Here is a 288,358-nt window from a genome sequence, read left to right as displayed (position 1 = left end):
TTGGATTCGACTGTAATTTTTGAGGTATAATACATTATCGTAGCATAAATATTTACGAAGATACAGATGTGTCAGCTGGGGACACGTGTCCTCAGCTTACACACAGAAAACAACTCATAGTTATGAAGTTCTAATGGCTCTAATTGAATGACTGAGATGTTTGATTACTCTAATTAGGCTTTTATTGATGGTATACTTGGAATTGCTCTAGGGCCAATGAGGAAGTTGGAGACATTCAGGTGTTAAAATGTACAAGAAGTAAAGTGAATATTCATGTTAATTATAATATTTACTAAACTAAAAATCAGAACGTTCTCATGGTAAATTTTCTCAATCATATCATAATTTTAAACGTCCAATACTCAATCCCATCTCAATAGAAAAAATATACAAAAATAAAACTTTCACCATCAAGACCGAATGTTCCTTGCAAAGAACTTTTATTTTCAAACGAAAAAAAATCTTACAAAACTACTTCAAATTGGGAAAAATATTTTTTTTGCTTGTTTAGCAGTATTTTAACTTAAATTATACTGGTCAGTTTTGCAATTAAACTACGTTTACGTGAAGAAAAAAAATTAATCGCACATCATGTCTTCTCGGACGAACCACCTTGTCAAAGAAAAATGATAATTTGACAGTGACATTTTGTTTTTTTTATATTAATAAGTTCGGATACCTGATTTTGAATACTTTAAGCCATAGACTATCACTCTTTTTTTTCGATAGGCGCGAATTTTTGAACTTAAATTTATCGCTAAAGTTTTAGTTCCTCTGATGGCACATCCGGCGATACTTCGAAATCACCTCCGAAAATGTCTCGGCGTTACTGACTACAAAGTTTCAGTTCCTTCTGAGGCACATCCGGGCTTACGAGGTTAACAGCGTAAGATGGGCTAACGTTTTTTCTGAGGAGTATGGGTTGCAGTGCGGGGTGAGACAGGGTGGGCTGACGTCTCCCAGGCTTTTCAACCTATACGTAAATGACCTCATTGTTGCCCTTAGCAGTATGCGTATCGGATGCTGGGTAGATGGTGTTTGTATCAACAACATAAGCTACGCTGATGATATGGTACTGCTGGCGCCAACAATGGGGGCTTTCAGAAAGATGGTGGGTGTGTGTGAAGCGTATGCTAAATGCCATGGCTTATTGTATAATGTGAAGAAGAGCGAATACATGGTATTTAAGGCCGCCAGTAAATGTCCAAACGTGGTACCCGACCTCTTGCTGAATGGGATGGGGTAAAGTTAAACAGAGTCACTAAATTTAAATATCTCGGACACTACGTTACTGATGACCTTAAAGATCATGTTGATATCGAGAGGGAACGAAGGGCGCTGACAGTAAGGTGTAATATGTTGGCTCGCAGGTTTGCCCGATGTAATGACCATGTCAAGATCACTCTGTTTAAAGCATACTGTCAGAGTCTATACACGGGAAACCTGTGGACCACGTACTCGCAGAAATCGCTTAGCGTCCTTCGGGTCCAATATAACAACGGTTTCAGGATGCTGTTGGGCTTGCCTCGCTTCTGCAGTGCTTCGGAAATGTTTGCTCAGTCGCATACTGACGGCTTCTTTGCTGTCCTATGCAAGAAGACTGCCTCGTTGCTCAGTAGGATACGGGCGAGCCCCAACAGTATCCTGAAGACTGTGGCGGAGAGGTATGACTTTCCTTCGGCTACTTCTTGCCGAACGGGTTGGATAATTAGTGGTATGTTATAATAAGTAAATTACTAACATAGTTGTATAAGGCACCCATTTACTAACCATGTGGATCATTGTTATCTTTAAATGAATAAATTGAATTGAATACTATAATTTTATTATATGACAGCTCAAGTGTGACATGTCTCAGAAAAGTTATACTATCAAAAATAAAAGTTCATAAGCAACCCTTAAAAAATACATACAAAATCACTTTTGACCAACTTCAAAGGGCACGACAGCTTGACCCCGGGACAATTCGACCCCTGTGACAACTCGACCCCTGCTACAACTCAAACCCTGCGACAACTTGATTTTTTTCAACACTCAACACTTTTAACTTACTTCAAATGGTTTCACGACTGCTGGACAGTGGCGGCGTAGCATGGGTTGGCACCCGGGGCATAGCACAGCACAGCACCCCCCGTCATAAGTCCTTAATGTAAGTAAGTTGGGTATACATATAGCGGGGAGGTAAGACACCCCAAAATGGTCTGGTGCACCCCCTCTTTTGGGTTACCGATTGAATGAATGAAAGGTGTTAGTTCGAATGAGCTATATGATACCAATCGCAACCCCCCCCCCCCTCCCCCAATCATGGCATATCCTTGTTATACTAGCGCCAGTGAGTACTAATCTGCGTGACTTTTGTCACCCCCTGATGAGTGGCACCCCCCCCCCCCCCTCCCCTTAGGCCGCTAGTGGCTGGACCCTACGACTGCTTAACCCTACGACCACTCGAACCCTCCGACAACTTGTACTTGTGACCCTGTGACAAGTCGAACACTGCGACACGTCAACCCCTGCGACTACTCTAAGCATTTATTGTAGATACAGTTCAGGCATTGATTGATGGAGCTAAATGGTTTACAATAAGTATCATAGTTGAATATTTTGGACTTGTCGTAGGGGTCGAGTTGTCCGGGTCAAGTTTTTGTAGGGTCGAGCTTCGTTTAAAGTAGGTTAAAATTAATTTAATCGAGTTATCGCAGGGGTCGAGTTGTCACAGGGGTCCAGTTGTCGAACTGTCGTAGGGACCCTACGACAGTTTGACCCCGATGACAACTATGATACTTATTGTAAACCATTTAGCTCCATCAATCAATGCCTGAACAGAATCTACAATAAATGCTCAGAGTAGTCGCAGGGGTTGACGTGTCGCAGTGTTCGACTTGTCACAGGGGTCGAGTTGTAATAGAGATCGACTTGTCGCAAGGATCGAGGTGTCCAGGTCGAGTTTTCTTAACGCTCAAGCAGTCGTGATACCGTTTGAAGTAGGTCAAAAGTAATTTAATCGAGTTGTCGCAGGGGTCAAGTTGTCGGAGGGTTCGAGTGGTCGTAGGGTTCAGCTGTCGTAGGGTCCAGCAGTCGTGAAACCATTTGAAGTAAGTCAAAAGTGTTGAGTGTTGAAAAAAATCAAGTTGTCGCAGGGTTTGAGTTGTCGCAGGGGTCGAGTTGTCACAAGAGTCGAATTGTCCCGGGGTCAAGCTGTCGTGATACCCATTGAAGTTGGTCAAAAGTGATTTTGTATGTATTTTTTCAGGGTTGCTTATGGTTTTTTATTTTAGATATAACTTTTTTCTGAGACATGCATGTCACACTTGAGCTGTCATATAATAAAATTATAGTATTATCATGTACTATCATATTATAAGGTAGGTATTAAAGTGCTACAGTTCTGGGGACGTTTTGTCCCATTGTTCTTTTAGGAAACCATTCATAGTCATCATTACCATATACAAAGTGTCATCACCATAAGCCTAAATGATATGGTAATGATGTTAATGGTAATGACGAAAACGATTTTAAAATTATATAAAAATAATTATCACCACTATTGGGACACCTCAATATTGCCATTTTTTTATTGTAATCACATGCTACAAAGTGCTAATTATTAGAAAAATATCGATATATAAAACTTACCAAATCGCACAAAATGGAAATGACGCGAGCCGATGACAAACTGCGAGTGTCTCTCGTTTTCGGAGTTTAAAAAGTCTCGGAGCTGCATAAATTGTACGTGCATTCTGTTCTGTTACGAGCAACGAATTGAAGAGTGGGACGCGCGGACACAAGCGGGGATAAGTCGCGTCGCGGCCACATTAAAGAACCTTTGATGCTGCCGCGATGGCTATGACGATTTCTCGTGACAATATTTCAATTCATGATTCCATTTTATTGGCTAATACGATTTCAATATAATTTTGTTATTTTGTCACGGTAAATATGTACATTTTAAATTTATAATCAAAATCTGGTCTGTGTATAGGTAAAATAAAAAAATTTAAAAGACAACGGCAAAGGTCAGTACTTTTACTGTGATGGTAATGATGTTGTTACTTCGATAGTGAGTGTAGTGGAAGTTATAAATGAAAAGAGTGGACTGTATTAAAATAATTGTCTATTCGGTATAAATTTACAATGTTATCGAGACCGTTTTGTGCAAAGTCGTTGAAGAGAGTGCGTCAGGATCGTCTTCTTCGATGTTCGCTCGCGAACCGAACATTGCTCGTTCGTTCGCCGAACGCTCGCCGCTCCCTCCGGTCACGCCGCCCGCGGGCAATGTCCGTGAGTAGACAGATGTTTAGTGCGTGTTTTCTTGATTATCGAAATAACTTGAAGTATTTATTCAATATGGATCATGGGGCCTTATGGTGGAAACGTGTATGAATCGTTATTCAGAAGTTAAATTTACCAGAACTACAACATTTTTTTTTATCGATCGGAACATAAGTTTTTTACTGTTTCGCGGATTTACCCTACACCAAAGTCTATTATGTTTTCTAGGGGGGTACTATTCCATCTTTCAGTTAGTGATTTGTGAGAAGAATTTGGTTTCCAGGAAGGAGAGCCTTTACAAAATTATTTGGCTACAGTTTAAAAGCGTAATAAAGCTAGTTTCAGGTTAACATTTAATTACGCTTCTTGCTACCTATATTTATTATAATTGGATTATAAATTTGATACAGTAGCTTACAAGTGTAGTGAAGCTTAAACTACACCAAGTTCTTGAGCAATAGAGAAGTTCAGCAGGAAAATAGACTAAATATTTAATTAAATAACTCCTTAAATACAGTTGGGTTTATAAAAAAATTAAATAGCACTGCCCAAACCTTGCGGCCGATATGGCAGCAAGTTTCTGGAGTGGAAGCCACGTACTGGAAAATGCAGCGTGTGACGTCCACCCACAAGGTGGACCAACGACCTCATAATAGTAGCAGGAAGGTGCAGGTCATTACTAATCGAGCGATGTAGAAATCAATGGGGGAAGCCTATGTTTAGCAGTGGACGTCCTGTGGCTGAAATGACGACTGCCTAAACTGCAGCAATGGTATAGTTCGTCTCTTATGCCCCTGCATAAGAGACGAACTATACCTACTCACCTGCCATGTAGCACGCAACATAGCAGGTACGTATCCAACCTTCGAGTGAGTACGGTTGGTCCACGGTCATGGCGTATCTAGCTGCGAGCTCCCGGAGCCACAGTGCTCGTGACAATAGCCGCCTTTGTGTTCGCAGTGATACCGCCACTCGGTCGGTCACTGTGATCTCCCTGCGAACCACGCGCGAGCAGCGAGCAGCGGGCTCGTGCCTAGTACTCACTTGATACAGTATCTGATACATTACATGCTACACGGCTAGATGAGTACCCTGCTTTAGGTTATGTAAGGCACGAAATAAGAGTTATCGCGCATTCCCTGAAATACTCGTCAAAATTAAATCTATGCCGCAGGTTAAGTTACATAACCTAAAAATACGTTCACAATGTTTTCATTTTTATTTTATTTGAATGTTAAGAATATGCCTGCAGGCATACTGTTTTCAATCAGCCTTCGTTACCACAGGCATGTAGTCTTCATATTATTTTGAAATATAAAAACATTTTCACGAGAGCTTGCGCCGTAATAAGAAATAAATCAAATTTTGTACAAGATATCAAGATTTATAGTGAACTAGAAGGCAAAGTTCTACAATGTAGGTGTGCAGAGTAGGACTGGTTGTTGATTCTGAGTTTAAAGAGAGGTTGTTTTCCTGCAAACGGACTGATTGATCAATTCATCATCATCATCATCATCATTTCAGCCATAGGACGTCCACTGCTGAACATAGGCCTCCCCCAATGCTTTCCACGTTGATCGATTGGTAGCGGACTGCGTCCGTCAGTGCTTCCCTGCTACCTTTACGATGTTGTCGGTCTTGTAGAATAATCAATTCGAAAGCCGAAAATAAAATTAATTGGTAGCTTAAAAAAACATCCCCAAACTCGAAGTCATCTTCCATCACATAATTGATATGATTTTTTGTTTACCTACTGGATCAGACTACAAACTTCGATTCGGCCGATAGTTTGGTCAGGCAGGTAATCAATATGAACATGTACGAGTATGAAAGTGCGCCGATTTACACCGATTTAGTATCGGTGGATCCCTCATACAAATTAAGGACGAAGCACACTTATCAACCCGGAAACGGATTTTAACTTTCGAGGCGGTCAGTATTCTTTTTATAAAAGTCCGTACTGAAACACACACTTATCCGCACTGTAACGACGATTAGCTTCACGGTTGACAGCGCAGCGAAAGGTGACATGGTGTTGACCCCTTTCTGGGTTGACATGTGTCTGTTCTGGGTTAGCCGATAGTTTAGAGGTCATCTCTAAACTATCGGCCAACTAAAGGAGTCAAGGTGAAAGAGGTGAGATTTCTGAGCCTGCTTCTTTAATGACTATCTCAGAAACCAACCAAGTGTTAAATAAGAAATTCATATGTAAAAATAACTAGCAAACCCGCATTTAAGTATTTAAATGATTGACGTTTGCATTAATGAAGATCATGCGAAAATATTTTTCAGCTGTCAGTTATTGGATTTCAGTTTTCAGTTCAGCAGACAATACGCCAATATTTTTTTATGAATTTAAGTAAATTCTGGGATATTATCCAGTTAGTCCAGTCAATGAATGCTTTAACGACGGTGTAGAGAGAAATCCGTGGAACACAATTTCTGACCTCGGGACTTTATTTAGACTAGTTAGGAGGTAAACATAGCAAAAGTCCCCGCCCTTAGCCCTTGAGCCGTCGGGGAGAGGGGGGTTTAAAGGTACTACTTTTCGGTTTTTCGCTTAATCCTCGGAAACTATGCTTCCTAGTGACATGGCTACTATGAACCAAAAAAAGCATATTCAATTTGCTACAGCTGAGATAGTCAAGTTTTTCTATATCTTTTATAGTTTTCACGGCATCTGCTCTAGAAGGTCTATAATATTGGAAATTTTATTTTTGTCTTACATGTTCCCATCAGGAGAAAATCGACTAAATCAACATTAAGCAAACATTTTAGACATGCGGGAGCATGTTAAGCCTAGTTCCAGGGAGGGGACTGCACCGTGCGTATATTTAGACGACCCAATTGGAGCCACTTTTGACTCCTCATCATTCAAAAACTACTGTGCATTAACACTTCAAATTTGGCTCATGTGTTGAGACCTGCAAGATAAACATCAGCTTCAAATTTCATAAATACACCTCAAACGGTTATTTAGGTATTAACGTTCAAAAATCGAAATTTAGAACACTAAAATCTATCTATCACCTGTGAAATGTTAAAATTTACTGGTTTTTTATTTGTTCCTTTGTATTTACTCATCTACCTATCTGGATGCCAAATTTGAACCTTCCAGGTCATCCGGAAGTTAGTTAGAATTGGGTTTATATGTCAGATATGTAGATTTTTGGACGTCAATACCTAAAGAACCGTTTGAGGTATATTTATGAAATTTGAAGCTATTGTTTATCTTGCAAGTCTCAACACATGAGCCAAATTTGAAGTGTTAATGCACTGTAGTTTTTGAGTGATGAGGAGTCAAAATTGGCTCCAATTGCTTCGTCTAAATATACGCACAGTGCTGTCCCCTCCCTGGAACTAGGCTTAACATGGTTCCACATGTCTAAAAAATTTGCTCAATGTTGATTTAGTCGATTTTCTCCTGATGGGAACATGTAAGACAAAAATAAAATTTCCAATATTACAGACCTTCTAGAGCAGATGCCGCAAAAACTATACAAGATATAGAAAAACTTGACCATCTCACCTGTAGCAAATTGAATAATCTTTTTTTGGTTCATAGTAGTCATGTCACTAGGACGCATAGTTTCCGAGGATTAAGCGAAAAACCGAAAAGTGGTACCTTTAAACCCCCCTCACCCCGCCGGCTCAAGGGCTAAGGGCGGGGACTTTTGCTATGTTCACCTCCTAATTAGTCTAAATAAAGTCCCAAAGTCAGAAATTGTGTTCCATGGATTTCCATCTATAATGCTTTATTGACTGGACTAAGTTAAATATTGCAATTTCAAAGCAAACGAAACGATTTTGTTTGAATAAAAACAAAAGAATGAAATGAAACAAAAGAAATATAAAAAGTAATAATGAACATATTAATAAAGCGTTATGCATCTTAAAATTCGTTGAAGGGATTAAATATTGAAACGAAAAACAGATATTATCGCTACAGGTATCTTAATATTAATTATGAATATTAAACTATCTCTGTTTACTTCGTCTGAACCAATTTTGATGAATTGTTATGGATAATATGTATTGTCTTGGGAGAAAGACCATGTCAAATTGAATAATATTGTATCATCTATCTTTAGGTCATCTTATATGATGAAAGTTATAGCCTGTGGTATGGGGATAGAGCAAAGCCGGCCGTAGAAGCTAGTCTAAAATTGAGTATTATGTAAACTCTAACACTATAAATATTAGCACAAACAAAATAATAATCTGCGTTCTTAAATTTTAATTTGTCATTGTAATAACACAATTAAATTCTCCAAACGCTCGATAATTCGCTTATCTATCGATGTCCCTCTTTCATTCGTCTGCTGGACAAAGGCCTCCCCTAAGGATTTTCACAAACATTGGTCGCTGTCCGCATCCAGGTGCTTACTGCGACCTTCACCAGATCGTCGGTCACCTAGTGGGAGACCTGCCCACACTTCGTCTTCCAGCACGTAAAATGTTCTCCTGATTAATTTAGTTGCGGGTCCAATGACAGTTTAACAAATTTGACCTTCACTGGTTGAGTTTTTATTGGCGGTCGAGCTGTAGATCCTGGCTACACAGGAGTTGCAGCGGTGAAACGAGAGGTGGGAATAGTCCCGTTCCAGCACTTATAGTCGCCACTCGAGAACTTTTCTGCCCCAACGGCCATAAATTCTACGAGCTACGTATGTGCCAGGCCCAGGCTGTTATTTTTTTTTTTTTTTTTTTTTTATGCTAGCCAAGGCAGGTATTTGACCGCAATCGCACCTGGTGTTAAGTGAGATGCAGTCTAGGATGGTACATATCTGCCCTGTAAGTGCCTATTCCTATACTGCTCGATTATAATTGCACCTAGTATCAATGGGGTCTCTTGGTCCACCGCACCTAATCGCAGGCGATCGCGGGCTTCCGTCATGCGAAATAGCGGGCGAGCCTGCAATCGTACTTGTTGATTGTGGTGTATTCATGCACTATGATAAAAGCCAGCTAGTTTAGTGCTCTCTTTTAATGAGAAAACGTGGTAGGATACATTGTATGCGTGTGCCAAATGTGTGTTGCCTATACATAGGTATGTCAAATGGGTTTTAGTTAGTTGAAGAAGGGGTTAATCCCCAGTTATAGAAACTGAGATCAAGTATAAAAAGATAGTTAAAGATATTTGAATAATTGTATTTCTAAAAATAAAATGACGTTCTGAACGAAAGGCAAGATCGCACTGTACAATTACATACAGGTATAAGTTAATGTTATTAGTGATGAGTTTTAAGGTTATTGTAGACTTATCAAATCGGAAAGGGATCAACACCGTCTCGCCTTTTCGAGCTGTCATCGCCTTTCGCTTGCGCTGTCAACCGCGCGCGAGGCGAGGCGTTTACGTTTAATTAGCTTTTCCTCGAATCGACATTCCAAAGCTTAAATCTTTGGGGTTTTGTCTATTGAAAAGCTGGTAGAGAACACTGTAAGGAATTAAGTCCGCCAATTGTGCAATAAAGTTAAAAAAAATACCATAAGCCTTACCCTTAATGTTACGATGTTAACAATTTAAATGCGTGCTATGCATCTAATCGCGCGCATTCGTAGTGCGTAGTCACGCGCGAACGCACGGCCGAGCGCCGGCAATCGCACGCGCCTTTCACAGCGGATTAGCGGATCATTCGGTCTGTGTAAACGGTGATACAAATAGCAATGGCGGTCGGCTGAGCTTTGCGGTGGATTGTGTAACTGTTTAGGTATTAGCAGCTAGTATTTAAAAGTTGTTTAATTAAACAGCACGTACAAAAATCACTGTTCAATTTGAAAGAGTGATTTTGAGATTTTGAGAATTCAGAAGAAAACTCTCTCCATCGTCTTCAATAGGTCAGCTTAATCCATTCTAATTTACCAAAGGCATACACTCCTCATGCTGGTCAGAGACATGAGAGGCTTGATGCTTGCATAAGGATTTCATATTCATCCTCCACATGAGATTAATGTACTTATACGAAACAAATTTTTATAACTTCTTTTTGGCTCATGATGCCTGATATCCTGAATGTATTGAAAAGAAGAATTAATCAATAAGTCCATTAATTTGGTGGTTATTTGCTCTACAATGGACGAAAAAGTCTTTAAGTTCATTAAAAATAACCCTACATTTTCAAAATAAGTAGGGTAACTTCATTCGCCCATTACGATATGTTTTATCACCATTATACAGCACAATAACGATTTAAACTCCTGATAACATGCACCAGGGATGACGAACCAATGGCACAATATTTAGAGCACGCCATTATTCCCTTGCACTATGAAATAAAATCCTATTCCTACTAATATTATAAATGCGAAAGTTTGTGTGGATGTCTGGTTGCCTGGATGTTTGTTACTCTTTCACGCATAAACTACGGAACGGATTTTGTTGAAACTTTATAGTATTATTGCTTATAACCCAGATTAACATATATACTATAATTTATGACGATCTGTGACAAAATAAATTTCACGCGGGTGAAGCCGCGGGCAAAAGCTAGTAAATAATGTGTTTTGAATTAGGACTGTCATATTTGATTTCATAAGTTGGGTCATTGTAGAGTAGCCCGTCACTTGCCTCTGCGCCACTTGTATAATACCCGTCATTGAATTAACTGATGTGACACGTCTATGACTACAACTACTACTCGTTTATAATGCGAACAGCTAGGGACTAGAATTCGCTGCCTGCTGCTGTATTTCCTGAACACTATAATCCGGGCGTTTTCAAGGCGAGAGTGAATAGGCACTTACAGGGCAGATATGTACCACCCTAGACTGCATCTCACTTAACACCAGGTGCGATTGCGGTCAAATACCTGCCTTGTCTAGCATAAAAAAAACATCATACATATTTTAGAAAAGTAGCACGTTGATACATAAAGGTTCGCCATCCCTGTCCTGTAGGACATTGTGTACAATGCAACGAGCCATTACTCCGTATTTGGGAGATAATATCCTAAATTAGAGCTGCTTAACGGAACTATATTTAGATATACAGGGTGTACTCTAAAAAGCGCGCCAAACTTAAGGAGATGAGATGATTAAGGAGAAGTTTTTTTTAAATCCCCAATTTGAGCCTTTCTCGTGTTGTGTGATCAAATGAGTAGATAAATATTTGCCCATTCGTACACAGAGCAACAAGAGATAGTCTCAAAATTAGGGATTTGAAAACAATCATGTCTCCGAAATTTTTATAATTTTAATAAAGTGTTTTTTATAGGTCGTAGTCATCCATTAATCTATCGTCTCTCTAAGTTTGGCACGCTCTTTTTGGTACACCCTGTATGTTATCTGAAGCCATTTTATTTATTTGTGTCCAGTCTTCCATTTATTTATGCAGGGATTTAAAAGGTTTTAGCATTAACCTTTAATGGAAGCTGGAAAAATGCAGTAAAGAATACACTGACTTTAAAAATATCTCTTAGTTTGGAGGTGGGCGTAATTGTTTTTGAGGTTCACCTTATTTCGTTTTATTAGGTAGATATTTTTTAAGGTTTTTCTGAAAATTCGTTCGTTCGTTTCAGCCGAAAGACGTCCACTGCTGGACAAAGGCCTCCCCCAAGGATTTCCACAAAGACCGGTCCTGCGCCGCTTGCATCCAGATTCTGAAAATTATCTTGTATTGAAAACCTTAGAATGATGAAAATTCTTAACTTGGTGACGTTTAAAAGACCTTAGTGTGACGACTCATTGTACACCCGCCAGATCAAGATACAATTTTGTTTGCAAAAAAAAACTATTTAGTAAGTATGTAGATTGTATGTATATACTACTACAGGGCACATAGCTCGTAGAGCTGACGGCCGCTGGGGCAGAAAAGTTCTTGAGTGGCAACCACGAGCTGGAAGACGTAGCATGGGCAGGCCTTCCACTAGGTGGACCGACGATCTGGAGGTGGTGCCTGGATGCGGGCGGCGCAGGAACCAGTCTTTGTGGAAATCCTTGGGGGAGGCCTTTGTCCAGCGTGGACGTCTTTCGGCTGAAACAAACGATATACTACTAAGTACATAAGACGATAACTGATAACTTGATGTGCCATTCTCCATACAATCTATTAGAGCTAATAAATTGGTAACCCAGTTTCATATTATATTGATTAGCAATTAAGCACGCGTTTATACACTTATACAAGTACTTAGCAGTGGGTTAGAACCAGACAAATTAATTCATTATACCTTTTCAAAATTAAAATTATAGGTGTCTTGACATCACAGATGGGGATAACTTTAAAAACACTGAAGGCACTTGCGAGTACATTTATTTTGTATGCAGGTTCTGTAAATGTACATTTTCATCAAATACACCATGCTGTGCTATCTATGCAATGTGACCTATCATAAAATGGGATTTCCATTTACATGTTTTTACTATTAATATACCTTGAGATCATAAAGGTAGCAGGAAGACGCTGGAAGCAGGCCGCTACCAACCGGGCAACATGGAAAGCACTGGGGGAGGCCTATGTTCAGCAGTGGACGTCCTATGGCTGAGATGATGATGATGATGCCTTGGCACATTTTTCGAATAAAATTATTAGTATTATGCGTAATTACATTAGGCAGGGTACTCACCTGCCATGTAGCACGTAACGTAGCATGTAACGTATCCAACCTTCAAGTGAGTACGTCTCGTCCACGGTCATCGCGTATCTGCTACTGCGAGCTGCGAGCTCCTGGATCCTACTGCAAGCTGCCTTTGTGCTCGCAGTATACCGCCACTCGGCAGGTCGCTGCGATCTGCCTGAGAACCACGCGCGAGCTACATAGCTAGCTGATACATTACATGTTACACGGCTAGATGAGTACCCTGCTTTATATGCAAATGGATAGGGAACATCGCCTTACCCTGCTGTTTTTTGCCATAAAAACTTTTAAAAAGTATTGTTGCGAGCAATCAATCCTTCATTACAAGTGCAGTAATCGGCTGCATTGGCCACCGGCGCATTATGTAGATCGCGCGCTCAAAGGAATCGCTCGAATTTAACCTGCAGCCCTGATGAGCATTAATGGCTTGCTTCGTTAGAGACTAGGGTTCCGTACATGTTATGGAACCCTTATTGGACTTATGAATTGCTTCGTTAGGGACTGTAGGGATCCGTACATGTTATGGAACCCTTATTGGACTTATAATGGCTTGCTTTGTTAAGGACTGTAGGGTTCCGTACATGTTATGGAACCCTTATTGGACTTATGACTTGCTTCGTTAGAAACTAGGGTTCCGTGCATGTTATGGAACTCTTATTTGACTCAGTCATCATGAGTATAGCTATAGTCTGGTCTGCGAGCACGTAGAATTTTGTCCAATGACCCCAAGCTACCCATCCTTATCGCTCGCGCGTAATTATGTTGCTGTCGCGCTCGCACACTCACTGGGGGCGCCCGTCGCACGGTCGCGACAACATTAGCGAGAGCGATAAGGATGGGTAGCTTGGGGTCATCGGACAAAATTGTACGTACTCACAGACCGGGCTTTAGATAGAAAGACTCTTTTGCACTGCCGATTTACATACAGACATTTTAATTTTGTATGGTTAACCTAAACCTAACCTTACTCACTTATTAGAAGTGCAAACTTCTGGTGACAAGTATTTTGTTTTGTAGAAGAACATTATCGCCAAAATTCATACTATCAGCATCATCATCAGTTCATTTTGCCTCCACTGCAGAATGACGACCTTCTTTAATTTACCTCTTCGGATGAAATTATAAATAGGTATTGTATACTGAATGCATTGTAGAACTATTGTATGTGATTACAGGATGCACCGTAATGAGCGATCGATTGTACACTCCAACTACATTATGGATCGAAGCTAACAATGGAATAAGCTGACTCTAAGTTACGAATCTATACTTAGATTTCGAATTAACCAAACTCTATCTCAATAATTTGAATTAGAGTTCTTTAGATTTTGTAAAAATCGCAAAAATGTTTATAATGGAAAATTGAATTATCTAAAATTCTCCATACAAAACGTAACTTCACACCTCATATATATTTTTTAAGGTGTAATTATAGGTAAAGTAGAAGTGCTAGGTATGCATTTATGTTGCAAAGCCTCTATTAAAACACATAAAAGATGCCACAGTGTTTAGTTTAGCGTCGTCTGTACACCAGAATTTAACCAATTAGGTATTAATAAAAAAAAAAGATAAATTCATCGTTCCATCGCTCCCTGCGTGTGTACCCAAACGCCAGGTGTACGGATGTCCATGCTTTATTTATGGCCGAACTCTATCGACATGTCGTCACGCCCATTCATCGATATCGATTGTCGAGGCTATCACCGCAAACGTACACCACTATTAGTGCATTAGCTGGGCATGTTTTATGTTATGATTATGATCAGTTGAATGCATATTGTTTGTGATATTTAAGTTTGTGTTAGGTTTATTTATTTGAACTTCGAACTTATGTTTTTCGGTTTTGATGGTAGGTAGTTTTCTATCGTCTGGGACAATACACATAGACCTCCCCCAATGCTTTTCATGTTGCCCGGTTGGTAGCGGCCTGCGTCCAGCGCCTTATTGCTAACTTTATGATGTCGTCGGTCCACCTTGTGGGTGGACGTCTCACGTTGCGTTTTTCGGTACGCACGGTTTCCGGTACGGTTTCAGTTCTGCGTACTTGATGAATTGGTAGGTAGGAATAGTCCCGTGTATGATAGAGCTGTTAATACTTATTAACTAAAAGAAGAAACAATATGAATTATACAACAACTTCAGTAACACGCATTAAGTAAACGTGTTGTATTTTCTAAGTCCTTACCAAAGGATAAGGACTTATTTAATTTTGTAAACATTTGGTAGGTCCTACGCTTTCTTTAAAGGATACTAAGAAAATTCATAAATTATATTATGAAAAAGGTCTAGTTAGTTGACAAAAGTAGTTACAACTTTGTTGCATCGTATCATAAAATCGCATAAAGCTCATCACTAAATCGGTCCATATTTCTTTCCAGGGTGTGTCACCGATCAATTTGCTTTACAAAAATTTATACTCGTAGAGACACTAAAATCATAAAAGCTACTTTACCTTAAATACTACTTAAGGCGTATTTATATTTGTCTGACGTGTTGTGTCGTGACGTATCCGAACATAATCGTTTTCATACATTTACAGGTCTAGCGATTAACTCAATCAATGTCTGAGGTATAAGAGAGCCGTCTGCGGTGGTACGGACACGTCATGAGGCGACCACCCGACCATATGACCAGAAAAGTGCTAGACATCCAAACTAAGCCCCGCGGACGAGGAGAACCCGATTAATCCGTGGGAGAGCTACGCTTCGGCATGAATGGGCCGGCTCGACCGGAGTGATACCACGGCCTCACAAAAAACCGGCGTGAAGCAGCGCTTGCGCTGTGTTTCGCCGAGTGAGTGAGGATACCGGAGGCCCAATTGGGGGGGAATGGGATTTAAAAGGTTGGCAGCGCACTTGTGACTTCACTGATGTTGCGGGTGTACATGGGCGACGGCAATTGCTTACCATCAGGTGATCCGTCTGCTCGTTTGCCTCCTATCACATAAAAAAAAAAAAAAAACCCGAATTACATGGATGTTCGTAATCAATAACGACCTTAAAGAAGCCCAAGTTAACAGTAAGACAGCCCAGGACCGAGCCGCCTGGAGACGCATGACGCGGAGGGCCGACCCCAGATAAAATGGGAATGGGCCAGGAAAAGTAGTAGTAATATCTGAGGTATAAGGGCGGCGGCGACGGGAGAGTGTTTTTGTAACGTCAAATGTCTACAAAACTTCTTAACTCATTCAGATTGATAATTATGCTCTGTCACGTCATAAATGTCAATTTTACCTTGCCGGTTTCCATATCTCAGGCACTGACTGAGTTTATCGCTGTACTTGTAGTGTGCGTCACGTCAGAATCCATCACAATACGACAACACTTTAGTTCAGTGGTTCCCAAAGTGGTCTGGGCTACGACTCATCTAATACAAGATCCTAAACTCGGGACTCGGGACCCACCTAAGATAGGAAGTTTCGCTCGCTGCCCAGTGGTTGGATGGGTAGGGTGGTGTGTCGTTCTACAGGCAGGGCCCACTCAATGTTCGCTCGCGACCCACCACTGGGTCGCGACCCATAGTTTGTGAAACCCTGCTTTAGTTTAAACGTTCCCACACTAAATGTAATAAGTCGATCCGTTCTGATGTGTCACGACACAACAAGTCAGTGACGTCAGACAGATATAAATCCACCTTTAAGCTGCAAAGAACCGAAATGTGGTCAAAACCGCGGGCAGAAGTTAGTGCATAATATGATTGCGGTGCGCTCAGCCGCGCTCTTTCGCATGACCAGCGCCCGCGAATGCCTGCGATTTGGGTGCGCCGCATTGTAAAGGTGTGTCCACACAGTGAGGGTACCTGGACGAATGTTTTGGCGAACAGTCGGCGAATATTCACCATGAATGGAAGTTATTTTTTTTTGTTTTTAGTGTAAATATAGTTAAATTAACAACTTTTAATCATTCTGGTGATTTTCATATTGTCATTACTGCCAAAAAATCCAAATGTGACGAATAGGTATTAAGAAAATATCCCACTTATCATCAGGTGCCTTGTTCTGCATTAAAAAAATAGGCAAAGAATAGGTTTTCATTTTACTCGCCAATAGCTTAAATCGTTTGCCTGTTAGAGTTAGGCTGGGTTGCACCATTTTACTTTAATTTTGAAAAACGTCAAAAATCTGTCAAACTCCATACAAAAAGCACCGGTTATTGTCAATGTTACCGTTAAAATAAGGTGGTGCAACTCATCCTTAATCATTTTCTGTTCCTTTGAAACGATACGTTAATTATTCCAAAAATAATGATAAATTATTTTTAACTTTTTTGACGAATTAAAATTATATTTAAAGAAAGAAGAACGGTCATCTGTGACCCAGGCCCGACAGAAACGAGACATACCTCAGTTTTTTTGTCATGTCTTAATTAGTTAAATTATATATTTTTTATATTTGAAATCTATGTATAACACCAAAATATTACCCTTTGTTTTTGTTCAGGCGTTATACAAAAACTAATACAAAATGCCTATTTATCACCAAAATTGGTAAATGTATGTACCTAAATGTCTATTACAGCTGCTATGGAATGTATCTAGGTGACCTGGAGATACAGCCTGGATTATACAGGGTGGAAACGAGAAGTTACAAAATCCAAAAATTCAATGTTACCAGCTTCCATAATCTGTAACCTATTATTGGTACCATTTGAAAGAGCTCGTGAAGCACTTTCAGAATCAGTAACTAGTTTTTCGATATCTTGTATAGTTTAGAAATAATCGAGTGAGATCACTTATCGTTCCATATGTATAACCACCCTGTATAATCCGGCTGTATCTCCAGGTCACCTAGATACTAGAGATGGGTTATACTAGGTAAATTTGATACTAGGTGCACCTATTCCTAGTGTTTATTAATACTCGATCCAAATACCTATTCCACCTAGTACGTAGTCATTTAGCATACTTGACGCGACTAGTGCGGACTAATCCACGTAATATGACTTTAAAATACATTTTTTTTTTAAAAGATACAACCGTAGTATGAATAATGCAATTTGAAATTAAATAATAATTCCTCCCATCATACTTCAACAGGCTTAGGACTGTCAACTTAAAAGTTGGCGTATTTAAAAGATATCAATTTCATAAAAATATTTACATATTTTTTCTTATTTACATGAATATGGTTTGACTGCGTTTGTGTGCGTTTGCTTAGTCGCGCTCAAATTTGTTTGGTCAGACAGAGACGGAGTGAATCTCTACGTTCGCACATAAGCTTAGCGAGAAATACTAGGTGCGCGTAATACACGACTACGGATTACGCAATAATAACCTCTATTACTTTGATGATAGGGTCGGAAATCGTGTAATTTATAAAATACTAGGTGGATCAACTATTTAAAAAATTGGAATAGGTGCCGCCTAGTATTGTAAAATACCTAGTGTGTGGATCTGTTCTAGTAAATGCGTCTCATCTCTACTAGATACATTCCATAGCAGCTGTAATAGACATTTAGGTACATACATTTACCAATTTTGGTGATAAATAGGCATTTTGTATTAGTTTTTGTATAACGCCTAAACAAAAACAAAGGGTAATATTTTGGTGTTATACATAGATTTCGAATATAAAAAATATATAATTTAACTAATTAAGACATGACAAAAAAACTGAGGTATGTCTCGTTTCTGTCGGGTCTGGGTTTTTTTTGTATGGGGCGTGACCGTTCTTCTTTGCGAGAAAATTCATTCCACATTTTTAACTTTGCTGCTTTTTGACAAAATGATAAAAATTCAAAGAAACTTGTTGCATAATTCTTTCCACATCCGAATGCTCGAAGCCGAAAGTTAATTATAGTGTAGCCCCACCTTAACAGGGCACAACAATAGATTAATTTGTAATTGGAGCCCCTGTTTAGTGAATAGTCTGGAATCCGGCTCACAATGTGTGGAGTTAATGAATTTTAATTATTTATCGTTAATTTATTCCGTTGGTGTTTGGTTAGCAAACTATGTTAGTAAAATATTGTGTTAATGATGTACTTACACAACAATAAAAGTAGGTACTATTTCGGTTTCATTTAAAGCATAAAAATATGCAGAAACAGTTAAGCGCGCGTTGCAGGGCCTTACCACAAAAGTTAAGCGCGCGTTGAACACTAGTTTAAATTGACATTAAATTTAGTATGACAATGTTTTTTGCGGTAAAGGGGTTAGAAGTTTATCTAAAACTAATAAAGTTTATTTTTCCAGTTTCACTTCAAAATGAATATGATTAAGATTGAAATATTTTGTAATTGATACGTTTTTGCATCAAACCTGAAGGTTTACCTTAGGTCAGACAATGTAAAAATAATCTTTAACGTATTTGGAAATTCAGTTAGCAGTCTGAATGCGCCTTTAGAACGTTTTAACAGTCCAATGCGCATTGAGCTTGACAGATTGTACGTAGTTTGCTTCATTGTGGTTATTTGAAGATCCTATGGCCCAGTGGTGTTATGAATCGCTTAATGTGCAATGGATCCCGAGTTCGAGACCTAATAGGGTCAATTTAGGAAATGTTGAACTAAATACTGGCTAAGAGACGCTACATTGGCCGTTGGGTAACACAAAAGAAATGATTTAGGTAAAGGCTCTTTTTACGAAGACATCTCGTTTTTTGCAGGAATTGTTTTTTGCAGAATCCCGTTTAGTAGTACACGTGTTTTAATATTAACATTCACACGAACATCCTGTTTGCAGTATCCCGCAAAAAACTAGAATTTCAAATAAACAATACACACTTGTGTGTTCCACAAGTTTCCAGTTTTTATGGATCCTGCATCCTGCATCCTTCTCATGTTTTTACTTTTTCCGCGTAACATAATATTTACGTGATTGTTATTGCATGCTGTGTGTACACGATTTTAGGTTGCTATCTAGATATAAGCATTATTTTGTAATAATTGCAGTTATGTGTACCTACCATTGTATTCCTTGATTGTTACCTGTTGTGTATGCCTTAATAAATAAATAAATATTGTAGAGACAAACTATCAGTTGTACTACCCCGTAATAAACGTCATTTCCTCTTTATGTCACACCTACCCTTAGTAGCCTCAGCGTATAGAAACTACCCCCAACTCGTAAGCAAGACGAAGGGCTGCCACAACATAATTTCGCGTGTCATGTCGTGGCTGATTGATACTGTACGAGCCAGGTGCGCCGATTTAATCTACTATTTATGGTACAATCAATGGGAGCCATGTCTTCCACATGTGAGTACATGTTTGTTGGATGGACGGTTTTCATGCATGCGCTTTGTCTAAAGCTATAAAATATCTTATATTTTTTCTGTTGTTTAACTTTGTCAACTTTCAAAATATAATATGGGAAAAATTAAGCCAGTGGCCTTTACTCCGTTTCTAGGTGTTAGGTATTATTATTATGTTTTCAGTGTCTTTCGTTTCATTGCTGCAAATGTCATTCATTTGTCGATCGTGCACATCGGAATGAAATGTGAGGAAAATGTTGGCAAGCCCGTTTTGGGCTTGGGGTTCTATTCCTAAAAATGTAGAAGATTGCTTAAATTGTAGATATTAGTTTTAAACTAAAGATATTTTAATGCCGATAAAAATTGCGAGTGTTACCTAATCACCACTATCTGTAACATTAGGGTCAAAAGTTAACGGGATTAAGTAGTAATTTGTGGAATACAAATTGCTAATATTATTTGTAAAAATCATCTATCTATCTATCTATATAAATAAAAATGAATTGATGTTCGTTAGTCTGTTTAAAACTCGAGAACGGCTGGGCTGATTGAGTTGATTTTGGTTTTAAAATATTTGTCGTAGTCCAGGATAGGTCTAAACGGTGAGCAAATACGGGCGCGATATTGTTTTTCTGTGACAGACAAAATTCCACGCGGGCGAAGCCGCGGGCGGAAAGCTAGAGACAAATAAAAAGAAGATTATTTTAAGTATAATAATAATAACCCTCAAATATGATTGCAACGGTGACGTCATTTACAGACCATAGCTTATAGGCTTCCTACCTAGAAGTCAGGCTAGGAAATAGCAACGAACATAAACTGTAGACGGCGTTTCCTTTCGCGACGCAGTAAGTCATGCGTGGCGCAGTGGACCTGGGGCCTTAGGCGGCCATATACTTCTAGTATACTAATAGACAAGTTCAGAATAAAAACAAATTGTGTCTCAGCTAAGTAGTAGGTATACGGCCTTAGACTTCTAGTAAACTACTAGAGAGGTTGGTCAGAATAGAAATTGTGTCTCAGATAAGTAAGTACCTAGCTGAAATAATTTCCAATCACACCGTAAACAAAACGGCGCGAAAGTATATGATGCGGTGCGTTATCCGGGCGATAACGCAGTTAGTTCTGTACCGACAAAGGGCGTAAATCTACGTGAAGTGACAAAAGACAGAACTGATGGCGATGGGGCAGCAAGGTACTGAAATGCAGGCTACGTACCGGCAATCGTAACGTGAGATGACCTCGTAAAGGTAGCAACTGAAGGCCCTTAATGCAGACTGCTTCCAACCGGATAGTCTGCAAAACATTTATGGAAGGCCTATATTTAGTAGTGGATATCCAGTGGTTTAAGTGACGATGATGAAATGGAAAGGAATAAAAAGAAAAAAGCAGCGATTACCTTCGCAGTCAGCTCAGCCTATCTAGTACTACATAGAAGTCACATACGGCATAGAGCGGGCAATTCAGTTGTGCCCACGATCCAAACGTCGGTACAACTACAATGTATCTATTATTCAGGTACGAGTCTATTCCGTCGTGGATATAGACTGGATGGCCACCCATCCGCTATTGACCCTCGTGTGGGTTGCTTAACTGCTGCAAAAACTACTGAAGTACAAACGTTGGCACGTCAAGTTAAGCTGTTGTGTGCAACAAAAATAAGCTGATTATAAAAATGTAATAGAAAACCTATTGGAGTCTTTTAGCGACTAGGCCCACTAATAGCTTGGCCCACTGGCCAAGTCACCGGTTTGAATTTTTTAATGTTTACTTCAGCAACTGGGACCACCTTTAATATTTTTATTAATAACTTAAACACCAAATCAACAAAAATCTACTCCAGAATTTAGAGTGGACCCATTTGCCGAAAGAAAAAATATTAAAAACTCAAGTTATTCGTCATCTTTTCTTTAATTTTCCATACACAAAACCTATAGTCTGATGTGCTCTAGTTGCTTACTACAGTCATTGGGATTGTATTTTTTCTTGCGCAGTTTCTTCATGCACCAAACTGCATTAATGTCCAAATTGAAAGAGTTGAACAGAAGCTTCATTTACATAAATAAATTACAACATACAGGTGAATCCAAACATGTACATATACAGGATGATCTACTGAAATTAGCTTCAGTCCGCAGCTTTTTACTTAAAAAGATTACAGCCCACGTATTATTTTTATTATAAGACTAGCTTTCCGCCCGCGGCTTCGCCCGCGTGGAATTTTGTCTGTCACAGAAAAACAATATGCTCACCGTTTAGACCTACCCTGGACTACGACAAACATATTAAAACCAAAATCAGCTCAATCGGCCCAGCCGTTCTCGAGTTTTAATCAGACTAACGAACATCAATTCATTTTTATTTATTTAGATAGATAGATTTACCCTTGAAAAGTATCATTACTATCCGTTCAGTAGTTTCTGTTTAGTTCATTTCGTCCACGCGAATTTTTTAGTTTATAAAACTTAAAGCAATTCGTCGTACTTAAAGTAAAAAGACCTGTATAGCCTTCAAATTCTAGTTTAATGAGCTTTTTTTATGCATAACAAGGCAGGTATTTGACCACAATCGCACCTAATGTTATGTGGGATGCAGTCTAGGATGCTTTTATCTACCTTGTACCTACCCATCATCATCATCATTTAAGCCACAGGACGTCCACTTATGAACGTAGGACTCCCTCTACCTACCTATAAATGTATGTAGTAATTACTCGACTCATAATCATTATTCAAGCTCGCTCTGTTTTCTTTTTGAGACCACTTATTCGATGTGGTAACGGAATAATAGGGATGATGACTGGGTAATGAAATCGAAATTCTATTTAGTCCGTCAGACAGATAATTATTAGAGAATATTAGACTCATATTTTTTAATTTTTTCCATAATCGAATAATTACAGTGTTATATTGAGTTGAAATGTCGCGTGACGTCACTTTTGAGTAAAAATTCTACTCAAGCGTGACGTATCGCACCATTTCAACTCGATGTAGCACTGTTATTATTTAATTATGAAAGAAAATAAAAAATATGAGTCTAATATTTTCTAATTATCTGTCTGACGGACAAGTAATTGAAATTTTGTCATCTAGCCTATTATTAATTTAAACTATCCCAAACTACAAAACACCCTGTATACCCGTATTAATGGCTTCCCTTCCCCAAATTCAGGGGAAGAACAATGTTTTTCTGTTGTTAACACCCTCGCAGCTACGTAACATTGATATTTTTATCTCGGATCTATAAACACAGTGCTGGCTTCCTTGAAACGCCTACTAGTGACGTATGAAAGTATTTTTTGTAACAGTATTCAGTATCAAAAAAGGAACTGCAGTTTATAATTATGGAAAGAAATGTTTACAATTAATTAACTAGATAAGGTTTTTAAAAATCAGCTTTTCACGTTCGAAGATAACTTTTTAAAATTATTTTTTATCCACAACGAGGAAGCTCTTGTACCTGTATCTCCTGATGATAAGTGATGATCAGGCCGAAGGTGGAAGCGAGCTTCACCCGGAATCCTCAACCACGGAGGAACTGGCTATCTTACCTCTAACTGCCGGAACACAACAATGCTGTTAACATTGTTGTTATGGTGACAGATTTAGGTAAGATGGTGGTAGGCCAGGCGGACTTAGAACAAGCCTTACCACCAACCAACAACTTTTACTCTACCACAGCTTCTGTCCTGAAGCGATAAGCGCTATTTTCCAGCACTGCACTCTAACCCAAGTTCAGTGCTGAAAGGTAGGCTGCCATTGGGCCCAGAACATTACCTAGGTAATTAGGACCAAAAAGAGAGTGAATTAATTAAATCAGGTTTTAACGCGATACGCGGATAGGTAATATTGAAATATTACCTGTATTTGCCTGACGTTTCGACCGGCCGTGGTGTTTAAAAATTAATTCTATTATGCAACGCGAAAGTTAAATTAAAAGAGAGTGGTGAGTTCAATTTAATTTTCACCTGGGACAAACTTACATTCGTGTAATTTAATTTTTACTGACAGTCAGGCTGCAGATCTTGGCTAAATATGAGTTGCAGTGGTGGGAAATGAGAGTTGTTGTAATAATTTTCATTGGGTCATTGATTTGTCTAGTCACGTGATATATTCCAAATAAGTATCCAGTGACTAAAAGATATGAGCAGCATATACACAAGAGTTGCAGTGGTCCCAACACTAGCGTAGTGTAGAGATGGGAACAGTCTTCATTGCTGGGATCATTGATTTGTGTCATTATCATTTCAACCACAGGACGTCCACTGCTGAACATAGGCCTCCCTCAATGATTTGATTGGCCAGTTAGCAGCGGCCTGCATCCAGCGTCTTCCTGTAACCTTTATGAGGTAATCTGTCCACCTTGTCGATGGACATTCCACGCTGCACTCGCCGGTACGTGACCTCCATTCTAGAATCTAGCTACCGCATTGGCCGTTAATTCTGCGTTTTTTTATGTGACAGGAGGCAAACGAGCAGACGGATCACCTGATGGTAGGTAAGTGATTACCGTCACCCGCAGTCTTAGGGGCGTTACAATTGAGTTGTCGGCATTTAAGCCTGCGTGCTGTGATTTATATAGTCACGTGATATCTTATACATATAAAAGAAATTCGTGTTAGTTACTCCACTTATAACTCAAGAACGGCTGAACCGATTTAGCTGAAAATTGTCAGGGAGGTAGTTTAGAGCCAGGAGAAGGACATAGGATACTTTTTATCCCGTTCGAAATTTAAAAAAAAGTCTGCTTATTTATTGCCATTAAGGCGGAACAAAGTTCGCCGGGTCAGCTAGTTAATGATAAATATCAAGTGCCTAAAATACAAGCATCACTATCTCCCGCGGTCAAGTCTCCTATTATACAAATTTGCTCGCAGTAAACAATATTTATGGAGGCACCTCCGCACTGCAATTACCGAAGACTGGTTTGGGGCAATTTATATGCAAATAGGGAATGTGTGTTAGGCCTCAGATCAGATATGAAAAATCTACATTTTGGCTGCCTTTTGTGGTGGAAAGTGTGGAAAGTTTTTATGTTGTTATCGGATTAATGTGTGAGATTTTGTTGTTTCTGGTATGTTATTTATCCTAAACTAAATTTGGACTTGATAGCTTAACTTTTCGTCTTTCAATAGTTGTTTTACGCCGTATTCACAAAAGATGTTTGCTTAAGTGAAGCAGCAAGTCGAACGCAGAGCGCTGAATATTGCTCTGTGATTGGTTCGTGTGTCACCCTATGCGTCCACGTGCATTGTAGGTAAGACCTCATAGAAATGTTAGTAAATACGGGCGTTATTGATGGTCTAGCTAGTAGATCTTAATAAGTAAGGGGTGGACTTTTGAGATGGGTACCTATTTGATCTACAATTCGCATAAGAAATTGCGCAAATTGCAAATGGATTCCGATGATTGCTATTCGGAATTAGAGTGCTTCAAAAATATTTCTTATGTGCGAGTTATGAGTGTAACAAATTTTTTGTATTTTTCAGACAAGATGGTCCGGACAAACTCTATGGCGGGACAGCAAAGGACTAGAGTTCGCTGCCTGCCGATCTTTCCCGAGCATACGTCATTTAACAAAGGTAAGTTCCAGGCCAGATATTTGCTCTTGATGATAGGTGAAATTGCGATTAAAACATGCTCTTACTGTCTACGACGACGTACGAGTTGTATAGAGATGTACACGCTTTAAAATAACTTTATTTAGAGCAAAATATCGTAATCAAAGGGCTTACGGATTGCCAGTTTTTAACAAAGTAAACTTTTTAAATGTCAGAACAGTTTTTGATACAAATTAACATAAAGTGGCAGGCTTCCGTAGCGCTTGTCGGGCAATTACCGCGAAGTGCGCATTGCATCGTCGTTCGTCACGCGGGTTGAGAAAATAGTCCGCGTGTGGCCACGAAAAAGGCGGTTTTAAAGAAAAGAAAAAAGAAAAAAAACGTTTATTTGGTACCAAAAAAAATTAAACAATAAGTACAATCAACTTAAAAAGCAAAATACATTGTACCAAATTGGTATCTGCTCAGTATGAGGTCATAACGTACTGAGAGCACGTTACGGCACATTGAAAACCAGTGTCGTGGCCTTCGTCATAGTAAATCTCAAGCTGGTGCTATCGCGGTACCCTACCTATTGCAATAGGAGTACTTCGTTCGTTCGTTTCAGCTGAAAGATGTCCACTGCTGGACAAAGGCCTCCCCAAAGGTTTTCCACAAAGACCGTAGCTCGTAGAGCTCATAGAGCTGATGACCGCAGGGGCCAAAAGTTCTCGAGTGGCGACCACGAGCCGGAAGACGTAGTGTGATCAGGCCTCCCACCAGGTGGAATGACGATTTGGTGAAGGTCGCGGGAGGTACCTGGATGCGGGCGGTGCCTGACTGGTCTTTGTGGAATAGTAATACTTATTCAGGAACTATTCAGGCCAAGATACAGACACATTTGTGACAGTTTCAATTTTGAAATCGCTCCACCATCCATGCTAAGTACTTACTTATTACATGCAAAAAAGTGGAGTGAAGCGAGTTCAGAGTTACAACTGTCAGGTTTGTTATATTTGTGTTTCCGGACCGATACGACCTGCAAGCTTTAAAGAGGAGAGCGTATCTTCACCTTATAGGCCGGCAACGCACCTGTAACGCCCCTGGGTCTGCGGGTGTCTATGGGCGACGGTAATCACTTACCATGGTGATCCGTCTGCTCGTTTGCGTCCTGTCACATAAAAAAAAATATTAGGGCTAGTCGATATTTATTCTTTCTTTATGATTTCTTGTGTTACATCTATTATTTGCAATGCAAATATTTATGTAGGTAGTGTATTAATTTCTTTACAATAAAGAAAGAAAATTTCATAAAAAACATCAAAAAATGTTTTTTATGAAATTTCTTATGCTTTTTTTCCATAGCCATATTATTGCTAATAATAGTAAAAGGCAGCACAGGACCGTTCATTGTGGAAAATCTTGGGGGAGGCCTTTGTCCAGTAGTGGACGTCATTTGGCTGATACGAACGAACGAAATAGTAAAAACCTGAAACTTTGTAATAAATAACTATGACAATAATGTTTCATTCGCCAATTTCGTGGTCGCACATGAAAATTAAACGCGCATTTGTATTCCGTGCCCTCCGTCAAGTTTTACAGCCGGGACAGTTTAAATCAATCCCGCGGCCGTTACCCGCGAGTGACACGAATCCCGCGATCGACGAATTAACCCAGCTCGCTTTACTACCCTCACTAACTAAGGCACATAGTACCTACAAAGTTTTATGTCCTAACTGATATTTGAGCCTATTTTTTAACGTAAGGAGCGCGAACAAATTCAAATTCTTTATTGCCTTCATCCAGCCTGCTCATTTTGTGCATCACTTTAACTCTCCAATGCAGGAGCGCCCTTTCCAAGTTAAATTGGCAAATTAATGGACCAACATTGTCTATGCTGGCCTTATACATTTCTTTTAGTATTGTATGTAAGGTTTCAAAACTTCATTCCTAATAAGTTACTTGTAGCACTAGCAATAGTCCTATAACGTCACTCGTTTGGATGGCACTTACAAACTTCACTATAAGTTAATGAGGTAGAGATGGCCCATTCAATATTTTTGAAAATTCCATACGAAATCGACGTTGCAGCTTAAAAAAGAATAAGTTTGTGCGTTTATAGTCCGTCAAGAAATACAATTTTAAGTACAGATCAATCTGTAAACAACGAAACTGTATCCATCAATCATTCAAATAAATTAATTAGGTTTCATAAATAAATGCTATTTGCATTTTGTTTTAACACAGACGCAAAATCAACAGAAATTTCGTTTTACGCAGATTATTTCCGGATACGTCAATATTTACAATATTAAAGCCCGACGTGACGTCCGGGGCCGTATTACCAAACGCGATTGCGAAACAATTAGCTGAACTGGACCGGTGAGGGATACGGGCCATCGAATTATAGCAGATTTATTTGCACGGGGAAAACAACGCGGTTAAGGTAATGTGGGATTTTATTGCCGATGCAATTGTAACTGAACATCATTATTATTCAGTCGGGTATTGTTTTTTTTAAATCAACACGAGGTAAAAAGAGAGTTTATTGGTATGGCTGGTTTGTCGCAACTCCTTTTTTTTGCATTTAAGAGTTGCAACTCAAACAATTATTTTAACAATTTTTTTTAATCTCGTTGCGTTGCCTAAACTCGATATTGACCCATCTCTACATATTTTCATTTCAAGGTACTAATGATAGAAATAATTAGAAGAGATAGATAGACCTAAAGGACTTTAATAATAGAAATACCCGGTACTCCAAGAGATGGCGCTGTCCTCCATGTATAAAACGCGATGACATAAATTTCGCGTTCTTCACTTCACTTCATTACTTCACTTATTAACTTTCATTCAATTACCATTGTAAACGTCAAATAAACGTTATAGTCTAAATTTAAATCAAAATTATTCATTAGAGTACGAGTAGGACTACCTATCCCAGCTGAACCTGATTTGCTAGTCTGAGGTGCAAAAATTGGTCCTACCCTATCCGCGCCTAAACTATTCATCCGTTTTTGACGAATAAGGTGTTAATCGACTCTTTATCGGGTAACACCTACTCGTATTTATATTTATAGGCTTAACCGACTTTAACAATAGAAGAAGTCGATTTTACCCTGTAAATCCGATATTTTCCGTAGCCAGGTTACTTTTTTATTTCCTAAAATTGCGTTTATTTGTCCCACCATAAGAGCATTTAAAAAGAACCTCCGAAATATCGTTCAGGACATTGTGGCTATTCACACAGACGTACTTACCGTGATTTACTGAGGGCGGTCCCTCAATTGGTCACCCGATTTATTGACCCCGGATCTTTATGTCCTCCCATTTTTACTTTTCGATGACAAATTGTGTAGGCCTAAGAAATAATGTGGGCTCCAGATGAAGGTAGTTAATGCTTTGTGGGAAGGAAAAGTACTTGGGAGAAATAGAATTCCAGGGGGCTACTCTTGATAACGTTAAATGATGTTTAGAATGTTTCTATCTCTCTCACGCAAAAAGAGCTATCTGTTGATACGAGTCAGACATGCTTAATCAGACTTATATTATGGCCTAATATTTCGGAGGCATTCTCCTCGGAAAATCAAATACTTTTTTTTTTCACTTACTGCCCCATCTTGGAATCGAACCTAGAACATCCAACTCTATCCACTACACCACCTGTAGACGAAACACTCATCTCGAAAAGGCTAAAATGAAAAATTAAACCTGCATACTGTCACCAAAATAATTAAATTTAGATACTCCAACATGGAAGGTATCCTTTTTCATTAATTTTCATTTTGTATCAATTCATCTCTCTCTCTTTGCTAGTACATTAACTTTAACTCCCGTATTCACAAACATTACTATGAGGTCTCACAGTGCGCGTGGATATACAGGGTGACACACGCATCAATCACAGATCTTTATTCAACGCTGTGTGTTCGATTTGTTGCTTCACTTAAGCAAGTATCGTTTGTGAATACAGGCGTAAGCAACGTAGAGCTCTGGCAAATTATTTGCTAGAGATACGTCGTCAAAATGCTATGAGGGGGGCTATGTTTAGCAGTGGATATCCTGTGGCTGAAATGATGATGATGAATTTAACTATCTCTTGGTAATCTATACTAATATTATAAAGCTGAAAAGTTTGTTTGTTTGTTTGTTTACTTGAACGCGCTAATCTCAGGAACTACCAGTCCGTTTTGAAAAATTATTTCAGTGTTAGATAGCCCATTTATCGAGGAAGGCTATAGGCTATACATATATCTACCATCACGCTACGAGTAATAGGTGCAGAGCAAAAATGAAAAATGTTGCGAAAACGGGTTTTCACGCGTACGAAGTCGCGGGCACAGCTAGTAACTAATAATTTTAAAGAAAACAGCGGGACTTACTTTACCTAACTACATATTTTTGTCTATGCGGGCCAGATTGTATTAAATATCGGGAATGTAGGCCCAAATGTACCCAACTATTTTTGGCTTTTACTAAGCTAAGGATAGTCCAGACCATTTTACCCACAACCCAAACGTTTCGCTTCCTTTCCGTGACTGCTGGCAACACTGCGCCCAAATAATTTATCCCTTAACCGAATAAATGTAGGCAACAATTTCTCGGTCAATTTCACACATGACATAAGTGTTCTATTATATTCCACAAAAAGCAATTCAATATCATAGACTGGAAAAGGGAAATTGAAGGTTCCAATGTACAGTCGAGGTCCTAATGGTAGCGTGTGAAGAAATATTTAAAAGTTACATGGTGTCTAGTCTCCAAAGACACTTGATGGTTCGCTTCGTCATGTATTTTTTGTAATGGAAAATTAAAGGACGTAGCACACTTATCAACCCGGAAAGGGATCGTCACCATATTTTATCAACTTGAGGCGCTCAGCACCGTGTCTGTAAAGGCCTATTCAAACCTGAGCGATATTCGCTGCCGCTGTGGGTAGAGGTCCATACCACGCAGGTTTCGCTCAGGTATTTAGTATCAAGTACCGCGGCTAGAGCGACCTGAGTGATATGAACAGTAATATTACCGCATACCCACTGGGTTTTCTCTGCCGCAGACGGTAGCGAATACCGCTTAGGTCTGAACAGTATTATTACCGCATACCCACTGGGTTTTCTCTGCCGCAGACGGTAGCGAATACCGCTTAGGTCTGAATAGGCCTTAACGTAAAAGCCTCGCCTCACGGTTGACAGTGCGCGAAACGCGATGATAGCTCGCGAAAGGCGGTATTGATCTCTTTCCGAGTTGATAAGTCTGCTATGACCTTTAAACTGATATGAATTCTAGATTCATGGTAGATGTGTTCTCTAGTTATTTTTGAACTGTTTTAAGAAAGAGACGCTGATAATAATTGGCCAGTAAGCACACTTTCTGACTTGTACACTAAGGTCTGTTTCCAGAAAAGTGAAGAGAAGAGAAAATGTGTTTAAATCTACGCTCGATTCATTTCCACCGAAGCCGAGCCTAGAGGAGACGAGATGAAAATAACGAATTCTCGCTCCTTTTAGTTTTGGTGGAAATTAGGCCTCAGCAAATCCTGATGTTGTAGTTGTAGTTGATGTCTTTGATCTTTTAAGTTAATCCACCCCAAACATGTAGGTACTAACGTCATCCCCGCTCGCAGTCAAGCCGCAGCCTGAGGCATTTGTTTGTACGAGTGCCGAGAGGAAATGAAACAGAATGCTTCGCGGCCAATAGCGGTCGAAGGGCGCGTTGCGAATCTACATAAGATTGAAATACTTTTGTTTGGGGTACTACGCATCGGAACTACTTAAATGTATTTGGTTCAGATTAAACGCGTTGTTTTGGCAGTGAAAGCAAATGAGAGTGGTTGTTTTGGGTTTATTTAGTCGAACTAACTTAGGTACGTACTTGTTTTAATGAATTTTTGTTGGCACAATGAATAAATATAATTAAAACAATCGACCGAACTTTAACAAGGATGGTGCCAGGGTCTGGACCAAGTGCTGCCCAGAAGCAACCCATAGAGCATTTTGTTCCTCAGGCCAATACTAATGTGTAAACCGGAGCGCACTGAAATCTATCCCTGGAGGTAAGAGAAAAAAAGAGTTTTGTTTTGAATTATTTACATAAAAAATATCATCGATATACGTGTATACGTACTACGCATAAGATTTCGCGATTGTGGCATTAAATAATGAGGCGCTGCGCCTCTTCTCAGCACTTGCCAAATGTTTGTCTCAAAGCACTGGTAGGGCAAAAATAATGAGATACATAAAGGCTCCATAAGATCATTTGATGATTTGTAAGAACTAATTTAATTAGTCTAACTAAACAAATACACATATTTTAATTTGATATGGGTGAAGTCGTGGACAGAAGCTATAGTCTGGTCTGCGAGCATCTAGAATTTTGTCCAATGACCCCAAGCTCCTTATTCCTCCTCTTATCCTTATCGCTCGCGCGTAATTATGTTGCTGTCGCGCTTGCACACTCACGGGCGCCCCGTCGCACAGTTGCGACAGCAATATAATTACGCGCGAGCGATAAGGATGGGTAGCATGGGGTCATTGGACAAAATTCTACGTGCTCACAGACCAGGCTTTAGAGGTAAAAATAAAGGTAAGTCGGGTTTGTAAGCCGGACCTCGGATTAAAGCATTATTAAATCAAAGTCAGAATATAACTTTGGAAGGACATTCCTTATTAAGGCCTGATTAATGGTGCCTTCATTAGGTTTTAATAAAATGTAAAGAAGAAATTAAATTAATTTAATATCAGCTGACTAAGGTCATTCTTTTTATGGCGTCTAGTCACATCATATGAATATTGCTGTGTTTTCGTCACTTTTAGGTTTCCGCACTTAAAAAATACTACGTCACCTCGTGGTTCCTTTTAGATAAGACTCTATCCCATCAAAAACAACTGTGAAATGAGAGCCAAGTTCAATATTACGTTAAAATGGTTGTTTAGGTACTTCAACGACAAAAGAAGTGAGATCTAACTGGGTGCCAAGTTCAATGGATATCAGCACTGATATTTATTTACAACTTATATAAGTATAACTTCTTATAACTTAGGATAAAATATTGTAGCCCTTAGGCTACAGTCAGACCTTAGTCTGACTTGGCTAGTTCTCATATACGAATTGGAAACTCACATACGGTCCTTTCAGATCTGTTTTCGGACCATTCAAAAACATAAATTCGCAATCACATTTAGAAATCAGTCACAAATCGTTTCCGAACTGGATCCAATGAACCTGTAACAATTTCGTTATTTACCCGCGTGATTTTCCAAGGGACGCCGATTTCCCTTGAAAAGTCAAATGAAATATTCATCGGAAAATGCATGAGGACGATTCGAGTCGGAATATACAAATTTAAATTAATTTGTACTGTTTGTTTGCACTGTGTCCCCACGCCGTTTGCAGGCCTAGGTTGGGTGTGGTGCAAGTTACTAGCTTTTAAAATGATGATTTTTCACTTGTAAAAACTACTCACATACTAAGGGGGTTGGATTTTAATGCACGACCTTTTGGCGACTGGTGTCCACTGCTGAAAATATGGGCACAGGCTTAGGATCTTTAGTATGCTTGGTGACTCACGTGCCATTCTCTAGAAACCTGGAAATGAGTGTTATAGAAATCTATATCTATACTAATATTAAAAATTAACTTTGTCTGTCTATCTTTCTTGCTTTCACGCCTAAACCACTGAACCGATTTTTATGAAATTTGGCATACCTAGAGAAAGTTTGAGTCCCGGGAAAGGACATAGAATAGTTTTTATCCCGGTTTTTGAAACAGGGACGCGCGCCAAAAACTTTTCTGTGACAGACAAAATTCCACGCAAAGCTAGTTAGTTATGTGTAAAGTACAACATTTACAACTATGGCACAAATTCTGTCTGCCATGGTATTGCCTGTAACAAATAGTCTGAAAAATCCACTGAGTTTCTTTCGCCACTTCTTTCAGCATCACCTGATAATAACGTTGTCCCGAAATTATGGTAGATCAAGCTTTTGAGACTACAAAACCAGTTTGAATACAAATGGTACCGCATTTGAGCCTTTGAGGTTCGCCATGAGGAACCCAACTAGAGGGTTGCCCATCGCGGTGTTGGACCAAAGTCCAGCCTACGGTGGGCTCACTCTAGTGGGCCCGATCGAGGGGACTACGAACGCGGCCTGAGGGCGCCACGGTAGGCTCGGACCTCGGCTCAGGCCGTATCCGGGGGACGGATTGGGATTATAATAAGTAATTGTATTATCCTAAGCTATTTAAGAAGTTTTTATAAATAAATATCAGTGCTGACCATTGACGCTGTTTTGCTCTGCACGGCTTTTTGTATGGTACAGTGGCACTGCAGTGAAAATCATCGTCATCATCATTAAAAAATACTATGCCTATTAAATTATTCCCGCTACCGCTTATCCCACAAGCGTCTCTACCAAATGGAGCGTATAGCTATCGGCGTATCGATCACTCCGAGGGCGTTTGGGAGTCATCGCTAATTGTCCAAGCACTCTTTAGGTCAGGTTTGGATGCAACGTGGGTTGGATAATTGTGCATTACTTTTAATGATAGATTTGGAAGGAAGAAGATACTTTAAGCTCAAATTAGGTGGCATCTAAAAGTAATAGAAATAGGTACAAAATTGAAAATATAGGATGGGTGTCGAAAGTTTGGTTAAGAAGAAACGTTTTAGAAAAGAAAATAGAACACTACATAAGTTTGTTATTTCTATTTCCAATTTCATCGTCATGTTGACAATGATTTTCTGTGGGAAGTGGGAAATCACTACTGAGTATTCCGGGGAGGATTTCGGAAGGGCATATTTCGCGCTTTTTAATAAATAACTCTTTACTCAGGTTAATAATTATACAGGGTGTCCCAGAATGGCTGAATCTGTGAAAAAAAATTGAAACTGATTTATTAACACTAAAAAAAATTTTTTTTTGTTTCCGTATGGACTTTATTTTTTTTCATATTTTTTAGGGATAGTACATTAGTAGAGCTACCTCCCCTAGTAGTTTGATTCACCCATCCTGGGACACCCTGTATAAATACTTAAATTATACATACATAACTTATGCGTCTAGAATACTAAATAACCACTTGAGTAATGTAGAGTTCATCATGTTAACAATTGCCTTCGGAATCGAAACTACAACCCAGCTTTGTTAGTCCGATACGTGAACGCAAAACCCTCCATCAATCGTACCCCATTATTACATAATTAACATTCCCAATACACGGCTAATCATATAACATACAAATATTACGGTCGTAACAGAACTTTTGCGAAGTTTCTTCCGAGATGTTTTACAGAATGGTTCTTCGCAACTCATACAGAGCGGCATAAATTTGCGGAACGTGCCGCGAATATATTATTATACAGGGTGTTGATTTCAATCCTCGCCATATTTAGGGAGCTAAGTAGCTTATTCTGACCATGAACCAGTAAAAAAAAATACTTCGAAAAGAAATTAAAACGAACTTTTACACTACCCACTTTACGTGGCTTCCTTCAGTATCCGACATGATAAGTGAGCGATCCGCGTAGCTCGATGGTGTCGTAGTGTAAAAGTACTGCAGTATTGCGAGCCACAGTACAGTTGATGTCGCTAAAAATTACACGTTCGTTTGTAATTTTTTTTTGTGGATAATGCGTTTATTTTTAAAGCCTGGTCCGTGAGCACGTAGAATTTTGTCCAATGATCCCAAGCTACCCATCCCAAGCGTCATAATTAGAGATGAGACGTATTTACTAGAACAGATCCACAGACTAGGTATTTTACTAAATACTAGGAATAGGTGCACCTAGTATCAAATTTACCTAGTATAACCCATCTCTAGTCATAATCACCTAAATAAATATGGCGAGGATTGAAATCGACACCCTGTATTACTGATATGTTACGGGTGGTATTTGGCCTCTGATGATCAAAGTTTGCAGGTGGATAGGGCGCGGTCACACGCTGCACGCAGGTTAATATTCATGACCTAGAGTAGTAATATTAGTAGGGTAGTTATTGGCCGTGTGGTTCTGACAGAGAGGAATAAAAGACTACAACTCGGTCCAGTTAACTGCGCACCTAGCGGCCGTGACGTCACATTGACGCTCTGGTACGGAAGGGACGAACGCGGGGAAGTGTGCGGTAAGTGGGAGGGAGAGCCGCATTCCAGCGAGGTGCGCAGTTAACTCTCGATCGGGTAGTTCTCTCACTCTTCCATGTTATAAAGTCCGGTCGCCGAGAACGTAGAATTTCGTCCAATGATCCCAAGCTAATCCTTATCGCTCGTGCGTAATTATATTGCTGTCGCGCTCGCACACTCACTGCGGCCGCCCGTCGCATAATCGCGACAGCAATATAATTACGTGCGAGCGATAAGGATGGGTAGCTTGGGGTCATTGGACGAACGTGCTCGGCGACCGGACTATCGAAGGTGACTAAGGCAAACAACAGGCCTTTCCAACTCGTTTGGTTTGGTTACATACAGACGTAAGAGGCGATTAAGGGACAAATATACGAAAAAGGCCAAGATTTAGTACCAGTGTATGACCAAAGTTCAGAGTGTAAAGCCCAGTTTTTTGATTCGTAGTTAAAATAACCAATAGTCAAATTTGACAGATGTCAAATGACAGGTGGTTAAATATCAGAAAAAATGTTTTTCGAACATGTTAAAATAACTAATTGTTAAATTTTGCTACTCATCATCATCATCATCATTTCAGCCATAGGACGTCCACTACCTACTGAACATAGGCCAATCCCCCAATGCTTTCCATGTTGATCGATTGGTAGCGGCCTGCGTCCAGCGCTTCCCTGCTACCTTTATGATGTCGTCGGTCCACCTTGTAGGTGGACGTCCCATTTTGCTACTAATGGTTAAATATTAACAAAATGTAAACTAATAGTTAAAAAACGTACTAAAATTCAAGCTAACCATTGTTCAAAAAACATTTTTTTCTGATATTTAACCACTTGTCATTTGAAATCTGTCAAATTTAACTAAGTATTGGTTATTTTAACTATGAATCAAAAAACTGGGCCTAAGTCAATTATATTATTTTTAAACCTGTACATAATGAATATCCACATAATTCAACTAATATCACATAATGAGTGCTTAATTACATTAACTGTGATTCACGTATGTAGTTACAACGTATGTTTCGGCCGGGTCGTTTGTTGTGGTTATCATTTGAACCCAGTCATAATTAAGGACAATGCCGCTCCACTGCGGTAGAATATAATCCATTACTCTTTGTGACTGACAACAGTGGTAAAATCGATTTGTAACATTGAATTCAATTGGAAGTTTGTATCGCGAAGTTGGCGCGCTATTAGAAAGTGTGCTATTCTGCACAGTATTTTGTCCATGACGTCAATATGGCGTACTCGTACCTACTTCAACAGACTACATTTTTGCTGCTAAATCACCCCTAAGATACATCTATAGAAGATACGAAAGTACTTATGCATGTATACTCAGGTTTTCTTCAATGGTAGAATAGAGTAACATCACATTGTAACAACATTGTAACAACATTGGAACATCTTTATTAGATACTATTATGGAAGCAATATATTTGCCTCCATTGAGATTCGAATCCACAACTTTGGCGTTGCATTCCGGCACGCTAACTAGACCGCATGAAATCCTTCAAATATTTTAATTAGCACCTCTGAGACAACAAACGATGTATTCAAATGATAAAACATCTTTGGAATTTGTTAGATCACGCTAATGATGACATGAGGGTGATTTAAGCGTCTATTTCGGTTCAAATGTGGCGTCGAAGACAAAATGGTTTATTTATAGATGCTTCTGTGCGTTTGTTGTTACACACAGAAACGGAACGGGGATGTGAATAAATGTTTGGGTTTTAGTGCCTGTGTAATGATATTTTGTGTCTTGTTTTAAACTTTCATGGTCACTAACATAATTAATATTACTGACGGGATTGCTACCATTATTTTATTTATTTGAGTTGACCATGGCGCTTGCAACAGTGCCGGACAATCGGAAACTCAAAATTAAGGTACATGGCAGCAATCCCGTCAGTAATAATAATTATTTTGTGTTTTGCTATAAATTGGGTTCTCAATAGGAAGTAAGAAAAACTTTTAATAACAGTTCGGTATAGAAACACTTTCACGTCATGACCAGCTTATGACAGTCCGCAGCTGGACAAGAGATGCTTTTAATAAATCATTGGACCGTAAAAAAAAAGGGTCGTTTAGAAAATCTTCTATATCGTCAAAAGTCTGACCTAGCTTTATGCAATAAAACATAACTAGAAAAACTACGCATTTTTGTTTATTTTACACTTATTAAAATAAAAAGCTTAGAATTAATTTAGTATTAATCTAGGCCAGGCGTTTTTAAAGATATTGAAGACTTTCTTTGCGGTCCAGTCTTAAATGTGCACATTGTTTTAAAGTTTTAAAAGGGTGTGTTTTTGTTATGTACCTACCTCAAATACCGCGAGAGTTAATGTGACAGTGACAGCTTAGTCACGTCATATAATATCACCCTTCATGCACCGTTTCATTATACCAAGAACCTACGTGTGCAATACCCATTACATGATATGCTATGTCCGACGTCCGTACTTGTCTGGTCTGTGAGCACGTAGAATTTTGTCCAATGACCCCAAGCTACCCATCCTTATCGCTCGCTCGTAATTATGTTGCTGTCGCGCTCGCAGACTCACTGCGGTTGCTCGTCGCACAGTCGTGACAGCAATATAATTACGCGCGAGCGATAAGGATGGGTAGCTTGGGGTCATTGGACAAAATTCTACGTGCTCACAGACCGGGCTTTAAAAATCAAAAGTATTACTAAAATAAACAGCCCAGTTGCAGCCAATGCAGCATTCGATCTGGCACAGTACACTTGTTTAGGTAGTAACATTACTAACAATATTTGAGCTTTGCTCGCTCCAGTAAGCCGGCGGGCTAAACATTGCTCACCTGGTTATGTACGGTCAGTAGAAACATCTACATCTACACTAATATTATTAAGAGAATTTGATGTTTGTTTGTACTGAATAAGCTTTGAAACTACTGGACCGATTTGAAAAAATCTTTCACCATTAGAATCATATTTTTTTTTATTAACCTAGGCATTTTTTTTAAATTGGGTACTACCCGCGAGCCGCTAGTTGAACATAAAAACATCAAGGAGGAAGAAAAAGTGTACTGAGCAATTCTAGCTTCTCACATTACCCCACTCAGCATATTATTATGCCGTCTCATATGGTGGTGAGTCACGACGATGGTTTTCAGTGTAACCCAAACCGAAGTTCTATATTTATCATGAGTAACTTTTAAAAATCAACTACCCATTTAGACTATTTGCCTATAGTCGAGCTCAGAAAACTATAATATTTTATTTTGCAAAATTTTTCTTAATACATGCATGACTTGATACTTTTGACGTGCCATTTGTCCGTACATCATTATTTATTGGTACCACATTTTCATATTATAAAGATTTATTTTTCTATCGGTCACCGGTATTTGTGGATCGTTTATATATCGCCGGTCGTGAAACAATGAAACGTCTTGAGAAAATAAACATTTCAATTCCATCTCCATACCGGGCGAGATCGGTCTTACAAAAAATAAACTGATTCAGGAGCCTACCCATTGGTCACTTGGGGAAATGTCTCGTAGATTGTAGCATCTTATGCAGTGGCAATAAGAGCTAATTTGCAATGATGTTTGTACAGTCAGCACATCAGACTAGTCGCCACTGTGTTTAGCTTGGTTTGCTGCCGTACGTATAATACATACAAGAGTGGCAGTGAACTCTCTTTGAAAATGTTTTGAACAAAAAATAAATGGGATCAGACGGGATCCTGTGCATCCACGCGCTCTGTGAGACCTCATAGTAATGTGAATACGGGTGTTAGTATAGTTAGCAATTTTACAAAAACCGCATGCATATTTATGTCGGCAAAATAATTGATAAATTGTTGTAAGTATTTGTATTATAATTGAAATAATTTGTAGTTATAATTAACTTTCCTTTATAATAATTTCTTGAAGGAATTGATCCAAAATCAAGCAATCCTCGGTGGACCCTCCTCATTGTGATTCAATAGGAACCATTGTTCAGGAGTCTGCAGCAGAAATGATCTTGAAATACAAAATAAGAAGTTTGAATGTTTAATTGCTTTAGCAATTAATTGGCTATTAATTTATCATTTGACAGATCTATAAATATAATAAAAAAACAGGACTTCAAAATTTATTTTGTGACTAATACAAACCAAACGCGAGCGGCCATTGTAGAGCGTCGTGACCTCACGTTTTAATAAAATCTTGAAAATCCCAAAAATATCTCTCAAAATGTTCGTACCTCTTAATAAATGTATGCAAAAATGCATATTGTCAATAAAATAAAGCTTTTTTGAGAATAATTTACATTGTTAGTATTAATTGCTACCCTAATATTACCTTAAAGTTAACTATTACCTTACAGTTAAATCAAGCCAATGATTGTCAACTACATACAGGTTACAGGTATAAGTAGTCAATATGTTTTATGCTATAGATTAGAGGACAGAAAAGCTGATATTAAGCTGGTTTTGTCAAATAAAAACATAAACATATTGTTATTTCACAACTACCCTCCACTAAATGGCAAGCCATTAATATTTCTCCACATTCGCATATAGAACCTAACAGGCGAAAGGCTTTCTGTGTTCGCCAAGAGCGTCTCAAGGGCCTTATTCCGACAAGCCCTTCACGGAGCCCTAAGGCTTATTCGCTAATGTCTAGATGCAAACATAAAGAATTGTGATGTGGAATTTGCCAGTCATAAGAATTTTTACTTTGATGTTTTGAGATTTTCATAGCCTTTGATTTACTTACTCGAATTAAAATGGTAAAGGGATGACGATAATTACCAAAATACTAATAGTATTTCATTTGTAATACGCATATAAGAAATCTGGATGACGTACTGTGGGCAGGCCTCTCACTAGGTGAACCGACGATCGGGTGAAGGTCGCGGGAGGTGCCTGGATCGGTCTTTGTAGAAATCCTTGGGGGAGGCCTTTGTCCAGCAGTGGCTGACGATTGGCTGACAAAAGAACTAAGTGTCGTCCGCCACTTCTCAGCGCCAGTATTTCATAAAGCAGGCTACAATTAATTGGGACGTGTACAAGTGCCCTGAGACTATTAAAAAAATTTAACATGAATTTGAATTTTATGTCCCTGAAAACAGTTTTTTTTGTTTTCAAGGTTTACAATTTAACATTTTTACTAAGCAAGGTAGCAGGAAGGCGCGGGATGCAGGCCGCAACCAACCGTGCGATTGGAAGTCATTGGGGGAGTCGAGGCCTATGTACAGCAGTGGGCGTCCTGTGGCTGAAATGATGATGATGACCCAGCTATGCTTTCAAGGTTACTTTCTACGTAGAGATAAATTAATCAAAGCTACATCGTTATTTTATTTTTAGCCACTAGAAACGCACATAATTTAACCCCTAATAAGAATCCAGTATGGCCACTACCATCAAATCAGTGAGGCATAACTTCAACCCCGTTTTATAATATAAACAGCGGGTCACATCGACGTTTATTGCGGATTCCTGAGGTCTGTGGTACCACGGGGAATGTAGGGACGTTTGATTTCAGGGCCTTAGAGACAACCGCCTGAAAAATGCCAATAGTTGCTTCACGCGTTAATGTGTAGGCGGGAGATAATGGGTCAACTGAAAAAGAATAGAAAATAAGGCACGATAATGGGCGCACCTTTATAAAATAAAATTTGAATTATACTATCCCAAAGTTCTAAATGCGAGCTGCATTTGAATCCTTCTTTTTTATCCACAACGAGGAAGCTCTTAGTCTGTATCTTTATAAACGGATATCTAATTTTGAGACCGGATTTATCTGACAGAGCTTTAATTGCCGTGCATAAAAATATGCATAAAAGCACATTATCATCAGTATTTCAGCCATTGGACATGCATAGCTGAATATAAGTCTGTCCCATTGATTTCTAGATTGGTCAGAAAATATGAAAGTAATAATTTATAAATTTTAGCTAATTATTTATAGCCCTAAAGTAAGGGCTTAAGAAGTAGATCTATAAGAATTAGGGTATCTGGATCCAACCATTCAGGATTCAGATACGCTAATTCTTACTTTTGAACAGCATATTATGTATGATCAGGCTAGATTATTCTAGAATTCTAGAGTCTTGTCTGATAATCTTAATCCCTAATCCTTAACTACTTTAAGAGTACAATGTCTCTCTTTTTACATCCAGACACTCATAGTTAAATTTTAATTGTATGCATGATCATGACTCCAATATACAGAAAATTAAAAAAGTTCAGTTGTCACAATGTGCGATTCTTCGACTATTTCCCAAAATTAAATCACGTTTGAGGTGTTTCGCGTTACGTTCCAATACATTTCAATAAATCGCTTCAGGCCTTTGTCTTTAACGCCCGTATTCACAAACATTACTATGAGGTCTCACAGTGCGCGTGGACGCACAGGGTGACACACGAACCAGTCACAGAGCTCTATTCAAATTCAAATATATATTTGCACAATTTTGGGTAAACATAATGGTCTTAAAACTAGTATAAGTAGAGCGCTGTGCCTTCGTTTTTCTGCTTCACTTAAGCAAGCATCGTTTGTGAATACGGGCCACTTTAGCTCTGTGTAGTGTTAAAATATTCAAGTCTTGCGTTAGAGGTACAGACAACATAAGTTAAACACTGTAGCTTATGTAATTGTAACAAGGTCTATTTTGTGACAAAAATGTAGAGTTTGTAGTGCTGTCGACTGAATAATACAATAAAAGGTGCCTTTTTGAGTTTCTCCCGCTCTCTGTCTACAATCGAATTATAAGCATGTAACATTTATAATGCCTGCATACTTGAAAAAAATCATATGAATTGATGAAAATCTGTACTTTCTTAGGACGGAACTGACGGAACTAGATAACAAGAGTCAGACAACTAATTTAGAACTGTATGATGTGTTATTGATGAAAATATTTGAAATTAGTGACAACCTGCTTAAACTATGCTCGCCACGTTGAACTGTTTAGTAAATTATTAAGAATATAACTTCTCGTAAAAAAAATAGCCAAGTGCGTGTCGTGCCACGCGCAATGTAGGGTTCCTTAGTTGTCCGTCGTTAACACAAAATATTTCAGAAGCAAGCTAATAACTTCATCTAGAATCACTATTAATATTTTCATCCTTGTCAGGACTACGGAACCCTAAAAAAGTTTAGAAAACCGAGCTTGTTTGCTTATTCACGTTTAACCATTTAAATTCATCAAAAATCAATTTTATACCTGCTTTATTTACTTATTAATTACAAGCAGCTAAATAAACAAAAACAAACGACACGTGCAAAGGGAAATCAGTAAATTATTTCAGCGAAAAACCTCTGGGAAACATGAAAATAGCACGAAAAGGCTTTTTCATTAAGGTGACTGATCAATTTATTTTGACAGGATATTAGATTTTCTAAACCTTTAACTCGATGGTCTGGTCCTAATGGAATTTATAAAAGCGGCAGGACAAAAGGGAAGGAGTTAATGAGGGAAAACGTGGATTTTGCTGGAAGGTTGTTTTCAAGTGGAAACTTACTTTAATAGTGACCTTAAAAGGAAAAAATCTATACTAAATATTATAAAGCTGAAGAGTGTTTGGTTGAACGCTAATTTCAGGAACTACCCATTTATTGAGGAAGGCTTAATCTTCATAACATCACCCTACAGCCTATAGGGGCGGAGCAGTAAATAAAAACATACACTCGAATTGAATAATAAAAAATAAATATCCTTAGACATTTTACACTGCGCTTCTAGTCCCAAACTAAGCAAAGCTTATACTAAGGGTACTAGACAATGGATATAAACATACTTAAATACTTTTTTTTTGTAAATACATACTTATTATACATAGAAAACACCCAGTCCAATACAAACAAATATGTTCATGCACACAAATGTTTGTACTGTGCGGGAATCGAACCCGCTACCTCCGGAATAGTAGTCCGTTTCGAACCACTACACCAAATGGCCGACAAATTGAGAACCTACTTCTTTTTTGAAGTCGGTTAAAAATGTTGCTCAAACGAGAAATATTATTCAAACTATTTTCACGTGTACGAACTACGAAGTCGCGGGCACAGCTAGTTGTTGATAATTAACTAATTACTTAATACCCTCTAAAATGTAAACTTAAAGTAAGCAGCGTCTATCGTTAGTCACTAAAACACAAATATTTGTCTACAAAAATTTACATAAAGTTGCATAATGAGGGCTATCGTTTTTATACTCAACAGTTGGCACCCCTGGCGATTGACAGGACCTTACTCTACAGTGGCGCCATCTTGATGAGTGCAAATGCGATAGTCCTCCTACCACTTAAGCGCTCACCAGTTGGCGCCACTGTCTTCGCTACTAGTAAGTGACAGGACCTTACTCTACAGTGGCGCCAACTGGTGAGCGCTAAAACGATAGCCCTCATTACGAGACGTCTAGTTCTATTCTATTTATAATCTTGACTTTAAAATAGCTCTACGAAGTAAGTAAATACAATTTACCACAGGTCTGTCATATAAGCTGAAGAATTAATGACTTGCATTAATAAAGTATATTTCCCATAGGCCTAGAATCGTAAAATTTGGCAAAATGGAAGGTCTTATAGCTTAATACTTAATTATTTGAAAATCTTTTATTTATTGTCTAAACAAAAAAAACGTTTTAATCATTACAAACTTATTTAAAGTTGGTAGGTAAATTAATAGAAACTCGGTGCCAGAGTCCGACTCGCACTTAACCGATTTCTTAAAATAAACAACGATTTTCTAGAAGTCAAACTGCCTCAACTTACATAGTTATGGAATAAAACAGAAATAATAAAAATGTTGTATTGGTCGAGGCCAGTGGACCGATCTAATCGAGAGAATGGACCAGGGATGTTAAGGATATGAAGTTTCGGTTATGGATACGATTACGGATATTAGAATAATATTATACCGGTTTTGGTTACGGTCACGGAAATGAAATCATTTCGGACTATCCGAAAGTTTCGGTTACGGATACTTATTAGAATTTTATAAATGTAAAGTTCAAGTCTCGCAGACACATATTCACTTTATGTACTATGACGACACCTATGATAAAGGTAAAATAGGCGGGGCCATATTAGATGATGCCAGGGAATGCCAGACAAGTAACAAATAATGTAAAGATTTAGACTCCGCCTTTATCCGAAACTTTTGAATCGGTTTCGGTTACGGATATTTTTTTTATTTCGGATATCCGATAGTTCCGGTTACGGTTACGGATACCCATAACATCCCTGGAATGGGCCGCTATTGTACAGTCCAGGGTTCGAGACTCTTGAGGGCCATCGTCTGAGGAGTGCTCTTCGATAATAACACTGCTTGTGTTTACCCGACTGCGCCATGGGTTATGGTTTTTGAGTTGTTTTGATTTTTCTAGTGGGGTTGAAATATGGGTGATACTTTTTATGTTTTAGTTAGGGTGTAGTTCACCTTCAAAACAAACTGAAATAGTAACTATGATATTTTGAGTAAGTGACGTCAGCATTGTAATTGTACCCCTTGTTTGTATTGAATAGGCTCCGAAATTACTAGAATGATTTGAAAAAGTTTTTTCATCATTGGAATCCTACATTATTTCTGATAAACATAGGCGGTACGTAATTCGCTAGGTCAGCCGTGTAAATCTATACTAATATTATAAATGCGAAAGTAACTCTGTCTGTCTGACACGCCTAAACCACTGGACCGATTTTGATGAAATTTGGCATAGAGATAGTTTGAGTCCCGGGAATGGACATAGGATAGTTTTTATCCCGGTTTTTGAAACAGGGACGTGTGCGATAAAGTTTTTCTGTGACAGACAAAATTCCACGCGAGCGAAGCCGCGGGCGGAAAGCTAGTTAGCCATATATTGTAAATATGTATCAATGCATATCTTAACACCGCAATAAGCGTTTCCAGCAAATACTCCAGGTTTTTTCAAGCTATCTCCGCGACCAGTTAGTAACGAGCTGCTGAAGTTGTAACGCGACGAGTCTTGAGACAAGTCGCTGCGACTTATTAGCGCTGTAATAAGTCAAGGCGCAGCTTGTTTCGTCTTGATTTGACAACAATATTGCGAATCAGTATAGTTTTTTTAGCGCTAAATAATATTTATTCTTACAAAATCAAATAATTTTACAGAGCGTGACGTCAACTTACTTGTAACATCTACAAGTATTTTCAATCTGTAACGTAATTGTATACCTACTAGCAATTTATTGAGACCAGCCCATTTATAAATTCATGTCACATTCGAAGTGCTTTAATGAATCAGGGCTCGAAGATATGAAAGAAAAATGTGCGGAATATTCAAACTAAAGCCTGGTCCGTGAGCACGTAGAATCCCGTCCAATGACCCCAAGCTACCCATCCTTATCGCTTGCGTGTAATTATATTGCTGTCGCGACTGTGCGACGCGCGCCCGCAGTGAGTGAGTCAGTCAATCAGTCAGTTACTTTTGAGTTATTTAAGTATATTTAGATTGCAATCAAAACTCAACAGAAGTGACGGCGCGCTGTCACAATGAGAAAACGCATTTTACTTTAAAATTTCAGTCTCTCTACGAATGACAGCTACCATTTTAGTCCAAAGATAAACCGGAAAAATCCAGATTACTCCGGTTTGGAAATCAGTTTGACGTAGACATTTTAAAATGGCGAAGAGTGCCATTTAAGTTTCAGTTTTGTCTCAAAATATACAGCATGATACATAATACTTTATCGTGTGAGTTTTTCTCCCAAAATGGTTTTTTTACCTTTAAAAAATTGACTGCCATAATTAAATTGAACCAGCGACATTTTGTTTCTCGGGAATCTGTTTTGAATGATTACTATATACCTAAAACGAATAGAAAAGTCATTTTTTCTAAAACACTACCCTCAAAACGTTAATTAAACGCTATAGTTTGGGTTGCATAAACAAAGCTGTTCACATTACTCCGGGGCGTACGAGTATGTGGAGCTTACGTTTCTATTACATAGTGGAAATCAACCAACACGTCTTATAGGTAATACGTCCCGCGAACGCCCCGTAATGATGTGAATATCCTCTAATGCCCCGCTATAATTATTGCACATCCTGTGTATCTCGCCTGTCGTTGACATTTCTACTGTCGAGTTGGGAATAAAGACACGGTGGGATAATGTTGCTGTAACGGTGGGAAATTCGCAGTTTGACCAATTTTCTAAAGACTGATTTTAGCTGCAGTTTTTTGGTTTTGTATGTTATGGTGTATGGAATTATTTGAAGAAACAACTTGGGTATGTAATAGAGGCATTGTCATTTTTAATTTCAGTATTTTTTGTAATTAGTGCCAATTATTTTGTAATAATTAGTTAAAATTCTAGCCTTCCTTCACCAACAGTCAGTTCTTAGTTCGAAACTAAGCAAAGTTTATTGTGCTTATTTTAGGGCTTTCAATTCAAACAACAAAATGCTCCCTGTGGGATTCCAATTCCAAACCTATTATAATCTAGTGAAAATGTATACTGGTTTATCTTTTAGGGTTGGCAATTTAGATTATTTGGAAAGAGCCTTCATTTTGATCTTAGTGTTTGAACAACTACGCCATGAAAAAACTATTAAACACTAATTTAATAATAATGTGAATAAATATAGTCCCAAACAACAAACCTGGAAACAGGGACACAGACAACAATATTTACTAATAGGGGTAACTCATTTCAGGTATCTATAACTTTTATTTTATTCTGACACAGCCCATTTACGCCTACATCCTGAAAAGTCCTAAAAACGCGAAATTAAACCGCACATGTACCAGAAAGTACATCATTAGTTACATCAGCTACATTGCCCGGTGTAAGCTAGAAAAATAACCCAGCTTGTTTACCTCTGCCTAACGAGCAGTGAAAACTTGCTGCTACCCGACCTAATTGTGACGTTATTTCTGAAAGTAACTTTCAGAAGAGGGTAGGTGTTTTTGAATTGGCGGGGTAATACTACGGAACAAGAGTACGCGAAAGGTGAAACTGTATCAGTGCGCATCGGACTTCGGATGGAGGAGGCCGCGCGCTCTTACGTTCCGAAACACGCGATCGTAGTTTAACTTTTCGTAGTGCAACGCTGTTTGGCTGAATGTGTTGATTTCAGTGCTATAGTTTGACTGTGTGAAAAATGTAGTGCAGATTCTTTTTGGTGTAAGTAGTTTAAATCAATCCGTTTCTTTTTTGTTTTTAATTGATGGTCGGGAAACTTTGACATGGAAAAGCACATTTTATTACGAACTGGGTTGTGTAATTTGTGTTTGATTATAGGGATTTTTACTAGAATTAGTTTACGCTCTAGTTTATCGATTGAGGCGTAATTAAAACACATGATTTCTGTTTTTGACGAGTCGTTGTTAAACTTTGGGCTAAAGTAATCAAACTTTTTAATCAAAGTCCATTGATTAGCTCTTGAGGGGTCAAGCAAAGTTTATTTTTTAGTTTAGTATCATGAAAAATATTTTATTTTGATTATAGAAATTTGCTTGAAGATTCCTAATGTTTTGAATTCATAAATTTTTACTAGAATCTACTTTAAACAAGACTAGTGAGCGCACGACTTTGTACGCGTGAAAATAGTTTGAATAATATTTCCCGTTTTTGTAACATTTTTCGTTACTGATCGTCCCATATTGGCTGTAAGGTGATGTTATACAGGGTGTTCGGTAAATGGGGTTATAAGCTGACACTAGCCCATGTTAACATATGGATATAAATAGTATGGTGAAGTCAGAAATTTGATACCATCATTTATTTTTTTTTATTTTCATACAAAATAAAATTTATAAAATCAGATTTGTATGAAAACTAAACATAAACCTATTTACCTAACGCCCTGTACCTATAGCCTTAGCTTTTCTCGATAAATGGGCTATCCACCATAAAAATATTTTTTCAAATCGGACCAGTAGTTTCTGAGATTAGCGCGTTCAAACAAACAATTTTTTCAGCTTTATAATATTAGTATAGATACCTAGGTAATTTGGCTTGCGATTTTTAATTTAATCTACATTGTAAGTTTCTGATTGTGGTGCCGCTTTTAAAGCCTTAATTTTACAGTTTTTAACTCTTATAAGACTATCGTTTTACCGTTCAGGAAAACTAGGGTAAACCAGAGAGTGATTGCCCACTGGTAGTGATTGCCCGCTTTAAGAATAATATTGTCAGGTGCTGACTTTGAATCACTCTAGTTAGATTTGAATTTACTAAGTAGATGGTTCCGAGATCAATGTTCAGTAGATTTAAAATTTACAATAGGAAACACTAAAAAAAACAGTCATGGCGGATTTTGTCAAGACGGGTGAAAATGTTACTCAAACAGGTAAAGACTTTAACAATTTTACTAAGGAATTACTTGCTTAGAGGTTAAATTTTTTTTGCAAGTTATTTAATATTCAACTAATGGTGTATAGTCATGATGAAATTATAAGTGTTTTCTCCATTATCAATGAAAATAACTGATAAAATTTGATTTCTAACGGTCATTTTAACGGTGGGTAATCACTGCACGTAAATCTGTATATTTTTAGTTATTGCCCACCATCATTTCAGTTATTGCCATGTGTTAATGTATAGTTATTGCCCAGGGCAATTATTATTAGAGTGTTGCCACCATGCAGTAGCAGTGTTTAAGTTGCTCATTGCTAGACTTGTTTTGCAATTTACAGGCATAAATATTGAAATGGCTTTTAATGTTTCATTTTCAGTATGCCAAAGACTCGAAAAATTCAATATAGCATAAAAATTTTGCAAACAGCGATCGAAGCTGTACAAGATTTATCCAACAATTTATCTACAAGATAAATTGCTGAAAAATATGGTTGGGCTTGAAAAAATTTATAAAAATTCAAACGCAAATACAAAAAATGAAAATCCTTCGTTAAATCTACTAGTGAAAATGTTAATTGTAAGGAAATAGATACAACTTTAGGGAAGAATAACCAACAGCTAATAATTGAGCATTCTGAGCAACCACTTGAACTGATATCAAAGAAGATAAAAAAATAAATACATATAAAATTCAAATTTTTGCGTCATCTATGTTTTGAAGTAGATGATTCTGTCTCTACCGATTCTGACTCGTCAACATCAGCTCAAGAAATATTTGATAATATGTTAATAAGGCCAAACGCAATTTATTTTGAAATTTTGAAGACTGTACTACTAGAATTCAAGTTTAATGTTTTGTTTTGTTTATTTAAAGTCTGTTTTGACATTTTAAAATGGATTATTTTGTTTTAAGATACTGGGCAATTACTGTGATTTGATGTGGGCAATTAGTGTAAGTAATGGGCAATGACTGTACTTTTTGGAGGATTTTAAATTTATTTCAATATTTTCTAAGTTACGTAAGTTTTAACTAAAAACTGTTAATATTCTGTTTAACAGTTTATTGAGGTATAAGAAAAAAGTCATAAATGGTCGATAATTAAAATACTTTCTTTAATTTTTCATCTCAATGTGTTTGAAATCTTTAAGTGGGCAATAGCTATACGGTTTACCCTATTATATAAAAGTAAGTCTCTGTTAAACAGAAATACCTAGTAAAGAATTTTGTCTGTCAAGAATTTCCAATATCCGATCGGTATTTAGACATTACACCTTACAAACGTTTTCGCGAACGAATAAAGGTAATTTTTCCTCCTATTCGAATACCTCTACCTATTCGTAGAAAATCGTTCATGATATTTTTAACCCGTTTGTAGTTATTATACGTGTTTTCGTATGAATATATTATATCCTCTTCTATCTGTCTTGTCTTGTCTTGCTTTCACGCCTAAACCACTGAACCGATTTTGATGAAATTTGACATAGAGATAGTTTGAGTCCCGGGAAAGGATATAGGATAGTTTTTATCCCGGTTTTTGAAACAGGGACGCGCGTGATAAAGTTTTTCTGTGACAGACAAAATTCCACGCGTGCGAAGCCGCGGGCGGAAAGCTAGTACCTACTTACTATTTACTGGTTGGGCAAAAAAAGAATGAGACATGTTTAGGCTCCTTAAGAGCATTTAACGATTTGTGAGAAGTAATTCACAAAGTCTCTAGTGTATTGTAGTATCAATCAATGTATTTTGAAAAACAAAATCTACATGCCACGTAGAATCATAGCCCATAAAAGGAGCACGCTTAAGGCAGAATTCTTATTTACCTACATGTCTTCTTTTTAATTAATAAAATAAAATAGGAATATGTTTTGGGGATGAATAGGAATATCTGTCTCTCTCCTTTGGGAGAGGCCTTTGTCCAGCAGTGGACGTCATTCGGCTGAAACGAACGAACGAACGATGTTTTGGGAAAAAAATATTTTTCAAGTGTATCACCTCGAACAATATTAATAAATTACTTATTAAGTATATGAACACTTTTTATAACAATTTGTTTCTACCTAATACCAACATTTAAAAAAGTATATTTTCTTGCAACCCTGTATTTTCAACACTTCTTACAACTTCTTTAAAAATGGTTAATAAAACCATAGAAGGTTACGAGGTCGATTTTCGAATCAACCTCCTTAAACGAAAGGTTTTCTCGGTATTATATTAATTAAATCGGGATCCAGTATGTATCTTAGCGAAATAATTAATTATCCTGCTCATTGTTTGGTACACATCAAAGCTTTTTAAGTACACAAATTCAAGGCTTTTGTTTGTAACTCGCACGATCTTGAGACAAAATATACAGGATGTAAAGAACTGACAGGAAAATAAATAATTAGAGTCACTGAAAAATATGTTCTGTTTGTGTAAATACTGCTTATACTTAGATGATAATGTAAGAACAAGGCTTTACTTAAGACGAAATCAAGGACATATAATTTAATATAATAAGTATTAAGGCAGAAATACACTCGGCGTCAAATAAATCGCACCTCCCGCGACAAGCACTTGCAAATGTATACATCTCTTACTTCCTACCAATGTTGGTACCATTAGAAAGCCTAGTTTTAAACTTTATTTCATTAAAGGAAAGGTTTTTTTTACTCCAAAATGTGTCTTTAGAAGGATCCAGTGTCTCTTCTTAAAGCGACAGGTAGAGATTGAGCCAACTTTTATGGTTATAAAACTGTTAAATTATGATTAATCGCTATCCATCTGTTAAAGAGGACACGTGAGAACTGAGATCCTCACGAGTCCTCTTTAAGTACTTAGCGTCAGAAGAAAATCTTTAGATATTGTCGCCGGAGGTGCAATACTATTTTAATACATTATTTTGTTTCATTTAAACTGTTTTAATTGATGTTAATTTTAAATAAATAACATGAGCTGAAACCAATGGATTTTCCTGTAATTCACTTCTGTATTTTGAATGCTGGTTTTCATTTTATATCACGTTATTTTTTGTAATTTACTGTAATAATGTAGGTAAGCATCCTCGGCACATGAGTGTAATTTGCTTCTGTTTTTATTCAAAAAATATATTCAATTTTCAGTCTAAATTGCCTTAAGATTTTTGGAAGGCATCACATGATTATTGCGATAATTGCATCTTGATGTTTGACATTTAACTTACTCATTGACAGCTCTGTGTGGGTGTAGGTTACAAATCTATCCCCACTCAAAATATAACCCGCAATTATGTTTCAATAGCCACTAATTTCGGTGTAATTTCTACCAAAGTTAATTAACTGAACTAACCTTTATTTAATTATGGCTGATATATAATTTAGACAAGCATCTAATTAGAGTAAAACCTTATATCGATGTCAGACGACGTAATAATGTTAATAGGTTGTTCCATGAAATGGCGTTTAAACGTATTTTTTATGTAGGGAAAGTTTGATTTTCTTGTCCTTTTGCTCTTTAAAAAGGTTTTTCATATTGTAGAGCCTATTTTACGATTGTCCGAGACTTTTTTAAGTTCGAAAGAGCTACATAATGTTAATTTGTCTATAGATAATTACAAAACAGTACGTACAGTTTCTTCCATCCTTCTTCCATAAAATTGGAAAGCCTATAAGTTATGTACGAAATATAATTTACGTGACACTGGCTACCTACATAATGTGTTAACCGCACGCACGAAGTCGTAATGCAATAAAATTGTAACCAAGTGTATTTTCTTTACACACAGCTTTTTAGGAATGGTAAAATATTTGCAAAGGCACTTCATTTTGTTTGTCAGTTTTATTGACTGAACTTTTTATTGAATTCAAAGCTACCAAAACTTTAGAGCTGAATAAACACTTGTTAACTTTTTCATACACCCCAAAGTATTTTGTTAGTCATGATAAGGATTTTACGAAACTCCACCCCTAAGGGGGTAAAACGGGATCCACGCGTACGAAGTCGCGGCTAGTTTTAAATACAGATATAATGGTCGTGGTCATTAACACCAATATTTAATTTTACTTTTCCCGGGATTCAAACCCACAACCTTTGACTTCACCACCAGGCCATCCATCATCTATTACAAATCTTTAAACATTTAAACGTCCGAAGGCAATCAGTCAAAGTCGATAACACCAACGGAACATATTATTACTCCTACTTAAATGTCCTTTAAGAATACTTAAGCGCACGTGCCAAGTATTTTTGTCGGTTTTCTAGATCGATACGAGAATATTTTATTTGGCTTGGCATTTAGGGGTCTATACAAATAGTAACATCGATGTTTGGTAACGGTTCACTAATGTCAGAATTCGTAGTGTAGGTACCTACCTACAGTCAGCCTCAAATAGTTCATGACACCCGAAGTGGGCAAAAAGTCGTTATACCATAATAGCTGGTTTTTACTCGACTGCGCCAGAAGGAGGGTTATTGTATGATGTTATTTGGCCAATAATTAGGTAAATATTGTTTCTTCATCAGCCAGATAGTTTTGACCGCGCCAACCCTTTGCCAGATAATCATTTTAGGATAGCTGCCAAGGCCACGATGACCCAAACTTCATTATGCACCAACGTTCTTACCTCTATAATGGGAGCATGCGTTGACAAACTTTCAGCTTTTATAAAATAAAGTAGGTCTGGCGTTCACTAGCTCTTAATCCATAATCCATTTGTCTTCCAGACCGTGGTTGCCACTCGAGAACTTTTCTGCCCCAGCGGCCATCAGCTCTTCGAGCTATGTGTCCCGTCCTCCGCCACTTAAGTATAAGTGGTTTATAAAATAAACTAGCGGCCGCCCGCGACTTCGTACGCGTGGGTCCCGTTTTACCCCCTTAGGGGTGGAGTTTAGTAAAATCCTTTCTTAGCGGATGCCTACGTCATAACATCTACCTGCATGCCAAATTTCAGCCCGATCCGTCCAGTGGTTTGGGCTGTGCGTTGATAGATCACTATGTCAGTCAGTCACCTACAATTTAGATTTTTTGACAAATTCTCTCTCTCATATGTCCCTTAACATTCCTATTAAATCGTCCTCATCATCCACAGCCGTAATGGACATCAGAAAGTGATTAGACCCGCCATTTTTAACTCGCAGGCTTCGGAGTCGCTTAAGACTAATTAATTATTTAAATGAAGTAAGCGACGAAGATATTCGAGCTGAAATGCTAAATGGAATTTGTTATGAGCCTTTTTATTAATTAACAATTTGTTGGGTTTTTTTATTTGGTTCTTCAAATATTAGTATTTTTGAAATAGATACCCAATAACCCTCTGTCTGGCGCAGTCGGGTAAAAATACATCATAATGTAATAAAATGGTTTTTAAATATAGTAGAATAAATTAATCTTTTTGTGGAGTGGTTAAAATGCCATAAATCATTTCAAAGTTAGGCATTGATTTCAATAACTAGAAGACGTCATTGTAAAATAGAATTCCCACTGAAGAATTTTAAGTAGAATCACTGAAAAGCCTAGCAAATAAAAATGATCCTAAAATTTCTTTTTACAGCAAAAAAATCCCTTTACATATCCCAACACAATTTTTTCCGCATTAACCCCCACCTCAACAAATGTGACTCAAATCGCGTTGACTCGGGTTCTGAATTTCAGTTTTTTATTACTTCCACGTCACTTTGCGGAAACAATATCGCGCCCGCATTATTTGAAGACAACAATACATCATAACTCTGTCAGTGAAGTTTAATACAACGGGGGGAGCGTTTTGTCGTTTGAACCCCTATCTCGGCAATGAAATAAGCAGATACTTCGCTCTGCGTGGTTTTGATTGCTAAGAGACGAACGACATTATGTCGTAAGCGATGGTTTTTAGTGGTAGGCGACGGTCTTCGACTCGCGCCTTTTGCTGTCATGACATGTTGACAATCTGAGTAAAGATGAACTACACTGAAATGTCCCACCGACGACACTGACAGAAGGGCGCCACCATCTTCGTTCAACTACATGGTTTCCACCGTGGCAAAAGTCGGAACTAGCGATCCGCTATTGACGATGCCCCCCCTGTCAGTGTCAATTAAAGGACAGTTCAGGTTCAGTGTAGGTAGTTCTACTTTATAAGTTAGTGGCCCGTCTTCGAGAGTCGCGTTGCATCGGCGACTGACGGCGACCATCGGCGGTATACGTGATGCGTCGGCGACGGTCGTCTAATTTGAATATCTGTCGTCGGTCACTAAGTCGGTGACAGCTGAGACACTGTCGCTTGTCTGTGGGCTCCCTAAGATCAACACAAACTGAAGTATGTAGACACTTACATAGTAGGTCAAATCCTTCCTTTTGCCTACATTGGTTAAATAAAAAGAGTCGTCCTCCTACAGAGGATGCTAAATGACGTAAAGTACTGAGTAAAATATATTTTGCCAGGAAGAAATATTATGTAGGTACTACGAGTATTCTTTAAGTACCTACATAACTACAAACATGAAATTAATGAAATGATAATAATACAAAGTACAAACCCAGAGAACATCAGAGTCACACACATGATGTGTAATGTATTTATGTGTGCTAATTCGTTATGTAGTCACCATATTACTTAGTTTCAGGGCGCGCTTTTAGTGTAATAGTCATAGGCCTACCGCTTAACTTAGTCAGTGCCTGAGGTATGGGAGCGGCACGGGAGGGGTGACATTGACATTATTATGACGTGACGGAGCATATTTTCTTCTTCTTCTTCTTCTCCTCTATGGCTATTGTGTTTCCACGTTTGCCAATGTCACGTGAGCATAGCCATTACACGGTATAAAAAGTTATAAACCTTGGGGTTGAGTGCTATTAGGTATAGTCTAGTCTAGGATTGACTTAAGATTGCAAGGACGGGGAAAGTCTTGAGGTAGGGAGTCGTTCAGTCTGCACATAATTATTTGATGTACTTAAATTTGACTATTCTTACCGTTAGATAATTCCTGGCAATAAGTGGTGACTGAGTTTGTTCCGGCGTTTCTTCTCAGCACTTGCCATATGTTTGTCTCGAAGCGCTGGTAGGGCCCAAAAGATAAGGAGACATGTAAAGTGCCCCATAAGGGCTACCTTTTCTTTTTTTATTATTTTCTATTGACGTTCATAAGTGCCACTTGTGGTCTAAACTGAATAAATATTTTTGATTTTGATTTTTTGATTTTGTATACCGACGCGCCTACCCTGGGACAGTTTAAAAATATGTGGTCAGCAGAGCACTATCTTTCACTCGAATTTTGTTTAGGTGAACTGGAGTACATGCATGACCCAAACGGAGACGACAAATGACAGAAACTACTTTTTTGGGTAGGTGATGGTGTATTTTATTTGCAGATGACCTTTCCGTAATAATCAAATGTAACGCTGACAAATTAAATCTTTATGAATATGACATTAACAATACTATAAATGACATAATGAAATGGCTAAACCTTAATAATCTGACTGCTAATTTAGCTAAAACTAAATATATACAATTTAATGTAAAAGGACGTAAAGAAATTAAAATGGACATAAATTATAATAATGAAATAACCTTGGACCACGTAAATAATTTGACATTTTTAGGTATCTTATTGGACAAAAACTTAAACTTTTCATGCCATATTGACAATGTGTGTAAAAAAATTAATAGATTTGTTTACGTCCTTCGAAGATTGACTAGAATTACTTCTCTGAGTGTATCGTTAAGTGCCTACTACGGATATGTTGCTTCTGTTATAAGCTATGGGCTCATACTTTGGGGAAATGGTACCGATATACAAAGGGTTTTCATAGCTCAGAAAAAATGCATACGAGCTCTATGTTGTAAAGGGCCCTTTGAAACATGTAAACCATTATTTGTGAAACTAGGCATACTCACTGTTCCCGGGATGTACATACTTGAAATTTACAAATTTGTAACACAACATCCAAAATTGTTTAAAACTGCTGCTGAGGTATACCCGAGAAACACAAGGTCAGCAAATAGACTAGTATTTGACTTCTGCCCAAAAATCGCACTTTGTCATAAAAATTGTTATTCTATGTGCATTAAGGTTTATAAAAAAATTCCTGAAAGATTTAAAATAGGTCCTGCAAAAGTAATGACCAGAAAGCTTAGGGAATGGCTAACCACTTCCTGCTTTTACAGTGTTCAGGAATTTCTAGACAAAAATTTGCATGATAATGTATTTTAGCAGAATAGAGCACTTTGTATTTACAACACTATCTGTATCAACCTATTCTTTGCAAATAAATGTCTTTGTCTTTGTCTTTGTCTTTTGTCATGATGCTATCTGGGTAATTAGTGATGCTTTACATTATTAATTAATAGTTAGTTGCCTGAACCAGTACTGCAGTTGACTGACCCAGAAGCAAGTTTGTAATGTGCTAACAATAGGTTTTCTTTCAGGTGAAAAATCTCAGTTTATTACAAGCTTTTATCTTAAAATGTGGTTACCTTAATGACTAATCCAAACTTGGCTATGGCCACTAGATGCTTATAAAATAATACTAAAATCCGTATCTCGGGAAATTATTAATATTCCTACCTAGTTGTTACAATATGATGTTACATCAACATTTGTCCCCAGAGGGAATTGAATACGCAACCGCGGCTAACACTGTATTTAGTTCAGTACGCAAACCCACAATTAATTGATAGCATGTGTAATATTTCTTCAATTTGCATTGCTCTATAATATTCTACTTTCCAAAACTGCAAACCAATAGGTAAGTATGTGCAGTGTTTTATATCAAATTGATGTGCTCTATCAGGCAACTAAGACAAAAACTAATCGTCATCATCGTCATCATCGTCATCAAGTTAGTCTCCACTGCAGGAGCACAACCCTCAATAATTTAAAAGCAAATTACGGATTTGGCTTTCACTCTTCACGCGTCTAGTCACATTTTTGTCAACCACGAAAAGAGTGTGAGTGGTTTTATTCCAGTCTGTCGGAACCATAGATGAGTCTTTAAAAAAACATACAGAACCCAAAAAGACGTCACAACCTTGTGCTTTGTCATTTTCCCCGTAAGAAATACAAAAATGTATTCGAGTAACTTACGATATTGTGGCTCTAACGCACAATAAAAGTTTGGCGAAATCTCTGGAGGCTTCTGGAAATCAGCCTTGGAAATGTGTAAAGAAATCGTCTTAAATGTATCGGGGAATCGCATTTGATTCGATCGATTTTGATCACGTATTGTACTCAACATATTCCATGTTTTTCTAACGTTTGTGTAACGTTCCCAGTTCCGACGTAATTTGAACAACTTTTGGTTTTTTTTTATCCACAACGAGGAAGTTCTTGGCCTGTATCTCACCAGATGGTAAGTGATGATCAGGCCGAAGGTGGAAGCGAGCTTCACCCGGAATCCTCAACCACGGAGGAACTGGCTATCTTACCTTTAACTGCCGGAACATAACAATGCTGTTAACATTGTTGTTATGGCGACAGACTTAGGTAAGATGGTGGTAGCTAGCCAGGCGGACTTAGAACAAGCCCTACCACCAACCAAACCGAACAGAAAAAACTGCCCCCACTGGGAATCGAACCCGGGACCTCTGCGTCTGAAGCAGGTGGTCTTACCACTAGACCACAGAGGCGGTTTGCACGCTAAAAAAGTGTGAACTGGTTCTAAAATGGTATTCGTTTATTAACCCTCCTTTCCTCCTGGTGAAGGTCGCAGGAGGTACCTGGATGCGGGCGGCGCAGGACCGGTCTTTGTAGAAATCTTTGAGGGAGGCCTTTGTCCAGCAGTGGACGTCATTCGGCTGAAACGAACGAACCCTCCTTCTAGTGCAGTCGGGTAATGAAAATATGTTGTTGTTGGCCCATATCTATCTCAGAACTCATAAAAGATGGTAAACGAGAGATACTACGTCTCAGCAAATACAGTGTGAGTCACGTTAAAGTGTACATATGAAAATAGATGAAACTAGACCTATTTTTATCGACAAAAAAGAGGTCAAAAAATTTTGGAGATTTTTTTTTAATTTTTTATAGAATTTTTTTTCTTCCAAATACCTATTGTTAAGAAAACGTAATAACTTTAAAACTAAGCGGTATATCCTGATAAAATAAAAGCAGTAATAATGCTAAATAACAGGCAATACTAAAAAAATACATAAAATACACAAAAAATGCCAACAAATAATAAAAAATGATACTTTTTGAAAAAAATCTGCTTATAAATTCGTATTTTTTTGGTTATTTGATAATTTTCTCCAAAAAATGCCCCTATAACTAGTGGTTTTTATTACTTTTTATTATTTTCTATCATATTATCTTTGTAAAACCAAAAATTTCATGTCTCTATCCCTATCACAACATTTGCTGTGATCGTTTGAACAAAGGCCTGCTACAACATTATTCTCCGCTACAGGTAGAGACAATTTTAATTTTAACTAAAATGATTATTTTACTTCGAAATCTTTTGTTTTTATTTGAAATCTAACTTGTCTTTATCAAAATTACAAATCTAGAGCCATTTTCAGTTTCGTTGTTAACGAAGCGTTGAATGGCGCGCCCGGAGAGGCTTAGTTCAAACGATCATTGCAAACGTTGTAATAGGGATAGAGACATGCGATTTTTGGTTTTACGAAGGTAATACGATAGAGAATAATAAAAAGTAATAAAAACTACTTGTTATAGGGGCATTTTTTTGAGAAATTTATCAAATAACAAAAAAAAAACACGAATTTAAAAGCAGATTTTTTTCAAAAAGTATCATTTTTTATTATTTGTTGGCCTTTTTTGTGTGTTTTAAATATTTTTTTAGTATTGCCTGTTTTTACCATTATTACTGTTTTTATTTTATCAGGATATACCGCTTAGTTTAAAAGTTATTACGTTTTCTTTACAATAAGTAATTGGAAGAAAATAAATTCTATAAAATTTTTTAAAAAAATCTCAAATAATTTTTGACCTCTTTTTTGTCAATGAAAATAGGTCTAGTTTCATTTATTTTCATATGTACACTTTAACGTGACTCACACTGTATAGATACGACATCCTCCTGCTCGATAGACTAACGCCCGTATTCACAAACATTACTATGATGCCAGTGACACGAAGCAATCACTGAGCTCTATTCAACGCTGTGCGTTCGATTTGCTGCTTCACTTAAGCAAGCATCGTTTGTGAATACGGGCATAACAACCTCATGAGTTGAGCTGGTAGCGATTGGATGAAATAACTGGGAGATCATTCTTATGTCACATCTTTTGACTAAAATGAGAGTGGACTGATTATGTACTACGATGATGATAAAATTAAACGAAAAATCTGGTCATCATCATCATCATCATGTCAGCCATAGGACGTCCACTGCTGAACATAGGCCTCCTCTAATGCTTTCCACGTTCATCGATTGGTAGCGGCCTGCGTCCAGCGTTTCCCTGCTACCTTTACGATGTCGTCGGTCCACCTTGTAGGTGGACGTCCCACTTCTGGTCCCAAAATCTGGTCAAAATACAAAAAAGATACATACAAAAGACTCTCTTATTTATTTTAGGTAAGAGCTATTCTGCATCGCAAAATTTATTTCCACCTGACAATAACTTGTTCATAAACAAGTTTATCATTCTAAAATTTTTTAGCCATCGGAAAAGCCTGAAAAATGGGTCTAACTATAAAACTGACGAATATGCCTGACGGCCGTGAATTTGCATTGTCGGCATCAGCGGGTCTATGAGCGGTAGCGTTTTGGAGAATTAATCTATCTATACTAATATTATAAATGCGAAAGTAACTCTGTCTGTCTTGCTTTCACGCCTAAACCACTGAACAGATTTTGATGAAATTTGACTTAGAGATAGTTTGAGTCCCGGGAAAGGACATAGGATAGTTTTTATCCTGGTTTTTTAAACAGTTTTTTAAACAGGGACGCGCGCGATTAAGGTTTTCTGTGACAGACAAAATTCTACGCGGGCGAAGCCGCGGGCGGGAAGCTTGGTAATAAGGCAGCTCCACGCTTATTCTTATTGTCGTGTCGACAATAAATCTACACAGTGTCAGCCCAAAACTCCGCTACAAGAGTGGCGTTGTCAGTAGCGTTAGCGTTGTCCGTCCACGCTTATTTTCTTGGATTGTTCCCAATGTCTTATGAAATCCCTAAATATTGTTATCTGATATTCTACTTATACAGGGTGACTTTCAAATCGTTAGCATCCTTTTAATATAAGACACTACTCGTGATACATAGTGCATTCTCCAAATATGAGACAAATACAATGAGATTTTATGTCATTATTTTTACTTTGTATTTGTATTAATGTGCTCTTATAAAGAGTTTAATTAAAACTATTGTTGCAAAATAACACTTAATACATCAAAATAAGATGCCACAGTATTAAAAGATTGATGTGCTGTTGTCTGTAAAAGATTTTAAACATTGAAATTTTAACTTATTGATTTGTCTCATATTTGGGGAATGTATCATGAGTAGTCTTATTTTAAAAGGATGCCAACGATTTCAAAGTCACCCTGTATAAATTACCAGCAGATTACGAGAGAATGCGTGTTCCCCGATCTAAAACCCTGAATTTATATTTCTTACCAAAAGTAAATACTTATGAGTTTAACTTTTGTAATGATGGTTGATTCCCCTTGCAAAATTTAATCATCTATTTCACCCCCAAAAGTAAGCTTAGTTACGTAAGTACATAGTTGATGTACCTACAATCTACATCTCTATCAATATATCACACAACTAAAATTAAAACGTAAAATTGGTTTAGATGTCTTAACGAATTATGTTTGCTCGCACAATTAATTTATGCTATTCATGAGACATTAATAACCACCTGTATTAACATCTACATAGCTGATTCTCAGCAGCCACAGAGTAATCCCTACTAATATTATAAATGCGAAAGTAACTCTGTCTGTCAGTGTCGCTCTCACGCCTTAACCATTGAACCGATTTTGATGAAATTTGGCATAGAGATAGTGTTAGTCCCGGGAAAGGATATGGAATAGTTTTAATTCCGGTTTTTGAAACAGGGACGCGCGCCATAAAGTTTTTCTGTGACATACAAAATTCCACGCGGGAGAAGCCGCGGGCGGAAAGCTAGTCATTAATATATTTTATAGACAATACAATGTCTAACATAATATCACAAATTAGATTTCTCTAACAATTAGTCAGAATATTATTAATCTCATATTGTACGCACGCTTTGGCTAAGGACTTTGTATAATAATAATATTATGTTGTTGGTTTTCTCCAAAACAATTTCAGCACATTTCTCTAGTCTAGACATATTATACAGGGTGTGTGTGACAGGTTCGCATAAGCTTATAGAGTTTACCAAGCGGTTGAGTTGAATACTAATGTATCGTTTTCCCTGAAGATTCACGGACTAAAAGTTTGTAGTTTAAAAGGCACTAGTATGTCTATCTACATCAGAAATAAAGAAGTACAGAAGTAAAGCATAGGATAAAAAAATCTTAAAAAACTTTGTACCAAAAAAAACTTATCTTAGATTTTTGTGATTCCATTTTTTTGCAACAAAGTAGGTAATGACTGTTCTGCAGCGCTCTTAAAAAATTAGTCCCATGAAAATCTTTTTATCTTAGGTTGTTTTGTTACCTAAGCGTTTTTTGCTACAAAAATGATGATTGAGTTAGGGGTTGAGGGAGAATTTTGTCTTTGATATCCATAGTAAAGTAGTAAATAATACTCATGATATCAACAGCACAGTGATCTGAAGTCACTATTAAATTTTTATAAACTATCGTTACACCCGGTACCTATGCAATATTATTCATATGATAAATCCTGAAGTCGTGCAACGCGCTACGACGAAGTGCAGTTTATACGGTGCGGTGCATTGCCGCTTTGGGTCATGACCGCCTGAATTAAAACATACGACGAATCTAATTTCTGTTCTTTACACCCCTATAAAGGCATTACACTTAATGCACAAGTTTCATGCCTCGATTTTACGTAAATCCTAAAACATGTAAGACGAAATTCGTCTCCTAACTTGAGCTGAGTATTTAATTAAGTTTTAGCTGTGATCTTGTGAATTTCAGAGCGGGCGCACACTGTGACGTCGTGCAGTGCGACAGCTCGGTGCCTAGACGCATCGCAGATTACGACTGACAAAATAATTGTTTTGTTCAATTTCGCACACCTGCCGTTCAGTTTCAGAACCACAATGCACTAATATCATCATAGTTAATTTCGGCATTTTCATTTCCATACGTCTACGTCCATTGCTGAACAGGCATCTTCCAGTGATTTTCTTGTTATTGGTTGATTAGAAGCGGCCTGCCTTTCACATCCTGATATTTTTATTTAAGGTCATTAGTCCACCTTATCCTCACCCTGCGATTGCCGGCCTACATTTCGGAATCTCGACATCAAATATTGTAATTAACCAGGTTTTCCTGATAACAAGTACCAAACCTGGTATTTCTTATTCTTCTTATCTTCTTTCAACATTGTTTACCTCCATTAACAGTGTCTTGTGATAACTGTGGCCTATTTCCTCAACTTTGTGCAGGTATTAATAAAAATGTCATTCGCAACCTGTAGTTGCGTTTAGTCGTACTCAATCGCGTAGTGTGCGCCCATTCTTAATGCGCACTAACTCCATAAAGACTAAACTTTTCAATCTTTAGTAGTTTCGTGCTGATTCTTTGGAGTTAGGGAGCGTCTTTGATGTAGTTCGGTACGCTGTAAGCACCGAATTTTACGTCAAACTTAATTAAGGATGCGATGGAGGATGCACGGGAATGCGAAGGGTGATGAGTTTATTTCTAATTATATTTCATGAATTAGCAAAGTTAGTGTGGATTAGGAATCTAGTAGAAAGAGTTCAGATAAGTGGAATTAGTCTGTGAAAATTAAGTGCGTGAGATCAATATTTTTTTTGAAAGGCTAAACACCTAATTTAATTTCACTGAACTATACTCTATCTATAACCAATTTTTAAATTAAGTAGAAAACATGTTGCGAAATATTTTCCGCTAAAATACGAGGTTCTATAAAACGACTGTCCTTGAAATATCAAGGACTGCTTCATTCGTTTCAGCTAAATGAATGACGTCCACAGCTGCATAAAGGCCTCCCTCAAGGATCTCCACAGCCTACTGGATATATTATTATGTATAAACACTATAAATATTTGTTGCAAAATGGCACTTTTTACAACTAAATCAAGTGACACAGTGATTACCTTGATTTGATATCGATCCTGCAATAGCAGGGCCGCCTTTAACCTACTAGGGGCCCTGGGCACATAAGGATCAAGAGAGGCCCTTCTCATCTGAGAAAGGTCTTTTACGAGAACAGGGCCCTAGGCATGTGCCCAGAGTGCCCAGTGGGAAAGAGGGGCCTGCGCAATAGTGCCGTTGTAGCTCTAGTCGCTAACACTGAGGCCCCACCCGATGTCCCTCGCATTCAATACAATGCAAATAAGCACTCGCTGCCGTCCGGTGATAGGAGGTATTACCATATATTTCTGTCCGCGTGTTTGCCAGACCGTTAATCTCACCATGACCACCGTATATTGTTCAAAAATGCACTGCATGTGTGAATTTAATGAATTCAAGTCTAGTCTATGGGTTGGCATTATAACACAGGAGAATAAGCTTTCTTTTGGTCAGATTTTACAGAAGTCGTTAGGGAACCCAGTGGACTGATGATTAAAAGGTTGTGGATGCAACTGGATAGGAGCCGCTTTCTGTGGCGTTCTAAGAGAGGGTCTATAACTATCAATGAAAGAAATAAATAAGTTTGGTGGACTTTTAAAAGCCATAATGATGATGACTTGTTGTCTAACAACTGCTTTACTGGCAAGACTATGAGGAAATGTTCTTCAAAATCAAAATTATCTTTATTTGTATAGATAGATTAATTAATTAGTACTTACAAGTCGCCAAATGCTCCTATACATGTCTCATTCTTTTTTTGCCCTACCAGCGCTTCGAGACAAACATTTGGCAAGTGCTGAGAAGAAGCGCCGCACAATCGTTTAGGTAGGGAAACCATAATACACTCGGCCGCATGGCTGTTCTGGATGAAATAATCTGGAGAGCAGTACTCAACTCTTTGGCGTTTTCTGGGGAAGCTTTTTGAGCTACAGTAGACCCATCAGTATCAGTAGGTTATGATGTTTGACTAGGTTTTCAGGACAGAAATGTAGTGCCCTGGAACATTTTTAATGGTGTCAACTACCCGTCAAATAAAGATGCTCCTTTATATTCCAGATATTTTTGGTCAAGTAAAAAGCTGGCTATGAAGTTTTGTAACTTAATCTCACAACAATAATGTCTATTTAAGCCTGTAATCCATTACCAAAACATGAACAACTAATAATTAATGGTTCTTTATCAATTTGTTAGCGTTCCCTCCGCTTCGGGGTTTCAAACTCCTAACCACCAGACCACTGCCGTCAGTTACAAAAACAAAAGCTGTATACAGGGTATATTCTTTATGGGTATGGCCTTGACATACTTTGATTTGAAGTTTTGAAAAGAATCAAATCAAAAAAATTATGAGAAATCTCAAAATCTAATTTTTTGGTTAAGCATGTTATTCCAACATTTTATCAACCATCCTATGTATAAGGTGGACCAACGACCTCATAAAGATGCAGGCCGCTACCAACCGGTCATTATGGAAATCATTTGGGGGAGGCCTATGTTCAGCAGTGGACGTCCTATCCCAAGTAACACAAAACACAATTATAAGAAGCGTACAACAGCATGAACCTACGTGCAGAGCAGTATATGAGCAGCATATGTAGCACTATATCAGCCGTATAAAAGTCTATAAGTGTCTTGTAAGCGCAATTTGGGCCCCAAATAATACGGCTTTGAGCATTATTAAATATTATTAGTGCTGCTAACCAGCGCTTATAATGTTATTAAAGACAGACATTAGTAAAGTTGTTAGACAGCATATTCTAATGTAAAAAGCATTTTATTAGATGTTAGTACAGCTTTGAAACAGCTTTCAGAATTACAATGCCAAAGTTACGTTTTATTCTAAGGCTGAACGTTTTATTTTGTTTGTTTGAAAGTATTCGAAAAAACTTATCGCATTTTATTGTCCGATTTGATTATTTTTCGTTTAGAGTATTGCAGTGCAATGGTGTTGTGAGGAGATGTTTTAATGTCTTTATTTAAAATAATTTATCATAAGGTAAGTATCTTTTTTTTTGTTTCAAGAATGAAAATGAGCTGGGAGTATTAGTCTTATGTGAAAATATATATATGTTTGTGGTTTATAATTCACGCGCCCTCACAGAAATCCTTTTTTTAATAAAATAGGGACAAATTTAGAATCGACATATGACACTTTTTGTGATTTTTTTAACGATTTGATTAATTTTAACTTATAAAATTGCTTCTATCGGTACTCCGCTTGTAAGAAAAGGATAATAAGTAGTATTTCATGCATATGTGTATTATAATTTTATTTTCTATGTTAGAGAAAACAGAAAGCAAATGGCGTCAGATAATATTAATGTTTTAAACTTTCAACTAGTGTCTTTTAATGTTGTCAGTCTTATTATAGTAAAAAGAAAATGGTTAAGTCATTCAACCTACATATAAAATATCTAAGTGATATCTTTAGCATTACTGTAACACTTTTTAGGTATGTTATAATGTTCATTAGGTTTAAACGTCATAAAAATGGATTGCTTTAGTGTTAATCAGGGTACCGAAACAATAATTTAGAATCCTTTAATCACGTCATGATCCCCTACTCCACGTCTTTCAATTTTATCTGTCTCCAATTAGGTAGGTACCTAGTTTGACAAGTGTTAAGTATAAAATCATTATCACTACAAATGTAATTTGTAATGAAACACGATATAGCTACCTATCTTATTTTTCGCTCATTGTAATAGTAATAATTTAAAGGAACTTTTTGTAACTAGTTAGTAGTGTTGCTGTAGTCGTTTTTTTAAGGGTATGCGTTATACGGGTAATTATTTAGTTTTCAGGTAACTACTTCTCTATTAAGTCATAAATAAGCTTATTTGTTTTTTTTTCAGATGCCTTTTAAAATAGTGCAAACGACCGAAAGGGATGAAGGAATGTTCTACGGAACTTCTTGACTCACACAACAACCGATTGTACTGTATTTTGTGTATGAGGTGTATCATTTTTTGGAACACGTTTTGCATTTCTTAAACCAAATATAAAGTTTGAATATTCCGTCTTTATCTTTCTCTTTACTCTACCTGTTCTCTTAGGCTGAGTTGCACCACCTAACTTTGACCGTAACTATGACGATAACCGATGTTTTTTGTATGGGGTTTGACAGATTTTTGACGTTTCTTAAAGTAAGTTGGTGCAACCCGGCCTTAAGTCTTTTTCCACTGTTTATTCATGTCAATAACGTGACACGTTCGACATAAATTTTCTAATGAATATAGAGGACCTACTAACGCACAAATGAATATAATCATACGGCTCGTGGTTTTATGGCCAAATTATGACCTAAAGTAATAAAATATTTTTTTAATTTATCTAAATAGTGCTAAAAGCTTTAAAGTAACAATAAAATAAGAAGATAACAGAGCTAAAACTTTAGTAAATGTTTGGCTAATGCTGAGCAGTAAATAAGCATAAGAAAAGATCATAAAAATGCGTTCAATCTGTAAAATGTGTTAATATATCTGAATGCACTATAGAATATTTCGACAACGTTTATTTAATGCATTAGGTTTTCTTATTTACTAATATACGGTTTTAACCTTTGTGTTAGTGTAAATGCTGTTAAAGGTGCTGTATATTAAAAGTAATTAATGTTTTAGTATGATTATAAGCCAATTAACTTAATTTTTTTAGACCATATAATAGCTTCATGCATTGTAAATTTTACCGCATTCTACTCAAAAGCATTTAAACTAAGTCAAAACTGATTTAAAGTGATAGTCTGACTTTAAAACGTAAATCAATCTTAACTTCAGTGAATATACAGATTGCGTGTTACTTGGGATGGCTGAAATGATGATGTTCGTTCGTTTCAGCGGAAAGACGTCCACTGCTGGACAAAGGCCTCCCCCAAGGTTTTCCACAATGAACGGTCCTGCGATGCTTGCATCCAGGCTCTTCCCGCAACCTTTACCAGATCGTCGGTCCACCTAGTAGGAGGCCGGCCCGTGATCGCCACTCCAGAACTTTCCTGCTCCAACGAAATATACATCTATCTTATACATATAACTCAAAAGTAGCTGACTGACATAGTGGATCTATCAACGCACAGCCCAAACCACTGGACGGATCGGGCTGAAATTTGACATGTAGGTAGATGTTATGACGTAGGCATCCGCTAAGAAAGGATATTACGAAACTCCACCCCTAAGGAGGTAAAACGGGATCCACGCGTACGAAGTCGCAGGCGGCCGCTAGTCAATGTATAATGTGTTGTGTTCAAAAATATTTATTTGCTTGTCCAGAAAACGAACAAAAGCTCGCGTCATACGAGTAAGTCTGATTCATTCCACCCATTAGCCCAGAAGAGCGTGCGTTAAAAACATACTTTACAGTATTAGCGGGTTAATACGGTTCGCGAGCTGTGACCGCCGTATTAGGTTGTATAGTATATTTCCGACATAATTTCGCTGCTTCCGACGTCATACGATGCGCTAGGGCTGTCGGCAGGCAAAAAAGTAACAATATTAAAATGGGAGTCGATTCCACGACCTTTCGTTTGCCGGGAGACTGCTCTTAGGCTGGTTTTAGTGTCACGCGGACCGCTTGGTGCGGACCCGCTCCGCACGGCCAATCTGTATGAACTTCTAGGGAGCGTTTTAGAGTAATGCGGTCCGGAGGAACCGCTCGCTCCCTAGCAGTTCATACAGGTCGGCTGTGCGGAGCGATCCGCACTGACAGTCCGCGTGACACTAAAACCAGCCTTAACCATCTGAAAGGTCGTGGTTTCGATTCCCTACGATTCGATTACTATTAATTATTAGTGTCTGTGCTCTGTGGGCGGGGCTCTTGAACCTTTATTTAAATAGGTTTTAATAAAACAGTGGAATCATCCTGTATTTTAATCCTTAACACGTGGGGCTCTTGAAACTTTATTTTAATTTGTTTAAAAAAAACAGAATTATCCTGTATCTTAATCCTTAACACGAGAAACTAATCCAGTTGTTTTTCGTATAAGGAAGTTTAATCTTATTTTTATAAAATGTTTTACTTCTAAGAAATTAACAAAGTTCGTTAGTACTTTTAATTTGAAGATTTGTTATTGAAAAATTTTTAACTGTTTTTTTTTATTTTTTTTTGTTTTTTTTTTTTTTTTTTATTTTTATTTCGGACTACCAATAAGACGAACACAAATTTTTCATTTGTATTGCGCTATATGTATACATTTAGGGAATGTTGTTTCTAATGTTGTTTTTTTATGTATCACTGAATAAAAATTAAATATTATTTACACAGTTCACGGGGTTTTTAAATAATTTTTCCACATTTTGACAGCCCTGCGTTTAGTACAGTCACTGCCCCGGGATATTGTGGAAACCTGTTCACATCAGGGATTTATTGGATTTTGCAGCAAAGTTAGTCTCAAATTACCAGAATGGTAGGCTCGTGATAGGGTTTCAGTGTAATGCAGTTGCAGTAACAGAGGTTTTACAATATTACGTGACGGAGAATTAATTGTTGATGACGTAATAGAATAAGGACCAGTTTCATTGGTTTTTGGTAAAGTTTTATTTAGTTAACTATCTAACTTAAACGCTATCGAACAAATAAAGCTTTCTAAAGTACGGCCAAATAGCAGCGATACAAAAGGTCGATACGACAGTCGAGTTGACAATATATTCTGTCTCTTCCCATCTTGTGTATTTGTCGTAATGTCTCGTTCTCCCGCCAAAATATGTCAAAGTCAGACGGGTTCACCCATGACATTGGGTTTGTTTACATTTGGTATCGCTTCTCGTTGGCCGTACTTTAGTTACTGGTTAGATGAGTTCAGAGACGAATTTGAGGTCTCTATCTGAGACCCATTAAAAGTTGAGGTTGTATCTTACAGATTAGTCTCTAATAGGCTATCAGGTACGGTGTATAGGGCTACCACAACATCGTCTTTTAGTGTTTCTTTCTGTATTATGTTTTTGTTTACTTTTATTTGGGACGTCCACCTACAAGGTGGACCGACGACATCGTAAAGATAGCAGGGAAGCGCTGGACGCAGGCCGCCACCAATCGATCAACGTGAAAAGCATTAGGGGAGGCCTATGTTTAGCAGTGGACGTCCTATGGCTGAAATGATGATGATGATGATTAATTTTATTTCAAATTCAAATTCTTTATTTGCTTATAAATAGGGTAAATACATAAGTGGTGGATGGTATTTTATAAAAGTGCAGTCCTATTTAGCCAATGTCAGTTAGCATGCAAATTATAGATTAGGTAAATGTCGATTGGTATTACATGTATATTATTATTATTAAATGTCGATTGATGTTACATACTATTAAAAATGTCGATTGGTATTACATAATTATTAAATGTCGATTAACATTAAATATCTTATTAGATAATATTGATTTTCAGTAGTAAGTATCCACATTTATAGTAGAATACAATATTAGTCAGTATTACATTAATAGTCATGACGTCACAAACACAAACAATCAAATACAAGCAAATTAAACCCTGCATCGACTAATGATTATAAATTATTATTCCTTATATTTCAAAAATTCAGCAATCGAGTAAAAGCTTCTTTCCAAAAGCTTATTTGTTATTGATTATACCATCACAACCATTACAACTACGGAAAAATACTGATTTTACGAAAAATCCTGCATAAAATAAGCATCACTTTTTGAAACTAAACCAGATATCTTCTCCACAGATCATCCCTACAATGAGAGAGCCAATCGGATGAGGCGTGTTGACAGCATGGCGGCGCTGTGATCCAAAATGGCTGCCGGGACAGCCGCGTGGGCCACGCTGCTTGTATTCGTGGGGGCCATTTGCAGGGGCCTGTCGGAGGACAACAACCATGAGGACTTGGGTGAGTGGAACTGGAACGTAGTTTAACCATAGTCGTTTAATGAGGGCTATCGTTTTAGCACTCACCAGTTAGCGCCACTGTAGAGTAAGGTCCTGTCACTTGCTAGTAGCGAAGACAGTGGCACCAACTTGTGAGCGCTAAAGTGGTAGGAGGACTATCGCATTTGCACTCATCAAGATGGCGCCACTGTAGAGTAAGGTCCTGTCAATCGCCAGGGGTGCCAACTGTTAAGTGTAAAAACGATAGCCCTCATTGACATAACATCTACCTTAAGCCTAGGCGCAGACCATCGACTTTTAGTTGGCCGATAGTTGGGCTCGATTTTAATTTGTATGAACAAACGGCCGATACCAAATCGGTGTAATAATGTACGCACTTTCATACATCTCCATATTGATTGACCTAAGATCGAAGTTAGCCTCGGCGCAGACCACCGACTTTTAGATGGCCGATAGTTAGGTCAGGATGTTCATCAGTGTGAAATAAGTATTAAGCACATTACATTGATTTTCTTTCGTGGGGACTCTACTCAGAACTAGAGTAGACTTGAAACTCTGCCTAAAAAATCAGAATTTTCTCCGAGGTCTGATTGAATCTTCTGAAATCCGAAAATTTCAACGCCAGACATCTTGACTTTTTTCATGTCAAGTGTATCATCATATGAAAAGCACCTAATAATTAGAAAGAAAGAAGAAAGAAATAGACTTTATTGAACACAGTAAGCACAAATTATAAACAATAACAACACAAAACGAATATAGAAAATAGTGGCTCCCGCTCAGCATTTATCCTGACATGCTCGTAAGGGCATGTCAAGAAACTGGTCTTCCGCGAGAGCCCTTGTTGTGGCTTCGCGCATCCCTTCAGAGAGACATCGACTCGAGTTCGATATCTCTCAAAAGGGGTGAGCAAAGAAGGGACATCGACATTACAACACGACGTGCAGTTTTAAAACAAAAACAAAAGTAACAATCCCAACTAATATTATAAATGCGAAAGTAACTCTGTCTGTCTGTCTGTCTGTCTGTCTGTTACGCTTTCCCGCTTAAACCTCGCAACCGATTTTGATGAAATTTGGCATAGAGATAGTTTGAGTCCCGGGAAAGAACATAGGATAGTTTTTATCCCGGTTTTTGAAACAGGGACGCGCGCGATAAAGTTTTTCTGTGACAGACAAAATTCCACGCGGGCGAAGCCGCGGGCGGAAAGCTAGTTACGTATAATTGTGGCCATCCTTAATAATACCTTAGGCGGTTGCTACAAGTATCAGCTGTAGAATAAATGACTTATTTCCTAAAAGGTTTTATAACATCACATTAATAACAACTAGCGATTCGATAAGTAATTACCGACAAATCGCTACGATATATCTCACAAAAACTTCATATTTCTTTGGGATCTCAATGGTGACTAAAAGCTCAGTGATATAGCTGAAAGTTAATACCGAGCTTAGAAGCGTCAGGCGATAGCTTTTGCAGACACAAGCGAAAAGGAATCTTATGTCATTGGATTTGGGTTGGGAATAGTAGAGCCGTTTGGAGGACGTGTAGGCTCTTTTAGATAGAGAGGGAAGAATAATCTGGACTAATGGAGAAAAATATATCCGTCTTATGTTTATGAAAGGACTAGCGATCGTCCACGGCTTTGTTTGGCGATTCGATTCAATGATTTCTATTTTGTTTAACTATTTCTAGTGCTTCTTGTCACTTACAGAATCCGAGTAATTTGTCTTCGTTATTATAAATAATGAATTTTGGTCTGTTATGAGCCTTTGTTACTTAGGGATAATGTAGCATCTTAGGAAGGCGCTGGACGCAGGCCGTTACCAACCAGGCAACATGGAAACCATTGGGCGAGGCCTATATTCAGCAGTTGACGTCCTATGGCTGAGATGATGATGATGAATACGATTCTAATAGTCATTTGAAATCGGTTCAATAGTTTGAGTTCATTCGTCACAAACGTACAAAAATACAAATCTTTGCTTTTTACAAAAACAAAAATATGAAAAACTTTCGATCCGATTGTGATAGACACACCTAGAAAAAGACAGAAATAAAAAAAATATATATTTACCAACAGATAAATGACAAATAATAGCGGCTAGTCATTATCACTGAAACTGAAAAATACAGACTAATAAATTCACAAGACCAATTGAAATTGGTACCTAAATCAGAAGTAAACACATAAATTGTTATTGAAATCGAAACAACGTGGATATTTTAATTGACTACCTATCGTATTGAATTCGACCGCAATTGCTTCATCGGCTCAAAGTATTTTTGTATGTGAATAATAGAAGATACAATTACAGGTTTTTCGATTTTTTACAAGGTCTGTTGTTCTAGTGTGATTGTATTAAATGACAGTTCATTAAATTTAATCACTATATTAACAGCATCATTGAAACACGTGGGGGAAATAGGGGACAGAAGCTAGTTTAACATAGTTTATTTAGTTAGTTTAACATTGAGCATTATTCTCCACCTGTTGTCATCTATGTTTAGGATGTTTTTATGCTGATTTTCTATATTCAATCCTAATTAATCAAAATCCGTTAAATTTCAATAATAATATATTTTCGGTCAAAATATCTGCGGTGTTCGAATTTTTTACATTTTCATATTGTTTATAAGACTAGGTACTGTCCGTTTTCACCATCAATCCCTAATTTTTAAGTGACCCCTTTGAAAACAAAATTCCTGCCATGTGTTACACTTAAAAATTAGGGATTGATGGTGAAAACACGCATACTTATATTAAAGTGTAATCGAATCGAAAATTGTCTAGAACTGAAATAAATTTCACAGTTGAAATCCGGATTTGGACAAGCCTTGAATATGGGAAACGGGCGTTACTTATTAATAAACTCTGTTTCGATTCCGAAGTGGAAAACACATATTATAGCTCCATAGAGTGTGCCGGGTTTGTGAAATTATCATTGCAGGCTTGAATCAACCTGTATTCTGAAAAAGAATTGTTATTATGAATTTCGGGGGGCACGTTAAGTCGGTCAAATTGGACCATATCTTTGCTGACGGCGGCCAATTTTGTTTGTCACTGGAGGTGTGTCTTCTATTAGCATGACTCACGCTATCGGAGATTAGGCTGAGTTACGCCACCTAACTTTAACTGCAACTATAACTATAACCGGTGTTTTTGTATGGAGTTTGACAGATTTTTCACGTTTGTTTTTTTAACCAGGAAGGTCTGCATCTCGCTTGATGGCGTGATGATCAGGCAGGTGGAAGCGAGCTTCACTCAGAATCCTCAGCTACAGAGGAACTAAGCAGCTAGCTTACCTCCAACTACTGGAACACTACTATGCTGTTAACATTGTTCTGACTTAGTTAAGATGGTAGTAGCTATCCAGGCGGACATGAAACAAGCTCTACCACCGACCAAACCGAACATAAAATCTGCTCCGACTGAGAATAGAACCACAAAAGCGGTCAAATACTGTCCCAGCAGACGTAGTCCTATCTTAAGAAAACTTAATGTAACCGTTAAGTTTACTCATTTTTTTATATATTCCATGTTACTTTCCTTATTTTTCTTACATAATTAAAGACCCTTCTCCTGACAGTAACAAACACGACAAAAAAATAATTAAGAAATCGATCAAGCCGTTCACACGTGATACGATGACCAAAGGAAATAGAAATTCATTTTTATAATGCAAGTTTTCACCATCAATACCTAATTTTTAACAAGTGACCCCTACAAAAACAAAATTTCTATTATGTGTTACCATAGGTGTCACTTAAAAATTAGGGATTGATGGTGAAAACGGGTACATTAGAAACTAGCGGCCGCCTGCGACTTCGTACGCGTGGATCCCGTTTTACCCCCTTAGAGGTGAAGTTCGTAAAATCCTTTCTTAGCGGATGCCTACGTCATAACATCTACCTGCATGCTAAATTTCAGCCCGATCCGTCCATTGGTTTGGGCTGTGCGGTGATAGATCACTATGTCAGTCAGTCAGTCAGTCACCTTTGAGTTATAATATTTAGAACGAGCTTTAAGATTTAATTTAGTAAGATGGAGCAACCCAGCCTATCAACTGACAATGCACACCTTTACGGCTACGTCTTACAAACAAGCCTAATAATAGCGTTCTCCATCACAAAAACCGGGGCTCCTTCAATTTATAAAGTTACGATGACTCATAAGTCTCGTAGCTACATTAGCATTTCAAATATGGCGGAATATGAAACAGGGAAAGTGAAAAGAAACATTTGAACAGTTTTAAAAGCGAAACTCTGGTTGTTAAGGCGGGCGGGGAAATAAATATAAGTTATAAGTTTAGGGAAGTCCTTAATAGGGACTTGGGGACGGCTATTGATGCATAATGTAGGTAATGACGGTGGTATAAGGTGTTTCAGTGAGTATGTTATAAAATAATGTTCGTTCTTTTCGAACAAAAGTACTTCCAATGTTGGACATAGGCCTCTAACAAGGAATTTCACAACGACCGGTCCTGCATTGCCCTCATCTATGTGCTTCCCGCGACCTTCACCAGATTGTCAGTACAAATACATTGCGCTACGCTTATACAGGGTGACTTTTAAATTGTTGGCATCCTCACGACTAAGACTCTACTCATGGTATTTAGTACATTCCCTGAATATGAGACAAAACCAATGACTTAAAATTTCAAAACAGGCAACCTAACTGTATCATGAGTAGAGTTTTGATTTATAAGGATGCCAACGATTTCAATGTCACCCTATGTACTACGTTTTCCGGTCCGTGTAAAGTGGGTATTAGTGACCGGTCCTTTGATGCCCGAATTTTACCAGTCCGTGGTCACCACTGGAAAACTTTTCTGTTAAATAATCCTACTAATAATATTATAAATGCGAAAGTTTCTAAGAACGTCTGAATGTTTGTTACTCTTTTACGCAAAAACTACTGAACGGATTCTGATGAAACTTTACAGTTATTGTTTATAACCCAGAATAACTTATAGGCTATAATTTATGACGATCTGTGACAAACTGAATTTCACGCTGGTGAAGCCGCGGGCAAAAGCTAGTATTATGATAATTCATTATCAATAACATAGAGCACAGATCAGTATAGCTTGTGTACATTGAAGTTTTTAGGGTTGGACTTAGTAAGTAAAGCCTTGAAATAAAGCTAATGTGCCCAAATGCTTGCGTGCTCAATGACTATCAGTACAAAACGTTTCAGTACATTTGATTTAAATTCTAAAGCTTATACCGAATTATAAGCAAGTAGCAAACCATTTTGTCTACTTAGAAACAAGGTACACTTAGCAACTTGTGAGTTATAACTTGTTTTTATTTCTAGAGGAAAATGTCTTGTGTTCCTTTGTATAAGCTGTAGGTAGTTCAAGATATGATAATATTAAATACCTTCCACCCACGCCTTCGTCTTTTGGATTTAAGTAAATAATAATCACAAAAACCACGCGTCTCTTGATAAAACATACGCGTGTATTTATGAAAAAAAGAGTCTTGGTTTTTTGCTAGGACAGTTTTCATTTAGCAATACCTAATTATAATAAAACCAGGACAACTTTTTAGGTACAAAAACGTAAATGAGTTACTTTCGCGTGTTTCTATCCTACTATATTAATGCAAAAACTTGTGTAGGTATGTTTGTTACTCTTACGCACAAAAACTACTGAACGGATTTTGATGAAATATTACACCATTATTTTTTAATAACATCGTCGCCATCGCTATCGATGAGATATGAGATCGTCGATATTATATTAAGAACCTACTGTGAATCACTACATAGTAAAAAACAAAGTCACTTTAAGCTGTCTATGCCATGTAGGTACGCTTAGATCTTTAAAACTACGCAATGGATTTTGATGAGGTTTTTTTTAACAGATAGAGTGATTCCAGAGGAAGGTTTATATGTATACTTAGCACCCGTGCGAAGTCGCGGCGGGTCTCTAGTTATACATAGACTTAGTAGGTACACATTTTTCTCATCCGCAGAGGTAATGTTTAAAAAATCACGTCTCGAATCTCTTCATACAGCCATTTGTTTCGCTTAAAGGAACATTCGTCATATTGATTTGAAAATAAACTTGCCTTGTTAGCGAGATACGTGGAATTCTCTCGAGGAAAGCCACTCGTAAAAACATGAGAACATGACCCACTGAATGTAAATTCGATTCGTTTTAACGAACGCATTTTTCGATTTAAATTCAATTTTAAAATGTCATGGCGTTGTAAAATAGTGGTCGTGATTGGTTCGATTGGAAGCAAATTGGCTCATGTATATGTCGGGCAAGTTCGTCAAAGGGGTGATGGAAAATTTATACTAGCGGCTACCCGCGGCTTTGGCCGGTTCGATAAGTAATTCAATGACATAATGCACTAACGTATTGAAATTCGAACGCCAGTTGTCTCGTCGTAATCATCATCATCATTTCAGTCCACTGTTGAACATAGGCCTCCTCCAACGATTTCCATCCCCATCGCCCGGTTGGTAGCGGCCTGCAACTTCCCGTTACCTTTGTGAGGTTATCGCTCCACCTATACCATAACAATATGATCATGTCTTTGGTTAGGTACCTGTATAACGATTTAGCGGCCATAGCCCAATGTGACATTATAGAGTCGCCATAGTAGGTATTATGGCTTAACGTTTGCCTAGCTTTGGCCTGGATTATTAATTTTATTTTAGTTTTATGTGTGCTATTTTTCTCCATAACATTTTCCACATTATTTCTTTCGTTTGGCAGTAGATAATCGGACTTTATGACTCGCAATAAGCAGTCTTTTATTGCTAAGAACCCCTAAAAAGTATGCATAAAACAATACATCAAAAATACAAAGAAGAAATATAAAAAAGTTAATAAGTTTCAACCACAATTCGCGAACGTAAACTGAATCACCTTCAAAATACAGAACGAAAACACAGACGGAATAAATTCACCGTCTTTAATTTTTATTTGTGTTTTATGTAAACAATATTCAAAAATTATTTTCTTTTCGAACGAAAAAATTTATGAAAGAAAACAAAATTTGAATGCCAATGTTTTGTGTATTCAAACTTTTACTTTCTTTAAAGTTTCGAGTTGTTGTAGAAACATAGTTAAACAAGGTCCATTGTTAATGTTGATGTTATTTACAACAACAAGCTGCCAGGCATTTACTTTAATTTTACTTACCTACGCTTTAAAAACTTTGAATATGGCAAGGTTAATAATTTCTTATTGCAAAAAAGCAGCATTAGCGACAATAGAGAACTAAAGTCGCTGACATAGCCAACGGACTAGCAATTTGAAGTGGCAATGGGCAGGGCACATAGTATGCAAGGTTCTGGAGTACTTACGAAGTTACGAGTACACTCGTAATATTATAAAGAGGAAAGATTTGATTGTTTGTTTGATAGGATAGGATCCGAAACTACTGGACCGATTTGAAAATTTCTTTCACCATTACAAACCCACATTATTTCTGATGAATATAGGGTGTTGATTTCAATCCTCGCCATATTTAGCGAGTTGATAAAGTTGATAGATTATTCTGATCACGAATCAGTAAAAAAATTGTCAGACAGTGTAAAACGTATTGCAGTATTGCGAGCCACAGTACAGTTTGTGTCGGACGGAAAATATTCGCTAAAAATTCCACTTTCGTTTCGTTTTCGTCGTAATTTTTTTTTTGGTGGATAATGCGTTTGTATAATAATATGTCATAATAGATCACCTAAATATGGCGAGGATTGAAATCAACACCCTGTATAGGTGGTCTATGGGTAACAAGTTCACCGGATCAGCGAGTTAAATAATAATATACGCAAGAGTACCTTCCAAAATTAATTTTGATCAAAATCAAATTACCTCTCCGTAATCATATTAGTACTTATATGATACCACGTGTATTACATAATACATTTATAATGTAATCGGCTTTAAACATTTGCCAAATTTGTTTGCCATGCTAATTGGATTAGGAGAGGTAAATGTTCTGAATGAGGTACGTTTCCATTCATTCTGATTTAATCGAATACGCGAATGTTTAGCTTGATTTGATGTTTATCGATACTTGTTTCGTATTGTTTCGATGGAGTGTGTCACGATTTTCAGATTAATTAAGGGATTCAAATAGGTGACACCTACTTCCATTCAACTACCCTCTACAGAATCCCATGTCAAAAGTCGACGACTCATGTCGGCAGGTGTTGACTGCATAGGTACCTAATGATAATGATATCACATAACCTATATCTTTAAACGGGTCAGTGCTCGGTGTTTCTTTCCGAGATCAAATCAGAAATGAGGTGATTCGTAAACGAACTAAAGTCACTGACATAGCCCGACAAATTAGCAAGCTGAAGTGGCAATGGGCAGGGCACATAGTACGCAGAACTGACGGCCGATGGGGCAGCAAGGTTCTGGAATGCAGGCCACAAGGTGGACCGACGACCTGATAAAGGTAGCAGGAAGGCGCTGCAGGCCGCTACCAACCGTGCGATGTGGAAGTCATTGGGGGAGGCCTATGTTCAGCAGTAGACGTCCTGTGGCTGAAATGATGAAGATGTTATCTTTAAACGTGTGTTTGGGTGTGTACATATGTGTACATGTAATATTGTCGCAGTCAAACAGTTAGGCAAACTACCAGATTCTCACTCTTCAATTCTTGTGGACGCCAGCAAAACCCATGTCACGGCAATCGCTCTCAAAATGCGTTACAGCGCTACCATAATCTTTCCCGGCTCTCCCCCGGGACCCACCGTATGCGGCCCGAGCGCGCGGCGAATGCGTTAACACCCCCGGGACTCCGGGATTCGGGATCCGGGATTCTACGGGACCGTTCGATCCGTATTTTAACGAGCCGCTCTTTATTCTGGGTATCATCGTGGTGAGAGGAACATGCCGCATGTTTTGTTATTATTTACTGAATATTTTACGTATGTAAGCAAGCTTAAGCAAGGCTAGTCCGCGCTGCTATTTTCTTGAAAAGGTGTGGACTGAAATATACAATCACAAGGAAGCACAATATACCTAGTCTTTCAGCAACGCTTTTTTCTTTCAAAATATCAACTGAAACAAAAAATGAATTCTGTCATTCTGTCATTGGTCGGCCGTTTGGTGTAGTGGTTTGAAAGAGACTACTATTCCGGAGGTAGCAAGTTCGATTCCCGCACAGTACAAACATTTGTGTGCATGAACATATTTGTTTGTATTGGACTGGGTGTTTTCTATGTATAAATATGTATGTATTTACAAAAAAAAATTTAATTATGTTTATATCCGTTGTCTTAGTTTGGGACTAGAAGCGCAGTGTAAAATGTCTAGGGATATTTATTTATTTATACAAAATACCATTGTAAATTTGATTTTTCCTATATTCGCTCAAGTAACAAGTACAACAGTACAAAATACGAGCCGAATTGAGGTCCTCCTCTTTTTGTTGAAGTCGGTTAATAAGTACCTATGTAAAGCTATTATATTGTTATTGAGTAGGGGTGGCCAACTTGATTAGACACAAGATCTACTGTTTACTAACGAAACCCTGTGCGATTTACCACTTACATACTTCTTGAAATCTGCGTAGAATAGAAGATAAATACCATGACGGAACAGCGATTGAAAAATGTTACAAGACGATGCTGCAGTATGTAGTTGGTAATTACGTGGCGCAGTCTGGTCTTCATTTATATTTTTTGCCTTGCCACACGATCGACTGGACTAATAGTCGCGATCGACCGGTTGGCTACCCCTGTTATAGAGATAGTGAGGTTCTATTATTATTAAAAAAAATATACAGTTATACTCACAGATGAGACTTATATGACCAAAAAGTAACGTAGGTGTCTCCGTAGAAAAAGTTATAAAGAAAAATCCTTTTAGTGATGTGCACTTAAACGAGTAAACCGCTAAACATCTCTGAATTTTATGATAATGACGAAAATTCATTTATACTAAAAATTGAAACTACTTTCTACTGCGACAAAGCTAAGCTAACAAACATTTTTGGGACAAAAGTTGTTACTTTTTATATTAGCTATTAGAGGCTGAGAGCTTTTAGTATTTTTAATAAACCGGTACTTTGCTGAGTAAAACCAGATATTATATTTTTACATAAGATTTGTGTGTGATATGCAAATAAAAACACTTTCAGATTAATGCTAACTTTTTTGATCTGTCGAAATACATAGGAGGTAGGTACTTTTATTCTGTAGTGAAAAATTGTATGGAGTCTCTATGTTTGTATTATTATTGTATTTGTGTTATGTAAGAATCTAGAACTACTCAACCAATTTTGAAAAAACTTGTAGGTACCAATAGAAAGCCTGTGACTTTGTTTGTTGGTATTTAATCTCTAGAAATACTGAACCGATTTTGAAAAAGTGTCACCGATAGAAAGCCACAATATTTTTAGTAACATCTTTCTGTGACAATCCAATATTTATCCTATTAAAGCCAAAGTTAAAAGCTAATAGAATATTATTTCCCTATTCACAAGAAGAACATTCATGTCCAGAGCATAATACTTAATAGTTTCCAGTATTTTCATTGTAAAACCCTATTCCTGGACGCTTATGAAGGAACATTATGCAAATTCGTTTTGTGACGCTGGACTGGACACCCTGTATGTGACTTACCATACATTTCAATTCCGGAGCGTCGTGGAACGGATTATGCAAGCGTTCTACGTCGTGGGTAGTTACGAAAACACCGAGAGATTATATAGGGTGTTCATAACACACCTAAAAAAGCAAAGGAAGGTAGCCGAGAAACTATAGGGAAGAAAGGGTGTCACTTTGTAACAAATGTGTAGAATATGTTCGACGGACGGATGGCCTAATTTGTGTGACAAACAAACACATTCTTATTCCTAATGAAGAACCACAATCTCAAAATGGTTTTTATAGAACAGTTTTACAGCTTACATATAAATTCGTTTTGAAAATATAGATTTTCTGAAAATAGTGATGATTTTGAGTCAATTTCAGTCTTAGTTTCCATCTAAGACCTCCAAGCCTATTAGAACTATATCTTTCTAACCAGTAAAGATGCAAACATTATTTTATTAGAAAATGCTCGGTTCTTAATGCATTAACGTTTTTCGCAAAATGTCATCCCTAAAAATTAGGGTCACTTTTTGAGAAAGTGTCAACAATGATAGATATTTTGCGAGAGGACATTGTGCGTGAGGCCAATTTTCGTGATCTTAAAACGAGTTGCCCTTCCTCCTTCTTTAATTTATTTTATAGATCTAGATGCAAAATTGAAAATTCTCGTGTTTCAAAAATCAGTTGCCCATTCTAGAATTCTAAGCCATCGACATTTTAGCGCAAAACGCTAGATTATCAAGTCGACATAATATTAAGGAAGTGTAATAAAAATCTTTCTTGAATTCTAGATAGATCCCAAATTAAAAATTGTCGTGTTTCCAAAAAAATACTTTTCTTTGTCTATTCCAGGATTCGAACCTATGAATATTTTAGCGCAAACTGCTAACTATCAAGTCATCTATTAAGGGAGTGTAATAAAAACCCACAAGATTTGTCTTTTCACCTAACAGGGGACTACTTAATTAAGTATTCAACTTACAAGTCAAACCTTTTAAGCCTATCCCATTATTTTAACGTTCCAATTAACTTCCATATTAACTGATGCCGCCGTCTCTTTCTGTGCTTCACGTTGGAGGGAGACGTGAAATCAACTCAAGTCAATTACATAGGCCTTCATGGTGTAGCACCGAAAGATCAGTCTTTCAGTCGTTTACACACTTTTTGTCTTAGGTTGGGTTGCACCAACTTACTTTAACTTTGACAAACGTCAAAAATCTGTGAAACTCCATACAAAAACACCGGTTATTGTTAATGTTACGGTTAAAATAAAGTAGTGCAACTGAGCTTTAGTTGTTGATTGTTGTTTGTAAAGAGTAAACCTCCTGATTTTTTAGCACTTTTTGTGTACAATGCTATAAAAATAGTTAAGGATTTTGTAGACATTCAATCACATAATTATTACGACTAAATTACCGTTAATAGACAATTCAATAAACTTTTCGAACTAATGTGACAGTTGATATTGCATAGCTACATAATAAGCATCACATACATAAGTATTGGGTAAACTTCCATTGGACTCTACCAGTTATGGGACAAAACACCCCTTGAACGTCCATAACGAATTTTCAAATACAAATTGCAACTTTTCACCATTTATCTCCATTAATCGCAATGTTTTAGGTTCTTGTTGTAATAGAAATGCTATTTTTAATTTCATAAAGATCTGTCCAATAACTCAAAGTGCCCCCAAGTGCCCAATGAAAAGGGCTTAAGTACCTACTGAATAAAATATGATTCGATTTTGATTTGATTTGAATGGAATGGCTGTTATAATTGCGCTGTAGCCCAGTTAACAGCACATTAAGTACCAATCCAATATCAATGTTAGTGTTACGGCTAACTAGAAACGTTTCAACGTGGTAATTTCACCGGGGACTCGAACCCGAGACCGAACGTGTCAGGCTCAGATGATTGGGTCTCGGAGACATGTTTGGATTAATGATGTGGTTGATTGGATCGCTCTAATTAATGCATGTTGATGATCTAATCTTGGATGAGACAGATGTATTTGGCTTCCACTGTACGAATTGTTGGAGTTACTGACGTCTACGTTTGCCTTGATATTTGTAGCAATGGTTAATATTTAATTTTAATCTGTTGGATGGATATGGCTGTTTGTTTTTAACTGCCTCTGTGGTCTACTGGTAAGACCACCTGCTTTAGACGCAGAGGTCCCGGGTTTGATTCCCAGTGGGGACAGATTTTTATATTCGGTTTGGTTGGTGTTGGTGGTAGGGCTTGTTCTAAGTCCGCCTGGCTAGCCACCATCCTACCTAAGTCTGTCGCCATAACAACAATGTTAACAGCATTGTTGTGTTCCGGCAGTTAGAGGTATGATAGCCAGTTAATCCGTGGTTGACGATTCCGGGTGAAGCTCGCTTCCACCTTAGGCCTGATCATCACTTACCATCAGGTGAGATACAGGCCAAGAGCTTCCTCGTGTCGGATAAAAAAAAATGTTTATTACTCCTTCACGTAAATATAAACTTGACAAATTAGGTATCAGGTACTTACTCGGCTAATTTATCGAAATCTATGAAAGATAAACCACAGATAAAAACTAGTTCTTTGCAATAATTTGGAATGTGACAAAAAATGGCATTGTAAGAAGTTTTTTTAAACTTTGGTTTCGGCTTCTAGAAAGTATTTCGGGAATAATCTTTAACTGATTACAAGATCCTTAGAGCAAGAGAGAAAGAGAGAGAGAGACTGATCAAGCTTATTATGGAAATCCATCCCATTACCCCCTCGAATAAGCAAACCTCCTCACAATTTCAAGATTTAAACAACAATACCGAAAAAAAGCAAAGCCTTTTGATTGCCTGAAAAGACTTCAAAAACACAACAAGGAAAAACGCCGGCTATGAATACTTGTAATGTGGGAGGGAATATAATGTAGGACATTATACAAATTGCCATATTCACTAAATGTCCGCGAATTTGCCACAATAGACGGCCACTTTTGATATTCAGCAGGGTCCGTAGGTGGGCCATCAAAAGTGTTTTATATTTGCGATATGGCAAATGATGGATTCCCTTGCGGATATCCTAGGTGAGTGGGAGTCGACACGACGCTAAGTGACGCTATGCGACGTAACGCGACAAAATACTTCACGCGATTATACTATACTAGCGGCCGTCAGCGACTTCGTACGCGTGGATCTCGTTTCACCCCCTTGGGGGTTGAATTTTGCAAAATCCCGACTTAGTGAAGTAGTTCTAAAATGAACCCCCATGGATAATTTGAGACTCCTAGCACTTGTTGATATTTTCGCGTCGCGTTGTTGCGTTTGACGTTCATCTAGCTAGAACAACGGAACATACCTTATACAGACGATGATAAGTCGAGCTAAACACTGGTAACGTATCTAAATAGGGGCGATTTAATCGCCATTTGCCCTAAAAATGTAAAGTTCCCAAAAATTATTCTAAAGTGTGATTTGCTGTCGACTGATGACTGAAACTATTATAAGACTTCTGACGTTGTCCTTCCAATCCAATCATTCGCCCTCTACAATTTAGTTAGCTCATGGGTTATTTTTGGTTTATTTAGGTTAATTGTCCTTCATGGAACTACCATTATACCAAATACTTTTGAGGTGAGTTTCTTGCGCTGTTTCTTCTCAATACTACCCTAAATTATTGTCCCGAAGTAGTCCGATGTGTAAAAGCGCTTTCCCAAGGCTTAATTGCAAAAAAATAAAATCACTTTTGTCAACCACACACAAAGGCAGAACGGTTCCCTGAAATTATAGAAGGATAATACCGACATAAACCTATGAGAATTTCTTCGTAATATTATAACGTAAAATGGTGTACAAAATATCTGATCGACCCCAAATGTATAAAGCGGTATTTCTCGGTTAAAAGCCTTTGACAAGTACAAACATGGCATATTTACATGACATCCGCGACCTTTCACGGGCTCAAAGGTTCTTTAATGGCCAGATAACATCAAATGGTATCGTGGAGATAGGAGTGGCCAGATTCGATAGTGGAGGGCAAATATAGTTGGAATTTGGGACCGAATTCTGGTATTAGTGATACCAATTTGATACAGGTTAGTTATTTTATTTATGCCCAGATAACATCAAATAGTATCGTGGAGATAGTAGTGGCCAGATTCGATAGTGGAGGGTAAAGATAGTTGGAATTTGGGACCGAATTCTGGTATTAGTGATACCGGTTTGATTGTATTAGGCTCTTGAGACGGTAAATTTTTTGATAGGAATTCGTGACTCTTGATCTATCTTTCGTACCAGATACCATAGTTCTGGATTAGAGATAGCACATCACTATCTAAGTCTTCGGACTATCTCAGGCAAGTCCAAGGAAATTACTCCGAATAAAATTTCCTCCAGCGCTCGGCTACTTCGGCAATCACAGCCTCAGAGGGCTCATTATTGTTTTATCTATAATTTATTTTATATTATCAACATTTTTTATAACGTTAACTGATAGTTCAAACTGTTTTTCCATCAACAATGTATACATATAGGTAAATGTATGTTGATAGATATTATCCGCCTCTGTGGTCTAGTGGTTAGACTACCTGCTTCAGACGCAGAGGTCCCGGGTTCGATTCCCAGTGGAGGCAGAATTTTCTGTTCGCTTTGGTTGGTGGCAGGGCTTGATCCAAGTCCGCCTGGCTAGCTACCACCATCTTACCTAAGTCTGTCGCCATAACAACAATGTTAACAGCATTGTTGTGTTACGGCAATTAGAGGTAAGATAGCCAGTTCCTCTGTGGTTGAGAATTCCGGGTGAAGCGCGCTTCCACCTTCGGCCTGATCATCACTTACCATCAGGTGGTTTACAGGCCAAGAGCTTCCTCGTTGTGGATAAAAAAAAAGATATAAAAAAGGTGACTGAGTTTCTTAAGCCACAGACTTCTCGGCATCCGCTGATGGTGACCTGAAGGTCCACGCAAAACCACGCAAAGTCGTGGTAGAGCATAATAATGAGGAGTGTATACTTTTAAGTACTCCATAAAGGTCTACATACTCTTAATGTCGTATAACTTGACGCTCCTTGGCAAGACTATCAGTATGTATGGAATGAAATAATGATGAGGTAATAGTGGTTAACTTCCTTTTCTGTCTTAAAAACAACAAAAGATATGTTACTAATCTCAGTGTAATTAACCACGATCTTATTTACAATGACTTTAATATTCAAGTACTACTTTTCCAGCTTTATAAAGTAGAGCATACACGGGCTTTACGTCCTTGTGATATAAAAACATTTCCACTTAAATATCATAATAATATAACGTATCACACCCACGTACAACGCTGAGAATCGGATCTGTAATTTCAGAGAAATAAACTCGCAAACAAACCTCAATGGCGTTAGAGAAGTAGTTGGTGTGCCATAAAATATCTAGACGCGGCCTCGTGTTATATTGACTTACTTTGGCAACCCTCGCACTCCACATGTCATTACATAGTACATTAGATGTAGTAAGACAACGAGATACATTCTTAGGATATTAAACTTTGCTTCTTGATAAAGACTTAACTCTGTATTACAAAACTACGCTCGGTAGGCCTAAGATACGCGCCGTGATAACTTTTATCGACGGCAAAATGTATGGGCAAAATTGATAACGGCGTGATAACCGCTTATCAGGGCGCGCATCTTAGGCCTACTGGAATGATTGCGAAAGCAACAATAGCCTAAGGCTGAGTTGCATCCCCTTATAACCGTAAAAGTAACAATAACCGGTGCTTTTTGTGTGAAGTTTGAAGATTTTTGACATTTGTCAAAGTTAAAGTAAGATAATGCAACTCAGGCTAACGGTGTCGATGTCGGACTGGCCAATTCTAGATTCGAGGAACGCTGGGTCGAACCTCATCATCGCTGAACTATTGTGGTGAACTCGCTTGTCATAAGCATTATAAATTAACTTAGCACGAGAGGTTAACGGGACTATTAGTAATTTGTGAAATAGGTAGGTACAAATTATTGCAAAAAACTTAATTTTAATTTTCAACCGATCAAAACCTATATTTATCCTTGAAATTAAATGATTTGCTCTTTGTTCTGAAATATTCAATTTGGAGCGTATTAAAGTCGACTTTTAATAACATTTTAGTTTTTTGTTTTATGCCAGAAACCACCAGGCAAAGCAGCCATTATGTCATGAAAATTCGTGCACAGATTTTTGTTACTGACATGCTTGTGTCAATGCAAAAAGAAACCGACATATTTTACTGCTTTTTTACTGTGGCTAGGTTACGTTTGTTACGCGGTTACGGGCGGATCGTCGGAGGCATATTACCCGTTATATGATAACTTCACTCTATAACTCTATGGCACGCCCCCACACCGAGATCGCTGTTTGATGAACTTTCCCAACTATGATGTTCTTTTCACGTTCTAGTTGGAAATATTCAGTTTACGAACTTGGCAGTCGAGTTTTGAAGTAATCTAATAATTTTTGGTGTCGCTCAGGGATGTGTTTTAGGTCCTGTTTTGTATAATGTGTTTGGGAATTATTTGTTTTGTTCTAGATCTTGTTGGGTACTTTAATAAACGGTACTTGCTACCATGTTTGTGGAATTAAAAAAGAGATATTTAAATCATTTCTTAAGGTTTTTAGTCAATCATATAAAAACAAATAGGTACTAGGTAATTTACGGATTTTTACCTAAGTCAAAGATTTAATTCCGGAGGCAGAAATGAATTTCATAAAGCTGTTTCATTCCCGTTAATATGTATTTAAATGATGAAGTTAAACGGATATTCAAAATAGTTACTCAGAATTGATTTGTATAACAGCAATAATGGGAAAATTTTACTAAAACTGTTGGAATCTCTTGTCTAATTTTAAGTAGTTTCTTCAGCAGTTTGCGAGCCACCTGGGAAATTAACCGAGAGGAAGTGAGTTAGTTATGTAATCTAAAATAACCGGTTAATTAACTGCGAATACAACATGAAATATTTCTCGTTGCTAATTGCGAACGTATAAAATCCCTATCGATAAATGGAGAGGGTTCTTAATGAAAATAAAATAAAAAAGCTCTATGGAGCTCGAGAGGTTAAACCGGCAATTAGCAAGATCGCTTGTTTTAATTTCTTTTATGCAATGGATTAAATAATTACCGTTTTTTAGAGACAAGCGTCGAGACGCGAACAATGTCCGCCAGTAAAGTTTTTTAATACCAGCTGCCAAGCAAGGAAGTTGCGGATAGATACAAAGCGAAACCACTTCTTTCAGCAACTAATTATGATGAGGAAATTAGCTCGATAAGGCGGAAAATTATTTATAAATGGATCAACTGTTATGGCAGGGGATAAAGAAGTTAGTTGAAATAACCCATATTGACTACGATCTTTTTTTACATTTGCAATAAAATCTCCAAGTGCTTTTCTCTAGCAAGTATGAGAAAAAAAGAGTTGAGTGTCTACGAGTAAGTCATATTTAGGTACAGTGAAATCCTAAAAATATAATATTAGAAGTGAAAAATAGTGTTTATGGATTCGAAAACACTTTTTTAAATGTCATTTTATAGTACGTACAGTAGCAGATCCCGAGGTGAGCAGTCTACACGTTTTTTATTAATATTTTTTATGCATGTGTTTGACCGCAGTCGCATCTGATGTTTTAATAAGTGTGATAGAGTCAAGGATGGTCCATACCTATTCACCTAAGTGCCTATTCACTCTCGGATTGAAAATTCCCAGATTATAATTTTCGGGAAAAACAGCATCAGGAAACGAATTCCAGTCCCTAGCTGTTCGCATCATAAAATTACTACCGTGCTTCTTCACACAGATCCAATAATCCATATTTATAGGAACTAATAACTGAAGAACAATTTCTAGTCATATACGAAGTGACAAACGAAGTCTGACCACGTCTGACACCACAAAGTGCTTCGGTCTGACAAACAAAGTTGGGAAAAGTTGACAGAGACGAAAGTATCGCTACGTGTTCTCTCACGAGCTAACTTGTTGCAGCCCTTGTCACTTTGCTGCCCACTAAACTATTCAAGAGGGCATTTAAGTGTTTCAGGACTGGAAGAGGTCTAGGTGTTCTTAAATTCAGGACTTTTTTAAGACTAGCGGACGAAATCTGAGCGTAAGTTACTTGGACGTTTAATTTGACATATAAGGCAGTGGTGCTCCTGTACCTTGACCATGCAGTTTTTATACACCTAAAACACTAACTCTATAATACATAGATAAGTTATTACTGTGTATCAAATTTATAAGTTTAATACCCGTTTTCACCATCAATCCTTAATTTTTAAGTGACCCCTATAAAAACAAAATGCCTGTTATGTATTACCATAGGGGTCACTTAAAAATTAAGGATTGATGGTGAAAACAGGCATAAGTTTTCGAAGTTGTAGGTACTGTAATATAATTAAGTAATTCGCTGAAAAAAGATACATTTTAGTTTTTGGGTCCATAATTATCTGTATTAACACATTGTAACACCTATATTACTATTATGAAAGCAATAAACTTATTGAGTATTGAGTATTCAGACTTCAACGCAAATCGTATCAACTTTTCATCCATTTCCAAGAAGGTTGCAAACTGTATCAACTTTGGGTTTGCATTTTCAAGTAGGTTTTTTCCCCAAAAATGCGAAACATCCAGCCAAAATCTCCAAACTTTGCACTCACACCAACAAAATATCCCCCAATTCATAGCTGGAGTTCTTCGTGCATCTTTATCACCCACTGAAGTACCTTGAACGGTCCGCTTCAAAGTGTATATTTACAGTCCCTGGCATCAGGGGATCACTGGTATAACTCACAAAGATATAGAAGGTCTGATGTCTATTATCACCATCAATCCTTAATTTTTAAGCGACCCCTATGGTAACACATAACAGGAATTTTGTTTTCATAGTGGTCACTTAAAAATTAGGGATTGATGGTGAAAACGAGCATTAGGTCCCTATTGTGGACCTTTATGAGACTGCGTTACGGCTGTTCTTCAGTTCTTCATCTTTTGAATAATCCTCAAAATATTCTTGACGTACATTTAAGTATAATTGAGTGCCTATTGTGAAGAAAATTAAAAATACTACACTTCAATTACAAAGATTTTATTAGATTTCCCTTACAAATCTTGATAAAATCTTTAACTCCGCACTAATTATGGTTGGAAACCATTTAAATATGGATTTTATAGGTCCCCTTGTATTGTGTCTTATTCGGGGTCGATTTACTGTGTCTGTTTGCACTGTGTCGTAGATAACTAAACTCATAGAATGCTCAGAAGGTACCATGTCAAATGTTATAACTAAAAAACAAACATTGTGTTGTTGTTTCTTTCAATATTAATCTGTTTTGTGTACCTACCTAATGAAAAAGCAACTGTACCTACCCATAAGTAGGTACTTGAGATATGGGTATGGTTAATTGACCCTTTAGTAACATTTTTTTTTTCAAGTAGAATTTAAGTAAGATTTAAGCAGGATACAGTGCACAATGAAGGGGATTTTATGTGGAGTCTAAAGGACGAACTTGTCTGTCTTTCAAACTGTATTTTTATACGGCAGTACTAGGGGACATTTTATTCGGCAATTCATACATAAAGAGTTTTTATTTGGGACGCGTGTTTTTTGCTTTTACTCACTGTTTTTATTGATCGCATAATAAACTGGGGGTTATATTTCATTTTATGCGAAACACGCATGAAAAGATGGCAGTTTAAAAAATAACGATTTGGTGAAAGAAAAGTCTTGCTATTTTTTCTAGAGGGAATTTATATCGGCAATCGCGGATTGAATAATTGAAATATTTTTATTGTATGGGTTTGTACAAATACCCCTTGCTGATTTAAATATTGTATTTTGGGTTCACCACAATAGTCTGGCGGTCGACGGGGTCGGACTAGCGTATTTCGATCGGTATTTCGATGCTTAACCCGTAGGCTACCGTCGCCTTCTGAAAATTCAAATAAAGTATGATAAAAGGAATCAGAGGTGGAATTGTGTAAAGCAATCGTTATCATTTGACAGTTCATAACGTACGATTATTCTTTCAAACGCTTTGTTTAACTGACTTTATCGTACGTTAGAACTGTCATATGATTACGATTGCTTTACACAATTCCACCTCAGACCGATGGCTTTCTCTTGAAGCACGGAATACTTTACGGGTTTATTAATTCACGTAAATCATGGCCTTACCACACTGGGATTTTAAACTGTGTCTCACGTCGAAATCGAACCCACAACCTCTGTGTCCATTCACAGAATCTGATCATTGTACTAAAATTTAATAAAAAATTGAAAAAATAAAACTAATCACAATTTTCAGACAGGTACAACATTTTAATCGTTTCGTATCATTCCATGCCTTCATTTTCTTTTATAAAAAGCTCATACAGTGTAATACGATACTAAGTGCGTAGCTGCGTAGGTACACGAAAAAACTTTAGCCTAAAGTTGACACGAATTTTCAGGTTTCCCACAATCGTGTTCATTATCTCATACGACTTTTCCACACGAACCCAATTGTTCCCCACATGGCACGTGGAAGCAAATTTAAAGATTATTCTCCCATTTTTGTGGGAAACTGGCAAACTGAGCAGCTCTAACATTCCTTGCACGATGTTCTCATGCCGGAATACAAAATAGGGTATGTATTTATGATGTTTGTTGTATTAAATATTTATGTCTGGATATAATATGTAAGCGGGGAAATGTTGGCTGGTTCGAACAATAATGTTGTTGTTCGGAAGTTAACATTGGTGATTGTGTTGTGTACCTATAGGTGACTGACCCCCGTATTCAAAAACGATGCTTACTTAAGTGAAGCAACAAATTGAACGCACAGCGTTGAATAGAGCTCTGTGATTGGTTCGTATGTCACCCTGTGCGTTCACGCTCACTTGAGACCTCATAGTATTGTTTGTGAATACGGGCGTGAGTTTTGTACGTCAACACCAGCAAATGAACAGTCCTGCGCTGCCCGCATCCAGGCTCTTCCCGCGACCTTCACCAGATCGTCGGTCCACCTAGTAAGAGACCTGCCCACGCTACGTCTTGGAAAACCTTGGAGGAGGCCTTTTTCCAGCAGTGGACGTCATTCGGCTGAAACGAACGAACGAACGAACCAGCTAATATGTTGTCCTGTGGTTGTAAGTGGTACGGGACTATTCTCACCTCTCGTTCCCATCGCTGCAACTCCTGTGTATCCAGGATCTACAGCTTGACCGCCAATAAAACGTTGAGTAGTCCCAAAGGACCAACTAACGTCGGAACCTGTTAAAATGTAGAAGTTTAAACTAGTTATTTCCTTCCTTTGTTAACTAGAAAATAGATCTTTACATAGTAACTATACTCGTAAATCAAATTCACTCCATTTCTTTATACACTTAGGGCTTGTTTCCAAGGAGACATCACGTTTGTTGCAGGGTCCCGTTTTTATATTAACGTTTACTCGAACATCCTGTTTTTAGTGTCCCGCAAAAAACCAATCTGTTCGGATTTGTAATTCGAATTTCAAACACGTTCACACGACAGTCTAGTCACGGTAATACTATCTATACAGTATTCCAACTTGACCATATTTTTGAAATAAATGTCAACAGCCGCGTGGAACGTCACGGTATGACAACATGCGATAGGGCTGCCCACCTGCAGACCCTATTTTCATTACATCTGCCTACTTAGAATTTCTATCTAGTTTTGTAAAAATGTATTTTGTAATTGTATTTTTTATTTTTATTTTGACAAACAAAATACGTTGTGAATGAAATAGGATAAAAATGAATGTTGTTTTGTTATTAGTACATTTAATTAAAAAAATAAATTTGTGTTAAGATTTAGTAACAAATCTTATAAATTTGCGACCGTAAAATGTATGCGCCTCGCTCGACTGAGGCGCACGAAAATGCTTGATTATACAGGGTGTTAGGTAAATGGGTTTATAAGCCGACACTAGCCCATGTTAACATGTGCATATAATTAATGGTATGGTGAAGTCAGAAAATTGATATCATCATTTTAATAATTTTAATTTTCATACAAATCTGATTTTATGAATTTTATTTTGTATGAAAATTAAAAAAATTAAAATGATGATATCACTGACTCACCATACCATTTAATGTTAATATGGGCTAGTGTTGGCTTATAAACCCATTTACCTAACACCCTGTATAAATAGGTACTGTTTAAAAAAACAACACATCGCGGCATCGTCCGTTTATTACTGTGGCACATTCGCGACACCCCCGACTTTTGCATGTCGAGCGCATACCTAGATTTGAATTTCGAAGGAAAGCTCGCGTTTCGCCCGTTTATATGAAGTTACAATACTGTATGATAGTATTACCGTGGTCTAGTTTTGCGGGATATTGCATTAATGAATTCCGAAAAACTGGATTGCCGTGGGAACGATCCCTTAGATCTTAAAAACTGCTCATGATCATCATCATTTCAGCCATAGGACGACCACTGCTGAACATAGGCCTTCCCCAATGCTTTCTATGTTGATCGATTGGTAAGTAGCGGGCACATAGTACGCAGAACTGACGGCCGATGGGGCAGCAAGGTTCTGGAATGGAGGCCGCGTACCGGAAAACGCAGCGCGAGACGTCCACCTATAAGGTGGACCGACGACATCGTTAAGGTTGCGAGGAAAAACTGCTCAAATAATTTTAATGCAGTTTTCATCAAAAGATTCAAAAATAAGGTTTAGCTGCATAATACATTACACCTTTCAGTCGAGCGGAGCCAGGACGGGTCGCTAACTAGTATTGACTGATTTAAAATGTTGCCCGGTTTTAACTTTGACCTGCTTTTGTTTGTCTAAATTAGCCGAGATTTCAGCTCACAGGATGTACTCGTAGTGTCAATAATCAATATTGCAAGGTAATTATTAGCTCTAGATTTAAAACAACTGTGGTGGAAGTGGGATTACTCCGTTACAAGTAAATTTTAATTCTAAGGGCTGATTTTTCAATCGCCAAATAACTTTTGACCGATGAAGTGAAATCGGCAGTGGGAGACAGCGTATACGTATGTGACTGCACCAGACAGTCTGCCAACAGAGAGAGATGGCGAGAGATCGTGAGGAGAGTTGTATCCGCTTCTACAACCGATGTGAACAACGCCTCAACGTGACCACGACCGCTATGCCAAGAGCGTTACGAATAAGAAGAAGAAGAAGGAATAACTTTTAACTGAAGTATAAGTTTGGCACATTGACAGTTTCAATATGGGAAATATGTCATAATGACAAGTTTAGTCTCCACTGCAGGAGCAAGTCGTGCTCTAATTTACCAGAGGCAAATGAAGGACTGACTGTCACTGACATAGCTCGACGGATTAGCAAGCTGAAGTGGCAATGGGCAGGGCACATAGTACGCAGAACTGACGGCCGATGGGGCAGCAAGGTTATGGAGTGGAGGCCGTGTACCGGAAAACGCAGCGTGGGACGTCCACCCACAAGGTGGACCGACGACCAGATAAAGGTAGCAGGAAGGCGCTGGATGCAGGCCGCTACCAACAGGGCAGCATGGTAAGTATTGGGGGTGGCCTATGTTCAGCAGTGGACGTCCTATGTCTGAGATGATGATGATGATGAAATTAAGGATTTGGCCTAAACTCTCCATGCTGGCTGAGGCTTGTATCTTTTTTTTAGTATCGACATAAAAATCTTCATTGAGAATTTTAATTCTGAAGAAGTGAATAATTTTGTCTGCTCTCACACATGCTTAATCCCTTTGCAGTAAATGCTACTTTGACTTTAACTTAATTACTAGTAGTATCTTCTTCAAATTAGCTAACTACTTATTGTAGGCATATACAGTAGGTTTGAAAGTTTGTAAACTTCTTAAATATATTAAGTCAAATGAAATCATATTGAACAATGGTAGATAAAAGTTTTAGTAGTTTTCAAACACCTATAAAAAACCTCTATATGAGAAATGTAAGAGTTGTTTAGAAGACATCGATAATATCGCTTGTGCTGTTTGTCTAAATATAATAATATAATAACTCAAAGGTGACTGACTGAGTGACTGACTGACGTAGGTTCGGGCTGAAATTTGGCATGCAGGTAGATGTTATGACGTAGGCATCTGCTTAGAAAATATTTTACGGAACTCCACCCCTAAGGGGGTAGGTAAAACGGGATCAACGCGTACGAAGTCGCAGGAGGCCGCTAGTTGACAATAAAAGGAGTGAAATAAAAAAGTATCTTCATAACTTAATTATCATTTTGCTATGTCAACTTTCACGTGGTATAAAATTGTGCTTTTCAATGAGCCTACTAAAATAAACTTATGTTGTGAGCTCCTGAATAATTGATCCGGATCCGTACAGCAAAAACAGCAGATGTCACATCGCCACTTAGCTCTGAAGTGCATCTATATCGGTCTAAACGAATTACCAGCGTCTCGCAATCCTTTGAGAAATAAGCACGCTGCACAACATTGAGAAATTCAACCTTGCCAGCATTGGAATAGCGGTGCATTTGAACGGGTGTGTCTGTGTACAAATCATTGCACAGTAGGGATGGGACAGTGTCTAAGATATGATTATAATTTTGCTATGAACTTAATTCCATAAGATTTTCAACTTTCGCGTTCCATTTCAACTAAACTATTTATTGTAACTCATTAATAAACGTCGCGTTAAGACCCGTGTCTTACTACATATTTTAACTTAATTCCATGTCACGTGACTTACTTGACTTAAGTTCCTATGTGGGGAAGAGGGCGTCCACAACAGTCCTCCATCGCGTTCGGTCTTGAGCTTTACGTTTGATCTCGCTCCAAGTCTTGCCGATCTTCTTCGCCTCGTCTGCCACAGTGCGCCGCCAAGTTTACTTGGGGCGACCACGTTTGCGTTTTCCTTGGGGGTTCCAATCCAGATAAATTCCATGTCACGTAATTTTTATTATTTGGAAACACCCTTATAACTAAGTATTTTTTTTAAATCCACAACGAGGAATGTCAGCTTCGGCTTGATCATCTCACCTCATAGAGAGTGATCATCAAGCCGAAACCGAAGGTGGAAACGAACTTCACCCTGAGTATTTAACCACAGAGGAACAGCCGGAACACAACGATGCTGTCCTACTCCTAAAAGTGTTGCTTATATTCTAGGCATGTAACGTCTTTTCAGACAATTTATTTATTCATACTACACATTTTCAATTAAGCAGAAGCCAATTTCAAAATGCAATGAGGCTAATGAATAATGAAAATTCGAATTTTCTTAGTTTTTGAGTTTGAAAAATGTTTGGTAAATTAGTGATTTCAATAGGCATTTAATATTTTACCTGAAGCGAGCAGCATATTTACAGCAGCAGATGTGTTATGTTGTATGTTTTTTCAAGCGATCCGTAGGGACTTCCATCACGTGAATGGTGATTTAATATTTTAACTCCTTCGGGATAGACTCCACAAACATTGTGTGTCAAAAATCCACCCGCGGCTTAAGAGAGATGCCACACGGGCGTTTGGTCTCTTAGACTATGAGTTATTTTTCAATCACTAAGGGCTGATTTTTCCACCGTCGGATATCTTTTAACAAAAGAATAAAATTGTCATTTTGACATATTTCCCATACTGAAGCTGTCAATGTGCAAACTTATTCTTCAGTTAAAAGTTAACCAGCGATTGAAAAATCAGCCCTTTATGTAGTTCATAATATCATAATTCATATAGTTAAGAAACTTAACGCTTTTGGATAAAAGTTCCGTGTTCCGGACTATTAAATACCGGACTGTATGTAAATTTTTCAGGTCACATTATCGATAAGTTTCCCAACCCTACTCAGAAACAGGGCAGCATTTTATGGGCGGAATGCAAACATTATCGCATGAGTGATGGTGACACAGCTCCAGATTATTGCCGTGTTCCTACTTTTTGCTGTTTATTACGAAGGCTCCGAGATCGCCAGTGTGCGGTTTTTAAAATGAACTATGTTTCGTTTTTATTGCTTTTTGGTATCTTGACATACTTGTTTAATTTATTTATCGAAGTTTGCATTTTCGTTCTTTTGTTTTAGATGTTTCTTCATCACAAGGTGGATAGATTAAAGGTTGCAGGAATGCGCTGAATGCAGGCCGCTACCATCCGGCCATTCAGGATATCATTGAGGGATGCCTATGTTCAGCAGTGGATTTCCTGTGGCTGAAATGATGATGATGATGATGATGATGATGATGATGATGATGATGATGATCATGAGCTTCTAAATGTACATGCACAGTCAATCAAACAGAGATAAGAATATAATACATCGTAGCGTCTGTTTTTCTAGCTCTAATACTTCTGGGGGCCTTACATCTTTTTCATGACATAGGTATTTTTTGAAAAATGTATTACGTTATCGACTTATCTAGTCTTCGTTTAAGTAACTTAACAAAATATTCATAATTTATGGCTAATGAACCAACATTAATGAAAAATAGATCTACAGTCTAAAATTTCGAAAGAGATATTACTATACAAGTTTCTTAATCACTTTGTAATTTTCTTTTTAATTAATCGATTATTTAGAAATTTGTTATAAAAGTCTTGTCCTTTTAGTTTATAAATTACATTTTAGTGTTTTCCAATTTATCATAAGGGTTCGAATCAATCCTTAATTTTTAAGTGACCCCACTTAAAAAATAGGGACTGATGGTGAAAACGGGGTTAAAGCTTTTTAAAACTTTTTAAAATGATGAGTATGAGTGTGACTCTATATTTTAAACCTGTGTGTAAAGTCCGAGGTTTAATTATCTGATCCTTAATGTACAAATAAAACATACCTTCGACATGAAAATTAAAAATGTAAAAAAATAATGCAGATTAACCATAATTGAAATATTATTAAAATCTAAATAGAGAATTGCGATTCGGGCGGGCCTAAAGATCTTTGCTTTATTTTAATTGTAATGGAACGCGAAAGCTTAAAATCTTTATTTACTAATTCAAATGGTCCAGACGTTCTCTACTTTTGCAATACTTTAAACAATTCTTATTTTTATGTATACACTAGCGGCCTCTCGCGGCTTCGCCCGCGTGGAATTTTGTGTGTCTGTCACAAAAAATCTTTATCGCGCGCGTCGCTGTTTCAAAAACCGGGATAAAACTATCCTACGTCCTTTCCCAGGACTCAAACTATCTCTATGCCAAATTTAATTAAAATCGGTTCAGTGTTTTAGGCGTGAAAGCAAGACAGACAGACAGACAAAGTTACTTTCGCATTTATAATATTAAATTATAGATGGAAATTGGTATTTGTATAAATAACTCCAGTATTATCTTCCTACGTATTTACAAATGTTATCTGTTCCATTGTCCCATTACACCCAAACAGAATCGTTTGTGTTTCGAAGTCACATGACGCCATGGAAGAACAAATGACTGGCTCGTTCATTGTCTAATTTGTAAAGGGTAAACAGCCAGCCCAAGATATGAACATAAATTATAACCTCAATTTTACCGCTCACATTTTTCCGGCACCTTATTTTTGGGGTAAATCACAGGAGGTTGGCGGGTCGGTAAGAAAAAAAGAAACATTTATTACGATGAACATCACTTAGGGGCAAAGAAGGTAGAAAAAAAGCAGAAATAGCACATAAAACAAATATTACAAGGAAATAAAAAGTAAACTGAGCAGTGCTACCCTGTCGCAACAGCGATGCCCATCGCAATGGAACTCCACTCAGCATATGCCGTGGCACACGGTGGGGAAGGCCACGACGCTGGTTTTCAGTGTGCCCCATGCCGAGTGGAAGTCACGTTAAGTCTCTAAGAACTTTAGATTTTAAAATCAAGTCAAATCAAATTAATAGTTTATTCTACTTAAGCTCTTTCCAGGACGCTTAAACACGTCCCAAATATAGCTTGTGCCACCACTTCATGAGAACATAATAATATGGGCTGGTGCTGAGCATTTAAAATTTTAATTTATTAATTATTTTGTTGCAGGTAAACATGCCCACGGTTCACCAGACGGTAAGTTTAAATAAATATCCTTGTACATTTTAAACTGCGCCATCTAGTCAAAGTTAGTTTAACTTAGTTTTTCAGTCATTGTCCGGCGACAACGGATATAAATATTTGTAAGATAATTAGATGTTAAGTATCTCTTCATCAGCCAGATAGTTTTGACTGTTCCAATCCCTTGCCAGACAAGTATTTTACGGTAGCCAGGTAACCCAATCTTCATAATAGTCAACGTTCTTACCTATGTTGGGAGCATGCGCTGACAAACTTTCAGCTTTAAATAACATAGGTCTGGCGTTCAGTGGTTCTTTAGGCCCCTTTCCATGGCGCTTGTACACGTTCTAAATATAGCTTGCTACCACCACTTTGGGACAACATACAGGCTAGTGCTGCGAAGAATTGGCGAAAGAAACTCATGCCCGTTATCACGATCAATCTCAAATTTTTAAGTGAAAATAAAATTCCTTCCCTATGTTCACTTAAAAATTAGGGATTGATGGTGAAAACGGGCATAAGTCACCTTTGTCAGCTTCTTTTTCAAGTACTCGTGGATACAGATATGTATATTCCCTTGATTCTCTTCTCACTTGCACCACAACCACGTAGTAAATATTTGGCACAACCCCCGCTGTTTTATCATCCCGCCAGTGATACGACCTTCATTTCCATACTCAAGTGGTTTGCAGTTTAATCTGCGTGCGCGACGGTGCCCCGACGCCGCAATGATTTTATTAGGGATGTCACCCTCGACCGTGAATTCCCTGAAGTCAACTTCGGGGGTGTTTTCCTATCATTAACTGGACTGGGAATTTTTATTCGCAGGTTTTAGATTATAGCCTATGTTATTCTTATGTATCAACAATAATAATATTGTAAAGTCTCATCAAAATCCGTTTAGTAGGTACATTTGCGTGAAAGAGTAACAAACATTCATCTATCAATCCTCACAAACTTTCTCATTCATAATTTTTATTACAAGTGGGAAGGATTTATAATAATAGTACACTAAAAAAAATTTTTGGTTACTGCTTACACAACAAAAGTGACCACCGAACACTTTGATTATGAGGAACAAAATGTTATGTCAATTAAACAAATAATTATGTAGTGAGTTAGGCTGGGTTGCACCATAAATATCTTACTTTAACTTTGACAAACGTCAAAAATCTGTCAAAATCCATACAAAAAGCACCGGTTATCGTCAAAGTTATGGTAAAAGTTGGGTGGTGCAACCCAGCCTTAGACTCGGTTTGGTTATAGTTAACACTTAGTTCGCCAGTCACTTTTTTCGTATAAGCTGTAACCAAACATCTTTTTCAGTGTAGGATATGAGGTAGAACTGTGGACACACGACCTCATAAAGGTAGCAGGAAGGTACTGGATTCAGGCCGCTACCAACCGATCAATCTGGAAATCATTGGGAGAGGCCTATGTTCAGCAGTGGACGTCTTGTGGCTGAAATTATGAAGCAGGACAGTTTATTATAAAGGTAGATTTATTTTCCCCTCGTCACATCACTATGGACACGAGCGATGATTTTATCATGCATTTGGTCACTTCAAGCCAAAGGGTGCTTTAATATGAGCAGGTTATCTGCATACTGATAAATAGGCTGGGGAGGGTTGTATTTTGTATACACTTTTGATATAAAGGCAAGTTTTCAGTTAATTTCAGGCACTGTCATAGATATTTTGAACGGTCTAAGAACAACCTGAATTTTGAACTAGCTTTTAGCTAAAATTCAAGTCTGTCACAGATTTTATCGCGATAGAAACGGTCATAAATAACGTAACTATCTCAACAAACGTCTCTACAATTTTTCATTTTCGGAAATTTGATCTAAATCGATTTAGTGGTTTGAGCATAAAAATGTTACATTATTAACAAGGTAGGGTAGTTTGTTTGAGGAGAATGAACAGTTCCATTTCAATATAAAGTCAGTCAATACACAACCTCGTCTTGTTACACTCAAAGTTCAAAATGATAATAATAATACGCGAAATTTTCAGGATCAAAGAACAACGACGCTAGATCGGCATTTGTTAATTTTAGATTCAGCTAGCGTGATTGGTGTATAAATCATAAGTGACCTTATTAATACGTCATAAGGTCACATTTGGCTTCTCGGGATTAGATTTTGAGTTGATTAGCATTAAATTATAATGAGATTTAACTTGAATCATTAGCGCGAGTATATCGTCTTTTATTCAATTAATTTCGTAATTCAATTTTGGTTCGGTCATGTTGGGGCTTGGAGTTATTATGGGATAAAGGTCGACATACAATCTGATATTGGTAGGTACATTAAATGATTAGACGTCTTTGAATAGCTACTTGATGATGATAAATTTTAAGAGTTACAGTTAATAGAGTCCTATGAAGGGAATTCCTAAATAGGATACCCAAAGTTTATTTCTATGGCGTTTCATGTAAATCTTGAAACTGCTGTCTTGAAATATCTTCACCTTAATTTTAACAAAGTCCTTATAATTATAGCAGAACATTATTTTTTCTTTGTAAATGCTGTAAATCATGATCAGTTCAAAAGTTGTTGCTTATAAATAACAATACAGTTCTTCTATCTGAAGATAGAAGATTGTGAACAATCTTTTTACGAATTTATCTATACAGGGTGTTAGGTAAATGGGTATATGAGCCGACACTAGCCCATGTTAACATGTGCATATAAATGGTATGGTGAAGTCAGAAATTTGATATTATCATTTAATTTTTTTTAATTTTCATACAAAATAAATTTTATGAAATCCAATTTCTATGAAAATCAAAATAATTAAAATGAAGATATAAATTTTCTGACTTCACCATATCATTTATATGCCCATGTTAACATGGGCTAGTGTCGGCTCATATACCCATTTACCTAACACCCTGTATAGTTATCTAGTAGTATCTGCCTGCGGCTTTGCCCTTTTAGGCGTCTGTTGTATCCTATAGAGGTTTTTATGTAAAAAATGTCATACTTACGATTTTCCAAAGTTTGTTCTGGGTCATTAAAATGTTTCTAGAACTCACGAATACATTTAAAAACAAGTCACGCGTAACTATGAAGTGATTTTCAACCACACAAGTGACAATACACTTGTATTTTATACTTGCAGATGATTTAATAGTATACGAATATACTACATTCATTCATTCATGCCCTGGGTCACTCCACAATCCGTTCTTTGACCAACATCGTCCGTTCAACAATGGGGAAATAAAATCTCATTTTTATATCATATTGCCGCTAGCGGCGGGCGGGATTTCAATAGTTTGTTCCCGTTTTTGCCCGTTCCCGTGGGCATTTAGAAAAATCTTCCTGGAATACACTCTAAATAAGACAAGTATAGAAAAATGAGTGCCATTTTGTATGGATGTTAAGTTGATTTGCTATGACTAGTTCTTTTATTTTGTAGAACTACGTAAGGTTTATAGCATTCGATGGTTTATTGAATCCATACTTATCTGTGCTTATATCCAACAAGCTCAAGTGGCAATGGATCGTCCATATTGTCGGAAAACCGACCAAATGTGACCTGAAAGAGTACTCAAATGCAGATAATAATCTTAACAAACGTAGCGCAGGATGTCCACCTACTCGATGGACTGACGATGCTCAGAAGAAGCTGGCAGAGGCTGGATGACAAAAACGAGAGATCGTGTTTTATTTAGTGCCTTGGTCCTGGAGGCTAAGTCCAGCAATGGACTACCATTACCTGAAATGATGATGAATGAACCTAAACATATCATAATTGCGAAAATAACTCTATCTGTAGATTTATGTATGTATTTGTGTTTCTAGCTTAAATCACAGAATCAATATTTGCACATTTTGAAATTTAGACACGAGTATCTACCTTCATTGGATCTTCGAAAAGGCCAATATTTTATCGCAAAAGGAAAAGTAGAACGCAGTGAAATATGTGATAATAATTTGTACGGGATCCCATGTTCCAGTCAGGAATAGAGAAATGCTTTTGATCCTTTTGATCGTGGAATGAAGCGGGTGAAGCCGCGGGCTACCTTAAAAAAACTAATTCTAAAAAAAATATACAAAAAGTAAAATTTTTAACTACACTGGCGAGCAAAAGTATGGAATCACCCTATTTGTTTCAAGCGATCATAAGAACTAAATGACTAATCTATACATATAAATAAAAATGAATTGTTGTTCGTTAGTCTGATTAAAACTCGAGAACGGCTGGGCCGATTGAGCTGATTTTGGTTTTAAAATGTTTGTCCAGGGTAGGTCTAAACGGTGAGCAAATAAGGAAAAATTGCGATGGCTTATTTATTGCCTTTAAGGCGGAACAGAGTTCGCCGGGTCAGCTAGTAGAATATAAATAATAATAATGGTACCATTTCAAAGGTAATATTGTGTACTTTAAATTGATACCATAGATACATACTTACACATTCAGTTCTTAAGATCACTCGGAACAAAACACAAGGAGGTGATTCGTGGAGGTGCGTTCACTTTAACTTGACTACTCCCACTTTCACCTGCAAGCTTTCAAGAGGAGAGCGTATCTTTACCTTAAAGGCCGGCAACGCACCTGTAACGCCCCTGGGTCTGCGGGTGTCTATGGGCGACGGTAATCACTTACCATCAGGTGATCCGTCTGCTCGTTTGCCTCCTACTACATAAAAAAAAAAAAAACTTAGCACCAGGTGCGATTGTGTCAAATATCTGCCTTGTTATGCATAGAAAAAACTGACCGCAGAAAACATTCAGTGTCGCAAAAATATTTTAACTCATTCAATGCCCAAGCCTTTCTTCCTTATTTTAATATTTGATACGCGCAAAGTTTGTGCTTTCTAAGAAAATATTAATTTTATTACCATTTCAATAGAAATATCATGGAGGCGTGCTCTAACACAAAATTAACAGTAGAACAAAACTGCTAACTTATTCAGTTTCGAGGTTAATAATTAGTGAAAGAAGTTTGATTAATAAGAAACCTCGTTGTTAATTTCAAAGTCCTATTATGAAAATTAAAGCTTATGTTTGTTGAACTAGCATGCTCAAACTGCTGAACCAATTTTAATAAATTTAGGTACTTAGAATGAAAACTGAAGTAGAATAGGGGCTAGGGGGGTAAAACAACCAGTGTCCAAGATACAGTGAAGTTTGAAAAAGTCGTAACGATGCGATCACGAATGCAATTGTCTACAGGCATTGTACTACAAAGACATCGATTTTGGATCCCACAATGAGTGCTGATCTTAGTTTTTTTAAAGACCTAGGTCTTTAATAATACTTGTATTTAAAATCTGCTTGGAACCTATGTGATCGTCCTGCTTTACAAATTTAAACTCTTTCTAAATTAAGCTCGTCTGTTTGATAGGAAGTAATATAAATAATTCAAAGTCAAAAGTCAAAGTCAAAATTTCTTTATTTGTTTAGACTAATAAATAGTTCTTACAAATCGTCATTTTGCTCTTAAGGAGCCTCTACATGTCTCATAATCTTTTTACCCTACCAGTGCTTCGAGACCAACATTTGGCAAGTGCTGAGAAGAAGCGCCGCAACAAACTCAGTCACCACTGTCTGCCGGTTAATATATAAATAGAAATAGTAGTAGTAGGTACATTCGATTCAGGAGCAGTTCACTGAATTTACCATGCATTCTTGTATGGTGTATTATAAGAATGGGTATACAAGATTGCGTGTAATATTAAACAAGGTAGTGACGTGCTAATATCTAGACTTACATATTAATACAAGTTCCTCCTTCACTGTTTCCCTAAAAGTAACTAAAACATCACCACCAACACTTTGACAAATCACACACGATTAGCGCTAAGCTTTTAATTAACATTCCAAGCTTTACCGACACAATTTCGGGGAAAGCTCCCAAAGCTCCCGAGGCAGTGCACTCGTGCGCACGACTCGCTTCCGTTCCGTTTGAAGTCCTGACGGCTGTTGACTCGACACTCGGGTCTAAACGGGTAGAGTCTTGACTCTGGAAATCGTTGAATGAGACCAGTGTGCTTACCATGAGTTTACGTTAGGTGTGCTCGCTAGCGACTGCGTCAAAAAATCTATGAAGGTTTTAGTTCCTGAAAGTAGCCGCTAGGAGCGTTGTACAATTTGTCATTCATTTAATGATTTTTTTTACGTAGTCGCTAGCAAGCACAACTAACGTAAACTCATGTTAAGCACACAGATCGTTGCATCGGTTCACCTATGACATATTATTTCTACCCCAACGCAATGGCATACCATAAAAAAACATCTTAGTCCCAACGGCCATCAGTTCTACCGCCCACTGTCACTTGAGTTTGACAGTTACTTTGGTTCTCTTACGGATCTTCTTATTTCAGAATCGACAATAGTTCAATGCTGATCTGCTGAACAGAATATGGATATTTCTTTTGATATTTCGATATTGCTACCATTGGAAAAGGGAATGGACATTCATAAATAATTCCTTGATTGTAAGCAAAAATAAATCGAGCCAAAATAACAGAACCCACAAATCATGGGTTTATATTTCCCTTTTATTTCCGTCCCAACACCTCATGTGACCTTTGGAAGGTCGAAATTTAATAATTAGACATTACATAATTATCCCATTGAGCAATAAACCCGGGTGGAGCCCCTGAATGGGCCCTTTCGACCCAAGGACACGGAAACAATCGCGGGCACACATTAAATGATTACAATGAAAAAAACACGGCACGCGAGCGTTAGGGTTGAGGGGACATTTTTAGGAATTGTTATTTAAATTCTTACACCATGTGATGTCATTTTTCAAGGGATCTTTATTGCTTCCTTGTGGGAAGATAATGGTTTGTTTTGAAGGCTGACACTGGTTAATTTATTCAAAATATAGTGGTAGAAGTGGAAGGGTATAAAATTATATGAGGGTATGTAAAGTCGCTCTTGAAAAGTAACTATAATTGCAAAAGATATTATATCTTTCTTGTCTTTCATGACTTTTCCTTAAAGTAGAAGTGCAAAATATTATTATAATAGGTATTTAACTAAAACAAAGTAAATTCATAAATTGTTAAGAGTTTCTTCTCTTTCTCTGTGGGTTTGGAAAAACTAAGATCAAAGTCTCACTGTCTTAGTACTGGACCAAGGAGAAACTGAAAATTAAGCCTCAGTTGACTTATTACTATACCTATTATTTTAACAGGAGTTTTTCTATGCAGTTTGACAGACTTGACGTTTGTCAAAATTAATGTGCGATGGTGCAACCTATATAGCATAACGCCCGTATTCAAAAATTGCTTAAGTGAAGCAGCAATTCCAACGCACAGAGTTGAATAGAGCTCTGTGATTTCCTTTTTTTTGTGAGTGACCCTGTACGTCCACGCCCACTGTGAGACCTCATAGTAATGTTTGTGAATACGGGCGTAAGTCTAAAGGTACAGAAATACATGTCACTATTTCGCGCAGCCCTATTCAAGGTTGCCATATAGAAATTATTTCAGCACGCTCAATCAGACGGGTTTTGGCAGATTACCGGCGCGTTTTTAACTTTAGCCACGCCAGTCCCGGGGGCGGATGGGAACTTATGTGGGTACAAACTGGGTTGAACCGGCCTGGGGTTGAAATGGGGTCCAGTGGGACCGTCAGCCTGTGCTTTCGGATGTGAAATGTTTATGTTCAGTTAGCTGAGTTTTGTGGGGGAGAAAATGTGGGTTAGTTTAAACAAGGTGCAAATACCGATTACGTTTCGAATATTTAAATCAGGCAGACGCTTGGTAGTACGTTTACAATTTTTTTTGCGAATAATTTACTAATATTTAAGGTTATGAGAACCAGAAGTCAATTCCCAGTTTCAATTCCCAGTGGAGGCAATTTTCTGGTGGTTGGACTTGTCCTAGTTCCGCCTGGCGAGCTACCATCATCTTACCTAAGTCTCTAACCATAAACAACGCTGTGCCTGTTTACTTACACCATTATTGTGTTAACAATATTCCTCTGAGTGCTCGAGAGTTCCGACTTCCGGGTGATTCTCTTCATAAATTTGTTACGAAAAGAGCAAAAATAAAAAGCCGTATTGCGTTTGTTCGAAAGTCTGACATCTTTATTTTGTTTCAATTTCTTTTTAATTCCTGTCCTTGACACCGGGTGAAGCTCGTTTCCACCCTCGGTCTGATCATAACTTTCCATCAGGCACCTAGAGAAAAGACGTCTGAAATAAAGCGTGTCTTACCCCTTGTTAAAATTATCTCATTTAAACTTAAGGATAAAAACTATTACACAAAGCCGTAATAGTAGCAGTACCCTTATATTTAGTAAAAATCTTCAGAAGCATATTTTGAAAACCTGTTGTGTGTAATAATAACCAGAGTGCAAAGTGTCCCCATTCTCATGGCAGAGTTGTCCCAAGACATTGTCCCGATAACGGGTTCATTATTATGATTACCACATCCTCACCGCACCCTGGCCTCTATTACCACCACATATGGTCCACATCCCTCAAGCAAAACTTCGGCTAGACCCTTAGTAATAAGATAATAAAGAACGGACATTTTCTGCTTTTGCCCATACAAATATGTTTGTCATAACTAAAATTGGAACAGAAGGGTCACAAAATCAAGCAATCTTCCTTAATCGGCCTGATCTTCACTTTCCATCAGGTGAGTGAGATGTAGACCAAATATTTCCTCGTTGTGGATAAAAAACAATTGCTTGTCAGTCTTGTAAATTAACTTTGTAGGTTTTACGCGATGCATCTGATCTAAATCTGATGAATATCAATTTGTAGGAGACGGGTCTAAACGCGACGTTTATTAATGAGTTACATTATGTACTCACGGCTTGACGTTTCGGCTGCGATGCTGCAGCTGTGGTCCCAAGCAGACTGGCGGTTAGCGGCGTCGTCCGTTCGGGCGGGCTTGAAGATTTTCAACTACCCTCATTGTTACACTACCACTAGTGATGTTACCATGACACACAACACTCACAGTATCCGTATTCTGATGAATATCATTTGACACACATGACACATACAACCAAGTTTTTAGTCATACGCTTACATACCTAATAGAGGAAGTCCACACCTAATTTGTAAACATTAATTGTAGATTTATTCTTTATTTATTTATAACAGACAAACATATTTATTTCAGATAGTACCTTTTGGGCAGAAAACCCTTTTATCGCCATTTACTTTAAGCCATAATCACTGTGTGCCACATACCTAAGTTTTTAGTGAGTGGAAAGTACAAAAAGGCTTCTAAATTGCGAGTTTAAGCCAAGTATGTGACGTTTAATATGTGCATACGCTGTCGAAATTACACTACGCTTTGTGAGTAACAAATGACACCTTGGGACATTCACCTTCTTTTTGTGTTCTGTGGTTCACAGTTTTTGAGCAAGGTAAACCTACTGAGCCTGTCTCTACTATGTGTTTATCCCCCACATTCGTATGGATTAGTTTGGCTAGTCAGCCGTTTTGTATTTATTAGTTTCGATCAAACCGTAATTATGTTATTATTCTTGCTACTTATTTTTGTAGTCAATATCATGTAACTAATTAGTTTTCTTCCTCAACGACAGTGTTTGTTGATAAATATGTGATATCGGATACTAATGATATAACAATTCGTTGGGGAATTGGATAATTATCCGGAAATAAATATAAGGAGATTAGTATTAATAACAACAATGTTACGACTACGAGTAATTAGGTATAAGTATAGTATTGAATTTATATACGGGACTATTCCCACCTCTCGTTCCCACCGCTGCAACTCCTGTGTAGCCAGTGGGCAGTGTTGCCAGTCGGGTCTTGTCAGAAATTACCATAAATATAAAAAAATGTAACCTTTTTGAATAAAAAGTAACCTTCCTACGGGGGGCGGGGGGGCGGGGGGGGGGGCGGGGGGCGGAGCGATTGTGTAAGGTTGTCCATGGATGGAAAATGAATATAGCCTGACCAGGAACATAAAAACCCTCGCCATGTTGCGGAAAACTAATGGTACTAATTTCTTTTAATGGCAACAGTAACTGAAAACTTCATTGACATGTCACCTTGCATGTCAGTCTATTGCTGTCAAAGTGTAAACAAACTTTATTTTAAATGTGCGCAATTGATTTTGTGAATTAAATTGCTAAAATCTTTTTATAGTCGTGAAAGAAAAGTGGTTCACAATGTGTTAAAGTATTTGTCGAAGAGAAATAATAAGGGTTCGGACAATATTTTCATTGAATAATGTTTCCAACAAAGGTTGTCAAATTTACTGACATGTTTATCACATAGTACAGTCCACTATGAAAATTAGCTGTGGTTTGTTTCAACTACCTATTTTAAAAATTTTTGTCACTTTCTAAGTGTTGAATTTTATGGAATTGGGAAAGAAGTACCGAGTTTGAAGCGTTCATGAGCAAACATTGCAGTTGAATATTCAAGTTCTGAGTTTGATTATTGATGAATAATAAAATAAATCCTACTAGTTCGATTGATGGTTTCATTTAATTTATTTAAACCAGGTTACCTATAATAATATTTTTTCGTTAATTTATAAAAATATCAAATTAGCCCGTAATCCTGAATCCTGATACATAAAGTTAGCCTATTAATTTAACACAGGTACGACTGTACTCAGTGTTGCACTATCAAATGCAATTGACGCGCCTCTGTGCCAGGGTTTTTATGTTCCTGGTCAGGCTATACAATTGATCATCAATCGTTTACCTAATTGCCCATGAAGACCGAAAAGTGACCGGTCGTATAAAAACGTTTCATGGATTGATTTAAAAAACATTCGCTAAACCTCATTTTTTTAACAAATAATAAATCAAATTCATGTTTAAATGCAGTTTATGACATAATTTTTAAATTGTCACTATTAATATTTTTTACTGAATAACCTGTAAAAGTTAATTCTACAATTTCTGAAAAGTAACCTAAAAGTAACCTTTTCATTAGTGTAACCTAAAAGTAACCAATGCAGTTCAAAAGTAACCTAAAAGGTTACAAAAGTAACCTTCTGGCAACACTGCCAGTGGGCTAATTCAAATGCATTTGTCGAGAGTAGAAATCGTCTGTCAAATAATTTTCTAGTAATCAATTTTGAACTGATTGTCAAGGTAGTACAGTTGAAAATTGAATATCAAAGCCAGACTACGCCTAATGTCAGATCAGCCGATGGTAGATGCCAAATTTCCAATATCGCGTACGAAGACGGAGAACTTTGTCAATATAGTGGTACATAAGGGTCATAATTAGTGGATGCCGACGATTTTCGCGCTGTCATCTCAACGACTGCCCACCCTTGTCGTTAGAGCAGTCGACTGGATAGAAAGCATGGAATTAACATGGTGATTGATAAACTAGGTGAATCTGGAATTGCAGTAAAGGACAGTGCCAATTGGCTCCGTAATAATAAATTTGTTAAAAATACATTTTCACACCTTTTACCGTAATTGTAGTTTAAATCGTGAAGTTTATATTTGACTATCATGTGTGAGTGTTATCTAGTGTATTGCTGCTAGTAATAAAGTGTTATAACAATACAAACTAAATTTGGACAGAGTGACACCAAGTGACACTAATTAAACTGATAATTGGTTATAGAGAACATTTTTAGTTGCAAGAGCATCAGTGATCTGCGTAATCAGTGTCGTAATAACATCAAGCACCGATATCGCCAAACATTTTCAAGGATTTTGATACATAATTTAAAAACCGTTATTTTGAATGTGTAAACAAACAGTGCTGCAATGATGTTCCATCAAACTGTATTTCGTCACTAAAAGACTCGTAGCGCCATCTGTTAGTGAGTAGTGAAAGTGAAAAGCAACTATCACCGCCATCTAGCGTACAGAAGAATAGGCATTTAAAAGCTATTAAGAATTACCACTAGGCATCGATAGAGGGCGTTACGTACACCAACAACAGAAAAATGGCTTCGACTAAAACGGAAAATTACGGTCCTTGCGCTGCTTGCTTTCAAATTATATCATCTCGCCAATTTTTGAAATGCTGTCTATGCTCTAAAAAGTACGACATCATATGCGTCAATGTGAGTGAGCAGCGTTTTTACAACACCATGACCAAACTGCACAAGGATAATTGGAAATGTGACGAATGCAGAAATAAAATGCCTAAAAAGGATAACAGCAAAACTCCCGTAAAACCAGAAGTCTCCAACGTCAACACTCGAAGGCGCATGAACGCGGGACCGCCGGCTGCCTCCCCATCGAGCCCTCCTCCACTCCGCGCGGCAGAGGGCGCCACAGATATCTCAACACCTACATCGGCGGCTGCTGAACTCGCCACTGAAATCAGACTGCTGCGGGAGGAGATGAGAGCGGTTCGCGAGGAGATGCAGGAGTTCCGGGGCACCTTAAATAGCCTCACCACCGCCGTCGAAGTATGCAATCATCGGATAGACGGACTGGAGGCCCGGATGGATGCTGTCGAACAACGGAGCGGAGACACCATCAACTCTCCCGCAACCGCGGCCCTGGAGCGTACAGTTGCAGACCTGAAACTGGACTTGAACGAGCGTGACCAGGAACTTCTATGTAACGACATAGAAATTTCAGGAATACCTGAGGAGAAAAATGAGGGTTGCTCTCACATCATACTCACGGTCGCTCAAAAACTAGGAGTTAAACTGGAGGAACAGGACCTTGTGAGTGTGCAGCGAGCTGGCCCCGTGCGGCACGCGGCGGCGGGAGACGCGCCGCCCCGCCCGCGCCCCCTGGTGGCGCGATTGGCGCGGCGCGCCCCGCGGGACCAGCTGCTCGCGGCGGCGCGGGTGCGGCGCGACGTGACTACTGCAGGCTTAGGCTTAAGTTCAGCTACTAAGCCTTTTTATGTCAATGAACGCTTAACTCCTACAAATCGCAATCTTTTTTACAAAGCTCGTATGGAAGCAACCCGTGCTCAGTGGAGGTATGTGTGGACCCGTGAAGGCAAATTATACGCGCGTAAAGACCATGGCGCGCCACGCCATCGACTGCGCTCAGAATTGGACATTGACAAAGTTTTTGGTTAATGTTTGCGTTCGCTCATTTCCTTTGCTTAATTTTTGTTTATATTTACATAGATTTTACGTTAAAAGAAACTCAAAATATTATTTTTATAACCACGAGGTTTGTTGTTAGTACTTACATAGATGTTCATAAATTATTACCACAGTATTTATCTTATGCATACATTGTTACTATTTTTGTTATAATATATAAGCTTAGTCGGCGCCATGTAACCATTTTGAGGGAGTATCTTAACAATTGTAATTATATTGATATTTTATATGCGAATGCTCTCCGCTTCGTAATTATTCACAAAAACCTTACATTGGGACTTCTTAATCCGGGCTCGCTGGGTACCCGCCATGACGAATTTTTGGTGGCATTGGAAAGGCATGACGTGGATGTTATGGCTATCAACGAGACATGGCTTAGGGATGGTGAGGAGAAGCGGGCGCCTACCCCACCAGGTTACACATTATTACATATACCACGCCCTATAGATGTACGATCACGTGGTGGAGGTGTAGGCTTTTACCTCAAAAGAGGTCTTTATGCACGTGTTTTGGACCACCCCGCCGGCCTCGCAGTGGAACAAATGTGGCTCGGTATCAAGTTAAAGGGCATTAAAATTGCTGTGGGTACCATGTATCGACCGCCTTGGCAGTCTGTGGATACACTGCTGGATGCGTTGGCGGAGTCACTTACATATTTTTCAACTTTTGATCAAGTTATTGTAATGGGGGATTTCAATATAGACATGCTGCGTACAGATGAGTCGGACTCAAAGAAACTTATAGCTTTACTCAATAGTATGAATTTGGTTCAATATGTGACAGAGCCAACGCATTTTACTGGGCATTCTGAAACGCTTCTAGATTTAGTTTGTAGTAGTATTAAAGTAACCAATTTGGTAGTGGATCACATACCGGAACTTAGTGCTCACGCATTCATTTCTTATCAAATTAATGTAAAAAAGCCGAAACTGAAGCCTAAATTTATTTCCTATAGGCCGTTAAAGGATATCGATTTAGATCTTTTTAATGCGCATGTAGATGATATAGCCTGGGAACAGTTACTTTCTGACTCTGTTAACGACACCGTCGCTGCATTTAATAGTAAAATCATAGAACTATTCGATATTCATGCCCCAGTCAAGAAGATTTATATAAAGAAGCAAAGCTACCCGTGGATAACACAGACCATAAAAGACATGATTGTATTAAGAAATAAAGCACAATCCAAAAGTCGTAAAACAAAGCTTGAAAGTGATAAGAACTACTACAAGGAACTGAAACGTTTAGTCAACGAGGCCATCTATCGTGAAAAAACTGCGTATTATCAATATTGCATAAATAAGAACTTAAAAGACCCCCGAACACTCTGGAAAAATATTAAACGAAATGTTGTAGATTTTAAAACTGAAGCTGCAGACTTACCGGAAGATATAAGTGACCCCGACCGCATTAATGACCATTTCTTGAATGTCCCCGGTGATGAAAGGGTTAATGATTCTCAGCTTGCATATTTCTCTTCTCATCGTTTCAACGATTCGGTATTTTCATTCGGAAAAGTGCATGAGGAAGTGGTTTTCAAAATTATAAAAAGCATCACGACCAACGCTCAAGGTGTGGATGGGATAACGCTTAACATGATACTTTTAACCCTACCGCGTACTTTGAGTCTCATTACTGCTATCATAAATAAATCCCTTATAACAGGTACTTTCCCAGATACTTGGAAAAACGCGATAGTTAAACCGCTACCTAAAACAAGTAATCCCACACAGCTAAAAGATCTTCGCCCAATTAGTATTTTACCATTTATGTCGAAAATAGTAGAAAAGGCAGTAAACATACAAATTAATGAGTACCTACATAGAAATGACATCTTACCAGAGAAGCAGTCGGGCTTCCGTAAAGGACGGAGTACGGTGACAGCTTTACTTGACGTTGTCGATGACATTTTGGCGGGACAGGATGTAGGGCGGGGATCGGCTTTGGTGCTATTAGACTATTCCAGGGCATTCGACACTATTAACACGCAATTGCTTATCGCAAAACTTAAATACTACGGATTTGATGATATTGCACTTAAGTGGTTTTCTACTTATCTATTCGATCGTTCGCAACAAGTAGAAGTTATATCTAGTAGTGGTGTAAGACATGTATCTAGTACTTCCCCTGTAAACAGAGGTGTCCCACAGGGCTCCATACTCGGACCTCTACTCTTCATTATTTATACTGCTGACCTGCCACAAACAATAGTACATACTAAACATCATTTATACGCAGATGACCTGCAGATACATATTTCTTTTAAACCGTCGGAAACCAGCGAAGCCGTATGTAAAATTAACCAAGAACTCCAAAATATAGCTGAATGGTCTGAAGAAAATAACTTAGTTTTGAATCCGGATAAAACCAAGTTCTTGATTTTGGGTTCAAAGTATCAAGTCAACCAAATCAATAATAATTGTGCTTTAGAAATTAAATTGAAGAACACCAACATTGAACGAGTAGATGAAGCTAGGAATCTTGGTGTCTGGATGGATGGCGGTCTGAAATTCGAAAAGCATGTTGGTGCTGTTGTTAAGCAGTGCTACTACAGACTGAGGGTGTTATACCAGGTAAGGCAGTACCTGAGCACAGAGATGCGAATTTACCTTTGCGAATCGCTCATACTGTCAAAGATGAACTATGCGGATTCTTTGATTGGACTGTGTCTATTAGCCCGTACAAAAAAAGTGATTCAACGTCTTCAAAATTCTTGCGCTCGTTTTTGTTTCGCCATACCTCGTAGATCTCACATAACGCCGTATCTAAATAGCAATAATTTGATGAAGATGGAAACACGACGCAAGCTACATTTTGCAACTTTGCTTTTTGGTGTTATAAAAGAGGGGAACCCATCATATTTGTTTAAAAAATTACAATTCACTAAACGGAAATCTCGCATGAATGATAGACTAATGTGCCCAACGTACAACACAGCTGCGTTTAGGGGCAGTTTTAAATATTCAGCATCAAAGTGTTGGAATAATATCCCTCCACCCATCAGAGAATGCACGCACATTGGATCATTCAAAATTAAATACAAAAGACATCTGGTTGAGACGCAAAAATCCGAATAAAATAATGATCTATAGGTATATTTATTACGTATATAATGTGCAATTGTAGCTAATAATAAATAATAATTGTAAATAATTAGAAAGATGTTCGTTTAATATAGTATGTATGGTATATATTTTCGAAAATATTTTGTGTTTACGTAGGTGTTCTGTTTTTGTTTTATTTTTTGAAATTTTATAAGTTTGTTTTTGTTTTTGTAAGGCTAGACGCCCTCTCTACCTATAAACGGTGCTCGCAGAATATCAGTGTCGAGGTACTACGTGCCTCGGCTTATGCTGAGCGAGGACCTGTTTGGTACAATTTTATTTTAATTTTAAGTTTTAATTTGTATTGTGTTGTGCCAAATAAACGTTTTTTTATTTATTTTATTATTATTATTTATTTATAAATAAGCATAGGTATTTTATAACCACAGAATGCTTTTTGCTTAAATTTGAAAATAAAGGATATTGTTCTGCGTCCATACATCGTTCGCCCCAAGACCCCCAAGCAATGAAATAATGATTTTTATATGTGAAATTAGGTACTTAACGATTGTCACCTTATACTCCACTAGCTTTTCGCTCGCGGCTTCGCGCGCGTGGCCTACATTAGGTACCTACATATTTTACGGAACCCTATTATTTTCCAAAATAAAATTTAGCCTGTTACTCGTGGATAATGTAGCTTTCGAATGGTGAAAGAATTTAATAAAAACGGTCCAATAGTTTTTGAGTCTATTCAACAAACCAAACAAACAAAGTTTTCCTCTTTATAATATTAGTGTAGATACTTAAAGCACGGATAAGCGGGAGATTCGTTACAATAGGAAAAATGCTTCAGATTTTGAGGTTATTAGCATAACAGAAGTACATTTCCATTTTCTATCTTCTATAGGTACTTATAATAAATCTGTAGAGAGGTCAACTCTGTACATGAAATATATTTTCAAAATAACTATCAGGGGGTGATACTGATGCCAAAAATGCAATCAGTAAAATTTTTGTCTGTCTGTCTGTCTGTATGTTCCTTATAGAAACAAAAACTACTCGACGGATTTTAACGAAACTTGGTACAATTATTCTTCATACTCCTGGGCAGGTTATAGTATACTTAGAAATTCCCACGGGAACAGGAATTAGCGGGAAAATCCTTTTGTATGAAAAATATAAACCGCTTAAGTTAGACGCTTTAAATTTCGCACGTAGGTACTTTAGTAAACTAATTCCCACGGGAACTGGAATTCGTGGGAAAATCCCTTTGTATGAAAAATCTAAACCGCTTTAGTTAGACGCTTGAAATTTGACATGTAGGTATCTTAATAAACTTAAAGCTTAGTTACAACAGGATATTGCAAAATTCCCACGTGAACGGGAAAAAACATTTGAACGAAAAAATCTAAACCGCGTAAGATAGATGAAGGGGGTAAAACGGGATCCACGCGTACGAAGTCGCGGGCGGCCGCTAGTTGCTAATAAAACTATTTATTGTCAAGAATTATATGTATAATAATGCGAATTCCCGTTCCCGTGGGAATTAGTTTACTAAAGTACCTACGTGCGAAATTTAAAGCGTCTAACTTAAGCGGTTTAGATTTTTCATACAAAAGGATTTTCCCGCTAATTCCTGTTCCCGTGAGAATTCCTAAGTATACTATAACCTGCCCAGGAGTATGAAGAATAATTGTACCAAGTTTCGTTAAAATCCGTCGAGTAGTTTTTGTTTCTATAAGGAACATACAGACGGACAGACAGACAGACAAAAATTTTACTGATTGCATTTTTGGCATCAGTATCACCCCCTGATAGTTATTTTGAAAATTATATTTCATGTACAGAATTGACCTCTCTACAGATTTATTATAAGTAGGTATAGATATGTAGGAGAGACGTCTTAATTACACTTTAAATCGTAGATCGATAAAGAACCCCTTTGTCAAACCGTATGAATAGCAGCAAATAGAACTTTGCGTATTGGAAAAATAGGAATGCCTACGGAAAAGCCAAACATTTTTTAAAAAGAAGTTAATATATTTTACTTACATTTAAATCCAAAAATATCTTTATTCCGACCCAAGGGTAAGTAGGCAGTTATGTAGGTATAAATGAAAATACGTATGTAGGTACTTATTATTTATTAATGGTCATGTTCTACATTTTCTATTAAATATGGGCCCAATACATCAATGATGTCGCCATCACAACAAAGTACCATAAATGGTTTAACGAGATTCCGATATTTGTATAGGGAATAAGTTTTTTTTTTGGTATGCATAATTGCTACTTTTTTGCACATAAATGTATGTATGTACCATCCATGATGACAATAGCCTTTCTTTGTGGTAAATCGTTTCCTGGCTTCCCGAAAAGAGACTGGAACATAAAGGTTTTTTTGGGCTACTTCCTCTCTACTAATATGTTGTAACCCTAAATGTGCTGGTACGAAATGTTCCTCCATCATACTGCGTGCTTTCATTACATATTTTGTAAGAGTACTCCTTGAAATGCCAAGTAATGTAGCTATTCTGTCATCTGAATCACCGGTCCTCAGCTTCATTAAATAAGCACCAACTGTAGTAATTCGTGCTCTCTGATAGTATCTATGGCAAAGAAGATCTGAAGGACGAATCTGAAAATAAAATAAAACATCAGATTCACAGTTCAACAATAAGAAGAGCAATATTTATATAGGATTAACGACTTTTGTGTGTAACGGAATAGTAAGATGAGTGATGAAAGATAATTTATGATTTGAACGCTGAATGATGAGGAATGATTGGTCTATGGAGGAAACGAAAGGGATGAATGAGGAACGAGGATTGAGAGTGAGAATAGTGGTAGTTTAAAAGAGTAGTCTGTTGTTATGCAGGAAGTATAAATAAAACTTTACTGAGTTTATTTGGCTCAGGGAATTTTTAACTGGCTTTATAATAGTAAAAATTATGTTTAATATTATGTAAGTAATAATATTGCAATATTTTAATAATATAAGTCTATTTGTATTATACAGGGTGGAAACGATAAGTGATCTATAACACTTTTAATATTGTGTGGCTGGCATACATTTAGTATGGAGGCTGAAAACATTGAATTTTCGGATAGATCCAGTTAATTCTGTAACTATTTACTGATACCGTTAGAAAGAGCTCGTGAAGCACTTTCAGGATGAGTAACCAGTTTTTCGATATCTTGTGTAGTTTAGAAATAATCGAGTGAGATCACTTATCGTTTCCACCCTGTATAACCTGTATGGATGAGAGTAGTGGCAGATTGAAAGCAATGGAAGGAGTTGAAGGATGGGAAGGCTGATTCGGAAAAAACCTTTTTTATTATTATAATAAACCGGCATAATTATTTTTATGTATTATAAAACTGGCAGGGCTCTTACCTCTCTGGGTTGAATCCAATTTCGAACAATGTTTAATATATCTTGATTATTCTCTGTATCCAAACAATGACTTCAAGTTCGCAATAATGAACAACCACATCCAACACAAACTTGTTGGTGACCTACCGGGGCACCGGTTGGCATATCTGGAGAGTCTTGTGAAGTAGGTGTGGTATCTCTTTGCAATAATGAGTGACAAGCCCCACAGATGTAGTCATTTGCAGTAACCTGTTTAAAAATAATAATAATTAGAAATAAGTTTAAAAAAATTATCAGTTTTTTAATGTCCCGCACTTAAATTATTTTATTTTAGTATTAATTTACAGAAACCAATAACTTTACAAGAATTAGACTGATTGTATAGCCAATAACATTTTATTAAATAAGGACTTTAGCGTGCATTACCTCTAATGGAGTTAGTCGTTCCACAATTATGTTCCTGATGTTAATATGATGTTGAGTGTTAGTTCTCAGGGACATGAGCTGATGTGAACGTGTTCTAGGCTCTAGTGTTCTACTGCAAAGCACACATTTTCTGCTAAGATTTGAAGTAGATGCATTTGTGTTGTATTTTGGGCTTGGGTCCAACATGTTGTGCATATAAGATCATGAGCTGTAACCTGTAAAAATAAATAGATTCATTGCATGCCATGCCACACATACTCCTGTGCGTTGAATAAATTGAGCCGCAAACCATAAAAAAAATGATAATTCAATATTATGTGCTGTTAGTAGAATTTTGGGTCAGAGGGTAGGGTTAAACAGCTTTAGTAAATAAGCATTGTTGTTATAATAATTAATTATGACGTGTTACAAACTTAGTTACAAAAAATAATAATCTAGTAGTCTTAGTTCCAAAAAACAAAACAAAACAAGCTTTCATTGAGAGCAGGGAGATAGTGTCAAAGTAAATAATTCCTTAGATTTACACCAAAACCAGCTGGATTGTCAACTTAATTGTTGTTTCGCTCATGCCTCCATTGCGCTGTACCATCGACTAGTTTCTTACAATCGAATCGGGCCTGGCTGTCCACACTGTCCAGGGTTGAACCACAGATAATAGCGGAACATTCATTTCAAGACAACCCGCCATGAGAATGGCAATTCAGAAGTTTGGCAAGGCTAGTACTTATTCATAAGATTGCAGAGCAATATGTAGGTACTTACCGATCGAGGTGCTGCCCATTGTTGTGTATAATTAAGTTGCTCATTTTCTAACACCATAGAACCACCAGCCGAGCCTTGGCCGAGCCACACAAAAACAGTAAATCCCAGGCTGAGTATGTCGTTATTGCAATCAATCAGAGTCCGTTTGAATAGCCAAGTTTGTAGTTAATAAAGTTCCGAAAATAAAAGCTAAAACACAAACGAATCACAAAGAAGGATCAAGCAAGACAGCAACACAGCAAGAGTGAGTGAGAGAGAAAAGGTGATGCGAGTGAATGACAATTTGACTAACAAATAGGGATGTCCATTTAGAATAGACATAATCGATTAAATTGATCGTTTTTGAAAAATTTTATTTTTAAACATTGTGTTGCTATAAATATTTATTTTATTTATTTAATAGGACAACCAACAAGACATACACTGGAAGACAATCAATATTTACAACGTATTTAACTTAATCTAAGTGCTGCCTTAATTATAGGTTGCCACGGCATGCAATAGTGGACTTATACATAAACAGTGTCTACACTTAAAGAAAAGAGTAAATATGTAAATGTAGGTAAATAAATGTGATTAAATATACATAAAAAAATGCAATAATCCACTGAAGCGCTGCGGGCGCGGCGGATCTGCGCCCGTCTAAAGGTCTAATGATTAGACTCTAGTCTAATCGATCATACCATTATTTACTTAAATCGAATTAAAAAAGCGCATCTCTGTCTCTGCTCTGTCAATATGTCGGTGACTTTGATTTCGTTTAAATACTTTTAAAATATTTTTTCGAACTGCAACTTGTCCGATAGGTTTGGACACTTGCAAGTAAATAAATAAAATATACATAAAATTATGGTACATACTAAGTCTTTGAAAATCTTAGGGCGATTTTTATCAATGTCCTTTGTCTGCTCGATTGCATTGATGGTAAGGAGCAATGGTATTATCTATAATATCATTGGTAAGGAGGGACTGTTCTAAATACATATTATGATAGTTGAGATGGTTGAGAATATTTCCGGGTCGATCGCTTCCACCTTCGGCCTAGATAGTACCTACCTACCATAAAGTTAATAACTTTATGCTACCTACCTACTTATACGCCAAACTATCTTATGATTGTTATGCATTGTTAAGTAGGGTTATAAATAATACCTAATTATGATTGTTATGCATTGTAAGTAGGGTTATAAATAATTATAATTTACATAAGCAGCAGGTCGGTTATTTTTATTTAGGCAAATGTAATATTTTAAAAGACAATACGTACGATCAGATATTAAGATCAAAGATAAAGATTTCTGCTGTGAAAAAAAATATAAAACAGCTAACTTCTATATCAAGTTCCAACGTCGCTATACGTACCTACCTACTTAATGCTACTGGATTATACGTTCATAGCTCAGAAGTTTAGTCCTTTTTCAGCAGTGTTTAGTAAGAATATTATTACAAATGGGCTTTTAGGGATTTTGTTCACATGGAATAAACGACAAAGTTCTTAGTTACTTATCCAATAGGTAGTAGTAACATATATGTAGAAAACAGGAACTTAGATGCCAACGAAAGAAAATAGGCTATCAAATGTTGTTTTGGGGACTTACCTTTATAAAAATATCACATTTAAAAATTCATACCATTTGTTGTTATTTAAAAAACAATGTCAATTTTGACGATTAACTGAAAGTCTTTTATCTATGAATATAGTAGCGATATATGGTATCCAGCGGCAATGGCAGTGCAAAATTTTGACAATGACTGTAGTTATCATACTTCGAGTTTGTCCATGGAGACGGCAAAAGTCCTTTAGTTGGCCATAAAGTAAACTTAACGGAAAATGTTACTTAATTGATACCGAGGCGCAACCTGGAAGCATTGCTAAGTGTGCTCCTCGTTACTGGTTCATCGTTCGTCATCGTCATTGTTCGTAAAAACCGGGTCGCGGCAGGCAAATAATAAAATTAGTCTTATGTCTTCTCCCTTATTAACTTCGATGGATAAATAGCTAAACCTCCTTGCGCGTAACTGACGTTTGTTGGAAAACCGATTTTTTCAGGCCATCGGATTTTAATTTCAAAAGTCATTGACCAATCCCAGTTCATATAATAACTATTATGACGTTTTCTATTGGCCAAAAGATTTAACTCTCTAAAAATCCGCGTGCAACCATATCCTGCTTAAATATTGTGCACTTTATTCAGCACAGATTAAACAAGCTAAATGACAAATAGAATAGATTGAAATGACAGATTGCACTTGAATTACCCTACAGGATCTACAGCTTGTTCGTTTCAGCCAAATGACGTCCACTGCTGGACAAAGCCTCCCCCAAGGTTTTCCATAATGAGCGGTCCTGCGCTGCCCTCCAATCAAAACCCGACCAGTTAATTATCAAAGTCATTTGTGACTTTTACCTACTTTGACTTGGAACTTAAATAATTCATGCCCAAGCAGTGAACGCGCCTATAAAATGTTTTAAAGCGTTATCTAAGAAGTTTTTTTCCCAGAAACCATTTAACATACGAGCATAATGTAAGTACCTTCATGATGTTAAAAATATACCTTTATCCTTCCAAAAAATAATAAGGATGTGACTTTCCGCGAAACAGAAATGCCACGAGCAGAGTTTTGGCCAATTATTAAAAATCTTCTACTCGTACATTCTTCAATTATTCAAAACACACCTCATCTTATCACGAGTAAACTAATCTGAATCCAAATTCACATGGATAACGTAATCTTCAACCTGTACACAATAAAACTACACGTAGTGGGTTTAAGCCTTATGTCAAAATACAATGTCACCCAGGTGCAAGTCGGTCATTCTCCGGATCTGGATTATTTTGTTGATTACCCCGACCTTTTTTATTTTTGAATTTAGAGTAAGTTTAGGTAAAACATTTCAAAATAGACATTATTACGAGCATATTTTTTATATTGGCCCATCTGTAGCAAGCAGGAATAAAAAGTTATGCGACATCAAAATTTTCATGGTCGGGGTAATCAAAGTTGGGAGTCAGAGTAATCAAAAATAAAACAAAATATTTTATTTTCTAAGGTTTTTTTTAAGTTATGGTAAAATAAATGTTATTATAACTAGCCATTTGTTATTTTGATGTATAAACGACAATATTGTAAAGTTTCAACAAAATCTGTTAAGTAGTTGTTGCGTAAAAGAGTAAAAAACATACATATACATTATACATATAATATTAGTGACTCAATGTCCTATGTCTCCTATATGGGACAGAAGGCGTCCACAACAGTCCTCCATCGCATTCGGTCTTGAGCTTCGTGTTTGATCTCGCTCCAAGTCTTAACAGTGCGCCGCTATGTTTTTTTGGCGCGACCACGTTTGCATTTTCCCTGGGGGTTCCAATCTAGAACCTGCTTGGGGATCTGATCGGGGTCCCTTCGGAGAGTATGGCCGATCCAGTTCCACTTGCAGCGTTTATTCTGCTGAAAGATCGGTATTTCGTGGCAGCGTTCCAAAAGTTCGTCGTTTGAAGATTTTGGAGAATTCGGCGAAGACAGCGGCTGAAGAAGATCTGCAGCTGGTGCGAGATAAACTTAGTGACCTTCCACGTTTCACGCCCATAGAGCAGAACTGGTTTGACGTTGGACCCGAATATTTTGATCTTGCTTGGGTCAATTTCCGTGACTGCCATACGGCTCGAAGTTGTGCGAAGGTAGCTCTGGCCTTGGCAATGCGCGAAGTGATGTCCTCTTCGGTACCTCTAGGCTCTGAAACGATGCTCCCGAGGTAAGTGAAATTGTGGACTCGTTGGACATGCTCTGCACCAACGGTGTGCAATTCCTCACTCCAGATCGCATCTCTTGGGTCTTCCGGTACTGATACCCTTGCTTTACCCTTTTTTCGGCACAATAATTAGAAGCCCCTTATGCCAGTCGTCTGGGAGTTCCTCTTCCATCCAGATGTTTTCGAAGACAGGTGTCAGGACGTTAACGGCGGAGTTTACATCGGCTTACAGCATTTCAGCGGTGATAAGGTCGAGTCCAGGGGTCTTGCCAATTTTGAGGGATAATAATATTATGTATTAATAGGAGATAGTAATTTTGCTTATTAAACGTTATTTAGTTAATCATTCATTAGTAAAATTACAGTATTATTGATTACTCGGTGACAAAAGTCGGGGTAATCAAGGTCGGGGTAGTCAAAAAATTAAGGTTTATCCTGAGCCCCGCCCAATCTGTAAGTTGTATCCCATATGTTTTAATACACAAAAATGCGGTTACATGGACCATTATTCCTGTACATTCTCAAGAACTTTCCATGTAAAGAAACCTAAAAAAACAGGATAGAGTAAATCAATCGTGCACTGAACCAAGGTCGGGGTAATCATATTCTTATCTCGATAACTCCGAAATCCTGCGACGAGTTGCATTACCGATCACCTCGGCACGCAGGCCACCACTAAAGGTTCACGGGGGAGGATAGAGCTCGTTTCTAAATTGCGTAGCTAGGGACGTAGGCGCACATTAGTGACGTGTCGGGGTAATCACGGTTAACGCCCGGACACAACTTCAAATAGTTATTTTACAAAACCTTTTAGTGATATAGTTATATCGTATTTAATTTATCAATGTTTATTTAATCAGTAATCGATTACATAAGCATTGAAAGCGGTAATAATAACGGATTAATTTATACGAGCAAATTTGTTCTGAAATCGGGAGCGCGGACACGTCGTGGTAATCAATTTTTGACGACTTACGATTTTTTTTAAATTACTTAATTAACTATTATTAACTATCTCTGTGGTTTAACAACAAGAACCAAAGTTATACTATTAGATAAAAATATTTGTTACTAAAATATTATGATATTCGGGTACTTTTTGGCCCCGGACACGTGATTTTCTTGGCCGGTGGAATGACCCAAGTATACAGCGGGTCTAGTCAAAACGCACTTTAAAATCGCAAACCCATCGCAAACCAGTCGCAAACATATAAACAAATCGCAAAAGAGGTCGATAACAAAAAAGGCTTAGTCAAACGGCAAAAAATCGAATCGCAAAGCCCTACCTATCGATAATCGAAAGACTGGATTGAAATTTCCCATACAAAGGCTTAGCCAACATGCATTTAAGACTCAATCAAAATCGAATCGAATCGCAACACCCGCCATTTTCATTGCGATTACTAAAACCCCGGTGATAAGCTTCGATTCGATCGAAAACCAATAGGGTGAGTTGTACCACCTAACTTTGACCGTAACTATGACGTTAACCGGTGTTTTTTGTATGGAGTTTGACAGATTTTAGACGTTTGTCAAAGTTAAACTAAGATGGTGCAACCCACCCTAAGGCTGTTTTGACAAATCCGTATCGCGATGTCGTTTTGACAGTTAGTTTGACGGCGAAGCATAGACGTAAACAGAGAGCAGAAAGAAGGAAGATACAAATTAAAAAAAAAAAGCTAAAAAAAGTAAAAACAATCGCAAAGTCATAGACATTTTTTAACTTTTATTCGATTTTGAATGAACTTTTATATCGCCGTGTCGTTGGTGGTTCAATGTGCATTTTGGCTGCCATTTTCCGATCGAATCGAATTACTGGTGACGCGGCGACTGACATTAGTGAAAACTTCATATTGGTTTGCGATGGCATTTTGACTAGACCCACAGGGCGACTTTGCAATAAGTATCCAAATTTTTATTCAATAACTGAGAAATAAGACATAATGCAGACTTGACTTACTAAGGGCGGATTCGATCAAACAAAGGTAAATATTAATCTTAGAATAAATCGTCAGCTTTGATATATTTTCCATACTGAAACTGTCAATGTGTCAGTTATACCAGGAGTTATTCTCGGATAAAAGTTTGGTCGATTCTGGCCTTAATGTCTAATGTCTCCTAGATGGGGCAGAAGACATGTAGTCAGTGTAAATATGCGGACGAACGCTGTGACATTTTTGAAGCTGTAAGAGTCGATTTTTTTACGAAAAATATACTTTCATGTTCTGTCTACTATACTGTTGAAAGTCTGCTGCACTCGCCTCTACTGCGATTTAATCCAACTATTTCTCAACGCAAAGTCACTCCCGTGGGGTAGGCGGAGTTGTATTTTCCTCTAATCTCTACCGTGCTATAATAAATCATCGTAAGATACCTCTATCCTGTGGGAGGTAGGTAGTCAGCCAACTTTGTTGTTATTAAAACTATACGAAACCGAATTTCCTGATATTTCTCCCGTGTATTGTACTGCTGTTGGAATTTCCAGTCGTTCATTCGTTCATCGAATGGTTTGTTCTAAATTCAAATGAGTCAATCACTAAGGCTGAGTTGTACCATCTTATTTAACAATGTCATAACCATAACCGGTGTTTTTTGGATGGAGTTTGACAGACTTTTGACGTTTTTTAAAGTTAAATTAAGATGGTGCAACCCAACCTAAAACTTTCAGAAACGATGAATAAATTAAAACAATAAAGTTTTCTTCTCAGCATCAGCAGATAACACTGGTCAACAAAAAATCAAAATGAAAATGGTGCCGAGATTCTGTTGATAGTTTATTATTAGGTGTGTATTAGTAATAATAAAAATATTTTTCTTTTTTTTTTCCTACGTGTAGTTTTGGATCTACCCTCAGTTTTAAAATTTAGCTTTAATCGGTACTTTGGTTGCACAGTTTGTAGTGTTCTCGGTACATTTTTATAAATGCATTTATTTTAATATCATGTCTACATTGCCAAGAAGTTGTCTCAATAATCAAAATGTATTTCTGTTACATTGATGGTGTGTACACAGTTAAAAAGTTCAAAAATTCAGGAAAGATTTTATTAAAAGTGCTTATTTTTCTTACTTTAAGTCGGAAATTGTGGTTGTATTCAAGCCGTGGATACCCAAAATTGTTTTTATAATCTTCTGTGAACACTTAAGGCAATGTTACAATGGTCAAAGTAGCCGTAACATGAAGTTCAGAGTGGAGAAAGTGAGGAAAGAACAAAAAAAAATCCTAGTTTGAGCATAATTTTTTTTTAAATTAATTTATTAAGTAATTTTTAATGGTCCATAAATAACAATATTAATAAAAGATACTGATTTCTTAAGTTCGATGGACTATTTGGAACGATTTGCATAGATTTTGTTAATTGAAATTACAATTTTTTTTTCGGAAATCACTAGTCCGGTAACTACTCTGAAATTGTGAGACATGCCTTAAAAACTCAGGATGTCATAATTTTTATCAAAGAGCACTACCTCCACAGTCATCTTGACCAATTCCCAGAGAATCTTGGGTCACTATAGCATGCTATAGCTAAGAATAGAGAGAGCGATGCTATCAAGACCTAAAAACCATTGGAAGAGAGGTACCAAGGCTGATGGGATCGGTATATGATGGCTGATTACTGCTGGAGGATGTAACGTGATAGTTCCATTACACCTCATTCACAAAAGTCGTGGAAAATAAAGTTTTTAAGCATTTCAAAATATTATAAACGCTGATTTTGGTGAAATTTTGTATTTTTCTATACACGTCACCACACGTAGCTACTAAAGCAACCAGCATAAGGTCCTCAATCAAAAAATATATACAGTTCCTTGGCACCAAAACCACTGTTGACCAGTGTAATATGTCGTCCCGAAGTGAAGTTATATTTGGGACTTGCATTATTGTCCTGAGTAGGTACATACAAAGATTTAGATTTTTGATTATGAAATTTTTAAAAAGGCTAAGTTAAAATTAAAGACATTACGTAGCTGCCTGCTGACTAGCTAGCCTTATGTAGCTGATAAGTGATAGAAAAATTTACGAACAAACGGATTTTTTTCTTACTACCTATATTAAAGCGAAAGGTCACTGGATGACTCACTCATCACAAAATGTCAAAAAGTACACTTGTACTTTCTGGAGAAAACTCATGCACTAAGCACACTAGCTAATCTCAAATTTTGCATGAGGTTTCCTTTTAGAACGTAGGTGCTCACTACGACGGGATTTTGCAAAATTCAACCTCAAAGGGAGTAAAACGGGATCCACTCGTTCGAAGTCGCGGACGGCCACTAGTTTATTTATGATATTAATACCGATTCACTGGAAATAGAGCTGAGAGTGTTATTCAACAAACATAAATGAAATCACGTGTTAACCAACTAGTTCTAAAAGACGTCTCATATGAAGTTTTGCTATAAAATTCTACGTGACAGAAGACATAACTAAAACTATTTAAAAATGGAGGAGTTTAAAAACTCTGACCGCCCACTTCCAAAGTTTATTCCCCAGGTGGACAGATGGACTCAGTAAAATGTTAAATTTTACTTTTGAACCCATAAATCATGATCATGCGTCCATCCCGTGGGACACCAACTAAAAACACGACGCCATTTTAGTTTACGGTATTTAGCAACTTTGACATTCATTCATTCCTCTTAATATGGCCTTCGTTCAATATCATTCGTTCGTTAATTCAATTTGTATTGTGATTGATGTCATTCGTTCGGAAAGTTTGATCGTATAAAACTTTTAGGTTATAAATTATTTATTAAATTTTCAAGCTTGCTAAACTAAAACTTGTTTTTTTTAAATAGTTTTAATGAAAGGTTTACTGATTTGATGAAGGGCCAAGAATAAAAAAATTGTCATTTCTTATGAGTATTTTTTGGTTGTCTGCGCACTGCTACTGCATTTACCTATACGAGTGCCGAGTCTGTTTATGATCAATGATTTTCTGGTAGAGAATGCTTCTTTTTTCCATTACTTACTCGTACCTACTTAAACACGAAATTGGCAAATAGTAAAAATTAATATTTTCAAATAATAACTTAGTAAAATTTTACAGAACATTGCTTTAAAAGTGATCCATTTTGTCCATTGTCAAACGAAATGTTTAACGATAACAACAGCCAACAAAAAGGGCAAAAAACCTATGTTTTAACTAAAAGCGAACGGATATCAGAGTTTAAATAGCTAAAGTTAGTTTTGCCTCCAGAGGGAAGAGGTGCGGTATCTACGTGATTTATGTGCGACTCGTTCTAGATTACACCTAAAATGTGACACGGATCTGTCTGTTTGTCAGGTGCTTAGGTATTAAGGCCGTTTTTTATTTGGGGAAAAAAAATACCGTCTTACGCGGACGGTATTTAAAATTGACGTCCACCTGCAAGGTGTACCGACGACCTCACGAGGGTAGCAGGAAGGCGCTGGATGCAGGCTGAAACCAACCTGTCATTATGGAAATCGTTGGGGGAGGCCTATGTTCAGCAGTGGACGTTATGACGGCTGAAATGATGATGATGATTAAAATAATGCTATGTTGTGTCATAGTAATCAAAAAGCTAAGACTATAAAATGGGAACGATAGAGTAGTGAATTGATCGTTGATTTGGCGAAGGTGGACCTGGTCATTATTATGGAAATCCTTGAAGAATCTTGGTTGAAACGAACGAACGCATTTTCCTATATCAATATTTAGCTTACGTAGGTGAATTTCTCAAACATTTTAATAAAACATTGCTTTATTTCGAGCTAATCTTCACTTCAGTTTTGCAGTACACATAAATCACTTCAAAATATACGTCTCGAAGGAGATTGCACAATGTTAAAACTGCATTTTACTCAAAATTCCACTTTCTCTTATTCAGGTAGGATTTAATATTGTTTTTTTCTTTACGAATTCTTGCGCGTGATATCAGTTGTTATTAAAATATTGTGGCACTAGCTGAGACCGCCATTTTTTGTTTTTGTGTTTTTTTTTATTAGATTCCCAGCTAAATAAAATCTCTCATTTATGTGGCACTGTATTAAATGGAAATATCAATCGGATTTGGATCAACACATTGTTTTTTTTATGTAACAGGAGGCAAACGAGCAGACGGATCACCTGATGGTAAGTGATTACCGTCGACCATAGACACCCGTTAGACACTGTTGAGAAAAATGTGCTATCATACAGTGAAATTAAATATATCAGAAGTTCTAGGACCAAATGCAGGCAACATTGAAATCTGTAACTTAAAAAAATATAGTTTTTTTTATTTATAATGGATGTAAAATGTAGGTTTTTTCTGTATTATGTGCATTCTCCTTAATTAATTTATCACCTCCACCATGTAACACTTATTTAATTCTGAAACACCATAACCATCATTTCAAGGGCCCCATTTAAGAATCATATCCAGTACTCGTACAAGGCTGAAGCATGCTGAAGGCACTGAACGAAATACGTCATACACTACGAGAAATTTATTGATTGAAAGGCTTTATGGTGTAAAATGAAATATAATGTAAATAAAAATCAAATTAAATATTTAAATAAAAAATAAAATAAATAAAATTAATTCAAGAGTTGAAAAGTCAAGAGGAAGAGAAAAAAGTGACAGTCGTAAAAAACATAAAAATAAAAAGCAAGTTTCTCGCCAGCCAGGCGAACGGCCAAGGAGTTTGGTCGTATGCGACCTCTACAATAATAATTTCAACAGGCACTAAGGATGGGTTGCAACTTTAACTTTAACAAACGTCAAAAGTCTGTCAAACTCCATAAAAACACCGGTTACGGTTATAGTTACGGTTAAAGCCATAAAGCAGTTCCTTACATAACTCACCGTAAAGATACGTGTCTGAGGAGATTGCAGTTATTAAAACTGTGCATATAAAACTCGACATTCCACTTTTCTCAAAATCAGGTGGGATTTAATAATGTTTTACGAAAACTCGCGCGTGATCTCGTTTAATATTAAAATATTGTGTTATAAAAACCGGTGGAATGACGTTGGTGGAAATATAAATCTAAATAAAGGAAGAGTTTGCTTTCTTTTTTGAGGATATTCAGTGGTTCCTCAAGAAAAGAGGGTGTTAAGTTTTTTGTTTTAAATCAAGTTTTCAATATTTAAAGTTTTTTGGATTTTTCAAAATCATTTCTTGAATTTCATTTAAAAAAAATATTTTTTATTTTACCTCGTAATTTGTCGAAGCCTCTCCAACCCGTCTGACCACTGTGGGGAGTGCCTCTGATAAATTAGAGGGTCGTGCTCCTGCAGGGAAAACTAAATGACCTGATGATGAAATTGATGAAGATATTTCAAAGGTTTTCAGGAACTTTGCTGATGACATTCTTTAATACCATGAAGTCATGCTTAAAAGGCTAGACTCGTTCTCAGACTTTTCAAGTTATTCACCTCGTATGTTGTAAAACCTGAGATTTAATATGAGTGGATGGCGATAAAAGTTTGAAATGATCGATAATCTTGGATCATTTTGGACATTTACCATTATTAGGTGGTAAGTCTTACATTTTTTAAGAAAATCTTGGGATTTACCGTAGTTCAGGTCCACAGTAACAATTACATATAATTTAGTTTAACTATTTACCCAGTCCAGATGAATATTATTACAATAATTTACAATTTCGAAACTACCCATAAACGTATAGCATCAGATTTATCTGTCACTGAGTTTGCAACAAAATTCAACCGGCCCAATCAATTTGCGCCCTTATCAACCTCGTTATAGGTTCCAAGTTGGCGTAATAACTAGGGCCATTAACTGTGGCTAGGTCCGGAAACTTCTGGAAAATTTTCAGTCTGTATTACGAGGGCGATAAGGTCGGGAATTGCTAGCTCGTTTAGAAGGCACACGGGATACGGCGCATATAAATAAAGCTAGATGCATACTTTTCGATTGCTAGCTAACGTACTGCCGCTCCAATAAGCTTTAAAAAGCACGATGTAAGGCTGCTGGATAGCTGGATGTGTCTTGGAAATGTTTTAAAAGTCTTCAAATGTAGCTTACTTTGCTTTGTCACCTGTCATCCGCTTTGCACTTGAGGGAAGTCGAACCTTAACTTCGAACTCCTCCTATGTTCTTCTGATTAATTTCGTTGCGGATCCAATGACAGTTTAACTTTCAACTTGACCTTCACTGGTTGGGTTTTTATTGGCGGTCAAGCTGTAGATCATGGCTACACAGGAGTTGCAGCGGTGGGTACAAGAGGTGGGAATAGTCCCGTAAATATGTTGCTTACTGTTAGGAGTTACAATAGTACCTACAGAAAGTTGGCTAGTAGCGACCATAAACTGATTTGGCCAGGGAGGTCTCCGACTCAGTGGACTAATGATCTGGTGAAGGTCGCGGGAAGCACCTAGATGCGGGCAGTACAGGAGCAGCCGTTGTGGAAATCCCTGGAGGAGGCCTTTGTCCAGCAGTGGACATCTTATAGTTCAAATTACCTGTAAAACTTAGGCAGCAGATTAATTACTGGTAGTATTTGGATAGCCAAAGATCAAGAGCTCAGTGGGAACTATGCAAAAGAAGCCCCATAATTAATTCCCAAACCCCATCGACAGATAGCAGCAGATAGCTGCAACATTTTTCTGTTGCAAAAAACGACTTGTCTTCAATGTAAAAGTTCGGAGCAGACTTAAGTATACCTAATAAATTATTTTGCTTATTTAAAACAACTTAGAATCATGTTTTCGCTGTACAAAAGCACTTTTCAAGAAGTCAGCTAAACTAAGAATTCCTTAATAATGAGAGAAGGACGTTGACATTAACTAGGCCTTTAATTTTGGGATGACTCAGAGACAAGTCTAATTTGTTTCACCTTCATTTATCTAGACAAAATTTAGTTCAGCTTTTAGTAAATGTCTAGTCTTGTTAGCAGAAATTTAAGTTTCCCAGGAGTATAAAATTAAATGTTTTATCACTTAGTAATATTATAAGACGTGAAGTTTGTGTGTTTTTTATATTAGGAAGTAATCTCTAGAAAGACTGAACCGACACGGGCGAAGCTGAAAAAACGGGTTTGAGACGTAATAAAAACGAATTTTAGTTTTAATTTCGGTATCATCTTTTATAACATGATGCTGAAGTTTTATACAATCAACGTTGACCTAGATTTACTTTGAAAATGCAGTTTTATCCAGATGTCAGATTCAGTCACCTTACATCAGTGTAGCCGGGAAATGCGCCCGGGAACAAATGGTAAGCGCCCGCGTTTCCGACGATACAACGACCAGCGTTCCTTAGCGGTCACTGCACTGTGATTAGAGAGTGAGTGAGCGACGTCGTTAGTGAGTGAGTGACAACGTTAGTGAGTGAATGGGATTTAAAAAAAATACCTACTTTACAAGTAGAAAAATCTTGAGTGACAAAGTAAAAGGTTAATGATATTATTCTTCTTTCACAGTCCGAAATTCACAACACTGATTAGAGAGTGAGTGAGCGATGCCGTTGTGAGTGAATGGAAAATTAATTTTCATTTTCAAAAACTTTTACAAACACCGCGAACTGAAGCGAATGAACGACACGGTTGTATTAAAGAAATGGATAGATCAAAACGATTGTGCTCATTTTTGGTCGTAAACAGTGTATTATTCACTCATTTTACTCATATGATTTATCGTTATGTACTGGGCTGGTATGTACCCTTGACTGCATCTTACTTACTTAAAATCCGGTCATTACGGTCAAATCACTGCTTTTTTCTGCATAAAAGTGGGGCAAATGTGTCACAATACAAAGCCACCTTATGGCAAGCAATCGATACCACCCATTTTCATTGAGTTTCGAATGTGAAAATCGTAAGTTTTTTAAAAAGCTTCTCGCCCGTCTTCACAAACGATGCTTGCTTATTTGAATCAGCAAATCGAACGCAGAGCGTTGAATGGAGCTCTGTGATTGGTTCGTATGTCACCTTGTGCGTCCACGCGCACTGGGTGACCTCATAGTAGGTAATGTTTGTGAATATGGGCTTTTATGTCATACTCAATAATAATTAGCAAGTCATAAGTCATTTCAAAAGTAAAAAAATAATAACTCTCCTTTTGGCGCAATCGGGTAAATAACAGCGTTAATGTACCTACTGTGATTCGATTGAGTGAACGAAGGACATGATAAGTATGTAATCATTTACAAACTGAAAATTCATATTTTCAATAAAATTTTACTACCAATGACAGCAATAATCTATAATAATAATTGTGCTACATATAAATATGAATCGCAAAATGTGTTGGTAAGCGTATAACTCAACAACGCCTGGACCAATTTTACCAATTCTTTTTTTAATGTTTTAGGGCGAGAAAAAATCGTATAATTTCCGCGTAAACCCAAAAATCAGCTCTTTTTTCACGCGGGCGAAGCCGCGGGCGGAAAGCTAGTATATTATAAATATTTTTTCAAGCAATAAATTAACGCCAGTCTTCAGTCACCGATCGGTAGCCTATAAGGAAGCACGATAAATCTTATCGCAGCCCTTCTATTCTAAGTTGCGTCGACATTAAATTTATAGTCACTAAAAACCAAAGATGTCCCTAAGCCTGGTTTCCACCAATGCGAAGCGGTGCGAAGCGGAGCACAGTTTTTTGAATAACCAGTCAGCCGCCCTAGACAAATGCAAAATGTGACAGTTTTTCTGTCGAAAGATGATCGAAGCCTTTTTTTTGTATGGAATTGCAAGGGATTCGATTTTCCATTCAATCTAATAGTGCCACTTATCTAGACCCACTGATTCCATTATTTGCATATCTCCACTCCGCTCCGCTTCGGTGGAAATGGATCGAGCGGAGAAGTGTCGGGCGAATTTGTTTTTCTATAGAATTTGACAGCGGCGGAGATGTGCGGAACGGTGCGGTGTTTCATAGATAGTACACAAATCTCCTCTCGTCTCCGCTCCGCTTTGGTGGAAATAGCCGTCCAGCTTCGCCGCACATCTCTTGTCTCCGCACCGCTCCACCTTGGTGGAATCCAGGCCTAAAAACCAAAGATGTGGCGTGACGAGCAGGGCCCAAGTGGTGCGGAGAAGAGCGGAGCGGTGCAAAGATGTGCGAAGCGGTGGTATTCCATAGATAGCAATATACCGACAGAAATGCACAGCTCACACATCTCTCGTCTCCGCACCGTTCTTCTCCGCTCCGCTTTGGTGGGAACCAGGCTTAAAAACCAAAGATGTGACGTGACGAGGCCCAAAATCACCGGGCCGAGTCACGCACCATCATAGCATGCCGAGTGCCGCCGTTTGTGTCGTAAAACATAACGACTAGCGCTGATGTCGATGCGATGTCGATATTTTTGCTGATGGTAATGTGGGATATGATATTGTCGATGTTTATATCGATTTTGTCGTAATTATTATCGGGTAATTTAAACTCATTTTTGGGAAAAAGTGTAATAGTGATAAATAGCCCAATAGTGTTGGCGTCGGACTGGCGGAGTCGAGATCCGAGCCGATGCCGCTAGAGTATTGGTATTGTAGTGAAAGCCACTCGTAACACAAGCATATTTACTTAGCTAACCACGGGAAGTTAAGGGGACGATTAGTTCGTTCGTTTCAGCCAAATGACGTCCACTGCTAGACAAAGGCCTCCCCCGAGTCTTTCCATAATGAACGATCCTGCGCTGCCCGCATCCATGACGATTAGTAAATTCTTTTTTAATGCTATTTTAAATTTTTCTTACGAATTATAACACAATTTCTGTCTACTAGCCAGCGACCCATTTAGAGGTTGCTAACCTGACACACATTTCATTTATTGCCTGTCTCACTGGTCTAGTGCCCTCAGCATTAGTTGTAGCATTGTTATCGTTTATCCACGTCTTAAATAATATTGTCACTATGAATCATAGGTTTCACTTAACGAAACTTATTGTAAGGGAGTGACAAAATGAGCCTTATTTATCGTACAAGAGAAACCCATCTATTCTATCAATCTTGTAAATGTGGATGTTTCTAGGAATAGATAAAAGGATTTCAAATCTTTTATTTGCATTACCTGTGTGGTTAAGTTGGTAAATAGTAGAATAATACATCACACCACCCTGATTTGTTCTATCATGATTTAGCAATTTTAAAAATAAAAGATTCTTAGGCTGAGTTGCACCTCCTAACTTTAACAGTAACTTTAACGGTAACTGGTGTTTTTTGTATGGAATTTGACAGATTTTTGACGTATGCTAAAGTTAAAGTGATGGTGCAACCCAGCCTTGGAAGTAAAACTTGGTCGATGTTTAGCTCTATCGATAAAACATCGATATTTTATAGACAGAAAAATCGCGTCGCATCACTAATAACGACTCGGCCCTGCCTAAACGACTTCAGAACATTCGATAACACTTCCAGTAAATTACGCACTAATGTGCGTTTTTAATGAAAACGTATGGTTCGGTGTAATGTCACGCAAGCTTGGAGGCTTTGTCGGAATATGTATGGATTTGACGAAATTGTGTATGATTTTGTTATCCGTTCTCAGTTCACTGGGGAATGGTCTAACGTGTCCAAGCAACAACAGAATCTAGCTAAGTACTTCGTTCGTTCGTTTCAGACAAATGACGTCCACTGCTGGACAAAGCTCCCCCCAGGATTTCTACAAAGATCGGTCCTGCACCGCCCGTATGCAGGCACCTCCCGCGACCCTCACCAGATCGTCGGTCCACCTAATGGGAGGCCTGCCCACACTACGTCTTCCGGCTCGTGGCGTCAATCGATAAATTTTCTGCCCCAGCGGCCATCAGCTCCGCAAGCTATATGCCCTGCCCACTGCCACTTGATTTTTATCTAGCTACTATGTTAACAAAGTTCAACTCCTAAGGGGGTAAAACGGGGTCCAAGCGTACGAAGTCGCGGGCGGCCGCTAGTAAGGAATAAAAATATGACATTTAATTTCATTTTCATGCAGGCACCTTTATGCAGCTGTCTTGCGTAGTGCCACTGCTTTGACGTGCGTTAGTCACGTTCTGCTGGCGACACGGACAAGACCTGGATTCCCTAAAAATATTACCTAGAGATACATATTATGTATTTGGAAAAGGAAATGAAATCCTGATAATCTAGCGGATTTTTTTTGTGCAGAACGTGGCAGAGCGTGGCAGGTACTGACCACAATCGCATCTGAGGGCTTAGTGTGAGTTTACATCAACGTCACTTGCGCGCGCGTCGCAAGCGCGTTATAAAATATATGATGATTAGAGTTCTTGAAAGTTTCCGCTAGAGGCGCTGTACATTCCTACGCAGTCGACATCGAATGCGTTTGACGTAAACTCACACTACGCCCCCTGATGTTATGTGAGATGCAGTCTAGGATGGTGTACCAGCCAAGTATGTATACTTGCCCAGTAAATGAGTATTCACACTCGCCTTGAAGAGCCCTGGATTATAGTTTTCGGGAAAGACAACAGCATTTATCCTGAAGTAATTAATTGATTTTAGCCATACAATTTCTGAAATGTTACATCAATATTATGAGTTCATAATTCTAGTAATTCAATAGATATTTATGTACGAGTAACTATTAAACATGTATATGAACTTTCAATGGGGTTCGGCGTACATAGCGTTGATTTCCATGATAAAATTCGTAATATTTTGTCACGAGCACCTTCAAACATTGTCACCTGTATGTTGCTGACAGCTTTGTGTTTACTCTCACAACATTTCCGCTATATTAGTATCTAAAAAAAATACAAAATATTTGTAGGTACTTTTAGGAATTATTTTAGAAAATCAGTTTTCACTGAAACAGAACGAAATGTTTACTGGTAAACCGCTGTGTCACATCTAAAACGAAACTAGCCAGTCTTTCAGCGACTTAGCCCACTTTTAGCTTGGTCCACAGGCCAAGTCGCTGGATTGATTTTTAAAATATTTTTTCTTCTGGCAATATTTTAAGATTCTAGAATAGATTTGGTGTTAAATTTAATAATAAAACATTGAAAGAAGGACTCAAACAAACCATGCTGTTAATATTTATAAACGGATCAAACGGTCATGATACTTGAAAAATACAATACTAAAGGAATATGCAAACCAGGTGATTACGGAATACTTTGACGCTTCCAAGTCGGTATTGTGCCACAAGCGGCACAAGTCACAGCCACGAGCCGTCTTGAACACATCGCGCGCAATTTAGATAACGCTATGTGATGCATGTGACACACGCGCGTTGAGGATGGCGAGCGGAGTTAATGCATCCTTCTTTTTTACTAAAAAAATTAGAAAAAGGCCTCTTCCAAAAATTTTACACTCCTGAATTCACATGCCATACGCACATTGCAGTTGTAAGTATTCATTATTTATTTTTTAAAGATGCCTTCCCCAACACTCTTGGAGATGCACGCAACACACGCGTTATTGCATCATTTCTTGTAAACGTAAGACCACTGCTGGACAAGGGCCTCCACCTCCTGAAGGCCTCCTCATACTGCTGAAGTCACAGCCATAGGAATATTTTCACATTCATGCCTCAATCCTTTCATGGCTCTACTGAAATGTAAAGCAACATCTTCTGTGCCAGCTAATCATAGATCTCAATTAACTGAACTAATATTGTGTTTAAGTGCAAACCTTTTTTTTTGTAACAAAAGTCCATTCCATCGAGGGAAATACTCTACTCAAAAATTAAAGCGATACCATGTGCTTGTAACGTTAACAAAATCTCAGGCATCCATTACCCATCAAAAATTTATCACTCCCACATCAAACCAGGTGATTACACCAATATTTCAGAGCCTCCAAATCGCTGCGTATTGTGGCACAAGTCCCAGCAATGAGACGTCTTGAACACATCGCGCAATTTAGATAACGCGACACACGGACGTGACGAACGGCGAGCGGATTTATTGCATTTATTTAAAGCTTTAAATTATGCTCGCGAGACGTAAGTGGTTCTTTCAAGCGATTTACGAGCTATTTTCGTGCAGAATCTGAAATTACAATCGAATTCGAACATTTGGATTAAATTATTTCAGTAAAAGTTAACAATTTATATAACTGATTCAACGAAAAAACCACAATCTCTTCGCTATGTAAAATGCGAGGGATTCAATTCAAGCTATAATTTAATTTATTAAACACAATTATTAGATATAAATACTAAAGATTTTATTAACAAAATATGGAATTGTTACAGCATTGATGAATGTCAACATTCCATTATAAATTAAACATAATTATTCAATGTTGACCGTTATTAGCATTCACATTACTGTATTCAGTTAATATTGCACACTCATAGCATTAATGAATCATTAATAGGCCACGTCATAATAGTGCTGCTAATTTCTGTATAAACATCTTTCATCATAAGGTACTTGATACAAATAAGGCCTACCTAACTTTAAATGCTTATATTTCAATAAATATTAACGCCAATCAACAAAAACAAGGTTAATTAACTTCTTCCATCCTTTAATTTTAGCAATATTACAAAAAATAACAAAATTTTTAGCTAAATCTATCCAAAATAAGCAAATTACGAAACCACTAATTTTGGCTTTATTAAATCACCTACACGGAATAAGGCCTATATGATTCAAATGCCTGTAGACCTTAAAATTGAGCTTGTATTAAAATAAATGCGGTCTTATAACATTAAACACGTCGATTTGTTTGCGTTATCAAAATTTTACATACCAAGTAAACAGAAATATACTGTATATCTCAAGATAAACTTAAATTCCACTTATTAAAAATAATACATAAATTATAGACAAAAATTAATATTCATAGTAACGTAGTAATGATTCCTTACTTAAATTATCAAAAAAAATATCAAAAACAAACAATATTATTTTTTTGTATAGGGCTTATTAAAACACCGTGTTCGAATAAGGCCTACACATAAAACCTTTTAAATAAATCAGTTTAGGGACACAATTTAGTCTTGAATTTTTGTAAACAAAATGAGATCTCAATTTTTGTTAGAACCAGGGCATAAAAAGGCTTCTGAATCATCTCTACGAACAACCTACACAATCTTTGTGATACCACCAAAAGCAGTCCTTTATGTTCGCATATCTGCTACATTGTCTTCGAGAGAGGCATGATAATACCAGCTTTTATTCTCCTTTCCTTTAGAATTATACATACGACTTTTTTTTCTTATTTTTTACTGGTTTTGTATTTTGTTTCTTTTTTTTACAGGTTTTGTAATGTTTTTCGACTCTGTTTTATTTTTCTTTTCTGTGTTGTTAGTTACATTCTTATTAAATAAATATTTAGTTACTTTTTGACTCATTTAGTTTAATGAATTTGTCCGTAATCAGGTGTTGACATAAGTATCTAATATGGCCTACCATGCTGAAATAAGGCCTAGGCCTTATTAGATATCCCGCTCTTGTTGTCTTTAAAAATTTACAAATAATGCATCTATAGCCAGTAGTACAAATTAAGGTAATTATTAGCTAGTAAGAAATATTTAGAAACGATTACTAAGAAAAGCTTAATCTAAAACAGCGTCATTTTACCGAAAATTTAAGATGAAATCGCCAGATTTTTATAGGAGAGCACGAAATCACCCACCACCTTAGAAGAACGCGTGCCAATTGGTGCTGGGATCGTGGATCGGGACGCTCTTGCACTCTACCGGGTTGTAGGGCATATGAGTACGTGTCCTTGAAGTATTATCCCGGTCGGATGTATTTATCTGTGTTTTCTGATGTATAGGCCTTATTAGAACGTAGGCCTTATTTGTATCAAGTACCTTACTAGCTGCAGTTTACATTCAAGCAGAATCACATCGCATTGCTTGACGTTTTTGTACTTATTTTTTATCTGACTAACGATTATATAAACTTTTTTCGTTTCTTTTTTTCTCGTAAAGCTTATTATTTTATTCCTTTATTTTTGAATAATAAATTTAGTATTTCAGATTTCCTCTTAACTCGTCTTAACAATTAATAAACTTACCGATCTGAACACAATAAAAATCCACATTCTACATGTCCTACGTATTGTGTTCGCATGCAAATGTTCTTGACAGCGTACACAATTATAGGTTTGTTGCAAAATAGATCTTACTTAAACCACATAAGACGCTACAGTACTTAGCTTGAAGTGTCGCCTATACCAGCACAAGCAGAATTAATGCTCGCATGCAAAACAAGCAAATTATTCGCCGTTCCGCGCGCCCGTATATTTATGTACTTACAAATTCTTCTTACCTCGATTTATTGGCAGAATATCTTCAAGTATCTGCGTTCGCACAAGCACTTCTGTCTTTGGAATAAGAACGGTATTCCATTGTGTTTCTCCATAATTTGGTTTGTGATTTCGTTCAATTCAACCTGTCGCGTCGGGCGGGGGTAGGGTGGCGTTGTTTTGTGTTTTTTGTGGGACATGTGAAAAAAATGGGTCAATTATTAAAAAAATATACATTATTATGGTTTTCTTTCATGTGGCTTTCACTGATTCATTGGATAATAGTAGAGGGCTTGTAATCTAAAAAAAATTCTTCAAAAAGTTAAGCATGCCACTAATTAATAATTGTCGTTGGTTAAATGTGTGAAACGGACATTTATTATGATTATTATCATTATGTACCACATTTACTGCAATAAAGATATTCTTATTCTTAATGTCAATGGGTGGTGGTGATTGCTAGTCAGATCAAACTCGTTTGATCCCTCTTTCTCAAATGTTATCATCTTTTTTATTTCAGCCAAAGGACTCTGCTGAACATAGGCTTCTCCCATTAATATCCAGATTGGCCGCTTGGAGCCGCATCAAAAAGCTTTTTATCCTTCAAAATCACAAAACAATGGTCACCCCCAATACCCGCGGAGGCCTCCTGTTTCAACCGATTGTATTCATGGTTTGTCCCGGATTTTATAGCTGTATTGAATCTTAAAATTGAATTCCTGTGTTGGGACGTTTTTTTATTTCGGTGCAAACATTTCATTGCCGGCTCCGGATCGTTGATTTGTTCCTTCAGGATTTAAGACCTGGTTTTCAGGAATTGGAGCTTGACAAGTGGGGGTGTTAGTCGAGGTTTTACATTTACATTCTGTTATTGGTTTTGTGTTGAACTTTTGAAGCAATGAGTGTTCGTAGTGTACGAATTTATAGATTTTTGGTTGCTTTGTTGCTTATGTTACGGTACGACTCAACCTTAACTACACTCGACATCAAATAAATCGCACCTCCCGCGACAAGCATTTTCAAACGAATGCTTCCCCACTTCCCACCAATATTGGCACCATTTGAAATTTTGAAAAAAAATATTTCATTAAAGGAAAGGTTTTTACCCCAAAAATGTGTCTTTAGAAGGATCCAGAGTCACTTCTTAAAAAAATAGGTAATTACGCTAGAGCCAACTTTTATGGCTATAAAAAAGTTGGGATTAATCGCTATCCACCTGTTAAATAGGACACGTGAGATCATTATTTGGTTTTATAACCATAAAAATTGGTCTAATTGATCCCATAGGTGGACCCAAAGTGAGGTATTTTTTCAAGTCACATTTATGGTATATGTTAATCATTTATTAAGAAATTAAATGTGTTTTCTTTAAGTATATTTATTGGGCTTTCAAATAACACCAATATTGTTGGGGCACCATGATTGTGTCAGAAGAAAATCGTTAAAGTTCGCGTCGCGGAAGGTGCGGTTTATTTGATGTTGAGTATAGTTTGTGTTGCATAATAAATAAATCTGTTACTTATACTTTTAATTAAAGTATTATCCTTCGGATAAAGATTAGTTAAGAATCGGTCATTATGAAGTGAATTGAAATGTCACCTGAGGCAATACAATTTTTCAAGCATAATATTTTTTCGTCTATCATGAGAACTGCAGTATTTAAAGAATAAATAAAATATTCTGAACTATTTACAAATATAATAAAGGCTAAATTGGGTCAGACTACATTCTCAGTTTCGTCTCTCCACCCGACACGATAATTATATTCGTATTTTCAAGGAAACAAACTTCCCTGGAATTATAATAATATGAAAAGTGCAATGGCCAAGCCAGCCAAGAAAGGTTGGTTGCCTGCATCCTGCGGTTGGTAGCGCCTTCCTGCTACCTTTATGAGGTCGTCGGTCCACCTTGTAGGACGTCCACGCTGCGCTTTCCAGTGGCCTCCACTCCAGAACCTTGGGCCCCATCGGCCGTTAGTTCTGCGTACTATGTGTGCCCTGCTCATTGCGACTTCAGCTTGCTAATCTCAATCATAAATATAAGTATTTTTCCTGAGTGTGACTCTCGTGCTGACTACAATAAACATCTACAGTGGTATTATGATTGATTATATTTGTCTCACAAGACTTGATCCACCTACCTTTTTAGCAAACTCACCGAATTCAGACTTATCGTGAGAATGCAGCTTTATTTATTTTGGTTGACGCGAACGCTCTCGCCTTTATAGGTTGAAGTGGAAAATTTTGGAGTAGGGGGACTTACGTTGACGATATTATATTATGCTCCAAGATTTCTATATTCGCTGTACCTATTTGGAATTTTGGATTAAGTTTGGAGACAAAATTAGAGTAAGTTAAAGAAGCAAGTGTTTATTTCATGCCATTTTATATTTATTAGAATTCCTTACAGGTTTAATCTTGTGACTGCAAAATGATCCACGCACTTTAAAAATTAGAATGGTAATTTTTTTATTACTGCGAAGTTAAATCGCGAGTGAGAAATATAATTTATTTTATAATAGCTTTCCGCCCGCGGCATCGCCCGCGTGGAATTTTGTCTGTCACAGAAAAACTCTATCGCGCGCGTCCCTGTTTCAAAAACCGGGAACAAAACTATTCTATGTCCTTTCCCGGGACTCAAACTATCTCTATGCCAAATTTCATCAAAATCGGTTCAGTAGTTTTGACGTGAAAGAGAGACAGACAGACAGAGTTACTTTCCCATTTATAATATTAGTATGGATTTATTTATTTTATTTAGGAAAACCAGGGCTTTACAGTTTTCACGTTTTTTAGTAACAAGTCGTTAAATTAGCAAATTATTCATGTAAGTGATATGGTGATATGATTCATACCATAAACTCATATACTATGACATGATAGTCTCTAGTTAAAACTACGCAAAGGTAAACGTTCAATGAGAGCTTAAAAGCTTAGAAGTCAGCATTTAAATACCAACCACAGAGGATTTTTACCTCACAATATTATAGGGCATCTCGAGTCAGCTGACTCTATCCGTACCTATTGCAGAATGTTATGTACTCAAATAAGTATTTACAACGATCTCCCTTACTGTGCAGTTTTCACAAGTTGGGATTTCGGGCTTTTCTGAGCAGAAATGCTTTATTTAACTTAACATAAACAGCTGTTTAGGCATGAAGACGTAAGAGAGGTAAAATTCAGGAAAACCGGTTGCCTGAAAATATCTTCCTTACTGTGCAGTTTTTACAAGTTCGGATTTCAGGCTTCTCTGAGCATAATCGCTATATTTAACTAAACAAAAACAGCTGTTTAGGCATGAAGATGAACATCAACAGACTCAGAAAAATCGATTGCCTGAAAAATCGAAGGTTTGTAGTATCATCATAATTTCAGCCATAGGACGTTACATCGACTACTGAACATAGGCCTTCCCCAATGATTTCCATAAAGACCGATTGGTAGCGGCCTGCTTTCAGTGTCTTCTTGCTACCTTTACGAGGTTGTCGGTCCAGCTAGTGGGTGGACGTCCTCCTGCTTCATCGGCCATCAGTTTGTGTATTATAATAACATTTAAACAAGCCCTAAGACATTTAAAAACTTTGTTGCACACTCGCTCCGAGTTCCAAATATTGAAATGATAATTATTTCACACCAAAAGAAAACATTTTTTCTCGAAACCTGGTTAGCATAATTTTCAGTAAGAAATCTTTTTGTTAGAAGCCTGTTTTCGTGGAACTCTTCGTTCAAGAGTTGATTTCTGAAAAACATAAAATACGTTAGCTTTTTGTTCTTCTACTCTACAGATAACAATGATATTTTTTTCCTCAAGGAAAATAATATGACATGCTAAGCAGGTAAAGTAGAATGCAATTTATTTACTCTTAATTAATTACTCTTATTTAATCTAACGTATTATTTACAAAAAAAAATGAGAAACTAAATTTTTAATGGTGTTTTTTCCTTAAATAAGCGCGGATTTCTTATGCTCGTTTTCTACAATACCAAATTTTTAAGTGAAAAAAAAATCCTTTTATGTGTTATCATAGGGGTCACTTAAAAATTAGGGATTTAACGTGAAAACGGGCATTAGATTCCTTTTCTTATAGAAAAAAGTCCTGTATAAGAGCGGTTTTAGTAAAATACGTTGGTGTCATTTTTTAGTTAACCGTAAACAATTAATTATTTAATTACTCCGAAAAAAAAACTTTTGTTTTATAACGTAACATCGGCATCTTGGAGTCGTAACGTAACAAAATAAATACTCAAATGTGCTGTACATTTACACTAAAATCTTTGTGGGAACCGGGAAATAAAGTCGACAACGCAAACTCGTCGCGACGTCTCATTGCGCGGTGACGGATGGGAGCGGATTGCGAGCAAGACTGATGGTTTGTCAGATAGTTTTTACTTTCGGCTTTTTACACCACGCCCGTGATGCGACGACGTGCGTCCGGATTTTTGTTATTTTGTTTGTGGGCTGTTAGACGGTTTCCTGTTTATTTTTAGAACTTTTAAAAATATTGACTAAAACTGCAACGTTATTAAAAAAAACTGGCGTTAAGAGTTGGCGTTAGGCAGTTCGATTTTTTCAAGTTTTTTTTTTAATATTTAAAACTGCCTCCAATGCAATTGTAAAATGGTTTCACCCTATCTATCTAGTGCTTTACGTACTCATTTTAGTTACTATGTCCACTGATGAACAGGCCTCCCCTATAATATTTAGATTTGCCGGTTGGTAGCTCTACCTTTATAAGGTCATCTGTCCTAAAGTGCTTCAGATACATTTAATTAAATAAATATAATATCTGTAAGATGCTAGTAGTTGAGTAGATTAGGACTAACTTTATTATATTATCATTGTCTCTACGTCATTGAAAAGCTCTTGAAATAAAAAAAACTTCATATTTCACGAAATTCTGTTAGGAGTACGGGCTGAAAACTATTTGTACAAAGATAATTTATTCTTTTCACAGTTTCATTCAGCTTCAGTGCGACATAAAATGCCTTTTGTTGTGAAAAATAAAATATGAATTTACTTTGCATTTTTTAACATAACTTGTTTGGTTAAAACAATTATTATTGTGACCAATTGATGTCCTTAAAAACAATTATCAATCCTTCCGATTTATTAAGTTTACACTTAACATGTATTCAAATCACAGGTATATCTATATCTGTGATTCAAATGTTATCTACATAGTTTGTGGTGTACTTAATTATAGAAAATGAAATAAATATTAGGAGTAATTTACAGTTGAATTTGACAACTAAAAAATCGCTGACTTGATTCTGAAACTTTTGCTAAAGATAAAACGTTTAAAATTAATATTAGGAGTAATTTACAGTTGAATTGACAACTAAAAAATCGCTGACTTGATTCTGAAACTTTTGCTAAAGATAAAACGTTTAAAATTGATTGCAAAATCTCTCTTTTTGGGTAACTCGGTATGCTGTACATACAAGCATTTTATTATTCAGATCGTGCAACCCAAAGTACCCAAAATGACGAAGGTACGATGTTTGTTCAGTGAAATATTAAAACTCGTAATTTGTTCGTAAATTAATTAGAATGGGTTGACTACTCTTCTGATTATTTAATTGACTAGGCTAATCTAATCTTTAAGTTAATTTTGTTGGGAATTAATGCGGGTGAAGTTCGCTTGCAATCTCAATCCCTTTTGTCAAAATGAAAGATGCTCTGTCAAAGTTGTTTAGCATTTGAATTATGGTTTTTTCATTTATCTAGGCAAGTTATAATGGTATAATACTTCTCAATTATGCTCCAGGGACTTAAAATAATAATGATATCAACATTACTATGATTTCTTCTTTTTTGATGACTAGAACTTTCTAAATTTCTACACATAAATAGTAGCGTCCGTCATTCCTTCATTCCAACACTGTCTGTCACTGATACTGTCCGTTAAACTTCTCAAGATGGGACAACAGATTTTGACAGCGTCCTATAATTTCATCAATCAGTCCAGCGCAGCAACCTTGAAGTCCCTTAACTGTTTGAAAACAATAAAAAAGCGCACTCGCATTTCGTACGTTTATTAATAATAAACTGGTTTAACTCAAAAAATCTGTTTTTAGAGTTTCTATTTAATTTATCTTAAAAACTTTTAAGTTAAAAACTCTTAATGATGATGCAATAAACGACATTTCATAGCTGATATTATTTACTGATGAAAATAATAAAAGCCCAAAATTCTACAGATTTTGACAGCTTAAAAAAGTATGTATTCTACATCAGGATGGTTGGTGGTTGGTGTCAAATCCCCAATCGTGGATAAAATCCACCTGGACTCTATCCTCAAGCAAAAGCTTTCCTAAAAACCTTTCCCCAAATAACATAATTACCAAGAAATAAAAAAAATAATGCAGTGTCTCTTGCTCTTCGAGTATCCACGGAAGACCAGGGTCGTGGTGTCCCTTAGGACACCTCGGCATGATGCTGAGTGGATACCGTTTCGGTGATACGCACATTACCTACTCTATTTAGTTTTATTTTCATTCTTTTTCTTGTCAATTTTATAGAAATGTGAATTATTCCGTTTGTTCCAGTGGACTTCGTGCCGGTGTCAACGATGGACGTCGAAGCGGTGGTGGGGCGGAGCGCCTCGCTGCCCTGCGACATCGAGCCAGACTCCAATGAGGACCGGGTCTACATGGTGCTGTGGTTCCGGCATGCTGGGGGCAAGCCGCTGTACAGGTAGGTCTAGATCAGATTAAAATGACATACTGCAAATAAAACTAGAGTGCTGGTTTAATAATGCCTCGATTAGCATCTAAACGTCAAGATTTAAAGGATTTAAAGCACCTTCAAATTAGATTTGTGACGAAGCGCTGCAGTGGCATCACAGCATTATAATTCCTCTATGTTGCCGAACCACTACTATTGCCGTTGCGTCTTTGCCTACCTTATGATTAGTCTTTACCAGAAAAATCCAGGGCAAAATCCTAGAGGATTCATAAAGTCGAGGATAGATATAGAAAGTATTTATTTGTCTCAAAACAGGCTAAACAAGTTATTACAGTATACAACAGTATAGGAGGAAGAATGATGAAGAACGACTAAAAAGACAGAATCTTTTCAGTAATAGATGCGTACTTAGGCGTCGTTTCCAATCCTGCCCTCAATTCCTAAAAGAGGTTCAAATCAAATAAAAAGACCTACCAAAACATAATTATCGCCCCGAAACGTATTGAATATGATCCGTAAGCGTAAGTATTTGTGAATATCAATTCAAAACATTCATCCGGGACACATTAACATTCGAGGGTATTGATAAAATTCCGAATAATTCAAGGACCGATACATCGCCTCGTTAAATGGGGGAACAGGATTTAGGTCATAGCATACTTATCAACTCGGAAGGGGATCAACACCCTATCGCCTTTCGCGAGCTGTCATCGCCTTACGTGCGCTGTCAACCGCGAGGCAATGCGTTTACGTTACGGTGCGGTTAGGTGTGCGTTGCAGTACGGACTGTCATACAAAGAATACTGACTGCCTCGAGTTGATGGTTACGATGCCTTTCCGGGTTGTTAAGTGCGCTAGGTCCTTTAAGCGTCCATTTTGATGGTTTTTTGAATACACTTTTTGAAGTTAGGAAACACAGTGCAATCAGGTAGGTATGTCCAAAATATCATCATCATTTCAGCCATAGGACGTCCACTGCTGAACATAGGCCTCCCATCGCGCCTGGAAGTGGCCTACATCCAGCGCCTTCCTGCTACCTTTATGATATGTGATTTAATATAATTTATTTCCCTTACTTAAATTAAAAGAAAACATGCTGTCCTACTAAATAAGGTTCACTGTTGTACCCTTATTTGTTTATTTAAGCTTTAAATAAAGCCATATAAACTTAATGCCATAATGCATTCTCTATCACTTGACCTTTGGACCAACACTCTACTCTCTCTCTCTCTACTTTCTGTCTACTCTATTACAAGTTAAATGCGTATTCTAACTCGAATCAATGTGTTTCTCTTTATAATAACAGCTTTCAGCTCCAAGAGCACTTATCCCTGAGCATTAGTATCGCAATCCGTACAGGTACAATTTGAGCATCTCAAAATATCGTAATACGAACGTATTCTACACAGTATAGAAAGAAAGAAAGAAAGAAAAATGATTATTTGGTACAGATGACTGCACATCAAGCTGAAAACTGGGGCATCTCAATTATTTTTAAATTTTGGCGTTGCATAATTTAAATTGTAACTTACAACAACAACTAGGTCGAAACGTCAAGCAAAAGCAAGTTTTTTTTTAGTTTTTTCCTAATCGTGTACTGCATTTAATGTGGGAAATGTTATGTTACGATAATAGATGCTATTTAAAGAATGCAGTCTAATATACAAACTACAAGCTTTGCTTAGTTTGGGACAAGAGGCGCAGTGTAAAATTTCCAAGGATATTTATTTAATGTGCTGTTGACTTTAAATGACATATCATTACTATTAATAATCAGGCTTTAAAGTGGAAACATCATAGTCTTATTAATACGAAAAAGAAAAATATAAAGAAACGGGCCTGCTAAAAAAGAATTAGATCTGAATACTAAGTGAATAGACTTTCTACATAATTTGTACTGTAGCACAGATCCGGCCTTGTTGGCGATTTCGATGTAACCCCGATATGGTATATTGAAACTGATGGAGACCCGCTTAGTGGTAAGAGCTGGCTCACGGGATACAACAAAGAATACTGACGGTTTTCTTTTGTTAGGTTCAAACTATATCTATAGTCAGTTTATGGTTTGTAAGAGTCCCCAATTGTAGCATTTTTTTAACGTAAGCAATTAAAAAATTTAAACATTTTTGGGTGACACGTTCAATATAACGTGGCAAGGTATTTATATTTATGTATACTGTATCGCTACTGTTTCAAGAGTCCCCTCAACATTATTTGAATCTTGTTGCCCTATATTAAGATCCAAAATGATGAAAATGATTAACTTGCTGACGCTTAACAAATAAGGTAAAATTCGAAGCTTTATTTTCGTAGAATGTTTACTGGTGTGCATTTTTCTTCACAAAAAACAAGAGATTTTTGGATGCTTTCTACTGGAAATATTTTATTTTTCAGTTGTCACCTTATTATATCAGAGATGCGGAATTATTTTCCAAATATATTTTTAAGGCTGGGTTGCACCATTCAAACTCCATACAAAACACCGGTTATGGTTAAAGTCACAGTTAAAATAAGGTGGTGTAACTCAGCCTAAACCTAGCTGAGTGGATCATTAAATTGTTTTTCCCATCAGCATTTTAATTACAGCAGTTTCCCAAACACTGAAGTATATTAACTCACAAAGTTAAAGTTCGGCGCCCTTAGTTTCAAACGTTCAAAAAACCGGCTGGACCCGGCTTAACCCTTTAACGCACACCCTAACTTTTTTTTGAATTCGCTATATTTCTAAGTGGATATATATTCTATAGCGTTATTTATAACAACATGTATTAATAAAATTATCAGAAACTAGATATTTTACGAGAAAATACAAAAAAACTAGTGGTCAGTATACTGACCATTGACCGTTCTGCATCACTAAAATCACCAATATTCATGTGAAATCACTGGCCAGTAAACTGGACACTTATAAAAAAAACCGGTTATTTTTATGTAAATTACATATTAAACTAAATAAAATAATTGCGTATTTAGTTATCAATCTTTAATTAGGCTAAAAACATAATATTCAACAAAGTATCAAATAAAATGATTGTATTTCTTCTTCTGAGCCAAAAATAACATGAAAAAAAAACAAAATTAAAAGTTTTGTCAACTAAAGTAAACATTATATAATAATTTAGAGACAATATTATGTTATAAAATAAGAAAACGTGAATGAAAACTCAATAAACCCAGGATTATTATATACATTATCCACAAATATACATAATTTTGTATAAAAAAATACCTAAACAGTTATAATAATGGGGTATAACTACCGAACCTGTATCGTTCGTTCGTTCGTTTCAGCCGAAAGACGTCCACTGCTGGACAAAGGCCTCCCCCAAGGATTTCCACAAAGACCGGTCCTGCGCCGCTTGCATCCAGGTACTTCCCGCGACCTTTTCGCGACCGCGAACCTGTATATTTGGACTTATTATGTTATTGTATTATAAAAATTAATAATATACTCAGTATAAAACGATATAATTTGTGTGTAAAAATCAAAACAAATAAATATGAGACCACCTCAAATTCACATGTGTAATTTCTACACAAGGCTTTTTCAACACACTAGTCTGTTTTTAATTGCAAAAATAACATGTTTATTTTACGGTTTTCGACTATATTTTCACGTGATGATAAAGTATATACTATAACATTATTATTTTACTCATCTTCTTTACGAAGATATGTTTTTACATTGAACTACACTCGGAAATATGTATCGTCTGCTTGCAATGGCAGCAAATACTAGTACGGGTGTGCACAGTGGCCAGTTGACAGGCCACCTTAAAAAAGAGCGCGAATTTTTGATTGCGTGCGACGTCCTTGAGCGCTGGCTCGTTTCTAGGCCAGCGTGCTTTATTGGCTATCGTTTATGATCATAAGGTTCGACATTGTTACAAAAATCATTGAATTATCGGCCGTAAAGTGACTGTCCAGTTTATTGGCCACTTTGTATGGGCCGTCCTATAAAGGGTTAAGCCCTTTAAAGCCGGTTCAAAGTGGACGTTAAACGAAATTTCGGGGTGCAGTTAAACAGGCCAGTTTACGGTTAATATGCTGTAGTATTTTATTGTATTGTTTTACGATTCGAATTTTAATTCGACTGGGTTGCATGACCTTACAGTTACTGGCAAATAACTGAGAAAGTATCGATTAAATACTAAAAATGGGTTGCACCATTTTGATAGTCAAAACGTTTAATGACTGCATAACTTTACGGTAACAGTTAACCGGTTAGTGATATAAAAGTAATGTTATTGACAGACTCTATCCATTCAACTTTATGTCTTTACGCCGAGAAATACCTAACTGTGCAAAGTTTTTCTAAAGAAGAATTTAAAATGATGCACCTCATTTCGATCGATACAACGGCTATCGTCAGCGGACTGTTATTGTAAAATTTTACTGAAATTTTTACTTTAACCCACCCTTAATGACAGAGTTATGGCCGTTTTCACTATCAATCCCTAATTTTTAAGTGCCCCCTATGGTAACACTTGTTTTCATAGGGCTCACTTAAAAATTAGAAATTGATGGTGAAAACGGGCATTAAAGACCTAAATGTAGCTCAAAATCTATTTTACTTCTCGCAATTGCGGCACTAACAGACAAGGACATTGCATCAGTAAATTTCACCGCTCATTACGGAACCGAAATATAATATCAAACCGTCACTAAGTACCGTTCGCGTTGCGGTATCCAGCGGGATGTGAATATTGGAAATTAGAAAACATCGCTCGCGGCGCTGCGATGCGCCTCGTTACAGCTAACGAGCTGGTATCACGTGCCAGTCACTAGTATCAGTATCTGTGATTTTGTTAGTCACCGCACGACAGGTAACTGTCATTGGCGTGGGGGTGTTTTGATGTCTTTTTGTGACGTTGTGAGCAAACTGAGTGAAGTGTACGAAATGTTCAGTTTAGAATTATATGATTGTCTTGTTTCAAGCATATAAATATCGGTATCTACTTATGCTAGATTTTAATGCCCGTATTCACAAACGATGCCTGCCTAAGTAAAGCAGCAAATCGAACGCACAGCGTTGAATAGAGCTCTGTAATTGGTTCGAGTGTCACCCTGTGCGTTCACGCACACTGTGAGACCTCATAGTAATGTTTGTGAATACGGGCGTAAGATTGTTAGCGCCTTGCATCCAGAGCGCCTCCCTGCTACCTTTATGAGGTCGTCGGTCCACCTACGCTACACTATCTGGTACTTGGTCTTCGCTGCAGAACCTTGCTGCCCCATCGGCCGTCAGTTCTGCGTACTATGTGCCCTCCTAATTGCCACTTCAGCTTGCTAATCATTCGGGCAGAAAATAATAAGACAGGAAATAAGTTTCTGAAGTTACTATTTTCAGTCTAAAGTGGTATTTGCTCACGTTAAGCAAATAAGGAAAATCATGGAATATTATCACTGTATAATATGTTACTATTATCAAGTAAAATATTATGTTATTGAAGAGGAGTTCTCGGAAAAAGTTCGAATATTCTACATAAAGTCAGTTCATTAAGCCCGATGTACGCTACATTAAACTGGAATTCACAAGAAACATGACGTAAGTACATATTATTATGTATGTACATACAATAGCAAAATGTAGGCGGACTTATCGCTAAGCGGGATTTAGTCTCTTTCTTAGAACTGAGGCAGAAAATAAGTGTACAAAGATGACTCTGCATAACTAGATTTGTGTAAAAATAAAAATAACACATTTTTATCGGCTTTTGTTGCACGTAAGTTATTAATTTCTGACTGTTTTTTAACTATGTAGGAGTAGATCTTGGTGTTATTGTTTATGTATTGAGGCCGTGTGATTCCGGGAGAGTACGGTCATGCCACTCATTCTTTCTGAGGGTTTCGCAAGAGGCGACTTAGGGACAAATATGAGAACATCAGATCTCGCCAGCCCGTCTAGCCAATGTTGAAAGTGAAGACCAAATCCTCCATTTGTGATAAATAGGAAAAGGTCGTATTCCTGCAGTGGAGACTAAAATTATGATGATATTTTATAGGATAATATACATTTAGATTTTTTTTAAGTATCTAGCATAAACGACCTCTCATTACTACGTAGGTAGTATCTAATTACAGATAAATAATATCAAAATACTTTTACTAGTGACGTAAATATCGCATTCCACATCTCGCCATCTCTATCCGATAATAAACCGATTATCGGCGCGCCACATTCGGGCGACAATCGATTGGCGATCATTCGAGGTTAATATTGGCGGGAACCATCCTTAAATGAGTTAGTTTGCTACCTCTAGCGAAATTAAATTAGGTGGCCAATAGCTTAAATTATTTCGAAGTAATTAATGGACGACAATTAATAAAAACATACCACAAAGCACAGTACGATAAAAAGCAAACAAGACAAAATATCTAGTCAGTTTTGAAACAAGCAGCTGTCAAATAACTTATTTACTTGGTTCTTATGACAAGATGATTGGACAAATAGGTCTAAGGCTAACTTTAACTGTAACTAAAACGCTAACCGGTGCTTTTTGTATGGAGTTTGACAGATTTTTTGTCGTTTAAAGTTAAAGTAAGCTGGTGCAACTCAGCCTAAGAAGTTGTCGTGTCAATTTTAGTACAAAATATTATTCAAAAACAATACAATTGCGAATCTAAAAGTAAAAAAATATAATCAATTTTAATTTAAGTAACTAAACTGCCACCTAATGATACTTCCACAAAAATATCTCGTATCCAATAGTAAACCGATTATCGGCGCGCCACAATCGAGCGACAATCGATTGGTGATCATCCGGGGCTAATATCGGGAACAATGTTAATATATTTATGGCCGCCGCACCGGGATTAGTTCCGGGACTAATTTTTGGGACGCGATATTATTTTGAAATATTGTAGGGGACTAAAAGTTCATTTGTATTACTTAACGGATAATTTCAAGATTTAAGACCTTTAGTAATGTTTTCGTTAAAATTATATTACCTAATACTAGCGGCAGCCCGCGACTTCATATGCGTGGAAACTTCCAACCCCCGTTTTACCCCCTTAGTGGTTGAATTTTGCAAAATCGCGTCTTAGTGAGCACCTACGTTACCCCCATGCAAAATTTGAGACTCCTAGCACTTGTAGTTTTTGAGATTTCGTGATAAGTGTAGATATTAATTATAGTTACTAGCTGTGCCCGCGATTTCGTACGCTTGAAAATAGTTTGAACAATATTTCTAGACTATTTTTTTGCAAAATAGCCTGTATTACAACGTCATAAGATGCTACTGTGTATACTGTAAAACTTGACGTGCTATCCGTACATATATCGAGTCACGCATGATGAAAAGCGTATGAAGTCTGGACTCCATTACGGATATGATGCGACCGGCGACCGATTGGGATCGATATCCTGAATTAGTTTGTTGTAGGGTAACAATGAACACAAATCTTGAGTTACCTGTCCTAGATTTCAAGATTAAAGCAATCTTTGCTCGTTCGTTTCAACCGAATGACGTTTACAGCTGGACAAAGGCCTCCTTCAAAGATCTTAATCGTCTAAAATACTCCACGGAATAGCCAAACTTTACACATATAGCTCGGAGAGCCGTTGAGGCAGAATGTTCTCAAATGTTGACTACGCAGACGTAAGTCCTTCACCCACTCGGTGGACAGACGATTCGGTACAGGTTTCGATAAATCTTTAGGGGTGTTTTGATAGCCTTTAGGGGTGGGCTTTATCCAGCAACATTTACTCAAAGCAATTTTACAAATTATGTAATGTAATCACCTCACGTAGTGCAGCAGCCGCTAGAAAAACATTGTATAACCTTTGTTGGCAATAAATGACTTTCTTCTTCTTCTTCTTGTCGTGTCGACAACAAACCTACACAGTGTCAGCCCAAAACTTCGCTACAAGAGAGGCGTTGTCAGCAGCATTAATTAAATCCTCCTGCGTGCAGTTGCTCGGGCACTCAGGGCACAACATCATGTGCTTCATCGATTGGGAAACAAAACCACACTTGAACTACAAGTTTGAGCCATCCAAAAATCCCAACCTGAACAGATTGTCCTTACTACGGCCGACCTGCGTCCGAACTCTTTACTTTTACTTAATACCTGGATGCCATAAGGGTGATGGAGCGTGCTTAATGCTCGGAGTTTCCCTGCGTGATCGAATCCGAAATGAGGAGATCCGTAGGAGAACCAGAGTGACTGACATAGCCCGCAGAATCGCTAAAATCAAGTGGCAGTGGGCGGGGCACATAGCTCGTAGAGCTGATGGCCGCTGAGGCAGGAAAGTTCTTGAGTGGCGACCACGGGCTGGAAGACGTAGCGTGGGCAAGCCTCCTACTAGGTGGATCGACGATCTGATAAAGGTCGCGGGAAGAGCCTGGATGCGGGCAGCGCAGGACCGTTCATTGTGGAAAACCTTGGGGGAGGCCTTTGTCCAGCTGAGGATGTCATTTAGCTGAAACGAACGAACGAACGAATACCTGAGAACCAAATCCAGTTAAGAGATCGAAATCAATCTAATCACAGCTATTGCGTGATTTGTATTTTCCTAATCACATAATAAATAGCTACAATTAGAGAGTCGGATCTCGAAGATTCGTATCGGGCAAACATAATTCCTGGAAGCTTCACCTATCTAGATGTTAGTCCGTATGATAGACAGAACAATTTATTACTGTTAGCTGAACGAGTACACCTATCTTTTATCAGCACAACGATTAATATCAATTCCGAGCCGTACAAAGCTTACCCCATTTCAGCTTTCCTGAAAATACGTTCCATTATAAAATTTCCACAATTGTTACCCATTTATCTGTACATTTTTGCGGTAAAACATGGTTTATTCCAAGCGCTGTACATCGAGATTGTTTCTTTGGGTTGCCAGCGTTGCCACTATTTGAAACTGTGCTTTGAGGTAACTCAATTTGTATAACGTTTTATATTTTTGTAGGACCCGGATTTTTGTGGTCATTTTGTTTATGAAATAACATTGTTTGGAACAAAGGGTTAGATACGAGTAAAATAAATAAGTAGATAACCATTTTCTTTCTTATTTCTAAAATTTATCAATGGAGTTTGTCCATATAGATTTTTGTAAAAACTAGATCTTAGACCTTTTCGACTAAAAACATCATCATCATCGTCTTCATCAGGCCATCAAGAAGTACGATGTTCTGTAACTTATTAATGCAGGATTTCTCTTACACTACGCTCCTGCTAATCGGGCTTAAAAATATATTTAACAATAATTCTGTAATTTCATCAAAATCTTTTCAGTATTTTTTACGTGAAAGAGTAACAAACAGTCGTAATCTATCATCCTTAGAATCTTTTACATTTATAATATTAGTAGGATTTTCGAAGGCATCCCCCAAGGACTTCCACAAAGACCGGTCCTACGCCGCTCGCCACCTACCTCCAGTAGGATTTTAGTATAAGGAAATCAACATTTAGTATTTATACAGGTTGTTCCTGTAGATATGGATCAAACAAAAAGGATTGATTTTACTAATCCTATTTTATTCGATCAATAATTCCATACTAGTCACACCCTCTATACTATCTTCTCAGTTTGTCCCGATCATCCCAGCAGCCTGGTCACACCGGCGATGGCCGAGCCATTTCCAGTTGTGTCTGCTGTAAAATATTTATGCATCGGGCAGCCATTACATTACGCTAAGCATCGTCAAGCAGCTGCATTTCAGGACGGACGGGGAATTCCCGAAAACAATTTGTGTCTAGTTTCAGTGTTGCCAAATTTGAAACGGCCGTTACTTCGGTTTTAGTGAATTCAGGAACATTTTACAGGCAGTGGTTTTAATACGTGAAATGATAGCTGGTATTTTTGGGTGATATTCTCAATAACAATGTGATCTTTTACTACTTTTCAAAGTAGGTAAATTAATAAAAACATACAATGAAATGTATAATAATGTAGTCATAGAGAGGTTTGTATAAAATGTTTGGCTTTATTTGTTGAAGTTTAAGATCATTATTCATTTTCTTAAAAATAGCATTCACTTTTTATGTCTCAAAATAAACTCGATAGAATTCATTTTAAGTGATCTATGTGATTACTTATTCATGAAATATTCAAATACCTACAAATATTTTACTAAATTAAGTCTAGAATTTTTTTCTATTCTGCTACTTTTCGTAGTGACAATATTGTCGCCTATCCTCAAAAACGTTCCCGAAATGTAGTTTGCAATAACATTATGGTTTCTCTGTGTAGAGAAAAATAATCTTTGACAATAAAGAAATAGAGTGCATTATTGGGTAGTGATATAAAACAGCACATTGGAATTCTATAGAAATAACATTGGAGTGGTAGCTTCACGTCTCAACGAGTCGCAACTAACGTGCAGGGTTTGGTGCAAGGTACAGTCGAAAGCCCTCAGTCTACTGTATTGACTATATTTATTGTGAAATTGCAACTATTTAATGTCAAATTGTTTATTTGAATGTGCCGTTAAACTTTAGGTACCGCTATGTCAGACATGGTTTTATATTGGACATTTGAGTTTACCCTGTAACTTATATCTGTACAGGTTAGTTCAAACCTGCAATGACCCTGATTAGCATAATCATCAGGTCATTTATTTATTCTCCATTGCAGGAACATGACTCTCACTAATTTGGCCAGAGGCAAATGGAGGATTCCTACGCTGACCACGGGTTGGGGAGAGCATTTCTACTCTCTCTACTCTCCCAACCGCTAAGCCGGAAGACCGTATAGTTTCGACGGAGTACAAAAGGAACACTCCCACTCTTTCCAATAGGGATGTTTCCTGGGTCAAAAAGCAAGCGTTTTAATTAGTCCGTCAGTTAACTTATTAAAAAATACTCTACAAGTATTTTTCACTTTTTCAAACTAATGAAAATTTAAAGAGATAAAGCGCGCCAAAGTTCATAAGAAGAGGCCCGTGACGTTAATGCGTGCATAAAAGTGCCGCACGTTGTGACGTCGTGCGGAACTTCAACGCACCATAATTATGTAATTATTTGTTAGATTGACAAATAAAAATATATGTGTCCAATATTTTTTGATATTAAACATGACGGACTAAAAAAATTTTTTTAGGAAACTAGCCTATTCCGTGGATGACATAAAGGCGACTAAGAGACGACTACGCGAACGTCAGGCCTTCCCTACCTATCTGTGTCATTCGCATATTAATGTAGGACATATTATGTACAAGTATACCACAAAACTCCAAAGATTCAAATGATTCCCCGCACCAAAATTAGGTCATGCTCAGTTCCAGACAGTTCCCGAAACTCCAGTAAATATCCCTCCGTTGACACTTACGTCAAACTGTACGGAATAAATCTGTCACTCGTGTGTAAAGTGGAGTACGGAGACGACAGCACATCCGGTGATACATTAATGTTGTAAAAACGCCCTTAATGACAACTGCATAAGATGCCGCTGTTGATTATGATGTGCCGCCTGTACATATTTAATATTTACTGCGATTTGTAATAATAATTGTATTATTGCAAATAATAAAGCTTACACCCAAGCACATTTTAAATCTTCTAATATTATTATTTTACGTTGTAACGTTTACTTAGATAAAGTATGGTACTATAGTTCGCAAACGACCTCTTCTACATGGGAATTTGACGGGTCCCAGTCACACTGTATAAAAATAAAATATAAAAACTGAAGAATATAATTAACATTTAGAGTTAGTTCTTAAACAGAAACTGATAAAAATATCTGACCATATTTCAAAGTTACGTCCCTCATGATTGATTATGTGATTTATTTTATATCCTAACACAACTTTCGCAAAACAAATTCACGCAAGTGAAGCCGTATACAGAAGCTAGTTTGTTCATAATACAGTGTGTCAGACCTTGTGTTTCGGTGCTTAGCGCCAAGTTCCCGTGACGTCACTCGCTAGATACCGGAATCGAATTAGACGCGCCCGCGAGCTCCTGTTTGATGCTGCACTGGTTACAAACAGTTGAGTATACTTTGGGAGAGACTTTACTTATTTGTTTGTTACAAGGTGTTTGAAACAACATTTATGTATAAACTAGCGGCCGCCCGCGACTTCGTCCGCATGGATCCCGTTTTACCCTTCTTGGAGGTTGAATTTTGCCAATTCTCGTCTTAGTGAGCACCTACGTTCTAAAAGGAACTGTCGAGTAATTTAGAGCAATATGATTTTAACGAATTTTCCATTGAAATTGCCGGTTAGCAGTTAAGACAAGTTTTGCCTTCCAGTTAGGTACAGTGGCAACAAAATTATACAGCTTTATAGCAACAAAATTAAACGATTTCATTGTAACCCTGTATAATGACTAAGTGTGCCCTCTATTGTATTTAACCAGCGCCGAACTGCGCCAAGTTCCCGTGACGTCACTCACCAGTGATCCCAGAATTAAATTAAATGCGGCCTCGTGCTGTCTGATGCTGGAACAAATAGTTGGAACTGTTTTAGAAAGAGTTGAATAAAATATTTACAGGACAGAAATACTTGTTGGTATATTTCATTCAGTCTTATCGGAAATTGGATGGTTGACATCATAATTCGAAAATTCCAAAGCATAAAGTATAAAACCCAATTAGTGATGAATTTACTATTTTTTTTAATTACACTAATATCCGTAGTAAACTGTGTTGATAGAAAGTGGTGATAGATCCCTGAAACAATAACACACGCCATGAAGGAAATTTAATGTCATGGTTTTAATTAAGTAAATAACTGAATTTACCATTTTGTCAAAGAGGTATGATGGGTGACGAAAATTTAATAAGCCTCAGGTCTGCGGGTAAATACATAATAGGTTCATGTTTTGAAATGTGTACCTACTAGGAACTTTCATAATCTTATTTATTTTTATATTTTAAGCCTCGAGACTTACGCCCGTATTCACAAACATTACTACTGAGGTCTCACAGTGCGCGTGGACGCATAAGGTCATACACGAACCAATCACAGAACTCTATTAAACGCTGTGCGTTCAATCTGCTGCTTCACTTAAGCAAGCATCGTTTGTGAATACGAGCATTAGAATTTAAAACCGCTTTGATAGCTCTCGATGATTTTCTATGATTATCAGAAATCCACAAAAGCAGCTTCAAGCTGAACTACAATACAATTAAACACCGTACAGGAACCATACTATATCCACACTACCGCTATTGCCTGTTCACCGGAATTTCGGGAGCTAAGTTGCCCGTGACGTCACGGGTTCCCGGGATCAAATTAAACTGCTGTTTGATGCTGGACTGGATCGTTGGGATGGAACTGTACTTTGGAATAGCTATTATATGGATACCTCCGGTAAATTAAAGTACAGACTCGGGTGATTTAAACAGATTTTGGGCACTTTGTAACTCTATCGGGATAGATAGCTATTTAGAAAGAAAAGAAAGAAAGAAAGAAACATTTATTGCCATGGACATCACAAAAGACAAAAGATGTAAAATAAAAAAAAAGCAAATAAGACAGGTGACATAAAACATACAATGAAAGAGCAAGTAAACTAAGCAGTGCCACCCTGTCGCACAGCGATGCCCATCGCAATGGGACCCCACTCAGCATATGCCGTGGCCCCCGGTGAGGGAGGCCACGACGCTGGTTTTCAGTGTGCCCCATGCCGAGTGAGAGTCACGGACACTAACCTATACTGCATAAAATATAGGGGAGAGTTCGGTATATTGTACCGCCGGGTAAATTGTACCACCCTCATATTTCGTAAAGTATTTATTGAATGTCTGTAATTGCAACACTCAGCGATACACAACTAAAATCAATTAATATCGGCCATGTGGTTTTTGCCGTGACAACAAACACGTGTGTTTTATTTTGAAAAGTATTTTTTCATTGTTTTCAAGTAACTTTTGACAATACATGTTTAGATTGTAATTTTGTTAAATTTAATCACAGGGTGTTTCTAATATATTATTTAGAAGCGTAAATTAGTGTGGATTACAATTATGTGAAACATTTTTCGGTATTTATAAGCTATATTTTTTACCGATTTTTTAAAAGCACTATCTCCTAGTCGGCTAAATTGTACCACATCAAGTTGTATGGAACTTTACCAAAGGATTTTGAAATTTTTTTTAGTAAATCATATTTTGAAGTTATAATAGCGTAGTTATGTTTGACTAACAATAAATGAAAGCAAAAGACTGGCAAAGTAGATTAGGTACAAGTGTGCGTTACGATAATTGGAATTACAAAACTTGTACTCAAAATCGTGATAACGTGTAAAACAATATCGATTGTCTATGTTATGAACTACTGTTCCTCTTCGTTTCCTAATTTGTTAAGAATGTATCGTATAATATTTTGCCATAGTTTTTTTAAAGGTTTGAAATTTATTGAAATCCAATTTAGTAACCCTGTGGTACAAATTATCGAACCGCTTGGCTAAATTGGACCGAAGCTCTGAACTCGTACTTTGTTGATTTGTGCTAAATATACAACAATCATGTTAATTAATACTTATGAAATAGTAAGTTGAATAATGTATCTTTTATTGTATACCATGGACATTAGCAAAAACAAAAGAAAACTATGTGTAAAATGGGATTGAAAAAAACTGGTCCAAATTAGCGGACTCTCCCTTACATACATAAATAATAATTTTAAGTGTAAATACAGACGTAGTAGAAAATAATAATATACGATATAGACGAAGTAGAAAAGATGTGATAAGATATTTATAAATGAAAAGATAATATTTAAAAAACAAAACTGTGTGTGTGTACATAATAATAATAATAAATTGTAATGTATTAAAGTGCGTTTGTGTATACTGTGATTGTGTGTGTCTCGACGTCCGCAAAACAGTCTCGATCGATCGAATCATTCTGCGTGGTTTATTTTTAGTCATATCTATGTTTTTTTTAAATTAACCATTAAAAATAGTGTACAGGTGCGGTTTTGTTCCCCAGTCGATGAAGCACCTGATGTCGTGCCCTGAGTGCCCGAGCAACTGCACTTAGGAGGATTTGATGAGTGCTGCTGGCAACGCCACCCTTGTGGCGGAGTTTTGGGCTGACACTGTGTAGGTTTGTTGTCGACACGAAAAGAAGAAGAATAGTGTACTTAGAGTGGGTTCTGCTAAATATGAGTGTACGTTCATCATCATCATCATCATATCAGCCATAGGACGTCCACTGCTGAACATAGGCCTCCCAATGATTTCCATCATGATCCGTTGATAGCTGCATCTAGGACCTTTCTGCTACCTTTGTGGGGTTGTCGGTTCACCTTGTGTACGTTACGTACCAATATACGTTATGAATGATTTAATATTTTCGTAAATTAATTAATTGTAAGTATCTTTAAGTATGTTTATCCCATATCTTACCTACTTGGGATAACGTTGCAGAATTGATGTAATTGTTGGAAAAAAAGCTGCCTGCCTACGCCCTGCTTAAATCTCTGCATAACGCTCCGCATGTGAACATGCCCTTACTTAAGATTCTATTGTAGACATAACTTTATCCCAAAGCGGAAACCTTTACTGCATCCCCACCGCTGGGACAATGAACAAGCTACTGTATAACGGGCATGCCTTATCCCAGAATTCATTTCGTAACTTACAGAATCAGGTACGGTCAGCATAAAAAGAAAACAATATTATAAATAAGAAAAATTTGATGGGCTCCAAATCTATTGGACTGATTTGAAAAAGTCTTTAACCATTAGAATTCGTTAATTCATGTTAATTAATGTTCATTAATTCTGATGAGCATAGGCGGTACGAAATTCGCTGGGTCAGCTAGTCTTTAATCATTCATAAAATTTTTAAGCTATGAATCGCACTTTTAAGACAAAAAAGTGTTAGGTATTTTTTTTATTTATTTAGGAACTAGCGGCCGCCCGCAACTTCGTACGCGTGGATGCCGTTTTCCCCCTTCATATATCTTACGCGGTTTAGATATTTTCATACAAATGTTTTTTCCCGCTAACTCCCGTTCCCGTGGGAATTTTGCAATATCCTGTAACTAAGCTTTAAGTTTACTAAGATACCTGCATGCCAAATTTCAAGCGTCTAACTTAAGCGGTTTAGATTTTTCATACAAAAGGACTTCCCGCTAATTCCCGTTCCCGTGGGAATATTGCAATATCCTGTTGTAACTAAGCTTTAAGTTTACTAAGATACCTGCATGCCAAATTTCAAGCGTCTAACTTAAGCGGTTTAGATTTTTCATACAAAAGGATTTTCCCACTAATTCCCGTTCCTGTGGGAATTCCTAAGTGTACTATAACCTGCCCAGGAGTACGAAGAATAATTGTACCAAGTTTCGTTAAAATCCGTCAAGTAGTTTTTGTTTCTATAAGGAACATACAGACGGACAGACAGACAGACAGACAGACAGATAGACAGACAAAAATTTTACTGATTGCATTTTTGGCATCAGTATCGACCACTAATCACCCCCTGATAGTTATTTTTAAAATATATTTCATGTACAGAATTGATCTCTCTACAGATTTATTATAAGTATACAGGGTGGAAACGATAAGTGATCTCATTCGATTATTTCTAAACTATACAAGATATCGAAAAACTGGTTACTAATCCTGAAAGTGCTTCACAAGCTCTATCCAACGGTACCAATATTAGGTTACAGAATTAACTGGATCTATCCGAAAATTTAATGTTTTCAGCCTCCATACTAAATGTATGCCAGCCAAACAATAAATATAAGTAAATTTTTTTTTTAAAAATAATAAACACTTAAAATGAACTCGTAAATTGCATTCTTATTAAAATTATTCTTGGAAAACATTGGTTTTAGGCTTTACTTGCTGTAATATTAACAAGACATGAGTGCCAATGACTGTGGCTGTACTAAATGTATGGAAGCTGGAAACATTGAATTTTCGAATGGATCCAGTTTGTTTTGTAACCTATTATTGAAACTGTTAGATAGAGCTCGTGAAGCACTTTCAGGATCAGTAACCAGTTTTTAAATATCTTGTATAGTTTTTAATATTATGTGGTTTTACTAAATGTATGGAAGCTGGAAACATTGAATTTTCGGATAGATCCAGTTTATTCTGTAACCTATTATTGGTACCGTTTGAAAGAGCTTGTGAAGCACTTTCAGAATCAGTAATCAGTTTTTCGATATCTTGTATAGTTTAGAAATAATCGAGTGAGATCACTTAACGTTTCCACCCTGTAGATATAGATAGTACACAGCACAAGACAACCTCCATTTTGAACGTAGTTTAGTTTTAAATCTTTTAGGGTGTGACTAGATGGAATTTTTTTCCAACGAGTAACAGGGTTACTCGTTTGGGTGTGACTCATTGGGAACAAGCGTTTTTTTCGCTCTCTGAACTATTGGGTTATTTCGAGACTGATTTTCTATCAAGGTACACTATCTATTCTATACTAATATTATAAATGCGAAAGTAACTCTGTCTGTCTGTCTGTCTTGCTTTCACGCCTAAACCACTGAACCGATTTTGATGAAATTTGGCATAGATATAGTTTTTATCCCGGTTTTTGAGACAAGGTCGCGCGCGATAAAGTTCTTCTGTGACAGACAAAATTCCACGCGGGTTAAGGCAAGGGCAAAAGCTAGAATTATTATAATTGATTTGCTGACCGTACCCAGTTATTTCGTCAGATTACGTACGGGCAGTATATTAGGAATCCCACTCAGACTGCATATTTGCGCTCGCCTCATTAATTCATGCGCTACGACTACGATGCTACAAAACGCTACGGACTACGAGCGCTACAGCGCTACGGTACGCGGAAGGATGCTACGTAATGGACATAACGTAGGAAGGTGTCGTAAAGTCGATTGTAGTAACAAAATTGATTATATTTTTTTAGAATGGTGTGTTATATGTACTAGTATAGGTACTATGTATTTGCCACGGTTTTTTTTTATACAGGTTGCAAGTTGCAAGTGCTTAAAATTATTTTTTTACCTAACTACGGTACTTCAGGCCCCATAACTTTTCTTCTTTACAATTTTCTGGTGTGAAATTAATTTTTACAGTGCACTAAGACTCTAACGATTAAAACAAGACTATTAGCAGACCTGTCCTGTGGATAGATTTTGGGCTACAGATAGTTTTAGTCAAAAATATCTAGTTTTCCCTAAAAATAAAAAAGTAATTAAAATAAAACCTGGCAATCAGGTGCGAGGTTAGGTAGCAAATCATCCTTAGTTTCTACCCTAGACGTATGTACAGCTCCCTACCAAACACCCTGTAGTGTAAAAGATTATTTCAATTTTTATGTATGAATGGCCTAGTATATGTGTGGCGGAAAATCAACTATTTATGGTGACAAATTGGATCTAAAATTGCAGTGTAATCAACGATGATGCATATTTTCTAAGTTAGTTTCTCGCTACACTCAAAAGACAATGTATTTTTCCTTCAAAAATATGATTTTCCGTTGATGGCATGTATTTTGCATAGTGTCAATAATAATTGTTCTATACGAAATTGACTTACTAATGTCTTTACGCTGTGGCCGCGCGGTGGGATGACTACGTAATAGGGCTTGATAATTTCCGGGAACGTACCGATACGAGCACAATGCATGTGAAGTTACCCCACGTATTAAAATGCATAGCTTGAAAACCGTTTAGTAAGGTAACTGCTATCAGCTTTTCTTGCGGCTTTGCCTTCTTTCGTTCATTTCAGTCAAATGACGTCAAGCTGGACAAATGCCTCCTCGAAGGATTTCCAATATGTTTGGTAGGGTAGGGCATCGGCCCTCATCAAGGTGCTTCCAGTGGTTTTAGGCAAATAATAATAATAAATAATAATAATAAATATCCTTGGACATTTTACACTGCGCTTCTAGTTCCAAACTAAGCAAAGCTTGTACTATGGGTACTAGACAACGAATATAAACATACTTAAATACTTTTTTTTTGTAAATACATACTTATTATACATAGAAAACACCCAGTCTAATACAAACAAATATGTTCATGCACACAAATGTTTGTACTGTGCGGGAATCGAACCCGCTACCTCCGGAATAGTAGTCCGTTTCGAACCACTACACCAAACGGCCGACTATTTTTTTTTTTAAATAATAATAATAAAATGACGAAAGCAAGCGAACTCGAAAAGAAGCAAGGGTTTTTTTTTATAAATAATATTAGCAATTTGTAAATAAAAAAAATCTAAATAACTCAAAGGTGACTGACTGACTGACATAGTAATCTATCAATGCACAGCCCAAACCACTGGACGGATCGGGCTGAAATTTGGCATGCAGGTAGATGTTATGACGTAGGCATCCGCTAAGAAAGGATTTTACGAAACTCCACCCCTACGGGGGTAAAACGGGATCCACGCGTACGAAGTCGCCGGCGGCCGCTAGTTACTAATATAATCCCTTTAAACCCTCGTGCTAAGCTAAATACGAGATGGGTTCACCACAACAATAGAGCGGGGGCAGGGATCGAACCCGCGTTCCTCGGATCATGAGTCGGCCAGTCCGGCATCTTCTCCGTTCGGCTATCGTCGCTACGTCGTGGCAAAATTTAATCATGCTTGTTATATTACAAGATCGGTTGTAAGATCATATGAACGTTCTAGGTAATTAAAATAATACTAGTTTTCCGCCCGCGGCTTCGCTCGCGTGGAATTTTGTCTGTCACAGAAAACCTTTATCGCGCGCGTCCCTGTTTCAAAAACCGGGATAAAAACTATTTTCTTTCCCGGGACTAAAACTATCTCTATGCCAAATTTCATCAAAATCGGTTCAGTGGTTTAGTCGTGCAAGCAAGACAGACAGACAGAGTTACTTTCGCATTTATAATATTAGTATAGATTAAATGAAAGGTCTTCAATCGGTTGTACTCTAATTACTTTCGTCTTTATATGTCTTCTTATCTTTTGGGTCTTACCAGACTTTTAAGAAAAATATTATGGCGAGTTCAAAATGAAAGCACCTAACTGGGACAAATTCAATCACAAATTAGGAAATGTTCCGTTTTTAACGAGGTTACGATATTTTTTATTTAAAAACAAAATGTTTGCTTATGTGTCCACCTGTCAAAGATAGCTGTTAGTGTGTGAGTAAATACATTTCGATTATGGTGATTTTATCCAAAAATTGTTTGTATTTTGTAGTTGCTTCGTTGACATATTGATAGGTGACCTTATAAGTCAAGGATATTACTCGTAGTATGAATGTAGCCTTAAACTGCTTGCTCCATAGCGCATAACCAAGTTTATAAACTACCTTTTGTCGATATTGGCATCGATATGACCTGAGAGAGGGAGAAAGATACTCAAATTATGGTCAAAATCAAAGTCAAAAATGTTATTTTAGGACGAATCTGGGTCATTCTGGTTTTGTTGGTTGTCCTTAAATAGATAAATAAATAAATAAATTTGTAGACTAATAAATAGCACGAAAAGAGGGATTTAGTGATAAAAGCATTCCCAGCCAGTAAACTTTTTGTTCGTGTAGAGAGCTGTAATTACTATAAGAAAACAGAAAAACAATGTTTATCTACCACGTCTGGGGGAAAGTAGATTCTCTAGATAAGTTGTTATTTTCCATATGAGGACGAAGGATGATACGTTCTTAGTACAATCAACATGGCATCAAAATTCACCGTTTCAAATTCAGTTCATACCAGAGCAGAGGTAGATGAGATTTCTATGGAAATTGGTCATATCTCAAAACTTATGACACTTTTCTAATTAGCATTGTTTGATGCGTTTTAGCTACCTCCTGTCTCGATGCGACGTGTTAATTTAAGGAAACCCTGTATATTACAATTAATGTCAAAATAGCACTTGTTGCAAACATAAACTACCTCAGTATTGTCATCTGCACAATACCACGGAAGCGTCAATTCCTTGGAGAATTCCATAAGCCTTTTAAGCCGGTGACAAACCAAGGGTTAAGCTTTGCAAAAGTCAAGCGTAAGCTTTGCCGAAGTCAACGGACAGTCTGTTATGCTTAACTAGCTTAAAATGAACTTATTCAGTTCTTCTACCCCCTTATTAATAAAAAGTTACACCCGGTCTGAACACTGGATTTATGACATTTCCATACTAAATGACAATTTAAACTAGAGTTCAACAAGGGTGTAACTTTTATTAATAAGGGTAAGTTTTGGTATAATTTATTGAGGCGACTATAGCAAATTGTATGAACACTAGTTTGATTCTCGCTGGTAGTCAAATATGTTATGGTGGGTTTAATATAGTGCATATCACAGTAATGTTAAAAAGAGGAAAGATTTGTATATCTTTATAAATCTTTTAAACGAATGAACTCAAAATCTACTACACCGTTTTCAAAAATTCTTTCATCATTAGAATGCTACATTATCCTTTGATCGAAATCCACGTGGGGAAAGCCGCGGCCAAAAGCCAGTTTATAAAAAATTGTAGAGCACCAATCACTAATTTAAAAAAATGCACTAAAATGTAAGCCAAACTTCTAAAACTCATAAAACTCATTTATTTCTGTAAACAGGCTTTAAAAAAGCACTTTTACACGTCCCAGTATTAACCCTACCACTGCTTCAGGACAATAAATGGGCCAGTGCTGAGAAGAAGCAGCGCAAGAAACTCAGACACTATTTTATTAGTTTTCTATATTAGTTTGCCCCAACTCTAGCTAGAAGTATGAAACATTACCATGGCAATGTGAGCCAAGCTTCGTTCTTGCCCCGACTCTAGCTTGCCTTGCTCTATTATGTGTCCCCAGCCTAAGCACACATGTAAACACAACACACACTAACACACTCATAAATATTTACAGTGTTCCGGACCGTAAACATATATTTATTGCCGCTTTACAAAAATACTCACACATTAGGGATATATTAAAGGAAAATTGCTGGATACAAAAGTTTTTGTATTCATTGAGTGTACAAATAAAGTGCGTACATAAATTTTAGAGAAAGAAAACCTTAATTTTGTTCTTCAATAGCATTATCTGGATGTAAATCTTCATAAATGTACGTTATTGCAGTATTTATGGATATTGTTTTTGTAGTACCTACTGAGTTTAGTAATAAAATTGAAATATTTTCTGGTATGCACGAATATTTTCAGTGACAGACTGGTTTAGAGAGTAAAAAGAGTTTTTCACAAAGCAAGTTATTTTTTATTGAAACGCACTGAATTTTGATGGAATGGCTACAGCCTCGGCTAGATATTAATATAGGGTGTAACAAGCTGGTAAAATTATATAGAAAAGATTCCAGTCCCGATGGTTATTATCATTGTACCCTAAATGCAAGTTGTCAATCTCATTTTGGATTATAATATTCTTATACGAGTATGTATTGCCCAGTTTAACTAAAAACCTAGAGTAATAGGTATTATGTGACTGTCGAAAGTATTATTCAGACCAAATCTAAACTAATTATTAAAGGACAATGTTCGTTCTCCATACATTGTTCGCCTAAGAACCAACAATTTTGACATATTACTACCCGAAAGCGAAATAATACGATTCTGTGTGTAAGATCAATGATTTCTGATGGACACTTGCCATAAAATTAATGATTAAGAATATTAAATCACAGCGATTTTATAATATGTCGTTTATGACAACATGGCGTCTAATGTATTGTGTGAACATGTGTGAATGTATGAACACCGATTCACGAAAAATGTTTTGTATTGTCGTCACGCCGAGTCGCAGCCAAATAGTATAAAATAATAGAACAAGTTTTAGAAATACAACTCGGCATTCCACTTTTATAATATGCCCACATATTGCACGTAAATAAACAACATGAATCGTAGGTTGTTTCCACCCTTGTCATCTGACACATGAAATAAACTCCTATTGTATTATAGATATCGAAGCCGAATCGTATATAATAATAGAATGGGTTTTGGAGATCACTCGGGGTTCCACTTTTATAAAATACCTACATATTGCATAAAAATAACACGAATCATGAGTTTTCTTTTCACCATTTACATCTGACACGAGATAACAAACTCCTATCTCCATGACTACCGTCGTAGTCTATGCCAAAGACTACAATATTTTAAGCAAGAAGTTTCAAACCTTAGCGGCTACGGTAACCCCTGGGCCACATACATCATGATAACATTCGGTCGACACTGGAACGAAGTCTTGCGATTATGCAAAAAAGCATCGTATTCTAGTGCGGCTATATCACGTTCAACCGGGGTTTTAATTCGACTAAAGTCCTGACTAAAGACTGGAAGAAAATACGCCGCATTGTATGAGCACTTCGTGTTCGTTAAAGCGGCTTCAGATCTAGAGCCCACATAGTTTTCTTTCCAATAATATCCGCAAGTAGCGCTGCATGATCTTTACAACAAAAACGGCAATAGTTATTAAGGTGCCAAAATTATATGATTACTTTGGCACGGTATTATACACGTTCGAAGATTTGTCATTTTCATTCATTTCATCATCATTATCATCATTTCAGCCACAGGACGTCCACTACTGAACATAGGCCTCCCCCAATGACTTCCACATCGCACGGTTGGTAGCGGCCTGCATCCAGCGCCTTCCCGCTACCTTTATCAGGTCGTCGGTCCACCTTGTGGTGGGTTGACATTGCAGAATATGACTTTTGATAGGTTCATCATAGAATTCGGCGGGGATATCCTCACGGAGGAAGTTCGTAAAAGGCGGAACAAGATCTTATAATAATGCAACGCCGAAGCTGTAACGCGCGTGCTCCTACGTGTAATCCGGCGAGTATGCAATAAATAGTAATGTCTGGTAAATAGTGGTAATACGTATCGTTCGTTCGTTCGTTTCAGCCGAAAAGACGTCCACTGCTGGACAAAGGCCTCCCCCAAGGATTTCCACGAAGACCGATCCTGCACCGCTCGCATACAGGCACCTCCCGCGACCTTCACCAGATCGTCGGTCCACCTAGTGGGAGGCCTGCCCACGCTACGTCTTTCGGCTCGTGGTCGCCACTCAAGAACTTTCCTGCCCCAGCGGCCATCAGCTCTACGAGCTATGTGCCCCGCCCCGTCTATGTCTATATGCGCTACGATTACAGGGTATCATTTTGCATAGTCGCAAGACTTCACTCCGCTGCTGTCAAATTAATGTCGCATAATGTTATCGCAATATGTGTGGCCCTTGGCCAAATCACAGAAGCCTATGCGAAGAAAGAGCACTTGAATGACAATGAAAATCAGGGTTACCATTTTATAAGATCTCCTCACTATTGAGGGTAACAAAGTAACATTAATAATCTAGCCATTAATTACATTTATTACCTATACGAGAAAGTAAAGCAACATGCGGTTTTATTTTAATTTGTAAAATATTTGTAACAGTTTGTTCCAAGTTTAGTTTTACAACAGTATTGCTGTTTCAGCTGTCACTGTGAAGCTTTGGGAAAATAAATAAATACAAAAAATATTAACATAAATATTTATTTAAGTTTTTATGTTCATTATCATAATATGCCAATTTAAGTTACACTGTGTGACAGTCTTTGACACTAAACAAACTCTTCAGCTTAATAATACCTACCTACAGGGCGTTTTTATAGTTACTCTTGCTGATGAAACAAGAAGGGTTGATTCTACTACTGAAATACAACTACTTTTCTTACAGGACCAATATCAAATTCTCAAAAAAATTCACATCCTCGTGATGGTGATAATTTCTATGGAGAGGTTTTTTTTTATATTCGGTCTCTTGGGATAAGTTATTCCATTTGAGCAGTAGAATTAATCCTTTTTATTTGATCACATATAAAAATAACACAAGTGTGTGTGTTTAGGAAAACTTCTTCTTTGGTATGGTATCACTACGGAGTTATAATGTCGGCAACTCTGTATCACTGACTTGTAACTTTCAAACAGTATGAATAATAAGGGCACCACATTGGTTTTCTTTCTGAAAAAAGGCTTTCACTTTTAGTACTAACCCTTTAGCACTATTTCATTGAAATAAAAATACAATAAACGCACAGAAGACTGAAATTGAGTCAACTGACGTGACATTTATAATTTGTTGACATTATGACAGTTTGACAAGACTAGAAATTGAAAAAGTTTTAATTGAAAAAGTAAAATGACAATTTATTAAAACGATTCACAAGGATATAATCGATTAAAAATATTTATAAAATGTTCTGATACTTGCCTGTAGCGATTATCCAATCCTGGTTTCTACTGAAAAACTACTTCGTGGCAAGATTTTAATAAAATAATAAAATCTTTATCTTCTCTTTCACAATCTATAAAAGTTCATTTGGTCTATTATTAATGTGCTATGAATGAGGGTTTTCGCGATTGAAAAATCCGCGAGATGGCAATACGTAGACGCGAGGTCCAAATGCTGCATGATTGGTGGATATCTGTCAATGTCATGTCAAAAATAACCAATCATGCAGCATTTGGACCTCACGTCTACGTATTGCCATCTGGCGGATTTTTCAATCGCGAAAACCCTCATTGGCATAGATTATGAGAGACTGGCAACTATACTAGGTTGATATATGTTTCTCACACTTCAACTGGCATTGGATTCAACATCGGATTCTGACACTTTTACAGTTATGATACCATGAATATCAGTTTATGGTCCTAATTATTTTTATTTTAATTACGACCTTCGACCAGTTGGACACTTTAGATAGCTTCTTGTAATAGTGTCAATATCTTTTTAGCTTTTAACGCAAATCTAGTCTTCAAAGCAGTTTAATCGATTTATTTTATTTTCAAAATCGATATTTTATTGTCTGTGATGGCCGCAGGAACATCACTATACATGGACTCCCAGCAATAAAGTACGGTAATGCCTCGTACAGATTTTATCGGCAAAAATTATGGAACTTGATAGGTTTTAGACCATGCCACGCACCAAAACGTCCGGAAGTTGTAATAGTATTATAGAATAAACGTTAAAAGACTTATTTATTTAATTTTTCAATGCTTAAGTGTCCATTAGAACGAAAGGGTGCTTAATGTATTAAAAAAAATAGAAAATAATTATGATGGGTTAATGTTTTTGGGCGGTTTTTTAGGCGGTTTCTGACAATGTCCTTTTGACAGCAAACTACGTAGATGTGTATCTCTGTAACTAACCCTTTTCAAACATTCTGAAAGCGGTCTGTTTATACGATTCGTTAGTTTCCAAGACGATCTTTAAAGTCAACATGAGCGACATAATCTATCAAGTCTACAGGGTTGTCGATTTATGCTGGTTTTCTATATTCTAACCAAATCCGTCCGTCAACTGTCAAATTTCAATATGTTTTTGGTCAATATATCTGCGGTTTGCGATGTTTTTATAATTTCACATTGTTTATAAGACTATTTAAACAATATTAAAGTGTAATCGCATCGAAAATTATGGATATTTTTATCGAAAACAGATTCAAATTTGACAGTTGCAATCTGGATTTGGACACGGATTGAATATAGGAAACGGACGTAAATTAGTAAGTGCAAATCAGATTTAACATACTGATTACCGTTTTTGGCTAAATAAAACTTACTCATTCTAAGGCAACTTTTACACTTGATTTGCTGTCAAATTATGGCGACAATTTTTTTTAAATATTAATTTTGTAAAATAGTGTCCATTACAGCTAGATAAGACACAATGTTTCGTTATCCGAACTAATAAAATTATCGCCGTTATCTCTCATCTCTAGTAAAATCACATGGTATTATTTCAGTCAGTCAATGGTGCTGATTTAAGTATATTATATGGCTAACTAACGGCCTTAAACTTTAAAGCGGTGAGGGCTACACTCCGCGACCTAGTATGGATTTGCGTAAGGCTTGTAAAGTAATTAAGCGGGTTAAACTTAGTTACTGGATGTTATAAAGCTTGCCCTTTGACAGGCAATACTAGACTACAGAAGCTGATGTACTGTCAATTATGTAGGGGTAGGTAAACGGGACTTAATGCCCGTTTTTACCATCAATCCCTAATTTTTAAGTGACCTCTATGAAAACAAAACTCCTATTATGTGTTACCATGGGGGTCACTTAAAACTTAAGGATTGATGGTGAAAACGGGACCTATCCCATCAATACAACTCCTGTATAGCCAGGATCTACAGCCTGCAGATAGGGGCAAGTAGAAAAACAGTCTTTCCCTGAGGTTCAGTCGATCTTCAAAGCAATTTCTGTGGTTTAAGCGTGAAAAGATAAATACAAACAGATAAACAAACAAGATGATACTTGCGTAGGTACTATGGAAGTGGATAATCAGGGTATTTCTGGTCCAGCTAAGTGGTTCATCCATGCAATATGTCCTGCCCATCTCCATTTACGGCTCTCAATCTCTTCCACTACATCGCTGACCCCGTCTTTTCTCTGATCCACTCGTTTCTCTTGTGATCTTATAGACTCTACAAGATCACAGATGCTTGGCGTTTCTCTCCAATGAAGAGAAATGTTCATGTCTTTCCATTGTTCTAATTACAACACAAGCGGCCGCCCCCGACTTAGTACGCGTGGACCCCGCTTTACCCCCTTGGGGTAGAGAGTTTCCTAAAAACCCTTCTTAGTGGATGTCTACACCCTATAAGGAAACTACCTCCCAAATTCAAGATTGTAGGTGTTATAGTTTCTGAAATTTCGTGATTAACCAGTGAGTGGTATTTCGCGTTATAGGTTTGTATAAGATACCTAGTAAATGTAGGATAGCCTAAGCAATGTGAACAGACCTTTACGTATCAGTGGCTGAAGGCAATCAGCAGTGTTTGTGTGCGCCGTGATTGACAAAGCCAATCGGAGGCGTGAATAGCTTCATCATTGGGTACCGACGACGGCTCGTCAAGGTGTACACAGTGGCATCTTAATTATTGGTGATAGAGGCGATTTTGCAATACAAATGTATTGTATGGGCTGATGTGTTGTCGTCAGTACTTTGAGAAGATAGAGTGCTCAGCACATAATTATGATATAGTTACTTCGGTCCGTTTCAAAGGTAAATGACTTCAACTGCTGGACAAAGGCCTCTCTCAAAGATTTCCACTACGACCAGTCAGTCCGCTTCCTGAAAACTACTCGTCGGATTTTGATAGACCCGTATTACATGAGAACAGCAGATAGGCCCGGTTTCCACCAAAGCGGAGCGGTGCGGAACACAGCGGAAGTGTCAGGCGGATGAATTTTTCTGTAGCGGAGATGAACAGTGGAAATAATGAAATCTGATTGGTTATTCAAAACACTTCTCCGCTCCGCTCCGCTCTGCTCCGCCTTGGTGGATATAGGGCCTTAGGTCATAGCTCTGTCTTGATACCTACGTTGAAGAAGTCAAACGAAATTCTTATAATAAGTATTAATATAATATAAATGTTCGCAACATATTTTATGTCCCCATCAGGAATTGAACCCGCAACCTTTTCATTCTTCTTTCATCTATCACTCACTCACTCACCACGAGATCTCAAAAATTACAAGTGCTAAAGCCTGGTCTATGAGCACGTAGAATTTTGTCCAATGACCCCAAGCTACCCATCCTTATCGCTCGCGCGTAATTATATTGCTGTAGCGAGTATGCGACGGGCGCCCGCAGTGAGTGTGCGAGCGCGACTATAGAAGTCTCAAATTTTGAATGACCCTCCTTTTAGAACGTAGGTGCTCACTAAAGCGGGATTGTACAAAATTCAACCCCTAAGCGGGTAAAACGGGATCCACGCGCACGAAGTCGCGGGCGGCCGCTAGTAAATGATATAGTTTACATGCAATGCCCAGTTTAGGCAGCCATTTATCCAAGCCATGCACAAACAAACAAGCTTACTATTCGTAGAGAAACTTACCAAATATCACGTGTATCGGAGTTAGAGAGCCAATTACAGTGCCCGGGATAGTTCGCGAACTAATTAGAGATCGGTAATCGCGCGCGTGCGGTGACCACGCTTCGTTACACACAGCGGGAGTAGAACAGCCAGAACAACTGACACTGGAAGCAGTGGTAGGGCTTAAATGGGACATATAAAATTAAGCTAGAAGCTGTGGTAGAGGGTATAAGGTGTAAAAGCGCTTTTTAATAGTCAAATAATCAACGTTTATTACTATTATTAAGTATGGCTATTGAGATTTAGGTTTGATGTGGGTTTTCTATGGGAGCATTTTCTTGACGATTCATAAAAATTCAAACATTTTTATAACGCCATCTTATTGTTTTATTGAAAAAAGTGACAAAGCATTTTCTAAAACGAAGATTTGAGCAAAAGATACGTCTGTCTAGAACTCATTCTATCAATGCTTACTTAGTCACATTACATTTTACAATTTTTGCCTTTGTGTGTGATGTGACTATTTTCTCAACAAAGTTGATTTATTGCTTTAATATCAATTTGGAAAAAAAACTAAATCAACAAAAGTGTGTTAGCTGAACTATTCAGGCTGTAGCTAAAAGTAACGAACCGAGATAGACTCGTCCTTCTGACGTCATGAATCATAGTAATCCGGTTACAGTGAGGTGAATGTGTCGCTTTGACCCATCAACGCTACCTTAAGGAAAATACAGAAGACTAGGTTTAGAAAGCCAGTGCTAAATAAACTAGCTATTCTTATACTCGTATTTTACAGCAAGTGAAAACCAGTCAATTCCTAATTTTTAAGTGACCCATATAACAGGAATTTTGTTAGGTCAATTAAAAATTAGAAAACGGGCATTAAACTCAATAAGAGTTTTATTACTAAAATCATGAAAAAGTAGCAAAGAAATTGTATAAAATTAAAAATAAATAAACCATTTATGGATTTGTCACACTGAACGTGTTCTACAGTCTGCGTTCACGTCGAAGTGTAAACAACGAACGTAAAACCAAACAGTCATGCGATATAAAGAATTGGCCGTATGGATTTATATCCAAAGCCGTAAAACTAATTTAAAAAAAATGTCGGTCTACAGTCCTGGCAAGACATGATGCGCGCTGCGTTTACATTGACGTGACCGCTGTCCACAAAACGCATCCAGTGAAAAATTCTTTATGCAAAAGCGGCATGTGTGAAAATGTCAAGTATCTACTTATTTAAGTAGACAGATAAAACTCTTTTATAAAAGGCCTGCACCCAGGTGCAGGCCTTTACCGGCCAGTCTGAAAATATTGTAGAGCGGCCAATATTCGGAAGTGGACATCCTCAGTGTGGCTGATATAATGATAATGAAATTATATCTTACTAGCGAATTAGGTAGGCGTGAATCCCGTTTTACCCCCTTAGGGGTGGAGTTTCGTAAAATCCGTTCTTAGTAAGCACCTACGTTTCGCTTTTATAAATATAGATACTTAGAAAATAACGTAACTAACATCTTTAAGGATTAAGTTCGTAAAACTTAACTAACATAACTAAAATCCTGAATGCAAAATAATCAATGAAATAAACTATTCTTGATTCTTAGGCCTATATTCAACAAAAGACTGGCTGAAATGATCATGACGAAATAGCTTCATCTAATAACTTTTAAGATAAATCAACAAAAAACTGTTTTGAAACTTTGGCTGAGTTGCACAACCTTATTTTAACCGTGACCATAACTGGTGTTTTTAACCGACTTCAAAAAGGAGGAGGTTCTATGTTCGGCTATATGTATTTTTTTTGTAGTCGGTGCCGGTTTAGTAGAACATTTCTTGAGCTTGGCACTAAGCAGGCTGGCACCTAATTAATTAATAACGTAATTATTTTCTACTTTTCAGTGCAGGATTTTTGGAATCGGTTTTAATTTTTTTTGTTAAAATTAATTTGTATGGAGTTTGACAGACTTTTGACGTTTGTTAAAGTTAAAGCAAGATGGTGCAACCCAGCCTTAGTTTGAGCTCCTCAAGGGCATCGGACGTGACTAAGATTTACGAGATTCTTACTAAATACTGACAGGGTTTTACCATAACCATTACCATAAAATGTGACTACAGTTATGAAGAGTATCTGTCTCCAGGTTTATTGCGATACGTGATAGTAAGTTGCAGGACTTCGGTTTGGTCTCTAAGGATTGATGGTTTCTGATACGAATCATAATAGTAATATTATAGATGCGAAAGTAACTCCGTGTGTTATAGTTAAGTTTTATGGATAAACTGCTGAACTTTTTATGGTGGACATTGGTATTCGTCTTGGAAACTAAAAAAGAAAATGCTTTTTAGGAGGGCTTTCTTTTCTCCAAGCACTTGTGGGGCGTTGATAAGTCAGCAAGTTGGTCATTCTCTTTTTGTTTAATTATATGAATAAGATGTATGGAAAGTTTGTGTGAAGTTTGCAACATAAGTCTATCTTTGATCTATGTATTTCAATAACATCATCATCATTTCAGGCACAGGACGTCTACTGCTGAACATAGGCCTCTCCCAGTGATTTCCAAATTGCTCGGTTGGTAGCATGGGTGGACCACTCCAGAACCTTGCTGCCTTGAACTTCAATAAGCCAATGTAGCATAATAATATATGTAGTTAGACCCGTAGACAATTTGACATACAATTTCGATTCGGTTTTTTGATTACTACTACGTCTCATAGCTATAGAAAAAGATTGACGCCCGTATTCACAAACGATGCTTGCTTAAGTGAAGCAGCAAATCGAACGCATAGCGTTGAACAGAGCTCTGTGATTGGTTCGTGTGTCACCCTGTGCGTCCACGCGCACTGTGTGACTTAAATAAATAAATAAACAAACTTTATTGCCAAAATTGTTACATAATTTGAGTTTAACGGCGGCTCCTGCACTAGGCTCGCAGGCCTGTATCGCAGCCAGTGAGTGATTAATTTACTTTTAATTTATACTGTGTACTTCATAGTAATGTTTGTGAATACGGGCTGATTTAACTCCAATGGTCTCCATTCTCTAAGATAGGTACAGTATGAATCTCTCTACTAATCTATACTTTGTGATGCCAGATAAAAAAACAAAAAGAAATCACTACTATCCTGCCTACGTGAGATTTAGGAAAGTCCTGAAATAGACTCGTTAAACTTTTAATCAGCTTAATAATTAATCGGATTAATTCTATTTCGACAGAAAGATTAAAGTAAAACGCCTTTTGCCTTTTACAAATTTTAGTGAAGAGTCAAATAAGAATTTGAAAAACATGGAAAAGTAGGTTTTTACATGGTCTAAGCACTCTGAAAATTAAGATTTAATAAAATAGAAGTCTTAAACTGAATTTTTGATAACTTTTAATTTGCGAATGCTTACTGAAATTACTTTTACAATTATTTTGACCCAACTAATTATTCATACTTCTGTTAATACTAAAAGAGCATTTCATTTTCTTATTTAAAATTTCTGCCTAATATTCTCCTAATAACATGATACCTAGCTAGAATCTATCTTGTCCCACCTACTGTATAAGTATTAGTTTGACCAAACTGTTGACAGTCTAACTAAAGCATAATCTACTTATATGTATTATGTCAATATGTTAGATACAAGTACCTTACAATATAGGGAATATGCATCGATTTTAAAAGTTAATAAATTATGTATAAATAAACATTTTAGTTAAATCAGGGCACTTACAGGGCAGATATGTACCATCCTAGACTGCAACCCACTTAACATCAGGTGCGATTGTGGTCAAATAACTGCCTTGTTATGCAAAAATAAATCATAGAATTTATGAAAAACTAGTATAGAAATCGGACTGGAAAATAAAAAGTTACAAGTGTTTAAACTTTGTATGGAAATAGCTGAGCGTGACGTCAAATGTCACCCGCCCATAGTAACTTGTATGGGACTCTGCGTGTCGTTCTGACATGACCAATGACGTCATGATAACTCTAAAGTCTATCTTAGGTATCTTTTGAAATTTTTGTTTAAGAAAAGCAGTGATTGATTTGATAATGCCAAGGCTACTGAATGTGTGGTTGGTGGTAGGGCTTGTATTAAGTCCGCCTGGCTAGCTACCACCATCTTACCTAAGTCTGTCGCCATAACAACAATGTAAACAGGATTGTTGTGTGTTCCGGTAGTTAGAGGTAAGATTCCTCCGTGGTTGAGAATTCCGGGTGAAGCTCGCTTCCACCTTCGGCTTGATCGTCACTTACCATCAGGTGAGATACAGGCCAAGAGTTTCCTCGTTGTGGATAAAAAAAATAAAAAAAAACCTTGGATATTTTGTATTTCTCGAAAATAATCGCCGCTTCACTTACTACCATATACAAGTCCTTACTTAGGGCTTACCCTAAAGCTCGTCGGCATCAACAGCAATTTATCAAGTCATTCATAAGGCTCTCGGCTGTTTGCTTTCATTCAAGCCAGACCTATATTCAGCCATTCTAATCGTCGAACTGCACATGCTAGATATTCGTAACTAGAAATTGAAATTGGACCAAGCACAGCCTTAAGTTATCACATCAAAACTACTTATAGTCAATACAACAGTATTTTTTTTATCTGACGGAAGAATGAAACGAATTTTTCATTTTCAAGAATAGGCAATTAGGCATGATGAAAAATTTTAGTATTACCAGGCCTGTTCATCTCCCCGAGTTTACATCGAAAACAAAACACGCACGATGGCCCACCTACAGGATACTATTCGATAAGGCCTCACATACGAGCGAACATTGACTCACGCACGCGGATTCTTGTGTATGATGGAAGAAAATAAAGATAATGGTGTACTAAATACTGTGCAGTATTTAACTGCCTAAATAATAATAAAAACACAGAATGTACTTTTTTAAGTTGCCTCAAGACACTGAGAGGTAAATAAGTAGTTAATATTATTCATGCTAAATCATGTATTTCCTCCGCCATTTTCCGCAGTTTGGCACCTCACGTCACATCATTTTACCGAAGTCAGCCCTATAGCTTCGGCGCAGTGCCGATCACTGACGTTTGTCAACAAAATGGTGCTTGACTCTTGAGACAGGCTAAATTACACCATATTGTTAATGACATTGAGCATACATTTTTTTTAAATACCTTCGCGAAGTAAAACTTCTGTACGTAGTACTTATTATTATTCTGTGGTATTACTTAGAAATATTTCATATTTTAGCGAAATAATAGTTTAAAAGAACGGTTAGTAATAAGCTTTTAGTTTGTTAATTACCGCTCAATTTGTTTTATGAGCTTTTAAAGTTGGGTTTTTCATTTCAGAAGTATAAAATTAATTTAAATAAAAGCTTGTAAAATTGAGTAGCCCACACAATTTTTACACCAAAAATATAATTGTATAACTGCCTAAATTGTAAGACCTAATGTGAATGCTAATGTGGTTATAATAATAATAATAAATGATTCTTTATTCAAGTAACCAGGACTCAGTTTATGCAATAAACGATTGAGTATTAATTTATCGGAACTGAAATCGGAATCTAAGGTGCTAAATCAATCGGAAATTCCGAACTTTCGGAGTCAAAACCATCTCCGTAACATCTTTAATGTAAACTACTCTAGTGAAATCTTAAAATAATGGCATCTGCAAGTTCTAAATATTTCCTAATAGATTATGAAAATAAATTACACGTACTCGTAGATGCTTTCCACGTTGATCGATTGGTAGCAGCCTGCATCCAGCGCTTCCCTGCTACCTTTACGATGTCGTCAGTCCACCTTGTAGGTGGACGTCCCACGCTGCGTTTTCCGGTACGCGGCCAATCGATCAACGTGGAAAGCATTAGGGGAGGCCTATGTTCAGCAGTGGACATCCTATGGCTGAAATGATGATGATGATGATGATGATGATGACTCGTAGATAGGTAATTAATCATACATACTCAATACATACAACATTATAACATAGGTAAGTAGGTATATGTTATAAATCAAAACTAACAACGATACTACACTCAGTCGTAAGAATAGATAGACAGATGAGAAACATAATATTATATTTAAACTAAATACAATCTATATTTCCTAGACTCTCCGACAAAAAACTGGGTCAGGCAACTTTTTTCTTGGCAAAGTGTAACTCTAAGTAAATTGAAAGTTGCTGGATTATTGAAAATCAACTGAAAGTGCAACGTTATTTAAAGTCAGACGCTAACGAGGCGACGAGATGGGCGGGACATTAGGCTGCGGCACACTTGCGATTAGTCGCAAAGTCGTAAAAAAGTACTGAATTTAGAACTTATAGAAACCATGTTATTTCATGCAATGCACTTTTTTGTGTCTTTTTTATCGCACACTTAAAAATTAGTGCCTACATAATTTAACTATTAGTAGGTTTTCACACATGATAGGTAGTTTCAATGGGTTTTCACACGTGATAATTTCAATTCGCACATGATAGTTTCAGCCATAGGTTTTCATTTGTTTCTTAAATGGTAAAGATTTTGATTCCACCGAGCAACATAGTTTTTCTGATAAAAATGTGTCAAATGTCAATTTTATTACAGTATTCAAACGATAGTCAACAATTAAACAGAATGTTAAATTTAACTTCAACGACAATTTAAAGCTTTGACTACATGATCGAAAATCCGTATAATGGTGACCGAAATGCGACCGTTGATTAGTGTCGCGTATTAATTAATGAATTTAATGAATACTAAACTGTTTAAGGTCACTTTACTAATTAACATCCGTACAAATAACCATTAATAAACCGACCGCATAACTGCGGTTTTGGTGTATTGGATTTTGTGGATTTAAACTTATTTAAAACTAGCTTTTGCCCGCGATTTCGCCAGTTTGCATTTTTAAAAAATATTTATAGTGTTAATTGTGAAAAATCTAAAACGTTAAAATAACGGTAAACATAGTGACATTGACGTAATGTCAATGTCACGCTAGAAGAACGTGAGAATAGAATAGAGGGTCACGCGGTTTTATTTATGAGAATAGATCTACCGGCCTCTAATAATAGGAATTAATTTATGTCATTCAGGTATAATGTAACTTTCTACTGGTGAAAAAAAATTAAATCAGTTTAGTGGTTTAAGAGATAACAAACTAACGTCCGTATTCACAAACATTACTATGAGGCCTCACAGTGCGCGTGGGCGCATAGGACACACGAACCAATCACAGAGCTGTGAGTCCCATTTGCAAACATCGTTTGTGAATAAGGACGTAACATCCATGTAAAATCGAAAACTAGTTGACATCTGCAAGGTTAAAAATGTAGAGACCTTGTCATTGTTATATTGTTGTAAAAAATATGAATAATGATGGCGCAGTTTTTACTTTGGTAAGTTGAACAAACGAGTGTATACTAGAACCACAATGACTTCGATGCGAAGTGTTACCTGTTGATCCCACCAGGTTCCAATCCTGCAACTTCTAGTCTTACAGTCCGGTTAGTGGACTACCCACTATATCGCCCGTATTCACAAACGATGCTTGCTTAAGCGAAGCAACAAATCGAACGCACAGCGTTGAATAGATCATCTCTCCCTGTAATTGGTTCGTGTGTCACCCTGTGCGTCCACGCGCACTGTGAGACCTCATAGTAATGTTTGTGAATACGGGCCTAAGCCGCCAAATCGGTATTTACATAACTCTCATTAGTTTTTTTATTTTATTTTAGATCATAAATAATGCAGGCTCTAAACGTCAGTAAAAGGATTTATCAACTAAATAGGCCGTTTAAAGCAAAGTTACTGGCCTCTGACCGGGTTCAGTGTTAAATATTTAAATCCCCGATACAGTTTTTATGAGGGTAGTAGCGCTGGGAGTTTTTTAGTTAAATTTAAAGTTGTCAATCCATGGAATAGTTTAAAACTTTTAAACTTATATTTTTGCTGTCGGTTTGCTATTTGGAGTTTAAATATAAGTTCAATTTTATATTGATTGAAATGTTTATTAACCGCCTCTGTGGTCTAGTGGTAAGACCACTTGCTTCAGACGCAGAGGTCCCGGGTTCGAGTCCCAGTGGGGGCAGATTTTTCTATTCGGTTTGGTTGGTGGTCCTATAAGAGTGTATACTCAATGATGAATGGGTGCGTGCTTGATGAACCGATGACCTCAATAAGAAACCTGTTTTTTTCGTACGCGAATAATAATGCGGGCAAAGGTTATCTTTTATGAATGATAAATAATTCGTAATATAATTTAATTTAACAACGCCTATATTTATTTACCTATATTTTACTGAAGCTATAAAAATGAGTGACTTTGATGAGGACAACATGTTATCAATTCTCTCCCTTTAATTTATTACCCCAAAGATTCCATAAGAAAATATGAAGCCATAAAAATATGTAAGTATTAAAGAAAATATTTTGTATGCTGAATAAGTATTTATTTTCTTATTCGAATTTCATTACAAGGTAAATTAATATTAATTATTATTTTATTTGCCTCTGCCTAACACTCATATTTTTCAGGTTGTTTATTATTTGTATCATATTAATAAGGCCGCCTGTTATATCATTTGACACACAATATTAATAATGAAGTATTATGATTCAAATTATATCTTGATTATCTTGAACGCTTGTTTTCACCATCAATCTCTAATTTTAAGTGACTCCTATGAATTTGTTTTCATTACAGGAAATTTGTTTTCATAATATGGTTCACTTAAATATTAGGGATTGATGTTGAAAACGGGCACAGAAAATAGTAACTAATAGTTATTTATTTAATTTATATCCGTTTTCCTATTTAAAAAGCACACACGATTTGGAAAGGAAATCAATATTTACATTCTACATTTAGTTTCAAACGTTACCTCGAAATCAGCTGGCCATAACTTTGAGATTTTAGAGCCAGTCGTCCGTGTGTAATCGGCCTAAGGCAAATAGCGGCGTAACGAGGCGAGAGACGCGATCGTGTGTGCCGGCTTTATGCTTGTTCTCGTGATAAATACGACAGGATTTAAGGGTGCGAGCACACTTTATACTTTTACTGTGTGTTGTTGTTGAGATGTTGAGTTTGGTAATAAGCGCTTAGGAACCCTGCCATACCCTTATACATAAAAATTACTATGAGGTCTCACAGTGCGCATGGACGCACATGGTCCCAAAAACCTATGAAAATACTTGAGTGGTGGAGTGACACATACGAACCAATCACAGAGCTGTTCAACTTCGGATAGCATTGCTGCTTCACTTAAGCACGCATTGTTTGTGAATACGGGTGTTACTTGTGGTGAGTTACTTCAAAATGAGTTGCAAATAATATAATTAAAAGTATTTAATTTTGTTGTACCATGTCGCAATTTTAAGTTTACTCAAAACACTTTGGAACATTGCGTTAGCTCATAAGTGTTAAAGAAGCTACTTCAGTCACTTTAATAACAGATGAACCCTGGATTAAAATGACATTTCCATACTAAACGACAATTTAAGCCAGAGTTCAACTAGGGTGTAACTTTTATTAATAAGGGGGTAGGAGTTAAAAATATCGTCGATCATAATAATTAAAGTAATTCGTCGCAAAAGTATAAAGTGTGCGCGGGCTCTAAGGCCTCAGATAAGGTTGTGGTTTTGAAAAATACATTCATTTTATATGTGTAGTTAAGTTATGTATTACGACACGCTGGCACGCTTCCAGTTCAAGTTTATATGAGAGTAGGTAGGTAAATATATGGTTTGGTATATCTTAAATAACGTATGAACATCTTGTTACTTTTTTTAGAAAATTTTCTCGCTTTCCGTAGAAAATTGTATAGTATAAAAATTATGTTCTTTCGAAATGGGGCTCTAGACTTTTTGGCATCTATTATTTTACCTAACTTTTTTTTGAAATGATAAATGATAACCCTGATAGGAATAAGTACTTCTGTCTGTCTCAGACCCAGGGGGTCCCGTATTCTATTCCCAGTATGGGCAACATTTTCTGCATGGCATAGATGGTGGTAGAGCTTATTCTAGTCCTACCTGAGTAGCTACCACTATTATCATGATGCCATCATGATGATGATGATGATAGTCAGTTCCTATGTGTTCCATTCTGGGCGAAGCTTGTTTTTTCCACCAAATCGAAGCCTGATCATTACTTTTCCACAGGTGAGAATATGTAGGCCTGGCACAATGCTCGAAGACCTTAATCGAGTTTCCTAAAAAGCAGGCCTTTAGAATGCACATCGACAAAACAAAGCTTATGTCGAATGTCCATGTTGCAGCCTACCCAGTTACAATGAGGGTTTTCGCGTTTGAAAAATCCGCCAGATGGCAATACATAGACGCGAGGTCCAAATGCTGCATGATTGGTTATTTTTGACATGACATTGACAGATATGCTCATTGGGAGCTTGATTCTCGAAATTGTTTTGTATGGTGCTTAATATATTATGCAAATAAATGATAAATAAATATGTATATTTACCTCGGACATCTCCGTTGTGAGTGAAGAAATATATCTAATTACCCTTTCTTTTCCAGTTTCGACGTGCGCGGGCGCAGCTTCAACAAAGCGCTGCACTGGTCGGACCCGCTAGCCTTCGGGCGGCGGGCGTACTTCGTGACGATGTCCAGACCCTCGTCCCTGACCGTGGACGCCATACAGCTGGATGATGAAGGCATATACCGGTGCAGGGTCGACTTCAAGAACTCGCCGACGAGGAACTTCCAGATCAAGTTGAATGTTGTTGGTGAGTGATTTTTTTGTAAAAATTCCATCCATCATCATCAGGTCATTATATCCGATGTTTTTTTTTTATGCAGAACAAGTAGTATTCGACCGCAATCGCACAATGTTAAGTGAGATGCAGTCTAGGATGGTACATATCTGCCCAGTAAGTGCCTATTCACTCTCGCCTTGAAGTGTCCCGGATAACCCGGATTATAGTGATAAGAGGTAATATAGATAAAAGAAATTCGGGCTGTAAAAGGGTAAACATTTTTACGTTTCAAACCACCGGCACGTGTGACAAACCGAAAAAGCTTTACATACCTACAATCTGACTATTTTTTGTTGTAATGAAAAGAAAACTGGAAAAACCTGGGAGACTTGGAAAATTCTAGGCCAGTATTATGAAGAACCAGTGAAAAATACTTAGTCACCTTTGTCAGACTCTTTTCCGAAAGATTAGCGCCCGTATTCACAAAGGATGCTTGCTTAAATGAAGCAGCAAATCGAACGCACAGCGTTGAATAGAGCTCTGTGATTGGTTCGTGTGTCACTCTGTGCGTCCACGCGCACTGTGAGACCTTATAGTAATGTTTGTGAATACGGGCGTAATATTATTTAAGTATCGCCTTTATAATATTAGTAGGATAATGCGAGCTACGAGTAGGCAGTTTCGGCATCCCACACATTTTTGTATTTTATTGTAGAATCTTAAGCTTTATAAATCCCTATTTTATTGCGTATTTTGATATTGGTTGGGCCTATGTCCAACTTTCTTCTCTTCCTTTTCTTCGGTGGCTCCAACTCTCAAATTATCTAGCTGCATGAGATGGTTTCCCACTAATCTGTTTATCGGATTCGGGGCCAGCACCTTCGCAGGAGCCAACCTTCGCGAAAAACCTCTATGGAAAATTAAGAAAAAACTCTATGTTGTCTTGGATCGTCTGTCAATGAAGTCAATGTGAAAAATCCGCTGAATATTTGCTGAAGATATTGAAATAATCAAAACCGCAAGAAATATCGACGGGTCGACCCTCGAAGCCTGGTCTCCGTCTCCTGATCCGCAGGTTGGTGGTTTCCGTTTTATGCAGCTGTATTTTTGAGTTGTTTGGAGTCACCAGCCGACCCCCGCATCATCTTTCTTCCCCGCAATTTTTATTCCTGGTGTGGCTATTTACACGCCACACCATTTGTTGGTCCTTCGAGCCGGATATTCCAGCTTATTTATTTTTCAAATAATTAACCCGCATAATTTAAATTTATTTTCGTTTCAAATAACGTGACGTTCATACACCGCCGGCCATATTTTTTTGCAATTTGTTTATTTTCAAAAACTTTTTCATATTATTTTGCAGTTTTGTCATCATGGCAAATACGAAATTAAATTCGAAATTAAAATTATTGCTTTCCAAAAAGGAATCAATATTCGAAAGAATTAACACTTTATTCAATTCATCGAAGAATATTTCCAATTTTGATTCAAGATTGAATCAGAAGTTTTTAGAGGAATCAGAAAGCATTTCTGAATTACATGAAAAGTTTGAGCACATACTGGATGAAATAAACGAAATTCAACTTGAAATTAACCCCAATTTTACTGTAACTTATAGTTCACTCAGCGCGTTTGAAGATTTATATTCAAGCGTTAAATACGCGCGCAATAAGTTGTTATTGACGTCGCCTTCTACTAATTCGCAAAATGGTTCCTTTCATATTAAACTGCCACCAATCGAACTGCCTTCGTTCGACGGCAAGGCTGAAAATTGGCCTATTTTTTATGAAATCTTCCGCACTAACGTACATTCTAATAAACAGCTGACGGATTCACAACGTGTGCAATATTTGATGAGCAAATTGACACACAGCGCCCTAAAAATGACCGCAGGTATCGTTCCTACCGGCGATACTTATAATATCTTGTGGGATAGTCTCGTCAAAAAGTACCAAGATAAGCGTAGTCTGGGTGTTCACTACGTCAATAACATCCTGGACATTAAAACATGTGTAGGTACCGCTGCGAGTCTTAATCCATTTGTTGAGAAGTTATCTTCATCTATTGCAGCTCTCAAACAATTAGACATTGAAAACTTAGCAGATTTTATTATTTTGCAATGTAGTTTGAGGAAAATTGATTCTCAAACGCTTCAGAGTTTCGAGATTTCTGTAGGTGATAAAGAAATACCTACGTGTGATCAGTTCATATCTTTTATTCAAGACCGCGTTAAAATATTAGAGAGAACTCGCAATAATAGTAGTTCCAACACTACCGCTGCCTCTGAGCCCCGTAAAAATAATTATTATAATAACAATCGGGACGCACCGCAAAATAATAACACTTATAAATCTTTCGTTTCTAGTAACGATCCGCACCCGCGAACTCAAACGACCAGTCAGTGTATTCTATGCAAAGCTGACCATAGGTTGTATTCTTGTTCTCAATTTCGAGACAATTTTAACCCGCAAAAACGCTTCGAATTTATAAAATCTAAGGGCGGTTGCGTTAACTGTCTTAGTGTTTCTCATACTGCAAGTAAATGCAATTCACAACACACTTGCAATAACTGTGGCAAGCGACATCATTCGCTACTTCATTTTGACGTGCCCGCACCGCGAAAATATTCGCCCGCTACCTCTGCCGCGTCACAAACAATGTCGGCCGTAAACACCGCGCCACAGGGCACAGAGAAGTGCAGTAGTACTACTCCAACTCAACGAAATATGAATGACGCTTCTATTACTCTCACTTCGGAGGTGAGACCGAGTTCTACCATATTATTATCCACCGCTCAAGTATTTGCATCGCACCGCGATAATAAAAATAAACAGATTGTACGCTGCTTGATTGACAATGGTTCACAAAATCATTTGATAACTTTAGATTGTTGTAATAAATTGAACTTGCCCGTTAATAAATTGCATGACTCTTACCTGCAAGGCGTTGGCAAGTCTTCGAGACCTGTTCATGGTTTTACTTATTTTGATATCGAATCTCGTACTGATCCGAATAATAAATATCATATTTACGCTCTTGTGATCGACTGCATCACAGATCGTCTTCCCGCGAATTATGTTGATATAACAGAGGATATGACTTACCTCAATAACTTACCGCTTGCTGATTTATCCTGGAACATTCCTAGTGAAATTGATGTGGTATTGGGTGTTCAATTATTCCCTTATATTTATTTGGGGAATAAGGTGGAATCAGGTTCACGCGCGCCTACTGCTATACTTACTAGTTTTGGCTATGTGCTTATGGGTGACGTACCGGCTCGCTCTAGTCAATTGCCGACGCACTCGACTGCATTTTTTACCGCACTTCCGCACACGGAAATAGAATCAAGTTTACATAAATTCTTTGAATTAGAAGAGGTTCCTTCTAAAAGCTTTCTTAGCCCAGATGAGGCAGAATGCGAAAATATTTTTACCTCCTCGGTGATTTACCAGGATAAACACTTTAGTGTCGACTTACCGTTCCGCAAAGACCCATCTGTATTGGGAGATTCCCGTTCCGTAGCTTATAGACGTTTTCAAATGCTTGAACGAAAGTTTGACAAAGTGGATGGCTTACGTCAAAACTATAATAAAACCATAAATGAATATATTCATCAAGGTTATTTATCTGAAGCCCCCGAGGCAGACTCAGATGAGGGTTACTACATTCCGCACCACGCTGTATTTAAAGCTGGAAAGGACAGCGCTCGCGCCGTGTTGGACGCCAGCTGTAAAACTCAATCTGGTTTGTCACTTAACGATATTCTTTACGTTGGGCCGAACTTACAGTCTGACCTATTCTTACTGCTAATAGACTTCAGAATATTTCCTGTTGCAGTCACTGCTGATGTAAAACAAATGTTTCTTCGCGTAAGTGTGAATGAACACCATCGCAAATATTTGAAAATTCTCTTCCGTTTCGATCCTCAAGAACCTATACGCACTTATCAATTTAGTAGTCTACCCTTTGTACTCAAACCAAGTCCTTATATAGCTATGCGTACGATACGCAAGTTAGCGCACGACCATAGTGACCGCTTCCCTGATGCTGCTAAAGTAGTAAATACTCAATTTTTCATGGACGACTTTGTCTATTCGTTACCCGATGTACCGACCGCAATTAATTTATCCCGCGATTTAATTGATTTGTTCAAGTTAGGGTCCTTTGATCTTATCAAATGGACAAGTAATTCTCCCGCACTGCTTGAGGCTCTTCCAGACTCACACCGCTCACCTGTCAGTTTCTCTGATACAGGTAATAATAATTTTAAAATACTGGGATTGTCCTGGGAACCTGCTGATGACAATTTTTCCTTCACTACTGTCGCAGTCGATAGTAAATGTACAAAACGCAGTATTCTTTCTCTGGTTGCTCGCTTATTTGACGTTCTCGGCTTAGTTGCTCCCGTCGTCCTGTTTGCCAAGATTTTGGTTAAGGAACTTTGGTTAAGCAAGATAGACTGGGATGAAGTGCCTCCGGAATCCATTCAAAATCGTTTTGCTGCTTTCCTATTGGATTTGCCCGCTCTTTCGACCATGAGTATTCCGCGTCATATAGGTGTTAACATGGATTGCGCAGTAAACATTGTTGCTTTCTGCGATGCTAGTCTCAATGGCTATGGTTCCTGTATTTATTTACACATAACTGACCCTGCAGGTAATATTGTTGTCAGGCTTCTATGTGCTAAATCTAAAGTCTCACCAAGTAAAATCCAAACGCTAGCACGCTTGGAACTCGTCGCTGCTTTACTTCTTTCGAAACTTGTGCGAGTAGTCCAAGAGAGAATATCCGAGCGCATTCCAATTGTAGGAATCTATGCTTTTTCTGACTCCACGATAGCACTTTCTTGGATACATTCGTCTCCTCATAGATGGTCTATTTTCGTTAGTAACAGAGTAGCCAAAATCCAAGAAAATTTACCGCCTCATTGTTTTCATCACGTGTCGGGCAAAGAGAACCCCAGTGATTGTATATCTAGAGGGATGTTACCTTCTCAGCTGATTTCTCATTCATTATGGTGGGATGGTCCAGTCTGGCTTCAAAGACCTGTCAATGAATGGCCTATCGATATATTCACTCCATTAGAGAGTGAAACTCTGCCAGAGTTTAAAGATAAAAGCAATACGCTTATTGTTGCTGCTCCTTCTGAGCCTTCTTTAATTGATGAAATATCGAACCACGTTAATTCCTGGAATAAGCTTCTAAACACGTTTTATTATATTCTGAAATTCACAAAAAGGTTGCCGAGTAATGAGCTCGTAGCCAATAGAAATGCGTCGGAGATTTTTATACTCAAAAGCATTCAGAGCGTTCATTTCAACAAAGAAATTGAATTGTTAAAGGCTGGTGAGTTGCCTTCGAAGCATCTCCGTGGCTTATCACTTTTCTTAGACCCTCACGGTGTAATTCGCATTGGAGGAAGACTGTCTAAATCAGACCTTCCCTATGAAGCCAAACATCCTGCGCTTCTACCCAAACGTGACCGCGTCGTCGAACTTCTTATAGATCATTATCATACCGCTAATTGTCATACTGGACCTGGATTGCTCATGTCTATTCTTCGTCAACGCTATTGGATATTAAATGCCAGATCTATTATACGCGCCCGCTGTAGACAATGTAATGTTTGTTTCCGCTTGAACCCGCAGCATCCATCTCCCAAAATGGCAGATTTACCCGCATTTCGCATTCAAGATGCTAAAGCTTTCGTACACACTGGTACTGATTTTGCAGGTCCTATTAACTTCATTCCCACTAGACGAAGGGGACAACATTCTCAAAAGGCATACATATGTCTTTTTATTTGTCTAGTTACGAAAGCTATTCATATAGAATTAGTTTCTAATCTTAGCACAGATGCGTTCCTTTCCGCCTTTAAAAGATTTATATCTCGCCGCGGTCCAGTATCTGTTATGTATTCAGATAATGGCACCAATTTCGTCGGTGCTAAAGCCCAGCTCGACGAAATATATAACGTATTAAGTAATACTGAATTTCAAGATGAGATTAAGCGAATGCTAATTGATCATCACATAGAGTGGAAAATGATCCCTCCCCGCGCCCCACACTTTGGTGGTATATGGGAATCTAATATAAAAAGTATAAAAACGCATATGTACCGTGTTGTAGGTAAACAACTTTTTACTTATGAAGAACTTCTAACAGTTCTTGTGCAAATTGAATGCATTTTAAATTCTCGACCGCTTGTAGCGATATCAGCTGATCCACATCTGGACGTCTTGACACCAGCACATTTTTTAATGTCCACTCCTTTGCGTTACTTGCCTTCAACAGAACTGAAAGATGAAAAATTAACTTTAACCAACCGCAAGAAACTTTTAGACCAGCTTGTTTTATCATATTGGAATAAATGGCGCCTGGAATATTTGCACACGCTGCAAGTTCGTCAGAAATGGTGCACACCTGAACGTTCAATCGAACTAGGTACGGTTGTAATAATAGGCAATGATAATGTACCGCCTTTGCATTGGGTACTTGGTGTAATTACCGAAGTTTTTCCCGGTTCCGATGGTGTGGTCAGAGTCGCTTCTGTTAGAACCAGTACTGGTGTCTATAAGCGCCCAGTAACTAAATTATATCCGTTACCTACACAATAACAACTTATAACGCATTTATTTATTACATTAACTATTATTTTATTTCTTGAATATTATTCGTATTATTTTTATGCATTAATTTAAATACTTTAAAGCTCTTCGATGTGAGGACTTTATACATTTTGTTTTCTTTAGGGAATTGATTCTTTACGGTTTCCTGGATGTATTTTGAAGTTTTTGTTTATACTTAGCAAATTGCAATAATACGTCATGTTCCCCCTTTTCTTTCTTTTCTTATTATAATTTCTTTATTGAAGTCCTAATGAACTTCAAGGCGGGGAGCATGGTTGGGCCTATGTCCAACTTTCTTCTCTTCCTTTTCTTCGGTGGCTCCAACTCTCAAATTATCTAGCTGCATGAGATGGTTTCCCACTAATCTGTTTATCGGATTCGGGGCCAGCACCTTCGCAGGAGCCAACCTTCGCGAAAAACCTCTATGGAAAATTAAGAAAAAACTCTATGTTGTCTTGGATCGTCTGTCAATGAAGTCAATGTGAAAAATCCGCTGAATATTTGCTGAAGATATTGAAATAATCAAAACCGCAAGAAATATCGACGGGTCGACCCTCGAAGCCTGGTCTCCGTCTCCTGATCCGCAGGTTGGTGGTTTCCGTTTTATGCAGCTGTATTTTTGAGTTGTTTGGAGTCACCAGCCGACCCCCGCATCATCTTTCTTCCCCGCAATTTTTATTCCTGGTGTGGCTATTTACACGCCACACCAGATATGTTATTTGAATTTATAAATAGGCAGCTCCACAATAGTTTACGAAGTAAATACACGTTCTCGTAAATGAATTACTAACATTGTGAAGTCAGATAGGTATGTGGAATGGAAAATGTATTTCCATTTGTAGTATGAAATCTGATTAATTTAGTTTCGGTTGTCATAAATATAATATGAGCTATTGTTAATCTATACTCTATACTAATATTATAAATGCGAAAATATCTCTGTCTGTCTGTCTGTCGGTCTGTCTGTCTATCTGTCTGTCTCGCTTTCACGCCTAAACCACTGAACCGATTTTAATTAAATTTGGCATAGAGATAGTTTGAGTCCCGGGAAAGGACATAGGATAGTTTTTATCTCGGTTTTTGAAACAGGGACGCGCGCGATATAGTTTTTCTGTGGCAGAAGAAATTCCACGCGGGTGAAGTCGCGGGCGTAAAGCTAGTTCCTAATAGATAGAGTTTAATCTAGAACATGGGACAAAAAACCTGACGCAAAGAAAAAATAAAAAGCGAAAATTATTTTCCACAAATATTTATGGAAAATTTTCAGTTTTTCCGCAGCAGATTTTTAACAAAACTCGATCGCTGCCAATAAGCTTTGTGCTAAAATACAGTACAGTATAGTAACCCAGTACAGTACAGTACAAATACAGGGTGGTTTTGTAATCTATGTCCAAATTTTAAGAGCGACTCAGAGTCGGTAACTTTATCGATTTACATAAAAAAAAAACATTTTTTTAAAATATTCAATTATTTTTATCCGCTGCGCGCGGTTTCAAAATTGGCTCACGTGGATAATTTACTTCGTTCATAGAAAAATACGATCACACACTTAACTGCACAGCTTAATAGACATAATGGTGCGCGTATATAAATAAAAACTTTAAAACTTAAGCTATTCAATATTTTTTGCGAAAAATACAACGATTAAAAATAATTAAGATAAAATAGTATTGTTAAATTGTTCTTAATAGCTTATTAAAAAATTGGATACTGATTGCAAAGTCAGCCTTTATACTAAAATGAGCACAAGTGAAACTTCGAATGTTACTGGAACATAATAACCTCCTCCTTTTATGAAGTCGGTTAAAAATGTTTTGTAACTCGAGTCCCTACAACAACATGACCCGCATAGATTTTAATTGATCATTACGCTCCAACTGTACTGACATATCGGAAACTCAATATTGTTAGAGTCCACATTTAAATTCAGTTTTTGTTTCGCATGAATGTAAAAAAATATTGATTTATAAGAGTAACGTTTTATGAAATCGAAATATCTTTGAACATTTCATGCGTTAATCATCCTTTTAAAATAAGACTACTCATGATACATAGTACATGTATACAGTGCCATTTTTGTCATTATTGTTATTTGCGCCGCCTTACTTTCTCAGCTTGACCTGTGTTGACTGGTAGAGAATGCCACTTGGCATTAAGTCCGCCACTGTACAGTGTTTATGTGCAACAAGTATTTTCTTCTTTGCCTGGCCCATTCCCATTTTATTTGTGGTCGGCCCTCCTAATCATGCGTCTCCAGGCAGCTTGGTCCTGGATCGTCTCACTGACTTGGGCCTCTTTAAGGTCCTTATTTACATTTGATTCGAGGTCTTCCTCGTTCTCGGGGTTTAGTTTGGATAATTATGTGCAACAAGTATAAATAAATAAATAAATTGCATAAATCTTGTTTGTTACAGTGCCTCCTCATCAACTCCTGCTCTACGACGAGGCAGGGAGGGACGTAGCTGGTGTGGTCGGCCCTCTAGAAGAAGGAGGCAACTTCACTCTTCTATGCGAGCTTCGAGGCGGTAAGTTATATTTAATAATCTGTGAAGTGATTGTCAGGGTCATTAACCGTTACCCGAACAACTATAACGTTAACCGAACCGAACCGAAGAATTTAAACTTATCAAGTTGTGAGTAGGTCCCATTATGTTAGTGTCGACAACTTTTTAGTCGCCGTGGTACTCAACGTGGTAGATGAAACTTTATTTTGTCCTGTACACCAGGTTAGGCCCGGTTCCCATCTAGGCGAGGCGGAGTGGAGCGAAGAAGTGTTTGAATATCCAATCAGATTTCATCAACCGGGCGATATGCAACGTGGTCGACACTTACGTGATGGTTGAAACAATTTGAAAAGTTGTTGCAAAGTGAGATGTCTCGTAACTAAAGTTTTTTTTTTTTTTTTATGCTAGACAAGGCAGGTATTTGACCGCAATCGCACCTGGTGTTAAGTGAGATGCAGTCTAACATACATATCTGCCCTGTAAGTGCCTATTCACTCTCGCCTTGAAAACGCCCGGATTATAGTGTTCAGGAAATACAGCAGCAGGCAGCGAATTCCAGTCCCTAGCTGTTCGCATTATAAAGGAGTCGTCGAAACGCTTAGTGCGAGCTGGTGGAATGTCGACAATGTAGGGATGGTACGCCAGCCTGCGTCTGGTTCCCCGGTGATGGAAAGGGGCTGGTGGAATTAAGTTATATAATTCCTTCGCACATTCTCCGAAGTGTAGCCTGTAGAAAACCGTTAGAGAAGCAACTTTACGGCGGTGGTCAAGTTCCTGGAGCGACGCTTCAACAAGGGTCGGGCTGTCGATTAGTCTCCTGGCACGCCTTTCCACCGAATCCAAAGCAGCCAAATATTTCTTGGCAGAGCCGTCCCAGAGGTGGCAGCAGTATTCCATGCAAGGTCGGATCTGTGCTTTATATAACTGCAGCCTTTGCTTATTGGAGAAGTACTGCCTTGCCCTCGAGAGGATACCAAGTTTTTTGGCAGCAGTTTTCGCTATGGATTCGATGTACTCGCCAAAGTTCAACTTGCTGGACATTTCGATACCCAAAAGTTGGAGTCGCTCGGTGATTTTAACAGGCACACCTCGGAATGTTGGAGCCAGACGAAATGGACTTCGTTTGGCGGAGAACAGACACGCCTGTGTTTTGGACGCGTTAAATTGGACCAGATTGGCATCGCCCCAATCAGAGACATCCTGAAGGGCCAAATTTAAGCGTTCGATAAGGGACTCACGACAAGACTCGACCTCACGCCCGCTGGCTTTTGCGCCGGAAAGATATTTGGCTGTCACTGTTGTGTCATCTGCATACCCAAAGGTACCGGGTTTGAGCAGATCATTGATGTGCAGTAGAAACAGTGTTGCAGACAGCACCGATCCTTGACATCTCTTTTTTTTTTTTTGTGTGACATCTCTTTTTTTTTTTTTTTCGTCGGGAAATGCTTTGCGCATAGTACTGGTCTATGGGGACGGCCAGTGGGTTATGTGGGACTCTCCCCACCTACCCACTAAAGGCGGGGCCTACCCACTAAAACCCGACGGTTTCCACCAGAGCCCAAAGAAACGGAGCCGCGAGTTATTGTCCTGGTTGGACATTCGTCCGCAGCTCCGCCTCAGGCTAGAGGCTCGCTCACGAGCAAGCCTCTCTGGCTTCGAGGGAACCCCCAGTCCCCTCCTCCAGTTGTTTTTTATAGAGGTTTTCTCCTCGCAGCCCTGGTATAACAGGACCCCCGGCCCGCCGTAGCGGGTTACGGTCTGCTCTATGCCGCTGCTCGGTCAGCTCTGCTGATCAGAGAAGTACCGAGAGCGGCCCTCCAAAGAATGGGCCCGGGCAAACGCCCCGCCAGCCCCCACCTGTGGGGGTTTTTAAAGATGTCTCCTGCATCGTGGCCCGGGCAAATGCCTCGACGGCCCCCGGCCCACTCAATTGTGGGTTACGGGTTGCCCGACAGGCCCGCCGAGTTGACGAGACCTGCCGCGCAGGTGAGAAGTTAGCCGCCCGCGTGAACAGACCACGCGGACGTTGCCCAGGGTGCACCACGAGGAGGTCGCTCACCATCGCACCCCAAAGTGACATCTCTTAGGCTGGGTTGCACCAACTTACTTTAACTCTGACAAACGTCAAAAATCTGTCAAATTCCATACAAAATACATCGGTTATCGTTATAGTAACTGTCAAAGTTAGGGGGTGCAACTCAGCCTTAAACTATAGACAGAGTGTAGTAGGTATTGTTATAATTTTAACAGCATCTAAGGTATTTACTTTTCCCTTCGTACTTATTTGTAACCGTTCCTTTGAAGTCATTACATAAACTAACACTTGAAAAGAAACACAAGGTTTGCTGGTAAGAAACCTCACAAACGCAGTAGTTCATATTTCATAGAACACTTTCTGACAAGTCTTACAAATTCTTTACTTGTAACATTTACTTGCGTTGTTGTGTATTTCTTGAGAACTTTACCAGGAAATTTGAGGGCTGGTTGACCGGTACTTTGTGTACCTGAATATTATGGAAATAGTCATGGGTTCGTTTCGTGCACAATACAAAAAAAAAATAAGAGCGACAATATAAATAACTAGCGCCCGCGACTTCGGACGCGTAAAAACATAGGAATTTCATACGAACTTCCAACCCACTTTTTACCGTCTTAGGGGTGGCCTTAAGGTAGTAAATTGGTACGTTAGTTTCGTATAATTCATTCTTAAAGGATGTCTACACCCTTTAAGGAACCTACCTGCCAAATTTCCAGTTTGTAGGTGTTTTAATTTCTCAGATTTCGTGATTAATCAGTGAGTGGTATTTCCCTTTTATATTTAGAAGATAAATTAAGAAGATAATACATATAAGCTTTGTCTTACAAAAAAAAAGTTAAAAATGATACTTAGTATTTATTTATTTGTGTGCATGGACACCTTTTTGTATCAAACTGGGTGTTTTCAACAAAAATTATGTCGAATGCCCACTCTTCTGAAAGTTGGACACTACACTCGAAGTTTTCTATGTAAACTACGTAATTCATCGCAAATACTGTTCAAATACATAGTTTGTTTTGCCTGGTTTATAACGAAGTAAAAGAGCTTTAAATCATAAAAACAACTTTAGTACAACAAATCGAAAGCCAGGCTATTTATTTACCTTTAGCGCTTTCCAACGTACGACTATGAACACAGCCTTATAAAGGTAGGGCTGTTAATTACAAAAATTACCATTTTAAAGTGAAAATGCTAATGTACACAGTGCTTTATGCGTTGCATGTCTGCACTAAAAGAAAAGTTTTAGTTTACTCAAGTTTTATACCGATGATTATAGCTATCGCAAAGGCAAACGGTCGTAAAAAAGTAAAAAGTATTAAGTGAATAGAAACAGTCTTAGACGGACGAATAACGAAAAGATTCTAGCCACAGTTGCGAATAAAAAAGCTTATAAATACCTAAGTAAGTAGTCTAAAATGTAAGTATTCACAAACATTACTATGAGGTCTCACAGTGCGCGTGGACGCACAAGGTGACACACGAACCAATCACAGAGCTCTATTCAACGCTGTGCGTTCGATTTGCTGCTTCACTTAAGCAAGCATCGTTTGAGAATACGGGCGTTAGACGAATGAATAACAAAAAGATGCTAACTTTTTGTTATTCGTTTATCTAACGCCCGTCACAGTTGCTTATAAAAAAGGTTATAAATACCTAAGTAGGTACTTAGTCTAAAATGGACTTGATAACTAAATAAAACTCTAATTCAAATTCAAATTCAAATTGTTTAATGACTTTATTCACTCTGACTCCCTAAACTTTTGAAATCCATGCGCAGAACTTCTAAAATCCTTCAAAGCCTGATTTTAAATGATTGAGTGAATTGGATAAGTCCTGGAATAGAGGCCATTTACCAGTAAAGCGCAGCCACAAGGTGGACAGATGACCACATAAAAGTTGCAGGAAGCCGCAGGATGCAAGCTTCTAATCGGCCAATCTAAAAACCATTAGGGGCTGATCTATGTTCAGTATTGGACACGTCCTGTGGTTGAAATGATGATCCTTGGACATTCTATATTATGATTTAGAACTAAATAATCCCAAATCATATAGTACCAAACTAACCAAATTTTAGTCCACACATTAGATAACATATTTTTGTTGCAATGTCACTCTTGCTACAACTACATATAGAGTGTAGAGCTTGATGTACCTTCATCTATATTAGGAACTAGCGGCCGCCCGCGACTTCGTACGCGTGGATCCCGTTTTACCCCCTCAGGGGTGGAGTTTTGTAAAATCCCGTCTGAGTGAGCACCTACGTTCTAAAAGGAACCCCCATGCAAAATGTAAAACTCCTAGCACTTGTAGTTTCCGAGATTTCTTGATGAGTGAGTGAGTCAGTGACTTTCGCTTTTAATAGATTAAGGCTGGGTTGCACCACGTAACGTTGACCGTAACTATGACGATAATCGGTGTTTTTTGTATGGAGTTTGACAGGTTTTTGACGTTTGTCAAAGTTAAAGTGGAATGGTGCAACACAGCCTTAGATAGTTAGAGACAGTAACTGTAGATTGTCGATATATTATATTTACCTACAATTAGATAAAACATCCTTACACAAAAAGCTTGTAACTTACATTACACGGGAACAGGATTCCCTGTAAAAGCTCAAAAAAGCTCCCCTTTCCTATAAACGCAAACAACAAATTACTGCCGTTGTAACCACGTCGCTATCTGTTCAAAATTAATATATTCACCGCTGAAATAACAAAGACGTGGGCGAACATGTTCGCTGGAGTCACGTGGAGTCAGCCATTTTTACTTTTCCTTTATTTTTTAGGATATGTCGGGTTTTTGCTACGAGGGAGACGAGTGAACCATAGATGTAGATACAAGGACAATAATGCGGGTTAAGTGGTAAAATAGAAAGAAAGAAAATATTTATTTTATGCGAGTATTTAAGCATTACAAATAAATAACAAATTAAACACTAAAAAACAGAGTAAACGCACGCTCTGTATAAGCTGTGACGGCAGAGAGCACGTCACGACCACTCGGTATTCTGCTATGAGTACTTACATACGAGCAGATAATTTTTAAAATTGGCCAAAAAAAATTAAAACGTTACAATTTAGGTGGTCTTATCTCTTGATGCGATGTCTTCCAGACAACTCGGGGAGAGGTCTAATAATAATAAGTATTTTTGATAACTTATTTTATGTGTAGGTTTTATCTGTCAGCTATTAATTTTGAGTGGTAATCCATCCAATCAAAAATGCCCATAGTTATGAAAGTTAAAGTCTTAGGAGGACCGAGTGTCCATTTCTGTTCACATTTTACAAACATGAATAACAAAACAAATTGAAAACAAAATTATAACGTTTTACAATAAGGTTTAACCCTCATATATTGTCCCCACAATAAAGGAAAAACATTTTGAAATTCGTAATAGTTAAATTATATTTCAAACTAGCGGCCGCCCGCGACTTCGTACGCGTGGATCCCGTTTTACCCCCTTCATCTATATTACGCGGTTTAGATTTTTCATACAAATGTTTTTTCCCGCTAATTCCCGTTTCCGTGGGAATTCCTGAGTATACTATAACCTGCCCAGGAGTATGAAGAATAATTGTACTAAGTTTCGTTAAAATCCGTCGAGTAGTTTTTGTTTCTATAAGGAACATACAGACAGACAGACAGACAAAAATTTTACTGATTGCATTTTTGGCATCAGTATCGATCACTAATCACCCCCTGATAGTTATTTTGAAAATATATTACATGTACAGAATAATTGACCTCTCTACAGATTTATTATAAGTATATAGATTGTCTAGCAAAATGACTACTGGCCTTTATAAAGATTACGCCTACGATAGTATTGTTAGCACTTAATCTCTTTTATTATAGCATTTAAATAACCTTGTACTCAGCAAAACGCTATAAATCCATTAACACAATATTATCATTGTATTAACTTAGAACCTATTTTGAAATCACGGCAAATTGTGGGCGAACTAATTTTATAAATTAAGCTCTACAAAACCCATTCCTATTTATTTGTAGAATCGCGTTATAGATTACGTTAAAATAAAATAGTTTATCCATTCCTCCATTTCATTATCATCATCATCATCATCACCTCAGCCATAGGACATCCACTGCTGAACATAGGCTTCCCCCAATGCTTTCCATGTTACCCGGTTGGTAGCGGCCTGCGTCCAGCGCTTTCCTGCTATCTTTATGATGTCGTCGGTCCTATGAGTGCCAGTAAGGAGTGCCCATAAGTGTGTTTGTGTGCACGTCCACGTGCTATGGCTGAGATGATGATGATACTGATGATGATGATGATGATGATGATGATGATGATGATGATGATGATGATGATGATGATGATGATGATGATGATGATGATGATGATGATGATGATGATGATGATGATGATTATGGGCATTCACACGACAGTCCAGTTTTGCGGGCCTGCATTACAGGATCTTTCAAAGCTGGATAGCCGTGGGAATGTGCCCTTTTTGGGTTATTCCATATCCTCTGACGTGTCATTCTAATTATTATTCGTGTGTCATTAATAATAGACTAAGGCTGAGTTGCACCATCTTACTTTAACTTTGACAAACGTCAAAAATCTGTCAAACTCCATACAAAAAACACCGGTTATCGTCAAAATTACGGTCAATGTTAGGTGATGCAAAACAGCCTAAGAACTAGTGAACGTCAGACCTACGTTATTGGGTTAATATTTTACACACCTTTAGCACTGTCTGTCTGCTAAAGCCACGATGACCCAAACTTCATGTTTGGCCATGGTTCTTAGCTATGTTGGGAGCATGCGCTGACAAACTTTCAGCCTAAAAATAACGTAGGTCTGGCGTTCACTAGCTCTTAGTCTATAATGTTTTCAATCTACTTCAGCATTAAACTAATTCTGGGTTGCAGGATCTTACTTTAAAACTTTGACAAACGTGAAAAATCTGCTTACAAAAAACACCGGTTTTCGTTATAGTTACGGTCAAAGTTAGGTGATGCAACTCAACCTTAGAGGCTCAGTTGCACCATGTTATTTTCACCGTAACAATGACAATAACTGGAGCTTTTTGACCTTTTTGTATGGAGTCTGACAGATTTTTGACGTTTGTTAAAGTTAAAGTAAGATGGTGCAACCCAGCCTTAGTAAAGTGTATGTCAATTGTCTCTTCGTGAATTAATCGAACATTCTACTCACCTAATTGGCTTCTATCAGCAAATGGGGACCGATTTGAATCGAAATAACATTGACTACATATTTAATTAACTTGTAAAGCGATGTTACAGTAGAAGTAAATAAGTAGCGCCAGGTGGATTTAAGCACCGATTAGCTACTTAATTTATTTATTTGCTTGTCACATAGTAAACAGGTGGTAAATCATACAAGAGAAGTAGCTTGCACACTTGCCACCCCGTGGGGATACCATAAAAACCGACAAAGAGGGCGACACTTGCTTTACAATTAACGTCTAATATAAAACTGCAGATACAGAAGTAGGTAACAAGCTGGATGCCATTTTAGTGTTTAGATTTTGGGATGACATTTTATATAATACGAACCTATAAGGCTAAGAACTCATGGCACGATTTTCACCCGCGCCCGCGGCGGTTGCCGGCCCGCAGCTTCAAACTCACGACGCGGTTTTCGCCCGCAGCGGGCGCGGTTGTAATCGGGTCCCGCTCGGCGGTTTTCGCCCGCGCGCAATCCGGGCGTAACTCTACTTGAAAGGATTTATTTTGGTGGAGTGAACCTGCTGTGGTTTTACCTGTGATGTAACTACAATCTATTTCAATGGCAGGTGATTAGAGACTTAGTGGTTAATTATTATGTGAATACATTTTATTAGATGCAATAAAATAAACATCTATAAAAAACCATGAATGCTGCGAAAGTTTAATTAGGCTATATTAACTGAATTCTAATTTTATTTTGTCTCAAAGTCGCTTTTATTTTAAATTATTAGTATGAACCGGAGCTACAGTACTTGTAAAAGTAAATCATAAATTTGTAAACCCACTTATAGTTATTGCGATACAGGTTTGCGAGACTAGTGCAATAACTACTGCTGCCTTGTATTGTACCTAAATGCAGTAAAGAATTGTGTATTGAGTACCTAGCTTTTCATGAAAATAAATATTTTATTTATTTATTATTATTATTAATCCCCTACGCAAAAAGATGTTGTTATGTTTGAAAGTAAATAATAATTTAACGCTTCATATTATGAACTACACCACCCCATCTTCCAAAGTTACAACTCAGAAAATATTTCCTTCGAACGTTTGTACGGGAAGCGTCATTTGTAACACTAATAGTCGGTGTTTTCCAATTCCCCACTATTTTCCCAATTCCCCGCAAAGTGTGCCTTTGTAGGGACGTCTGGTTGACTGATGCGGTAACTGTTCTTTTTGTTAGTGTCTAATGTTCGTTTTTTGATGAAAAATGCGCAGCAGATGTTGTTTTTGGTAAAATGGAGTAGTTAATAAAGAGTGACAGTGGTAATAGATTTGGAAGTATGAAAACATAAACGAAGTATGTCATGGTCGAGTAGGTATAGTTGACAGCATATGAAGATAAACAATATAGAATCTTATGTTGTTTGAATACGAGCTGTTTTGCAAAAAAAAGTTAGTCTATCGTCCGCTGGGTGGTTTAAGAACAGGATTACAAATCTAACTGAATGTCTGAAATGTCCAAAACTGTCCAAAGAATTGTTGTGAAAAGCAGGAATATTTATTAGTATAACTAATGTATTAATTTGTTCCTTCATTTAGGTTAAATTTCCTGAATGGTGACTATTAACTTGTAAGTAGATATTATCTGTTTCTCCTCTAATAGTTATTTCCATAAACCACTTCTCTCTAGCCTTGCTATAAACTTTAAATTGTCTCCACGTTTCCAGGTAAATCCCACATAACCTATAACTTCTGACCTACATCTCCGACTACCCGCAAATTTATTTTGATTCCGCGCCGAGAAACGCTTTGTCTCTACCACTTCTTACTTTAAATGATCAAATCTTTCGTAGTTTCAAGTTGCAGAGAAAAATGTATAGCATTAATTCGCGGTGAGAAGACGTGATAATACTTACTGTCTCTTTTTAAAAGCCATAAAGGTGGTTGTTCGAAAACAGGAATCAAGACTACTCGTATTTATAGTTTTGTAGGGTAGTTGATACACTATAATACCAGTCATCCAGGTTCTTCCCGCGACCTTTACCAGATCGTTGGTCCACCTAGTAGGAGGCCTGCCCACGCTACGTCATCCAGCCCGTGGTCGCCACTCGATAACTTTTCTGCCCCAACGGCCATCGTCTCTACGAGCTATGTGCCCCGCCCACTGCCACTTGATTTTAGCAATTCTGCGAGCTATGTCAGTCAGCGCAGGACCGTTCATTGTGGAAAACCTTGGGGGAGGCCTTTGTCCACCAGTGGACGTCATTTGGCTGAAACGAACTGTTACATCCCTCTGATGTACATAAAACCCCTGATGCCCAGAAAATCCTGCGGCATCAGCATTTTTGCCCGAGTTGGCTCGCCCGCTTCACGGGCTCGCCAGTTCTTCGCTACCACTCGTGCGTGACGGCTGCCTCTTTCAAATCCAATCATTGTATTTTATTTTAGCTAGAATAATTAGCCTTTTTTAAAAAGACTCTATCAAAGCCCGGCCTAACATTGGTGGCAGCGGTGGGATTTATAAAATCCTCGGTACCGCGTCCGAAGTATAGTATAGTGAACAAACAGTGTGTGTGCAAGTGATCCAAGTTCGAACTCAGAATCTCACCGTATCTCACTGTATCTCGCCGTATCTCACCGTTTCTCGTCGCATCACACTGCATCATCGCTGTACCTCTTCGTGTCCCGCTACATTTCACCGTGTCCCGCTGTATCTGCTGTGTCCCACTGTTCCCGCTGTGTCCCGCAACCGTCGTCGAACTCACCATCATCGCTGGCCCTGAAAGAAAATACTTACCATCTCCACTGCATCCTGAAGAAGAATCTCATCGCTGTATCCTGCTCCGCCGTATCCCGATTTGCCGCAACCTGAAATAAATATCATCCTAACTCAAGACAATCAACGCGTAACACCGTGCCTGAGACGCCCTTATCGCTCCGGAATGCAGCCGCTTCCCGTCGTCGCGCTCACGTTCGCCGTCTACGCAACATTGTAGTGAGTCTGGCCTTTGTTCTTTGTACCTTATCTAATATTCAATTGACTCAATTCTTTGTGTGGCGTTGTGACCAATTTTATCGTGTAATCCTTTTGTAATCATTTACGGTTTAAGAAGTTTAACTTTACATCAATTCAAAATGTCAAAATCAGAGTTCAGAGTACCCAAGGACGTGCTCCCCGTACCGGTAGACGTGGACTTGCCAATGTCGGAGGACGATAGAGCCACAAGCCCAGTAGCGGACGTCCAAAGGGAAAAAAGGGGCAGAAAACCTGCTCCCTCAACTATTGCAATGAATTTAGACCTCAGTATCCTCCTAAAATTCATAAAGCCATACGATGGCAGTAGAGAAACCTTAAACTCTTTTATCATAAACTGCAACAACGCCTACAACTTAGCCACGGAGACCCAAAAACATATAGTCTTTAAATACATATTATGCCAACTTCAAGGGAAAGCGGAAGTCGCGTGCTCCATAAAAGAATTCACCAATTGGGAACAATTGAAGGAATTCTTGAAAACTCAATTCAGTGAGCGTAAACATTATGCGCACCTGCTAATGGACCTCCAGGAGAGTAAGCAGGGCGGTAATGAAAACGTCAGCCAATACGCGCTCCGAGTCGAGACATGCCTGTCCCAACTCCTGACGGAGATATCGTTGTCGCAAACTAAAGTCAAAGAAATTCCCGGTAGGACAGCCGCAATGGAGGATCTCGCTCTCCACCATTTCTTAATGGGATTACATCCCCGTATCTCCAATATAGTGAGATGTCGCTCACCATCAACTCTCAACGAAGCCGTAAACCTCGCCGTATCCGAAGAACGGATACAACAGACTCTATACAAAAAACCTGTTCCCGACCAAAGACCCAACAACAATAACAATAATCGATTCACGAAACCCCGTCAGAGTTTCAACAACCAACAACAAAGTTCTCAATCTCAATCTCAACCTCAACCTTCGGGTTCCAACTCCACTGTCGTATGTCGATACTGCAAAGCCCCAGGGCACACTATCGACGTCTGTCGAAAACGAGAATACAATAACAGAATGAGGGGTCAAAGGCCTCCATTCAACACCCCAAATCCTCAGTTCCGTAGGGTCAACTTCAACCAGGACCAACAGGAGGACGACGAGGGTCATGACGAAGTTGACTTCAATCCCTCAGAAAATTTAAACGAGTAATGGACTCCCGGCGGTGTCCCGCGAGTCCAAAACGCAAACCAACTCTGATTCCAAACGAAAAGACACCCACTGCATCCACTGTATCCACTGCATCCACTGTATCCACTGCATCCACTGTATCCTCTGTATCCACCGTATCCACTGTATCCGCCAAACCAAAGGCGACCGCTGTATCCACTGCATCCACTGTATCCACTGTATCCGCCGAACCAAAGGCGACCGCTGTATCCACTGTATCCGCCAAACCAAAGGCGACCACTGTATCCACTGCATCCACTGTATCCACTGCATCCTCTGTATCCACTGCATCCACTGTATCCGCTGAGTCAAAGTCAACCACTGTATCAAATGCAAAATCCACTACACCCAAGCGCAGGCCTTCCCTGACGACTCCGCTAACTGAAAAAAACACACAAATTTACGAAATATCATTTGATCCCTCAATCAAATCGTTACCACATGTTGTAATCAACACAGCCGCTTCTGAAATGCCACTGTCGCTTTTAATTGACACAGGTTCTTCAATAAGCCTACTCAAAAAGTCGTGTATCAAACCTCAAACTCCGCTGAATGAGGAAAAGCTCAAACTTAAGGGCTTTAACTCTGCTGACGAATCCATCCCAACGTTGGGCTCACTTAATTTGGCGTTATACTTAAAAGATAAACCCAAAGTTTCCATCAAACACAAATTTCACGTAGTGGGAGAGATTGATTTCCCCTACGACGGCATCGTGGGTAACGACCTCCTTAACCAATTCAATGGCAGCATCGATTTCACGCGCGAAGCCCTGAAGCTTGGAAAACATATCCTGAAGTTATTCTTTACGGATCCTTACTACACCGTTCCAGCACGCTCAGAGAAAGTAATAGAGTGTTCAGTTTCTAATCCTGACCTTAAAGAAGGTGTCATTCTAGATCAGCATATATCTCAGAACCTACTAATATCAAACTGCTTAGTAAAAGTCAAGGAAAATGATAAAATTAACATAACAGTCGCCAATACTTCAGAACAGCCAATAAATATCAAAACCAATCTCAATCTTCACCTAGAACCTCTTCATACCTCTGCGTATCCTGTCCATACTAGTAGACAAACGACATCCAAACGAACTGAAGAAGTTATAAATTCACTCAGAGCAAATCACTTGAACCAAGAAGAGAGAGATGCTCTTATAGATCTCTGCTCCCAATACTCAGATATATTCCACTTGCCAGGCGATCAATTAACTTTCACCACTGCTCTCGAGCACAAAATCAAAACTACAGTCGACGAACCCGTTCACACCAAATCCTACAGATTCCCAGAATGCCATAAGCAGGAGGTAGAATCGCAAATCAACCAAATGCTTGACCAAAATATTATCGAGCCCTCTTCATCGCCGTGGAGCTCTCCCATATGGATAGTTCCCAAAAAACTAGATTCCCAAGGAAGACGAAAATGGAGAGTTGTCATCGACTATAGGAAGTTGAACAACATCACTATAGGCGAAACCTATCCAATTCCCCAAATCCATGAAATCCTCGACCAGCTAGGCAAGAGCAAATACTTCAGCACTCTGGATCTTACCTCTGGCTTCCATCAAATTCTCGTATCTCCTGAAGACGCACCCAAAACCGCGTTCTCCGTCCCTCAGGGACATTTCCAATTCAATAGGATGCCATTTGGGCTTAAAAATGCGCCATCCACCTTCCAAAAACTCATGAACAACTGCCTTTCTGGCCTTCAGGGTACACGATGCTTCGTCTACTTAGACGATATCGTCGTGTACTCACCTGACCTATTTTCCCAAATCGACAACCTCAAAATCGTCTTCAACAGAATCCGTAGTTTCAATTTAAAACTCCAGCCGGACAAGTGTGAGTTCCTCCGGAAGGAAGTGGCTTACCTTGGCCATATCATCAGTGAAAATGGCGTTAAGCCTAACCCCGACAAGACCAACGCCGTAACAGAATTTCCAGTACCCCAATCTCCAAAAGATGTGAAATCTTTCCTGGGTTTAGTCTCCTATTATAGGAGATTCATATCAGATTTCTCAAAACTAGCTAAACCCTTAACTTCCCTCCTTAAAAAGGACATGCCTTTTAATTGGCAAAACGAGCAACAACTCGCATTCGAATCCCTAAAAAACAAACTTGTCTCAGCCCCGATTTTAGCTTATCCAGACTTTACACAACCCTTCCTTCTGACTTGCGACGCTTCCAACTATGCGATATCCGCAATATTATCCCAAGGTCCCGTGGGACGAGACCGTCCCATTGCATACGCATCTCGCACTCTCAATAAGGCGGAATGCAATTACAGTGTGACTGAAAAGGAATGCCTAGCAATCCTGTTCGGCACCAAAACGTTCCGACCTTACCTCTATGGAACCCGCTTCACAATCATCACAGACCACAAACCCCTTCAATGGCTTTTTAATTGCAAGGACCCCGGGTCTCGCTTAGTCCGGTGGCGCCTAAAACTGGAAGAGTTCGAGTATAATATCCAATATAAAAAAGGCAAAGTAAACGCCAATGCTGACGCATTATCTCGACACCCTGTAAATCCAATAATTCCTACCGACTCTCCACCGCAATTAGAAGCTCCAAATCAACTTGATCCTATCCAATCCGCTGATAACGGAAATAATGACTTACCTTTTAGTCCGCTCACGCTGGATGACCTAAACATTCAGCTCCCGCATACTTCTGAAAATGATAGTGACAGTATACCTAACATTGACCTATTAGACGATGATCGTGAAATCACATTCCCATCCAGTCCTGAAGAAACTAACCCGACTCAATCCTCTGAACCTGCAATTCCTACTACAACTACTCCTGACCCTAGACCTTCTACAAGTAAAAACATTCCCGCTGAATCCAATCCTGAAATGCAAGAAAACTTACCTCCTCAGCCACTCCTAGATGCTCCCGATCCATCACCTGGAAATCAAGATACCTCACCTCTGCTCCTCCCAGCGCCTGACTCTCCCCTCCAAGATCCTGAAACACTTAACCTAAGTCCCAACTCACCTTCAAGTCCAGAACACGTAGCCCTCGGTGATGATTACTCCAAATTCCTGAAAGAAATCAATAATAAAAACAGAAATTATAACACAAAGGTGTTAGAACATAATCAATCCCTCCTGAAATCTCATGCCAAAATCCTACTAGTCCCTACGTCCATCGATTTAGACGAATCGAATGCCTATATCTCCGAAATTCTTGAACAAGCTACAGACCCCAAAGAAATACTGTATTCAGAAAAACAACTATACTCATTCGAGAGAATCCCTGACATTAATAATAAATCAATTTATCTCATCTATCCGAAAGTAAACCACTTTGACGAGTGTACTTACCCAGAAATATTCCAAACATTGAAAACTGTAAGAAACCACCTATTAGAATCAACAGATGACGTAATCGAAATCGCATTACCTGACTTTAAAAATCCATTCCAAAAACATTCTTTTGCTAAAATATACAACATCATTGTCTACCTTTTCCACGACACCAATATTACAGTAAATATCTACCACAACAATATAATTCATCCAAGCCTTAGTGAAATAAAGAAAATCCTAAGAGAAAATCACGACCTCCCGATTGCTGGCCATTTGGGTTGCAATCGAATGCTAAGCCGAATCCAAGAACGCTATTACTGGAAAGGAATGAAAAGCGACGTAGAATCATATATTAAAAACTGCACTTCCTGTCAGGAAAACAAGGCCCTAAGACGAACTAACAAGGCGCCCATGCAGATAACCACCACTTCTACTAGCCCTTTTCAAAGAATAGCCCTGGACATTGTAGGTCCACTTCCCGAATCAGGTCCCGCAAAACTTAAATACAGTGTGTCCGGGCATGTAGTGATCAAACTTTAAAGGCGTAATCTATGAACAATTTTATCGATGAAAATACTTCAAATTTGGGGCTTGACCCATTTCTCGAAAAATTACATCGATTTAAGTTTTTAATTTTTATTTTACACCTCTTCTTTAAAAAACAAGTGAAAGCGTGGGTAGCTTAACATTAATATGCAAATATTTCGTATCATGCGATAGCCAATAAAATTATCTATTAGTAGAAGAAGAAAACAGACACAAATTTTATACATTTTATGGGAGTAAGAATGGATTTAATTAGAAAAACACATTACTTTTTTCACTTCTTTTTCAGTTATTTTCCAACACAAGAAAAACCAGGTCGTTAAGGTATGTTTTATTTGCATTGTATTATTAGTATTTGAGCTATTCTACAAAACGAATGTAAATTTATTAGTCTACGTCTATTAGTTTCGACGTAATTGTTGAACAAAAATACCCCTTCCCAGCGGTTTCCATAGCGCACGTGACATGCGAAAATGCACTGCCTGAAAGAATCACACAACCTATTCCGATTACTATGGAAACCGCTGGGAAGGGGTATCTTTGTTCAACAATTACGTCGAAACTAATAGACGTAGACTAATAAATTTACATTCGTTTTGTAGAATAGCTCAAATACTAAAAATACAATGCAAATAAAACATACCTTAACGACCTGGTTTTTCTTGTGTTGGAAAATAACTGAAAAAGAAGTGAAAAAAGTAATGTATTTTTCTAATTAAATCCATTCTTACTCCCATAAAATGTATGAAATTTGTGTCTGTTTTCTTCTTCTACTAATAGATAATTTTATTGGCTATCGCATGATATGAAATATTTGCATATTAATGTTAAGCTACCCACGCTTTCACTTGTTTTTTAAAGAAGAGGTGTAAAATAAAAATTAAAAACTTAAATCGATGTAATTTTTCGAGAAATGGGTCAGGCCCCAAATTTGAAGTATTTTTATCGATAAAATTGTCCCTAGATTTTGCACTTAAAGTTTGATCACTACAAGCCCGGACACACTGTATATACTAACAATACAGGATGATCTAACCAAATTCTCAGTAGCTTATCCTTTACGTAGTGTCTCTTCCGAAGAAACAACCGACTGTCTGGTCCACTTCATTTCCCTATTTGGCATCCCAGTTTCCATTCTCACTGACCAAGGCACAAACTTTACCGCTGACCTCTTTAAAAAGACCTGTTCCTTCCTCAAAATAAAACAGATATGGTCCACTCCGTATCATCCACAAACTCAAGGAGCTCTGGAAAGAAGTCATTCGACACTTAAAGAATATCTGAAGTCTTACGTTAACGAGAACCAAGATGATTGGCCTCGTTACGTTTACACGGCTATCCTAGCTTACAATTCAGCCATTCATAGTACCACGAACTTCACCCCTTACGAACTACTGTTTGGGCACAAGGCCTTTATTCCCGATTCCATTTACAGTCAAGACCTCACTACTTATCCCGACTACGTCCGGATGCTCCAACACCGACTTAAATTATCCTGGGAACGGGCTGTTGAAAACATCGAAAAATCCAAAGAAAGATCCAAAGGCTACTACGATAGCAGGACTCGTCCCGTTAAATACAAAGTGGGAGACTTTGTATATTTGAAAAATCATGTAAGACTGCGTAAAGCACTTTCACCTATATGGAAAGGTCCATACAAGGTTATTGCTGTTCATAACAACAATACCCTCACTCTTTTAATCAATAGACGTCACGTCAAACATCACTGCGACGAGGTGAAATTAGCTGGCGTCTTTCCCAGTTCTCCTTAGTTAAGTAATATAATAGGTTAGTTATCACTAGACGTTAGAACTTACTTTTAATTTGTTTATTTTCAGCGTGTCGGCTACGGCTACGCCAAGTTTCATAACACCAATACCCACAAGTTCAGGCATCTATTTTGACTATATTGGAAAAGCCAAAATCATTAGTGGAAATTTAAGGATACTGATTCCATTAGATATTTCATATATAAGGCCGCATATACAAAATATTAATCAGGAACTGGATAAGGTCAAATTCATTTGCGAGAAAATAAAACCGCTAGATAATTCCGAGTGCTTTAACATCCTTCAACCTTTTGCAATCCGTTTTAAAGATATAATCAAAGATTATTCTTCAATAACTCATTTAATAGACAGTAGAGTAAAACGTAGCGCATGGATCCCCGGAATAGGCTCCCTTATGAAGCAGATCTTCGGTACTCTGGACGAAGATGATGCTATCAAATACGATGCGGCTATAAAACATGTACAAAACAACCAAAAGAGATTAGCTTCATTAATGAAAGACCACATATTAGTCACTACATCTGTATTATCCGCTTATAATGAAACATTAAGTAAAATCAAGGTTAACGAAGATAATCTCAGTGCAGCTATCAACAAGCTCTCAGCCAAACTTATAAATATCTCTGATACTACCAATAGTCTATTAATAACTTCTGAAATAAATGAAATTTTCACCAATTTAGAATCATCTTTGCTTACCTTATCGTTTCAGATCGAAGACATAATCAATGCAATCTTATTTAGTAATGTTAATGTTATTCATCCGTCAGTAATAACTCCGCAACAACTTTATAGAGAGCTTGCCGATAACTACCGACACTTACCCAGTGATTTGGAACTTGCCGTAGACTTAGATATAAATTTGATTCATGTTATTTTAAATCTTAGTAATTTAGTTAGCTATTATGTTAGTAATAAGATAATGTTTGTACTACAAGTGCCCCTAGTAGGTCCACGCCAGTTTTATTTGTATAATAACATACCGTTACCAACTCCTCATAACTTAACAACACCAGACTCATTCAGCGTTGTAATACCTAGCCATAAGTATATCCTTATAACAAAGGACAAACTACACTACAATAACTTGGATTCCCTCGAAAAGTGCAAACATACCAATAAACAAAACTATATCTGTGAATCAGTGAATGTGTTCCCAACCAGTGAAAACCCCAATTGTGAAAGTGAACTATTATCTAAAGTAATAACAAAACTACCTAATCAGTGTCGAACGGAATTCATCCGTGGTAATTTGGACGTTTGGAAACCACTCCGGAATAATAAGTGGATATTTGTTCAATCCACCTTGAGTAAATTGTCAATAGATTGTTCAAACTCCGAAACGTTAGAAACTAATATTATAGGAACCGGAATCATAGAAATTCCAACATCTTGTAAAGCTTATTGTAAAGATACCCAATTGATACCAAAAAATAATGTATTAAATATAACTTTACCTTCATCTAACTTAGACTTTAATTTGATTAATGACAGTTGTTGTAATATCCGTAAATTCAAGGAAATGGCCGATGGTGTACCCAACATCAAGTTAAAAGATCTCGATCTGAATAAAGTAAATTTTGGAAAATACACTAATGATAAAATTTTAACCGAATTAAATAAAGTTATTCAAGAACCACATATCATTAAATACGGGGCACACTATTCGTCGTTTATCCTATTCCTAATCATAATTGTAATAATTGTAATAGTCTATAAGTATAATAATTTTACTAAAATAAAAACAGGCAGCATTCACGATGTCGAACAAATCGAACTCGCGATTAAATCTAAAGTAGAATCTGAATCCGAACAGAACCCGGGAACCTCATTCCCCAAAATTCGCAGGAACCTATAGACAAATTTACTTAAACCCATAAACTTAGGAGATTTAACCCCTAAGTTTATTCTTGATGGGGGGAGGTGTTACATCCCTCTGATGTACATAAAACCCCTGATGCCCAGAAAATCCTGCGGCATCAGCATTTTTGCCCGAGTTGGCTCGCCCGCTTCACGGGCTCGCCAGTTCTTCGCTACCACTCGTGCGTGACGGCTGCCTCTTTCAAATCCAATCATTGTATTTTATTTTAGCTAGAATAATTAGCCTTTTTTAAAAAGACTCTATCAAAGCCCGGCCTAACAGAACGAAGGAATACTATACTTTTTATGGGCTGTCAAAACATGGCTCTCCCAATTTAATAAGAGTTAATATGTGGTCTTTCTAAAAAATGCTTTGTAGCGTCAATCAGTAAATTCATTTATATGGAGTTCTATAAGTTTGCTTAGACGCGGTCTTCATTAAAAACCTTGTTAACTCCGCCATTTTGTTGGTTCTAAATATAGGCATAATATAATTTTTAGCTTCATAGTCAGTTAAAACGAGATGACGTGTAAAATAAACCTCAAATTACGTGGTTAAGCCGTAACGTGTGAACCGGCTAAAACGGAATGGGCTGTTACTGGCACACTGTTTTGGAGCTCATATTCTTTGCGTGGTTTGGTTTAGTGGAGGCATTAAAATACCTGGAAGTATGTTTTTGCCTGAAAAGCCTTTGGATAAAGGTATTATACGTGTTAATAGGAGTATGTATACGAGTAAATCAAATTATAATTGAAAGTACCTACTCATGGTAATTATTTATTTTATATGTCAGCCGTTTGGTGTAGTGGTTCAGAGCGGACTACTATGCCGAGAGGTTCCGGGTTCGATTCCCGGCCGGGCAGAAATTGAAATGATGAATTTTAATTTCTGTGACGGGTCTGGGTGTTACTATGTATAATATGTATTTAAAAAAAAGTATATAAGTAGTATATCCGTTAAGCTAGCACCCATAACACAAGCATTAAGTTGCTTACTTTGGGGCTAGCTGGCGCTGTGTGAAATTGTCCAAAGATTTATTATTTATTATTATTATTTAACCCAAGCTCTATCTGGTTGCAAATTAAGTTAACTTTGTTCTATTATTACTCGAAAACGGATGCTGTAAACATAATTTATTTTGCAAACTTTTTTTGCAAAAGTGTAACGCCCTTATTCACAAATGTTACTACGAGGTCTCACAGTGCGCGTGGACGCACAGGGTGACACACGAACCAATCACAGAGCTCTATTCAACGCTGTGCGTTCGATTTGCTGCTTCACTTAAGGAATCATCGTTTGTGAATACGAGCGTAAGTAGGTAACATGTTATAGTTATGGACACTCTGTAGGTAAATGCAATTAAAGCAATATCTTACAGCCTGCCTAAACAAATGAGTAAACTTTTGTAAATATCATTAGCTAAGAACTCTCGTATAAGTACGCATCTTAAGATACTGGAGGTCAAAGTTCATGACCTCATGACAAGTAGATTTGTACCTCGTTATATGTTATATGACTACACAGGAAGTTGGCAACTTTATGCTACACAACAGGTGTAGCGCTTAACTGCACCATTTAAGTACAAAAAAAGCTCAAAAGTTGATTCAATTTCAGTCATAGAATTGGTCTAAAAATTCTAAATGTTGAAATTTAACCAATCAAAAGCGTTGCTTGATTGAATCGAATGTCGACATTTGTCCTGCACCTTGCAGTCAATAAAAACATTAAAAAATAAAAACATCGCTTGGACATCCAATTTAATAGCAGCATGCCGTCGACGTAACTCCGCGCGACATCGCCGTATCAAATTCTTCCCGCCAAGCCTCGTTCCCGACACTGGGGGGAATGTAGCTAATCTGTATTGTGTTTCACAGAACATTTTATTTGCTGTTTTAAATTTGGAACTGAACAACAACATTCTATTTTTTTTCTTTTTGGAATCGAACAACGGAATTTTGTATTATAGGTCGTTTTTTTTCTTAGGCGGGTTTTAGAATCGCGCTGACCGCTCGCTGACCGTCGGCGCTGACAGATCAATATGTATGTAATTGAAGGGAACGTTCCTAAGTGAAGCTGATCGCCCGACACTTCATACATTTCGGCGGTCAGCGTTTAGTTTTTTATGTAAAATCACGTGGCGATTATTTATTTTATTTATAATCTGTCAAACTCCATACACAAAACACCGGTTATAGTTACGGTCAAAGTTAGGTGGTGCAACTCAGCCTTACTTGTGGCCTTACCTACTGTTGCAGATTTTTACTTTAAACCTCTGAATGTGTTATTTAATTCATTATTAAGTAAAAACTTACACACACTAGATAAACAAATTGAAAAGATTACAGCTACGAGAGCATGACATAATAATTATGTGATAGTATGTGTTTTACGAACCCAATAGAATATTATTAATATTATTTGAAGGTAGAAATCAAATTTTGCGCGGTGATACCCACTTAAATACCCTTACAATAATCATTGAGTCCAACAAGCTCTTCAAGTCTACAAAAACAAATTAAGATCACACTTTTCACAAATTCAATCATACCCAATTACGGCGGATCCATTCCATTTTTATGCTTCAAAGGGATTTAAATCAAGAGAAATATTCGCAAATTACGAGTAACTTCATCTGAGAAATTACCAAGAAGCTACGTCGAGGAACGTCTATGTGTATAATGAGAGTGAATTAAATCAGAAAGGGAAATGACATTGGGAACTTTTTGCCCCACTTTTCGAAAAGTAGCGGACACAAACGAAACCTATCACAGATGATACATACTAATATCCAATGAATTTCCGTGCATTCTTTTTTCTCTCTTATATGGGAATATTGACAAAATGAAGTTTTAATATTTTATTTTATTTTACATTTAGGTAACATTTTTGACGACCTCCGTGGCGGAGAGGCGCACACACCGGTTTTCAAGGTGTGCCGGGCCAATCCTGAGGTCCCGGGTTCGATTCCCGACCGGGATAATATAGAAAACGATCTTTTCACATTGTCTCTGGTTTGGGTGTGTTGTGGTTCGTCGTTCCCGATTTCCATAACACAAATGCCTTAGCTACTTATTTTGGGTTGGAGTAATATATGAGATGTTGTCTAATATTAATTTAAGTATTTATAATATTTTATTTATTTATATTAATTTATTTATATATTTTATTTATTTATATTATTTTATTGACTTTTATTGGTTACTCTGCAATGCCAAACAACATAACATGTAAAAATATCAAATCGTTTTAGACAAATATATTTTCAACTTAGACTCGTCATATCTCAGAATTCCCATATCTCACAACATAGCGCTTTAAGTGAATATACCTACAAGTATAAAGCTTTGAAATAAAATACGTTTCATCTTTGTCCGCCGTGGGGCATTTTCTCATATTAAAGTTCCCAATGTCCTTTAAGTTATGGTTTTCCTCGTGTGGTTCAGTACTACCCTTCCCATACCCTAGGCGTGAGCAGAAATACGATTGTTAATTCTACAATGGGAAAAAAACCTACGAAAACGAAGCTGAGGCTAAAGTTGGGCAAAAGACCAAAATAATGGACATAATGTCCCATAATAATTATAGCAAGCTCAATATTTTCTGTTGAAGAACCATCGAAAGCTGGAAACAAGTTCTTGAATGGCATAAGTCTCTATTTGTATTATTAATTTATTTGGACATGATGTGTATTTCTTTCTTATTAATACTGCAATTGTTTATTATTAATAAGAAAATATATTGAAAATTTGACATGTAATGAACATTATGAATAAATTTCTTATTCTTATTCTCAACAAACATAGAGTAGGATGCATCCTACTCAAATCAAACCTCAAAAAAGCAGCTCTGGCTTCCCTTGGGGAAGGTTTACGAAATTATGAAATCACAGCTATTCTTGCCAGTGAAAAAATAATGACGTCATATTCTTTCTAGCCTCACGTATGAAATAATATAAAACAATGACGTTCTCTCTCTAACTGAGAGCCCACAAAAAACTCCGCAAAAATGACCTCTACAAACTTTAATGATAATTTATTGTCTACCGTACTCGGAAAACTGTGTCCACTAATTCCGAACGAATTACTTAAAATAGTAGCAAGAAAATAGCTATATTTTAATTGCTTTTTTGATACTTCAGGCATGTGGATAATATCAAAAGTTCAGGCATCAAGTGTCGAATATTTAACAGCAGGAAATGATGGTATCTAAATAGTTGTAATTTCGGGGTTTTAGGAACTGGAAACTTAAAATTATGCTCTTCTGCCAAGGAAATTTGGACTCTATTGGCTATTTGGGTTAGCTTATTAAAAATCCTGCACACAAATACGAAAGGCATAATATCATGGTCGTTATCACTGTGACCATGAACATGGGATCTCCTCTTTGAAATTTTTTGGCCAGCCTCCGTCTGACACGATTTTGTCTTAAAATTTATATTTTCTTTTTTTTTACTTGAGTAACTGATATTAATCTCACGCGATGGAAAGTAATGATGAGTTCTAAGACGGTTCGTGATAAGTACCTATATTGTATGGTGAATGGACTAGACCTACTCCAGAACCTTTTTGCTCGATTGTAAGTCTATTTTAGTGATACGTGCCGATTGCCTGCTAATCCGCTTATAACATAATACTATTATTTCGTTTCATTCTTAACGCGCTGGAAAATTCGCTTCATTAAAAAAACATACAGTTGAATTGAGAACCTCCTTTTTTTAAAACAGTTAAACAGTCATATAAATGTAATTTTCAGCATAAATTTTTCATAAGCCTTTTCAAAATTTAAGCGCAGAAGGATCAAAGTCGCCCTTCATTATGTATATTAGTAGTATTTAGATGCCACCTTTAAACACCCCATAGATTTTTAGTCAGCCGATAGCCCGGTCTGCAATTTGAATGAGGAATTTCTTCTTAGTCGGGCACTCTTGTCAGAGTGATCGTGGTTGCGCTGGTGAGGTACATGGTGTGATGATGTCATCTCCAAGGGTAGCTCTCCTGGCGATGTGCTTCCACTTCTGACGGTTAGAGGCGTCGCGAGTACACTGGACCATGGTGGACTCAGTGGCCTTTGTGATGGCATCTATCCAGCGGATTGGCGATCGACCGCGTGCTCTCTTCCCTTCCACCTAGCCCAGAACTACCAGTCTCTCCATCGAGTTCTCATTTCTAGAGACGTGACCAAAAAACTTCAGTATTTGTAGTTGCACAGTTGATGAGGAATTGGCCGATACCAAATCGCTATAATGTGCGTTCTTCCGTACATGTTCATATTTAACATCTTTTAGAATTGATAGAATTACTTTAAGAATTTAGGATTGATAGTAGTAATTTCACGAAGTAAATACCAAATTTGGCACTATAGACACTATTGACACTAAATCAACTACAAAACTATTTTTATGAACCTCTTTATTAAAGTTACTGGTTGATCCTGCACTATGTCCTTAATGTTATCTTGACTTATTTTAAGAAATCATTCAACCATATTCCTAGAGGCGTAGAGTCTCATTTGGATATGTACAGACAAATAGCTCTGTTTATACGTGTGCTTAGATTTTTGAAGCTATATGTATGACGTATTTTAATGCGGTTTTGATCATTAAGTGTAATTGGTGGGATAATTAATTAAAGAGGAATGTTAAATCTATTGAACTTATAAGTATGCACCCTTACAATGTTTTCTATCAAGCTATTTATTTTTAGCGTTAAGAGTTGCATCTTAAACTAATTTGAAAATTATAAATTAATCTGAAAAAATCGAACTGCCATGTTTGCCTGAGTGCCTGAGCAACTGCACGCAGGAGGATTTAATGAATGCTGCTGACAACGCCACTCTTGTAGCAGAGTTTTAGGCTGATACTGTAGGTTTGTTGTCGACACGATAAGAAGAAGCTGATCGAACTGCCTAAGGCAAGATTGAATTGAATCGAATCGTGGGCTCGATTCTCGCCTTAGACAGTTCGTTTTTTCAAGTTGTTTATAATTTTCAAGCCATCTATCTATCGTTAGTTTATAATAATCCGTGAAATGCATTCTGATGTGGCAATGATAGAGTTGATCTCAAATAGGATCTCCTAGTTAAGAAGATTTCTAAGAAGGTATATTAATTTGTAAATGACTGAAATAACCCGATATTTTGCATTATTAGTTGTTGTCAATTTTTGATTTGACATTTACCTGAGGTGGAATTGTGTAAAGCAATCGTAATCTTTTGACAGTTCATAACGTACGATTATTCTGTCAAACGCTTTGTTTAACTGACTTTATCGTACGTTATGAACTGTCAAATGATTACGATTGCTTTACACAATTCCACCTCTGACCTACTACGAGTACATTCATCTCACGGCCAACTTCTGTAACATAGCAAGCAAAAGTCAGAGTACCTTACTTAATTATAAATGTTAACTCAAAATTTAGACACAAGGTTCCAAGCAACGCTAAGTAAGTACTTTCAATGTTGTTATTTCTTACAAAATTATGTTAGAGAACACTCGTTTACGTTTGTAAACATTCCAGCAAACTTCTGCTTGCGCCAAATATTATCGAACCTACGTTCTTTATGAGTGGGAAACATAAAAACACTAACAAGCTCTGACGTATTTTCGTTCAATTCTTTGAGGAGTTCGCAAACTCAATAACTTAGTTATACGAGAAAATTCCAACGGAATAAGACCTCTTGGATTAAGGCAATCCACAAATATTTACGTTATCTCGTTAAAATTTATAACTTTCCAGTTATTTTTCGTACCAATTCGATAGGCACTCGTATAAGCTTCACTCGAATAAATCGATTAAAATTCACCATTTTGGCAATTGAACCTTTGAACAACACTACACTTTGTTGGACCTCACCTCAGCTTTTTAAACGCCATCAGTTTTTCGATTTTTAAAAATCGAATCAAAATGCGAATGTCCAAAAAGTTTTTAAATAGTGGCTATTCGATTTGCGAGGCTGGCTGGATAGAGTTTGTTTTTGCAGATTTAAAAGTAAAATTGGCTAATGGAGATTCCGATTTTAAACGTAAAAAATAATGTGCTGATATTTTTCGACGTTCTTTTATTTTATCGTTAACGAATTAATGTGTCATTAAAATCTGTAATGAAAGCGTGTTTATGAGTGAAATCAAATAGTAATTGAATAATTAAAAATATTATTTCTCTGCAATCGCGTAACCGGTTGTAATATTGTAAGTGTGTGTACATTTTATTGTTTTTACGTGACTAACATTACACACATTAACACATTTTATGATTCTACATAATTTTTAAGCAATTGAACCTTTATTTTATTATTAACGTGTAGGTATAGTATGTCCAATTTTCAATTATTGTGTATTAATGCAAAATACGTAAATATTTTTTATTTGAATGCTGCTTGAAACTTTTCTTTACCTAAACATTTTTGTATTGATTGAAGAACTTTAACGCACGTAAATAGGTACGTTACATAAAATCAAATATATTTTTGTAGCAATTAGTTAAACGTCCCTAAAGACTCACTTAATAACCGTACCTAAATCATACTTAACTAAATGACTTTGTAAATAGAACATCATTTCGAAAATAACTGCTTTCCGAAGTAAAGTAGCGCTCTATCAAGCTGTTATATCTAAATCTCCATCAATTACCGTACAATGAAGACAAATTACGTTACAGACGTCTCAGAATCCTTCGCAAATCCATAGACAATCTTAGTCTCGGCCACGCTGAAAAAGACGAGCTTTTAAAATTAGACATCATGATATATTTAACTGCTTTTATGGTGGTAGAGTTAATGTGTTGAGTTTTGACACCGTGACAACTATTTCTTTCTCTTTTACACTTTTATAAAGAGAAAAAGAGAGGCAACGTAGTACTTATTCTTATAAGGAGAAACATACTGTCACGGTGATAAAAGTCACCCATGCTCGCCTTATATATTAACTCATTTTACTCAGCAGTTATTAGCAATGAAATTTTGAGTCTGAAAGTTTATCATTTTTGCCGATTTTTTGTCATCAAATATAGGATTTTTCTGTGCAATTTAAACTAAACCCCGCCACTGATCCTACCTTACCTCGATATAACTTTAAAAAAAAAAAACCGACTTCAAATGCGTGAACACAAATAATACCTATTCAACAAAAAAAATAATCGTTCAAATTGGTTCATAATCGGCGGAGATATTGCGTATAAAAAAGTTCATCCCCAATTTTCCACCCTTGGGGTTGTTTTTTTTATTATTAAATTTAAATGGGACCACCCTTGAGGTATTACCTATACGCCGAAAAAAGATTTGTTCAAATCGGTTCATAATTGGCGGAGTTATCGCGTAACAAACATAGAAAAAAAAACATACGGGTCGAATTGAGAACCTCCTCCTGTTTTTGAAGTCGGTTGAAAAGGTACTTAGAGGTACGCCAATAATACTTTCTTTGCAATAGGCTAGTTTCCTAAAAAATTTTTTTTAGTCCGTCATGTTTAATATCAAAAAATATTGGACACATATATTTTTATTTGTCAATCTAACAAATAATTACATAGTTATGGTGCGTTGAAGTTCCGCACGACGTCACAACGTGCGGCACTTTTATGCAAGCATTGACGTCACGGGCCTCTTTTTATGAACTTTGGCGCGCTTTATCTCTTTAAATTTTCATTAGTTTGAAAAAGTGAAAAATACGTGTAGAGTATTTTTTGATAAGTTAACTGACGGACTAATTAAAACTCTTGCTTTTTGACCCAGGAAACATCCCTATTAAGTAATAAATAGTGAAAGCGCGTTTTGGCAAAGTCACTGTCAAAGTGTTTTGACTGTCGTTTATTTCCACTAATTTAGTTAGATTTATAGTTTTTGCAACTTACAAAGGCGAGTGAGCTTCACTTGTGTGTGTACGTGTACATGCACATAAGGATAGTGTAATGTCTATCAAAACTTTTGAAAAACGAACGGTAGCGAGCCACCACGCATGTAATGCTTACTCGCCATCGTGAATTGCAATAACTATAACAAAAAAAACTATAATATTGCCGCATTTTTTGTAGAGTCTATCATACTAAGTGCTCTCTAACGAATCCACTCAAATCTTCTTCATTTGTGGAATTCAATTTTAAGTTCCTAAAAGTCATATCCAATGGCGATATTCCGGGGCTCATTTCTGAAAGGCTTGAACCACATTTAGAGATTTTGTGAGCAGTTACATAATTGAGTTGGAGGTAAATGGGAGATAATGTTATGGACTGAAAAAATCACGGTAATTCGATTACGGAGACTTGAATCAATTGAGTTTTTCGTTTTATGTTTTTCTCTTGAGAATTGGCACCTTACTGAGGTGAAAAAAATGTATTTATCGCATCGAGAAATTGTCTGTCTTATTTTGTGGAATTTAAAAATGGGTATAATATCCATATTTAACTCTTCAAATGCTTTAAAAAACACCTCTAACCTATCCTCTCTTTTGCAGGCCGTCCTCAGCCGACCCTCACTTGGCTGATCAACAACAAGCCGTTGGAAGACCACACGGTCCTGAAGAACGATGGCAAGGTCATCATCAGCAGGATCAGCGTGGGCGGTGCTGAGAGGAGCTGGCTGAACACCAGCATTAGGTGCCAGGCCACGAATACTCCCTTGCTGAGCCCCCATGAAAGGACTGCTAGGGTTGAGATGAGATGTAAGTTTTCTAAAGTCTGGTCTGCGAGCACGTAGAATTTTGTCCAAAGCTTGGGGTCATTGGACAAAATTCTACGTGCTCACAGACCGGGCTATAGATCAATATTCTATTAAAATGCCAAACTAATGAAAAATGATAATTACGCCGTTTTAGGAGTATGTCGTACGCCGATGAACGATATTGTGTTGTCCTAAAACTTTATTTCGAATCTTTTACTCTCTAAAATACCCAGTCCCACATGAAGTACCTACCTACTTTAATGAAGTTTTTTACATTTAAATAGATGGACTTAACGCTTAGTTCGCAGTCACTTTGATCACACGAGTAGCTTTTTCCCGTGGCTTTGCCCTCATAGATTTGAATAAATATAGCCTAAGTGCTATTCAGTGTGGTCTCTAGAGAGTACGTCACAAAAATCTACGAAGATTTTAGTTCTTGAAAGCAGTCGCTAGCGAGCACACGTAACGTAAACGCATGGCAAGCCCACTGTTGATTAACCGTCAATATCCGTCTGTTCTCGTGTTAATAGGTCCTATCCATTCATTTATTGTAGGTACTAAACTTTCGAGTTTATAGTTCAGTATGTTTAGCTATGCAAAAGGCGGACAAAGTGACGTATACCATCAGATAATGATCATAGAGCATTACATGTTTTCTATAGGATGAGTTTTATCTTTTTGTGTTGTTGATAAGGTCCACGTCACCAAATACTATTTTTGTCTGCAGTACGGCCAACATCAGTGATGATCACGAACAAACCAGGGCAGATGTCAGCGGACCAAGAGATCACGTTAGTGTGCGTGTCGCACGGCAGTCGGCCGTCCGCGCAAATTACGTGGTACAGGGAAAATAGGAGATATACTAGGGGAAAGGTAAGAAAAAGTAACTTTCTTAAACACTAGTAAATACTGCTAGGAAAAATATAAATTATTAATTTCACCCTTAGACTAAGCGCCTTCTTTGTTCCATGGTATAGGAATCTAGGTTCCAGGTTAGGAACATAATTAATTTTTGTGAATTTCTTCCCAGTTTGTCATGACTGGCTTGGATTAACCAATCCTACTTCAGGAAAAAGACCTTTCCCAAGGGATCAACTTCCAAAAAGGTTTCCAACTAGATATTTTAATTTCAAATATTTGTACAGCACAGTGAATTTACCAATGAGACGACGACAGTCAGCCGACTGAGCATGCTGCCGCAGCCAGAAGACGATGGCGCTGTCATCCGCTGCCGCGCTGACAACCCGGTGCTCAGCGTCGCCCTAGAAGACTCCTTCAGGATGAGCGTCGTCTGTAAGTCACAGCATTGAGATAGCACAGGAAATTCACCAGTCAGACGATGGCAGTCAGCCCTCCCTGATTTTCCAGAGACAAAAGGAAAACTAAATAATTTTACACATAATGTAAAACTCGTTAAAATGCAGATTGCATTCTAAGCTGTATGTTTTCCTATTATAGAAAATATTAATAAATTACACCCAACCATAGGCCACATTTGGCCGTCTCCGGGAAAAGTACCTACCCGGGAACAGTGGAGAATCTTTATACTGCAGGGAAAGTGGGCGTGGTGCAATGATATTATAAAACTTTTTATATAATATCATTGGCGTGGTGCAATTCTACTCAGCCGGAATCACACGGCTACTTTTTCTCAACAGTCTATCAGTAATTTTATAAAAAGAGAACGGATTTTGTAAGTTTGTATAATGTGTCTGGATCTCCAAAATGAGTTCACTATTTGAAATGTTTAGATTTATTATTATAAAAACCCACCCGTGGATAGATCGTAGTTTCTTTGAAATAAGTCTGCAAAAATATTTATATCCTTCCAGTAAGCCAAAAGGTAAGGGTAAGCCGACCAGAATAAAGGCCCTAAATACCAAGTCGTTCGATACCGGTTAATACAAAGTTTGTTTTGTCTGAACATTTTGTACAAACTTTTTCTATTTGGTGCCAATATACAGAATGATATAACATTATGTATGTAAAAAAATGTCTGTACAAAAAGATTCTATAAAAAACTAGCGGCCGCCCGCGACTTTGTACGCTTGGGCTCCGTTTTACCCCCTTAATCCGCTAAGAACATAATAGTTTACGAAACCTCACCCGAGTTTCTTATAATACGTTCTTAGCGGATCTCTAAACCCCATAAGGAACCTACCTGCTAAAGTTTGTAGGTGTGAGAAAACCCCATAAAAGATAACTCAGCTGAAGTACAATCGTCAGTAGATATTTAAAAAACAATAAGTACTCTATCTAAGCAAGCAATTCTGCGAGCTATGTCGGTCACTTTGGATCTCCTCATTTCTTATTCGATCACGCAGGGAAACTCCGAGCATAGCCCGCTCCAACGCCTTGCCTCGCCTCGCCATGGTAAAGGTCGCGGGAAGAGCCTGGATGCGGGCAGCGCAGGACCGTTCATTGTGGAAAACCTTGGGGGAGGCCTTTGTCCAGCAGTGGACGTCATTTGGCTGAAACGAACAAACGAACGAACTCTATCTAATTTATTACAACACAAAGCATTCAATATACAGTTTCTTGTGCCTATTATTAATTTCAAGAATTAACGGACTAATTAAAAACTTCCGTCTTATTAGGCACTAAAATTATAGTGCTCTTATTAAACAAAGTTTTTATTGTCAACTTCCATTTGCATAATTTATTCAAATAAGCTGTTTTATTGTCTACGTTATTTGTGGGGTTAATTTCAAAAGCTTAGTTTGTTAGGTAGGTACATGTTTCATTAACAGTTTGTATGATAAAGTTACTATGACACTATTATTATGATATTTTCATTGACAATGTGGCATGCTAAGACTATCAAGCAACTAGACTGTTCAGAATAAAAATTGTACCTATACCTGTCTCATCACGGACGTATATTAGGCCTAAAACAACTTGTAGTCATAACAAAATGCTCACGTTAGTACCTAATGACAACATATTTATTTATCTTTAATCCTTGTGTCCGTGAAAAATAAACACAGAATGATATCGTTTTGAGAGCGCCTTCAAGTTAGAGGCCCGAAACGCTGCAGTGGTAAACTGTAGCGCACTTGCCGTGTTACTACTAGTCTTCATACAATTTCTAGAAGCGCAGTTGCAATGCAACGTCAAACGCAACATGCAGCACTTCCTCACGCCTCTAATTTGAAGGTGCTCTAAGAAATAAACCTGTAAAAAGACAGAAAATTAAGAGCCCTTTCCGAAAAGTCTTTATTTCTCAACCCCATCTTTCTCCACAGACAGGCCGGTGCTGACCATGTCCCTGGGCAGCACCCTCAACCCCAACGACATCAAGGAAGGGGACGACGTGTACTTCGAGTGCAATATCCGGGCCAACCCCAAGGAGCACAGGATCTCCTGGTTTCACAACGTGAGTGAGTCTGGAACATGTGTCTTTACCATTCACTTATTCATTTGCAACGGTTTTCGGGGATCGGGATTCGCTTTTCGGAACGATCAAAGAGTGCCACTTGTCCAGAGCACCTGGTCTCATAATGTGAGGGAATCTGCTACATAATATGTGTCGTTTATATCGTTCACTCATTCATTCATTTATTTATATACCACGAGTGCAACAGCCGAGCCAACCCCAAGGAGCACAGGATTTCCTGGTTTCACAACGTGAGTGAGTCTGATAGGTACATGTGTCTTAATAGCATTCAATCATTAATTTATTAGCAATGGCTAGACCAACATCTTAACCTACCCAAAGAGCACAGGATCTTTCATAACGTGAGTCTGAAATCATTCACTCACTCTCAGTCATCATGGCATACTAGTAAAAAGTTGAAGCTAGCACTCTAGTACTTTTTTATCTTAACATTTATCTCCGAAGATAGTAATGATTACCTACAGTAATAACTTAATATTATGAATGAACAAATTCAGCTACCGATATAAAATTTTAAGTATTTCGATTTAAATTCCTCCGTAATAAAATACCTAATAACGCTTTCATAAATCGACTATAAATTGAAACCTCGGTAATTGTACACAAATATTCCGTTTATTTTGATTCAATTTAACTTTGTATGATTTTTTTACAAATTAATTTATGAAAATATGCGAACCATGCTCGTGATTTGCCAATTTATTCAATATGCCTCTAATGTATTGAAAATATTGTGAAACATTTAGATATATAACGTGGAATTTAATAAACTAGCTTTGAATTTTAATATCAAATTACGTATTATTTGCTCCAATATGTGAAATTATTTATAGTACAAAAGATTTTAGCAATCATGCGAACCATTTTAGGTGACTGAAATGGACACTTAACTAGATATTTAGTTCACAACTGATGTGCATAGACCTAAATTTAATTGGAAAATCGTATAATAATATTGTGGTTACTGAAACAGTTCAGTTTCAGTTTCAAGAGGCAAATTAAGCACACGGACATAATTAATACGTAATTTCAAAAGGTTATACATAGTTATTTAATTTTTAGCGTTAAGAGTCGCATCTCAAACTAATTTGAAAATTATAAATAACTTGAAAAAATCGAACTGCCTAAGGCGGGAATTGAACCCACGATTATACATATATTGCAACATTAATGTACCTATAGGTAGTTTGATGTAAGGTATTACACATATTAATTTCTTTTAATATTATTTGTCGGAGTAATTACAAAAAAATTATACAAAGTGATGATTAGGCCGAAGATGGAAACGGTCACATTTAACCGGCATCCTCAGCTACACAGGAACTATAAACATCCATGAAGACGCGCCCTACCAATTTTTGGTCGAAGGAAGCGCGGGGTGCGGGGAGTTTGATCCGAACAATCCGAGCGCCTTTATTGTAATGGGCGTGTGCACTCATTGATAATTTAGCATGTACCAATAACACTCAAACATTGGCGGAAAAATGGTGGGGCGCGTCTTCGTGGATGAAACGATCTATACCTTACGTCCTGCTCCTAACATTGTATGTACTTAGTTACTTTGACAGTCTTTTGACTCCTCATCAAGTCAAATCCTAACCATCCATTCTATTCTAGGATGTGCTAGTGGCGCAGAACATTTCCTCGGGAGTCTTCATCAGCACCAAGTCCCTGGTCCTCCAAAGAGTGACGAGGAGGGATGGAGGGCTCTACACTTGTAGAGCAGCCAACCAGATGGGAGAGTCTAGCAGTCAGGCGGTCTACTTGAGGGTGCAGTGTGAGTAGAGCTGGTCACTTATTAATTGGTTTCAAGATCTTAAATATATGTCCTTGTAACCACATTCTCCTCTGGTTTACTTTACATTAACGGTAAAGCTGTATAACATCCTAAAGTCGCAACGGTGGGAACGAGTATACGAGAGACTACTTCTCATAGCTTTTTTCGCCCCGGTAAAAAACTCATCACAATTTTTTTAACTAAGTAAAACATGTCATTGAAAGGATTTTAAACAGTTGCCTTCCCTAAATAATACCTCTCCTGGCGATCCTCGCAGGTGCGTACCAGAGCAATAGTACCGTAACTAAGGCCCGGTCTGTGTGAGCACGTAGAATTTTGACCAATGACCCCAAGCTACCCAAGTCCAAGATCATTGGACAAAATTCTACGTGCTCACAGACCGGACTATAGTAGGTACCAGAGATCTTCGGTTCGAGGAAATCTAATCCTGTTCCATCTCATAAATCCCGAAAGATGGCGCCTGTGAAAAATACCAAGAATAATACTTACTACTACTTTTTACAAACAGTCGCGCCAGTATGCGCCCAGCCCACGCCGCTCCTGATCGGCGCGACTATTATTATTATAGTAATAGTTTGCAAACAAATACACGAGAAGGAAGTAGTATGTAGTTGGGTGGTTGACAATATTATCCAATAATACCTAAAACCTCTTTAAAACACTTCTATATTCCTAATAATTGATGTGGCTTTCAATTTGTCAACGTTAAACGAACTATTGAAATACAAATAAATACTTCCCGGAATCAACTGATAGTTTAAAAACGAAAATTTAGTTTTTAATGTTGAGTGTAAGCAACCGTCTACTTAATAATACTTACTACTAAAGCCTGGTCCGTGAGCACGTAGAATCCCGTCCAATGATCCCAAGCTACCCATCCCTATCGCTCGCGCGTAATTATGTTGCTGTCGCGACTGTGCGACGGGCGCCCGCAGTGAGTGTGCGAGCGCGACAGCAACATAATTACGCGCGAGCGATAGGGATGGGTAGCTTGGGGTCATCGGACAGGATTCTACGTGCTCACGGACCAGGCTTTACTTTTTACAAACAGTCGCGCCTGTATGCGCCCAGCCCACGCCGCTCCTGATCGGCGCGCGATTAGACGAGCCGCTGCGCGTGCGTTGCACCGTGAGCGCGGACCCCGCCGAGGTCACCTTCTACTGGCAGTTCAACAACAGCGGGGAGAGCTTCCAGGTCTCGCCCGCTAGATACGGTGAGTCCAGAGAAATACATCATCATTAGATCATTTAGTCTCCATTACAGAAGCAGGTGAAAGCTTAGACTCCCCTGCCATATATGGTATATCCAGTGAAGAAGACAAAGACCCGTAGTCACTTTCTACTGGCAGTTCAACAACAGCGGCGAGAGCTTCCAGGTCTCGCCCGCTAGATATGGTGAGTCTAGTGACGTCATTTAGTCTCCACTGCTCCTGCATACACCAGAGGCAGGTCGAGGGTTGGAGCAAAAGGAGCCTTCACTCCCCACGGTGGCCAGACGAGCTGGGGAGTTCACTTTTCCTAATCCACAATAGGAAGCTCTTGGCTAGCGTCTCGCCTGATGATAAATGATAATCATGCCGAAGGTGGAAGCGCGCTCCATCTGAAATCCTCAACCATTCATTCTCATTAAGTTAGTTTCAAAAACCTACATAATATTTACACGACCCAATATTATTCTCGATACGAATTGTTAATTTATAGATAGCTAACCAATTGGTAACTAATACAGCTACATTGTCTATGGTAGCAAATGACGGCTCGATCGTATCATAAAGGGCACAAAACGGTTAAGGTACTAAATTGATATGCGTTACAATTTCCAGTCAATATTAGGGAAGATACACACTATGAGGGAGCGTACATGGGGCGTTCCATTCAATGAACGTGTACCGTTAGTTTCTTCTGTGGAGGATTAGTTTTTCTTTTTGGAGATTTTCTAAAGAAAGAGAGAAATATTACCTCATGTCTGTGTGAAATTGACTTAGCTTATTGACTTATTAATTCTTCAAACTGATTTAAGTAGTTTCTCTGCGGTAAATCAAAAACTTCACTTTTTTCTCAACAAACATTGTCTGTAGCATTTATTTTGTATTTTACATTGGTTCGAGCTATTGGTTGTTAATTTTTCTTGACCCGAACGATCTACGCCCCGCACCTTTACTAGTAGTTATTTATTTTTTCAAGCCCCATACGGACTACGCCCCGCATTAATGTGGCTACACCTTTACTGTATTTACTATACACCAGGCCCCAACTGATTGCCTCGAACATGAATGCCTTTCACACAGCCATTGCTTTCATACAAATGTATGGGCATTTCCAAAAGGTTCATTATGATATTATTCCTCCACCGAAACAAAGGTTTAACAAGCCAACTACCATTGTGAGCATTAAATGAAACGTATTTACATGTATTACATGGAATGGTTACCCATTTATGTCGTAACTGCGTATTGATTGTATGGATATGAGCTGGAAGGCAAAGTTTTCATCACAAAAGTTAAGTAAGTTGAAGGTAAATATGTATTTTAGTATTCTTTTATAGGATAAAATTGGACTTGTTTTTTGTTAGACTTTTGACAAAAGGAAAATGTTCCAATTTAGGCAGATATTTTTATACTACCTGGATGTTTATTTTTATAACACTAACAAATAAAATGTAGGGGAGAGGGGGGCAGCTTTGAACAATTTTCATACTTTATTAAATATCTTCCAAATTTGAACGATTTCATTAATTTTTTCTTCCTAGATAGAGGTCATGGTTATCACACAACAAAATAATGATGTTCTTCTTAATTATTCATGAACGCTTATTAAGATATTTAGATTTTTGCACAGACCTGTAAACGTTCAAAACTGCCCCGTAGTCGGGGCAGCCTTGAACACGCCTGGGGCAGTTTTGAATTAGTATTTTTTTCAATGAAATAAAACTGAATATTTATGAATGTGTATTTTTAAAATAATTAATAAACAATATTTTAAATGATCAGTGTCATTTGGGATCAATTTAACATGTTTATTTTATTTTACATCACTCTGTACAAAGTAACACAAAACTTAGTGATATTATTTAAAAAAAAGTAAATATAAGATATATCAATTAACTAAATACTAATAAACTTTCTGTTTAATGACACATCAAAGACAAAACTGCATAATTTAAAAAATATCAATCAACTACTAAAACTAGCTTTTGCCCGGACTTCACCCAGCTTGAAATTTTATCTGTCACAGTAAAGCAATCTGCTTATTTTTTATGTAAAAACCTTCTACGAAGTATTAGAAAACTTAAGGTTTCATAATACCACTTAAAAAAGAAAATTTATAAAGTTCAAAGGTGCCCCAACCATTTCGTTCAAAGCTGCCCCATGGGTATATTTCCAGAAAAAAACATAAATTTAATAACGGAACATACTTTTATATCGCAATTTCTTATCAAATCTTCAATGAAACTATTTAAACTTCCATATAGTAAACAAACCACTCACTATTTTATAAAACTACGTCCACAAAATCCTTAGAACCAAAATAAAAAAGTGCGAAATTGGCAGTCAAAAACAAAAAACCACTTTTGCCGGTTAACCTACAGTTAGATATTAAAAATGAGATGTGACGGCTATGCGCATCAGTGCTGGCAATATAAATTATGATTTATACCATTGTAGCCTAAACCAGTGATTTTTAAATTCATTTGTTCTAAGCTGCCCCTGTCCAAAGCTGCCCCCCTCTCCCTACATTCTTATTACTCATTTGTTCCTGTAAAAGTTACTTTTTATAGATTCTAACTAATAATATAAATATGAAAGTTTGTTAAGGTGGATAGACGGGTGGATATTTGTCACTTTTCCACGAAAAATCTATTGAACGAAGTTTGAAGAAACTTCAGAGTATTATTCATTCTGTAACATTTATAATTTATAGGCTATAAATAAAAACAATTTTATAATTCCACGTGGGCGCAGAATGGTTAATTAATCGATTGTTGACATCGGATTGCAAAACTTGAAATAAATCTGCAGAATCCACTTGAAATATTATTATGCAAATAAACAACATCGTTCCAGACCTTTGTTGGATACTCAAACGACATTAAAATTAAACTAAATTTATATTCAAACAATTGAATATACAATGAAGCTTCACAATAACTAAAATTTTGTCATTAGCCTGGCCTGACCCTGGCGATATTTCACCCCACGCAACGAAGAAAGGAGTGTGGTTAACCCTTAGAGCGCGGTTGCACACGCGGAGCGATTAGCGTGAAGCTGAGTGTAAGCGGAAAAAGGATACGAAATATCAGTACCGCAATCCAGTATTTTTTACAGACAAAATTGATTTATAAGGGAAAGCAAATAAAAGATGACATATTTACACGATATCAACGCATCTGTTTCTGTCCCGTTTAGCCCAGTAGAATTAGATTTTAAATCGGAAATAATTCCTACAAAAGATTTTATTGCTTTAATGGCTTCATTGGTATTAAGACTCTCCTAGGTTTTCGACTTCGACGGAGTTGTGCTTAAGTGGTGGGGGCCCCCGAAAGGGGCGCTTTTACGGTTTTCCGGTTTCCCTATCTAAAAGTGGTCTTACTGACGGTTGAAGGGCATTTAATCCTGCATTAAATAAGACCAAATTTATATGTTTTGGACAAACCGTTCTCGTGCAAATGTTCGGCAAAGTAGAAAATATGTGTATAATTAATGACCCTCTCCACGTCCAATAGCAAGTCCTAGTCCAAAACCTAGGAGAGTCTTTATGGGCAACTAATGAAGCCATTAAAGCACTAAAATCTTTAGTAGGAATTATTTCCGATTTAATCCATTTTTGTGTTTGATTCTACTGGCCTAGTTAATTTTCTAGCGATCTGAATTTTGAAATAAATAGGTACATGTTTAAATCGATAGGTAAGTATAGGATATGATGTTTTTTGACACTTTTATGACTTCAGTGTTGCCAATGAAGCCCTAAAAACTCGCCAACTCTATATGAGATTTATTTACTCAAGCACAAAATACGGTCTCTACGACTTTCCCTCCGCTTAAAGCTCCGCTCCCCGCTCGTCCTATGACCATGGCCTTAAACGCGCAGACGTCTGCTCCACAATACCTTTGTGCCTAATGCCGTGGTCATTGTTCCACTCAGAATATAAGCTGCAGAACTATTTGCTATAGAACGGTAATAAAGACTGGATTCGGGTGAATTATTATTATTCAGGCTGATGATTTCATTGTCTAAACGCTATTCTATGCTTCGAAATTAAATTCCAGTATCTCAGTTTGCTCAAAAATGTTAATTAACCTTACTGTTCTTATTGACAGTGTCAACGGGCGGTACGGCCAGTGAATTGCGCTATCGTGCTGCAAGCGAACGGGATTATGGTGCGCTACTCTGCCGCGCTACTAATGCAGTCGGCCGCCAGAAGCGACCGTGCGTCTTCCAAGTGGTGCCTGCTGGTAAGTTTTCTTTTGTATTATTCTGCCAAAGTTTCAGGTTCTTGCGTAATCAACTTTTACCAGCGAAGTGCGCTATTGATGCGCTAATAATTCAGTCAGTGTTAGCGACGTCAAGAATAGTCAAGATTAGTCAAGATTAATGTTGGCAGCATCATGTCAAATAGTGCAAATTAGCTAATTAATCTGTTTCGAAAATGAACATGAAATTTTCGCCAAAAAGGCAATACCGTAGCGAAAACCATCAGGCTCTCTCGCTTACTCACTCGGTAGGCCTCTTTCTTGCATTGTCTGATCTCTCACTTCCACAAAATAGCTTCTCTTTCACACTTTTCTGGAAAATCTGGAATGTTCAGGAAAAAATAGAGAAGAAACGAGACGGAAATATCGGACCTCTCGCTTCGAACATTCTAGAGCGTGAGATAGCAATATGTTTTGTCCTTGTCTTGCACGGATGGTCCGTTGCGCGAGGCAATACCGTAAAGAGAGCCGTTTTAGGTTTTTTGTCAATAACTTCGCCAATTTTGGGAATTTTGAGATGAAACCTTTTGTATAATGTAGATAATTTAATTACGCATCTGTAGAAAATAAGAAACCATTGTAAAACTACCTGCCAGTTGGAGAAAATTAGCAAAAACTGTGGATTTCCCGAAGACAGGGATAGCAATAGCGTGTGAAAGCGGGATGGAGATAGCCGCTCCCCATAAATACGGAATGAACCGCTCCAGCTGGCATGTTGTGTTCAGATGTTGTGTTCAGTTCAGAGAACAAGTGCTCCAAGCAACAAGTGATCTGAAGAAGCAAGAACTGAGAAAAGGAAGCGTAATAAACGCGAGAAGTCTCAGCAAGTGAAATAGTGGTTTTATTCCTGCAAGTAGCACCTACTACGCCTGACATAATAAGGGCAAGCTCTCAACGGCAGTCATCATCGTCCGGTCAGCGCTCTCGAACACACACAAACGCATACAGTCCACTGCAGTCCACCACAGTCAGTCTTTTGATAGGTCTAGCAAAAGAAACCGTGTAACTTCCAAGTGGAGCCTGCTGCTAAGTTTTCTTTAGTTTTAATAAACTATCTACTTTAGGCACATGAATAAGAAGTGAAGTGTGCTATTGATGCGTGAATGATTCAGTAGACTATTAGAAGCGACCGTGCGTCTTCTATGTGGTGCCTGCTGGTAAGTTTTCTTTTGTTTTAATCAGCTACTCACTTCAAGTACTTGAATAAGAAGTGAAATGCGCTATTGGCGCGCTAATAATTCAGGCAGTCTTTTGATAATCTATCAAAAGAAACCGTGTGTCTTCTAAGTGGTGCCTACCAAGTACATGCGTTGCGCTAGTAAACATTATTACCAACATTTAAACGTTACAGTAACGTTAGAGTAAAAAAATAGAAGGCTCAAGGTCACCCAAAGGGCGATGGAGCGGGCTATGCTCGGAGTTTCCCTGCGTGATCGAATCAGAAATGAGGAGAGGAGATCCGCAGGAGAACCAAAGTAACCGATAACATAGCTCGCAGAATTGCTAAAATCAAGTGGCAGTGGGCGGGGCACAATGCTCGTAGAGACGATGGCCGTTGGGGCAGGAAAGTTCTTGAGTGGTGACCACGGGCTGGAAGACGTAGCGTGGGCAGGCCTCCTACTAGGTGGACCGACGATCTGGTAAAGATCGCGGGAAAAGTCTTGACGCGGGCAGCGCAGGACCGTTCATTGTGGAAAACCTTGGGGGAGGCCTTTGTCCAGCAGTGGACGTCATATTTTGGCTGAGGCGAACGAACGAACGAAAAAAATAGCAACAAAAATCTAATTGTATGCTCGTACTGAACAAAACGAGCCCTCTTAAAAAGAAAATATATTGAGCTCTTCAAGTAAATGCTCTCAATGTATCTAAAGTACCTGTTCCTTAGTAGTAGACTAGAATTCTCAATTAGGTACGAAAGTGTAAAAGAGGCACTTACTCGGTCAGTTGGTAAGTTAAAGGAGGTAAACCACACGCTTTCAAGTAATAGTTTGGCTTTTAAGCTTAAAGAAAAAAGCTCTCATTATTTTGTCAAGTAAAATTGAGCTTTGTTATTATGTAATATGTAGATATTATGTGAAGGCCGTTTTTGTTTTGGTGATGTAAGTAGGTGTAATTTTTTTAAAGAGAATGAGTACCTATTTTGTAAGTACTAATTACAAATAGTCCCGTTAACTAAGCTCAGTTGGAAGTGTAGTCGCCCGGCAAGCGGAAGGTCGTGGGTTCATTTCCCGCCTAGGCAGTTCGTGTTTTTCAAGTTATTTATAATTTTCAAATAAATAATATGCTTGTGTAACAAGTGGATTCACCACAATAGTCCAGTGGCGGCGGGTTTCGAACCCGCCTTCCTCAGATCTTGATTCGGCCATACTGTCACCGACACCATTGAGATAATGTCACCTTAAGTTTAGTTTTATGACGTGACATTTTTTTCTTTTACCTTTTTAACATGACCATCGGCAGAGCGTTTACGCCGCTTGGCGCAAAAACAGTACTTTTTCAACTCGTTACAATATAACATATTTGTAATATTACAAATATGTTATAGGCATAATTAGTTAGGCAATTTCGTCGTCTAAATAGTTAATTGAGAAAATATTGCGATTAGTTTAGTATTTTAGAATTCTATCAAGATAAGTCCACACAGGTTTTGTAAATTTCCACTTTAGCGTCAGTTTACAAGCTGAAATTTTTATAAAAATATTGTGAAAACGATTTAACAAACATTTATATCCTATAGCATAGATCCTTGGGCAAATAGTTATCTGAGAAAATTTTTAGATTTAAGCTTTTTACAATAAGAAATCACAAATTAAAAGAACGTGAAATACCCAAAAATCAAAGTGATTTTTTCACCAATATTCTGCCTTTATTCAACACAAGAATAGCTTAATATAATAAAATAACATCTTCTTTAAAATATTTACTTTGAAACGATATATAATTCATTGTTCTTGTTTTGCTATAAACATTTGAAAACTATTAAAAAACGCCGCGCGCGAATCATTTCCAAAGATGCCCCTTGAAACGCCGCGCTTCGCGTAAACGCTCTTAACACAACTAAATTGCAAACTCCCATATATTGAAACTCTGTTGCTATATTATTTAGCTGCAGCACCAACACTGTAGCTGCAATCGATCACTGATATCAACGTTCGCGATCACCTTGTTAGTTAAACGAATAAAATAGTAAATAGCCGGTTAAAAGTATACAGGGTGTAATCAAACACAGTGAACTCGTTTCGCTGTGCCAAACCCGTACTTCCGTACTTAATATTGCAAATTCGAAAGTATTTCTGAGTCTGTGTCTTACCTTTTCACGCTTAAACCACTGAACCGATTTACATAAATCAATAAAATAATTGATTTTCGTTTACAATGTTTGTCATAGTACTTTGGAATCTACATTTCATAAAAAAAATGCCTGTGTTTGGAAACATAATAGCATTGACAGATAGTTTTAGATCCAGGGCCATTAACTAACCATAGGATAGTTTTTATCCCGGTTTTGGAAACGAGAATATGCGCATGATATCTATGTCCAACCGAAATTTACGATTTCAGGCAGGAAAAAGCTGATTCGATATTGTATAAAAATTATGTTCAGGTCATATTAAATCAGTTTGACAGCTTTGTAATTACGGACTTGTTAATCAATGTTTAACCCTTTAACCGGCACAGAAAATTACTTTTAATTTTGAACCTTACTCCGTCCCAATAAAGTTCATAATACAGTGGCAATAATTCCGCAAACAGGCAAAGGGTTAAGCTCACATAAGAGGAAAGTTGGCGACAACTCTCACATTTTTAATTATCCGCCATCACGGTGTGAATTATGAGCATTTAAAACACAAAATAGTTATTAAACTCTTGTCACCACAATAAAATTGGGTAGAGAATTCTCGTCTTATGGTAAAGTTTCAGATAGCTATCTGAAACATAATGATAACTAACAGTAAAGGTATAACCTTGACCTAATATTAGTTCAGCGAGGAGTGCGAGGACATCTCTGGTAAAATTGAAAATTATCTGACAGATAAGTTCCGAATAGAATATCAGGGACTTTATCAGACAGCGATAAAAAAAACCTGATAAAATTTCATAAGGTACTTTCGGGTACGGGGCACATAGCTCGTAGAGCTGATGGCTGTTGGGGTAGAAAAGTTCTGGAGTGGAGACCTCGGGCCGGAAGACGCAGTGTGGACACTGTTAGCAGGTCGCCCACTAGGTGGACCAACGATCTGGTGAAGGTCGTGGGTAGCGCCTGATGTAGAAAAACCAGGTTATGGAAATCCTTGTGGTGGCCTTTGTTTTGTTTAGCAGTGGATATCATTTGGCTGAAACGAACGAAGGTACTTTCCTGCCAAAAACATAAGTTATTAGAAGGTATCTAAATGATACTAGTAAGGCCCACTGCATTAATGCTCAGTTGTGCCCACTCGCTAGTCCAGCGAGTGTAAATTTAAAATTAATCGCAATATTGCGGCGTATATATCGATGTCAGAAGCTGTTAGCCGTCACACGACTTGCTGCGGTGGCTTTACCGCTGGAACCGCCACAGCGTTCAGACTTTTGAATTTTTAGGCAACTTTATGCTGACCACTGCGCATCAAACTTAAAACTGAGATATCTTATTTAGTTGTCATAAAGATATCGAACAGACTGACTCGAGATCCGAGGAACGCTGGTTTGAACCTCGCCGCCGCTGGCCTAATTGTGGTGTACCCACTCGTAAGACAAGCAAATTCAGCCTAGCACGAGGGGTTAACGAGCCTATTTTTTAGGTAATTTGTGCCACAAAAATTAGGTGTGATTTACAATAAAAAATTGTACAGCCTATCAGCTGTCGACTGGACAACTAGATAGGCTATGTTTGTTCTGTTGTGATATTTTATGTCCCCATTAACTAACCGAGTTTTATCGGTCACTCAAGTTTCTGCGGTTGCTTAATAGTACTACTGAAATGGCCAAAACCCGTTTTCGAAACATTTTTAATTTTTTCTCTGCACCTATTACTCAAAGTGTGATGGTATATAGCCTATAGCCTTCCTCGGTAAATGAGCTATATCAAACACTGAAAGAATTTTTCAAATCGGACCGGTAGTTCCTGAGATTAGCGCGTTCAGTAAACAAACAAACTTCAGCTTTATAATATTAGTATAAGATAAAATTTATTAAATAAACCAAATGTCAACATTATTTTCAAGACACATAACAACTTACTGCGGTGGCGTTCTAAAAGCGCCACAGAAATTAAACATTTATTATTAAAATCGCAATACAGTGGCGATAATAATGACGTCATTACCACTAAAATTGCCACAGCAGTCACATTTATGTTTATACTTGTTTCTAAATTATTGTGATATTGTTATTGTGAAAGCGTTTAGTTTTAGTGCAAAACTTTATTGTTTGGCCAAATATTTCGCATTTTATAACCAATAAACGGACTCTGGAAAACGTGGTATTTAAGCTGGTTAATTTAAAATATGGGTGGGTTTTAGTTTGGGGAAATGAATGTTTCAAGACACGTTTAATTATTTCATAATACTACATTTTAGAACTAGAAAACGGGTGCAAAATCTTGAAATTTTTAAGTACCTACCCATAGAGAGAATCTATTAAAAGCTAAAATAAATGCTGTTTTTTTTTATAAAAGAGGACTTATGAGTCATAATGTTGAGCAATAACTTTTGAATTTAAGTCCAAATTCTTCATTATTAGTGTCTAGCCTGTAGGGTCTTTTCAAATTACATACTTATACACGTCCCAAATATATCTTGCCCTATCACCATAGGGACAACATAATAATCAGGGGTTTTGGCTAGTTTAGTCATAGCAACAATGTTAAATTGTTATAAATCATTCTGATTAGAACCAGTCAGTCCACCACTGCGGTGTTTATAGTTAAAATCACAGTCAGTTATAGCATATGCTCTAATATTACGCTGTAAACTGTGTGGTATTAATAAATCGGTGTCAGGAGTCGTTAGCCGTCACACGAGCCGTTTCACTGGATGGACTGCCTCAATAGGCCGCCACAGTGATCAGACTTTTTATTTATTTAATAACTAAAACGATCTTTTCTGCAGAAGGAACGTAATATTGGCAGACCTAATACCGTACATCACTCTCTACCAGTCAATATTATGATCAGACTCAAAATAACTTTATAAGCGAACTCGTTTTACTCCTGTGGATTTTTATTTATACGGGGACGTGTAAAAACGCTTTCAAATGACTACTTGCGAAAAATCATTATTACGGACATCATTAAAAATAACATAATATACAATTTTAGTTATTTTAATCTCTTTCTTTCAACCGTGACTTAGGTAGACCGCCGCGTCGTAATAAAATATAAAATACGCAACTCTGTGGCGTCATCGCTGAATTTCAGCAACATTGACGCGTTATTTTATACAAATAATGGCCACGGGTGATACGCACACAAGTTACTGTCAGATATCATCCAGCATACGTTTAATGATAATAATGTTCAACCAAACATAGATGATTAAGAGTTGTTTTAATTTATAAGTTGGCTCCTGATCACAATGTCACTAAAAGAATATGCCCGTTTTTACCATCAATCCCTAATTTTTAAGTGACCCCTTTGAAAACAAAATTCCTGTTAAGTGTTATCATAGGGGTCACTTAAAAATTAGGGATTGATGATGAAAACGGGCACTATACCTAATGAAATTGGAAAACGACTGACGCGTCGCGTGTCTCGAAACTGCAGTTAAATGATACAACTGATACATTTTACCAACTATCAGTTTCTACTTTTGTGTAGTTCGGAGTCAAACCTCCGATCTTTGGTGTGGTAACCAAACTCTCAACTACTACAGCAAATGAAAAATCTGTCAATATCATGGAGTCACACACAAAAAACTATGTTATCATAAGGTTGAGTTGCACCATCTAACTTTGACGGCAACTATTACAATAACCGGTGTATTTTATATAAAATATCCAGCCTAAGTAATTTAGGATCCGATTCTTAATAAAAACAAAAGAAAGAGTTGAAAGAAATAAATATGCAATTAGAACGTAAACGCTGGGACTCGTAAAAGCCCTAATACCCTAGTCCAGCGGTTCCCGAATGGAAAGGCCGCAAGGGTTCCGTAAAAAATATTACCTTTACCACGTTTCGTTTTCGTTTCGTGACCGACGTTGTTCGCTCGCACCGACTTGTTGACGCACAAGGGAGGGGCAGGGCGTGCGGGCGGAGTAGTACGGGGGTTCCGCTAGGAAAAGTATAATCAATTAGGGTTCCTTGGCAAAAAAAAATTGGGAAACCCTGCCCTAGTCCGTTAAGTTTAAACATCTGTTTTACGGCTCCAGTCCGCTCAGGCACTTCAGAATTCTGATATCGACATTACTTATCAAAGAACACTTAAGTACTACTAGCTGTGCCCGCGACTTCGTACGCGTGAAAGTAGTTTGAATAATATTTACCGTTTTGGCAACATTATTCTTTAATTATCCGCCCCAGCAGCAAAAGCAGTTCCTGAGATTTGCGCGTTCAAACAAACAAACTCTTTAGCTTTGTAATATTATTAGTAATTTAAGTATAGATAAGTACAGAAAATCACTGTTTTTAGTTTTAATCCGGCAATTTTACCACGCCTGTCACTGTCACTATTAATTTATCATCAAAGAAGAGTTTCCAGCAAGAAATAGGAATAGAAAAAGTTGCGATACTTCAAATAGTTTGACTATTTTCAACACTGATGCCAGTTGGTTTCAATGTCTTTCATTAAAAAAGAAATTAAACCTAAGAACAATTGACAATAGTGACTGAGTCTTCTCTGCTTTTTCAAGCACTAGCCCACATTTTTGTCCCGAAGCATTGAAAGAATAAAAACTATACTGGCGATACGTTTAGAAACCATATATTTTATTTATAACTTTTTTACAGTCAGCCTCAAATACTTCGTGACACCCAAAGTAGTGAAAATGTTCGCAAAACGTATTTTATATTACATTTTTATTTTACTGGTATAATGGAGACCACAATCTCAAATCTCCATCTATACTACCTATCTATAGTCTATACTAATATTATGACTACGAAAGTAACTCTGTCTGTCTGTCTGTGTCGCTTTCACGCCTAAACCACTGAACCGATTATGATGAAATTTATCATAGAGATAGTTTGAGTCCCGGGCAAGGACATTGATAGTTTTTATCCCGGTTTTTGAAACAGGAACGCGCGCGATAAAGTTTTTCTGTCACAGACAAAATTCCACGCGGGCGAAGCCGCAGGCGGAAAGCTAGTTATTAAATATAAGAAAAATTGTATCCATAATTCCCAAGATAGTTAAGTTTTAGCATCTGTTTTAAGGGCCGTCGTTAGCGCAAATATTTTAGGAACCCAAATAACTTTATCAAAAACGATTTATATCTTCAAACATTAACAATAAGTCGTTTGTCATTTATTCCCTAGACTATAACTTTGTAATCTGTGCCTAGGCTTCAAGTTATTGTTATTGTTAACTTTTACTCATTACGGTGACATTGTAATAAAAAGATTTTATTTTACTGTCGAATTAATCTAAACTATTTGGTACACTATTCTCTAGTTGGAACTAAGTAGAGGTTTTACTAGAAAATATTTAGGCCCGATTCGACCAAACTTTTATTCGAAAATAACTCCTGCCCCCCTAGACAAAACGCACTTTTTGATCGAATCGAAAATCGAATCTGTCAAATTCCATACAAAAAAGGGGCTTTTCGACCACTTTTCGACTGGTTTGCGATTATAATGGCACTTTGTCTAGACCCACTGGTATAACTGGCACATTGACAGTTTCAGTATGAGAAATATGTCAAAACTGACGATTTATTCTGAGATTAATATTTACTCTTGTTTGGTCGAATCCACCCTTAAACACTTAAATACCATCTATCTGCCACTTTTATCAGGATTATTAACGCCCGTATTCACAAACGATGCTTGCTTAAATGAAGCAGCAAACGAACGCACAGCGTTGAATAGAGCTCTATGATTGGTTCGCGTGTCACCCTGTGCGTCCACGCGCACTGTGAGACCGTCATAGTAATGTTTGTGAATACGGATATTTTTACTACAACGCTGTTCTATTAAATCCATATTGACCACTCACAATCAGTCTCGAATCTCTAAAGATATTGTAATTACATTCGCCGGTATTTTGCAGCCATGCGAACAAAGATGGTGACTCTGTCGCTACTAAAATCCAAAACATTTATCGGCATACCAAAATACCAGCCGGCACAATCATTAATCAAAATTCACCCGATACCAGCTGAAATCGGATAGCCGTCTAAATCAATGTGTAAATTATTAATTTTGCAAGTTAATTAAGGCATTCCGAGATGTACCGAACATCGTCGGTTTAAAATACGACCGAAGTTGGCTTCCAATCTCGAGCGGCGCCGATATTGTAGAGAAAATAGTACAGCCAGCTTATTTTGGCTTCAATTCCTCAAAAAAGATTTGAAAAATGTTAAAAAATCGTCACGCTCAATTTCCTAAGCAAGAACTTGCAAAAATCAAACTTATCATGAAGGGAAGATTTGATTGGATGAAACATGCGAGAAGTGGACATAAAACACCAATATTTCCTAGAAAATATATGTCTGTATATTTGTCTATGATACTGTCATATTGGACTGTCATCAAATTGCAAGCAAGGATCATAAAACATATCTTTCGCAGAACAAATTCATGAGATATAGGTAAATAGGTTCTCTCGGCAAATGTAATGATAGGCCGTCCTCTGCTCGATAGACCAACGATTTTCAGAAAATGCCAACAATAGCTGATAAAAAGCAGTAGTTCGTGCTTTATTTACTTGGAGGGAAATTCCGCCGAGTAATGGACTGCCTTCTGAAGTTTTTTTACATGCTAAAGGCATCTAGCTGAGTATTTTCAAAATGGACTTCCCTTCGAAATGAGCTGGCTGTTCAATCCCGTCCACGTCAATATGGAATTGGGTAACGAGAAAACTTGTCCAACTTCGTACTTAGTCGCTGGATTTTTTGGAACCGATCGCGGAAGTGTGCTTCGGATTAGTTAGGACTTCGGACTCCAAGGACTGGTTTTATGGCTATAGTTTGAGATTTCAGCGAATTTTCGACTTTGTAACTCCAAATTTATTTCTAAGAAATCTGTGTGGGAGCATATAGGTTTTACTCGGTAAATAGGTAGTCAATGAAAACTCTTAAATTAGTTTGACAATACACAGAACTCTAAATGAAGTTACACTCTCACTCAAAAAAGTTAAAGAAAATTACTTACACAAACAGAATACAAGGAAAAAAATAAAAAAGTTAAAAGAAAATGACGCCCGTATAAACATTACTATGAGGTCTCACAGTGCGCGTGGACTCACAGGGTGACAAATGAACCAATCACAGAGCTCTGTTCAACGCTGTGCGTTAGATTTGCTGCTTCACTTAAACAAGCATCGTTTGTGAATACGTGCGTCAGTTACACGTTAATTCTGACTGTAATCTTGTATCTTCGTCTCTGAAGATTTATTTTTAGACAAATTAATCTACAAAAATGTGCGTTTGATCTGGGAATAAAACAAACAGAATCGAGTGAGTTCAACTCTAACCACTTACTTTTATTTCAAAACCAAAAAGAGCACGCTCGAATAAAATAATATGAAGTCGTAGAGAACATACTAATGCATGTTGGAATAAGATTTTTGCTTGACTGGCTTTCTCAGATTCCTTTGCCTTCAAATGCGAAAGCTGTACGATAAGATAACATAGCTGCCTGGATGTAGTTTCCTTGGTCCTTTGGAGACAATTTCGAGGGTCCCCATAAAAAAGTTGCGTAGACAACGTTGCCTAGCAACCGTTTGTCATAATGGCCGCTGATAAAAATAGAACCGTTCCATTTTTGAAACTCCCGCGGGATTTTCTATTGTTTTCTTTTTGTTTTTTTGCGACGCAATGAAATGGTTTTGATGTGGAGTACGAAAACAATGGTTACGTGATGAGAACATTGATTTTTAAGGAGAATGGTACATTTCTGATTTGTTATAAGAAACTTTATCTTGTAATCGTTTCGTTAAAGGGGTTTATACAGGGTGTCCCGTAATGTAACGTCAAGCCGGAACTGGGTGTTGAGGCAAGTTGTGCTGGTTATCAGAAAAATATAAAAAAAAATCTATGTGGCATATTTTCAAAATAATAGGCATTTAAAAAAAATCTAAAAATTCTACTCCAGGTGACGGTCCTTTTACTCGTGTTGCCACAAATCTTCACTTTTTCCAAATTTTTTTTTTGTTATGTAACCCTGAATAATGCTTCTCTAAATTGTTATCAAAATTACAAAACCAGCTGCTCCAGCTTGGAAGAAAAAAAATTCATTATTCCCAAAAAAATTTTCAAAATAAAAATTTTGCCTAGTTTAAACTGACTGTACTGAAAAAAAAATGTACTACGCGAGTGTGGGAAGTGACGTCATAATTTGGCGCATTTAGTAAGGATTCCAAAATGGTATAACACTTGGTAAATTTTTGCTGTAATTGTCGACAATTTTTGTTTTTTTTGGAAATAGTCCCGTTTTTAACTTTATCTACCTTGGTTAAAAATTATTATTCTAATGTGCCCAAAATTCAAGTTTCTGTGACCGACTACCGTACAGTCAGTCACAGAAACTTTTGTCACCATGACAGTAATTAGTAGTTGACATACTGTGACAAAAGTCACCCGTGCGCGCGCGCCTTTACTAGGTAGTAAAGGCGCGCGCGCACGGGCAGAGCAGGTGCTCTGCCTGCACTTGTACTTGGTAACAGGGATAGGTAATAAGGATATGAAGTTTCGGTTATGGATACGGTTACGTATATTAGAATAATATTATACCGGTTTCGGTTACGGTCACGGATATGAAATCATTTCAGATTATCCGAAAGTTTCGGATAATTTCGGTTACGGAATTATTAGAATTTCAAAAATGTAGGTATAATACAAATAGCAAGATGCTGCGTGAGCGTGACCCACATAGCTACTTTATGTACCAACTAAGACGACACCTATGTATGATAAAGGTAAAACAGGCTGGGATATTAGATGGTGCCAGCGAATGCCAGACAAGTTGGTAACAAATATTAAGATTTAAGGTACAATTCCAAGACGGGCCGCAGACCGCAAACTGCAACCGCAATCTGCAAAACTATGAAATCGGCAGCGCGGCATTGCACCTGTGGCGTGTATACTGCAGATTTCATAGTTTTGCAGTTTGGAATTGTACCCTTAGACTCCGCCTTTATCCGAAACTATCCGTAACGTTTGAATTAGTTTCGGTTACGGTTATGGATATTTTTTTATTTCGGATATCCGATAGTTTTGGTTACGGTTACGGATATCCATAACATCCCTGCTTGGTAAGATGGCCCTCTCCGTCCCGCTCATACCTTTTAAAATGGCTTCTCCACCTCACTTAAGCCAGAAACTTGAATTTTGGGCACATTAGAATAATATTTATAACCAAGGTAGATAAAGTTAAAAACGGGATTATTTCCAATAAACAAAAATTGTCGACAATCACACCAAGATTTTACAAAGTGTTATACCATTTTGGAATCCTTACTAAATGCGCCAAATTATGACGTCACTTGCCACACTCGCGTAGTACATTTTTTTTTCAGTACAGTCAGTTTAAACTAGGCAAAATTTTTATTTTGATATTTTTTTTGGGAATAATGTATTTTTTTCATCCAAGTTGGAGCAGCTGGTTTTGTAATTTTGATAACAATTTAGAGAAGCATTATTCAGGGTTACATAACAAAAAAAAAATTTGGAAAAAGTGAAGATTTGTGGCAACACGAGTAAAAAGACCGTCACCGGGAGTAGAATTTTTTGATTTTTTTTAAATGCCTATTATTTTGACAAAATGCCACATAGATTTTTTTTTATATTTTTCTGATAACCAGCATAACTTGCCTCAACACCCAGTTCCGGCTTGACGTTACATTACGGGACACCCTGTATACTTTATTTATCCTCGCCGTGGTTTTTATAGTGGATTAGTGATCCACCCATTATGGGAGTGGGTAGTCAATGCGAAAAAACGCTCAACGGTTGGAATGTGCAGGTGTCAAAATGTCCATACGGACCGGCTGTTAGTGTGGCAAAAAGTATGAACGTCAAAAATTCCCAGTGTCAAAATGTACATTATCACCATGGTTACAATGGTTTAGTGACAAATGGTTCGCATCACAAAATACAAGTACAACCAGGCCTGTTCATCTCCGCGAGTTTACATCGAAAACAAAACACGCAAGATGGCCCACCTACAGGATACTATTCGACAAGGCCTCACATACGAGCGAACATTGACTCACGCACGCGTATTCTTGTGTATGATGGAAGAAAATAAAGAAAATGGTGTACTTAATACTGTGCAGTATTTAACTGCCTAAATAATAATAAAAACACAGAATGTACTTTTTTAAGTTGTCTCAAGACACTGAGAGGTAAATAAGTACATAGTTAATATTATTCATGATAATTCATGCTAAATCATGTATTTCCTCCGCCATTTTCTGCAGTTTGGCACCTCACGTCACATCATTTTACCGAAGTCAGCCCTATAGCTTCGGCGCAGTGCCGATCACTGACGTTTGTCAACAAAATGGTGCTTGACTCTTGAGACAGGCTAAATTACACCATATTGTTAATGCATTGAGCATACATTTTTTTAAATACCTTCGCGAAGTAAAACTTCTGTACGTAGTACTTATATCATTCAGGGACTGGGTAGTCAATGCGAAAAAACGCTCAACGGTTGGAATGTGCAGGTGCCAAAATGTCCATACGGACCGGTTGTTAGTGTGGCAGAAAGTATGAACGTCAAAAAGTCCCAGTGCCAAAATGTACATTGTTACCATGGTTACAATGGTTTAGTGACAAATGGTACACATCACAAAATACAAGTACAACAAAAGGTGTGATAGATAAAATGATCAACTGATATATTGTGCTCATGAATAAATTAATAAAATTAAATGTCAAAATGTTCAATGTTCTTGTAGTCTAGTCAATAAAGTTTTTTTGGACATTTTTACCTTGATGCATTTAAACACGTGTTCACGTTAGCTATTATACAATAAGACGCTTGTTCAAATAAACCCGAAGACATTTTAACTTCAGATCATTTTAACCATTGCTCATTTCGACGTTCATACTTTTTGCCACACTAACAACCGGTCCGTATGGACATTTTGACACCTGCACATTCCAACCGTTGAGCGTTTTTTCGCATTGAGTACCCAGTCCCTGAATGATTATTCATTATTCTGTGGTCACACACACAATATGTCAGCCAGGCTTGGGGAGTGTAGGCCAAATTATTTTTTGCCTCTAGTAACTAAATTCGTAAACGGTCGTGTTCCTGTGGTAGAAGACTCAAAAAACAACCTTCAAGTATCTTTACAAATCCCATCCCTCACACCCTTAACCCATATTTTCTGATCTCGAATTTAGTTCCCGTTCCCGGGCAACGTTTGACAAAATAGCATGGCGACTAACGAAAAAATCTTTGTGTTCCATTTTGAAAATTCCCGCGCATCGCAGACGCGCTATTGTGATCGCCAGTGTTGTTTTGTGTCTGAAACAGTCCCCGGTATTCTAGTTTTTACTACTTTTACATAGACAAGGCGAATCGACTCTGTGACGGCACTCTGTAATTTATTCTTTTCTTTCTAGGTACAGACCTTTTTGTGCAATTGAATTGAATTCTCTCTGCAGCTCTTGCATGTACAGTCGCACACAATTTTGTTGAAAAAATCGTATGTATTTGCTACTACATAGTGACGGTACTAACTGTGATTATCTAGAAGAATAGGGATGATGACTGGGTAATGAAAGTGAAATTCTATTTAGTCCGTCAGACAGATAATAAAATAATTTTAGAGACATATTATTTCTTAATTTATTTTTTCATAATCGAATAATTACAGTATTATATTGAGTTGAAATGTCGCGTGATGTCACTTATGAGTAAAAAATCTACTCAAGCGTGACGTAACGCGCCATTTCAATATTTTCTAATTATCTGTCTGACGGACAAATAATTGAAATTTTGTCATCTAGCCTACATACAATTATTAATAGAGACACATGTTTTACAGTTTGTTCCACAATAACCCCTATTACTTACTACATACAACCACAGTGTATCGCTATTTAGGTAGGTACCTTGATACGCCGTTGTCCATACCTACACGAGCAGTAAAGGATTTCTTTGAATTAAGGAACAATGGTTTGTACCATTACTTTCGGGAAAACTATGTCCTACTAAAGAAGTAAGGTATCGCAAAATTAAGTAGGTATTTCCCGAAACGATTTTCAACTTGTCCACCCTGACCTTGAAAACTGACCTTCACTGGTTGGGTTTTTATTGGCGGTCAAGCTGTAGATCCTGGCTATACAGGAGTTGCAGTGGTGGGAAAGAGAGGAGGGAATAGTAGTAGTAGTAACCGTTGTCAACCTTGAAGTCAGTTAAAAAAAACTCCTAAAACTGATTTATTTTTGCAAGTAGACTTTTAAAAAGCACTTTTACACATCCCAGTATGGGATAATACTGGGATGTGTAAAAGTGCTTTTTAAAAGTCTACTGTTAAATCATGCATAGGTATTATGTATGATTCTGTATTGTGCATTTGTGTCGTGCGCTTTTATCCATTTTGTTTGTTGCTTCAGCTGCCATGCGAGCAAATAATATAGCCTTTGCTCATCTTAGCACTCATAGATGATGTGATTCCCTTCCATCGGGTGTAAACACGTTATTCGTACGATACTTATCTCCTTCTGTTATGCAAATGGTTTGATGTTGCAGTGCTTATTTGGGCGATATTGGCTTAGCAATGAGGATTCAGAGAGGCACGCTTTAATATGACGTGAATTTGATCTACAGTGTGTTTGGGATAGGGCTAGCGATAAATTAGGGCGATGTTGTGATGTCAATTTTATCGACAAAAATGCCCCCATAATTATGTGGGCCCACACCCCCCTCCTCTTGGACTGGGGGGGCTTAATTTTGTATGTGACTATTACATAAAAATTGTTTGTATTTCTTATGTGCCCGTCTTACAGATAAATAAAAAATTGCATTTGTAAGCCAATAATTTATGTGGCATTCAAAAAAACACAAAAATTAAAAATTATGACCAAAAAACTTAAAAAAAATAATGAATTTTAGTTTTTGTCAAAAAATCAGATTGACGGGCACGTTTTTGGGGGCATTTTTGACAAAATAACATCGCCTTAAATTATCGCTAGCCCTCTCCCAAACACACTGTATACGTGTATGCAAATATAACTCAAACTAATGCTGTGAGGATTTTTAAATGTATGCAAAGAGGTTTTCAGAATTAAGCTGAGTTTAGCTGACTTCAAAGAGGAAACACATTATAGTTTTATTTACGAGTCTTACTTCTTAAAACCCAACATATAAAACTCTATTGACGTATTGACAAATAATTCAAACTGTGAGTCTCCAGCTCCAGCCAGTTTCTGGAAACAACTCTCATGTGGCCCAAATAAGAATTTTCATTAACTCTCTTTCCCACCGCTGAACTCGTATCAAGCCAGGATCTCCAAGTTTGGCTAATAAAGCCCAACCAGTGAAGGTGGAGTAGTCCCAAGCTTAGTGTTTTGGAACCTGCAACTTATTTAACCAAAAGATTACCTATAATCTAAAACCTATGTTTGAAATATAATATCGATTCTTCCCCTCGTCTTCTTCACCCAAATCCTTACTAAACCAACTTATTGTCCCCAGCGCGGCCCTCACCTCCTCGCAACTGCACTGCCAGCAGACTCCTCAAGAACAACGAAGCGTTCCTCTCAGTGCGGTGCATAGCGGGCTACGATGGAGGCCTGAACCAGCACTTCACTCTGGACGCGTTGGGAGAGACCGGGAGAGTGTTGGTCAACAACTCTGCTCAGTTTACAGGTACTTATAGATCGTTTCATCCACGAAGACGCGCCCCACCATTCTTCTGCTAATGTTTGAGTGTTATCGGTACACGCTAAATAATTATCCATAAGTACACACGCACACTACAATAATGACGCTCGGATTGCTCGGATCAAACTCCCCAGTCACCTCACCCCGCGCTTCCCTCGACCAAAAATTGATGGGGTGCGTCTTCGTGGATGAAACGATCTATACAAGTTTAATTAATGCAGATTCTTAAAAGACTAGGGATCGATTACAGAACAGCACTTAAACCAGATTTACCCACGATCATAGATTGTGTGGTGGATCTACCTATGGGTTTAGATCAAAATTCATCTATTAAAAGATAAGTTAGAAAAGCTAGACAAGTTTTGGACTTCATGAACGCACTTTAAACTGTGTTCAAGCTGCTTTTTAGTCCCCAAAAAAATTACAATATTCCCAGATTTTAGCGATGATGTTAACCATCGAATAAATCCTACCATGCCACTCTTAGATGTCACTAGAGGGTCGATTATTTGGTATATCCTTATGTCAGAATAGAAACTCAAGTTATCGGACTTTGCCATAAATTTTAATGTTTTTCAACAAATCTTTCTCCCACCAGACCTAGTAGTATGGCTGAACGTGAGCTGGTCAATGCTGGAAGCAATAGCCGAAGACGAGGTACTGGCCGTCACGGCTCGCAACAGCAAGGGTTCGTCGGAGCCGGTGCTGCTGAGGGATTTGGTCTTCAGGGACGCTGCTAAAAGGACTGGTAAGATTTTTATAATGCTCATAAATTCATTATTATTTAGACTTATGAACTAGCACAATAATAAATCATACTTACTCTCCATTTATTAATATTTAGACTTAGAATAAGCACAATCTAAATCATAGTATTCTTCATTTGAGCATCAAAGTACTTTTCGTTTTCTACAATTAGTTACGTTGCTAAATGGAACATGAATTTTTCTGCCTTCCGCTTTTGCTTCTACTAATAGTGCGCGTACTTTATATAATTATAGCAACTTTTGTTTTTTACAATTGGTTTTCTTTTCCTTCTTTATTTTTCTTCATAAATCTTGCTAAGCATGTTACTTGTGAACAGAATTAAAACTGAAAGGTGATTACTTATTCAAAGTTATAGCCTGCAGTAGTTAAGGTATTCATAGACTGGACATCATGGAATCGTCAGTCAACTAGCAAACTGAAATCTCTATAACATATGTGAACAGAAAGCACCACGCTCGCTGGCAGCAAGTTCCCCGCAGCGGCAGCGTTGGCTGGCGTCGCCGCCATGCTGACGGCGGCTGGGGCCATAATCGCCCTGGTGCTGAGAAGGTTAGGGAATTAAACTATTAACTAACTCTACATCTTTAAATACATTCCAAGCATTATCATCATGGTCAAGAGTGCTAGGATGCGTGCCGTAATAAAATCTTATCGACGATTTTAGACGTCAAAATGGGCTTATAGATTAAATCGATATAATAGCGTGATAAACGTTTATCGTGGCGCGCATCCTAGGCCTACAGGTCATTATTTTGGTCTCCACTGCATGAGCGCGACCCTCTCCAATTTACTTGACTCAAATGGAAGATTTGGCCTCCACATTCCGCGCTGGCCTGAGACTAGTATTGGCAAATCGTCAAATGTTGTTGACATCGATGGATATTGGTTATGTCTTATCGTCAGCTGTTGTTTTAGTTTTTTCTACTTAAAAAAACAACAAATCTTTTTTTTTCTATTACTAAGACGGTGTTTAGAGATTTGACAAACTAAGTCTGAGTTGCGCCATCTTACTTTGATTTTAACAAACGTCAAAAAACTGTCTAAAACTGTACAAAAGCACCGGTTTTTGTTAAAGTTATGGTTAAAGTAATTTGATGCAACTCAGCCTTAATAGGTATTTCAAGATAATCTTCATTTGCGCAGGCGCAACGACACGACAACAACAAGCAAGAGGCCGTCGCAGAGCGTGGTGCAAGTGGACGCGCAGGGCCGGAGGTACCTCATAGCATACCCCGCGCCCGCGGACAAGCTGGAAACCAAACCTGATATCCTCAACCCTAAGTCTGGTGAGTAATTCTGATTTAGAATAGGTACCTAAACCTATTCATTATCATTTCAGCCACAGGACAACAATAGACAAACGACATAGGCCTCCCCCAATGATTTCCACATCGCTTGAATATAAATAGGTACCAGGTAAGCAAGTCAAATTCCAGCAATAGAATGAACTCTTTTTTCTTTCTTTGGCTGAAATTTTCAGTCAGAGATCTTTAACTCCGTTTGGGGCTAGAATATCCTTGGACATTTACACTGAGCACACAATTTTTTTGCCAGGTACAAGAGCGTAGAGAATGAATGGACGAAGCGTTGAACTTACTTGTTAGTAAGCTCGGATGAGGTGCATCTGACATGAAATGTGCTTAAAAAGCACTCACTGTTATGATACTTACAAAAATATTTAGTACTAAGCATTTTTCCTTGTAACCGAAAATCTTCGGCCTCGTCACACGATCATTTGAATAATAGAAGTAGAAGGCTTTAATTTATAACATTTCTCAATAACAGATAACGAGCCTCCTCGAGTGGTGTTAGAGTCAACCGACAACAAAAGCTACACCATAAGAGAGGCGAACAAGGAGGGCGCCTCCTATAGCTCTCCTCCGACTGACGACGAAATGGTAAGTTGATCAAGTTGAGTCTAACTCAGGTTACTGTCAGATCGAACTTTGTGATTGCCAACAATAAATCAAGGCTAACCTTACTTCAACTAGGTTAGGCTATGTTGACCACTTGCCTAATGACTTCACAGTGGAACAGTGGTCGAGTAATGAGTTTTGAATGCTTATGTGTCTGCTTTATAGGACAACTCGATACACAAGGTATATATGGATGATATAGTTACTGAATTCGTCACACCTAGGCCTTTTTACCTAAAGCCCGTTTTCCACCGCCAAAGAGGAATGAACTAGGGATTTCTAGCAGAGTAGTCTTCGTGTACATAAAATAGGATTGCTTTTCTACTGAGAAAGAGTTCGGTAGTATTGATTTGATGAGCGATCTCATGTTTACTCTTTTTCTTTCTTTGTCTTTTTCGCCCGATTCTTTGTTGGTGGAAACAGATGTATGAATTTTTGTATTGCAAGGTATACGGAGTCATTAATAGACTCGCTTCGCTCGCGGTGGAAAATCCGCATAACATTAAAAAGATATTAATTAACAATTTCAAAAAATTGTGTATATTAACTGTACATTTTCTAGTTTGATTACCAACATAATAATTTTGATGAATATAAAAATATACATCCGCCTATATTTATAGGCACACACTACAAATTAATTACAATCACTTTCCTACTTCAAACATCTGCAAGCAAAGCCAACTAATTGATATTACCACCCCACACGTAGTAATTTATCAACCAATAATACCCCAACCCCTTATAAGGGCCCATCATTAAAATTAACGATGTTCTATTGCAGATGCCTCAGAGATAACAGAAGGACGAGACACAACGACCACTGTAAATATAACTAAACTATACGGTAGAGGTACAGGTTGATTGTTTCAGATGCCATATTTATTACGCGACAAAGTTGAGGCGCAGTTGGAACGTAAGGCGCGCCATACTTTTCACCTGCATTCCTGCATTGTATCAGTTAAATGCGTCTTGAAGGGTTATTTATTGAATTTCTTTGAAGATAATTTTTGCAAAAGCGTCTTTTTGGCACAAAGACACATATTAAATTGATATTCTTGTTTGATTTCTCTGTATCAATTTTGTACAAAATATGATTTTATAAACTTTTCGACCAACATAAATAATGTTTCGTCATTTCATACTTCGGCCAATCCTTGCGTGCCCAAAAGTGCTTCAAAACGTACGTAAATATGGCATGAATATAAATCAACCTCTCATGCAGTAGGTTTTCTTTCAACTGGGTGCAAAGATTGCTAAGAAAGTTAATCAAAATTATTTAATTTAGTCAAAAGAAAGAATAAGAAACACAGCTGCTATAGGCCTTCATGTCCAACGAACATCTTCCTAAAAAGTAAACCTAACAATGTTTAAAATGTATTAAGAAATTTTAAGATTTTTAATCTTAATATTTCTTAAGAATCTCTAAGATAACCTATATCATGCAACAAAGTTAATACATTTCTACACTTTTCTTATGCTATCCTGCATCCAGTAGATAGAGTTTTTACTGCAGTCGTCTCTACTGTGCTATTTGTAAATTCCAAATGCCAACAAAACTTGACTATAAGATACCATAGGACTCTTCCATATCAAATTGTTTGGTTATAATAAGTTTATATCAATAAGGCTTATTTGGTTGTCAATATTAAGAGCTTACTGAAATCTTAAGGCTTGTAGATTTTTAGAAAAAATAACTATTTACAGTCAGAAAAGTGAGTTAATTCACACTCGTAAGAGTGGTTCCCAATACAAATAAATTTCACTCTTAAGTAACTAAGTTTTAAGCTCCTGTAGCTATTTAAACCAACACAAATTGTCACTTAGTATGCAAGAATTTGATTTTGATTATGCGAACATCAGGCCTCCCCAACTCGTCTGGCCTGTGTGGGGAGTGTTGACTAAAATCCTCAGATCATAGATGATCTGAGACTGATGCCCATTTTCACCATCAATCCCTAATTTTTAAGTGACCCTTATGGTAACACATAACAGGAATTTTGTTTTCAAAGGGGTCACTTAAAAATTAGGGATTGATGGTGAAAACGGGCATAAATCTTACATTTGTCTCTGATTTTGAAAGGGTTGTTACAGTGGAGACAAAATGAGCTGATGATGATGACGACTCTCACAGAGATTTCAAAATCCACTAGCCATAAGATTTTAGTATGAATATAGTTATTTAAACTGATATGAACGATTGTTTACTTCTTGTGACTGATTTATGATAAGATTAATGTAATAATTTATCATTATCAAATGCTTTTTATGGCATAGGATTTTGTTAACATATTCAATTGAAATTGTCAAATGAGTTTCTTACTAATTTAAAACATACTCGAGAGCAATGAATTCGAGATTAAGTATATTAATATAAAAAAAAATGCTATTGTTATAATAAAATGTGAAAGTTTATCTTTTTATTTAGTAGTAAATTTTGTTCTTTCGGCGCCAGCACATCAAGCTAACATATTCTTGCAAATTGTCACTTAATAATTTTATGTTTTACTTTATTAAATCAAAAGTTTAAAGTACCTAACTGTGCTATCGATCAGACAAATTACTTTATTTCTAGAATAATATTGATATTATGTTGACAAATTTTGTATGTCAGCGTGTCAATTTTCATATTAATCTGGCTATTAAAAATTGGCCCTAATTAAATTTTGTAAATAAGATAGTCGCTAAGCATGTATTAAATTTTGTAAAATTTATTGAATGTTTTGTAAATATTTCATTTCAAACTCTTGAAAAAATATCAAAAATGTTAAATTATAAAATTATATGGAGTCAGCCTTAATGATGTAAACCTTATTATATTGTTTATATATTATAGACATATATGTATGTTATTTTAATGTAAATTATGTGACTAAATAAAAGTTGAAACTTGTACATGGTAACTTATTTATTTTTCAAAACCACTTGGCATAAAATAGGTGAAATAGGTACTTAAGGCCCAGAACAGACGGTGAAACGCAACTGCAACGAAACTGCAACTGCTAGTTACTTTTGAGTTGCATCTAAGTTTCTGCCATAGCGTCCGTTGAGAGACCACACATGACGCGACCAGTTTGAAACTTTCAGTTTCAGTTTCATTCATCAGAATCATCAGAAAGTTGCAGTTTCGTTGCAGTTGCGTTTCACCGTCTGTTCTGGGCCTATGTGTTTTTGTTTTGCCTCATAAGACCTTTCAATCTAAGTGACATTGACAACGAAACCACATCCATCTACACTATATTTTGTATGTCTGTGTTTTTTTTACCTTTTCAGTGAAAAAGCGTTACACCGATTCAAATGAAATGTTGTAAATAAAAATAGTTTGAGATCCAGATGAAAATAGGATAATTCATAATACTTAGGTATCCTGGTTGTTTTACACGTCTTAAATTCACGCAGTTGAAGCCGCGGGCAAAAGCTATAGTTGCCTGCTCGTAATCCTACTTTTAAATTAATTTAATTGCGTATTTTCCTTCGACCAAAGTAGACATTTCACAAAATGCATTATTTCTCCATTACTGATTGATAATTACTTTGTTACGTACAAAGAAACATTTTAACTCTCTTTTCTATCATCTCATGGTTTTTCACCGAAAAACGTCTCATATCGTTAATGGATTTGTTTAATAATAATTATAATTAATTGAAGCTCGTTTCTCATCGAGTCTTGCGTTGTTACACGCAAAAAGAGCTTCGCTGTAAAATTGCTCAGGTGGAAATATCAGGCGCATGTTGGTTCGCGTATTTGGGGATGGGGATGGGAGTTAGTTTCGATGAATTAATGTTAGACTGTTATTTATTGACAATTGAAACCTAAAAATATAACTAACTTGAAGGTACATACCTACTTCAGAATTTACAATTTTGTCTAAAAGTAGACGCATAACAGCTGTTCGTATCCAAAAATAAAATTATATTACAATCACAGATAATACAATACTGTTATAATAGAAAGATTACCAAAAAATTTAAAATTATTTATTTTAGTAATTGGCAGAAATAAAACTCCCAAGGAGGAAATTTGGTTGTCACTTAATAAAAAAACAGTAACTGTCAGTTTTTCTTTTTATGTAGGTAGATAATAGAATATTCGCGTAGGTAGTTAGATACACAGACTTTTACGTGCTTTTACTGTAAAAATCTGTTTTTTAAGATAAAAATGGTTTCGTGTTGGTTCGGATTTCTTTTTCTATAAATTAAATCGTCTAAAGGTGATTGCACATCCACACCGCAAGTGCCGAGCTTACAACGAGACATTTTGTTGTGAAAACGCTGCTTTACAGTTTACACAGACCTTTTTCGTTTCGTAGTTTATGCATAATGTTTGTGATACCTCAATTAGTGCAGTGAGTGAGTGGCTGGAAGTGCTAATACGAGGGAGCGTGACCAAACGATGGCAGAATCTTGAGGCAGCTCATCAGTACCTAAGCAGTAAGTACCTACATTTCCTACACTTTACTATTGTACAGGAGTTATCTGTTGATTTATTATGTACTTAGGGAAATATTATTGAACTGCCTACCTACCTGTCTAGGGCCTATCTAAAATACAACAGACGCTGTTAAGTTTCAATTTTCCCACTACGTGTTTTCTTAAGATACGTGTCGCATTGTGTTACCAACAGACTGCGTAGTGTTTAGGTTTAGGTTATTCGTCATATCATTAGGTTATCCCATTGGAATAAAATGTTCCTTTGGTTCTTTTAAAACATGTTCGTTTGGCGCAATCAAGTGTGTGTACACCTGAAGTTCGGAACTGCTCTGAACTGGTTAAGGGCAGTTTTTTCCAGTGCATCGCCAAATTGGCGAGGGACTCACGGCAACAAAGGTCCGATACTGGACAGTGAACGAAAAAGCTCGGTAGGCGCGAATGCCCGTTTTAAAAAGCATTTTTGAGATAGTTCACTTTGTTACAAGAGTAGGTTTTACTCTTTTGTAACAAAGTGAACTACATATTTTATATAATTTATACATATTTTAATTTGTTGAGAAAAATAATTTGAGAAGGTTTTAAACAGCACAAAAATGAGTGGTTTTATACAAACACTTGACACTTCACTTAGCTCATTTACCTACTTACTACGTTTAGTCGTTTATAGATACGCGGTTATCGGTTCTTCGATAGATAGTATAACTGCACTGCCACTTCAGCTTGCTAATCCATTGTTAATCCCTAATCGTCATTTAAGTATTGTACTTACTACTACAAGTGCTGGATAGTATGTTCTGTATGTTACAATATATCCCGAAGCTCAGTTGCCTCTTGGCATAGGCCTCCTCTAACGATTTCCATTGGGTCCTGTCGCGCGCTACCCTTCTCCAATGGCGTCCATTTCAAGAGTTTTAGGTCGTCTTCCCATCATGTTTCTTGGCGTCCTCTACTTCTTTTTCCATCCTGTCGCGACAAGGAAAAATTTCCGGTTTTTGTGGCGGTCAAGCTGTAGATCCTGGCTACTCAGGAGTTGCAGTGGTGGGAACGAGAGGTGGGAATAGTCCCGTTTTCTTTTTCCATCCCTGGGATTCCAGTTAGTGATACTTTAATCTCATTAATAAATGAGAGAATTTTCATTGTAAACGTTCCCAGAATCGACATTAAAATAAAACACGTTAAAGGCACAAACGGGTCGGCCCAAAACGGAAGGTTATAAAAGTTCTACACTGCCAAACTGTCCCGTTTAATTTGTGTAATGAATCTAAAATATTCATCGGCACTGGAGTATACTTTAGGGATGGGAGCGAGAATAGATTGGGGAAATATCGATATTAATCGAAATCAAATCAAATCAAATCAAACATAATTATTTGCACTTTACTTACGAATAACTATGGTCAGCAATTTTTTTTGGTTTTCTTGTGAATTGGATTTAATTATGTTTCAGTTTTAAGAATATAAAAACCAATTTTATGTAAAGTATTGCCAAGACGAACCGTATGGGTCGTAAAGTGAAAATTCAGGTCTCATGTAGAGCCAAGCTTAATTCTACAGTCTACATCTTAGGCCCAGTTTTTTTATTCGTAATTAAATTCGTAATAATTGACCTTTGCTACTAATAGTTAAATATTAACAAAATGTAAACTAATAGTTAAAAAATGTACTAAATGAAAGTCAAGCTAACCATTGTTCGAAAAACATTTTATTCTGATACTTAACCCCTTGCCATATTTTATGACATCTGTCAAATTTGACTAGGTATTGGATAAATAAGTACGAATAAAAAAAACTGGGTCTTAGTGGTCTTACGCCCGTATTCAGAAACATTACTATGAGGTCTCACAGTATGCGTGGACGCATAGGGTGACACACGAACCAATCGCAGAGCTCTATTCAACGCTGTGCGTTCGATTTGCAGCTATACATAAGCAAGCATCGTTTGTGAATACGAGCGTTAGTCACAAAATATGTAGCATGGCCTTTTCTTTAACTTTTCAGAGTCATTATACCTATATTTAACAATGTATATTTCACAAACAGAATCTTCTTTTTTATTTCTCATAATATTCTGAAAATTTAAACGCTTTCGGTGCATCTATGATATTTTTTATGTCAAGCGCGCAATCTGTGCACGCAAAGCCAGACGAATAATTTTTAACTCGATTGTTAATCGATTTTAAATTGAATGTCCCGTCTCTAGCATCGTAATCCCGCGATTTATGCCGCGGCAATAATTGATACGCTCCATGCCTGGATCAAATATATCTTGTTTAACGTTATTGGACGCGCATGTTAATGTACAGCTTATTATAGAACGACTTATTATTTATCGCTTTTGTCTTTTATAAGAGAGAAATGTTGCAATGCCCTCACAGGGCTCATGTTCTGGGACTGTTTTATTTTTAATACCTTGTTTGTACCACATGAAGCAATAAAGATATTATGATTATGATTAAATGTATTTAGTAGGCGTAAACAAAACGATCGGAAATCAAAATCAAAAATATTTATTAAGTTTAGACCACAAGTGGCACTTATGATCGTCAAATATAGCAAACAATTAAAAGAAAAGGTAGCCCTTATGGGGCACTTTACATGTCTCCTTATCTTTTGGGTCCTACCAGCGCTTCGAGACAAACATATGGCAAGTGCTGAGAAGAAACGCCGAAACAAACTCAGTCACCACTACTCACCACTAATAGTAGAGTCTGTGGACAAACTTAACATCTGTGACAGAAAAGAAGGGAAAGAAACGGAATTAACGCCCGTATTCACAAACGATGTCGTCGGTCCACCTTGTGGGTGGACGTCCCACGCTGCGTTTTCCGGTACGCGGCCTCCACTCTAGAACCTTGCTGCCCCATCGGCCGTCAGTTCTGCGTACTATGTGCTCTGCCCAGCAGGAAGGCGCTGGACGCAGGCCGCTACCAACCGGGCAGCATGGAAAGCATTGGGGGAGGCCTATGTTCAGCAGTGGACGTCCTATGACTGAGATGATGATGATGATGATGATTCACAAACGATGCTTGCTTAAGTGAAGCAGAAAATCGAACGCACAGTGTTGAATAGAGCTCTGTGATGATGTGTCATGCTGTGCGTCCACGCGCACTGTGAGACCTGATAGTAATGTTTGTGAATACGGGCGTAAATCTGTCATGAATGGTAGGCACTTCGTCTAGATCTGATAGCAACTCAAATCATTATGCAATAATAACGTAACAAGATCGTATTGTGTTCTATACGTAAACGAACTAAAGTCTCTGACATAGCTCGACGGATTAGCAATCTGAATTGGTGGGCAGGGCACATAGTACGCAGAACTGACGGCCGATGGGCACAGCAAGGTTCTGGAGTGGAGGAAAACGCAGCGTGAGACGTCCACAAGGTGGACCGACGACATCATAAAGGTCGCAGGCCTCTACCAACCGGGCAACATGGAAAGCATTAGGGGAGGCCTATGTTCAGCAGTGGACGTCCTATGGCTAAGATGATGATGATGATAAATAATCGAGTGAGATCGCTTATCGTTTCCACCCTGTATAGTAGCTATAATAAAACCCTTAAGAGCCATTTTACAGCGTAAGCCTGAGAAGCCTCGGCTTTCTATCAGCGCCGTAAGCCGCAATATAAGCCGCGTATAAGAGTGGTAAGGGCGATTGAGATAAATGACCCCTGCTAAGATAACGGTTCGCTAATAGCACCCCCATGCTTCTATTTATTCTGATAAATTGTGGATTAAATGCGCGTTTAGTATTAATATAAGAAGTTATTGTATCTGACTTCCAGAACGTTATACCACAGAATAATATGGACTGTCATACTCGGAATTTTTATAGTAGGTATTTCTTCTTCTCCATCTGTGCTACTATCGGTCAGAATTTAGTTAAGTTTTGAAAAACTAAAACATATTTTTTAATTTTATAAAGTGCAGAAAATACAAGAAAATACCCCACCCTTTTTAGAGTTTCATTAACCAGACGGATATTGGTAAATACTTATATCTTTTTTTAATACGAATTTACATTAATTTTCAAACTTTTTAATACTCTCATCTCATATTTTATTAACCACTACTGTCATTATTATTTTATCAATATTTTATTTATGAACGTACACGAATAACATTTTAAAATTTTGATCAACGTACTAATTACCAAATAGAATCCGCACAAATTCATCCATCAATAAGGTTGGTTCATAATCAAAGCATTTGAAAATTGGACGATATTATTTTTTCAATATAGGGGAAAGTAGTACGAGATGATCCCCTTAAGCGGGAATCGCTGTAAAATACATATTTTTCAAGGCAAACCAAAAATAAAGACGATTACTACTAGTATATTTATCTATCCAACTTTCCTTATACTCAAAACCAGAAATTAATTGAGGTTTCATTAAAATATTTTATTTTTTGCAAAACCTTACAAAGTGATCATCTTGTACACCCCTGTGGGTAAGATGATCCCCCAGGTAGGGGTAAGATGATCCCTATGATTCTGGTCTATGATCTATTCTTTTCTGGTTATATTCCTTTCGGAGTACCTAATTATGCGAACAAATCGTAAAAAAGTTAGAAAAGAAAAACATTTACGAATTAAATAACGAAAATAACTGATTCTTTCTTAGTACCTGCTAAAAAGCGTTTAAATAATTGAAACGCTTTTTGGCTGGAGCTGTGTTGAATATATCACAAATAAATTCACCTGCTTCATCACCCTCTACCCCAGCACATGCTTTATGGCCCCATTCTCCACATGCATAACATTTTATCCATCCTTCACCCTTGGTATCGCTTGAAAACTTTTCTGTTCAGTACAGCCACTCAGTATCATCTCCTTCAGACTCAGGTGACTTATATGAAGTTCTCTTTCTTTTATTTCACTTCCCTATACCTACTCCATTAACTTTTTTGTTTTAATTCCCAGGGATCATCTCGTACATATAGGAAGGGATCATCTTGACCCAAGTCCCACTTTTTGTTAAATATTTGCTAAAATAATCTACAAGTACGCGGCTACGTTTTTATGACCAAAATATTAAAATTAACCATAATAGAAAGCCTAACGACAACAGTAATTACATTTAACATTGTTTGAATAAAAGTAACATAAGCTCAAAGTCATGCCTATTTTAGATCAGAAGTACACAATTTTTCTTTTTTCTCGTCAAATTCGATGTATCGCTCACGCCACCATTACGATTTGACTGAGGCGGGGATGTGTCCAGAGCTATGTTTTACCAGTGAAAGAAACTAAATGACGTTAGTGGTTTCAGCACAATCGCGAAAGATCATCTTACCCCAGGGGATCAACTCGTACTACTTTCCCCTAAGTACGAATATTACGTCAACTGTAAACAGCTACTTACTACATAATGGGCGTATCTTATTTCTATGATAAAAAGTCCAATTACTTTTCCTATACCTACTTACTGTTATGAAAACCTCGAAAACCAATCGTTACCACGTATTTACGATCAGGCTACAGGTAGCCAGCGCTTCCAGCGGTTCATTATTTCCCAGATGACTTATACTGAGGTTGGAAGTCACGCCTACTTCATACAGCACATACACCCCTAGGAACCTTGGGTATACTAGACGTGAATGCAGAAGGGCCCCTAAAAATAAAGAAAAAGTACACAACTAAATAAAGAGAATCATATTATGCGAAAACTTTACAAACTACAATTATCTAAACAGCAACATTTTGCTCCCAGGAGATTCAAATCTACAACCGCAACTGGCGTTACAATAATCTACCTACTTGTTTTATTTATTTTTCATTAAGGGGATTACTTGTACAACTTTTTCCTATTCGAACAGACCAGGAAATTAGACAAAAAAATCAAAATTACTTCGCTTTGTGAAGCAATTGCGAAATTAAATCACTTTGACTAGGTAAGTACTTGCGTTCTTCTTTTTCGTCGCTACACTCTAGTGCCAGAGTGGTCGGGGTCGTCACACCAGGTCCGGTGGCAAGCCTTACAATCCGTCGCCATTCCTCCCGCACTGACAGAAGCAACGTCTCCACATGTAATATGGCCAAAGAAAGTAAGAATACGACTTTGGACGATGGAATCCTGCGTTACTTTATCTAATAAACAAAATTACATTCGTGACAGTTTAAGTAGTCAAGTTACATATTACATTACTACGGGACTTTTCCCACCTCTCGTTCCCACCGCTGCAACTCCTGTGTAGCCAGGATCTACAGTTTGACCGCCAATAAAAATCCAACCAGTGTTAGTTGACCTACACTTGTCCTGGGAGAAAGCAAACATTACTACAAAACACATAACGAACCGATTACAAAAATCTGACGAATATTACTTGAAAGGTTTAGTAAATGTCTTAGCACACGTGACGTGCTTTTTTCTCGCGCCCGACGGAACGGGACGATTTCTTGATATCGTTGCACTTAACAACAGCAATAATATATACGTGGCGAGAAACACAAGAAAAAAAGTTGTCCAAAAAAAAAAAAAAAAAAAAAAACGTATGGAACGGGACGCCGCGCCTTCGCCGTTCACTTTATGAACGGAGACTGTCCCGTCCTCGTCTCGTCCTCGTCCCGTCCTCGTCCCGTCCTCGTCAAGTCCTCGTCCCGTTCTCGTCCCGTCCTCGTCCCGTTCTCGTCCCGTCCTCGTCTCGTCGTCATGTAAAACTTAGCTGGAAAAGAGAGCCTACTGACCACCCCTATACAGCCTCTAAGCCTGCGGATATGCTATAAAAGAACTAAGCTCCACCACTTTCCCGGATAAATGGCTATCAGAGGAACCCATCGATTTATGTTACACTAATAATGGCGACCATTTGGAGGGATGGACTGGCGAATTGTCTTATATGGCTGGGGTGGGAAGCCATAGTTTGGAACTGAGGCTGGGAATCTATGGGGCGATTCCTATAGGATTTGACTTGAAGTACTCTTATAAAGGTCTGTGTTTTTAACCGACTTCAAGGAAAGGAGGAGGTACTCAATTCGGTTGGTTTTTTTTATTTATGCGTACCGATTACGCCGATATTTCTTATCTAATTTACGAAATTCATTTTTTTGTTGTGTGGTCCCATAAAATATACATATTTAATGCGTTTCTTGAGCTTGGCTTTGGCAGACTGGCGCCGACTATATTATTTGTCCTAATAAATCAAATTAACGTCCTATTTCATTTTTAGTTGACTTTTTTGGAGGCGGCTTAGTTTTTGAAGTTGGGTTTTTTAACGCAGTTTTTTTTTTAGTTTATGCCATTAGAAACTGACCTTTGTGTAAATATTATGCTGCAAAAAAACTCAATTAAAGATTTGAAGATAAGCCACGATAGCCGAATGGTGAAGGGGTCGGACTGGCTGACTCGTCATCCGAAGAACGCGGGTTCGAATCCCGCTGACGCTCGATTATTGTGGTGAGACCACTCGTGACAAAAGCATATTAGCTTAGTACGAGGGGCTAACGGGAGACGGGACTATTAGTAATTTGTGCAAAAACAAATCTATATCTATAAAAGCGAAAGTCACTGATTGACTGACTCACTCATCACGAAATCTCAGAAACTACAAGTGCTAGGAGTCTCAAATTTTGCATGGGGGTTCCTTTTAGAACATAGATGCTCACTAAGACGGGATTTTGTAAAATTCAACCCCTAGGCTGGTAAAACGGGATCCACGCGTACGCAGTCGCAGGCGGCCGCTGTAACTAATATTATTAAAAAAATAACTTTGCAATCAAACTTAAGTTGCCCCCGAATCGCTAAATCCTTCATAAACAGTCTGTGTTTAAATGATAATTTTTATTGGAGCCGACATCAGGTTTTTTTGTAAATAGCCCTTGTTCTTCTAATTACGAGTAATAAGCTTTTTTTTACCTTATTTTCTTACTTTTATACGCGTTTTATTCAAAGTAAGTAAATATTTATGACAAGTTAGGTACTTCCTTATCTGTTTTTAGGATTATTTTCTCTGTTTATTTATAGCATTGTATTGGATAATATCTGCGTAGGATTTGAAGGATTGTCTAATATGCCTTTTGTTAAATCTATTTTGAACCTCTTCAGCCCACTTTGCGTATCAGTAGGGTTATGGATCAAATATCTTACGCCCGTATTCACAAACATTACTATGAGGTCTCACAGTGCGCATGGACGCACAGGGTACACACGAGCCAATCACAGAGCTCTATTTAGCGCTGTGCGTTCGATATGCTGCTTCACTTGAGCAAGCATCGTTTATGAATACGGGCGTTAGCATTGAAAGAATATAGTGATACTAGCTTTCCGCCCGCGGCTTCGCCCGCGTGGAATTTTGTCTGTCACAGAAAAACTTTATCGCGCGCGTCCCTGTTTCAAAAACCGGGATAAAAACTATCCTATGTTCTTTCCCGGGACTCAAACTATCTCTATGCCAAATTTCATCAAAATCGGTTGCGAGGTTTAAGCGGGAAAGCGTAACAGACAGACAGACAGACAGACAGACAGAGTTACTTTCGCATTTATAATATTAGTTGGGATAACTTTTGTGATATAGGGTGGAAACAATAAGTGATCTCACTCGATTATTTCTAAACTATACAAGATATCGAAAAACTGGTTACCTTCTGAACTCTATCAAACAGTCAATAAATAGGTTACAGAATAAACTGGATCTATCCGAAATTCTGTACATTTAGTACAGCCAGTTTTTCGATATTTTGTATAGGTAGTTTAGAAATAATCCAAATAATAATCTAGTGAGATTAATCGTTTCCACCCTGCCCTGTAATCTAAGTATCCGTCGCGCACGTCTCCATATAAAGCTATCCTATGTTTTTATCCTTGACAAATTATTATACTTACAAATCTTCATCATGAACCAATCTATCTATTGCTGAAAATCTGTTCGATCTGTAGAGAACTTTGACTTTGTTTAAAAGTATAGTGATAGTAGATATTAATTAAAATTTGTGTCGAAGAATAAAGGAGTTAACACAAATAAAATCGTCTAAGGCTGAGTTGCACCACCTAACTTTAACAATAACTGCTTTATGTATGGAGTTTGACAGATTTTTGACGTTTGTTAAAGTCAAATTAAGATGGTGCAACTCGCCTTCGTAAATGATAAAAAGCAAAAGAACTCAGACTCACTGTAATCCCAGACATTTTGTTTTTGTACCGAAAGAATGCAAAATTAGAAAACTAAGAACAATTGCATTAAATGAATGCAATCATAATGTAAGTGGATGCAGTTGGCTCGCTCTCTTATGACACAAGCGAATGCTATGTAGGTACTTAGTTGCAAGTTTGAGTTGGTAGGTACGAGTAGGTGAGTGAGTCACGATAAAGTGTAAATTGTTGTGAGAGGATAACGATCATAGCAAATATTGTGATAGGGATAGAGAGATGCGATTTTTGGTTTTACAAAGGTAATACAATAGAGAATAATACAAAGCAATAAAAACTTCCTGTTATAGGGCATTTTTTGGAGAAATTTATCAAATAACCAGAAAAAAACATGAATTTAAAAGCAGATTTTTTTCAAAAAGCATATTTTTTTATTACTATTTATTGGCATTTTCTGAGTATTTTATGTATTTTTTTTAGTATCGTCTGTTATTTAGCATTATTACTGTTTTTTTTATCAGGATATACCTATTAGTTTAAAAATTATTACGTTTTCTTTACAATAAGTAATCGGAAGAAAAAAAATCTATATAAAAAAAAAAAAATTACCTCTTTTTTGTCGATATAAATAGGTCTAGTTTCATCTGTTTTCATATGTACACTTTATCGTGACTCACACTGTATAAGGTTATAAAATAAATAAGGAAGGGTTTGTCATTTTGCAGTAGGGCGTTATTTGGTCTACTATACCTACAACTCATGGATGAGGACGTTTAGGCCTCCCACTAGGTGGACCAACGATCTGAAGAAGGTCGCGGGAAGTACCTGGATGCAGGCAGCGCAGGAACGGTCATTGTGGAATCCTTGGGGGAGGCTTTTTCCAGCAGTGAACGTCATTTGGCTGAAACGACCGAAATCTACTCATATACTCCTCCATTGTGGTCCTACAGCAAAAACCGGTAAAAGGATTATCTGTCGCAATACGAATTGTGCGCGACCCATTTGTACTGCTATTTGTTTTCCATGTAATTCTTTCGCAAAAATAGCTATTTTTTGGATACCGATTCGTTAGCGCATATCAGCTAATTGGTTATTTTGTGACGAGATTAATTGTTTTGTTTTGATTTTATCCGACAGTTTGATGACAAAAACACGAGTTCTAACTGTAACTGTGTATGTGTAACTAACGTAGTTACTCACCAAGGTTGAGTTGCACTAACTAACTTTAACCCTAACTATAACGATAACCGGTGCTTTTTCGTATGGAGTTTAACAGATTTTTGACGTTTGTTAAAGTTAAAGTGAGATGATGCCGTTGACTCAAGCGTTTTGTTGACTCTTATAATAAAAATAAGGGACATAATAACTGCCTGCTGCTGTCTTTCCCGTACACTATAATCAGGGAATTTTCAAGGCGAGAGTGAATAGGCATTTACAGGACTGATATGTACTATCTTAAACTGCACCTACCTTCCCTCTTGCGTAAAAAAACGTATGCAACCCTGCTACATACCTCTACCTATGCGAGCCAACAAAGCGGCTAAAGAACATCCTTGCGCGCAGTACAATTCCACCATTTGTAGGTAGCCTATGCGCTCCTGGTACCTCGACGATTCGGTTAGACTTGCCGAACCGAACTTATAGGGCAGTACCTACAAATAGCAATGAAAGCTTTACCTATGTAAATGATGATCCCGTTTTAACCCCTTAGGGGCAGATTTTTTTAAAATCCCGTCTTAGTGAGCACCTACGTTCTAAAAGGAACCCCCATGCAAAATTTAAGACTCCCAGCACTAGTAAGTACTTGTAGTTTCTGAGATTTCGTGATGAGTGAGTCAGTCAATCAGTGACCTTTCGCTTTTATAGATATAGATGTGCTCTTTAGCTTAGGCTTTACAAGCCGACGACTTGGCCAGGATAAACACATGAGCAGGTCAAATTACACCAACCGTAACTTATGTGCTCATGGTACTAAGACGTCTCACGCTCGAGTGACGTCTCGCTCGAGCTGACCTTGCATTTCTCGATGAGTCGGTCAGAATATCTACGCAAGCATTATGCTCTCCTGGTACCTCAGTGTTATTTGTGTTGAAATAATTTACTGTAACCAAGAGAAATAGGAAACAGAAACATCCTTCTAATATTATAAATGCGGAAGTTTATGTGGATGTTACCATGTTGGTTACTTTTTCACGCTAAAACTACTGAACAGTATTATTGTTTATTCGTCAGAATAACATATTGGCTGTAATTTATAATGATCTGTTATAACATTAGCTATTATGATGATCTGTGACAAATTTAATTTTACGCTTAGAGCCGTGGGATAGTAAAATAAAATATAACTTCAACCTGAGCAATTAAGTACGAATCATTGAAAAACCACAAATATTTATAACATAGCCTGCTAAACTTAACACCTAAAATACAACAGGAAAAAATGAGCATAAAGTTAACTCCTAATATTGCTAATATTTACAATTTATTCACCCAGTTCATGTTCTGTTTTGCATTTTGCGCGATTTTCCTGTTCGCATAGTCTGGAATCCAGCCTGCCTAGAATTTAAATGGCTAGTCTATAAAAAGGGGACGTGAACAATTCGTTGCAACCCGGTATGCTTAGCCGGCCGTGGAGTGGGGGGTCATGTTTTTAACTTTTTTGTTTTCTTTGAGGGACATTGACTTCTTGGCGCCTGGCGGAAAAGTGGAGCTAAGTCATGAAATAGTCTTGTTGTATTTTGTATAATGATAAAAAGTTAGAAATGATAAAAAGTCTTCGTGAACGTGCTTGAATATGGGAAAATAAATTAAAAAGTCCTACATATTGACTGAAACTGAAAGAAAGAGCGAGTAATATTCATTTACATGCTAGTGGCCGCCCGCGGCTTCGTACGCGTAGACCCTGTTTTTCCCCCTTAGGGTTGAATTTAGCAAATTTCCGCTTAGTGAACACCTACGTTATATTTTTATGATTAGTGTTCTAAAAATAACTTTATTAGTTGTAAAATCAGTCAGTTAGTGGCTATGGGTGTGAAACGTGGAAGGTCACCAAGGTTATCTCGCACCAGCTGCAGGTCTTCATCAACCGCTGCCTTCGCCGAATTCTCGGCATATACTGGCCCGAAAAAATCTCCAACGTCGAGCTATTGGAACGCTGCCACGAAATTCCGATCGACCAGCAGATCAAGCGCCGCAAGTGGAACTGGATTGGCCACACTCTCCGAAGGGATCCCGATCACATCCCCAAGCAGGCTCTGGATTGGAACCCCCAAGGAAAACGCAAGCGTGGTCGCCCCAAGCAAACTTGGCGGCGCACTGTGGCAGACGAGGCGAAGAAGATCGGCAAGACTTGGAGCGAGATCAAACACACAGCTCAAGACCGAACGCGATGGAGGACTGTTGTGGACGCCCTCTGCCCCATCTAGGGGACATAGGACCATAATCAGCAATCAGAACACCTACGTTCTAAAAGGAACCCCCATGCAAAAGAGACTCCTAGCACTTATAGTTTCTGAGATTACGTGATGAGTGAGTCAGTCAGTGACCTTTCGCTTCTATATGTATATTTGGAGGTAGATATCCTAAGCATATTATTATTATATTCCTTAAGGACCCTTTCCTAGAGCAAAGTTCAGTTTTGCGGAACTCTGTAATGCAGGATTCAGCAAAACTGGATTGTCGTTGAACAAACAAGTGTATTTGAAATTCTCCAAATGCGCACGGATCGGTTTTTTGCTGGAGAAAACGGGATGTTTATATCAATAAGTATTCTACTAAACGGGATATAGCAAAAACGTGATGTCCGAAAAACCCCTAATTAAATTAAATATTTACAACTAGCTTTTGCCCGCGGCTTCACCCGCGTGAAATTTGGTTTGTCACAGATGGTCATAAATTATAGCCTATATGTTATTTTGGGTTATAAACAATAATACTGTAAAGTTTCATCATCTAAATCCGTCCAGTAGTTTTTGAGTGAAAGAGTAACAAACATCCAAACTCTCATTTATAATATTAGGACTCTTGTGGGAGTAAAATATCATTCTGACGACTATCAAACTCGTAGCTTTCTTGTCATCACCAGACCCTCAATGCAAAGATCGGATGCATTTTATTATCCAGTGACTCCGGTCTAGCTAATGCATTATTCATTGGATCGATTGCTCAGCATCCTTTACGGGCAAGTCGGTCCTTAATTAAAAAACGAAATGAAGCCTTATTGCCTTCACCCTCAAGCAGGGTGGATAAATACGGAAAGTTTTGTCAATGAGCTGTTTGATAATAGGTAAGTGATTTTTTTATTTATTTAGAAAAACCAGGGTTTTACAGTGTATTATTGTATAATGATGACAAGTTATGCAACGAGTAAACCACTTATTTATAGCACTTTATGCATGACAAGGCAGGTATTTGACCGCAATCGTACCTGGTGTTAAGTGAGATGCAGTCTAGTATGGTACACATGCCATGTAAGTGCTTATTCACTCTCGCCTTGAAAAGGCCCAGATTAGTGTTGGAAAGACAGCAGCAGGCAGCGAATTCCAGTCCCTAGCTGTTCAAATTATAAAATTGATCCTTCTTTGGTTGTTTTATTGAAAACAGCCCGTGTTGACTAGAAATTATGATGACGTCATATTATTATCATCAGCCTAATTTTCAAACTGCTTATGTCCATTTGTGCAAACTTTACATAGTTATGGTACTAATTGAAATAAAATGACCATGAAAACTGTTTTTTTACTCATGTAAAGTTTTCACAAATGGAATTAGCAGTTTGGAAATTAGGCTGACGATATTAGACTTAAAATAATATTTTTTGTATACCTACTGACTTGTGTATTGTGTATGTCCCCCCCCCCCCCCCCCCCCTCTAAAAACTAAGCTGTTGGCTTGAAAAATCTGGAAAAATTCCTAAAAGTACTGCTTTTCATGAACATTCAAGGAAAACTATAACGGTTAAGATACATTAGTTAGTTTAAGAGTAATAGTCATTTAACTCATAAATTATAAAATTTCTTAACTAGTTAAAATTCCTCAGAAGAAAATATTAAAAGTGACTTTAGATGAAGTAATTGCTTGCTTCTGGAATATACAGGGTGTTAGGTAAATGGGTATATGAGCTGACACTAGCCCATGTTAACATATGCATATAAATGGTATAGTGAAGTCAGAAAATTGATATCATCATTATAATTATTTTAATTTTCATACAAATCTGATTTTATAAATTTTATTTTGTATGAAAATTAAAAAAAATAAAATGATGATATCAAATTTCTGACTTCACCATACCATTTTTATGCATATGCTAACATGGGCTAGTGTCGGCTCATATACCCATTTACCTAACACACTGTATTGTGTTAATGACGGACAACTACGGAACCCTACACTGCGCGTGGCACGACACGCACTTGGCAAATTTTTTATTTGCCCTTAGTTGTAAAGGGCAAATACGGTGTTAGATAGTCATGAATGCTACTTACATAACCTAAAAGGCATCTTTATCATAAGCCATAACCGGCCAACATACAGGTGGCCTATACATTACGGTCCATAATATTATATTGAGTATACAGGGTGTCTCCCGAGCGCCACTACGGTGACTTACGACGAACCAGAGGTGGGAATTGATCCAATTTGGCTCGTGTCACGTATTTTAGACGCAGTATGATGGTTGCGGTTGGTAACTCTATCCCTATCTACCAGATAGCAGATATCATGACGGGTATTCAATAGATTCAGTACCGTTTCTGGATTTTATATACCTTTACATATGTATACGTCTATTGCCTTTTGTTATGTGGTTCTGATACTAATTGAATGATTAGTGAAATAATGTTAAAACGATGAGACAGTTTTCGGCTTTTAGGATTCCGTAACGAAATGGTAAACACGGGACCCTATTACTTTGCTGTCTGTTTTTATACCTATCTTACTAGCGGCCGCCCGCGACTTCGTACGCGTGGATCCCGTTTTACTTTCTTAATCCGTTCTTAGTGAGCACCTACGTTCTAAAAGGACCCCCATGCAAAATTGGAGAACTTGTAGTTTCTGAGATTTCGTGATGAGTCAGTCAATCAGTGACCTTTCGCTTTTATAGATATAGATTTGTATAATTCCTAAAATCTCTCCATGACTCCATGAGATCGTGGGTCCACTTTGTGGGTCAAAAGTCAAACGTCCACGTCCAGTCCCACGCTGCGTTTCCCGGGTGACTTCCACTCTAGAACCTAACTGATGAATTACGTTACGTTATGTTTTAATTTACTTTAAGTGTCTCAGGAGCGTGTACCTCGTGTCGATAGTTTGGTCGCAAGACAATGGCCTCTCGTCGCTCGGGTACACACCGCCAAGTCTACGGTATGTTACCACTACTATAGTTTCAAAAATTGGTATACATTTTTCTAAGTAATAAGTTAGGTAGTGTAAAGTGCTAACAGTAGGTAATATAATTAGTTTTCGATGTTGTCTCGCTAGAAACATCGCTTCAAATAGAAAAATAAAAATATGTTTAGTTTATATGTAGATACGCCAATAGAATTTAGCAACTTTGTACTTCAGATTTGATTATGATATGAAAATCCACTGAATCTGATTTTATTTGTTACCTAGTTTGAGACTCAAACTATCGATCTATTCCACTTTCATCGCCTGGATTTGATCACCTATGGATAAGAAGTCCACTTTAATAGACCAAATTATCAAGAAAGTTCATTCGTTGGAAGTAACAAAGGTGACTGAGTTTCTTCCGCCACTTCTTCTCAGCATCAGCCCAATGTTGTCCCGAAGTGGTGGTAGGGCATGCTATATTTGGAACGTGTATAAGTGCCCCAGAAAAGGCATATGCACTGAATAAACTATTTTTTAAAGATAAGTCTATAGGAAAAATTGCTGGCGAATAATCAAAATGTATTGAACAGCTGATTTTTTTTTTCGGTGTTACCATTGGCCTTAAAATTTGTGTGTTCACAATCTTGTCAACCCTTCCTCAAAGTTTTGCTTGTCACTATTCACGCTCCAGAAGTATGATAGTAAGGGTAACATGTATCACCCCTCCCACCGCTCGGTCCCGCATTCCATTCCCGGTGACGGTTTAATCGCACAAACGATTTGCTCCAAGTCCCACCTGCCCCCAATATACTGATTACTGCTATTGGAATTTCTTTATCGCAATTAGAGTATTACGAGAATACTGGTATTTAGAGACTTTGCAAAAGGGTTTTGAGTTTATTAAATGCAGTTTATTAAAAGAAACTAGTGGCCGCCCGCGACTTTGTACGCATGGATCCCGTTTTACCCCCTTAGTTTCGTAAAATCCTTTCTTAGCGGATGCCTACGTCATAACATCTATCTGCATGCCAAATTTCAGCCCGATCCGTCCAGTGGTTTGGGCTGCGTTGATAGATAACTATGTCAGTCAGTCAGTCACCTTTGAGTTAAATAATTATATTTAGACTAGCTTTCCGCCCGCGGCTTCGCCCACGTGGAATTTTGTCTGTCACAGAAAAACTTTATCGCGCGCGTCCCTGTTTCAAAAACCGGGATAAAAACTATCCTATGTTCTTTCCCGGGACTCAAACTATCTCTATGCCAAATTTCATCAAAATCGGTTGCGAGGTTTAAGCGGGAAAGCGTAACAGACAGACAGACAGACAGACAGAGTTACTTTCGCATTTATAATATTAAGTTGGGATTTGACTATTTACTAGCGTAGTGTTAACTAATTCAGAGCCTTAATTTTTTTCGGAATACAGATATCATACAGAAAGAAAAAACTTGAAAAGATTGCACATAGCCACTGGATGCAGGCAAGCCGCTTCCTTATTACTTGAGGACTAGGTACAAGGCCTTTGATCATATTTTGTCCATAAATATCAACACGGCATTAGCACTTGCTTAGGAACCGAGCACAATATTATTGTTCTGTTTTATTATTGAGGCAAATCTTGCAGAACCGGTATTGAAATGACACAGTGAAAACATGACAGTAAGTCTGCTGTGGGAATAAAAATTTTTCAATAGTTACTACAGCATATCAATTATTATTCTGTGTCAATAATAAATTAGCTAATACGGACCGGTTTGAGGACTGAAATGAAAATACAATGAAGAAACTTTACTCAACTTCTATAAAAAATATTGTAATATAATGTCTAATACCTAAAGATTTTTCACGCCTCAGAACTGAAGAAATATTTGTGAAGGACTTGAGTAATCAGTAAGTTGAGGTAGAAAAAGAATTAAATGGGTCAAATGCGCCAGCTATTTTCACGTTATTTGATTTTGAATACCTTTTCTACTATTCGGCACATTTTTCCAGAAAAATAATACTTATTTCAACTACTAATCATGGCTTAATTAATGTTTATATTACTGTACAGCTGTTTTATGTACAAACACATGTGTTTTAAATCAGTTAGTTATGTCAACCGGTCTAATTAGCGCTGGTAGGGCTACCTTTTTATTTTTGACGTTTATAAGTGCCAAAATACTGGTTGAAATTGGATAAAATATTTTTAATTTTGATTTTCTTGATTAAGACCAACTTGTGTTACTAGTGTCAGCCATACTGTACTATGTCTTACTCAATTGTTTGATCGCAAACATGTTAATCGTCGTAGAAGTGATAATGTATTATAATACAATTCAATAAAGCTCAAATTGTAATCAACTAACGTGTAGGAAAACTAACATCTTAAATATTAGGATTCCTACGTGCTTGTTATGGAGGTTAAGGTGACTTTAGAAGTTATTACTTTTGTACATGAACAATACATATTTTGACAAGAGTACTTTAAGTACCACTAAAGTTGTAAGTAACAGGTAACAGAAAGATCGTTCTACCTCCTTTTAAAGCTGTTGTGCCCTAATTGGATTCATAATGGATATAATTATACATTGAGTAGAGTTACATAACATGACAAAATAATAGTTATATTGGCAGCGATGGCGGGTAGGTATATTAGTTCTCATTGTTGAGGAGGGTATTTACAGAAATCACAAATTATCTTAATTTACGAGGTAGACTCTAATTTTAAGATTGTTTGCATTTGTGATAAAAAAGCTTAATATATCAAAAAATTTAAACGTTTTATAAATCTTACATTATTTTATTCATGAAGTCTACGAAATCAATCTTTCGAATTTTTTGTGTCATTATAAAAAACGGCGCTAATAAATTTTATGTCTACGAACATTTTGTTAATAGTTGTATCAACTGTGCTGTGCCTGGGATTGTCTAAGTAGGAAGTGTCCATGTATAAAAAAAACCTGTTGACAAAATAAAATACAAAATCGAACCTATTGCAACTGTAAAAAGGTGCCACAGTTTTTATATCTATGTAAAGTCCTACGTATGCAGGTGCAGTATGTTTTCTACAAAAGACTAATTTCCACATACCAAACCACGCAATAATTATGAATTTTAAAGACTTTTTTGATTGTTTTAAATATTATTTGCTTAGTATAAACCCCAAGTTTTCATCTCAAAAATATAAAACAGACTAAATATATCTCCTTACATCTTAAGGTTAATAGTTCCATTATTTAATAGATCACCGAACAGAATTTTGTATTTGTCGTCAAATGCTTACCTATTACTTTAAAATTACATTAACAACCCTTTTAGAAAAGATATCCGAACTTCAAATACGATAAAAACATAGCAAATTATAAAAATCTGTAATTTTCGTAAGAAAATTTACGACATAAACTGGCAACCCTAAACAAAACCTGCGCGTGGGCAATATAAGTCGTCCTATTTACTTCAATAGGTCAGTGCGGAAAAATAGTCCAACCGGTCAACTCGTACGAGTATAATACTGCCGAATTTAAATCGTTATTTTCAACATGAAGTCGCTTGTGATCCTGTGTGTTTTGGCGCTGGTCGGGCTTGCAATGGCCGACACGAAACCCCATTCGAGAGGGTGCATCTACATTCTTGGGAGATGTAAGTGTTTTTTAAGCTTATTTATCAATTAATTTAGGGTATAGTAGAATTCCGTGGAGGGTAGTTGAACGGAAAGCATGGTGGATCTGTTTTAAAGCTTTTAATTAATTCTTTAATGGCCTATAATGAAAATTTGGTGTTCTAATCTAGACTACTTATCTATATACTTCTATACAAATATTATAAATGCGAAAGTAACTCTGTCTGCCTATATTATGTCTGTCTGTCCGTCTGTCTTGCTTTCACGCCTAAACCACTGAACTGATTTGGCATAGTGATAGTTTGAGTCCCGGGAAAGGACATAGGATAGTTTTTATCCCGGTTTTAAAACAGGGACGCGCGCGATAAAGTTTTTCTGTGACACAAAATTCCGCGCGCCGCGTGCGGAAAGCTAGTATGTAATGAAGTAAAAAATACATAAAAACATTGAAACACTTTTAATTTGAGCGCGCTTTGAGTTTGCTCAGCAACACTTAGAGATTACCTACATAAAAAACAAACAAGTCATAAGACATAATAATTGTCTTCTTTATTTATCTTTTAGCCATTATTTTGTCGGATTATAGTCATTATCTATGAAGTCATAGGTTGTTTTTAAATAGCAAGGTGCTAACGTGAATGTCGATAACGGCTCCCAGTAAGAATTTAGAGGTAGGTAGTCCTTAAAATAGGTTTTAGATTGAAATCTTTTGTAGTTTGGCCAGTACCTTTAAATTATTTGGAGAACGACTCACATATTAAATTGGGGGTAGATCTACATAAAAAATTATATATGAAAATAGATATTTTCGTAAAATATTAAGACGTACTTAGCTTGACTAGTAAATCTATTTATTTGTCATTAAGAACTTAGTTCCAAAAAGTTTAGAAATTATTTAGTTCATATACCTACCAAGTCTTATTTACCAAGTATAATAATATAGGTAACATAAACAACTAACGATAACCTATTGAAACCAACCAAGATAATTTAACGGTCAGATACCTCCAATATAAACAATAACATTGAAATTATCATTGTTTGTCTTAATTATTGCTAACCACAGGAATATTAACTGACCAGTAAACAAACCTGCCGTTAATTTAATAAAAACAGTTAAACACTAACCAGTTTTATAGTTTTAACTCGATTATTTCATTGAGTTACCTATTAAGAATTAGCGGTTTTAAATTTAAACGGTTTTTAATTACTAAGTACCGTCATTTAGGTAGTTAGACACGAATATCAAATATTTTGGGAAACAAAGTCTAGGCCATTCCTCTTCTCGATGGACCGACGACTTGAAGTATATCAAAATTTTAGTAGTTTCAAATGACTTAGGCCGGGCTCAAGCTGGAAGTCTCAATTCAAAAACCGGGCTTTCAGAGCTAGAAGTGTTTTTAGTGGAGGTAATCTTAAATTAAGTAATTAACCCAACGTCACTCTTCAAAAAATCTTTCCTGAACTTTCTTTTCTAAATTTAAAGACAAAAAATTTTAAACGCAACCAATGAAAAATCTTAGGATCTTCCCTCTGCATAAAAACAACACTCATTAGCCCAGTTTCTTCATTTATTTATTTATTATTAATGCAAAACACTATTTCAAATTTGGCGCTTTGAGCAAGACGTCTGTTGTGCGTGTGCGAGGCCGGCCGCACACTTTGTTGGTAATAGTAAAATTAATGATAAATAATTGTCATTTTTATTCCAATGCAACTTTAATACAACTTTCAGTGTGCGGTCCTGCAAACGGCAAACAGTCTGTCTCAAAACGTCTAATTTGAAAAAGCTCTTAGTGATCCTAATTTTTTTAAACATTTTTTTACATGGTTTTTTTTATTTAACCTTCCAGGTTCCCGTGAATGCGAGGAGGGTACCCACGCGTACGCCCTCGGCTGCGGCCACAAAACCCCCGAGCCGACCTGCGAAGAACCAAAGCCGGTGGAAGAGAAGGGCATTCTCTGCGACTACTCCGCTTGTTATTGCGACCCGCCGACTGTCCGGGACACCGTGTCCGGGAAATGCGTGGAGCTGGAGAAATGTCCTAAGAAAGCTTAATTTTTTTTGGCTTCGGGGCGTAAGCGGGGCGTTCGTGGGGCGTTCAATATTTGTTGGGGATATTTGTAACTTAAGCACCAGAAAGGTACATAAAGGACAATGTTCGTTCTCCATACATTGTTCGCCTAAAGAACCAACAATTTTGACATATTACTACCCGAAAGCGAAATAATACGATTCTGTGTGTAAGAACAATGATTCCTGATGGACACTTGCCATAAAATTAATGATTAAGAATATTAAATCACAGCGATTTTATAATATGTCGTTTATGACAACATGGCGTCTAATGTATTGTGTGAATGTATGAACACCGATTCGCGAAAAATGTTTTGTATTCTCGTCACGCCGAGTCGCAGCCAAATAGTATAAAATAATAGAACAAGTTTTAGAAATACAACTCGGCATTCCACTTTTACAATATGCCCACATATTGCACGTAAATAAACAACATGAATCGTAGGTTGTTTCCACCCTTGTCATCTGACACATGAAATAAACTCCTATTGTATTATAGATATCGAAGCCGAATCGTATATAATAATAGAATGGGTTTTGGAGATCACTCGGGGTTCCACTTTTATAAAATACCTACATAATACATAAAAATACCACGAATCATGAGTTTTCTTTTCACCATTTACATCTGACACGAGATAACAAACTCCTATCTCCATGACTACCATCGTAGTCTATGCCAAAGACTACAATATTTTAAGCAAGAAGTTTCAAACCTTAGCGGCTACGGTAACCCCTGGGCCACATACATCATGATAACATTCGGTCGACACCGGAACGAAGTCTTGCGATTATGCAAAAAAGCATCGTATTCTAGTGCGGCTATATCACGTTCAACCGGGGTTTTAATTCGACTAAAGTCCTGACTAAAGACTGGAAGAAAATACGCCGCATTGTATGAGCACTTCGTGTTCGTTAAAGCGGCTTCAGATCTAGAGCCCACATAGTTTTCTTTCCAATAATATCCGCAAGTAGCGCTGCATGATCTTTACAACAAAAACGGCAATAGTTATTAAGGTGCCAAAATTATATGATTACTTTGGCACGGTATTATACACGTTCGAAGATTTGTCATTTTCATTCATTTCTTCATCTTCATCATCATTTCAGCCACAGGACGTCCACTACTGAACATAGGCCTCCCCCAATGACTTCCACATCGCACGGTTGGTAGCGGCCTGCATCCAGCGCCTTCCCGCTACCTTTATCAGGTCGTCGGTCCACCTTGTGGTGGGTTGACATTGCAGAATATGACTTTTGATAGGTTCATCATAGAATTCGGCGGGGATATCCTCACGGAGGAAGTTCGTAAAAGGGCGGAACAAGATCTTATAATAATGCAAGGCCGAAGCTGTTACGCGCGTGCTCCTACGTGTAATCCGGCGAGTATGCAATAAATAGTAATGTCTGGTAAATAGTGGTAATACGTATCGTTCGTTCGTTCGTTTCAGCCGAAAAGACGTCCACTGCTGGACAAAGGCCTCCCCCAAGGATTTCCACGAAGACCGATCCTGCAGCGCTCGCATACAGGCACCTCCCGCGACCTTCACCAGATCGTCGGTCCACCTAGTGGGAGGCCTGCCCACGCTACGTCTTTCGGCTCGTGGTCGCCACTCAAGAACTTTCCTGCCCCAGCGGCCATCAGCTCTACGAGCTATGTGCCCCGCCCCGTCTATGTCTGTATGCGCTACGATTACAGGGTATCATTTTGCATAGTCGCAAGACTTCACTCCGCTGCTGTCAAATCAATGTCGCATAATGTTATCGCAATGTGTGTGGCCCTTGGCCAAATCACAGAAGCCTATGCGAAGAAAGAGCACTTGAATGACAATAAAAATCAGGGTTACCATTTTATAAGATTTCCTCAATATTGAGGGTAACAAAGTAACATTAATAATCTAGCCATTAATTACATTTATTACCTATACGAGAAAGTAAAGCAACATGCGGTTTTATTTTAATTTGTAAAATATTAAACCCCTCATATTTGTAACAGTTTGTTCCAAGTTTAGTTTTACTGTTTTGTTAACAGTATTGCTGTTTCAGCTGTCACTGTGAAGCTTTGGGAAAATAAATAAATAGAAAAAATATTAACATAAATATTTATTTAAGTTTTTATGTTCATTATCATAATATGCCAATTTAAGTTACACTGTGTGACAGTCTTTGACACTAAACAAACTCTTCAGCTTAATAATACCTACCTACAGGGCGTTTTTATAGTTACTCTTGCTGATGAAACAAGAAGGGTTGATTCTACTACTGAAATACAACTACTTTTCTTACAGGACCAATATCAAATTCTCAAAAAAATTCACATCCTCGTGATGGTGATAATTTCTATGGAGAGGTTTTTTTTATATTCGGTCTCTTGGGATAAGTTATTCCATTTGAGCAGTAGAATTAATCCTTTTTATTCGATCACATAAAAACAACACAAGTGTTTAGGAAAACTTCTTCTTTGGTATGGTATCACTACGGAGTTATAATGTCGGCAACTCTGTATCACTGACTTGTAACTTTCAAACAGCATGAATAATAAGGGCACCACATTGGTTTTCTTTCTGAAAAAAGGCTTTCAGTTTTAGTACTAACCCTTTAGCACTATTTCATTGAAATAAAAATACAATAAACGCACAGAAGACTGAAATTGAGTCAACTGACGTGACATTTATAATTTGTTGACATTATGACAGTTTGACAAGACTAGGGATTGAAAAAGTTTTAATTGAAAAAGTAAAATGACAATTTATTAAAACGATTCACATGGATATAATCGATTAAAAATATTTATAAAATGTTCTGATACTTGCCTGTAGCGATTATCCAATCCTGGTTTCTACTGAAAAACTACCTCGTGGCAAGATTTTAATAAAATAATAAAATCTTTATCTTCTCTTTCACAATCTATAAAAGTTCATTTGGTCTATTATTATACATGTGCTATGAATGAGGGTTTTCGCGATTAAAAAATCCGCGAGATGGCAATACGTAGACGCGAGGTCCAAATGCTGCATGATTGGTGGATATCTGTCAATGTCATGTCAAAAATAACCAATCATGCAGCATTTGGACCTCACGTCTACGTATTGCCATCTGGCGGATTTTTCAATCGCGAAAACCCTCATTGGCATAGATTATGAGAGACTGGCAACTATACTAGGTTGATATCAGGTGATCCGTCTGCTCATTTGCCTCCTGTCACATAAAAAAAAATATATATGTTTCTCACACTTCAACTGGCATTGGATTCAACATCGGATTCTGACACTTTTACAGTTATGATACCATGAATATCAGTTTATGGTCCTAATTATTTTTATTTTATTTACGACCTTCGACCAGTTGGACACTTTAGATATCTTCTTGTAATAGTGTCAAACTGTCAATATCTTTTTAGCTTTTAACGCAAATCTAGTCTTCAAAGCAGTTTAATCGATTTATTTTATTTTCAAAATCGATATTTTATTGTCTATGATGGCCGCAGGAACATCACTATACATGGACTCCCAGCAATAAAGTACGGTAATGCCTCGTACAGATTTTATCGGCAAAAATTATGGAACTTGATAGGTTTTAGACCATGCCACGCACCAAAACGTCCGGAAGTTGTAATAGTATTATAGAATAAACGTTAAAAGACTTATTAATTTAATTTTTCAATGCTTAAGTGTCCATTAGAATGAAAGGGTGCTTAATGTATTAAAAAAAATAGAAAATAATTATGATGGGTTAATGTTTTTGGGCGGTTTTTTAGGCGGTTTCTGACAATGTCCTTTCACACAACACGGTTCACGAAAAATCCGCAGACGACCCACAAACGACCCGCGTCGTCTCAGAGTAATTTGAACATAACTTTAATATGACACGTGTAGAAGATAACACGTAATAAGATTTTAACTTTTTTATAAATAAATTTTGACATTTATTTTTCTTTTTATATTTATTACAAAAATATTTAACCCCTTCAAGTAAGTAGGTATTATTTTCGCAACAAGAAGTAGCCTTATCTAATCTATCTCTATGCCAAGATTCATTAAAATTAGATTAAAAGTTAAGATCAGAAAATGTAACAGACATACTTTCGCATAATTTATTAGTATACCTACTCGGTAGTAATATTAATTTCAAGCTTTTCACTTAAATATCAAATGCTCGCTTTTCTGCACGTGATGAGCATAACAATTGTTATTTCCCGCCAAAACCTGACGGGGAGTTAATAAAACCGCGAAGATGTCTCTATGATACTAAGGGTTCCATTGGTAGTTATGAAAACCTGTATTTTTCCTTCCTCTTCTAAAACAGGAACTATCAGATTCAAAAACCAGTTAAATAGTCAAGGCTACTTACTTACATAAATAAACCTGTGTAATTAAAATAAATAAATAAATATACTTCGTTGCGCGTCCAATGATAGTCTGTCTGCCTTTCCGCCGGGACAAACTTCACTGGTTGTAGGTTTTTATTGGTGGTCAAGCTGTAGATCCCGGCTACACAGTAGTTGCAGCGATGGGAACCAGAGGTGGGAATAGTCCAGTACTTATTTACTTACATCACAACTTTCTTGCTAGACTTATAGACAAACTAGTCATCATCATCATTAATTTCAGCCACAGGACGTCCACTGCTGAATGAAGGCCTCCCCAATGATATCCAGATTGGCTAGCAGCTTGCGAAAATATATTTAAAAATTCAAACCGGCGACTTAGGCCGTGGACCAAGCTAAAAGTGGGCCAAGTCACTGGAATGGTCGCTGTTCAGAGGAAATTCGTATGATATCAACTGGTTGGTTACAATTAGGAAGGTATTATAGCGATATTTTTTCCTCATCATCATAATTTCAACCATAGAATTTCCACTGCTGAACTGCCTCCCCCAATGATTTCCATAATGACCGGTTGGTAGCGGCAGGCATCCAGCGCCTTCCTGTTACTTTGCGGTCGTCGGTATTTATAATTAATTTCATTTTTTCTATGAATTAATCATCTTGTAATAAATATTATACAGAACCCTTCAATAGAAACCCCGTCGCTCCTGTCTATTCCCCTCGCACTTCCGGTTGGCAACGTCACTCGTCACGACAGATTACGCCGCAGTATGAGCTTTAATATAAACGTGTTCTTCTTCCAACCAAAATCCTTTGTCGCGGGTTAAAATAAGATTTTATTATAATAACTAAAGGAAAACACGAATAAAATAGGCGGGAAGGTATTTAATATAATAAAAATGTCAATTTATTTATAGTCCATTACATCAAATGCTGTTTTAATAATACATTGTATACAGGGTGGAATTTTGTAATGCCACCTGGTGGTGTATCGAATACTGTAAATAGAAAATTTTACTCAAAGAACTACATTCAAAGATTTTATTTTGAATATAGTTGATCATAAGTATAACTAATCCTCGTAATTTACTTTTTGCTCAAATTGTCATGCCCATCACATTAAAATGTCTAAACTAGAAATAGGCAAAATAATTCTTATTATCTCATTTGCTTTTCACAGTTTTGTTTTTGAACCTGACTAAAACTTGTGTGTATTTTATTAGTCATAAAAAACGTAACGTAAACGTATGACGGCCATTCTCAGATGAGCTAGTTTTTGCGTGTCCGGGCTGTTAAATCGTTAAAAATGACAAATTAGAGACATGCAAGTATTTTAATATGTTACTTAACAACCCTATCCAGTTGTGCATTAAATCATAGGCCTTTATTTTAAGTATTTGTGTCCAAATTAATTTCATGAAACCCTGTTCTCTAATTACCGTGACGCGTCCGCACACCGACTTAATGTTAAAAGTTGGCTGTAGTTTTTATGTCGCAAAGATTTGGTTTACTCCATTCAACATTTTAAAGAGTATAAAAGATTGTCTTATGCATTGCAAAATATCTATTCAATAGAACCATTCTGTAAATAATTAGAATTAAAAAACTGCTTGTCCGAGCGAAAATCCTAATTCCCGTGACGTTTTTTGTTTTTGGGCACACAAGCCTAAATAATAATATTTGACACACCATTTACGCGCGCGGCGCGAGCCCTTAGTTAGTTCTATGACCTGTAAGCAAGTAGACGTCTATTGCGTTGGCGTACCGTCGATGAATTGCGTAGGAGTATAATTACCATGTCTTTGGTTTTCAATTTTTCTATTTACCATGTCCTTATTTTTAAACTAGATTTTTGAAGGTAGATCCACGTTGTTGATTTAAATAGAATCAGTACATTGGCCTCCATACGTTATAGTAAGACAGTATTTGCATACCCTGCAGATTTTGGAAATTTTGAAGAAAAACTATCGTTTTCTAATTTCCATGTACTAATTACCATATATTTATAATCACCGTTGTATGAAGTTATTACCTACAAATTGCACTCACGATTGAATAAGTATGATTATAAAATACCTAGACTTTCGCATAACAACTTTACGGACTTTTCTTCCAATCTGACATCAAAATTTTGAAAAGCTTTCGTTATAGTTACCTCGAAATAGATTCGATTTCATGACGAATGTTCAGCTTCAGTTGCTACATGGTTGTTGGATTTTAGAGTATATTTTAATCCCTATAAGGTAACCCCACAAAAAAAAGTTAGCTGGAGTGAAATCGGGGCTTCCTGATGGCCAGGAGATGTCCCCCGCGTGAAAAATGTCTCGTACCAGATATTTATTTTTACTATTAATATAATTGATATTTTTATTTATTTATTTTCCACACTTATAACTATCATTACAGGTTGACGCCTAATGCGATAGTATAACATACTTTGTTAAATAATGCTTAATCTAAACTTATATCTATAACCATATTCTAATAATCTTAACAATAACAAATCACGTATAGAGCAGCTATTGTGAACTCATTCAGAGAGCAAGCAAATAAGTCAATTCGATCCGCTAACGTATTAATAAGGCGCATGGCGCGAGTGAGCGGTGCCTCCCGCAGCAGGAGCGTGCGCGCGCGCGGCGTGTCCAGCAGCCGCGGCCGCCGCCTCCGCTCCACGTAGCGGCTGGGCACGCTCCACCGTATGTGTCCCAGGAGCTCAGGGTTACTCACCTTGCCTCGCATCAATTTAAAAATATATATGGACAGTGCGAGTTCCCTCCTCACCCTGAGTTCGTTATACCCCACCATGCCCAGAACGAATAAGGTGGGATACTTCAACGGGTAAAATGGGTACACCCCGTACCGTCTCATATATAAATATCTTATAAATTTGTTCTGAATCCGCTCGAGCATCACGCTGTACTTGGTTTCGTGTGGTGACCAAACAACCGAGTTACATTCGAGGTGACTTCTAACTAACGCGTTATAAAGTGCGACGATGGCTCCGATGTTCTTAAACCCCTGAGATCTGCGTAGTATAAAGCCTAAATTGCGATAAGCTTTTTTGCAAATTTTGGTGACGTGATCTTTGAATGTCAAACTCGAAGTAAGCTGGACACCCAGATCCCTAACTTCAGTCACCCTCGTCATCGCGACCCCCGCTACCTTATAATCATTCAGGGTAGGATTGTGTGCGCGTGTGAAAGATATTGTTACACACTTGGAGGTGTTAAATTGTAACCTGTTCTCCTCGCTCCAAGCCACAACTCTATCGATGTCCTTCTGCAACTTCACACTGTCCTCAGGACCTTTGATCTCAAGATACAGCTTCAGGTCGTCCGCGAAAAGTAAACACTTGGCGTCTCTCACGACCTTCGGCAGATCATTTATCATTACGATGAACTCAAAAGGTCCAAGGTTACTACCCTGACTCACGCCTGACCTTGTGTAGTATGGTTCTGATGTGTAACCAGCGTACTCCACTTATTGTTGTCGATCCCTCATGTAACTAGCAAATATT

At 37.5% G+C, this 288,358-nt stretch overlaps 3 protein-coding genes and 3 long non-coding RNA genes across 6 annotated transcripts; 5 read left to right on the top strand and 1 right to left on the bottom strand.

The window, feature by feature from the left end:
* Positions 1–47,658: 47,658 nt before the first annotated feature.
* On the top strand, positions 47,659–231,186 carry LOC135081905 (nephrin-like). Its single transcript, XM_063976686.1, has 13 exons — positions 47,659–47,804; positions 70,781–70,942; positions 99,431–99,457; positions 147,481–147,628; positions 186,789–186,997; positions 196,014–196,124; positions 224,455–224,661; positions 225,388–225,533; positions 225,806–225,953; positions 227,906–228,036; positions 229,675–229,834; positions 230,907–231,068; positions 231,119–231,186. The coding sequence occupies exons 2-13, from the start codon at positions 70,849–70,851 to the stop codon at positions 231,184–231,186; spliced, it is 1,611 nt and encodes a 536-aa protein (XP_063832756.1). The 5' UTR covers positions 47,659–47,804; positions 70,781–70,848.
* On the top strand, positions 65,616–67,119 carry LOC135081793 (uncharacterized). The gene is made up of 2 exons (XR_010259271.1): positions 65,616–66,871; positions 66,957–67,119. It is a non-coding gene; the product is annotated as an uncharacterized LOC135081793 (long non-coding RNA).
* LOC135081792 (uncharacterized) lies at positions 117,638–120,320 on the bottom strand. The gene is made up of 4 exons (XR_010259270.1): positions 120,065–120,320; positions 119,303–119,517; positions 118,898–119,125; positions 117,638–118,138 (listed from the first exon to the last, which is right to left on the bottom strand). It is a non-coding gene; the product is annotated as an uncharacterized LOC135081792 (long non-coding RNA).
* Positions 231,187–234,742: 3,556 nt separating the features above from the next.
* On the top strand, positions 234,743–253,633 carry LOC135081904 (uncharacterized). The gene is made up of 5 exons (XM_063976685.1): positions 234,743–234,758; positions 235,173–235,307; positions 252,115–252,288; positions 252,902–253,051; positions 253,515–253,633. The coding sequence occupies exons 1-5, from the start codon at positions 234,743–234,745 to the stop codon at positions 253,631–253,633; spliced, it is 594 nt and encodes a 197-aa protein (XP_063832755.1).
* Positions 253,634–254,213: 580 nt separating this feature from the next.
* LOC135081791 (uncharacterized) lies at positions 254,214–257,790 on the top strand. The gene is made up of 3 exons (XR_010259269.1): positions 254,214–254,357; positions 254,857–254,969; positions 255,772–257,790. It is a non-coding gene; the product is annotated as an uncharacterized LOC135081791 (long non-coding RNA).
* A 20,473-nt stretch (positions 257,791–278,263) lies between these two features.
* LOC135081790 (uncharacterized) lies at positions 278,264–280,583 on the top strand. The gene is made up of 2 exons (XM_063976578.1): positions 278,264–278,457; positions 280,291–280,583. The coding sequence occupies exons 1-2, from the start codon at positions 278,358–278,360 to the stop codon at positions 280,494–280,496; spliced, it is 306 nt and encodes a 101-aa protein (XP_063832648.1). The 5' UTR covers positions 278,264–278,357; the 3' UTR covers positions 280,497–280,583.
* Positions 280,584–288,358: the final 7,775 nt, after the last annotated feature.

The sequence above is a fragment of the Ostrinia nubilalis genome, chromosome 20, assembly GCF_963855985.1.
Source record: "Ostrinia nubilalis chromosome 20, ilOstNubi1.1, whole genome shotgun sequence".
Taxonomy (NCBI): domain Eukaryota; kingdom Metazoa; phylum Arthropoda; class Insecta; order Lepidoptera; family Crambidae; genus Ostrinia; species Ostrinia nubilalis.
Note: the sequence above shows the minus strand (reverse complement) of the source record. Positions and strands in the feature narration are given on the sequence as shown.

What these genes read in the sequence shown, in the direction of transcription:
- LOC135081905 (XM_063976686.1), top strand. Translation starts at nt 70,849, where the DNA reads ATGGCTGCCGGGACAGCCGCGTGGGCCACGCTGCTTGTATTCGTGGGG. An exon ending in TGCCCACGGTTCACCAGACG is followed by an intron (nt 99,458 to 147,480) that starts GTAAGTTTAAAT and finishes CGTTTGTTCCAG; the next exon opens with TGGACTTCGTGCCGGTGTCA. An exon ending in TGCTAGGGTTGAGATGAGAT is followed by an intron (nt 224,662 to 225,387) that starts GTAAGTTTTCTA and finishes TTTTGTCTGCAG; the next exon opens with TACGGCCAACATCAGTGATG.
- LOC135081904 (XM_063976685.1), top strand. An exon ending in CTTCCAAGTGGTGCCTGCTG is followed by an intron (nt 235,308 to 252,114) that starts GTAAGTTTTCTT and finishes TATTGTCCCCAG; the next exon opens with CGCGGCCCTCACCTCCTCGC. An exon ending in CAACTCTGCTCAGTTTACAG is followed by an intron (nt 252,289 to 252,901) that starts GTACTTATAGAT and finishes TTCTCCCACCAG; the next exon opens with ACCTAGTAGTATGGCTGAAC.
- LOC135081790 (XM_063976578.1), top strand. Translation starts at nt 278,358, where the DNA reads ATGAAGTCGCTTGTGATCCTGTGTGTTTTGGCGCTGGTCGGGCTTGCA. An exon ending in CATCTACATTCTTGGGAGAT is followed by an intron (nt 278,458 to 280,290) that starts GTAAGTGTTTTT and finishes TTAACCTTCCAG; the next exon opens with GTTCCCGTGAATGCGAGGAG.